This window comes from Phalacrocorax carbo, chromosome 11 (assembly GCF_963921805.1).
Source record: "Phalacrocorax carbo chromosome 11, bPhaCar2.1, whole genome shotgun sequence".
NCBI classification, from domain to species: Eukaryota; Metazoa; Chordata; class Aves; order Suliformes; family Phalacrocoracidae; genus Phalacrocorax; species Phalacrocorax carbo.
Genome location: NC_087523.1, coordinates 21685932 through 21974289, shown reverse-complemented (window position 1 = coordinate 21974289; position 288358 = coordinate 21685932). Strand labels below are relative to the sequence as shown.

The 288358-nt window shown below is 45.8% G+C and overlaps 4 protein-coding genes and 1 long non-coding RNA gene across 9 annotated transcripts; all 5 read right to left on the bottom strand.

Annotated features, from left to right (window-relative positions):
• Positions 1-1678: 1678 nt before the first annotated feature.
• Positions 1679-20683, bottom strand: RLIM (ring finger protein, LIM domain interacting). Of its 3 annotated transcripts, none has more exons than XM_064463408.1 (4): positions 20494-20683; positions 10378-10566; positions 9424-9507; positions 1679-8073 (listed from the first exon to the last, which is right to left on the bottom strand). In XM_064463408.1, exons 2-4 carry the CDS (start codon positions 10544-10546, stop codon positions 6539-6541), a joined length of 1788 nt encoding a protein of 595 aa, XP_064319478.1. In that variant the 5' UTR covers positions 10547-10566; positions 20494-20683; the 3' UTR covers positions 1679-6538. The 3 variants fall into 3 exon arrangements, with proteins under 3 accessions (XP_064319478.1, XP_064319479.1, XP_064319480.1); XM_064463409.1 differs by lacking the exon at positions 20494-20683 and adding an exon at positions 13057-13078; XM_064463410.1 differs by lacking the exon at positions 20494-20683 and having other exon boundaries at positions 1679-8092; positions 10378-10515.
• A 6363-nt stretch (positions 20684-27046) lies between these two features.
• LOC135315431 (uracil phosphoribosyltransferase homolog) lies at positions 27047-29072 on the bottom strand. The gene is made up of 4 exons (XM_064463584.1): positions 28994-29072; positions 28089-28250; positions 27215-27313; positions 27047-27183 (listed from the first exon to the last, which is right to left on the bottom strand). The coding sequence occupies exons 1-4, from the start codon at positions 29070-29072 to the stop codon at positions 27047-27049; spliced, it is 477 nt and encodes a 158-aa protein (XP_064319654.1).
• An 18334-nt stretch (positions 29073-47406) lies between these two features.
• NEXMIF (neurite extension and migration factor) lies at positions 47407-222407 on the bottom strand. 2 transcript variants are annotated; one of them, XM_064463403.1, is made up of 6 exons: positions 222240-222407; positions 163769-163902; positions 105845-105979; positions 63519-63643; positions 55493-59792; positions 47407-54748 (listed from the first exon to the last, which is right to left on the bottom strand). In XM_064463403.1, the coding sequence occupies exons 4-6, from the start codon at positions 63592-63594 to the stop codon at positions 54547-54549; spliced, it is 4578 nt and encodes a 1525-aa protein (XP_064319473.1). In that variant the 5' UTR covers positions 63595-63643; positions 105845-105979; positions 163769-163902; positions 222240-222407; the 3' UTR covers positions 47407-54546. The 2 variants fall into 2 exon arrangements, with proteins under 2 accessions (XP_064319473.1, XP_064319474.1); XM_064463404.1 differs by lacking the exon at positions 163769-163902.
• Positions 222408-242017: 19610 nt separating this feature from the next.
• Positions 242018-283207, bottom strand: ABCB7 (ATP binding cassette subfamily B member 7). 2 transcript variants are annotated; one of them, XM_064463405.1, is made up of 16 exons: positions 283021-283207; positions 275476-275553; positions 273802-273888; positions 267296-267415; positions 259364-259496; positions 258655-258923; positions 257363-257451; positions 257192-257279; positions 256017-256191; positions 254416-254573; positions 253709-253872; positions 253408-253537; positions 252738-252909; positions 247590-247693; positions 245857-245964; positions 242018-243076 (listed from the first exon to the last, which is right to left on the bottom strand). In XM_064463405.1, the coding sequence occupies exons 1-16, from the start codon at positions 283180-283182 to the stop codon at positions 242858-242860; spliced, it is 2256 nt and encodes a 751-aa protein (XP_064319475.1). In that variant the 5' UTR covers positions 283183-283207; the 3' UTR covers positions 242018-242857. The 2 variants fall into 2 exon arrangements, with proteins under 2 accessions (XP_064319475.1, XP_064319476.1); XM_064463406.1 differs by lacking the exon at positions 283021-283207 and adding an exon at positions 280642-280710.
• A 2068-nt stretch (positions 283208-285275) lies between these two features.
• Positions 285276-287728, bottom strand: LOC135315386 (uncharacterized). Its single transcript, XR_010374849.1, has 2 exons — positions 287606-287728; positions 285276-286086 (listed from the first exon to the last, which is right to left on the bottom strand). It is a non-coding gene; the product is annotated as an uncharacterized LOC135315386 (long non-coding RNA).
• Positions 287729-288358: the final 630 nt, after the last annotated feature.

The window sequence follows — 288358 nt, the reverse complement described above, 5'->3', positions numbered from 1 at the left end:
TCAGCATCTCATTAGCATCAGAGACAATGCCCCGCCAGTTTAAGACTAAAAACTGGGTTTAGTTTTCCCTATATAACCTTATTGTAAGGGTTTAGGGAGTCACAACAGAGCTGAGCTCAGATTCATTGTATTAAAAGCCCTGAAACGGGTTCAGTCACACTTGAAACAGCTGGGAAGGGCAAGAGAGCAGCAGACAGCCGTTGCTTTTCTCCCGGACACTCTATTTCCAAACACTCAATCCCACTGAGGAGCCGTCAGAAGAGCCCTTTTGGAGGTGAGAAGCCCCCAAATGCATGGTTATTCCTGCACCCCCCATCGCTCTGGGATGGGCAGGTTCGCCAAATACAACCTTTCTCCTCCCAGCCAGCAGCAGGACTAGCAAAGCGGCCAAACACATTCCCCTGTGAAGATCTGGATCTGCCACGGAAATATACCCTGAAGGGAGGAGCAGGACAATGTAAAAGGTTACAAGGGTTAAGCACTGAGAGGGAGGAACAAGGTTATACAAAGTTTTACAGGCCAGAACAAAGACCTCGAATATATTAAAGAAAACAAACATAGGGATGAAGTCAGCCACACACGTGCTCCAAGGTTGGTTTGGGCTCTTTAAGCAATCTGGGGGTTGATTGACAGTTTTTAAGGAACAAATACTGAGCTACCCAAACGGAGGGACTTCCCGCAGGGAGAGGCGGGGCTGGAGTCGGCGACCTGGCAAAGAGCTCCTGGTACAGAAAGGGTGGGAACCGCTTCATGAACGAAGCCACTGAAATAAAAGTTAACACCTACGTTGAAGACTCAATTTCAGATTGTTCACCTGCGGAGCAAGACAGACCACGGAGCTCAAGACGAAGCATGTGGGAATGGGAAAAAAAAAACCCACCCATATCCAAGAGCTCTCCCCACGGAGCGCGAGGCGAGAATCCCGACACAACACATCCCTGGAGAAGCCCACGACTTTCCTCCTTACCGAGCAGGAGCATCACGCAGGCACGAGCCCGGCTGCGATACTGCGACCCACCTCCCTGGCACCCAAAACACCGGGCGCTGCGTGTTTTCAAGCTATACATCACCCTTCCACCCCTCTTTTGTTGCGGTGTCAGCACAACGCTCTCGGGGAGCAGCTCCCGCTTCCTACTCGAGGAACGGAGTTGAGGTGAGGGAAGTACTGATAATAAAGCCAGCTTCCTACACCCTAAAAAGTTTCCTTTCCACTCAGGTAAGTGTTTGCATGTACAGCAGCTACTAATTTTAGGACAAAGCTTTTAGTCATACATGAGAGGCTCTCACGAAAGCCGCTGAACACGGCAGTGTATTTCTAGGGACTCTCGGCCCTGACAGCCCCGACCACCGCGCCCTGGTACTGACGGGCACCCGTGAAAGTCACGGCTGCTACCTGAAAGACAACTTGCAGACACTGCTTTCGTATCCCGCATTATCCACTGATGGATTTACAGGAGTCTGGGACGCAGCGAGATTTATTGCTTCAGATTTATGTACAAAGGAGCAATAAATTCTTCCGAGAAGTTAACTCTATACCATTGCAGCTCCTTCCTTTCTGCCCAGCCTCAAGGGAAAAGGCGTACGGAGGAAATAAATTCCTACCACATCCACCAACGTTTCCTCCAGCGCATTCCCACCGTAAGAATAAACCCAAGGAGTGATGATCAAGCACAAAATGAACACTTCATGCATTTTATTGAGTCTATTTAAATTTGCATTATGACATCTTACATAGGGAACAAACTCCTCCTAAATGTTAGCTATTAAATCTGGTCAAACTGTTGTCTGATGACCTCAAAGTACCATTTTGTATTAAACAAGTCCAGTATAAACAGATGTAAAGCACTGTACAAAAAAAAAAAAAAGAAAAAAAAAAAGAAAACTTTTACATACTCAGTTGAAATCAGGGCTTCCCAACCAACAGCCTTGCTAGCAGATAGTGAAATTCCAGAAGGGGTCTCGAGTGTTTTAGGTTAAGGGAACAAAACTAGATAAAACACTCAAAAGAAATTCAATGTTTCCCCATAAGAAAAAAAGGAAAAAAAAAAAAAAAAAAGAGATACCTCATACCAAAAAGAGGTTGGGAAGCCCTGGTATAACAGATGCAGACTTCTTTTCTTTTTTAACACAACACAACCTCATGTACTTTGGGTAAGTTACCGTCGATTCTGTCTCTTCACCCTCCTTCTTCCCTCCCTAGTCAAGGACAAACAAACAAAAAGCCTAGTGTGCGTCAAGGTTGGAAATATTTCTGAATTTGTTATAAATTCCCTTAACGTGGCTCCAAGCCAACCCTCATCCAAAGCCCCCCCTCCTGGGAGAAGGCAGAGGAGCGGGCAGACTCTTCCGCAACCAGCGCGTACCTCGTCAGCGCCGCACTTGCGTACGTGCCCTCGCTCAAGCAACACGAGCCCCCGCGGCCCGAGCGAGGACGGCCGGTGAGAAAACCGAGACGTCGGGCAGTCACACGGAGGCACAGGGCAATGAAAAGGATCCCAACCGAAAGATAAGGCTGCGGCTAAGCCGGCAGGATGAGGCTTTGCATTGCAGTGTGACGGCGAAGATCACACGAGGAGGTTCAGAAACGCCCTCGTGGCACTCTACAAGTCAGAGACCGACGGCCAGCCTTCGCTGCGGTTCTTCCCTCATTTTCACAGTCAGCCCTCGTTATTACAAGACCACTGGGAACCTCCTCTTTGTGTAGGCAACCATTTCAAGATAAACACGGGCTGCAGACATACCGGGGAAACAGCCCTTTGGACTCTCCGCATTTGCATAATCCAGACAAGTGACAGGAAACGGGAATGACAGTCATTACGGTCCATTGTGCCAACCTTGGTGGGAAATCCATTCGCTTGCAAGTTGCCACAATGGACAATTATGGCTCCTTCAAAACTGGTGCGGCGTCACGTCAGTGCAGCTGCTGCGCCTGCACGTCAACGCTCCTTACAAAACGTCTTCCAAGCATTTATTAATTTCTATGCATGCAGTACCTACACTAATCAAATCATTTTTAAAACAAGTCAGTGAACTGCCTACAAGTTCTCTGCAAAAAAAGCCAACTTGTTTGAAGAAATAAAAAAGCGCACGCGAAAGGGAAATCGAACAAACCCGAGGACTAACTCTTCAGTCTTTTAGCGGAAAAAGCCCCAATTAAAAAAAAAAAAAAAAAAAAAAAAGAGTAAGCACCCACAACTCTGTACCGGTTCACAATCCCAGTTCAACTATCAAATGCACTCTTAAATAAAAAATGATGTATGTTATTCTAGGTTTTGGCCTTGACTGCTTTAATTGCTGTGCAGGGAGCTCCTGCGGATGCGCGTCGGTCCGGTCAGAAAGGAACGAGGCTCACGCACCAGATATTCACCGCAGGAGCTTGGGTGGTTTGCAGGTTGAGAAAACCACCACGATAACGACTGAGGCAGGCAGTTAACAGGGAACCTCCTTCAAAAATAAAATAAAGGAACAGCCTCCAATGCAAAAGAAACCATGCGGCTCCGAGCAAGGAGCCAAGCGTGACCCTGGCTTCGAAGGAAGGCTGAGAGAGGCTCCCACACGGTGGCACTGTGAGCCAGGCAGCTGATGCAACAAGGCTGTCTCTGCCTCTTCAGGCTCATCGTTTCTGTACAATCAGGCCTTTGGAAAAGACAAACCCAGCCATTTTAACCCTTCATACGGCTACAAGCACGAGTTAAGTGGCTGCTTCCCTCCTGTAACACCAAGAAAGCGTAAACTGAGGGAAGCGGTGAGTACAAATGCTCAATACCAAAATGATTCATGAGCTGCCCATCAGGCTAATCGTGAACCTTGTTCAATTAGTGTCTTGCGCATTTTGTTAGCAACTGAAGTGTTAATATCGGCTTTTCCTAACTGCAATCTAACTTTAAAAGAACAGAAATTGAGTTACCACAGAAGCTGACAGATGACTCAGCTACATAAAGAGGTCTTTGCTGTATCAGCAATTTAATTTCTGCCAGCTCCTCCGACATCAGGCAACGAACCCCTGGCGCCTTTAGCACGCTCACGTTGGAAAAGGCATATAAAACACTTGAGAACATTCAAGGTCTCCTGAACTGAGTTTAAATTATTTGTTCTTGGTACCATTTGGGAAACCTCCAACATTTTATTAGTTATTGTTACAGAAAGATAAAATGTTAAGGCATGCCATTAAGCTATAACAAAACTGTAAAGTTGATTCTACCAACGTGAACAGTTACTGGAAACTCGGAACATTAAAAAGAAAGCTATGCTGAATGACAGGTATCACAGCCATGCTTCACACTGATTAGCAGCAGCGGGCTCCTTCCCTTCTGGTCACCAGCCTCAGTCCTCGGACTTGCAATATCTGACACGGTGTTCACATAGAGAGGGTTTTCTTCCCTTGTAATTCTACGTTCCAGTAAGTCAGTAAAGCTACTGGAAACTGCAACTGATAGCGTGTATCCGCTACGTGAGTGCTACTGGAAGAAATTCAGGAGCGTTATTTTGTTGAGGAAATTTTGGCATAGCAAGTCCAGTACCTGAAATTAATAGCTAACGTCCAATTTTACAGTGATGCACATCGGAGGGAAAAATTTAAAAACATGAGCTTATTTATTCCTCTGTTCAAAAAGAACACACGTGCTCCCTCGGCCACCACGGCGTCCCCCACCAGGAGGAACAGCCTGTCAGGGTTTCCCACGGAACCAAACACCACAAAACGCACACGCAGAAAAAACCTGGAATTTTGGGACATTGTGGAATCCTTAACTAGCTGATGAGACATTAAAATGGCTTAGAGCAGAGATTATAGTTTATGCAACCACCACTATAAAACACCAAAAAGAAGTGTTTTAATTAGGCCAGCTTTGGTTTTGTCATCTGAGGAACAAGCAACATTTCCCACGCAGCCAGCAAGAGCAGTTCATATCCCTTCATAACTGCTGCCCTGGAGCTGAAATAAATATTGCTTTCCCTGTAGCACACATAAGCTAGGAAAAAGATAACTTATTAGAGAATAAAAGAAAGGCCACTGAAGGGGAGGGGTGTTTTCCCATGACACTGATGAGGGTTGAGGTGCATTCTCCAATTCTCAATTTCAATATGCCACGCACGTAATTTAAAAGGTAAATTCAACTCATTTTAATCTGCCCAATAGGAATATAAAGAGTTTGTTGGGTTTTTTAATGCTGTTCTTAGAATCTGCTACACATTAAGTGTGCTCCCATAATAATTTCTCATTTTCAAATTTAACCTAACACTCTAATAATCTGTTCTCTAGTTAATACTTAAGTTATTTTTCTGTGGCACTTGAGTCACAGGCTACCAACACTGCCGTACCAGCACGTTCACCCAACAGATCCAGAGGTTACTAACACAGTTGAAGCTGGTGGGGAAGAAAAAAAACCAACCCTGTCAATACTTGTCTGCTGAACAGTTATACAGAGTTGCCTCAAAAATTGAAAGTAGAAGTTGATAGAAAAATTGGGCATAAACCTCACCGAATGAACTGGTACATACCGGTTTGTATTAGTACATCTTAGCAACCACACCAAGAAATAACCAGCCATTAGAACAGTTTCTAATTTTTATCATCTGTTTTGGTGGCATTACTGAGCCAAAACACTGCAATTATAACATTTAATTTTCGGTTTTTTAATGGAATTAAGATGTCTAATTCAACTGTTTTTATATTACAGTAGCTGTTCACATAAATAGTACAGATATGCACTGCTCTTGACAGGTACACAGTTACAAAAGCAGCTCTCTTGTATTTAGTTTGCTCTCTCTGTGGTGGGTTTTGTATGAAAAGCATTCTTGATTTCTAAGCATGGTACAATTTTAATTCTTAATGCGTTAGTACAACAGTGCATTGGAAAAGTACTGAGCTTCTACAAAAAAGCTTTACAATTTTAAAACAGATTTTTTTTTATTTAAACAAGCATAGGCAATTCTTATATTTCCACAACAAGATAAATATCCCAATTAAGCTAACAGCTCATCCTACAGCGTGCCATAGTGATGGGGAAAGGGCTAACATTAGTGTTATTTACACAGACATGTCCAATATTAACCCATGTAAGAAAATTAAAAGTATGTTCAAGTGTGCAATTAAGTTCGTATTATTTTTTCAGATAGTTGGTTTTCTTGCAAAAATTCCTCTACGACTCGTGTACATTTAGCTGCGATGACTTCTCAGAGAACTCCTCATAAGCACAATCTTGAGGACAAAATGTTTATTGGACTGGGATGGCAGGGGCTGGGTGGGGGAAAGAACTGAATACTCTTCACAAAGAAAAAAAAAATATATTTTTAAGTGGGTAGATGTCTTTGGACAAGTGAAATTTAAACACCCAAACTGACTAGATCCTGAAAACCCTAATTGAAGAAGTTTTCCAATTTTCAAAGCTTGAATCCAGAGAAAATGCTTTCATGAGGGAAGATTCACTCCAAGTCATTACTATACATTGAGGTACCACTCAAAAAGTGGCCATAAAGGAAGTGACTTCTTTGCCCATCACTATCACACTAGCTGCTTGGCCATAAATTCAGATCTTATTTAGACAACACTCTCTCTGTTACCAGAAGCTAGGACTGCTCTGCGACAAATGGGACAAGTAGAATTTTCCGATAACCAGCGATCAATGCAGTGGACATGATACTCGTGTGAACAAGGCAATTTACGGAGCTTGTTGCCTTCCGTGTACTCTGTAATACACACGCTACAGGTTTTCAGAGCATCGCTCTCACCAAAATTCCTCATCGCTAGGTTGTCAATTTGTTCTTTGGTGAGTCCTCTTGGTTGGTCATCGTCATCTTCGTTTAGTAGGAAAAATTGTGCTAGGCTAAGGAATGGTAGAGAACCGCTTTCTTCAAATGTGACCGATCCCCTCGTATTTCGACCTTCCCGTCTGGCACCAGACGTTGAACCACCTTCGTTACCACCTTCGTACACCTCCCCTGAGCTTACATCTGTACCTTCGTTGCTTGAAGTACCACCACCTCCATTCTGTGGCTCAGAAGCATCCACGTTCTGATTTGGAGTTGGGCCACTAGGATCTGCATCACTATCACTATACATAAAGTAACTCAGCTCTCCAAAGCCTGTCATTATCTGCCTTAGCATAGTCTGAATAGCAACTGATGTAGTCTCACTCAAGCCTGTGTTTAAGATCCTACGGATAGGAATCCTAATGGTACTGACGTAAGTTCTCACTCCAGCCCGTTCTGAACGTGAAAATGTGCGCCTAAACCCTCCCCGTTCGCTTTCGTAAGTGACTGTGTTGTTAGGCGTCTGGGACCTGGACCGAGTTCTGTTGGCTATGCTGTCTCTTTGCCGGTATTCTCCTGGACGAACTCTTCTCACCTGAAGATCAAGTACTATGGTAGGAGGCCTCTGCCCAGGAGTTGCAGACTCACTGGTGCCGTTAGTTTCTGAAGAACCTGCTGCTTGAGGAACAGGTCTTGTTTCAGGGGTTGAAAACAGAACCGCATTTTCACTTGGCATTTCAGTCCCCACTGTATGCTGCCTTAATGTCACATGCTGCCTAGTTCTAGAGCTTCCCTCAGCTTCGTTCACTGAGGAGTGGTCAAGTGTTTGAGATGATGTATTGTGATGAGACCTGCGAGGAGCCTCATTCACTGGATTAATAGGTGACCTACTTCTATCAGTCCTAGCCCGTGTTCTCCGCTGTTCTGGACTCCTACTTCTTGCTCTCCTCTGCCCTCTAGGAGGGGAAGCTTCCTCAGTTGTTAGCTCCTCCGAAGTGCTCCTTTCTGTTCCAGGCTGCCTTACAGATGGCGATTCAGACCTTGGAATTTCAGAGTCACTTTGGCTGTTTTCCAAATCCTCCCCACTGGAAGGCTCTACAGATGGCTCGTTCTCAGTTTCTGGATTTGTGTTCCCATTATTACGGTTGACATTTATCTCCAAACTGAATCTGAAGTCACCACTATTTGGGTTAGTCCGGCTCACTGCTCTCCAAGACTGGTTTCCTCGTTGCCCACTTCGTGTTGTATTTCCAGTCTGTCGGACTGAATTAAGCCAGTCTATTATAGAATCTCCATTTGAAACATCTTCTGCGGACTCTGCACCTGCGAAAAAGACAGGGAACTACCAAAATTAGAGTACTGAGCTAATTTTGGAGTGATCTTTTCCAAGAACATAATTGCTTAGTTTAACAAGTGACAATTTAGAAGTGCTTAACTCTACCAAGCGCTAATGTGGTTTCACACATAGCATCACAATTCTTATCTACCAGAGCTCTTTTAAGGGAGCAGGAGTGGACATTTTTCTAATACGTACAGATAGGCTGCAGCCACCACATAGCAAATAAGTAATTAAAACAACACATATTGTTTACTGCAAGTAAATGGAAAGTCACATTTCAGTGTCATAACACATCAATATTCTGCGTTTTCCTTTCCAAACAATTAAGTGATCTATCGACCGCTAAACAGAGAACTAAGTTTGTCCTGACCCTTCATTTGAAGAATAGCTTTATAGCAAATCTGTCTTACTAAAGAATGAACCCCCAGAGGTAAGCTCCAAGTGTCCTCCACCAGTCTCTACAGAAGGGTGATAACGAAAGCAATACAGCATCTTTGAAAGGGAAGAATGGTGAATAAAAATAGAGGGATTCCCAAAAAGCATCCCAGAAGGTAGCAGACAGGAAGGTGTCATGGTTTTGGCTGGGATAGAGCTAATTTTCTTCACTGTAGCTGTGGTTTGGATCTAGTATGAGAATTATGTTGATAACACACTGATGTTCTAGCTGTTCTAAGCAGTGCTTATCCTGGTCAAGGACTTTTCCAGCTTCCCATGCTCTGCCAGGTGCACATGAAGCTGGGAGGGGGCACAGCCAAGACAGTGGATCCAAATTAGCCAAAAGGATATCACACCCAGTATATTAACTGGGGGGAGCTGGCCGGGGGGAACAGCAGCGTTGGTCAGCAGGTGGTAAGCGGTTGTATCGCTTGTTCCCCTCCCGCCCCTCCCCTGGGTTTCACTGCTCTCTATTTTCCTTTTCATTAGATAATAATTACTACTATTACTACTTTATTTTATTTAATAAACTGTTCTTATCTCAAACCACGAGTTTTCTTACTTTTGCTCCTCCGATTGTCTCCCCATCCCACTGGGGTTGGGAGAGTGAGCAAGCAGCTGCGTGGTGCTTAGTTGTTGACTGGGGCTAAAGGCAATCTTAAAAAAAAAGGAAAAAACCAAACCTAAAGGAAACTTTTACCCTGATGCAATTAACAGATGCGTTACAAAATCTGTCCCAAACTGACCTCTGCAGCAGATATCAGACATAGCGTTCGCTTAGTTTTGAAACAAAGCTCACCTTGCACCTGCCTAGGCTTAACTTGTTCCACTCCTGCACTCTCAAGTTAAGGTCCGTACGGGGTGCTAAAGTTAAGAGTTTTCACAAATACTGTATATACCTCTGTTCTCATCATTGTTTTGCTGTGGCGGACCTTCTTTAACTTGGTGTAGCCTTCTCAGCAACTCTTCTTCAGTAATTTCACCTTAGAAAATAAGGAAAATTTTCCAAAAATATTTCCAAATCATATCTATGGCAAGCATTATCAAAAGGTTCTAAAGAAGGTACAAGCCATCATATGTCTTTTTTTCCTTATTAAATCCTGCCATAATGAGACTGCCAAACAGGCTGCTAAGGGGAAGTTCAGATACTTCAGCACCATTATCCCAAGTAAGTTTTGCTGAAGCTGAAGGATCCAAGAGCTTCAACCTATTCAAGGCAGACGTGCTTTCTGGTTCTGTAACCTCTACAACTTAGCAGCAATTTTCATCATCCTATACCAATTAAATGGCTGTCCAGAGTAAAATATTTAAGATAACACCTTTCCAAGTGTGAAAAAAAGGTTTAAATTAGTTGAGTCATGCTTTAAATTAGAACTGGTTTGAATTAGGTATCATCCTACACAGAGTCAATTTAAAATAGTAAGTCAATTAGGAACTGACATAAAAATGCCCATGCAGATTCTCACACCAGCCAACTTATCCTAGTTACAAACTCTTAACCTCACCAGCACAAAATTTTCACACAGATGCTTAAGGGAACATCTACTTTTCGACCAAAAAAAAGGTCTAAGGGTCCACAACTGGAACTGGGCCAACTCTGGGTGTTCCCACCAAGTTGTGTAAACACTAGATTTCTCTACCTGATGAATCCACATCATCCTAACCACCTCTCCACTCATCAGGGGACTGCCCAAATTTGAGCATGCACAGATCAGTAAGAAGCTACTCTCTACCATGGAACACCACTGCAGCACACAAACTAAATGGGTGAAATAGTTTCAGGGGAACAGAAAAATGACTCAAATTGCCTACAAGCAATTCTAGTAAGAGACACATACACAAGCATTACCTACCCGGTGTTCCTAGCAAATTGTTATCTCTCATAAGCCTGTAGTCCTCTTCACTCAAGTTGTTTACAAACTGATAGAAAGCTTCTTCTCGATCCAACCGATCTAGCTGACTCTGACGTTGTGCTTCCGATTGATCAATATTTCCTTTATCACTAGAATCTGAGCTTTCCATCTTGATGGGTGGAAGAGTACCTAAAAAGGAGAAAATAAATCCTTCATCCAGCACAATGAAACACAGCATGAAATTTAAGTATGTTTAAGCTGTACTACGTCCTTCATTATTATCCTTAAATAGGTGGGCAGGGGGGTAGTTTACTAATGAAGCTTCAGTTAGGATAAGCTGCGTAACCACAGGGGGCATAAATGAAATAATTCTCAAAGCATGAACCTCTTCAAGTACAAACAAAATCTAGGCCCATCATTATAAAATACTCAACAAAGCAGCAAGTTTGAACATGTGGCATAATATCAGCCATAACCCTTAGTCCAGCTTTACATAGGTGTCCATAACTACCGCTTTTCAGTGTAAAATATTCCTAACGCTGCAACTGCCTCGCAAATCACAAAGCATGCCTTACGGTGCAGTATAAGGCATAAGCAAGCCATCCTTGACCATGCTCTCTAACTCTAAATGAGCGTGGGACTAAGTGCCCAATCACTTCTTCCTGCCCTGAACTACGGGGAGGAAAGGAGGAATCAATCTGACTTACTGTCTGCTATGAGAAACACCCTCTTCAACATCCAAGTGATTTTTAACAGAATGAAGGGGTTATGAAGAATTCAAATATAAAGACGGAAGATGCCATGGAACACCATGTGTAAAAAAAAAAAAAAACAAAAACCCCAAACCAAAAACCACCAACCAACCCAGACTATTCATTTCCTCAAAAAAGGAAAAGGGTTTGTGAAATCAGCTTGTAGTTTTATGTCAAGAGAAGAATATGCTTGCAAGTTTCAGCATTTACTGAATTACTGATGCCAATGACTAGAATTTCCAGGACAAAACTCCACAGTGTATACCAGGTGTAATTTCTGCTATAAAGAGCTGTCTTCTATATTGCCTAGTTTTTAATGTAACCTTCTCATATTGTTTTTCATTTGGATGAGATCCTTGACAATGTGTGTCTCAAAAATAAAATTATCAATGAATGCCACGTCTATATTTGATAAACAACATAACAAAATAAATGCAAATGCAGGAGAAATTCTGGCAGTACTTGCACCATGCAAATATATCAAATGAAGTTAAAATAACAACTAGTTTCCTTAATCACTACGCCTCACTATTCACAACATCAAGAATTTTCCTGTACAACTGGTAGAATCTAGTTACTCAGAGAGGTGATTAGCAAGCTAATCCTCTGCATGCTAAAAAGCTCTGCAATAACATTCCCCATCAGAAAAAACATTCCTTTCATTTAAACCATACTTCATGTGACATGAAAATACTGGAAGAATAAAGCTTTTCTGCTTCTCACTGGAAAATTTCCAACACTTAGACATCTGTCTAGTGCAAAAAGCATCTTTTTTTGGTTTGTCAGCACAGCTGTCAAGTCAAGACTGCCCACAGTTTACATTAGTGCTTCTCCACAGAAGAGCAGCACTGCATGATCTCCAGGGGTAGTTTATTTCAGCTGCTCTTGTGAAAATTAAAGTGCACTGACAACCTCAGTGTGTAACTGTAGAAAATTCCACAGGATAGTACATCCCATTATTGCAGAGTTGCAGATTATAAAGCAGCTACTCCAACCCTCTTTGTCTTGAATTCTGATGCAGAAGAACTTGTTTTTAAGTTAGCCTCATTAAGGCACTGATGACTTGTTGCCACTCAGTAGTAAGAGTACGCAAGGCTACTGGTATTATTTGGTTCTGTGAATTTCTGCCATTTTACCAAAGACATTAGGCTTAATTTGCAGCAGCACTCACTAGGGTTACTACCGTTTCAAATGGAAGCCTATCGGCTTTCTGTGCGTTGCTAAATCTCTGGTGCAATCTAAAGACTGCGTGGCCCGTCTGAAGACTTGCATGTGACGTGCTGTCAAATACACTGGTAAATGAACCCATTCACAGTGAAAGTTGTGCAACGATTTCAGCAGGTATGTTCCACTTGGACTGGGCTCAGTTATGAAATCTGTATGCCCTTCAAATCTCAGACACATATTTCTAATGAGAACATAGCTTGCTTGAAACTCAAACAACTTTTACAAGCTTTCTGTAGCAGAATCACGACTTCCAAGTAACTTCACTTAAAGACACATTCATTCTAGATAAGATACCAGAAATACGACGACAGCTGCTTTTAAAAGAAACATCTGAATAAAGCCTCAAGTAGAACTAGACTTGCATCCAAAATAAAACCTTGAAAGATGCATTAGTTCTCTGGAGATATATCAAAATTCTAACTCACATTCTCTTTTTTAGAACAACAATGAAAGAAAGTTGACAATACAATTAAGGAAATACGGGAATGTAATAAGATGCTAAGGGACAGGAGCAGCATAAGGTTTTGTAAAGTATTTTCCCCCAAACGACTGCCACCTTGATATTTACTGACTTTAACACACATAGAATCTCTTCATAAAGACGGCAATATTAACATATTTGTAAGCATTAGACTAATTCTACAACAGCTTTTAAAAAAAGAAAACCACACTATGCGTACAAAGCATGGTATTTGTTTACCGCTTATGCTTTGAAATTTTCCCTTGAACTGCAATTCCAGTGCTTGCAGGCACCTTAGCTAAGAATGCCTATTTGATCCAAAGACATTTGCCCATTCCATTTCAGAAGATGAAGAGGTATCCTTCTTGGTCAGGGAAAAAGGGAGAGTCAAATAAGTGGAGTGGGAAGGAAAAAAATAATCTCCTCTTTACCACCAGACTGATGTATACTTCGATAGGTGATCCTTTAGGAAACGCTCAGAATAAGTCAAAGTCAGTCTTACTTATTTTTAGGTTTGCTCCTCTTTTCTCCTCCATCATCTTGTATCTTCCCTCCTAAACCATAAAATCAGCTTTTGGTCAAGATGGAAAAGTTGCTACTGCCAAGAAAAAAGCCTCAGAGGCGAGATCTTGAATTAAGAATTTAATTTACATTAGCACTATTTCTACTAGTGACAAACTCACTGTATTTTCCTATCGCAAGCTACTGCAACAGATTACACTGGCCCACTGTACCCCAATTTCATGCTGTTTAGCTTCAATGTCCTAGAAATGCTATGAATCTATACGGGATGTTTGAACTGATGGAAATAGTGATGGCAAAGAAACATTTAAATGCACATCACCACATTCTCCTTACCTTACTGTTGACAACAAATACTCTTCAAACTAGAGCTCTGATATTATAGCCAGTAAATGGAAATTAGGATTGCTACCCTAAGGCTTCTGCTACTTTCTACCTCTTCACTGTCCACTCAGCTTGTTGTCCACATTGTCCAGTTTAAGCTTCACCTCCTACAGTGCTGCAGAGGATGATGTTACCAGACTAAACTTCCTAGAATATTTAGACTACTACTGCCTCAGCATGACTCCATAGGCCCCATTGGGCTGTACAACAGGATTTCTACGGTGCCAGTTACTACATCACCTCACTCCTATTTCAGCACAGTAGAGCATTGCAGAAATAGGTTGAAAACCTGTCCCTCATTTGGGATTGTGTTCTCAGCTCATCTACTGCAGAAAATTAAGACTGGCTTAAGGAAGCTGACTACAATAACACAGGGAAACCAATGAGGGAAAACTAACAGGTATACTATTAAGTTACAACAAAATAACCAACATTTGATTCTCTAATAAGCAGGTATGCTTCAAGTTTGTTTCTCTTTCTTCCAGTGGTTTAGTTCAACTCAAAGTAACACTCTGTTCTTATCCAAGTTAAAAAATTCAGAATTTCCTTCTTCAGTGTTCTCCGTTGTCAGCACTGAGTTGACAAAGGGTGGGGAAGGTCGCATCTATGAGCAGGAAGTTCAGATCTGTTGATCATTGCCAACTTCAGCTGAGACATCCAGCAATGAAAGTCTCTCTATGGGAAAATGGGGACGAGGGGGGAGTCACCTAAAGGTTGCACAAAACAAGAGAATCATAGCGAAAACAATTTTCTCCTTAAAAAAAAAAAAGAGGAGGGGGGGAATACTGAGCAGCTGAATATCCAGACACATTAACTACAATGAATTCTTAATTGGTGTTCCCATCCTTCCACAAGTCAGCAAAGTATCTTCCCTGCAGTTACGCTTCAACAATCTCAGAAATTTCAGAGCACAGATGACTAGCTGTCTCTCCACTGCTGCTAGAGACTGCTGGAGCAAAAACAGTAAGCCTACAAAAGGTATTTTTCGTCACATTCTTTTATTCAAGAGGAAGTAATATTATGCTCTTTTGGATAGGAACAATTTAAGAGTACTAGATATTCCTTCAATACTGCAAAGTTATTCTTACAGTACAATAAATATTTTACATTCTCCCTTCTGCCAAGTCATGTGTAAACTAAATCCAACCAGTCAGGAATTTGCTACTGCTTAAAAACAACCTAGTGGGACAGTGATAAAATACTTGCTATGTCCATTAACCATCAACAATAACACTGTGTATCTCCATACTGCTTAGCACTTATGGACTACAGAATTCTTCCCAGGAGAAGTACTAATGGACCACAAGGCAGAGTGATAAATCACTCGCTCTTCCTCCTTCAGAAATGTGTAATTTCTCCTGACATTAGTTATCCATATCGAATACCAAGACACTACCTTAGCCTGCATTCCTGATTTTTTTAAATTAAAAAAAAAATAAATACAGAAAACATTAGAACTCTCTTTAAACTAACTAGGTAAAAATTAGAAGACCTGACAAACTCATAAATCACTCACTTGCAGGGTTAAAAGAAAAAGCAATACCTTAAAGATAGGATCTTCATTAGATTCATGGGGCGAGGCTCAAATCTTAACAGGAGAAAGGCAGTGAATTAGTTAAACTGCAGAAACAACTCAGATGCTCATGCGCTAGCAGTGCAACAAAAATTTCCTCTAAAACTCTCCACGTCAAGGTGTTACCGGTATTTCAACGTTACACGAGAAGTTGTAGTGGCCGGTATGTTACGAACACTTCCTGAATTACCCTACATCCCAGCAACATAATTAATACCTTTGTATAAACAAAAAAGATGATAGCAACATGAATAAGTGTTTCATAGATGTGCTCAGCAGAAGGCTAATTTCTCATTTATGATTCATAACCTCATCCTAATTAGGTACTTCAACCGGTAGAGCACCTTACTTACTTCCAAGTCTGCGGAAATTATCAAACCCTTTGACTAAAAGAAGTGACTCAGTAGTAGAAGCCAGAAATACTTATTTTCTGCGTTGGGTTATTACAGAGTAACTATTTTTTGCTCCCCTGCTTTCACTGAACATACCTCAAAGACATTTTAACTCTACAGCCGAAGCACAACACAGCTGTCTGTTCAAAGCGCTTTCCATGAACTCTGACTTCAGCAGCTCTAACATACCGTACGTTTGGCAGGACCAGCCCCAGCCAGCAGTCTCTCCAATTCCATTTCTCAGATGACACAGGAACAGCAGCTAGAACAGGCAGTTCTGTTACCCTGAGTTTCTTTAAGCACGAACAGAACCAACTTCATGTGCAGCACTCATCTGACCCACCCCACCTCCCAACTACTAGATTTTCCTAGAAGGATTAAAAGTTGAAAAATAGTTTCCATGCCAGTGAGTATCCAATTTCTCAATACTCAAAACTAGCAGAAAGTAAGACATAACAGAAACTACATTTTCATCTTAAATATTTCATCATTCAAGTCTGCAAGCTCAAAAGCAGAAGCAAAACCTGACTGTCAGTGAATCCTAGCATTAAAAGGAAAAAGATACCACAAAACAGTAAAATGAATCAGCTATCTATTTGCATTATACATGGAGCTTCATTATGTCAAGGGTTTTTTTTTTTTTCTTTTTCTGCAGGTGCACAGGTTTCCTTTTGTGATCACACCGAAAGCTTTGATAGCATAGGTACAATTTACTCATCTACATCTTAGAAACGGGAACAAGTAACAAACTTTTCTGGTTTTCAAAGTTGCACCGTGAATTTTGGATATACTCTTTTTTTTCCTTCAGCTATTCTTGCTTCCCACTGACAGTAATGAACAACAGATCTACACTTAGTAGATTTCTACTAAACCTACCATGAATTTTAAACACTCAGAAGCTCCCTACATCCTCTTTGCCTCAAAAAATATCATGGAACATGTACCACTTTTGGAAAGCTGGAAGAAAATTTTGCCTTCTATTAAGCGTTTGGTATGTTTCAAAGCAAAGCTGCAAAACAAGATGTCATTCTGAACATACATTTTAAACAACCGAAAGCAGATGAATACTTTTGCAGAACAGTTGCAGAAAACTCCACGGGGGGGGGGAAGAGAAAAAAATTTCAACAGAACCAACTGTTGAGGTGAAGATGAGAAGCGCTCTTAGCTGTAATATCAACTCCTGGGAAGTAAGAAAGTGAAGAAATGAGGGTACAGAACCCCAGCAGTCTCCAACAGTCCTGCAGTATCTAAGGCAGAGTAGTCATCTTACTGTATAAATTACCAACTCAAAGAGCTCTAGTTAAAAAAGAAACAAAACTCATTACAGTTTTGCAATGTTATCTTCCGTACAGAAGGGTAGAGCTTAGCAATTCCAGAATACCAAGAGCATGTGGAATGAAGACGGAGCTCTGAAAATAAAATGCAGTAAGAACCACCAAAATCCAGGGCTTCACATTTTATCGTCCACACTTACTAAACCAACATTTTTCACATACAAGTTGAAAATAAAATTGTTATAGTACTGCCTTTTGCCCTCAAATTCAGATGATATCACCAAAGAGAAAGCTTAGCATATACAAGGTATAACAAATTTCCAGCACCGGAGTCTCATGAAGTGATGCTCTTTTCCCCCAGAAGTGAGCCTCCCACTAGGTCAGCAAGCAGAAGGCCCACTCTGAAGCTCGACAGAAGAAGTAATGCTGCATGCAAGTAACCAGTGTTGACACTGAAAGACAGCAGTATAAACAGGATCGACATCCAAGGAAACTGTACCCACAAAACTACATGATGACTATCATGTCGTGTTTTGATTTCTGAAGAAACAGAACTTCCAGTTAGCGAAAGCACTAAGCCAATCATAACTCAAATTTCAACTAAAAGAAACACACCTTTAAATTTATTGCCAAATTTCACTGTCTCTACAAAACAGCTGCTAATACAGCTACTACTGAAAGTAAAAGGAAAATAAAACAATCCCCACAGAGGAATTCCAATACATGGATTTTTGTCGTTGATGTCTAGTGCCAAACAAATATAGAAGTGGAAAATAAAATTAAGATTTATTTGAATTCAAGTAGATATCTGTAAGATTAGAATTCCATTTCCAATGATATTGCAAGGCAGGCAAGCTCAAGCATTCTAAACAAGGCTACGTGCACATACATCTTGCATATTGAAATTAGGACTGCTCTAAGCAAAATGGTTTTAAGTTACTAAATTAAGAGAAAATGTGCACTGACTTTTCCTATTCAGTTATCATTAGATGGTTTTATGAGACCATACAACTCTGCAGACCTCCTTGAGTAAAGAGCTGAGCTTCAACACTGTACATCAGCAAAAAGTTACTAAGAAGTACCTCATTAATATAAACCTGAACAGTCTGAAGGAGGCACAGGCTTGTGTGTTTTTTATCATCTTAACTGCAGCCAGGAACCTGTGCAAACGCACAACGGAGGCCCTGTGATGCTTCTGGCTATCCCTACTCACCATACAAAAGGTTCTGACTATAAGTTATTACACTGCTACACTGTTTAGAAATACTGTTTTTGAGATGCACAAGACTGTCATAAAAATATCTTGAAGACAGAGGTGTCCACATTTGGTTTTATCCCTTCAAGGTTAATTTTTGCTAGCTCAAGAGTTGATAATCTCAGTCTTGATGAAAACTTAAGTCACAAAAACTTGGATAAATACCCATTAATCTTGTCTTGGTTCAAGTGTTTTGAAACATGGAAACTGAGTTCTCTACAAAAAAATTTAGAACAGCCTAGTAACACGCTAAGCTATATTAATTTGGACTTAAATGCAGTCTTTAGACTCCAGTATATGAAGTCATAACAATTTGTTATGGCTGTAAAAAAAAAAGTACAACACCGCCACTGCAACTAGAAGCACTCTACTAAGATCAAGGATTTTTTTTCTTTTATACATTCCCATAGAGAAGCGGAATAAAGGAATAAGCTAGGCAGGTATATTAATACATAGGTGTTTTGAAAACATATCCATTTAAGGATCATACTATCCATTCCCCTAAGAATACCAGTACAAAACAGACACATGTAGTAGAGACCAGACACTTGTAACACTGTTTTCCAGCACACCTTGGCATGTCTATTGATTCAGTAATATGGAAAATAAATATGGTACATATGACAACCACTACACACCTAAAAAATGCTAGTGTGGTTATTTCAGTGACAGACAGTCAGAATTGCTGATGCAGAGAACACTGTAGTTATGCTTTAGTGGTCTAACATAACAAGGCGGCCTTAATTTTATAGTGTGTGGTGTGTTTTCCCTTGTCAGGGGCAGAAAAGACATAATTCCAAGCTATAATTCTTTTAATTCCAAAACAGTAAACCTGTAGAGAGAATCCAGTCAGTTTAAGTGCTAGCTGACCACTACAACAAAACTAAGCACGTGACTCCCAATTAAGATATTTAACTGCACAAGAAGCAGCCAACTGTTTATTTAAAAAAAAAGACAAGTCACAGCAATCAAAATTCAGGGACAAACTGGTGTCAGTGCTTTGTTAGCATTTTGACAACAATTTACAACTTGAAATTAACCAGTACTGCCACTACATACAGGGAAAATAAATCAAATGTGTGATGGTACTACTGGGTAACAATTGAGTTTGAATTCTTGTTTACAGACTTCTCTTTATAAAGGCTTGATTTTCCTGAAAAATGGTGAAATAAACAAAACTATTATTAAAAAAAATCTCTATTGTTTTTCTGTGGAACCTTTTGTCAGGCTCCTTCTACTACCCACTAAACCAAGACACATAACAAACCTTAATAACTACATTGTAGATATACTATTATACACAACCTGATATTGCTCCTCCATTAAAGCAGATCACTAAAGATAAAGCAATACATGCATCTAACTGGACTTGACAATGGTTTTGAAACACAGTAAAAAGAAATCTGAAACGTCAACAAACAGTATAAAAAAGGGAAGGCAGAACTTACACAGGAAACTAGGGTGACAGCGCAAGGATAATGTGATTAACTGGAGAGAAACTAAAAGAACAGGAAGAGCAAACATCACAGATTTTAACAGGTCACAAGCTGATCAAGGCCCTTACAACAAGACACAGCGAGATAGGAAGAGTTCCTCTTGCCTATCTCCCACAACAGGGCTTCTTATCTCAACTCGTGGAAAGAACTCACTGAAAACACGGTCCTGAACAGCTGTGATTCCTTAAGGAGGCACTAAACAGTATGGCGAGGCCCAAGATAGTGGCTATAATTCCCGCACACACACTCCACCCCACCAAAAAGGGGCTACTTTCAGTTCCTCCTCCAGGCCAATCGGACCCCTGGAGGGTGAGGGGCCCAGCAGGCCTCCCCGAGGGGGGAAGCGCAAACCTTTCCTCCAGCTCCAAATGGAGGAACAGGTTCGCCCCGCTTCGGCGGCAGGCCCTGCCACACGCCCCGGGAAAAAGGGGAAAAAAAGTCCGCAGGGTGGGTGACAGAGCCCAGCCCATCCGAGGGAGACGGCGGCCAAGCTCCCCGCATCGCCCCGGGCACACCCGCGCGCAGACCGCCATCACCGCCCCCAGCTCCATCACGGCACCCCGCTCCGCCTCTGCCGCCGGGCCTCCCCAGCCCCGCGGAGCCGCCGGCCGCCCTGCCCTACCCGGGACGCCGCAGCCCGCACGGCGAGAGCTCAGAGCAGGTGCAGAGCGGCCCCCGGCTGTCCCCGGCTCCGGGCGGGGGCCGCAGCCGCCTCCCCTGGGCCTGGGCCTCTCCCATCTCCGGGCCATTTTGAGAGTCCGCCTCCGGCCCCGATACTCACCGCCCGCCGCCGCTACCCGCCGCCGCCTCCCCAGCTCTCGGTCCGCTGCTCTCCCCGCTCCTCAGCGGGCTCGGTCCCTGCTCGCCCCGCTCCGTCCGTCCCCAAGCAGCCGCAGCGTCGCCCTCCCTCTCTCTCAGGCGGCCATTTTCTGCTCCATTGTTACCAAGGAACGGGGGCCCGGAAGCGGCCGCCGACAAACGGAAGTGAAGGAGCACGCGCCTCTGCGCAGGCGCCGCCACCACCTCCGGCGTAGCGGCGGGGGGAGGGAGAGCGGCCCAACGAGAGCGTGGAGGACTGCGCGGGTAGAGCGGTCCCAGCGCTGAGAGGGCGCCGCCATTTTGAAGAGGGGCAAAGGCTGACGGCTGTGGCCGGGTGGCATGGTGGCGAGGTGGCTGTCGGGGGTGGTCTTCCTGGCTACCCCTCAGCCCGCAGCCTGCTGCTGCCCCGCGGGGATGCGGAGGGTCCTGGGGCTCGGCAGTGCCTGCCTGCAGTGCCGTTAGGGTGCAGGAGCAGTAGGGCCTGGATCCCCACAGCAGCCAGGCCTGTGAGTGTGGGCACCATTTCATGTCACTGCACGGTGGGCGCTGGGTGGCCATGCCCGCACTCGAGGCTGACAATGGCCAACATTTCCGAAGGACGAGCAAAAGATTGTCGGCGAGGAGTGGTGTCTGTCAGTACCTTGCCCTCTTTAACTGTGGCAGCATATCCCCTCTCCTCACGATAGGTTTTCCCTGCTGCTTCACCTGGTCTTGTGTATTAAAGACTACTGTCACACTGTATAAAACCTAAGGTACACCTGTTTTCCAATATGACCCTTAATTAATTGAATACCAGACTTCCCATGTTCTCTGAGTCCTGTTCTTCAGTTAAATTTTTCTGCAGTTCTTCCTCTCATTGACACTCTAAATGGCAGCTGTGTTGCTTCCAGGGTCAGTGTGTCTCCCTCGTGGCATTCTGGCAGAGAAATGAAATCAGGAATCAATAAGACAGTGGGAAGAAAACTGGGGCTGAAAAGAAATAGTTAGGTGAGAACCAGGAGAGGAAAAACCTTGTGTCAGTTTTGAACCCAAGGAGGCTCGTGCTGTACTGAGTATTAGTGCTAGTTTAAGGAGAGGGAAAGGTTGAGGCTCTGCAGACTTGTCTCCTGTAGAGATCCTGTAGGGATTTCATCCGAGTTTGGAAACATCCCACTGTACTGCCTGAAAAGGACTTCAAGGAAAACAGACAAGTCATCTCCATTTTTAAGCAAGGACCAGTACATAGAGAAAAAACAATTTCTGATGATTTATGCGGTTTCAGAAAGCCCACAAGACACCTTTGTTTCTCCTTTTGGCAGTTTACTATAATTGTAGTGAGATTCCCGCCAAGTTCAGGGGCGGGTTGCATTGCAAGTTTGTTGAACCATAAATGGGCAGAAAGATACAAGCCCAACTTCTAATGTAAATGAATTGTTTTTAAATATTCACAGTTTAAATTTCCCTCTTCAGACTTGAGAACTTAATAGGCAGCTACAGTGTTTGTGCTAGAGAGAATGGAGGGGTCAAGTACAGGGCATATTTCTCCTCAGTTTTACTTGCTACAGCATGGAACCAGGAAAGGAAGTGGTTTAGAAACTCACTGAACTGAAGGCTGTGATACCAAAATCACAGTAATGGAGAGCTGAAGCAGCCCCAGTTTCATCTGGAGCAGATGTAGGTTCCCAACTATACTTTTGCTGAATTCACTAGAACATAAAGCACAGAAGTTTATTCCAGCTGCAGAAACATAGATGATACTTGATACAGCATATAGTTGGAGTGATGGAGAGATGATCTAATCCGGCATAAAACTTGCTTGCAGAACATTAACCTGTAACATTTTAAAAAGCAAATTGGAGTTGGAAGAGTGAGTTTAAATCAGATTAGTCCTTTGCATCATTGCTGCAATATAGCTCTTGTGTTAAAGTTGGATTTACTGTAGGGTCAAACCATGACCTAATAGAGCTGGTTTGACTGCTTAGTGAGTAAAATTTAAAAAAAAAAAATTGGTCAAGGTAACTTCAATGTCACAAAGGAGTTTTTTGGTTTTTATGAATCAAAACATTTGTCATTGGGAAAAATTGCCTTCTTCCTGACCCACAACAAATGAATCTTTTTATGTAGACAGTGCTCCTACCTCCGACAGCTTCCCATGGTTGGAGAAACTGTATCCCCTGAAGAGAGAGGCCCTTTCATTTTTGGCAGACATCTTTGAAGCAGGAGAAAAATTAATTCCACTGTCAAACATCAATAATTCAGGGGGCAGATGACTGACACACAATTGATCCACTTTAGCATGGAAAGCCTTGTGCAACCATTGATAAGACAGCCACCAAGTGTGAGTATTGGCAATTAGTAAATCAGCAGGATGTCCATCAGAGTGTTCCAATGGTGGACCTCAAAGAACTGAAGAAATAAAAGGTGATGTTACTGCGACAGAGTGATTTATGCATGAAAGTGACTCCTGTATTTTCTCCCTACCTTTTCTGAACACCAGGCAAGGTCAGAGCAGGATAAAAGTGACTTTGTTATGCACCAGTAACCTAAGCAGCAAAATATTAGGGATTATTGAGCAAATGGGAGGTGCAGCATATTGTACTATTTGAACAGAGGAATGAGATGGTGGTTTATGCTCCTGGAACAGCCTCTCAGTATTTTATGGCATCTGACAAGTCATCTTGTTTGTTTGCCTCTCCCTTTTCCCCTCAATAAAATACTTTTAATTGATTAATCTTACCAAAAGTCTTAAAGATCATCAAATGGTGAGCAACAGAGGAATAAACTTGTTATTCTTTACCTCTGTGGGTGAGTTCAGGCTCTTCAGGTGGATATTTGCCAGTTTGCTGGGAGATGAACACCCAGCAATGCGCAGAGATGGTGGCTGGGTTCTGCTGATTTGCACCTTACTTCAGTGGTAAAAACTTGTAGCTGAGGTCCCGGGCAGACAGCTAAAGAAAAGTACCTCCCGTGGTGTGATTTGGTGGAGTTTATTTGCAAATGCCCTCACAGGGTCGATCAGGTGCAGAATAAGCTCTGATTTTTCAAAAGCACTTAGTGGATTTCAGCATCCAGTTGACATTAATGACAATTAATGGCCTGTGCACACATATCTCCTTAACAGCTTTGAAAATATTAGGACTGGTAGAGCAGTGTATTTCAAAAAGCTTGTAGGGGAAAATATATTTGCATAGAGAACTTTGCAGTATAGGGAAAAAATCCAAAATGTATAGCAAAAGCGTGGTGTAATTCATACTTGAGTGTTTCCAATTTGCTAGTGTATGTATAGCAAAGGAGAATTACAACACTTTTCCATGGTAAGTTTAATGTCGTTTCCTTCAATGAGGGTAAATAAATTTGCTTTAAATCCCCCAGGATCTTAAAAACTGGTTATTTGCTATGAAGTGATAGATGAGAAAAATGTTAGTGTTAAATATACTAAAATAATTTATTCACGATATAGATAAGCAATAATCCAAATGCACTGAGGTGAGAAAAACCTGCATCTCTTGGGAGCTTCTAAACCTGAAGCAAAAAATAATAATAAAAAAAGACCCAACAAACTCAAATCCGTATATACTCAAAATATTAGCAGAGCCAGGTACTGAGCAGGCAAATAAAGCCAATTCACACTAATGTATGAGCCCAGAACAAACTTGAGAGGAAACCTACAGATTTAGTGATGCCTAACAGTGATTTTGCTTTTTTCTCCATCTCATACTCTGCCTACGTTGCTGTACCGTGCTGGCGACAGGCCCTTTCCTCCAGTAGGCAGGCACACGGAGGGTCCCTTCTCTTCTGGTTGGGAGAGAAGTCCATATTTATGCCTTATACAACAAAGTATTTTCCATTCAGACAGTATCTCAGGAGGTTATTCCAGCTGTTATTTTTAAATCAGCAGGTCTGGCACGCTAGAGTTTTAAAGAGCTGGAGGAGAGGTTTGCACCTTGAGGAGGCAGTTTTGATAGCCTTCAATAAGTTGCTCAAGTCTGATCTAGGTCTTGTTTGTCTGGCAGTGCTGTGCTCTCGGGAGAACTTAAACACTCAGGTACTGTCCCCCATATCTGAGCTTTTCAATTCCCAGCCTGTTTGGGGAGCAGGCAGAATCATAGAATCATTTAGGTTGGAAAAGACCTTTGAGATCATCAAGTCCAACTGTTAACTGAGCACTGCCAAGTCCACCACTAAAACATGCCCTGACCACCACATCAAAACATCTTTTAAATACCTCCAGGGATAGTGACGCCACCACTACCCTGGGCAGCCTGTGCCAGTGCCTGACAACCCTTGTGGTGAAGACATTTTCCCTCATCTCCAACCTAAACCTCCCCTGACGCAGCTTGAGGCCGTTCCCTCTCGTCCTGTCACTGGTGCCTTGGGAGCAGAGACCAGCCCCCCCCTCACTCCAGCCCCTCTCAGGCAGCTGCAGAGAGCGAGAAGGGCTCCCCTCAGCCCCCCCTTCTCCAGGCTAAACCCCCCCAGCCCCCTCAGCCGCCCCCCAGCACACTTGTGCTCCAGACCCTGCCCCAGCCCCGCTGCCCTTCTCTGGACACGCTCCAGCCCCTCAGTCCTATCAACCTAAACCTGCATTTCTAATGTAGCTCTTGTGGTGGACCTTGAGCTGTGTTTGCTGAAAGGTGGCAGTAGAATTAATGGCCTCATTTCTGGCGAAATATGTTCTGGAGGGGGATCCTGAGAGGAAGACGGCAGCTAAACACAATGGGAAATGGATAGGAATGTAGCGCCCACAGAGGTGCTATTTGTGCCTTTTAAAACTCTGAATTCCTTGTATATAAGAACAGGAAGATGATTTGGTGACTTTCTGTTTCGTTCAGTCTACGGAAGCGTATTTTTAAGACAGGAGTATCAGAGCTGTGTGCGAAGCCGTGTGGATTTACAGGGGTTTTCTGAGCAGGTTCCTGTCCCCTTGCTGGCTTTGGCTCTGTTTACAGCCGCGTCGTTCTTTCAGCGTCGTTTCTCTGCCCAGCAGCAGCAGCAGCAGCAGCAGCAGAGCTGCCTGCGAGCTCTGCGGGCAGTACCCCTGCCTGCTCCCTACCTGCAGCACCGCTCATCAGGCAGCGTATCAAACCAGGTTTTGTCTTCTCGTTCTTGTCAAAGCAGATGTCTCTATGATAACGCAGCCATCCGGCTCAGATTTAGAAACAGCTTTGAAGGTTTCCGAGTAACTTGGAATTCAGTATTCAGTAACTTTTCCTGTAATTAGTTAAGGACGATTTCCCCCTCTCCTTAAAAGCAGCTCAGCCGCACTTGGTTATAACAAACTCATGTCAAGGAAGAAACAATAGATGGTTTGACAGCTTCAGAACCACTTCAAATCAATACGCACGTGTCAGATTTTTGAAAGCCCCAGAATGAAACATGAAACAAAGAGAAAAGTTGCGTCAAAATGAGACAGAAGAAAATGTGGGAAAAGTGCGTGTCCGAGCGACCGAACAAGCTCCATTTTGTTCTCTTCTGCTGACTTAAAGGCGATCCCCCCGCGCCACGCCGGGCACCTGTGCTGTTTGTGCGGCGCTCCAGCGCCACAGGACAGCCGGGCAGGTTCCTCTGCATCCCGTGCTTGCAGCCGAGTGCGGAAGGCGGCAGCGAGGGCTGGGGGTCCAGGGGCGCGGCGCCAGCGTGGCGTTTGCTGAAGACACCCTGCGCCTGTGTTCCTCGAGGCAGCTTGTAAATGAAGAGTCAGATCCCTGCGGGGAGACTTAGTGTGTCTCAAGATACTGATGCTGAGATCTTTTTGCTCGCTGCATTATTGCCGCTGACGCCGCAAACGTAATTGCAGACGCCCTACTAAGGAGAATGCAGCTTTTCCAATTAGTACTTTTGGCCTTTAAAAAGGCTGTTAACTAGAGATCTGGGCAGCGTAAAAGCAGTAATTTTGACTGTACCCCCTGCTACATGTGCTTTTAAAGCTGGGCTGCTACTTACTTTTTAAATTGAGGTTTTTTTTCCCTTTGCCTCTGAAAGGAAGTTGCATACAAAGAGCACGATAAATGCAGGATACGTAAAGTTCTGTCGAATATGCTAGGTAAATGCACTGGAAAACAGACATTCCCCGGGCTGTCTGTAGTCACTGCTGCAGGTAACAAAAGAGATCAAGTACTCAGCCAACTGCGTGGTAGTTTTTTTAACAGGCAAATAGCTTCTTAAAGGGTAAAATCCATTTCTACTTTCACTGGTGCAGTCTGTAGGATGGATCTATATGATGCATTGTGGAAAAGGCCCAAAGGATTTATCTCATTATGTTTATTGTCACTCTCTAACTGGTTAGGTGCTGTAAATCCAGTTGCACCCCAAAAAATCAGGCTATAGGGGAATAAATAAGTTAAAGCAGAGAGTGTAGCAATTTCTAGAACCCTGACGTTGAGATGCTGGACTTTGTCATGACAGAGTGCGTTGTTGCCGCTCCTGATTCAGCGCTCGGGCAGTAACTGACCCAAACTCATCTAAGTCAAGATTTTTAAACATGCCCTCAACCAACTCAACAATAATTAAAGGTAGAAAAAAACTCTCTTGTCACATCATACAGTCATATTGTTTGTTCTGAGTGTGTCAGTCGGTTCCTTGTACTTCTGTCTGAAGTGTTTTGGTGCAACAGGATGAACTTTGGTAGTTAAAATTGTGATCTCTGGGAATTCCTGGATGATAGATTTGGCACCTTTTGAGAGAGGGCAAAGGCCTCAACTTACCGTGAGGTGTGGAGAATAGGCTTATCAGGACAATGACACTCGGTTGTACGCCGTGCTCTACAAGGACTTTGACAGCCTCGATGACGGTATTACCGGTACCTGAAAGGGGAAAAAGGGAGGGTTTTTACCCCCCGCCCAGTTGAAGAACTCGTCCTAGGCCATCCGAGGCTATCCGTGTTAACACTGGGGCGTCACTGAATGCTGACACTGGCCCTTCCCACTGGAAAACTATCAGCTCCACATGTATTAATTGTAGAAAACGTTGGTCTCCTGATGAAGGAGCTTCGTCTCTCCTCTGAAGCAGCCAACTCTGCCAGGCTTTAACCACCAAAGTCGGTGGATTTTATTAAAGCCCTGAGGCAAGAAAGCTCATCTGAAATCGTAAAATGGCAATTAAGCGCTCCATGTGGAGAACCAGAATTAAATCTTAGACTGGAAAGGTTACTTAATTCTGACAAACTCCTTACCACACTTACCAGATTTTTTTTTATTTTGCTGGTATTAACGGTATTTAATTTTAAAGTAATTTACTTCTAGGATTATAATAGTAATCCAAAAATGTCTTTTAATAGCATGAGAAAAATACTCTTTGAGTCTTTTCTCATGGCAAAATTTAAGAAATTAAATTTATATCAAGCCTTAATGCTTCAGCCTTTCTCCAAGCACAGCCATGCCCACATGATTTGCCCTGCATTCATGCTGGTGCAGGCGGGCTAATACATATTCTGGCACAGCCTGAGGAATCCCCTACTGTGTCACCTAAACCAAGCAAAAAACCTAACCAAAGCCCCTGAAATCTGGAAACTTTCCTGTACATTCAGCACGCTCACCGTTCAGCTGCGTCTGATGGTACGTAACGATGAAAGGCACTTACTTAGTATTGGGTACATCAGAAGAACTTTTCTCCTGTAAATGTCTGGTGGAAACTTAGCGTAGTACACTTTCGCTCGCTGAGTCTCCTCGTCGCTCTGTATCAGGATTTTTCCTATGCGGATTGATCTACAGCAGTCTCGTAAACCTTGTTCCATCGCCTCTCCTCAAAATGAGCAGCGGGAAGGAAAAAAACCAACAAATTGTTACACGCGAAGAGGCGGCACAATTGCAAGACGCTACAGTTGACTGGACAGGCCCAATACTGTATTGGTGACGAGGCCTAAAAAGGAGATTTTTTTTTTTTCTCGGTTCTAAGTGTTAAAAACACTTGAAGCTATTTTCCTTTTTTCTGTTTCGACAAAAAACCGAGTCTACTTGGTGTTACTTCGCTCCTGGCTCTCAGCGGTCCCAGACACCAGTGCGAAGCTCTCACGGGCAAGAGCTGGCAGCGTCAAAACAACCGTTTGGGGTTTGGAGAACAGCTTTGAGCTCTGCCCAGAGGCACCACGGGGCAAAATGCACTGCAGGACGCTGTGGAGCCACTGGATTTTACATCACGGAGACAAGGGTTTCCAGGGCGTTGGGCAAAATGCCAGCGACTGTGCCACCAGCGAGCACGGTGCATCTGGAGACCTGTCTCTGAGCAGAGCTAGTCAGCGACCGGCAGGGACGGACGCTTGGCCTGGCCGCTCACAGCCAGATGACGTCTGCTGCAGCTGTTTGGCTCCTAAAAAGTTAGTGGAACGTATTGCGTGCCATTCTGTGGTCAAGACTACCTAAGAAAGAATAACAGCCGGCAGGTTTGGGTAAAACGTTGCCGTAGAGAAGCGCTGTTGCATAGTTTTGAAAGGGAGTTGCTTAGAGTTGGTTTAATTCGCGCTCATTCAACAACCAGAAGCTGCCTACCACTTCTCATTATGCTGACCCCGCAGTTTCCCTTTTCAAATCTGACTCCTTCGTACTTGTGTCCCGTTGGCGTGGTCATCAACAAACACAAGCCTGCCTGCAAAAGAGATCGTAGGGATATCGCATTTTGCAATAAGGCAGGGCCTTGCAAAAAGACTCAGTTAAAGGCTGAGCCCGTCTGGGGATATGAGGAAAGTATGGCCTTTACTGGGGCAAATGTGGTTTGTCTCTGTCATGCTGACAGCAATGCCAAGCAAAATAATGCAGAGTAATGCAGGTGAGAGGCCTCGCTAATAAATCATTTCAAGAAGACACCGTAACATTATGAAAACTAGGCTTTGTCAAGCTAACCAGATACTTTCCTTAGTGTCATGGTTTAAGTAGTGCTGGTAGAATAAACCTTCAGTTAGTAAGACATCTGAGCTTTCACAGTATTTTGGTTGAGAAAGAGGAACAATGTAAGCCAATATGACAAATATTAATTGGACTGAAAAATAACTGACAGGTCTCCAAGCGTATTTGTAAGCAGAAGCATCACTGAACAAGGCATGGCTCCCTTCCTATCGGTTCTCGACCCCACACCACTTAATGTGTGATCAGTGACCTACAAGAAAATATAAAATCATCACTGACGATCTGCAGGTGCACAGAAGTTAAGGGCAGGTTGCTGAAATCAAACCTAATCTGGATCACTTAATGAGCTGAGATTAAGTAAACAACATGTTTTTCAGTGCCACCAGATGTAAAGTTGCCAGCCTAAGAATAGAGCTGCAGCTGGACTATGGGGCGGGTGACAAAGTCATAAAAAACAGTGATTCAGAAGAGGAATAATCAGCTGAACATGAGCTCCTAATGAGATGCTCTGCCAAGAGGAGCTAATGCTTCCATGGAACCGAAAAGGGAGACACCAAGGAAGCCAAGGGAGGTTTTACTACCTCTGTTGTGGGCTCCAGGAAGACTTCCCCGAGGGCTGGAAACACACCTTCATGAGAAAACAAACACCCAAGGAGCAGAGTTTATGAAGAAATAAAAGGTTAAGGGACATTTTAAATGTGGTCTGTAGGAAGGCACATGGCAGATTAACACTAAAGGGTTCTTTATCTGGCAAAGCGGTGATTGGTAGCTGGACATCAAAATAGGTTGCTGTATATTTTTACCAGTGGGGAAAGTTGTCCACTGAAACAGTCCACCCACAATTTGCCAACTGTGGCAGAGTGCCTGTCACTGAAGAATCACTGGAAATACTTAATGAGATTTTTTTTTTCCTAAAGGAGACACTCTAGTTTGAACAAGAATTAATTCAGAGGAATCCGGCAGCCTTCATTAGGCTGGAATTGGGAGCAGGTTATTAGAACAGCTCCTGCTAGATTTCTTCTGAATAAATACAGAAACACTATGACTGCAGGCAGGGGCGAAGGGAAGGGGTGAAGCAGGCAGGCGCAGGCAGCCTTAACTGCAATATCCGTGTGCTCCCAGTTAGGTGAAAAGGCCATTTTGAGTCATCTCTCCTCCCTTTTCGGGTTTAGGCCATATCCATAACGAGCTACAGCTTTCCAACACCCTTTTTCGCCTGTGTAAAATTATCAGTGCGAGCCATAGCTGCCCTGAGCAGCACAAGCCGCAGGGCAACCACCATTTGCAGAAAGACAGCTACCGAAACGTGCCTCTGACAGTTTTATTGCCGTGCCTTTTGCTTTAACTTCGTGCTGTAAGAGCAGTATTAGCCACTGGGAAACTTAAACACGTTAGCAGGCGAGAGTACTACCAAATAACGTCAGCTTTATTGCTGTCCCTTGGCATTTTGAAAGTATTGGGTGCCTGCTGGGTTTTAGTTATTGTTTAGGGGAAGCAAGAACCCTGGGCAGGCTTTATCTTTTCATTCGTGTCGAGAAAACAGAATAGAGGGGTTTTTTAAGTGTCAAAGTCCTTAAGAGAAAAATGGGGGGAAATAGGAAACACAGGAAGGGGTTGGAGGGAAGAGAGATCTTTCAAAGGCATTTTCTTATTCAGAGTTGATGGTCACCCTCTTATTTACACCCAAAACACAGTTTTGATGGCCACTCAACAATCCTTATCTTTGGGTGTGATTTCGAACATCTCATGTGCAGCTTAAGCATGTGTCAGTGACTTTGGGTACTGCCGTCTGGTTAATCACGGGGCTAGCAGGGGGGAACCCGGAGTGGGTTTCTGCCTATTCTTTTTTGCAGCTGTTTCAACAGCAAATGCTAATTAACTCTCTCAATGTTTTGCTCTTTTTGGGAATTTAAAAATAACTTGCCTAATGAAGCAGTGCCGAGCAGCTCATATGTCCAGACAGATAGGAGTGAAATGCTTCAGTTCAGAAAGCAAAGTCGTCCATGGTGGCAGTGCCTTTGAACAAGTCCCCCAAGGCCCTTTTTCAAATAATCTCAGGACTGGCTGAAATTAATGCAGGAAGAATTTCAGAGAAAGGGGGGAGAATCACGTCAAAGGGCCTGGGACTTGGGAAGACATTTCTGGGTGAGCTGTAATCAGTCCCATCCTATGACATCCCTTTAGCAGCACCATTTAATTACTCCATTACGGGCAGGGTTTGATGTATGTGTTCTATAGCAGGGACATCCAGAACATGAAAGAAAAATGTGGCGCTTCCTGAATGCTTTACAAAGATCAATGAAGCTCCTTGTCCCTTGTTAGAGCAACGAGAAGCTGAGCAGAGTGACAAAACTGCCTGTCCAAGGGCAGCCACCAAAGCACAGGCAGAGATACTTACAGGCTACGGCAGTTTCCAGTTTCTCCCTCAAAACCACCTTGCTTTGTTACTCATCTTTGGTTTTCTATCCTCTGTTCCCTGAGATCGCCGTCCCCATTTAAGTTTACCCAGCAGTGAGCACATCTGCCTCAACAGGACAGGACACATGAGAACGGCGAAGGGTGAACATCCGTGTATTTCCAAGAGTAGCTGCAAGAGTGATTACAAAAACAAGCTGAGCATGACATGCTGGGAAGCAAAATTGTCCTGGAAAGGCAGGTATGGGGTCCAGGGAGATACTTGGCTTCGTACTTTGGGCCAAGACTGGAGTCAGAAACCCTTCCCCCGCCTGCTTCTAGCCTTCTTAGCCTCTTGGACTGGTTTACAATGTTATTGTTTCCTTGCTCTTCAGAATTAAAATATTTATGGTGCAAGCCCTTGAGGTTTTAGACTTACTTCTGTGGGTGCCATAATGCTTATCAGAGAGTAAATGTTACTCTGTCTAATATATCAATGATAAAATCCCTTTTTTTCCCCAGCTAGATGAATGATTATTACATTCTTCAAATCAATTCTCATTTTTCTTTAATTGCTTCTGATGCCCTTGGCACTGTTGAGTGACAGGGTCTGCACTCCAGCCTAGGAGCCTACTGGGGTAACGTGGCAATCTCCTCATCTGCACAAGGAGAAATTATTGATCCTAAAAGGCTGGTGGTTTTATTTGGGGCAGAGAGGGTGAGGAAAGCATCTGCCAGAAGAATTTGCCAGGCAGGGACTTATACTACCACCTATATTAGCCTTACAAAGAATGTAAGATCTATATCATATACAGCATGTCTGTAGGATTTTATTTAATTGTCCTTAGGAAATGCCAGCTTTAGAGTGCAATTCATCATTCCCTTGAATCTTGCATCAAATATGCTATACTGTAAAAGGATGAAATGAAGCTAAACCAGAAGGATCATGTGTTACTTCGGCTCTGTGCTTGTGTCAGGGAAATGGAGGACTTCCACCACTGGGATGCAACCACTAAAAACCAGGAGCTTTTCTCCCTCTGTACAGAATAATGAATTTCATCAACATCCTTCATCCTTCAACCAAGAACGTGGCCTGTGCAATGTCCGGAACAGTTCAGGCAACAGCACATTTCCTTTTTTGAACTGAAATCTTAACCCAGTTCATAACCGTAGCCCTAAAGTTAAACTGGTGATCGCTCCTTGCTCAACAACACAGCAGCTGGTCTCCATTACCCACATGAGCCTCCATCTCAGCATGTTTCCTGTAGCTCAGCAGACTTTACAGACTTGGCAATAATTGATAGATTTTTACATTACTGGTCTCAAATCCCAACCCTAACTTCAAGCAACCTTGACAAAAGCTGTACAGTGACTGCCTGACTTGCACCAGGAGCTACCTGAGCTCCCTGGGCCGTTCGGATTTTATAATAAAACTTATTCTTCAACTCCTGATTTCAATAATTCTGGCATCATAACCCCAACTGAGACTGGAATTTCCTACCCTCCAAGAGAGAAACGCTCCTCCACTCTACCCTCCCAAACCCCTGAGGGTGTTAAGCTCATAGAGAGGGTCTATAATAGTGCAACCCATCCCCGTTGCATCAGGGCACATTGCGGCGGGGTCGTGCCAAGCACCCACCTTCAAACAGAGCCAGGGCCAAAGCCAGCATGCACCTCAAGGACGGGACCCACCTCGTAGCCAGGGGCAGGCCATATCCTTGAGGGGGTTGATGCTAAATCTCTGACGCAGCCGGACGGGCTCCTCTTGCTGACCACCACACCACACCAGGGGCTCATTTCAAAATGAAAGCCCTTAAATAGTCTCCATAGCCAACAACAGCATTTTGCAGCATTATGCGATGGGGAGATGAAGGAGGGATAAATTCCTTAAAAATAATCCTCACGGTGTTAAATAATGTGGTTAAGCAGGCTGCCTAATTCTCCTCCTTGGTATTAAACTGTCCTGTCTGTCCCTGGTTTGAGCTCTGTGCCCCTCACTGCCCTGTCCTGCGCACCCTCCCCTGCTGCAGCGCGGGACTGACTTGACAAACCACCGCTTCAGCAGCTGCCTGCCGTGAAAATGAGCCCTTATCTCTCAGTCTGCAGTTTATGCTTACTCTATTTTCCTTCATGTAATCATCAGACTTTTCTGCGTTTCATCGTGATAAATACCAGACTGTTGAATCTCTGGGGCTGCCAAGAAATGCATGTCGGCATAGCACAAATAGAGCTGCTATTTTTATTTTTTTTTTATTCCTTCCTTTAGTTTAACATTTACTCCTGCTATTGTTGTCCTTAGAAGGATAAATAGGCCTGCATCTTGCTAGCAAGTTGCTCCAAATACATTAGATGAAAGAATAAATAACATGATGTACCGAAGGCTATGAAGACTAAATATATTATATTGAGATAGTCAAGCGAAGGATGTGATAATGTGCTATTCATTATACAGGCGCACCGGTGCTTACTGTGGGTCATGTAGCTTATACCGCTCAGAACTGGCAGAGGTTTTCTTCTGTCTGTGCTGGCAGTGCATTGAAACAGAAGCATGTCAATCACAGCCCTGCGCTCCAAATAAAGGCTTCCGTGATCACACCGTGTCGCACCGTGTAAGGCACGAAGGATCCTGGTCATCACAGCTTTGGGACCAAATCTGAAGACACCTTTTCCATTTCCACTTTTTAAATGCTGTAGGTTTCTCTTTCTCCTCCTCTCAAAGGAGAAGATAGAAGATGCGCAACATGCTAAAAGATAAGAAACACATGGTGTCTGATAGACAGGTTGGTACGTCAAGCATTACCCAGGTTATTTGCAGTAGATCATCGTGTGAACGTACGTTCGGCGATGCTGAGTGACTCTCTGAAGCGGTGATACGCTGATAGGCAAAACCAGCTCGCACAAACCATCGCTGTTTGCTGCTGCAGTAACTCGCGCTCCGTTTCAGACAGCAGGACAGACCGAGCACTCAGCGTGGCTCTGTTTCCTATTTGCCTTGATACCCGCATCTCCACTTCTCCAGCTTACAGCCACCGTTCTCGAGACACTTCTGCCACACAACCTGGCTGTAGAATGTTTTGTGCTCCAGAGAACACGTCCCATAAGTACTTCTTTCTTTGCAAGTGGATTTGCAAAGTGGAAGCTGCCTTTATAGCCACCCACCCCTACTGTTACTTCCATTAAAAGGCTGGAAGCCTAACCTTGCATAATCATGCAGTGTAGAAGGTCTCTAAATGAATTCTGATGGTAAAGGAGAAGGTACAGGCATAGACAAGAAGAGGTAGAAGTCTGTTATGCTTCATGCGGGAAACAGAGAGATGCAGGATGCAAAATTCCACGGAAACTCACCTCTGTTTGTTTAAGTCCTTCTGTCTCCCAGAGACAGGGATCAAAAAGAGCCTACGATGCCATTTTGGTTATCTCCCTGGGCAGCTCGCCTGCAGGAAAGGCTCTTGAATGTGTACCCTCTAGGTATACCTGCTGGCTGGTCTCCTCCGGACGACAATTGCTTCCCCTTCTGCATTTTGAGATGGCTCAATATATAAATTTAAAAAAAAAAATATCTGGTCAGTGGTATCACACCAAAAAAAAAAAAGACAAAAAGACTTCAATTTTAGCACTGCGCAGCTTTTAGCAGCCTAAGAGCAGACCTGAGTGCCACTTGGTGGCTCAGACTTTGCCGTTCCAAGGCGGCCCACAGCGCTGGTGAACGCTAACGCCGGTACTGCGAGGGCTGCCCGAGCCGCTTGCAGGATGGCAGCGCACAGGCTCTTCCTCTGAACTGGGCTCACGGCAGGGCAGGAAGCCTGACGGCAAAGGCAAAGCACCAGCGAAGAGCTGGATTTAAGCTTTGCTTGCAAACACGCAGGGTTCCCCTCAAGGATACCGCCGCAGCCTAGAGGAGCAGAAGCTTCCTCTTTCCCACCAGTATTTATGGGATTAGTTCTTACCCAGTGTCCGATCTCCTGTTCTTGAGCCGTTTCCAAGTTTTACATTCAGCCGCTGCACTGAATGTTGCTGCAGCTAATTATGGGCCAGCCGTGAAGCCCTGCCATCCCGTCCCAGCAGGACCACTTGGCCAGAGCACACCATGGTCATTTCTGTGAGGCAGCACGCAAAGCCGTGGCAGGCTGTGCTCTCCATCCCAGGTACCTTCGCACAGCCAGAGCCATCTTTTCCTCTGTCGATAAGCAGCAGCGATGGGTAACATCTGCTTTGCTTGTTTGTTGTCTGCTGCCAGCAAAAAGGCATCGCTGTTGCTATAGGAGGATTTCATATGGCACAAAAAACACTGCATGCCCTCAAACACAGAGGTGGATGCAGAGGAGATTAGCGAGGCTTAGAAGAGCAGTGTTACAGCATCATGGACACTGGTCCTCTCATACAGCGCCCAGTGGGATGCCTCTAGAGTAGGAGCGAAACAAGATAAAGTGGAAAAGACATCTTAAGGGATGCTGCAGAATAAACGTGTTTTGTGTGGCTTGGATTAGTCGCCCCAATCAGGCAGGAGCCCAACGAGAAGGTACGGAGGAGGCTGGAAGCGCCCTGGGACTGGGCAAGAGGATGAGCCGAGGCGGGAGCCACCGCGGGGAGGCACGGGGAGCCCCGGGGTGTGCGGATGGTGGGCAGGGACGGATGGGACCGACATCCCGCTCCTCCCACAGCTGGGAGCAGCGCCATGAAAAGCAAAATTTAACCAATACTGACAAGAAGGGCAAGTGGAAAAGGCGAGCTCGTACGGCAAGGAATGAGGCAAAGGCGGGGAGTGATGAAAACCTTGAGGTAGCGATAGGCAGGTGGAGGTGAAGATCAAAAGGGTGGAGGGCAAATGGTTGGCTCAAGGCAGTTTCTGAACTTCGGGGTCAATCAGTAGAAGGATCGCTTTTTCAGACACAGAGAAGGGCCAGGGTTGCACCGTGAGGGATCTGGGCTCTTTATCCTCTCCACAGGATAGCTCCCGCAGCGCAGTAAGGCCCTCAATGCCAGGGCAAAGCACAGAGCCGTTGTTTGTACTGGCATGTTCCCAAGTTCCGCAAAATAAAGAGGTAAGCAGTGCAGCCGACAGGCTCTGTGACCCACACAGAAGCTTAGCAGTTAATAACTACTCTAGCTATATCATGCTATACCTTATGCTTAATGCAAAACTGCCGTTGTCTCATGCCCCACGTTGGGCACCAAAAGGGCAGTGGTAGGTTGACCTTGGCTGGACGCGAGGTGCCCACCAAGCTGCTCCATCATGCCCCTCCCCAACAGGATGGGGGGGAGAAAATAAGATGGGGAAAAAACTTGTGCGTCAAGGTAAGGGCAGTTTGATAAAGCACAAGCGAAGGCTGCACATGGAAGCAAAGGGAAACAAAAGATTTATTCTCTGCTGCCCATCAGCAGGCGATGCCCAGCCACTTCTGGGAAGCAGGGCTTTGGTACACACAGCGGTTGCTCTGGAAGGCAAGCGCTGAAATAACGAATCCCGCCCCCCCCGCTCCTTTCTCTTAGCTTTTATTGCCGAGCAGATGTCATACGGCATGGAATGTCCCTTTGGCCAGTGTGGGTCAGCTGTCCTGGCCGTGCCCCCTCCCACGACCTTGCCCACCCCAGCCTACTGGTGAGGGGGATGTCGGCGAGACAGCCTTGATGCTGTGCCAGCACTGTTCAGCAGCAGCCAAAACACAGGTGGGTTATCAACACCTTTCCTGCTACCAACACACAGCACAGCACTGTGAGGGCTGCTGTGGGGAGAATTAACTCCATCTCAGCCAGACCCAATACACATTTGTTGGTCCCTTTCTTTTGGAAGGAATCAGAAAGATGCTTTGCAGAGACAGAAGTCCAGGTAGAAGGAGGGGAGTCCTTGAGAAATATGTTTTTAGGTGGTAGGAAAGTAGTGAGAATTAGGGATGGGGGGGAATTCAAAGAAAGGGGGGAGAATGGAAATTTTGCATCCTGAAAGATAATGAAACCAGAAAAGAAGAGGAAGAATCTGACCATCCCGGTTAATTCTTTACACCCAGGACCTGGCACCATACTCTGTTTCAGGAGACGTGGTGAGGAGTACCACCAAACACTGATAAACAACCTTTCTCGCATTGCTAGGATTTAGGCTCATTCATTTTTCTTAATTTCCTTCAACCCTTTTGAATCTCAGCTCCTTCTCTCACATTTGCATGTGTTTATCGCTTCCAAACACTGGTAGACAGCTACCACGTCTTCTCTCGCATCGCTGACGATGTAACTTTAACTAGGGACAGTGAAATGACAAAAACTCCTGAGCAAACACAAAGGCAAAGAACCGACAAGGGCATTTTGGTGCCTTTTGCAGTACAGCACAGCGACTCCTCTACTTCTGAGCGGTGTCACTAGTGTGTATTTAAATCATACACACTTCCCAGGCAGGCGATAAGGTAAACATCCTAACAAATAACTCAGGTAAGGTTGCAGACCTGTATGTCTTCTGAGCACGTGTGAGCTTCAGAACATCGTAAGGCATCGGCGGTGTAGGAGACGCAGGAGCAAAGTGTCAGTCCCACAGCAAGGTGGGCACCATCCACCTTCAAACGTCAGCAGCAGGCCTACCTCTGTCCCAGTACCGGGGTGGAGAAGGCTCTCCAGTGACAGCGGATGCTACTGGAGAAACAGAAAACCAGTCACTTGTTTGCATTAAGCTTGTTGGAGCTTGGGATCTTTGGACTCCTCTTTTTTCTTTTCTTCCCTCCAATTAGATGAAATTTATCCCAGAGTTCAGAAGTTATGGCAATGGCCCAAAAGGCAGGCTGGCGATGCAATTGCAGAAGCTCACTTTCCTTAGGAAATCAGCTTAAACCCCCTAATGATTGGAGAAATGGCCTCACAGCCCATTATTCGGTGGCCATTTACATTTCAAGGTCCCTGTCTCCAACGAGAGAGAGGATGTCTGAATCTTTCCTTTCTCATAATTAAAGCCTATGAGCTGGAGACTCATTTTTGAGGTGCCCCTTTCTATTGATCTTTAATGCCACTTTAGAGATTATAACAAATAATATTAGATTTTAATCAACTCAGATTTGGTTGTGGATGCTACTTTCAGCCAGAGGAATCGAGTTAACTGCCTCTTGCCTTTTTCCTATTTATATTTTAACTACTTTGTGCAAGAATAATGTAGCGTCTTCATTCAGACAGAATTAGTCATTTACTTTATGTAGAAATCTTCTCACCCATATTCAGCCAAGCAGGTAAGCACATACTGAAGTCTACAGTTAAAATCCTTAATTAAATCCTTAAATTAAGCACATACTTAAATGCTTTGCTAAAGAGGGATATAATCTCCAACATGCTTAAGATAAAGTATGTGTTTAAGTGCTTTATTGAACCAGTGCTTTTGCTGCAACACAAAGTGTATTTGCGAAGCACAAGCTGCTATAGGTGTAATCCCACAAAAACCCAGCGATTTGGTGGGGGAAGCCTGGGTGCGTTTATCACCATAAACCACACGTCACCCATTCTGACAGGTCGTACCTGGAATTTTATGACGTGTAAAAGGAAACGTTTGGGTGTGACGCTGCCAGGCCAGCGGAGCGCGACCAGCTGCGCCGGGACTGGGGCAGGGCGAGCAGCAGCGCCCGCGGCTCGGCTGCGGGTTGGAGGAAGGACCGTCCCAGCCTGGATGCCCGGCAGGGTTTCGCGTGGCTCGCAAGGCCGGGGAGGTGGCCCTTGCAGCCGAGCTCTGGGGCGAGTGTGGTCTCCGTGTTGACTTTGGGGAAGTGTGAGGGTGGGAGGCAGAGGGATGCCCTCCTCTACTCCACCAAGCACCGGAGCCAGGACACTGCGGTGGAAAGGCTTATTTTTGGGGCGGGAGAAGAGACAGGCTTTGGAGATGGCTGCGGGGCTCGGGCTGGGTCCTGGGTCTGAGAGGGAAGGCTTGGGCTTTCTGCCAGGGTTTCTGAGAGGGAACGAGCTGAAGAGTTTACCTGCTTTAGCTGCAAAGGCTCACAGGGTGAAGGCGATGGTTGAGTTTGGTATGAAATGGCTCTTGTTTCAGGGCAGGGATCTGTCAGCTGGCTGCTATTAAAGCTGAGTTAGGCTGGGTTTAAACCTCAGCTTTAATAAGCTCAGGGTTGAGTATCTTTGGTTGATAACTGGGGCCAGGTGAGACCCAATGCCCTGAGGGCACCTGAACCTCCTCCTCCCCACCAGAAAATCTGCCAGTACCCCAGTGCCAGTAGCTTGGACCTGCTGCAAGGGGAGCCCAAGGAGATCTGATGCTTGGCCTGGGGAGGCTGTCAGAGCTACAGCAGGACATTAGCCGGGGAGGTCCGGCTCTTCTGGCACCGCAGTGGCTAGGCAGCAGCTGAAAACAGAAAGGGAAAGCAAAAGGAGGGAAAGCAGTTTTGTTTTTCAGAGAATAATGAGAAAGGGGCTGGATCTCCCAAATCTCCTCACCCTGACTGTCTTTAGTCCACAGGCAGGTCTGGCACTTACCCAGCTTCAGGTTGGCAGCATCCAGTCAGACAGGAGCAGCCCAGGCAAGCTCAGTCCTGGGCCAAAAAGGAGACAGACACATCCTCAGGCCAGAGTCGAGTCCTTTCCCCGCAGACCAGGCTTCGCTAGCCCTGGCCTGCGGTCAAACACACCAGCAAGACTCTGCGAATATCCCTCATTCCTGCCAGAAATGGTATTAAAAGAATAGTACGAGTTGCAATTACCGTGGCATGTACTGTTCCTGCTTCAGCTCCCAGCGTCATTTAGCGCCCAGAATGGATGTGGCCCAGTCGATGAGCAGCTGTTTGGTATTTTGTTTTAACCTCATGGCTGGTGTTTGACTTTGGGCTTTGTTTACCGCCTGCTATCCAAACCCAACTCCAAAGACAAGGTTATTTCTTCCCTCACATGCTTTCCTAAGGGAGTTCTTCACTCCCGTACCCAGGAGCAACACAAGTATTAATTTAGCGTTGTGGAAGGGTGGGGGAAGGATTATTTCCGGGTGTGAAATTTGGAGCTCAACTGTGCTCATTTGAACCAACCCCTCATTTTGGATCCATGATTCGCAGTGGCCAAGACTTTGGTTTTATTTCACTTACAGCAAACATGGGATACTATAGAATAATAATCCAGCACGAAATCAGAAAAGCCTGGCTCTGTAGCACATGGGTGTTAGCACCCCAAATCCTTATGAGAAATGAGGGGGCAGAACTTGGAACTGTAACACATTCGGCACGGAATAAATCTGTAAAATTTGAATTTATTACTCCTAACCCCAATTCCTACTTCGGATGGTGTAATGCCGCCTGCGTGCGGCATAAGGCTTTGTCTGCGGTTTGGCCATGACTTTGCAGAGATGAAATGGGAGCCTCGCGCCGCGTCCGTTCAGGCCCCGGCACACGGATGGCCGTGTTTGCATCGTGTGCTGCTGATTAGAGAGTGCTGCAAAGCCCGCAGACACTCTCACAGCACCACAACAGGCCTCCTAATTTGTTGTTCCCAGAAACGCTGTCATTGCTAAGTTCAAAATATATTTAAGAGACGCACTTTACGAATACCCGACACAAAGCAATTCCCAGATTTTTTTTTGTATTGACTTTTTTTGCATGAAGACAGAAAAACACATCTGCAATTTAAACTCATTACCTGACACCCTCTAGAGGCCTCCAGCCTGCAAACGCTTCAGCACGAGCTAATTTTATGAGACTATTCCCACCTTGTGCTAACTCGTTCCAGCTAATGAACCCAGGAGGGCCGGCGGCACGCGTGCCCCGGGCTGGTGGCCAGGCTGCGCTGGGGCTGCCGGCGCCGTGGGGAAGGTTTCATTAGCGAGACAGACACCAGCCCATAGGCACAGGCTTGGGGAGAAGAGAGTTTCGAGTCCTCTAGATGCGACGTTACCATCTCGGGGAAAGGCTCAGCAGAGAGAACAAATGCTGCCGCAGCCTACCCAGCCTGCTTTCTTTTGGAAATGGCAGGTAAGAAATCCAGCCAAGGTGCTGGCACAGCACACGAGCTGAAAAGCTCGGCAGAGCTCGGGCTGTAGCAGCTGTCTCTGACATTTTCACGCCCATCCTTCTGCACAAGACCCTTCGGACTGGATCTGCACCGTCCCTAAATGCTACATAAAGCGAGCCCTTGGGATGCGGCCCTGGGCCTGGCTGGCTGGCACTTCTGACCCTTTTTGAGTGGTTTTTGTGAAGTTCACCGGGCAGTTAAACAAAGTCTAGGTGCTGTTGGATTATTTTTCCCATCGCAGCTTCTCTCACACTCCAGGTTCTTAGGTTTTAGCATATCGCAAACCTTCCCCCGCCGTGCTCTGCAGCAAAAGGTGGATTACAGTACAGCAAAAACCAAGCATGAAAATGTAGAGGGAAAGCTCAACTTCCACATGTAAATCAAGCCATGCCATTCCCCAGTGCGTGAAAGTCCGCACGCAACGATCTGGTGCGGCACCTGTAGCATGGCTTCACAGCGTGGGGCGAAAGCTCTTCGTGAGAGATGACTCAAATGGCATCGGCGGGCTTCAACGCAGTTTGCACGTTTACTGAGAGATAATCCACTAGTTTAGTTACCGGTCAGGGACACAGGAGATGGAGGAGCAAACGTTCCTTCCATCACACATTTACCAACTGCAGGCAAGTCAAAGATGTCCTGAAGTGCCCAAAGACTGGCAGGGCCACGGTGGGATTTACCTGCCTCCATCCCAGTGTGTCACCATCAGAAAATTCACGCCTAATCCTGTGGGCACCGTATTTCTAGACGTGCCCGAGGCGATGTGGTGCTGAGCAGTTCAGCAGTATCTCGGATGTCATTATCGCTGAGGTTCTCAGATCAGGCATTTCCCAAACGAATCCCCCTGAGGGCTCAGCCTCTACCAAACTGTAGCTCACAGCATCAGGGTCCACCCCGAGCCCGGGAACAGCCAATGCGTCCCGCTGGTGGCATCCCATCCTTTCTGCATGGATACCTGGGAACAGGCGACCCGAACGAGTCCCTCGTAGGTGTGTGGGCTCGTACGCCCTTAGCCAAGGCAGGTACTCCAGCAGCTGGAAAATGCTCCCAAAAAAACGTGGGCAACCACATCTAATGCACCCGGTCTAGTCCCAAACCCACGCAAATGGCTCCAAAAGAATCTCTGACCCCTCTCAGAACACGCCCTGGATAATATTACATTAACCCATGCTGACCCTACCCTTCAAAATAGAAGAGCTTAGGATCCTAGGCTCACAGGATGGTTTGGGCTGGAAGGGACCTTAAAGATCATCTGGTTCCAGCCCCCCTGCCATGGGCAGGGGCACCTTCCACTAGACCGGGTTGCTCAGAAACCCCAACCAACCTGGCTTCGGCAATATGAAAAGACAAAAAAACCTCACCAAACTCATCAGATAGCAGATCAGCTTCTCCCATGTCTGTGCTCTGACCAGGTAAAAACCACCACAGTCCAACCTGGCTGAACTAAAACGGGGCGTCTGCTCCCCCTGGGTGAGACCCAGCCGCCGGGCGAGCAGCCGAAGGGGAGCCGCGCAGCTGAGACGCCCAGCCCAGCAGCAGGCTGCGGCGGGGGATGCCGAGGAGCCCACCGCCCCCCCCAGGAACGCTTCCCAGGTGCTGCTCTGGGAAACTCGCCCCCAAGGGTCTACCTACGGCGCGATTAAAGGGGGTGAGAAAGACAGACCACCGGGCTGTCAATCAACTGAAGCGGCTTGATGCCGTTGTTCAGACCGCTCCAGATAGCCGGGATGCCTTGCGTGAATTCCCACCTGGATTTGGATGAGCTTTGTGAGCCTGCCCTGATTAAACACGCGGGTTTGCTGTGACAGGATGGGGTGGGGACCCGGGCAGGCCTGCGCCCCGGCGTCTCCGCTCCTCTCCCTTCCCTGCCTAGCAGCAGCCGTGCACCGCTTCGCTTCCAGCTGCAGGAGGGGCAGGGGAAGCAAGGAAAAGCGATTTAATGCACCCCATTTCCCAAGCATTTAAATAACTGAAGTCTCTGTAGAAAGCAGTGCGTGGAGGGGCAGGGCATTAAGGTGGCTTTGAGTCAAGGTACAGCAGAGTAGCCTTCAGCAGAGGTAAGCCCATAATGGAAGATGCCATAGGAAGTAGATTCTAAATCTAATTCTTCCTGGGATACGTGCGGGAGGGCTCCTTGGCGGGGCGGCGCTGTTTGCCTCCCGACCTCCCCGCTGTTGCTTCTTCCGTTAATGGGGTAAAGCAGTTAAATAGGTCGAAAAACCACCATGCAAAACCCTCCTGAGCGCAGGGGAAGATGTTCTAAGCCATCCTATGGAATCAGTTGAAAAATTCTATTTTTTCTTTCTTCAGGACTCGGTGAAGGCAGTTAAACCAAACCAAGACCCACCGAGGAGAGGCTGGGATTACCCAGGGCAGGTTTGACCCCAGCCTGCCTTTGCCAGCCAGAGACAGCAGCTCCCGCGGGCAAGATGGAGAAGCCGGTGATATTAAATTACATCCTAATTAAAAGCTGACTCTGCTTTCATTCACAAGGAAAAGTCACCAGGCTGCATGCATAGATGGACGATGGTTCATCCAGAAGTTAGGAGCGGTTTAATTATATGTGCATATAATATAAATGTGTTAGATAAATACTAACCCACTTTAACAGGGCCCTTTCTGTAGCATTACTCAGGTATATGAAAGCTCCACTGCTTAATTAAATGTGTTTTATTTGGGTAAAAGATGGACTCTTTATACAGTTAACAGGTGCCTTATTTTATAAGGTACTTTTCACTGTATTTTATGTTTTTTAAAAGCGGGAGTTTATCCCTTTAAAGGAACACTACTGTGATGAAACCTCTGCCTTTAAAATGCTACAAAGATAAGCCTGTGCAATTCAAGTGGAGGGAAATTTTAACCCTAATTTACCCTTCCCAGCTGGGCTGTTTGTCTTTTTAGGGCTTTGCTTTGCCAAGGCAACGACATTTCGGTTGTACTCCCCGGCCCTGGTTAGCTTTGTTCCCACTTGAATGCTGTAGCAGGGGCTGCTACATTTATCCTGCTCAAACTTCAGAGGCATCTGCACATCAAAAATAGCTCCCCCGGGATTTGAGAAGCAAATCATTAAAACGTCTGTATTGACGGGCTTTCCCACAAAAATACAGCTGAAACCGAAATTACTTGAGTCCTTCTTTCCAACACCTTTTCTAGAGCTGCAGTTTTAGACAAACAATGCCAGCAGCCGGGGGGGTTACTGGAAATCAGGAGGATTCGTGCAGTGCTCTCCTACAGAACGGCAGGGCGCGAGCTCCGAGCTGGGGCTTGTCTGGAAAACCAAGGTGAAGACTCTCCCCTCCGGCCGCCGAGCAGAAGCTCTCGGCAGCTCACCTGATGGATGTATACGGACATTCACGGCTTTGCTCAGCTCTGCAATAAACCACCGACCCGCGAAGCCCCCAGATGGGAGCACCCTGTGACAGTCCCCTCCATCAAGCCACGCCTGGGATCGCCAGCTCTAATTACCAAGTGAAGCAGACAAACGGCCAAACTAAAGGAAGTTCAGAGGGTGGGATGCTGCAGCAAGCGGAAAAAAAGTCTCTACGGAAGCAGCCACCATCTGTGAGAGCAGCAGAGGAGCCCTGAGATGGCAGAGCCCCTTTGAGGAACAGCCTAGATTTTGTCAGCTACAGCCGTAGCCATCCGCGGGAGTTACATGGGACCGCAGGCACTACCTGCACCACGAGGAGCTGTTGCAGCCGGAGAAGCCGCTGAGCTCAGGGCTTTGGCACTGAGTTTTATTTCTGAGTGGGAAGGGGGCTGGCGGCTGTGCCAGCTCGTAGCCTGCAAGCCAGCTGTGAAAGAGCCCAAGAATGGGAATTTCTTGGGAAATACCCATCTTACTGGGACCTAGGGGGTCAGTAACTGAAAGAGCAATTGGTCCTCCAGCGATGGGTGACCTCCCTGGGCAGGGGAGGACACACCAGCACATCTCCCCACCCCAAGGTTCGGTACCACTTAACATCGAACACGTACCTGCCGGCATCGCAGCCGCACAGGCAGGCGGCCGGGCCAGCTGCGGGGTTGTGTCGGCGTCTCGGGCTCACCGCAGAAAGCACAGGATTGCAACAGGGACTCAAAAGCATGTTTTTTGAGCAACGTAACCCCCATTTTTGGAGACAACCTGCAATAATAGCTCAGAAAAACATCAACCTTCCCACCCGCCCCTTGCCCCAACACGGCCCGCTCGTAGGGCTCCTCCTGGCACCTTCCCTGCGGAGCCGTGTGCCCCGGGCCGGGGACGCCCAGGGAGAGCGATTGTGTTGGCTCATCACCCTTTGCCTTGCGCTGCTGCAACGTCACCGCGCGCGCACCGACTTCGTAGAATCACAGAAGGGTTTGGGTTGGAAGGACCTTTAAAGCTCATCCAGTCCAACCCCCCTGCAGTGAGCAGGGACATCTTCAGCTAGAGCAGGGTGCTCGGAGCCCCGTCCAGCCTGACCTGGCATGTTCCCAGGGATGGGGCATCGACCACCTCTCTGGGCAACCTCTTCCAGTGTTGCACCCTCAGTATAAAACATTTCTTCCTTAGGTCTAGTCTGAATCTACCCTTTTTTAGGCTAAAACCATCACCCCTCGTCCTAGCGCTACAGGCCCTGTTAAAAAGTCCATCCCCAAGACTTCAGCCCAAGGCCTGCACTAAGGAGCTAGAGCTGTTCCGGGTCTGTGGGTCGTGGGACCGGTGCCATGTGGGAGGGCAGACTGGATGGTTCTGGTGGCCAAGGGCTTCGCCCAGCCCCTCTACACGTTTTACTTACCAGAGCGCAGACCCTGCCAGCACATGATCGGGTTCGGTCCTTCTTAGAGCCGAGCTGCCGACAGCCTTCCCCGGTGTTTCTTCCGCTCACCCCGCTCGCTGCTCCGGGCTCCTGGCACCAAGATCCACACGACCGGCGGGAAGCACTGAAATCCTATGCCCCGTTGTGCCCGTCTGGCACAATTCGGGGGGCGGCAGCGCTCATCTGAAACCAGTTTGTAAACTTAGGGAGGCGTAGAGGTACCAGGTCTGCTTTTGGGGGGTCGTTTCCCACGCCCTTGCCAAGGGATTTGGTTGCTGAACACGGTGTCCGTGTCCTGCTTTCTGCTGGCGGGGCTTGGAAAGACCTCACACTGAATTAACGCCCCCCTCCGCCTCGTTCCTATCAAGCGCTAATGGAAGGAATGGCGATTTAAAAAAAAATAATAAAAAATTTTAAAGCATTTTCCACAAGAAAATGAAGCTCTGAGCAGCGCTCGGAACCGCGGGGCATCTCACTGCACCCACCTGCTCCTTCCCAGGAAAGGCTGGTCCAGGGTTCTGCTTCCAGGCGCTGCTGGGGCGCTGGCGGGACGGGGACCCCGCGGCCGGCAAGAGCCTCCCCTCCGGGCAAGCCTGGCTGCGCTGCCCGGCCCCGTCTCCGCGCCCTCGGAAGACGAACCGGTAACTCCTTCTGCGTCGATCTGTTTAATTTCCGTTCCTCAATTTAAAAATAAAAAAAGCCACACTTCTTTAAAGCAGACGCCACCTGACCACTTTTCCCCCCCAACTTCTTCCCATCCGCAGCCGCGCCTCCGTCTCCGACGCGCTTCACGGGTAACGGGCGTCAGCCCGATTAAGCCGGCGGGCTGGGATCAGGCGCGTGCGCGGGGGGCAGCCGGCCCGATCCTCATCTCTAGTAGCGATTGGGTTAAAGAAACGATTCCTAATATTCAATAAACGGCAGTTTTAATTTCTTCTTCATATATGATCTTAAAATGAGATTTTTGATTTTTTTATTTATTCCATAAACAATATAACAAAACTCAGCAAGTTAACAATATGACGTTTTCACCATACAGAGTCAGTCACAAATATTTAAAACCTTTGCAACAAGAACAACAAAACCCAAAATATTACAAGAATAATTTACAAGAGGATCTATAAAACAGCAAAGCGCTCACAAATTTTCCAGTTTCCTTTACACAATATCACTACACTCTTTCACAACATTTCTTTTTATTACAAAATTCCCAACAAAAGTTTAATTTTTTTCTTTGTATTTTGGTTTTTAAAACCAGAAACTTTTAAGTATACATCCTTTTATTAACACCCGAAGGTGCAAAAAAAGGGAAACCTCACACATACAAACACTTCACAGCACTTTTCTAAGAAAAATATACACTTACAAAATATTTTACAAATTGGCACACTTAAAAATATACAAGATTTTGTAGGCGTCTTAGAGTGATCCTTAAGAATTATACTTCAATTGACTCTACAGAATATTTATAAAGCTTATTCTAAAAGAAAAAAGGCAAATCATTTCCAAACATGTTAAAATTGCAGTGTAAAATGTGGAACAGAAATGGATATGTTACATTCATAAAAAGGGCCATTTAATAGTTCTTAAATGCTCAAGGGGGGGATAAAAGTTTTCTTTAGCACCATAAAACAGGAGCAACTTCCTAACGAGGTGCCTCTAGTTCTATGGAAGGGAACTCAAGGAGCAGTACATTCACATCTCTGGAGGCAGCAGTCGAAATGCCCCAGCCGGCGCCGCGGGCAGCGGAACAGAGCAGCTCCTTGGATTTCTACCCTGCTTCCCACTGGGAGTAAGAGACAAAAGGAGTTTAACTGGTACCTTTCTTTTGTGTGTGTGTGTGGTTTAGTTTACGTTTAAGTCTTCCCTTTGTGCTTTTGAAATGGACGTTTATCTAGCTAGCGAAGGGTGGTGGTGAATACCAATTTTATTTCTTGTTTCCTTTTGCACCAAGTGTTCAAAGGCTCAGTAAACGTGTCTGGCAACCCAAGCATCCTGCGAGATGGAGGGCATCCTCCTGCTTTAGATCCCAATTCCCTTAGATGGCTGTTACTCCACTGTCATTAGTGTCACTTGTTTACCTGAGAAACAGATTTGAAAAGCCTTGCTTCTACCACAGACATTGTACTTTGTTTATTTTATATTTTTTCTTTTTTTTTTCTTTTTTTTTTTTGCATTATTTCACACGCTGAAGAGATAAAGAGGCACATTCTCAAATAGATGTCAGCGGCTTGAACCATGCAACTTCCACTGGACCCCCTGGGAGCTGCATAGGCAAAGTCCAACGCACCGAGTTGAGAAAGTAAGACCGAGGGCCTGATCCTGCACCAACTGAAGTCCACGCACCTGATCCTCTTCTCACTTACACTGACTTCAAGGGAGTTTTTCTCGTGACTTAACAGCAACGGCCGGTTCCCATCCAGGAAAGCACTCAGCGAGCAGCGAGCTCCCACCTAAGTGCTTTGCTAGATCGGGACCTCAGGGAAAGAAGAACGTGGTCCAGCAGGTAAAGGATGAAAATGCTTAAAACGTCGTTATTTTGGTTCGTGGCTCATTTGAGCCAAAATGCCGAAAACGAAAAATAACCACAATCCTGACTGTTTAAATCAGCGAGCCGCCTAGCAATGGTTGCGCTGAAGCAACCGCCGCCGCCGAAGCCAGCCTTGGCTTCTCCTCTCCGCGCAGACCCGGCCGCGGCAGGACAGTGCAGCGCCAGCAAGGGACAGCCCTGCGTGCTGCCGCCCTCCTCCCCCCAAAACACCTGGCTAAACCTGGTCCACACATCATCATTCTCAAGCCATTTTTTTAAAAAAAAAAAACCAACCAAACGACCCTCTTATGCTTAAAAAAAGAAAAGCAAGATGTAAACCTGGTTAAGTTTTTTTTTTTTTTTAAAAAAAAGATTACTTAAATCCCCATCACTGGTATGTTTCTATTTACAAAACCTCTATATGCAAGTACCTCCAGCAAAACTATGGCCATTGCAGGTGGGCTGGCTACTGCTAGGTTGCTGTAGGGTTTCCTTCCGCAGGACACCCTCCGCACGGCGCAGCCGCCGCAGGGACACGGCTGCTTTGCCCGTAAGGAGGGAGCCCCGCGCTCCTGCAGCAGGGCGGCCAGTGCCCCCTTCCCCTGCTCGCAGGCACCTCCTGCCTCCAGCTGGGAGGTGGAGCGAGAGCCAGGGGCTCATGCTGAGCTGCCCCATATGGGTCTGCTCTCGGATGGATTTTATGACCTTCCTTTGCAAGCGGATGGTTTCTGCTTCCTAATTTCGCTGCTGATTTTAAGTCACCCAAACCGCAGTGTGCCAGCACAGTGCGGCTTAGGAGAGGAGCATCACTGACACCGGTGCTCTCGCAGGGCGCCCGCGGGACTCCGCCAGAGGTGGTGCGAAATAAAGTAAAGAGAAAAGACATCTTAAGGGATGCTGCAGAATAAACGTGTTTTGTGTGGCTTGGATTAGTCGCCCCAAACAGGCAGGAGCCCAACGAGAAGGTACGGAGGAGGCTGGAAGTGCCCTGGGACTGGGCAAGAGGATGAGCTGAGGCGGGAGCCACCGCGGGGAGGCACGGGGAGCCCCGGGGTGTGCGGATGGTGGGCAGGGACGGATGGGACCGACATCCCGCTCCTCCCACAGCTGGGAGCAGCGCCATGAAAAGCAAAATTTAACCAATACTGACAAGAAGGGCAAGTGGAAAAGGCGAGCTCGTACGGCAAGGAATGAGGCAAAGGCGGGGAGTGATGAAAACCTTGAGGTAGCGACAGGCAGGTGGAGATGAGTTTTAGGAAAGCAACCTTCAAGCTATTCAAGGAGTTAGTCAATAGGACCCCTGGTAAACTGCCCTCAAGGACAAGGGAGCAGAACGGAGCTGGCAGACCTTTAAGGATGCTTTCCATAGAGCGCAAGAGCTCTCAATCCCCAGGTGTAAGAAATCAGACATGGAAGGCAAGAGACCAGCGTGGCTCAGTCGAGACCTGCTGGTCAAACTAACGGGCAAGAAGGAACTGCACAGGCAGGGGAAGCAGGGACAGGTACCCTGGGAAGAGTACAGGGACGCTGCCTGGTTGTGTAGGGATGGGGTCAGGCGGGCCAAGGTGTGGATGGAGCTGGACTTGGCAAAGGATGCAGAGAAGAGTAAGAAGGGCTTCTACAGGTACGTCAGCCAGAAGAGGAAGGTCAAAGAAAGCGTACCTCCCCCATGGGCCAGACTGGCAAAGTGGTAACAACGGATGAGAAGGCGGCTGAGGTACTCAACAACCTTTTTGCCTCAGTCTTCACCGGCAGCCTCTTCCCACACATCCCGAGTGGATGGACCGCAAGGCAGGGACTGGGGGAGCAACATCCCTCCCGCTGTCAGAGAAGACCAGGTTCGTCACCACCTGAGGAACCCGAACGTACAGAATTCTCTGGGACCTGACGAGATGCATCCAGAGGCCTGAGGGAATTGGCAGATGTAGTTGCCGAGCCACATTCCGTGAGATTTGAAGTCATGGCAGTCGGGTGAACCCCCGGTGACTGGAAAAAGGGAAACGTTGCACCCATTTTCAAAAAGGGTCAAAAGGAGGATCCTGGGAACTGCTGAGCTGTCGGCCTCACCCTGTGCCTGGGAGGATCATGGAACAGATCCTTCTAGAAGCCATGCTAAGGCACATGGAGGACAGGGAGATGATTTGAGACAGCCGGCATGGCTTCACCAAGGGCAGGTCCTGCCTGACCAGCCTAATGGCCTTCTGTGATGGAGTGACTGCATCAGTGGAGACGGGAAGGGCTACATCCTTCTCTCTCTAAATTGGACAGATATTGATTTGATGGGTGGACTGTTCAGTGGACGAGGAATTGGTTGGATGGTTGCATCCAGAGGGCAGTGGCCAACAGCTCAATGCCCAGATGGAGATCAGTGATGAGTGGTGTCCCTCAGGGGTCCGTACTGGGACCAGTGCTGTTTAGCATCTTCATCAGTGACACAGACAGTGGGATCGAGCGCGCCCTCAGCAGTCTGCAGATGACGCCGAGCTGAGTGGTGCAGCTGACATGTCTGAGGGATGCGATGCCATCCAGAGGGACCTGGACAAGCCTGAGAAGTGGGCCCATGTGAGCCTCATGAGGTTCAACAAGGCCAAGTGCAAGGTGCTGCACCTGGGTCGGGGCACCCCCCGGTATCAATACAGGTGGGGGATGAAGGGGCTGAGAGCAGCCCTGCAAATAAGACTTAAGGAAGAAATGTTTTATGCTGAGGGTGCTGAAACGCTGGCCCAGGTTGCCCAGAGAGGTGGTCGATGCCCCATCCCTGGGAACATGCCAGGTCAGGCTGGACGGGGCTCCGAGCACCCTGCTCTAGCTGAAGATGTCCCTGCTCACTGCAGGGGGGTTGGACTGGATGAGCTTTAAAGGTCCTTCCAACCCAAACCATTCCATGGTTCTGTGAAGATCAAGACAGGAGGGCAAATGGTTGGCTCAAGGCAATTTCTGAGCTTTGGGGTCAATCGGCAGAGAGATCACTTTTTCAGATACAGAGAAGGGCCCGTGCCACACCACGAGGGATCTGGGCTCTTTAGCATCTCCCTGGTCAGAGATCACTGGGGAGGACAACTGAAGACGGCAGCGAAATTGGAGCAACAGAAGGACTGAAGAAGAGAGCAAAAAGGCAGTTGGTATTTGTGATTAACACTGCCCTGAAACACCTAGCTGGGTATTCATGGATTTCCAAAATCTAGTAAAGTAGTCGATGCATTTTATGCCTTATATTCATGCCCTATTGCACATTTCTTGAATGCAATAACTATTGCTATCTGGTTCAGTACAAGGTATTTTATTACAAGTCCCATATTCATAATATTAATCACAACAAGCACAGTGCAGGCTAGTCAAAATGTGCTTTCAAACAATGGTTCTGGGTCAAAAAGAAGGGCTGTGCCACATCCCAGCCCTGGACCTGACCTGTCTCCGTCGGAGCAGCAGCCTGAACATCCGAAAGGAGGGAGCTAGCAGCCCCTCCTCCTGCAGCACGTGGGAGAAATGATGAAAAAACGGGCTATGGCCGGAGCTTGTAGTATCTGATGACCCTATGAAGAGAAAAGACAGCTGCTGGGGAAGCAGGGGAGAGCACGGTGGCTGCAGGAAAGCCAAATGCCCAGGGATGGGGCCCGATAGCACAGCTCTGTCTCCAAAATAGATCCCGAGCATCTTCTGGGTCTCCCTCCTGGAGCCAGAGCCGGGGTGGGATGCTGCACCCCACTCCCACCTGCGGGGTACCCAGGGACCGGTCTCATCCGGAGCAACTCCCTCTGGGCAACACCAGCATTTCATTTTTTCATGGAATAAATGAACTTATAGGATGGTTTTCAGAATTGCTTTTTTTTTTTTTCAGGCTTCCTTCTTTCATCTATTAAATGCAATGCAATTACTGTGCTGTTCTCTCTGGGATTGCAGAGCTGAGCCTAAGCTATACCTCAAGGTCTGCAAACGCTGAAAACATTCTGAGTCTAAATCCACACTTTGCAACTCCAATTTTAAGTATTCGGTCTGCTTTTTTGCTAAATTAACTTAAAACTCTTCTGCTGTTTTGCCTTGCACATGGGCGGAAAAAACCCTCTACTTTTAAAGAAACCCGAGTCTAGTCCTGTCCTCTGCGAAAGACCACCTCTATGCTCAGGACCGTGTCGAGACCGTGATCCATCCAACTGCTATTAAGGCTCCTCTTCCTCATCGTTTCCTATTGCATAAACGCATCCAAGCCTCGCACCCCACCGCTCCCAATAGCTCCCAGTTAGCAGGGCTCTTGCATATCAAGGTTTTGTAAGAAATCAGCAGCAAAATGCACAGGCTCTCAGTTGCACAAGGAAAATAGATATTTGTTGGGTTTGTTATCCTCTTGGAGGGCGAGGGTGTGGTGAGTAGGGTTACAAATAAGGCCTTTTGAGAATACATTTAGCATTCAATACTTAACGCTGTCTTAATAAAGTCCAGTCATGTATGATCCGGCCCTGATTGGTGAGATCGCAAATAGCTCCGTTTTTTGTTTCTTTTCTTAGCTTATGAACTGAATCAAAGAAAAGGTTCAGAGTTGTATTTAAAACTGATGACTTTGCTTTTGAAAGTTCAAACTATATTGGCATCGCAAGGTTAGACATTTAGGAAACACCAAAGCTATGATAGGAGAGCGCTTTTGACAGGCTCTGCATCGAAAATGTTTAAGAAACTACTCAAAGGAAAAGTAAATAGCAATAAATGTATGAAACGTATTAGTTCTGTTTTTATAACTATTTTAGAATTTATCCCAGGTTCTTATAAAATATATAAAACTGAGATACAAAGAATTAGCAATGTAACTTTGCATTTCAAATGATCTTCGGCTACAGGTTTTGCTTTAAGAAAACAGACACTTGAAAAGCAGCTGTTCTGTAGTCTCTAGATGCAGACACTTGAGTTCCTGGCAAACTTACCGTCAGTGGTTTTCTGAACTCCTCCACCATTTCAGCTCTCTCCTACAATGAAACTCAACATTTCACCATTACGTTTCTCTGCTCACGGTTTCAAAGAGAGGACATTACCATTTCCCAGCATCGGTTTCAAAGTTCCTTTTTTCTTTTTTTTTTTCCCCTTTTTTTTCCTTTTTTTTTTCCTTTTTTTTTTTTTTTTTTTCCCTTTATGAGCTTTAAACCACAGGGTGAATCCATGAAATGAGGTAAGTAAATTTGGCACACTTTTAGTCATGTCCATAAAACTTTTGGTAAGTTGTATAAGTGAACAATATCGTTTTCATCGTGAGTTACAGGTGCTTTCAAAGGGGGGTGGTTAGTACTTAACAACTGGAATGTTTCTAGTAAAACCAAAAGGCATAGCTGCAGAAAACACTCACAACCCAATGTTGATAGAGAAGTAAAAATATATACAATACAGTCACTTGTTCATAGTTTGGCACAATTTTTTGTTGTTGTGGGTCATAGTGCATAAACTACTGTACAACAGTATGACTTTTAAAACAGTCTTTCACAGAGAATACCAGATTAGGTTTGCTTTCAAATAATAAAATTCCCACAATTTCAAACTCTTCATTTCAGCACTTACATTTCAACATACCACAAGGCAGATTTCGAAAAGGAGCTGATGGGGAAAAAAAACCCCCAACCGAAAAAAAAAAACCAAAAAAAGAAAGAGAAAAAGAAACAAACATCAACCGTCTTTCTAGAAAAGGGAGTCTCTTCTTCAAATACAGGAAAACCCAAAAATGTTGTTTCTGCTTTAAGAAGAATGGAGTCTGATTCCCTGCAGGAAAAAATCAAACATTTGATGCCATCTTAGTTAGCTCGTCTGGAGTCACCACGACGGAGCGTACGCGCTAAAGGCGGGCGGGTACAGAAGATGCAGCTTTAGATGATGCAGGTTAGGAGATAAACAGCAGAGGGGGCCAGAAAGCACTCAAAATTGCCACGTGAAGCTCAATTAGGAACCAGTTCTCATTTGCAAAGTAAAGAGCCTTTACGTTTCGAGATCTTGGCTTTTGGATGCATAACCTCTTTTTTTTTTTTTTGTGGTTTATTTTTTACAAAATGTTCCAAAAAAAAAAAAAAAAAAGTCTTTCCTCATCAAAATCATTAAAAAGAGCATGTAATCATGTGGTTCCCCCCCCCCCAATAAATAAGTAATTAAAAACTGAAGAAGCCAAACAGCAGAAAAGAGTAGCCTTGTTAGTTGTTTTAACCCCAGCCAAGCCAGAAAATTGGTCATTCTTTTAGGTAGCTTGCAAGTAATAAGTATTTTCATGCATTTAAAAAAAAAAACAACCCCAAACTAAAAACCCAAACGAAAAAAAAAAACCAACCCCAAAACCCAAAATCAACCAAAACTGTAAAAGGGGAACGTCTTTTTTTGTTGTTGTTTTTTTTTTGTTTGTTTTTTTTTTTTTTTTCATGCAACTTTTGCTTTCAGGAAGGAAAAACTGAGGAACAGCGGGCTTAGCGGGTGGGAGGGAGGTTAAGGGGCATTCCAGCCAGTTTGGTGCAGCATTACCTCAGTTTCTCAAAAGCAGCTGTCACTGGGGGGTCCTTGTGGGGCTGTTCGCGGTCCGTTCGCTTTATTTTACAGTTCTCATCCCTCAGCGATTTCGAACTGGATTTATGACGGTAGAGTTTTTTATGGGTAGGTCCGTTATTGCCTAAAGTGCTCAGGTTACTATAGTTTTTATCAAAAAAGGGAGCGTGAATGTCCGTGGTGTACCCGGTTGAGCAGTTGGGGCGACCGGGGTCACAGGTTGCAGCTTTGCTGTTTTTGTTTGAGCCCTTGTTGTTCGACTTGTGGTTCTTCGCTGCCCCCGGTGAGCTGCCGTTTGCCTTCTTCTTCGACTCTTGGGATGTCCCTGCCAAAATTTTAAGAGTTTTTAGTTTCAGGCTGTTGGACTCCGGTGACCGGAATATGTCTGGAACGCTGTTGTGGCCAACAGGCCCCCACAAGGGCTCGATGGAGGCCATCATAAACCTCTGGACGTCCGCCATTCCCGACGCGATGTTGGACAGGATGTTGGAAGGTTCCTCAAACTCCCTCTGATCGTCGTCCAGGAGGCTGGTGGCGTTGCCCAGGCTCGTTTCCGACCAGCCCGTGCCCCCCTCTTTTCCCAGTGCCCACTCTCCGGAGAGCCCGTTGTGCTTGCCCAGTTTCACCCCGGCTGGGCTGCAATGCTGAGCGCTCTCGGCGAGGCCCTTGGTGGTGGTGGCCGCGTTGCTCAGCTGGTTGACCACCCTGCCGCCAACGGCTGGAGCCTTCTCGCCGTTGACTCCCGCCACATTTTTCCCTTTCCTGGCAGATTTCGGCGCCTGTCTGGTGTTTTTCCCTTGTGGCTTATCGGTTCCTTTGTTGGTTTTGGGCGATTTTTTCCGGGTGGCTTTCTGGGAAGAGCTTTGGTTTGTACCCACATTCTTGCTGGATGAACTTTTCCTCTTCGATTTTGACACTTTGCTATTGGTGCTAATTTGACCAGATGGCTCATTAAATGTTGACAAGCATGGACTCTTTTCGAGAAGGCTGACAGAATCTTCATCATTGAACATATGGAACTGGAACTGGTGATTATTTAAAGCAAACCCATTATCTGCCTGATCCTCGGTCTGCAGGACCCCGCAGTTCCACTTGACCTTCTCGGAGCTGTTGAGGGCGGCCTGGGGGCTCTCCTGAAAGCCTTTCAGGGTGCCCAGGGGCTTGGTGTCGGAGCCAGCTATCTGCGGGGACAGGTTGGGAGTGTCCGGAGGGGACATCTCCGAAAGCGACGACTGGCGGAACTTATCAGGCGTGAAGTTGGAAATGTCTAAAAGGTCCGTGGACTCCTTCAAAGGAGTGATTTCGTCTATGCTCTGCTGGATCACTAGCTTGGGACTGCAGTGGGCCAAGAAATCGTCATTAATATCATCCTCGCCGTCCTTTTCGCAAGACTTTAAACTTAAAGAACTGTAATTGCTAGAACTAACTGACAACGAACCCACTGAATCAAAACTAATGAGCCTGCCATCATCTGTACTTAGTGTACCTCGCTGGAAATGAAAGCGCCCCTCTCCATTATTAAAATGACATGACTGATAAGAATCATCAGACTGCACTTGTTGGCTATCTGGCATGTAATTTTTTTGGTATAGCAATTTGCTGCTATTCAGATTGACTTGAGCGTATCCAGAGGCGGGGAGGCCGTCTGCACCCGTGGCACCGCCGCCGCCGAACTCGCTCGGCAGCGCGGCCGCCTCCCGCATGTCGCCGGGGAAGTCCTGGCGGTTGCTGCCGGCAGCTTTGCCGGCCGGCCACATGCTACCGAAGCTGCTCTGCTCCATCTCCAAGTGGCCGGGCGACTGCTGCAGCTCCGACTCGGAGGGCGGGGAGAGCACGCAGCTCTGCGCCGGCTGCAGAGCCGGGAAGGGCTTTTCTGCCGGGACGATGCTGGGGAGCGGGTGCTGCTGCTGCTCGGAGGGATGCTGGGCGAAGTATGAGATACCAGTGTTGCTCGACAAATCAGAAGCATCTAACAACGTCTGCAGATACCCTCCGGGGATCAGGGGTACATTGGTGGTGATATTAGCAGATGGCAGAGGCTTGTCTGAAGAGGAGGTGGATGGTAGGAAAGGAGAATTTTTAGCAACCTTATCCTCGTGGCACTCCGGGAGATGGGAGCTGTCTGAAGCACAAGGAGCGTTTTCGTCCTTCAGACGCGCTGCAGAGTCCTGGTTTTCCAGCACCGGGGAGCCCTCCGCTGTACTGGTAGCAGCTTTGATCTTCTTGCACTTCAACCTGGCTTCACTTTTGAATTTGATTCTGCGGAGCACTTTCCTCTCTGTCCCCTTGTGCTCCCGTTCCTGCGATTTGCATTTCACGGCGGCGATGCCCGTGATGTCATTTACGTGTAATCCGTTGGCACAGCTGGGGGTGGCGATGGCTAACGCCGGCAGCCCTTTCAGGCCCGCGTCCTCTTTACTGCTGCAAGGCTGCTTGTGATCAGAGGAGCAAGAGCCCAGCTTGTTCACTGATTGCTCGATGGCTTTAATTCTTTGAATCCGGTGCCTGTTTGCTAGCTTGCATTTTCGCTTCCGTGGGTGAGGGAGGAACGAAGCATCTGAGCCGTTAAGATAGAAATTCTGCTTGTGGTAGAGAGACGATCTGAGCAAATCCAGCCGGCTCTGCTGCCTCTCTTGCCAGAAGCCCTTCAGTGGGGCTAGCTTCTCGTATTTGCTGAGCAGCTCCTCATTTAGGGTAACAGTTGTCTCGTTGGCATCCACTTTGCTGAGCTTCACCAGCATATGCTTTTCCCCTTTAAACCTGTTAATGATGATGTACTTGATGATAACGGGGGGCTCCTTGCGAGAGACTTTTCGCCGTTTCTTGGGGCACCACTCGTCATCGTCCTCTTCCTTGGGCCCGTCCGGGAGCCACTCCTTCTTGTCCAGGATCTTCTCGTTCTCAATGGAGTCCACATCGTACAGGTAGTCGTCGCTGTATCGCACTTTCCTCTTCGCCCGCAGCCCGTAGTTCTGCTGAATGAAGGAGCCAGAGTGGTCGCGGGACAGGTACCGGCTGCAGTCCTTGATATCCCGCAGCACGTCGTAGGAGGAGTCTGTGCAAGTGCTGTCGTCGCTGAACTCCCCGGAGTCCTCCGTGGAATTCACCGAGTCCAAAAAGTGGCTCCGCTTGGAGCCCACGTACTGCACTATCTCCGTGCTGTTGCAAGATTTATTTAAGGCAGCTTTCTCCTCCTCCTCGCCGTCCTCTTCCTCGCCATCCTCTTCCTCCTCCCCCCAGATGATGCCTTCCTCAGATTTGAATTGAGAAGGGTCGGCGGCACCGCCGGGCCCCCTTTTCAGGGTGCTCCTGCTGTCCCTTTTGGTGCAGTTGCCGAACACGCTGGGGAAGAAGTTGAACTGGGCGTCCTCCTGAAGGGTGGTGGTCTTCTCCCGCACGTTATCCTGGAAAGATTCGTATCTAATCTTTAGGGAGCAGACATCGCTTCCCAAGGTGGAATCGTCGTCATCAAACATGTAATTATCCACGTCTTCCTCGGAAAACAGATTTACAGAAAGCTCATTTTTGGAGCAGAGGTCAAGCAGCTCAATTTTACTTTCACTAATGAAAGATTCAAAATAGCCCCATTCCTGGTTGGGATTTGTTAGTAAAGGTTCCTCACCATTGCATTTGTCTAATAGTAATCCCTCGTAATAATTTTTCTGAGTGGGGTCCTCTGAATCACTGTCAGATTTTTCTGCATCTCTTTTGTCCGCTGCCCTCGATTTATGCATAGGGAAGCTTAAAAGCTGGTCTGAAAGCAGTTGATCCCCATATCTCATGGTTTCTCCTGTGCTCATGCAGTGAATCCCTATATCAGAGACCGAACAGGTGTCATAATCCCTATTTATATCCCCCACTTTCAAGCTTATTCCCGGCTCTGCATCAATGCCGTCCTTTGATTCAATAAAGCAGCCCAGACAGGTCCGGCTTGGCTGCATCAAGCAGTCGCCCGTCAGCGCCGACATGCCTCCAGGCTCCATCATGGTGAAGGGAGCCTTTTCGCAGTCACCCGGCAGCGACCAGGAGCTCATGCCCTTCGTCACGCAGGACGTGAGGGAGATGGCGTGGGCGGAGGAGTCATCCGAGGCGTGCTCGGGGACATCCGTGAGCCTCAGAGGCGACGGGGGGCTCAGCAAGCAGGCCTTCTTTGAAGTCAGGGGAGGCAGCGCCCGGTGGCACGCGTGGTTTTCCTTCTGAGCTGTCGTCAAGGCTGAGAACGTGACCGCGGCCTCGGCAGCGGTGCAAGGCCTCTCATCGCCATCCAGGGCGTGCGATTCTGGGGGGTGGGAAGGAGAAGGGAGGGAGAAAGGAAAGGAAAAGAGAGAGGGTTTACAACCCTTGCAGTTCCGCTCGGGCTCGCCACCCCGCTCCCCTGCTCCCCGGCGTTCGGTGGCGACCTTTCCCGACGGCTCCTTTGGGAAGCGGCAGAACCCTTCCCGCGGGAGCGCGATCCTTCCCTTCTGGGTCTAATCAACGTGGTGATGTGCAGGGAAGGGAGAGGTAAACACTCTCCCCCCTGCAGCCAGCTGGAAGAAGTACAAGAGTACGTTTAAAAAACCAAAACCATCCGTTCTTTCCTCCTCTTATACATACCGTTACCTGGATACTGCCTTTCAAATCTTGACAAGGTTATTAAAAAACAAAACAAGCCTAATAAAACTGTTCCCATTAACGCTGAAAAAAATTAATGGAAAAATAAGATTCTTAAAGAAACAAAGTATCCCCCCCCTGCGGTGTCTGCAGCTTAAACGTACCTGAACTGCACTACTGCCCGAGAGCCAGAAAGTTACGGCTATTTTTAAAAACCCAGGAGACTTTTTGTCACTGTCCCCGCCGAGGGAAAGTGGAAGGTAACACGGAGTGTAAAGCAATTGTTAGAATTATTGTGGGTTTCGCCATTCTTCCCTCATCTCTAAAAGTGCCTTTTTAATAATGTAAAGATTTTTTTCTTTAACCTAAGGATTTTTTATTTTTACCTCGTCGCGCTCTTTTATGGCAGAATAAAGTTACGAATATACTTTTATCTGACTTCTGGCTCAGCGGACAATATGGCCCTTGAAATTTAAATACAATGTCTTTTCATCCATGAACACGCTCTGATATCTTTATATTAAAAAAAAAAATACACCAACGTGTGCATTCACACCGGCCGAAACCTCCGCCGACTCAGAGCTGAGCCCGGTGCTTTTGTAGTGGCTCACGTCTTACCTTTTGGTGGCTCCGCTGAAGGCCTGGGGGGGCGAGAGTAGAAGCAGCGCAGGCTTTCCGAGGAAGGACAAGTGCCTTAAAATGCCACTGGAGCACCAGGCTCCAGCAAGAAATGGGGCATCCGAAGGGATTTGGCAACTACGCGGTTGCTGGGATCCTCTGCGACAAGTGCTTTTATTCAAATCTGATAGAAAAGCAAGCCTCCTCCCGCCCCTACGCCGACCTACACCGGCCGCTCGGGGAAGGTTCATGTAGGCACACGTACCACCGGCACGATGAAATGCCCACCGCGCCGGTACTGCCCAGCAGAGCGAGGAGCCGGGCTCCCACCTGCGGGCGGGCGATAGGAAACGGAGCGGGACGGGATGGAGGGCGGCCTGCCCACGCCAAGTGTAAAACTGAGAGGAGGTCAAAATCCCCCAGATCTCACCCCAAAAGCTCCCAGCACTTTTGTGCTGCTGGGGGCCTTAGGGAGAGGTCTCTAAGCACTTTACACATCAAACCAGAAGCGCAATGCATTGCCTGTAAACATCTTCGACACGCGTGGCTTGGAGAAAACCAGGCTGACTTGCTTGAAATCTGTGCTGCTTCCCTTCCCTCAAAAAGGGTTAAAAAAAAAAAAAAAAGCTGATTCTTGAGTCCCTCCCACCAGTTTTTAGATCAGAAATGCAGAGGTGGTATCTTTTTCCTTAAGCACCAAAACAAATTAACCAGTGCAGTTCCACTTCAGAAGTAAAATAAAATAAGAATCAGGTTGGAGCTGACAGGAAGCATGGAAAATGTGAGCATAAAAGAAGAATGCCTGTGAATGCTGTAAGACTCAAAAAAGGGGGAGGTAGAAAGCTAAAATTCAATTTCAAATGTTGCATTCAATACAGAGATGTCATTATATAAAATAAACTCTCTCTGGGTGTTTCGTTAGATTTATACTTGTATAAGTGTACTGAACCCCTGTGAAATACAAATGTCAAAACTTGATTTTCTAGGGCTCGTATCATCCTAAAATCAGGCACACGGTCAACTGATGCTTCAAAGTAAACAATACTCCAAAAGACTACAGTTAAGAAAGAAAATGCTGGAGAAGCGAAAACACCTTTCCTGCTTTAACTCCACAGCCATCCAAAAGCAGGCGGGCAGCCTGAACGGAAAAACACTGAACCATCCTGCTGTCAGTCAGCTCCGAAGGGAGGCCAGTCCCCAGCTGGGCACTGCAGCAGCCCAAGGGCGGCTCTGGACTCACCGCAGCCGGCACCCGCTCGTAGGGTGAGGGGAGGCGAAAAGCATCAGCCCCATCCCCGGTGCCACCGACAGGGGGGTGGTGGCATCGGAGCTACTCGCTGGCTCACTGCTTTGGATTCAGCAGCAACTCCTACACAACAATGTTTAATTAAAGTGCTTTTTAAGCCCTGTTTAATTGAATTTCATGGAAGTGGTATCAGGTTCTGGAAATCACCCATCTTTACCGAGCAGGTAAGCACTGATTTTACTGCCTATTAGATTAAACAAGGGGGCCGAGGGTAGAAAATCTTGCAGCTCCAGCAGCTGCCATCAGCTGCGGCTTTACGACGCGTAGTCGTGAAGGAGATGGACTGACAAGGACAGATACCTCCAAAATTACATCGCAGGGGCGAGCGCAAGTGTACGCTTCGCCTGCCTCCAGCACATGTTGCGGGATCCTCACGGGCACCCGTGTGTCTGGAGTCACTCTACGTTTTTGGTAGTGAAGAACAACAACATTTGACTCTGTGCACTCTTGCTGGAGTAAACCTCGTTTTGAGGAGACAGAAGGATTTGAACATACAAGACATCAGAGGAACAAGTCCTCGATATCTAACAGGGTCAAATTTATATAAATATATATATATCAAGATTTATAGGCCAATACAAAATGTAAAAAGCCATGACATTAAACATAAAAACACACTGAAGAATGAAAATGTCAAGCTCTGCCTCAACGCTGGACTGCCACTGCATCTACTGCGGCTAGCGACTAAAGTTCAAATGACTTGAGAAATTGCTCAGAGGGATATTTTGATCAGGTTTTCAGGCACCAGAGCACTGTTACTCCTAAGCAGTTATTGCCTTTGAAAGCAAGTATGGAATCGATTAAAGAGATACAACGTTAGGCGTTTGGGGCAGGCTGCTGGAAGGGGCTGATCCTTCCCCACCGACGTCAATGGAAGCTGGAATGACTTGGTGGCTCCCAGCAGCATGACTGCGGCCAGCGGCACCCGTGCGTGCACAGAAGCGGTGCTACGGGCCAGGGCATCCCACGTGCTGGCTGATGGGCCACACAGAAAAGGCAAAAACGAGCTCACAAGCCCGACCTTCCCTTTCCCTGGGTGCTAATCCGGGTTTGTTTCTTCTACCCATTCTCTAATTTCTCCCCAGTTTGTAGGGACTAAGTACCCTTCAGTCAAATATTGCTGGGATTGGCTAGCGGGTTCATAAGTAATTGCAATGGGATGGAACGATTCCCAGCAGACAGAAGGGCCACCTAGTCTTGTATTACTTTTTTCCCTAAGAAGCTAAAATCCATAATTCAAACTGCACGTGCACATAAACATTTCCAACCATGCATATGCATGGGCAAAAGCCGTACTTGCTACGACCTAAAAAGGTATAGATCCACAGCTGGAGTGACGTCTGTGCAGAAAATACCCACTTACCCTACTGCTCCACATTGCAGAGATACCTGCAAACCACTAAAATTAAATATGGGAAAGGAATTAGGGAAATAAGTTCGCTTGCAAGTTGTCGCTGCTCCCTCATGTACTGTAATTAAGTTCCTTACCATTTTCTTTCACCCCATTAATCAGGATAGTTTCTTGGTCTTCTGAGGCACAATCCTGCTCTTGTTGGTCATCCATCAATTTAACCTCTTTCTGTTCACTCCATGCCCCACTGCATCTGGCCAACCTGCACATTTCCAGAAACATAACCACAGTCAGTACAATTCCCAGAATCAGCTCAAGGAACCGTGAATAAAAAATAACAACAATAAGAAACCCCCGCACAACCTCCCATGCTCACCCTTACCCTGCTTAAGAGAACAAATATTATTTATTTAGGCCATCGTATTTTCACTTTTCCACTCCAAAAGCCAAGCCCAATGTATTTCAGCAAGGTTAAAATGCTATATATCACCTTTTCCTTCCCCAAAGTCCTTCTTTAGAAGGTGGAGCGGTGCTCTGCACCTCTGCAGCTCCCTTCGCATCGCCCGAAACTGCTTTGCTAAAGCAGGTAAGCGTTGTCATCTCCAGACGGGTGAGTGGAGGCACAAAGAAAAGGGGGCTCGCCCCAGGTCAGGCAACAGCAAACCTGTGCTGGAGTTGGAAGAGGAACGCAGATATCCCGAGCGACAACGGCCCACCCTAGCTGCCAGCTACTGCTTTCATCTTCCAAGCACTGGCAGGTATGAAAAACTCCCCAAAAAAGCAGGTTTTTGGGGAAAAAAAAAAGTCTAGTGTCATTCTTCACTCAAAACACTTCTTCATCACAAGAACTCCTTCCTTGAAAGCGTTGTTCCCCAGCCACCTACCACCACCCTCACGGGCCCTGTTGGGTTAAGCTTCAGCTCGGTTGTATGACCACCAGTCAAGGTTGACTGGACTTGATGGCACTTCTCCGAAGCAACAAAACCGGGATCAGAATCAGGTCCAGATTCTCTCCCTTCCTCTGTTGAGGATCCCCCCACATTAAAACGATCACTCTAAGGAGAGGGAGACCTTGCAACGGAGAGACGCGGCTGAGTCCCCGGGCACGGGTGGCGCAGGGTAACCCCCATCAATGCTCTCAATGGACAGAATTTCACCTCTCTGACCGTAAATTAAAGTCAGAATCTATTTTTTTTCCTCCTGGCAACCTGAATTCAACTTTTTCTCTCTCACAGAACAGGTACTAGTTTGAAACATTGTTTTAGTTGGCTTTTTTGTGGGTTTTTTGTTTGTTTGTTTGGGTTGGTTTGGGTTTTTTTAATCAACATTTGTCAACGTCTGATCTTCCCACAGTAGTCACTGCCCTGGGTTCCTTGGCCAAACTTCATTCATATTCAGATTTGCAGTGGAATCCTCTTAATTAACGTGAAATCTTTACAACTGCCTTAGTAAGTGAAACCTTCACTGAACTTAAAGATGTGACACCAAAAGTAAGATAAGAATAACAAGCATCAGTAACTCAGTTCCTTTGCATATTTAGAGGAATACTTAACTAACCCTGAGAGTTTTACTTTGATGCAAATCCGTATTTCAAAGCTCTCAGAAGGCGAGTCGGTTTGCTGCAGTAAGACCCCTCTCTCCTGCCAGCACCCGCACCCTCCCCACCACCCCGGGCTCCCGTGGCAGTTGAGAAAAGCTCCAGCCGAATCATCGCTGACGTCTTGTAACAGGAGCGACTCGAAACGCCAAAGCACAGATCAGGCGTCGCTGGGATTTATTTCCATGCAGCTTGAAGATTAGCTTCTGAATGTGAAAGCTGCTCTGCGTTTTCCAGTGACGGTCTACAACTTCATGCCTCCTTGGTAATATCTCCTGCCTATTAAATGTATCTTAATTAATATAAAAATCAATAAATTAAGTTTTTAAAATATCTATTAATGAAAATATGAATAAAATATCTTACGCCTCAGGAAAACCAGAGGCTTCTCAGGAGACCGGGGAACCACCGCTGGCCCCACTCATGGGCCAGCGTGGCTTCTGGGGAGGGGGCTGCTTGCTGCTTGAGCAAGCTCTGGGAGAAGGAAGAGCTGAGTTGAGTAAGGAGCTTCAGTAGATCGTGACCTGATAAATATGTTTTGCACACCCTCATGGTTTGCCAGGTGGGAGAGAAATGTGCAAAGATCTTCCATTTCAGTTAGCCACGGGCAGGTAGGGTTGGAGAACGGCGCATTTGGCTACGGTGTTTACAGATCCGAACCTGTTGCTCACTTCAAGGCTGTGGATGATGGGACCATCATCTTCAACGTACAGAAGGTTATAACCAACATTTCTGTATACTCTGATCTCCGCTGTCTTTCTGAAGCGCAGAGGTGATGCTCTGATAGAGGCTTATCCATGCACAGCCACCAGCAGATAGATGCAAAGTAAAAGGGGAGAGGCCCCGCCATCGCGCCTCGCTTGCGACTATCTGTAGCTGAGGGGCTTCAGCATTCAGAGACTACATCCACAATTTATTCCATTAATTTCCCTAATTATTTTCAACCTAGCTGACACCACCGGCCTCCACAGCACCTCGCGGTAAGGCGTGCGACAGCTCCTGTGCTGCATGAAATGGAACTGCTTTTGGTTGGCGTGAACCTGCTGCCCTCCAAAGGACGGGGCATGTTTCCTCACAGAAACACAGCCTCAGCCCTAGAAAGGACTTGGAGTATGATCATCATTTAAATATTAGTAATATTTATATTCACAGGAGAATCACGGCAACATTTCAAGTTATCCAAGTACATAAGCCAAATCAGGATACTACTGAACTTTTCCTCACTGTTCCACGTTTAACGCACAGGAGCCAGGTTGAAGGGTAAGAGCTGATCCAGTGTTGCTGCAAGAAGCTTCATCCCACAAGTCAAGTCTTTGCTTTACCAATACGATAAGCTGAGACCTGCAGTTCCAAGCTCTGATGCACAAGCACTGTCGCTGCACGGCTTCGCTGACCTGATTTTTGCCTGGGTGTACTGGTTTATAGCAATTGGGTATAAAATGCCACAGGTGGCCTGCTTTCAACCGGTAACATAATCACAGTCATATTAAGTAATGGCTTGCAATGAATAAAACATAGGACAAAAGCAGAAACAAGAATTCTCCGATAACGTAAATTTATCCCTTCCAGCGCACAAAACCTCTCCAGAGAGAAAATAACAATGTGGACATAAAAAACTGGTAGGCTCACCAAGGTCCCAAGCATTTTAAAGAAGGCATCGTCCTATCACCGCTGGGATTTCCACGGAAGGAGGAAGGGGCACGGTCTCGTGCGTGGGTTGCACGCCTTTCTGCCTGCTTGCTTCCTGCTCCTTCGGTTTGCGGAGTCGGCGGATTGAGTGCAGTTTGCAAACGGGTCCGTGAGGGAGGCTCCTACCTTTCCTGGCTTCTGACAGCTGCTCAACGGCCAACCCTCAAGGAGAGAGCAGGGCTTGTTTGGGCGACAGACCGAGAGGGCAAGCCATAGGCAAGCAGGCAGCCAAGGTAATGGAGGCAGAAAAAGAGAGTTTATAGGTGGGGACACCCGTGGGACTTTCCATCTCCCATTGTCATCTTTTGGGATGTGTGCGCATCCGAAGGCTGGAGAAGACAATGAAGGTGACGAAATGCAAGAACGAAGGGGACGTGCCTGTGGACAACTATTTGCCTTGAGCGCGTTAACTCAGCAAGCAGAGCTTAGCTCTAGAAATAGAGCTGGAAAGAGCTCAGATGGGGGATCTTCACATACAGCCGGAGAGAAGTGCGAATGAGACAGACAGTCTGAAGTTTGCAGAGATCTACTGAACGAGAGGACCTTTCGGGAGCGGTGTGACCACGAAAGGTCAGAGCCCAAGAGGGACAGGGACAAACACCGGCGACTGTGAAAGAAAAGCTGACAAAGGGGCTTGATGTGATGCAGACCAAGAAGAAGCCAAAGACCGGGAGTAACAAAGAGGAGAGCAGCTGGGTCCCTGGGAAGAAAAACTAAACCAAGAGAGGTCTGGCATATAAAGGCGACAGGCAGAGAATATACCAGGTAGCAGGAGAGCACAAAACACAGAGCCATCTGTGGACAGAAGAATAAAAGGGAACGAATATGGATTTCAGACGGCGTCAGGCCATTGGGGAGGTACACGGCTGGGGTCATGCTATTATGAAGAACTGACAAGAGGAAAATCAGTCACCAGCTTGAAGCTTGTGAACTTGACTGGAGCTGGAGAGGATGGAGGAAGAGGATGGCGGGTGGAAGATGACGGTCAAAGATGCAGAGTCAGACGAACTCCAGGTCTCCGGAGGAGGAGGGCAGGAGCACAGCTTGGCAGGCTGTGCTTCAAGGACGGTCACAGGTGGTTCAAGTCGTAGGGAAGAATTCAGAAGGGCTTTTCTTGATTGCACCACGTACTTCAGGGCATTGGTGTGCTAAGATCACAGCTGGCATGACAGAGAAAGATACAGGCTATGAAAGGAGATCAAAGGGAAGAAGTTGCAGAAAGCAAGCAGTGGAACTCCAAAAGAATCCAACTAGTTTTAAGCACAAGATGGACAAATTAATGGACAGAAGGACAGGATGCAGGACTCGGTGACCTGGAGAAATCCCTTTCAGCCCTAGGACTTCTGTCAGGTGAAAGACTGCAAGTACCTCAAAAAACCCCTCAGCATTACAGCCCAGAAAATTCTCCATTCCTCACATTCCCTGTCATTTTTCCCCCTGCTTGTGCTAACGGGGTTGTACAAAAGCTGTTAGTGACCAGGTTGTGTGCACAAGTCTGGAAGAATAAAAACGCAGTGCCCAAACCGGCCCTCCACTCCACTGTTAACCTCCTATTGCCTTGTGAGTAACACCAGATTATTTCTTCTTCTATAAATTCAACAGGGTAGGCAAAGCAACAGCAGCATGAGCCATGCTCCTTATGGGGAATGAAACTGAGGGGTGCCGGTTATTCACCTAGAACAGAGGAGGAAACACCCGAATTACAAAGCTAAAACATCTGGGCATGTTCCCACATTCATCTCCACTTATGTAAAAGATAGACCTTATGTTCACTTAAAACTGGTACTTTTTTGTATGGCTTGGATTTAAGCACGCTCCTATTAATGATTATTTTACAAAGGTGAAAGGGGAAATGCCACCAATTTATACAACCATGGGGGAAAAAGTGCATCTGCTCGATGCCTCTCCTCTACATAGAAAGCAACAATTTGCTTTGCTTCTTTCTCAGCCAGAAAATGTCTGTTCCCCCCCAGCACCGCACGCAGCTGTCCTGCATGGGTGTTCACAGGGCGTACAGGTAGAGATCCATCACCTTGCTGCTGTCAGAGGTGCCACGGGGCGAGGACGTGCCCTTCGGCCTCCCCAGCTGGAGAGCCCTGGTTCTCCAGGCGCCGGCCCAAGAGAAATTGTGCCAAGGGACCTGCTGGAGAGATTTCCTCCCCGTGAGAGGACTCTCCACAGCCTCTTCCCTGGGAAGCAGCAGTGATTTAGCTCACGGCATTTTCCAGCAGAAGCAGCAGTGGTTGCAGTGATGCCCTGGAAGCACTTACAGGGGAGAAAGCCGGCCAGCTAGCCCTGACCTCCACGTAATCCAGGGCTTGGCTGCTTATATATATTTTTTTTTTTAAAAAAATATATATCCACAGCCAGTTGAACATCATCTCGTTCATGTTTCCTGGGCACCAGCATTATACTTGTTGAAGCTTAACACACTCCTCCCAAGCAGAGGAGGGAAAAAAGAAGATCTACCAGGTAAAAATGAGACTGACTGAAAGCCCACCTACACATATGGGAATTATATTAGATGGACTAGATTATGGGTTAGCGATAGCTGTTCCATAATTAAAGTTGCAAGTGTGTTTCGGCTTAAAGCTGAATAAATAAAAGGTCGCTAGCACCCAGACAAAACCCAACGTGCCAGTTCCTATTTACACACAGCTTTTACATACTGAGTGCTTTTATTTGTTGTAGATCATGAGGGTAGATGGAGAGGGAGTATCCAAAGTGAGGGAAAATCTTTTTATGGAGAAGTGGGGGAAGAAAGCAAAGAAGATGTGGCTTTTTTCCTGCAGAGTTGTGAATAAGCACAGGTGTTCTATATATGCAGTTGTATCTTTCAAAAAAAGAGCTTTAGAGAAATTAATTACATGTCAGAGCCTCTGACAGGTCTTTTAAGAATTATGATACTTTTGAATGAAAACATTATATACTTAAAAAGAAATACCATGTAAATGTCTCTGAGAGATTTACATTCAGTGGAGTAATAGTAGAAAAGAATTCAGCTCTATCCACAGTACAAATGGATGCTGAACATGCCGTGCTCTTCCTAATGACGACATCTCCTGCCCTTGTAGGACTTCGTTAACTCTCCTGCAGAAGCACAAAGCAGAGTTCAGGGGCATCTGCCAGGAATCAGCCGTAAACAGAAACAACGCTCTCCCGAGCAGCCCGACCTGCTTCTCTCGCCCCCCCGGGCTGCCCCCCTGAGCTCACAGCAAGGCCGTCCCATCACACGCCTCCTCCTGCGCTGAAGTGGGCAGCAAGACCTCTGCAGAGGAAAATATCCGAGTGGTTTCCTGTCTGGGGCTTTTGACTTTTTTTCTTTCCTTTTAGTCCTGACAAAACCTGGACAGCGGATAGAGTTTGCCATGGAGAAAGTGTGGTGGGGCAGCGATCCCGCCACACAACAGGAGCTGGTGCAGTGATGCCAGGCTCGTTGTTCACTGACCCGAAGGATGCTATTTTCCTACCAGATTCTGAAATTCCCAAATCCCTTTCATTCCATGGACTCCACTTGATCCTTGGTCTTCAGTACAATTTGATAACTGGTGGGTGAAGCGATAAAAATTTTCACTTGCCAGTAACGGGGATGTATTTTACTACTAAGTCCCTAAAAAGAGGTTCTTTAGAAGTACCTCTCCAAGGAAACCTGTTTTCCCAAGAATTTACATTTTCACTTAAGCCAAGGGCCGCTGAATTTTGCCCAGCACCGTGGCAAGAAAGAAATACAAAGAATACACGAGGTTTCCAGAACTGACAGGGTTGGAAAGGTGAAGTTCATAAGGAAAGGTACAGCATGAGACCATCCTCCCACTCTGCCCATCATAAAAGTGCTTCTCCGGTCCACAAAAGGGATGTTGCACTTAAGGGTTCTGGTTGCAAAGTTATTTTCCCAGGAAAATCTCATGAGGAAATCATACCTCCCAGCACTTCCCTGGGTTCTTCCTATCAAAGATGCCGAGCGCATGGGAAGAAAGGCCAAGTGAAGGAGAAATGGGAAACAAAGAAGGCCTTTGTGGGTCAATCCCAGTAGTGAGACATCTAAAACCCTTCAGGAAGGTAGGGTTTGATAGAGTCAACGTTAGCTGAGAATAGGTTTGGCAACCTAGGTAAAAATACAGATAAAAGCCTCCAATTAGGAATAAATCTGGGGGGAAGAAATGAAGTTGATAAAAAAAGAGCTTGCAGAGAAAATGGAGAACACAAAAACCATGAAAAGAAACAATTTAAGAACCAGTGTGTTCCCAGAAGGTGTAAGGGATGGATGGCTTGTTAATATTCATAGCAAGCCTCCACTTTTTCCTCAGCTGAAAGCAGATGCAACAATTATCGCAGAGCCCGAGCCCCAACTCCAGCAGACCCCGAGATATGATATTAAGAGGAGCCTATTTTAGAGCTGACTCTGAAATAAATGACAGTTTCTGACCTTACTCTGGGAGGACATAAGGTGCAAGTGTTTCAAGACCTGTCACAAACAACTTTAAGGAAAAAGGAAGGAAGTGAACAAAATTATAGCCTTCCTGACAAAGCAGACGTAAAATACAGAAGGAGCTTTCTCTGTAAATGTATTTTCACACATCAAGAACAGCAGTATATCATAAAGGGAAAAAGGCGGCAATTAAAATCCTTGAGAAGCTGAAACGCACGAGGGGATGTCTGAAATACGGCGTATTTCATAATAATACTGTACCGTATTAGGGAAAGGATAGCTGTTAAACCCAAAAGACAGAGTACCAAAATGCAAAAGGAAGAGAGTGAAGAATCATTGCGCTACGGGGGTTCAAGGGACGGGTGCGAGACGGGGCAGTAACTGGGGAGAGGGGGAACCCTGTGGGGAACGAAAATCCAAGTAGTGACACAGAGAACAGAGAGACCGAGAAAATGGGAGGAATAAAGGACGGTCTGAGTCCAAAAGCAAAGGACGGCGGCCTTGGATGAGCACAGCTCAACGCCACGTCCCCAGAGACGGCAGTCAAGAACCTGTTAGGAAGCTGATTACACAGGTGAGGAAGCTAAACATCCCTCTTCATCAGATGCGGGACGAATTTACACCGTGGGGCTGGAGAACTATTCCCCTGGGAATAACAAGGGTGAGGAAATGCAGGAGCCCAAGTAGACTCGTGAGGGTTCCAGCGAGTACACCCGATTTTAGGGTCAAGAAGCATAAAGAGGATTGCTGGCTACCAAGAGCAAGGGAGGACTATTAAGAAGAGTCACTGGGCTTCTTTTTGGTCATCCTCTCCCGTTTTATAAAAGGGGAAGGTAATTAAGCAATAATTAGTGTTACCAGCTGCATAGTTTTGAAAAGCACTGGCAAGCTGAGGGGTAGATTTTCACCTCCTGAAAATGAAAAAGAATACAAACTGTCTTTTAGCTATGATGGCCTAAAGTTAAAACATTTCTATAATTATTAAAAGAGATGAATAGCCTTATCCAAAGAAAGACGGTTTTACAATTTACAACAGACAGAGCTAGTATGAAGCCATTGGCACAAGCCTATTAAAAAAATCAGTGATGGGAACTGTCACAGGTACAGCTGCCACCTTGCTCCCTAGGACAGGCTTGTAATTTTATGAGCTAAATACATCCTTTCTGTCTTAGCAGGCAGGCTGCTGGGCGAGGACTTCTGGTCCACCCTGACCAAAGGTCACCTCAGAAGAAAATTAACAGCAGCAGCTATCCAGCCAGGGTTAGCTCCTTCCTTTTTATACAGCTTATTAGGATTACCGATATATTTAGAGAAGCAGAAGTTATCTTTGTCTGGGATGGGATGAGGGGAAGGCAAGAGAGGATTTCAGGGATTTCCTAAACTTAGCTCTTGAGTTAAGAGACGTCTTAATGTTCTTTTCTTGAGAACATCAAGACTGCAAAGAATGGAGGCAAAGGGGGTATTTGTTGGAAGAGCAAGACCTGAGTGTATCTGAAGGAGAAAGAACCTTGATCTCACTTCTCGGCAGCACAGGCATATATTGTAGGACTCGATATGCTCTACATAGCTCCATGAGGGTCATAAATCAGCTGCTCTCATTATTTTCTCGCAGACCTGCCTTCCGTAGATGGGAACTCAAAATATAACCAATACCCAGGAACAGCACATACCTACCCTACGCTGCCTCGCAGCACAAGGCACATACAAAGATTTTCAGGAGTATCTAAGAGCAAATCAATAAATTGCTATGGGAGGCTGGCAAGGCCATGAAGAGAGTGAGTAGCTCATTAACAAGGCTTATTAACAAATCATAACAACACAAACCACCACCATCAGCAATAAACCAAAAAGCAAAACAAGAGCCAAACCGGAGTAGCCCAGGATCGAGGCTCTTCCAACCCTGGGGTTCAAAAAGTGGCAGAAAGGACCCAAAACATCACCGAATACTGGAAATGAAGGTAAATTGAGTGTTGTACAAATCAGTAAAGCAAATAAACTTATTCTCTGAAACAAACTCTAGGCAAGCCAAACGGAAGCTAAAAAAGGATGTCAATCCTGTTTATAAGCGATCCCAAGGAAAACAGACATTTCGTTAGGGAGAGAAAACGCACACTTTTGGACAACTTTAAAAGGGATGCCCTCTCTCAGCTGTCTCTCTTAGCTTGTGTGAGAGGTAAAACCCTGCCTCAGCCAGAACCAGGAGAGAAAGTCCCTAAGCAACCCCCGAGGGAGGGGGAAGCAGATACCGCGACTTACCTGAAGACCGATAAGCGAGCAGATCCACGTGGGTTTAGAGCTGAATTTTAAGGGCTCCGAAATGTTTACATGGCTCTGATTAATTAGATTATGCATGGAGAAGATACACCCTCCCACTGGAAGGGACCGAAGAGGGCTGTAGTAGGCATATAGGTGACAGATTGTACCGGCTTTCTGTCCCACAGACTCACTTCATCAATAGACGCTAATGCCGAGCGTTGGCCGGCATGCTGGCAGGCGGCCACGTGGCGTCCGAGTCGGGTGTGCGACTCCAGATCGCTCAGGATTCGTTGTGGGCAGACAAACTGCTGATAAAATTAAGAGGGCACTTAATGCACTACATGACAGTTACAAAAATAATGTTCAAAATACCATAGCAAAGTCTCGGGCTAAAGCGAATGGGAAAACGGCAGCAGAAGCGTTTTTCTTTAGAGATGAGTTGAGAATTTACATTTTTGCTTTGTCAAGAGGAGCTGACGTTGCTGCGCTAGCACGTGGGGATGCCTCGGTGGGGTTAATATTGGCAAGCAGGGTCCCCACTGCTGCCACCGCCCCGTGCTCTGCCTGCCGACCCGCCAGCTGTGACCTGCCAGCTGTTACGGGCAGAAGGAAAGATGCCCAAAGACAGCCCATAATGTTGCTTTTTGCCTTTCCTCCTTAAAAGCAACTGTATTGCAAACATGTAGTTTTAACCTCCGGATATAAAGTTAGGATATATCAGAAATGTTAAGGGCCTGCATTTCTGAGAAAATTCGGCTGGAATGGTTAAAAACCCCAACTCTCATAAATCTGCAAAGGTTGAAAATTCAGTGTGATACTTGGGTATTAACCTTACAAAAACACAAGGACCTCTCCAAAGCTAATTATGTATCCGTCTAGTCTAAAATAACAAAAGCCATTAAAGAATAGTTCAGGACGGAGATTTCCTGATGGGCAGAATCGCTTCATTTCAATGAACTTATTACCAAAATTCTCTTTCTCCTGCAGTATTTACGGATAGGTCTACAAGACAGTATCTTAAAAGCTTAGCAAACTCTTCCGATGAATCTAATCACAAAATGTGAGAGACCAAGGTCGAGTGCATTAATATTACGGAAGCTTACTAAGCAAGGGGATGTTTCACAGTCCCTTGCATGCTGGGTATTATCAAATCACTCAGCTGAAAATGGTGTGTAAAATTTTGTTTAAAGGCACAGATTAATACGGAGCCAGAACAGCACGAGGAAACGGATTTCACAGAGGTGTGCTGAAGCAAAGACTCAGTCCTAAACTTTACGATTACCTCTTTTTTTTGACCTCTTAAGGTTCCCTATCAGAAATATTGTCTTCTCGTCCCTGTTAATCACCAGGTTTAAAAAAAGAAGAAAGAAAAGAGGAAATTTTTTTCTGCACAAATTTGTAATATATTAGAGTTTGGACTAAAGAGGGCAATTAAGCTGGCTGGCGCTGGAGGGGGACATGAAAGCTCATCAGGATATTTGCAGTAACCCTAGCGGGGTAAACATTTCTCTTTTCTAATATCTTCAAATTAGAAATTTTACAGGAAAAAAAGAAATCTTAGCAAAGCACGTTTGTCTCTTACTAGCAATTAGTTGACACGGACTCAAAATAAAAAGTGTTAATCTCTAAAGTATACGTAATTTTCATAAAAGCACAGACAGGAAGACCAAACAACTGAGCGCTTCGCTTGGGCACAGGCAGAAATAACGCCAGAGCAACAGGAGGAAGGGCTCGTTCCTCCCATATCTTCACTGCATTGACGATAAAATGCTAAAATGTGGGCCATCGTCGGCTTTGAGAAACTAAGGAAAGCAGATTGCTAGAAAAGAGGCAGAGGTGAGAGACCCCCAAAAAGGGGTGACATTCCTCATGGATGTGGAAGACAAAAATCCCTTAGCCATTAAATCCAAGTTCCTAGCCAGATCCTTTGAATATTGATGAGCAACTTGAAGTTTTATAAGGATTTTTTCCTTTTTACATACATATAAATGGCTATATTGATAGCAGATGGGCTCTTCCATATGATTTCCTTTTTAAACTTTCAACTTCATGCAATTCCTGCATGTTCCTTGAGCTGGGAAAGGAAAGCCTGTGCTTTTAGCTCCGGCGTACAAAGCTGGGGTTACTTCTGTTCGTTTGCTTTTGCTTTCAGAACCTTTAATTACGCAACCGGGTGGCAGCTCTGAAACGCATCATCGTCATCATCATCATCATCATTTTTTCCCAGAGACCACCTGGGTATATTGAGTCTGCCGGGCGAGGCCTATCTAAAAGTGACTTACACTTACAGAAACTATACAGCACCGACCGACCTAGGCACACTTTCATAGCAGAGTGAGTAGTTTCCTATAGCTGACACAGCTGGACCACCGATTTGTACAGGTGAAATAGCTCCACGGTCTCATCCCGCGATGTGCACCTGAAGGAGCAAATACTTCTGACTCAAAAGGGAATAAGGGTAGGCAGGAAAAGCAAATTATCAAAACACTTATCACACTGAGAAAAGAATTTATTAGGCCCGATAAGGAGCCTGAATTGATGACAATTACAAGATACTATCTATTTTTAGCTAATAATTCAGAAAAAGGATGAATTATTTGAGGAATAATATGTGATCATTTATTTAAAGACATTATAATGTATATGCTGGAGGAAGCAGAGTTAAGGCTGTACGAAGACTTTAACTCTTACATCTCCAGACGGTTATTTATACCTTACCATTCAAACGCAGAGATTTAACAGCACTATATTTAGTTTTAAAGTACAGCAGCTGGTTTACTTTATAGGCCTCCCGCATTTATAAAACAGCGAGCCATTTTACAAGGCCGTTTTATACGCATTCTACTTTTTCCTCTACTTTCTTATTCGCATTTAATAAATCTGCCAACGTTCGCCATTGAGAACCGGTTCACTTACTAAAAATTCCCAAACAACGCCATCCACGACCCTGCACGCCTTAGCAGTTCACGTGATTAAAAGGAAAGCGTCCATGAAATATAAAGCTACGTCTCTTAATTTTCGCTTGGAAAGATTTTGGCTTCCGCCAGACACCGAAGGCAGTTTCTGAGGGCAAAATCCCGCATTAAGAGAGAGGGCAGCTCCTGAGACATTGGTCCAAATTTCCATCTGTATCCAGGTAACAATCTGGAATGTTGATATTTAAGAGGAAAAATATCTGGACAGCTGCCCCAGCTCCCTGGGAAGCAATGTTTAGTTAAAATCTTGGATATCACTGAAAGAAGATGTGGAGATGTCACGCTGCGGCTGAAGCATTTTTTCAAGTGCTGAATTATTCACCCGTGAATCTCAGATGTGAAATCCAAATGCTCCGGTGCTGCCCTGGCTTTAGACAATGTCTAATTCCTTTCTGTGCCACTGCAGGGTCTCTTCATCAGCTTTCTTTCATCTATAATCACAGCCAGGTCATGGATTATTAGTCATATTCACCGCAGAATTCAAACCCCGCTACACCAATCAGCCAGCCGGGGACGCCCGAAGCGCTCCCCCCGCATTAACGACCGCGCGCTCTCCGCCACGCCGGAGGGCCCGAACGCTCCCGGCGCTGGTTCACGGCGGCGCAAAGAGGTACCACAGCAGGCATTTGCCCAAGAGAAGGGTGCCGAAGCGCCGAGCTGGGGAGAGGCCACCAGAATAACCTGCTGCCGCCGGGCCACGCACGGGCCGCTGGCCCCAGCCATGCTCCACAGGTCCTGCAACCATCTCCCCTCCCCAGCTCCATCACCTTCCTTTTTGCTCAACTTTTTTTAAACTAGGAGGAAGTCAATATGTTTCCCCGTTCTTTCTCCATGCAAACATATTGGGAAGAACAAAAAAAATTCGTAAACAAAGGCATTTATCAGCTTTTGCTGGAGGTGTTACTCTGCGTATTGAGCTGCATGGCTGCAGTTGTTTCATTAGGAGGACCTTGGTTGTGTCTGCAACGTTAACGAGTCTTGGAGAACAGAGGGAAAAAAATACTACGGGCAATGCTGCAGCAAAGATAAATAGGTAAACATCCCATGCCTGACATTAGTTAATACATCACAGCTTTATTCACTTAGGGCAACCGTGAAATCAATTCTTCAGTAAAAATACAGAATTTGTATCCAAATCTGTGCTCACAATATGAGTGAGGCAAGGAACGATGTAACGGGGAGGGAAATTTTGTCTTTGCTCTACGTTTTAAGTCTGCTGGTTTGTCTTTGCCTAATGCAAAGCCCTGCTAAGTACTTTGTTTTCCACAAAACATGATTTTTGTAATTTCCCCTCAAAACTAAACGATTTGACTTTCTTTAAACTTCCTCAGAAGTCAGCAGCAATGTGTTCCCAGCCTCTCAAGGACACTTTTTATTGTCATTTCCAAAGCATCCTGGCTAAATAGGTAGCAACGATGGAAACCACAGGAGCTACTAAAAATAATTCTAAAAACGCTTCTTTTTGGTAAAGCTCAAAAAAAAAAATCATTTTAAACTAGTCAAAATCTCATCGTATTTCCAGATAAAATTCTGAGCCTCACACCATAAAGAATGAGACCACGATAAAGTCAAAACCAAACTGAAAGCAGCCTACTAAATGCAAACCAAATGAAGAATTCATGGTTTCATACCAATTTCCCTGGAAAACCAAGACCAGATCACGGATAACTCATCATCTGCGATAAAAATGGATCTGTTGGAATTTCCTGCAGGTCCTGACACAGCAAGTACTTGCTGGAAACTGGGCTTGCTCTTCAAAGACGGGGACGCAGTCATGATTGCGGTCACGATGTGCAATCCGATAAGGCAAGTGCTGCCCAGTGACCGAGCGCTGCGGCCCTCCAGCAGTATGCATGCGGGGGCCACCGACAGCTTCACCTTGAATAAAACGGGCTCGGAGGGAGGAATCCAGCTCTTAAGCCAACGCTGCAAGCGCGAGGGTATCTGCTATCGCTGCAGAGGCGCCGGCAGCCCCTACAAACGCGGTATTTTGCAGAAGCGACACGCACGCTGTACCTCGAGGCTTTCCTCTCGGGTGCGCTTTGCTCGTGTCCCCGCCGTCACCCACCCATGCCGCCCTGGCCCTCCAGCCCACGCAAAGATTTACAGGAGGACCACCCTCGTGGGATTGCCTGGCTAGAAGGCTGGCCAAGGGGCAGCACATCTCTATTTTCAAGAGAAGGATGCAAGTGATGGATGGGCACCCAGTGCTACGCGAACCAAGTTCTCCATTCACCTGACAAAACGATGGCTGACGTTCATTACAGACCCTTGCAAACAGCAACGAAAGGAGAAATACAAAGGGAAAAGGAGCCTACGGCCTCTGGCTTGGCAGGAGAAATATCATCGGGGAGGAACGGTGTCGTCAAGGTGGCTGCACAGCGCCATGGGCACCCTGCGGTGCTCAGAGCTCGGGCAGTCGCTGCCAGCGCTACTGGCCTGATCTGGACAAAATCTGGCTGCTTCCACCCCTCGAAGTAACTGTTAGTAGAAGTCCAGGGTGCACATTCAATATCTAAAGGAGGAACAATTAGCTTCTCTTCTAAACCTTAGAGGCAGCTTGGATAAAAGGAGGTGGGGAGGACGTGACCTCCACGTCCCGTAGAAGCGCAAGGAGACACGGCCAGCGACAGGGTCACGAGGGGCAGGAGAGCTCCCAAAGCCGCCCTTTAACTCTGCTTTCCCACCAGGTGAGCTTTTGCAAGGTCTTTTGGTTGAAATCCACCCAGAATTGAGGTTCTTCATGGGATTTAAACAAAATTCATCCAACACCTTATTGCCTTTTAGGCTTAACAATCTTATTCTCCAATCTGCTATTACAAGGCGCACGAGGCAGGGGCGCGGGGACCCCGCACTTCGTACAGGCCCTGTACAAACACCTCGAATCCCATTTCAGACCTTCCAAACTAGTGCTTTTTGGGCAGCAGCCGTTAATTACACAGGGGCTTTCGTCTATTTTGAGCTGAAATCGATTGGCAGTTTTGAAGAATGCGCTGCAAATGGCTCTGCTAATCACAGCAACCCCAGCCATGTAACTATATTAAAATAATAACATCAGTGCTGAGACATAAAACCGGGATCAGCCAGAAAATGCTGAGCTGAGGTTTCCTGCTCTGGATCCTTCATCTTGCCCGCTTGTATCAGGATGCTGTAAGCCTCTCTATTTTTCCCCCCTCTGCAGCGATCTGGTTCCAGATTCCAGACCATTGCCTGCACCAATTCAACAATAATAACGCTTAGTATTTCAATGACGCTTTATGTTTCCTAAGCACTGGGAAGCATTTTCAGAAAAGGCAATGTTTTTGTGGCAGCGGCGCTCGAGCGGTGGGTATTGACTTTCCCAGGCTGCAGGCATCTGCCCGATGGCACCCGCCTGCCGGCACACATCGCTCACCGCTGCAGAGCTGCAGCCCTGTATTTCTAAAATGCAGGTGTCAACCGTACCTGGAAAAGGCCACTCATACAGCTGAAAAATAATATTTCCCTCCAAGGAAACATTGACAGACGGAGAGTAAGGAGAAGATTTAAAATTCTTCTTATGCCAAGTTGCCTCTGAATCCTTTTACTGGAGACAGGGAGAGACGGGGCAGCTGGCAATCTGCTCTGAGCACGTGGATGCCTGCGCCTGCCCTCAAGCCCTGTGCAGCTCTGCCTTCTCCCCAGTACCCAGCTCTGAACCAGAAGATCCTGGGAACTGCTCGAGCAGGTCCAGCGGAGAGCTACTGAGATGGTCAGGGGGCTGGAGCATCTCCCTTGTGAGGAAAGGCTGAGAGACCTGGGTCTGTTCAGCCTGGAGAAGAGAAGGCTGAGGGGGGATCTTATCAATACCTACAAATATCTGAAGGGCGGGTGTCAGGGCGATGGGGCCGGGCTCTTTTCAGCGGTGCCCAACGACAGGCCAAGGGGCAACGGGCACAAGCTGGAACATGGGAAGTTCCACCTGAATATGAGGAAAAACTTCTTTGAGCATGGCAGAGCAGGGGCACAGGCTGCCCAGAGAGGCTGTGGGGTCCCTTCCCTGGAGACATTCACACCCTGCCTGGACGCGGTCCTGTGCCCCTGCTCTGGGAGTGCCTGCTCAAGCAGGGGGTGGGACGGGGTGAGCTCCAGAGGGCCCTGCCAACCCCTGCCAGTCTGGGATTCTGTGTGATCCTTAGGGAGCATCGTGTTCTCCTCTGTTTCCTAACGGCCTGTGAGGAAAGACCGGGTTTCCATCCCCTGCGGTGAAGACAGCTGGCTCCCTCCCTTCTGCATGGGCAGAGTGAGTTCCCAGCATCTCCCGCCAGGGTCCGGAGAACTTGGGGCACCAACTCCCAGGTAAGAAGAGCTCTTCTGTCGTGGAGACGCAATGACACTACGAAGCATCCTTGGGAAAGCGTGTTGCGTGTGTGTGTTATTTTCCAGCTCATCAGTTAAGATTAAAAATAAAAATAAAAAAATATTTCACCTGGATAAAGCAAACATCGTCCTTCAGAATCCAAGCAGGGACACACACCCATACTGGTCCCAGCCACCACCATGGGTCAACCAGGCCGTGGTCATTCGGGTTCAGTGCACGGTGCTCTCCGAGCTCAGGCGAAGGGGCAGGACCCCACCGAGGAAGGGGACGTGCTGCATCCAGGCTCTCTGCATGGGGCAGGGGTCAGCAAGCGCGGGGGAAACGGCTCTTCGGTCAGTGTGAATTAAAAACCTTCAGGCAGAAGAATGCGCCTCCCCTATGCTGATGGGTGTCCCAATTACTGACTGTCCTAAGCAACAGATAAAAAAGGGAAGGGGAACAATACCCTTGCTGCTGGCTGACAAACACAAAGGTCGATATGGAAGGATAAATCACCCAGTTCTCCCCTTCCATGCATTTCACTTACACCGATGAAATATCCTCTACAATGGATTAAATCAAAGTCCATCACCAAGTTCAAGAACACGTTTAATGCAGATCTATTCATTTCAAGGAGGGACTGTACAATGGATAGCTTTCCCCTTCAAAAATTATTCAAAACTGCATGCTTCCTTTTCATTCTTCCGCATCTTAACATTTAAAAAAGAAATACGGCATATTTGTAACGGGAGAAACATGTTGTACAAATCACAGCCTGCTGTAAAAAGTATATTTCACAAAGACTTTCCGCGGTACAGGGACAAGGACCACTTGTTGATAAATTACTTTCACTCGAAGAATGGAAAGACATATTTGTGTGCACCATAAGTGGTGCTATTGTTGAGCAATTTGATGGAAGTCCAGTAAAACGCATTGTGCGGGTTTTATTTAACCTCATTTAAATCAAATTAACGGATAGGGATGGTGTCTAGGGACAAAGCGGATTCATAGATACACCCAAGCGTATCTTTTGAGTTACGGAATATCTAGACCAAATAATTCACTAAGGCTGCCCTTATCCCTTTAGGACTTACCTATAATAATAAGGACCTGAGCAGCTCCATGGTGCAGCTTCCATTCTACGTGCATTTTTATATCACACGAGGAATGGGCAGGAAGGGATGCAGCGCAAAGCACCACCGTTTCAGATAGCTCCGCGGTGCCACTAAGATCTTAGGCAAGACCAGAAACCTGCAACGAGAGCAGCCTCCGTTCGGAGCTCAAGACCACGCACGGATTTGTTGGTGGAAAGAGGTTTGCTACCACTGCAAGAGCTGCAGGTAGACACGTGTGCATAAAAACAGAAATAAAAACAAAATCCCCGCTACTAGAAAGCCAATGTGGAAACGGAGCTAAAAGCCAAGATTCCTTCAAACCACACAGCAAGCTTTTCAAATCAAAGTCATGGGTATAAAGTGTTTTGGGTAAATGCTGGCTGGGAGAAGAGCCTGGGTTTTGTAGTCGGACTCTTCCCGCAGCTCAGGGGAAATGAGCCCCAGGAATCTGTGCCAGGAAAATGCCGCGTCCATCCCAAAACGAGAAGGTTTATTTTGAAGATTTTAAACTCCTGGAAATTAGCGCAGAGCTCCAGATCGCAATGATAAGAGGCCGCCTAAAAACGACCTGGGATTTCATTAGGGCTAATAACTGCGGAAAAAAAATGCTCCCAAACGTGCACTACAAATTCGGTCCGCAGAAGTCCTTTCAAAGGTATCTCGGTTAAAGCAAATGATGTATGGGCATTTGATTTGCAGCAAATAAGCAATTCTGCCCCCGGCAGCAGGTGCTGGTGGGGATGGAGGCTGCAAGGAGGCGGGGGGCAGGCTGAGCCTCTGCCGGGGGTGGGATGGGAACCAACTGAAACCTTTGCCGTGGCCCAGGACCTCTGGTGAGCTCTACCTGCACAGCTGCCTACGGCTCCAAAGCAGAAACTGATTGAATCTCCTCTTTGCTGAGCAAAATGCAGTTGCAACACGGGAGCTTGGTGAACTCCAGCGTGGAGGAAAACCACGGCGGGGATGAGAGGAGAAGGTGAGTGGGCAGAGGCGCTGGGCGCCCGGTCTTGTGCTGCCACAGCACCACGCGGTCAAATCCAAGTTGCTGCTGCTGCAGGCTTCCTGCTGATGAAATGGAGATGTTTTCCTGACTGAAGAATGGGAGCGGATCTCCCTCGTGGTCTAGAGAACACCAGCAAAAGCCGGCACTGTGAAAAAGCCAGCCTACATCTTAGCAGGAAAGATGAGAGTGACGACCTACTGAAGAAACTTAAGAGCAATGCATAAATTAAGTCTTAAACTACTCCTCTAGCTGTGTTCACGGCTCTTGTTTAAGGAAAAGACATTAACGCAACGTCTTAAAGTCACTTAGAGGATTCCTGTCCATTACCATGGAGAGGTGACGCCGTGAATGATGCAGCAGGCAGAGCCTGGTTTTTTACCCTGGATCTTAAAAATGGGGATTGGCATGTCGAAGTATATCTAAAGCACAGGGGACAGGCCGCTTTCACAGCAGGACAAGGCCTGCAGCAATTTAAAGTGATGGCTTTTGGCTTGCCACGTTGGAGAGGTTAATGGAGAAGGTATTGGACGGCATGTCTCTCAGCCTGTTTGTTAAACCGACACGATATCCCGGTGCATGCTAAAAATCTCTGAGCAGGAACTGATAAATGGGCTGCGGTAAGCTTAGGGCTGCAAAGCTGAAACTAGACCCAAAGAAACGTGAGTTGATTCAAAAAGAGCCAATTTACCCTGGGTACGGCGAGGTGGAAGCTGTCACCACCTAAATGAGGACAGAAGCTGTCAGGACCGGCCAGCCCCTCGCGCACTCCTGGATGCAGTTTTGAAGGGTTTGGGTTGCCTTATAAAAGGTTTATTTGCAAGTTTGTCGGTATTTCAAAACACTGGGTGGGAAAACAGAGCTCTTTCGGTGGCAAGCAGAGTGGGACACAGCACCCCGAGAGCTACAGCCGAGCTCACCCCTGGTTTAAAATGCTTTTATGGGATGGATGACAGTTTTAGGGCTTCTGCTTGGGTTCGCCCCCACCTGGAAAACACAAAGGTCTTGACAGAGGAGTGGCTTATCACAGCGAAAACTAAGCGCTGTAGAAAAGAAGCAATTAAACCACTCACAGTGATTAAGTCCATAAAACATTTTCACTGCTATTTGTCTGGGAATAACTTGCGAGAAATGACAGACCCCACTTATGTGTAATAGGTTTAGGAAGCTGTAGAGATCCCACGGGATGAGATGCCAGGCGCCCAGGCATCCTGCAGTGCTACGATTTTGCAGTCAAACGCAGCCCAGTGCCCAGCAGAGTTTGCACCGACGCCTCGGCTGCAAAGCTGAACTGGGAGGCAAACCCCGTTCGACGGGAAAGAGCAAAGCGCTTGCGCGCAGGAGAACAACGGTGCCCAGAAAAAGAGGTCTGAAACAATGGAAAATTGCGCTAGAAAACAGATACAGCTCAGATCACCACGCATGTAGTTACAGGGCTTTTTTTGCCAAGTATTGCAGCCAAAAAAGCCAAGCCCAAAGAAGTGAGGAAGTAACTGAGAAACCACAGCTCAGGGCGAAGATCTCCAAGGTTCACATTGACTGAAAACATCTTTAAAATCTGAGAATATTAAACATTTCCTGGTCGTCTTCTCTAATAGAGAGGTTTGCGTCGAGGAAATAAGCTATGACAACAAGTCTGCTCTCTCACCCGAAGCGACCCACAGAACTGGGAGCGGAAGGCACTGGGGTAAGGGCGGTGGTGCAGAGGACGCTTGCGAGCCCCAGCGCTCAATCTACATCTCTACGTAGGCAACGACGACAAGCTGCCCCCCAACCGCCCGGACAACAGCAGCGCAGACCAGGGCTGGGAGGGACGTGGATTTTTTTCAGCATCCCCTTCAGCAAAAAAGGCTCCCAGTCGTGATTTTGGTGACACATCCACCTTTCGCCTCTGCGCTGATGCGCCAGGTCGGGCCGGTTTCCCGCAGGAACCCGCCGTGCTCCGTCAGCCCACGGACAAGTGGGAAATTTCCATGCACAAACCGGAGCCCCAGTAAGATTTATTTACGCGGGGGTGAGTAGTCTGGTTACGTGTCTCAGTCTGCCAGGTGACAAATGCCCTTGGCTCCCATTTACTTCAAGATGTGCCGAGAGCCTTTCAGAAATTAAACCTCTTTATTCCAAGGTAAATGACGCATGTTTTGCTGTACAATCTCTTTCCCTATTATCCACCGTGCCCATTACTGAATGCAGGTGTCACAGATGGTGCAACTCCATCGTACTGAAGGGCTTTCGTCCTCCTTTCTTTGAGCGAGTAATATTTTCTCTCAATAGCAACCAGATCTCTGGTTGAATTGGCTCAGTCGTGTCAGGTCACTGCTGTAACTCCCCTGCCTACCAGCACAGATTTCTCGTCTAGCTTACTGTTGCTTTTCCTGGCATTGATTTGCTAATATTTCATTAATATATCCCTGATATGTGTTCTTTGTATAGCTTGGGAAAAAAAATGACATCGTTACTCTCGCTCTTTAGATCTGATTGTGGGAGGGAGGTGAAGTGCCACTGAATTTATGCTAAGATTTAAAAGGATGCTATCAATTTGAGACTCACAAAGTACTTCAATTTTTTTTCACCTCAGTTAACAATCTAGCAGCACTGTAGAAGAGAAGGATTTAAAATGATCTAAATTTAGTGCTTCCAGCTCACCCAATGTGATCGGCTCTGACTGTTTTGTGTTTTTCCCAATGCTCCAGCTCCTGGAGTCAAGCAATGACATGACAGTCTCACCTAAAACAAAAGTACGAGCCTGGCCCATCCAAATGCAAAGAAATACTTGGAAATACGAACCAAGCATGACCTAGAGGCTTAAAAAACATCGTGCACGTAAAATAAATAAATAATCACATGATTTAAGCCAGTCTTACAATTTCTGAGCATGTAAGGATTAGCCACGTTCCTTATCTTTCACCATTTATCCAGTCTGTTCAGCTTTTACCCCGAGCTCATCCTTATGCATTCACAGTTGCTGCAGCTCCTGTTCTGGTTCACCTACGTGATGTCACCATTGCACTAAATAACGTCGATTTGCTTGGAAATGCAAATCTGCAAGACGTTGTATTATTTCCCCCTTTTTGCAGAGGTTCAAACTAAACCAAAAAAAAAAAAAAAAGGTTTGGGATGGCAAATGAAATTGGACTGGAAATAGCAAGCAAATAATAGTTGCGTTTGGTAGCACTTCGCTGTGCAAAGGCCCCTTTTACATGCACGAGTATTTTCTCACACGACAAGCTAAAGAAAAACTAAAAGAGTACAGGAGATTTTTTGGAAATCACATATTCTTGAAAACCTAACACGTAGATGCGTATCAGCCATAAAAATATTCCACAGCAAGTTAAAATCTTTCAGAAACGCAGCTCTAAAATGGCTCAATGGACGAAAACGATTTTGGGGTTTCATTTTTTTTTTTTTTAAATTGCATCTGGGCTGACAGCTTGAACACTGAGTTGCAGCCTGCGAGACAGAAATACCAGCTCAATCTTAACAGTAGTGCTGCTACCAGTTGCTATAATGATCTTAATCAAAGAGCATTGTGATAAAAAAAGGACTCTGGTTTGACTGCCTTTGGCATATCCTAGATATCGCGGTGTCCAGATTTTACACGATGCAGTCGGAGAATTGAACTTCCCTCTATGGCCAATCGCTCCCTAATCCCTTCTTTAGTAAAAGGGCACGCGTGCGGCGCTCCCAGTATTCTCCAAACTCCAGGTTACCCCTCTACACCCCGAATTCAGAGGGAAGCCAAGGGGAGAAGCGCTGCCTCTTGCCCTCCCTGCAGCAGAGCCGCTGCCTGCTGTTCGGAGGAGAGACGGCGCTGGGCGAAACCAGATGTTAAACCGCCATTAACGTGCGCTGGCGTCCCGTTTTTCAAAGCCAGGGTGCTGCTGCCGGGTGACGGAGCGGGATTTCCACGCCACGTGACACCAAACACGAGCGCGTGCTTGGAGGCAGACGCATACACGCAGCCGAGCCCCGGCGGCTGCACCATCATCGTAGCATCCAAGCGAAAAGCCAGCGCGAAGGCTAAAGCCGAGGAACTTGGCTAAAAGGTATTTGAGGAACCGAAGCAACAACTTTTCCAAGTTGCTGATGGTATTTCACGATATCGTCTGGGCTTAAAAGCCACCCGTGACCACCTCCCCTTGCTGGATCCCTGCTGTCACCCTCCCCGCTGCCGCGCATGGTGCCCACGGACCCCTGGGTGGGATCCGGCCCCGCGATGCCCGGAGCCGCACCGGCACAAATTATCCCCGCTGTGAAAATTTTAGGGTCTAATTTGTGGCAAAATGCAACAGGTGCTACAACACAGGCGGGGGAATGTGAGGAGGAGGAGAGTAACACCAACGGGAACAAGTGCCTAGATAGACAAGACATGCACAGGGAGATGATCTATTTAAATACTATGCCAGTTAAAAGTTAAGGAAACAAGTCGGGTGAAACAACCAATGCACTCCTACCTCCCACCAACTGAGAGATACCACGGCAGAAATAGGTCGTGCAAGTTCAGATAACGAAAGCATGTAATGAAACACTAGTTACGCCCCACACAGCCCCACGCGGCTGCGTATCTGCTAGGTACAGCAGCTGTAGCAGGCAGGCTGCGCCTGTGGGCACGCTAGTAACCGCGCTGGGAGGCTTTCCCTCCGTCAGGCAGGCTGCAGAGGAAGAGGTCTGTCTGCAACCGGCAAGGCGCGTCTCGTGGGGGTCACGCATGTGCCAGCGCTGCAACGCAAAACAGCTGAAAAGCATCGTGTGCCTGGGACGCATCTGCCTGCGTGATACCTTACGACCTCCCGGGACGCTGCGCCGCTGGGCGAAAGCAGAAGGAGAAGGGTTTTGAAGGCAGCAAGAAAGCCAAGAGTCTGGTATCCCCGACCGAGAAGCCAGAGAGAGAAGCTGCAGTCCACGTTCCCTCCTGGGCAGAGGGCACTTTGTCCTGAAAAAGACTTGAACGATGATGCTAATAATAACAACCTCGAAAAGCCCGAATGTATTATGGGGGGGGGGAAGAACTGAAAAACAAAGAGTTAGCATCTGTCACAAGCCCTCGCTTGCCAAGATGCAGCACCCAAAGTGCTTCTTAGAGTCCAGATTGGCAATTCTGGGCAAGCCCAGCCGGAGCGGCGCGGGTACGTGATCCCCACGCGTGTCACCAGCCTGGCCGCCGTGCCTGCGTCCCAAACACGGCGGCACCCCCTCCGCCACAGGGCACCCTGCGCCTTCCCCTCGCGGCGGCAGGGGTGGGTCTCCAAAACGCTGGGAGGGCAGATGGCGGTGAGTACGACGGGTGGCACGGCTGAGGGATGCGCTCTGCCTGTTAGCAAGGCACGCCTCAACTCAAGGCCGCTTGGCCTGCTTTTATAAAACTCCTTTTCACTGGGAAGAGCCAATGCACTGTGAAGGTGTTCTAGTGCCCTGCTGGAGAATCCGCTACGGGAAGCAGGAGAAATGACAGAAGTTCAGCTCACTTCGTGGTATCTCTCAATCACAGTTTAATCACAGATTAGTTACTGTGGTTTAGATGAGTACAACAGTTCTGTAGCTCCTGTGCAGAGGTATTTCATGGGCAGCCAACAGAGAGGGCTGAGCGATCACAGTTACGTCTGTAACTCTGCGTTAGCTTTCCTCCCTAACTTCATTAAGCCACAAACTCTCCATCATTTCCTAATTTGAAAACCAGACTACTACTGTCTTTAAAGTTGATGCTTATTTCACTGTGTTTACCGAGGATGCCAATATATACGGTGGCATTCCTTCCGTGTGTTGTTACTAAAACAACTAAAGATCACTGGCTGCAGTATTACTGGAAACATAACAATATCCTTTTCATTTCACTCCAGGAAAGTGTCTTTGCTAGACAGAAACATTCTTACCCTTACACCGTGCCTATTTATTGGGGAAGGCAAAGCAGAAATAGAAATAAGAATAAACGTTCAAAGGGAAAGGTGCAACTTCAGGTTTCAGAAAAGCATTGTTTTACGTAGCTATGATCAAAATAGCTGTTTTGTTTGAAATTCCCTCCTCTGCACTTAAGTTGCAGCAAACCCACAGCGCCACGTGAAGTCGTGAGTGGGAAGGACATCGCTGGAAAAGTAACAAAGCTTGGAAGTGGAACCGGTGGATACTCATTGCCCATGTCCAGCCAAGCGCCAGCGGTAATCAGTCCCCATCAGCAGCGAAGAGAGAATCGCCTTTTAAAATCCCTTTGATTTAAATAATGCGACGCTGTTACAGCTATGCGGAGTGTCGATGGGAAGAGCTGACAAAATACCCCCTTTTCCCCCATTTTTTCCTCCCAGTGCCATGTGTTCCGCAGAGGCTCACTCTCTCGCACAGGTGGGGGGAATTGCTGCAGATAAAGATGCCCAACGCAGGCGAAAGCCCGGTGCCGAACAACTGTCACCTGCCAAACCAAGGAGCAGCGCTGCGCTGCACTCCCTGACCCCCAGGCACATGCGGGTTGCTACTTATCCCCCAGGGAGCAGCAACGCAGCTGGGTGAGGTCCTGCCAACAGGGAAGAGAATAGCAATAATAATAAATTTTAAAAAAAAATTAAAATGCTGCCTTCGAAGCCTTTCCGATCAGGAAGGGGTGGATGTACGCAGGAGCGAGGTGGTGCGGATGGGGGCAGCATGCGCCGGGGGCTTGGCGGCTGGGGGGCATCCAGCAGCGACGGGTCCAGCACATCTGGCACCTGTCCCCGCCGCAGAACTGCAGCCAGGATCCAAACCCATCACTCACTTGTACTGATGCCAGCCTCCGGTAATGCTGCTGATAGTGGAATAACGGAGCTCTCGCTGCTAAAAAGGCCTCTTTGAAAGTATTTGAGCATCTTACATAAGATTGCTACAAACCGGTACCAAAAAAGAAAGCAAGTAATTACGCTACTGCCTTGTAAGCTTTGATTCTGTGCTGTTTGGGAACAATCTTGGGATTTTTTGTTAGGCTTACGAGGGTAACGCAGAGAAGAGCAAAGGTTTGGAGCTGGGGTGGTCTAGCTTTCCAGCTCCTATGTAACAGGCAGGTTTCCTTAGAATTTCACAGCCTCACAGGCACAACTAGAGAGAAACGAGACATTTCTGCCCTTTCCTAGCAGCTTACATATTATTCCTTAAAAAATAAAAAATAAAAAAAAGGAAAAGAAAAGAAAAACTTTCAGAGAAATGCGGTGCCTTTATTCCCTTGTGTTGTTTAAACCTTTTTTCATGGCACCACACAATGAGCTTTCTTCGGGAAGTAGAACAGTAGCTTTTCCTTAGATCACAGTAAAGCAGTTACGGCTTCAGTGCCTTGAGAAGGTGGTGGATGAAATAAAAAAAAAAAAGGAGAAGAAGAAGAAACCAAAAGAAAGAGAGAATGAATGAGGGTATGACAGGGAACTTGAATCACTGAAAGAAAGGGAGGGGGGGGAAAAAAAAGGAAGAAAAAGGCATCAATTGTAGGTATAATTGCAAAGCACCAGCACACTTCTGGCACCAGGGAAAGAAAGGAATTGTAGATGATTCAGGAGTATGACAAAGAATCCCTTCAACAAGTTGTCTTTCATCACAACTTTGCTGCTGTACAGCTACATTAACAGGGAGAAATTGCATCATGTCAACAGCAAGTTTATAAAGATAAACTGACTCTGAAGACAGTGGAAATACGCTGGCAGTTACTTTGTGTTTTGCTTATCATGCTGCAATAAATTCACCGCGAACAGCATAAACAGGATATTAGAAACAAAAATACACTTGCACCTAAAAGGGTCAGTTCTGTAATATTCTGGGGCGCCGCCCCCGCGTGCATCAACCGCCCGTGGAGGTGGAAAGGTCCGAACCAGCCTCCGCTGCTGAGCATCCACGTGCGCGGGGAGAGCTCGCAGCCCACCGCCCAGCCCGCCGCTCCGGGCCACCCCGGGACCCCGGCTCCCGCACCGCAATCCCCGACGAGCAAAGCTGAGGGGACTCCAACTGAGGCCCTTGTTTCAAACAGAGCAGCTCCTTCGGCCAGCTCTTAGAAAGCACGAAGGCATCTGTCTTTGCAGCGAAGACCGAAGTCTCCCAGTACGCCGTGCAGTAACGCTATGAGCTTACGGCTAAAATATTGACCTCGTAGGGGTGACTGAGCGCTGCGTCACGATTTTTGGCCCGAGGACGTGGCAGCAAACCAAGAACTGCCAACAGCTAAAGGGACCTTTCACTGCCCCGTGCGGGAACTGAAAGCACAAGGTTTAAGACCGTGCCTGCGGGGACCAGAGAAACCCTTACATAGCACCTGTCCCAGCCAAACAGCAGCTTTGCCCTAGCAAAGCCTAAATGATGAATGAATTAGGAGCTCAGGAATTAAACACCCTTCACCGCCTCTTTCCGATCTTTCGCCAGCCAGGGGGGTTGCGCTATTGTACGGAAGGGCTTCTCCTGCTTCCTCCCTTCGCCCTCCTCCCCGGCCTCACCCCTCCGCTCCATCCCAGAGAACGGCTGCTGGTTTAAATGCAAATAGTGCGCACGCAGGCACAGGATCTTTTTTTAAATGCTGAAAGCTGAGACTTCTAAGTTTATCTCAGAAGGACACTGGAAAGATGAATAGAGAGAAATTATGCAGGGAAAGAGAAAATATTCAAAGAGTGGAATTATGTATGCATAATTGCCTGGCTCCCTGGGGTGCATGGGCAAGTACACCAAGTCACTTTGTGAAATCATTCCCCACAACTCCTGTATCCTAATTATAGTGCTGTAAGTGGGGAGAAGCTAATTTTTAAACAGTCCTGATGGGGTAACTGGAAGAACCACGAGGATGTTGTTAACCCCTTGCCTACCGAGGGCCTTCAAGCAAAGAAGCAAACACAGAAGAAATAAATGAAATGCCAGCGAACCCAACGCACTGTCCTCTGCTTGATTTAAAGGTGTCCAGTATGAGAACCAAGCAAGCACAAGCTTTCAGGGTAGAGGGGAAAAAAAAAGGGCAGACCTGAAGACATAGGCCAGAATGAAAAAAACACCAGTAAACATGACCTCTGCCCAGGCTCAGAGAAGTCTGGAGTCAGCGTTAAGGTGCTTCTGTGTCCCCCTGCTCTATACAGCATGTTCTCAGCCAAAAGCTTTCTGAGCCCTGAATACGCCTGTACAGGAACCACTTCATCCACCCAGAAAACGCCACCACAGCTGCATGGTACCTCGGCACCTTCCCCCAGTGCAACACGCCTACGTGCCCCGCAGAAAGAGCTCCGTTTGGTGCTCCCTGGAAGCAGCTGGCTGGTTCGCACGGGAAGGACCTGGTTCCAGGGAGGATCTGTTAATACGACGCCTCATCATGCCCACGCAGGTTGTAGACATCGATGCAACAGCGGGCAAGAAAGGTCAAAACTTGGTATTTTTTATCTATTACCTCTGCAACGCTCGAACCTGACTTCTTTCACAGGAAAAATAAAAGGCGCTAGCAGGACAGCCCTGCCCTCACGCTGCCCTGTGATCTCAGCTAAGGCAGAAATCAGCCACCAGCCGCCTTTCGTTCTCACCACGCTCAACAAGTTTAAGCTAACTAAAAACACTCCTGGAGATCCCTAAACTCAGATATTTTGGCTAAAACTGTCACAAGTATTTTGACCAAATTCCCTTTACATTTCTCAGCCTGGTAATGTTTGTTCTCATTTACTACAAACCCCTTAAAACCTTCCAACTACGCACACTGCAAACGCTACACCATAGCAGTGGTTTTCCTTATTGGAATAGATACAGGCATGTAATATTAAAAAGGAAAAAAGATAAAATACTCCATTTACCCATCTTAGGCAGGCAAAGAATTATTTTTCCCTCAGCCATGCCTTGCACAATACCACTAAATGAATGAAAACAGCACTTTGGGCTTCCTCGCCGGGGCTGGGAGGGATGCAGCACACGCGCTGGGCTGCGGCCGTGTCAGCCCACTCCATGCAATACCTGGACTCCAACATCTGTCACCGCGAGAGAGAGTGAAAAGCGAAGGCTTTCGCTCCAGACTGCATTATTTTCAAGCCCCTGGGTAATCGGGTCTTTGTATTTCTACCACGCTCGTTCGGGGAGGGCTTCCCATGGCCGGCCCCCCCAGCAGAAGCCACCCGTGGAGATGGATCTCCGGCGCGTGCAAAGGTATTCGTAATGGAAGGCAAACACTTGCAGCTCCCCTCTCCGAGAAAAGCCAAAATTTTACAGATATCCATGGGACGTAAGACCAGAAGACCATTTAAGAGGACCTCCTACAATAATAAGCAATTAAATCTTACCCAGTCACCTCTTTGTTGAGGCCAATTATTTGTTCAGAGGAGAATTTCCAGAAAGATGCACTTGACTTCAAGCACTGATCTCAGCACGTGAAGAACTCTCAGCGCTGTCTTACAAGTGATGAACCCTCTGCCAAGCCCATATTAATATCTTACCCTTACATTCCGAAAATTAAATATTCAAGTCAAATTGAATAGTTATTTTTCGGCCAAAGTAATAGACGCAATTTTACTACTTAATCCTCTCACATTGTCTCAAGCTCACTCAAATTACAGCCATTTGAACTATGATCTAAGCTCCCCTGTGCTTAACAAACTAATTAGACCAAGGACAGCCAAACTTCCCGATTTCCTGAATACTAAAATCTTCGTCTGGCCAAGAGCCGCAGGACACGCACCACACAGCGTGCAAAGGAGGAGAGGAGTGAAGAGCAGAAGCAGGTCCCAGGAGGGCAACGCGGCCCCAAGGGCATCCCAATGCTCCCTGCGCTGGCCGTAAGGCAGAGGGAACAACCCTGATGAGTTGAAAAAGAGGAAATCAGTACAGACTGGGAGAGATAATGATTCTCCTACATATTTTCTATATTTCCTTGGGAAGCAATGTTCTGTTCAGTCTGAAGAAAACAAGTCATTTACAGACCCTCATTAGATATGTGAAGGACCAGACCTGCAATGCCATTCTTGGAAGAGAAGAGGTGATGGCGATGGTCAGGAACTCCTTTATGTGGAGCAAGTGACTTGCATCTACCTTTCCCCCTTTCAGAAGATGACCACAAACACCAGAATATTCTGAAGTTGTTGCACTTGGCAAAAGCAAACGTGGACCACAACATCCTCTTTTCTCACTGGACAAAAGACAATTTCAGCGTTCAGGGAAAAATGAGTAAGTTCTAACAGGAAAACCTGACAGAGAGCCTCAAACTGCTGTTATTCAGGGCACTTTCCCTAAAAGAGGAGATTCTGGCTTGTAACCTTAGTTTGGGTGATGGTGGGATTCCAGTTCCCTCCTGTTGATGCTGTTTTCAAAAACCTCACCAAGGAGCGCTCAATTTGCCCAAGTTCAGACGACCCCTCGGGCGAGTGGGTTTCAGCTTGTACCTCACATCGTTCCCTGTCACGTCCTCTCCAACAAGGGGAGGATGGCCCAACCACGTAAACTTAGGCAGATTTGGGAACGCATCTAGCTGTGGCACACAGGGTCGGCACTGCAAAATACAGATACGCAATACTGCCCGTGCAAATTTACTTCTCTTGTCCTTGGGCAAGAGAGGAACTAACACTCCTGGGATAATAACATTTGAAAACAGATGCAAAGAAGGAGTCTGAGGACGAGAAGTAGGGCTGGGACCACAACATGATGACAGCAGCACCTCACCTCTAGATCAGATCTGGACCTGATCAGTAGTGAACCGGGAATTTCCTGATAGTTATTTGCTGAGCCTGTTCTTGAGCCTGCCATAGACATCAGCAGCACGATAGCCTCCTGCCTGAGAGTACAACAGAAATGACAACACCTAAGAGAAACTGAAATTGCTGTCTGCACTTAAAGGTGGTCCTGTCCGAACAAAAATTTGTAAATAAATTTGCAGCACCTGTGTTAAGTTCTCTGGGTGAGCTTCAGGGTCGTCAATACAAGACCCATCAACCACACTAACTTCGTATTATCAGTCAAACGCCGAAAGGTATTCCCAAAGAAGAAACAGGTACAGACATCAATGATATAATCCCAAATCCAGTTTGATGCAGCATCATTGCGTTTGCCATCAGCAGACAATGGGGGAGGAGGGCGCAAAGGTCACTAGGGTGAGGACACAGGCCTACTCAGTAAGACTTCATAATGCCAGCTATATCGACTGCCCTTTTACACCATCCCTTCTTGCAGACAAGGAGTTAGAGAAGAGTTTAAGGAGGATGTGTAGGCACAGAAGGTATTCCTGCAGGAGCCTGTCCAAACCACTTTCAGTGTAACACAAGAGCAGGCTGGCAAGTGTCGGAAAGACACAGCCACGATACTCCACAGGAGACGCAATGGGTGGTGCAGAGGCAGAGACTGCAGGACCAAGGACCACTGGGCAAGGGCAGGAAGGAGGAACCCTAGAAGACGACTGAATTGAGGCAGATTTCCACAAGGATTTGCAAACTGGCTAAGAGCGTGTCGGGACTGAGGACACACCCGCTCTAGTTGCTTAGCCGGGTCCTTGGCACCTCCTGGAGACCGATCATCACGTTGAACTGGGCCACTCCATGGTGGGGAGGTTCAGAGACGGGTCACCTTGCAAAGCAAGATCCAACCAAGTCCTACCCCTGGAGTCAGTCTCTCAGCCACGCCAAAGAACAGGCCCAGATGGACAGAGTGCACGTGTCACTCTTCCACCCTTCGAGCTTCAATGTGGTGTGGATGATCTTACGACAAGATCGATGAATCCTGATATAGCAGCACTCGAGAGGAATGCTGCTTCACAAGAGCTCTTGTGTGAGTATTTGGAGTGGAGAGGAGTTTGGGAGGGACGGATGACGAACGAGAAACAAAGGAACATCACCCGCTGTTGGAAGCACTGTACTACCTTTTCTATAAGCACACCTTTCTCGGGCTGATACTTAAAAACTACTTGCAAAATTATTTCCTATTTCCAAACCTTCTTCCCATACCACTTGCAAAAGCTTTTTTGCATCCACACAGGAAAGAGCTGTGGATGCGTATGATACAAAGAGAGTTCCTATGTAATTTGCTCAAATGTGCTCCTGCAGCCAGGCAGCCGCGGGTAAGAGGCACCCGCAGCAGCTTTCGCACCCACGCCTGCGCAGGTCAGCACACGTCCCTCGGCTCCGTGTAGGTGAGCGCTGCGCTCGCCTCCTTCCTGCGAGCTCCAGGTCCGTCGGAGGGATGCACACCGAAATCCTGGGCATCGCGAACCTCACGCAGCCGCGGAGCTGCCGGTACCCGGGACGTTACAACGGTTAAACACCTCCAAGAAGAACGCAAGGGGCTACGTCTCCGAAATGCCTCCAGTTAGACCACAACCACATCAACAAAAAACCCCAATCACCCCGATGCCTCTCAACGTACAGCGTGTCAGCACAAGCACCGGAGGCTGACATCTGCGAAGGGCCGGCGGCGCGTGTGCGGCGGGGCACAGCACGGAGCAAACCCCAGTCCCCGCAAAGCCAGGAGCTAGCTAGGAGCTGAGGCACACCAGTGCATCGTTTGAGCAGGGCACACAGCCTGAACACAGATCCATAGACAACAGCTTCTTCAGGGACCCGATTCCCATAACCATGTAGTTTTTAATTTACGCATTGACTTCAGTTAAAACAAACAAACAAACAAAAAAAACCCAACACACAAAAAATAAAGAATCTTCCCCCATCCTTTGGCCGGGTAAAATCACATGAAAGCTCCCAGCTCGGGCTGGCGCGATGGACAATATCACAAAGGGGAGGGAATGTTTATGAAACGTTTTTAAACAATTCAATTTTAAAGCAATTTGTGCGCAGCGGCAGTAGGCAGTCTTGACTGCAGCAAACAGACAGCAGGCTGGATCAATTGCGGGGTGGAGGTGGGTGCAGGAAAGCAGGAGCAGCAGACTGTGGCATTGAGGCTAATAGCTTTGTAGCAATTTATTCAGTGAGAAATACTGCATAGAGCGACATGGGGGTCTGCGTAGAAAGTAGGCAGAGAGTACGGCAATGCCTGGGAGGGAGATGGTCCCCAACTCCACAGCGGCAGAGAGGATCAATACCAAATACTCCAGGAAAAGCAGGAAACTCTTCTTCCCTTACAAAAAAGAAATAAATGACAATTAATGGATCCAATCAGGTTATCTGGGAGAAAAAAAAAAAAAAAAAAGTTGTTGAAGAAATGTCACACAAAAAAAACCCCAGTGAGATAAAAGCTTCAATGCTGTCACAGCATCGCTCCTGGTACAGTCCTTCCTTACAGTCCGCACCGTTAGGGGTTCATGGCCCTGCCTCCTCACCCCGAAACAAAATCCTGTTGCCAGCAATGGGGATGGGCTCTTCATTTTCTGTACCAACGACAAGGGAAACCCTACGGAATAATTTCCAACCCCTTCCCCAGCATGGTCCCACATTACTTTCTCAGCAGCAAAGCTTTACCTGGAGACATGCCACAATGTCCCCTCTCCCTGGTGGCCTTCATCTACGCTTTGGATGAATATTTAAGGGATGGACAGGGAGAGCTAATTTGGGGACAGAACAAAGGGAAATGGCTTTCTGGAACCTTGTTTTGACAAACGAGCAAAAGAATCGCATTTGATCGTTACGCGTGTCCTCTGAGGCAAGCTCAAGAGCTCTGGATCTCCTCGCAGGCAAAATTTGCTCTGAATTGCTCCTGCTGGTGTTTGCAGCCCAAGGATAATGCGATGCTCTTTCCACATCGCACTATCTCCATGCCCAAGCACATATGGTCTGGCTAAACAAGAAGCCTTGGAAAGGCTGTCAACAAGACTAGAGGAAGGTGTACATCTGTGCAGAAACATATGCATGCCCCAGCACTGCACAGCGAGCCACGAGAAGGATGCTCGTGCCCAGAATCCCACCAAAACCTGCCCGGGTCCAGCAGAACTGCAGTGCTGGATCAGCGACGCTGCTGCTGCCACTTTCACAAACCCTTCCCCTCGCTTCCTTTGTGCTGCATGGCTGAGAACCCATCGTTCTGCTTCCAAGGACCTTCTTGCCAGGGTTTCTAAAGATGATGCTCCCTCTAAACTCGACCAGCACAGGCTTTCACAGCACTGCTGCTCCGGCCTCACTTGTATACCCGCTTATGTGTTTGCTTGGAAGTATGTGCTTTATGTTCATCTATGAAAATCTCCCCCATGGTACTAAAAGCAATGGAATAATCTACTATTTCAACTTGCATCCCTTAGAGAATGCTGCAGTTTAAAAAAAAAAAAAAAAAAGGAAAAAAAACCTGGTTGAATTTGATTAAACCTTTGGAATCTCTCCAATATTTCCAGTTATTCCATCTGTAGAAACACTCTACTGGCACTTGGCACATTTATAGCATTAACTGCCTTCTAAATCAGCAGCAGTTCTGCCTAACAATTTGGCATTTGCACATTGCCTTGTAAATTACCCACCTTACATCTCTGGGTATGAGGACCGTCCCCTCCAAAAAGCCTATTGCTGCCTTGCAGAAATTCTTCAGGAGGAAAATATCTTCTGATGGGCTTGTCTCTTGACAAAAAAAGGCGGGGGGGGGGGAATGGCATTCAATGGACACGGTATTAACACTGCGGCTCATGGTGTTACTATGGCAGTAAAATGAAACCCAATGCAACCAGCTGGTTGCTATACTGCTATTAGAGCCTCTTTTCTGTTTTTGACCTTTCTAGAACTCTCCAAAAGGCATTAATCTGTTCAAAATCCATCCAGGATCTAAAGCGCGACGCAAGGTGAAGGCGCTGGCGAAGCGGTCCTCCCGGCGGGCCCCGCGTAGGGAACAATTACGATTCCGCCGGCGAGGATTTGCTTGCGTTTTTGTGCTACCGCACTGCAAAGTCAGGAACCAGGCGAGGAACGGCTGCAGCTCCAAATCAAGCCACAAAGCAGCAGGAAACCACTCAGCAATATCAGCAGCGATTTGTGCATTTCTTGGTTGAAAACAAAGAGCGGAGAAGGTCGGCATTATTACCTCCCCGCTTCCAAGTCGCCTCTCCTCTTTTGTCTACCCAAATCGTTGGAGGCGAAAAACCTCCCCTTCCCAAACAGCTCCCAGCTCCAAGCTCTTTTGAAAACCATTTCTCCTTATCTTTATCCACACCCGACCCATTCTTCTTGCGTCTCCCCGTCGACAAAGTGTAGGAAAATCACCAAATTAAGTGCCTAGCTTGTGCCCTTCTGCAGAACAGCCTTCGCCCTTGCCTGCACCTCAGACCTTGCTTTCTGCAGCTGAGCTGTGCCCTGGTGAGCTGGTCCTTCCTAGCACAGATTTGGTCTCCAGACTGGGGGGGGGGGGGGAGGAGGAAGGGCGGGGGGAGAAAGGGAAGAAAAGGACAAGGCAAAAAAAAACCCCAAACCAACCACATTGAGTTAACGCTCTCCCTCCCGCCTTTTGCTTCTAAAATATGACTTATTGATTTTTATATGTATTATGACCCTGCAGCTTTAGAAATCCAGGGTCACCTGAGGACTTTGAGAGGGACACTGTGCCATGCGTCATGACCGCTTGGAATTTGTCAGCAAGACAGGGTTCAGAGCTTTGTGCTTCAAAAGGGCGGGCTGCGACTGTCTGGGCTGAAAAGGAATTTCTTCTTGTTTTGCAGGGGGAGATTCAACACGCGGAGCTGAGCCGCTCCGATCCTGTCCCACAACAAGGAGTAGTGACTCAATCCTGCTTACTCATTACCATTCTTTTGGAATTAGTGACTTAGTTAATGCTCCCCATGCTAACATTTAAAAAATTGTATTTTTTCTGTTCTTTTGTGTTCTACACACTTCCCTCGCTTGGTGCATTTCTTCTTTTAACTCCAAGGAATAATGATTTCCCTTGGCTGCAGTTAACTGCAAACAGCGACCTGCAGCAGCAAGGAGCCACAATCTTCTTCACCTGCTTTTAGTCAGTTCGTCAAGTGGAGCAGGGTCCCGTCCTCTGTCACATCATCTATCGGCAAGGTCCTGCGCCACGTCCACAAGCCCGGCGTCACGGGTGCCGAGGCACCTATAGTAAATAGCTTAACCCACCCCTCTGCGAGGGGCTGGCGGGGACCCGGTGTCACTGGGGCACCAAAGGATGCTGCTGCCCCCAGAGCTCGGCAACATGCCTGAGCACCAGGGCGCCCCTCGTGCCTCCAGCCCCGGCCCCGCGCGAGGTGCAGGGGCTCTCGTAACGCACCTGCACCGCTCCAGCGCCGCCCCAGCGCGGCGGGGCTGGAGCAGGAGAAAGCACCGTCGCTGTGAGGCTTAGAGAAGGAGAGCTGACCCCTGTCTCCCTCAACGCTCCCACGAACAGGGCTGCAGGCACTGGCCTCCGAGGCCACCGAGAAAACAGACCGGTCTCAACTCCGTGGCCGCTCTGCACTTGATGAAAATGTCTGCTCCCTCACATACCAAGAACAAAATAAGAAAAAAAAAAAACAACCCAGCTCTCCCTGCAGCCAGCGATGCATACTAGATGACTGCCTTCTCAACATGAGAGCAAAAGGGCAAATGAATCACATTACACTCCATGAATAAAAACAGAGTCTTAATGCAACAGCGACTTAATGATTACATTTTCAATGCACTAGACAGTTTGGCCTCATTTGCAGAGGTGCTGAGCACCCCCAAGTCCCACTTCAGCTAATGGGGACAGCAGGCACTTGCCACCTCCTGACTCTCCCCCGACCCCTGGACCCACCTAGGAAATTCTCTCACCTGGCGGGGAGGCCTTTCCCTGAGGTTTGTCAAATTAAAAGCTGATATCAGGGATGAGCCTGGGCCAAAGACCTCGGATCTTGACCTGCTGCACCGGGATCTGTCCTCGGGAAGCTGGGATTAGGGTTAGCAGCTCTGTTTGAACTGTGCTTTCGTTTCCCATGTAGTGAAGAGCAACCAAGTCCTGCCCGCGATGGTGCCCGGGCAGCCCCGGCGGGCCGGCAGCAAAGAGCAAGCCCTGCGCCCGCGGGGATGTTTGCCGTCGGCAGCAGGAGGCAACCAGCGCGTTCACCTGGCCCGACCCTGCATAAACCCTGCGCGCGCGGCAAAGGAGGTGGTGGTAAGAGCCACCTGAAATGGAAAAACCCAGCGTTTCCAAACCACCCCCTTCGCGAGGTGCTCACAGAGCAGTTATGGAAAGGCACACAGCGGAGGGACAGCAGAACGAAAGTAAACCCCGCTGTCATTGCCTTAGGGGAAAGGGGCTTCAGCAGCAGACCAAAGCCAGCCAAGCTGCAACACCAGCACACATGCAGATCGTGAATAAACCCTGTTGGGGTGCTAAACATGCCACCTCCCCTTCCTGAGCTTTCTGGGCTCCTTAGAGCATTTGAAACGACTCCCGTTCCCACTCTGTTTCATAAACCTTGCCGTTTCCTTTTAAACACCCTCCTGCACTGGCAGCGTTTCTCAAGGCAAGCCCCGGCGTCCCCGTCCCCGTCACAGCCAACATGCCGGCGGTGCTCTGCACCCTGGCCTTGGCACCATCCTCCTCTGGGGGAAACACACACACACACACAAAAGAAAAAAGACCTTCAAGATATTCCAATGTCTGTTTAGAAAATACATCCCAGGACAACCTCTCCAAAACACCACCAGTCCTCTGGCAAACAAAAAGAAGTCAAACGCAAACTATTTATTGCCAAAACCTCTTCCTTCATTGTGAAGTACTGTTTAATTTTATCCCTTAGGCATCTATTATCTCATAGCCCGTACTATTTTTCCAGCTATTACTGCTTAATTTTCCCCGTCCAAAAAGTACGTACAGACAGAAGCCAATTTCCGTCTTGGCATAATTGTTTATGAGAAACAAACAGCTGTTTCACTGGGGTCCTAACAAATAGATGGTGAATCGATGTTTCTCATCTCTTCATTAGCTTCCTGCAAGAAACCGGCTGCCATCACGTGTCCTCTGCTGCCGAGCATCGTCACCCTCCAGCCGCAGCCGCTGACAAGTGGGGACCCTCGCTGACTGGGGGGACATTGCAGAGCGGGGGAGGAGCCGGGGGGGAACCACCAGGGCCCCTCGTTTACAAACTCAGGCTGCAGTGGAAATAAGGGTTTATGCTGAGTATAAGCATTTCTTTTTTTTCTTTAAATAAAAACACTGAATTTTAATCAGAGCTTAAAATAAAAAGTAAAAACCATGGCTAATGGAATATGCTTATCAAAATGCTTGGACTGCTTCTCTTTCCCCATTTCTGGTAGAATTTGTTCGTTTTACTGCTTAGAATCCTAGAATCATTAAGGCTGGAAAAGACGTCTGGGTCTGTCCAACCATCAACCCAACACCCCCCCACACGCTTCCTAAGCCACGTCCCCAAGTGCCACGTCTACATGGTTTTTGACGCCCCCCCGGGGACAGTGACTCCCCCACCTCTCTGGGCAGCCTGTGCCAGGGCCTGACTGCTCTGGCAGGGAAGACATTTTCCCTCATCTCCAACCTAAACCTTGAGGCACAACTTGAGGCCGTTCCCTCTCGTCCTGTCGCTGGTGACCTGGGAGCAGAGACCGACCCCCCCTCACTCCAGCCCCTCTCAGGCAGCTGCAGAGAGCGAGAAGGGCTCCCCTCAGCCCCCCCTTCTCCAGGCTAAACCCCCCCAGCCCCCTCAGCCGTCCCCCAGCACACTTGTGCTCCAGACCCTGCCCCAGCCCCGCTGCCCTTCTCTGGACACGCTCCAGCCCCTCAAGGCCCTGCTTGTCCCGAGGGGCCCAAACCTGAGCCCAGCATTCGAGGTGGGGCCTCACCGGGGCTGAGCACAGGGGTGGTTGGTTTTGGTGGGTTTTCTTACCAGCAGAGCTTCTGTGGGGTCTGAAAGTTTTTTGTAAAACGCTACCTCTGGCTGCGTAAGCAAGCATAGGACCTTCTCAAGGTACAAAGCCCGTAAACCCTCCTTTTACGGAGACCGCGGCAATGTGATGGCCTGTGCAGCGGCCAGCGCCAGCCGGTGCAGGAGGGAGCGAGCGCACACCCGACAGGGGTGGAGGTTTGCACAACTCTCTGCTTCCCGGACTATAGCGTGGAGCTGACAAAGCACGGCAAGCAAGCAACTACCAAATATGCAAAATTGCAAATATTGTAAAGGCATACAGGAAGGTAGCCAGAGTTACTAGCAAAAGCTGCGAAAGACAAGGTGTGTCTGTGCACGTGAGATGGGCAGAGAGCTGGGTGCCGATTCTGGTCTGCGTTCCTGCGAGTATTTTCCATGCAGAAGTATGTAAATCAGCCTAATTCCAGTTTGGGTTAAACATTTGCTAAACCACTGCTGACATTATTTTCCTTTAACACGCAGCTATTTCGGGTAGCGTCGGGGTACTCGGTGCTTGTGGAGTTTACTTTTCATGTCATAAAGCCCCCGCACGCCCAAGGGCTCACCAAGGAGCGGGCAGAAGGGGATTTGTGATAGCGGAAGGGAAAGGGAAAACATTTCTTTGGGACCATGCGAGAGCCTAAATGGGCTCGGCACCTGCATACGGGGCAGAGCACCTCCCACCACCGACCTCGCCTCGGCAGCCAGCCTCAGCTGGGAGGCATCTGGGGACAGAGGCTACGCTGGACACAGCGAGGGCAGCAGGCCTTTTCAGCCCGACTCCTCATGCCAGCCTGCCACGCACAACACGAGGGGCATTTCTTCTGTTCCTCCTTCATTTTAATACTTTATTCATGCTTCTGACAAAAGGCATCGCTAACGTTTTCCTTTCTGTCACCCGTCCCGTCTTTAGATACTCAATTAAAAAAAACCAAAGCTCCAGAAGCAGTTGCAAGCACCAGTGCTTTGCAACGCTCTCGTCTTGTCCAGTGGGTGTTACTGCAGCAAATAGAAATTGCAAGCAGAGGCCGAACGGCAATGAGTCAGGAAGGCAGAAAGGCGTGAAAACAAAATGAATGGAAAGGCAATAAACCCGCAATATTTCACCATCGGTACTGAGTTCCTGGGTAACCTCCATCTATCAGCGTTATCAGTGCCTGGGAGCTCACTGGAGCTGTACTTACAGCACCTCAGCAACACTGGCAGAGAGGAGGCTGTGGCCACGTGGGTGCATCACCGGGCCACGGGCCAAGGCCACCACAAGCCACGGTGAGGGCAACGGATACCAGCCATCTCTAGCCCCTCTGGATCCTCCTCCAGAACAACGAGGAAAACACTCAAGCTTTTACTAGCATCCCACATGAAGCAGAGGAGAAAACTGATGGGGCAACCCCGGGCAGCAAGATGCCCTGGTCCAGAAAAGGGATCGATTCAGGAAAGGGATTGATTGATGGATGCACGTGCTGAAACGCTGTCAGCTCAGGGACCCTGCCTGTGAAGGAGGAAAAAGGCTCACACATCTCAGGTCTGACTCCAGCAGCAAACCAGGTATACTGCTTCAGGAATAGAAACCGTAGAAATGTGTTTAGAGGGGAAAGTTGGTCCCTGTAAGAAGCTGGAGAACAATTCAAAGAATCGAATTAGGAACAGGAGACCCTCTCCCAGTCACCCCAAAACCCACCAGTGTCCCTTCATTCCCCATTCCTCATGAAGGCACAAAGCGTAGCAGCAAATCTTTGGGGTCATGACAGGCAACCCCCCTTTCTCTATATATCAACAAAAAGATCATCGTAACACTACTAGGAACCGGAGGATGGGGATTGCTTTGATCCTGTATTTTCCAGAGCACCAAGTACAGAATACCCTGCTGGTCCGCTTTTAGAAACAACTGCTTCTTCTTCACTCCTGTGCAAAACGATCTCGACAGCTGCCTGCAACTCCTGCCCATCGCTGCCCACCCCTCGCACCATCCCTGCCACGGCGGCGGGAGACCCAGCCGTGCTTCCACAGCGCAGAAAGCAGTCGCGTACAGGCTTTGCCTGCAAGTCAGGCTCACGGCATTACAGAGCTGGCACCTCCCCGAAAAACCGGCGCTCTGCGTCCCCCTCGACGACCTACGGCTGGGGCACAGGCTGGGACCCACTGTCCAGGCTGCGAATAAAAATCAGCGCTCTCTCCCCAAAAAGAACCTAATTCCCCATTAGTGTTGCAGAAAACTCAGGCAGCCAGCAAGAAGAAAGCTTTTTAAAGAGATATAAAACCAGGATTTTTGTATTGAAACACATGCCACAGATGGTGTAGCAGACGAGGATTAATTCATGAATCATATTTCTTAAATGATACAATCTCTCTTTTCACTTCCATACTTTCCCTTTTTGACTCAGAAGCAGGGATTTAAGATGCCCTTCCCAGATATGAATTTTGCATGAACAAACATTGCAGGGGTAAAAAAAAAAACAAACCAGCAATAAACCAGACAACCCAGATGTTTAAAGCCAAGTTCTCAACTGTAAGCGAATGCATATCCTGTCCATCTACGAAAGAACACGTGTGGAAATGCAATATATGCAGGCACAGATCTGGGACTAGGGTGGGAAAACGCGTTCCCTAACATTTGGAGATTACTAATGCTTCAGCCAGGGTTCTGAATTTCACAAAAGCTGATTTTATATCTCCTCCTATCTTATCCGCCACCCTCGCAGCAGAAGAAAAGCCTTAAGGCAAACATTTCCACCGAGAGGCCCTCCTCGCTCTGCCGTTCGGGTTTGTCGCTCCTCCAGCCCCCATCAATGCTTTCCTTCGGAAAACCCTGGCGCAGGCACCGCCAGGTTGCTCTCCAGGAAAAGCTCGCGGAGCCCACAAAACCAAAGGGATTGCAGAAAGCGACAGCAAGCCAAAACATCCCGCACCACGCAACCCGATCAGCCGTAGCTCGCTACCATAGCTGAGTAATGTTTTAAGTGGAAAAAAGAGAAGGAAATGACAAAAGACCTCTTCAGTAGCAGGAGACGCCAAACTCCCGGCTCCTTCTCAACTGGCAAGCTCTTTCAGACCAGCCAAACCCACGCAAAGCCCAGCCCATGACTCTGCAGAACCACCGCCTCCACCCAGGCGCGAGCGCAGGTCGGGCCAGGGTGAGAAGAAATCGTACCAACATTTGAAACTCCCAGCACGCTGCCCTTCTGGGCCCTTTCTCACCTGCAGAAGGTGCCGCTATACCTTTCTTTCATCACCAAATCAGCATTTCAGTCGTTTTTTTCCACTTTGCACATAAAGCAGCTGTGTATATGCTTAACAGCTTTTTTATTCAGCCTTGCGCTTACTACTGTAGCTTTACACATGACGCGTCAAGTTAGAAAAAGGGCAAAAAAAAATTACTTACCCTTAAATTATTTCAACCTTTCCCTGCTTTGTGTGTGACGTGGGCTTCTCTTTTGGTTACTATTTCCAGATTTGGTCTTTGGGTAGGTGAATGGAAGAGGAGAATGAAAGGAGTTGTATTTGATGATGATGGAGACTGTAAAATAAAGAGAAGCACTTTAGTGCAGAACAGTCCTCTCTATACGTACATATCAGATTAAATTAAATTAAATTAGTGACACCTACATAAATGCTTCCTACTGTTTTTATGCACACATACAAATATCACAACTGTCAAGGAGAATGCAGCTGTCAGTGATACGGCAGGGGGAAAAAAAAAGAGCAATTTCTAAAATGAAAGGGAAAAAAAAAATATCTAGCGTAACAACCAGCATCTGAACAGCAGCGGAGGGTCTTCCACTGGTTTGCAGGAGGGCAGGCAGGCCATGAGGCAGCTGCCCGAAGCGGGCTGCCTGCGGAACCGAAACGGCTCGAGGCAGCATGGGAGCACCTGGAAAGGGCTCGAGGAGAGGACAGCGGGGACGGGGCACGGGTAGCAAAACCGCAGCAACAAAACCCGACACACGCTCTTTTGCTTCCCAAAACACCACATCAGCTCAACTGCTTTTGAGACAGCAAAGAAGGAGCGGAGAGTTTCGGGAAACACAATTCACCCAATATACCCTGTAACGACGAAAGGACCCCTAGCACAGGAAGGAATTAATAATTTGGTCGCCGTACCAGCAACTACCCCCTAAAAACCAGATTAATCTCCCACCATCTGCTTTAATAGCAGAATTTGTGCTAAGTGGTTTTCCCCTACGCAGACCCACATATCCATGTAAACACACAAACAAACCATTTGGCTTCCCGCAGTCACGGGGTACGCAGCTGCTCGGAGAAGGGCTCGGTGCCTTTGACACAATGCCAAGGCTGAATTCCTGCCATCCCATTTACACCTCTCCCCTCGCCGACTCCGTGCCCCGCTCCCGTGCGGACTCTCTAAGGCTGCCGACGCATCAGGTGAAGCGCCTTGGGCTACCTCCCCGCCGCTGGCCTCCCCAAACCACCGTCCGTTCAACATGGCGGGCTGAGATCCTTCAAACGTAATTCCATTGTAAATTATGGAAAAAAAGAACGAACACAAGCGGAACTGACTTCCCCACTGTTATTTTTCTCACGACAACTCTCCCATCTTCTGTTTCCAGCAGGCATCTCCGGTACAGTGTGCCCCAACCCGAACACTGAAAGCGCCCCCAAAAAAAAGGCATATTGACAAAATTAGAAGATGCCACGCCTGCTAGTGGGGAAAAACAAACCCCACAACCTGAGTCAAGGACTGTTCTTATTCAGTTGGAAAACCACAGAGGTCACTACAAGTAGTGCACAAAAATACACGCTAACATTGAAGAGATATAAACATAATACTAACTCACACTTTTTATAACCAGCTCGGTATTTAACACTTGCCCAGTGGCCTTTGATAAATCTTAGGTGCTTTAACAAAGGAAGGAAGCTATTCATTGCTATTTAGCGGAACGGGGAAAGTAAAGCACAAGAGAATAAAACTGCTCAAGACATCAAGGACCAAGTCAGAAACAAAAAGCCAGGTCTCCTCACCCAGCTCCTCCACCACCGAACACCCTGCTAGGCTGCTGTACTTAAATAGAAACACTATTGTTAGCCGTAAGCAATGCAGGCTCATTAACATTTATTTTAGTGTTATAAAATATATTTTTAAATACTTAAAGAAATAATCTGGAGGAAGTGCTAAAACTCTGAGCATATTTTCAATACCTCCCAGCTTTCCCAGAGAGATTTCAGACCTCCTAGAAAGACACAGCCTGTCTTAGAGGCTGCGGCGCGGGAGCGCGTGGATACCTCCAACCCCCCCAGAAAAGCAGCACATGCAAATTCCCTGCCCTTGCTTCTCCTCCCAGATTGTTCAGTAAGAGGTAAATCTAAAAACGCCGTTGAGCTGAATTACTCATGGACAGCAGAAACCCAAAACTATCATTTCCCACAAGTTTTTAATGTGTGGGGGTGTTTATATGTGAATAACACTTGGAAACAGAAGAACCTGATGCCTGTAGAGACACCTCCTCGAGGAGCACGCCAGCAGGAACCCCGGCCAGCACACACAGCTCCTGCTGGAACAACTTCCACAGAGCCCAAGTCGGCGTGCAGGTCCCGGCCAGACGGCACCTGATCCCAAAAGCTAATGGAGGCAAACCATGTTTGCAGCTTCTCATTAACCCAGCAGAGCACGAGCGGGACCGGGGCGGGGAAAGGCAGCCTCTCCCCATGCCCCCGAGGAGCAGGCGGCTCGGGCAGCATCCCTCCCCGATCCTCTAAGCTGCCGGGCTCCGTCCGCTGAGAGGAGCAGCAGTTGGTGGAGGTTTTTCCAGTGGTATCCACAGGGACACCCAGAGGAAAGCTCTGTGCAGGAGGATGCCGAGCCACAGGGGCAGAAGATAGATTCCATACAGAGAACAGAAGCCAGAGGTACGCACCACAATACGGAGCACAGTGCCCTGGTTTTTACCAAACCGGAATGTATCGAGAATACAGAGGATGCATTTTAGCTTCCATGTACACTTTACAAGACAACTCCAGGTTTCCCTATGACCCAGCCAGCCTTGGGCCACCTCAGACAAAATAAAATGGGAGGAGGCAAGGAGGGAGAAGAGGGAGTTTGCATCTTTCTCGTTGTCAGAAAAGTTATTGCACAGTTAGCGTCTTACAGGCTCCCCGTAATTTCAGAGCGGTCTTTAATCAGTGTTTTGGTGGGGGAAAGGAAGAACCCAAGACAATTTCTGCAGTTTCAGAGCGGGTTCAGCGCACACCGCCGCAGCTTGCCATCCCGCACCTTCCCCAGGACCGACCCACCACCCCGCCGCGGCACCCCAGGCGCGGGGTGGCGGCCGCGGCACCTTGCGATGGAGCCGGAGGAGCCAATGCTCCGATGTTTAAAGCCACTCATCTTTTCCCCGGCGCAGAGACGGAGGGACGTGCTCTGGAGTTCAGCCACGGTGGTCCCTGGCACTGTGCAGATGGCAGTGGTTTGGTTACCCGGTGCTAAACGCAATCTGCACAAGCTAGAGCATACACCAAGTTCAAAGTCAAAATGAACATTTGTTCTACAACAAAACACATTGCAAATGATCCTTAACAAATTTTAACTGTTGGTACAGTCAGATAAGAGCACAGTAGCATATATCATACCCTGTTGTTATTGCAAGCTCTGTGCTGCTAAACATATGAGTGGCAATGCAGAGAGATCTATATTTTGTATTTCAGTATAAATTATAGAGCAGCATAATAGACCTGAAGTGGCAGCTCCGCTCTTTCCTGCATCGCTTCCTTCACGTTTTTAAGCCCATTAAATTTCTTCCCATTTAGTTGCTTTATTTTGGTTCCTTGCTGCATAAAATTGTTCCACGTTCACCGAGCAGCAAAGCCGAATAAATAATCACAAAACTTCCCTGCAAGAACTCCGAGAGCTGTTATGTAAAGCAGAGAGGGTATCAGCAGATAGAGACAACTCGGAGGCAACCTGAGGTTTGGTATTCTGTGTCAGCTTGACACACAGGGGAAATAACCCTTTAATCCAGTGCAGTGTATTTCATTTACTGTAGTGTTATCCAGTTCGAAGATGTTATGAAAGGAATCCCCGGAGAGACTTAAGACTTCAAAACCAGCCTGAGTTTGAACTTAATTCCACCATTGCAAAAGGCTGTAGCCGTGGAAGATGACCTTTTCCATACCTTGCATGCCAGGAGCCATTCTGCCTCATAATGTCATGCCAAATTAGAATATTCTCTTTTTGTTTTACTCAGGATTTTGTTTTGTCTTTTCTTTTTAATTAAAAGCATCTGTCACTATTAATGAAAAAAAAAATATCAATAACAGAAGCAGATTAAAAATGGCGACGTCAAGAGAGACGGGGAGAGCCAAAAAGCCGGGCAGTTAACAGAGGGCTTTGGCCCTCGTCACCAGGGCCCAGGGCAGAACCGAACGAGCATCGGTGCCCCTTCCTTGCTGCTCGGCGCCCAGCCAAAACAACGGGATGCTCTTGCCTCACCGCCACGCCGGCCTCCCCGCAGATGCACCCCCAAACCCCACGGGCAGCGGGAGCTTGGGTGGTCTCTCTCCTCTTCTCAGATAGGAAAGGAGAGGGGAAGAACACCTTTAAAGTGCAGCTCTCAAAGTTGCTCAGGTCTTGCCAAGGTTATCCTGGAGACAAGTTCAGATATATTTAGAAAAAAGCCCATAAATCCACCATAGTGAATGAGAAGCTGGTGGAACTCCCTGCGACGGCAGGGATGAAGGCGTGCGGTCCCATCTTCAACCAGCTGCAGGAGCTTCGCTGACCAGCACGAATTTTTACGCAATCCTGCGGGAAGCTGATTGAACAAGTTATGGAAATCCCAGTTAAGGTTGTGCTCAAGTGTTAATCCCATCCACGGACTTCGCTGTTTTGAGGTGAACTGTAAAAAGCCAGTCTCTACTCGCTGCATCGTACAACTGGGATTGTGAACTTAATTAAATGTAAATTTCTGTTTTCCAAAATACGGTTCCTCCCCAAAATACTAACTTAATTACAAAATGTCTTCGTAATGTGAAATTATTTAGCCTGTTAAAGCAGTACAAGCAGCTTTATTGTATCATTAATAGTTAGAAATGTTCAGTCAGCACAGTTGAAAAAAAATGTAAACGAAATATGTCAAGGATACATTGCTTTCCACTCTCACTATTTTTTTAATGTCTTATTTCATGGTAGATAAGTGAAAAATCTTTTTACCTGACTTAGTGAGAGGCTCATTTACTCATGCAAATTTAAAACCAAGTGTCATAATACAATGAAATTATAAAAACATATCAAAAAGAAGTTAGCGAGTCACTAAATTTAGCTCCTAATGGAGTTCAACCTGTCTTACACAGTTGTATGTTAATGGGAAGAGCTACAGTGCTCTGTAAACATCAGAGCGCAGCTTAGAAACCATCACACGCGCACGGGGTTTCTGGAGGAAGCCCTTCAGGTTTACAGCCTTCCACGCCTTGATCTAAGGGAACCTCGAATTTTGATGCCAGCCAAGGTTATGAGTACCCCTAGCATAAAATAGATTAAAATGCATCGTGATGATCTCTGTGCAAGCGCTGGGCTCCGTGGAGCCGCTTTGCAAACTCCGGTACCGGTGCAGAGCTGGGACGATTTGCAGGCTAGATACATGCACAGGGATTTTCTAAATTTGTACAAAATATTACGGCCGACATGGTGAAGCGCTGACTTTGTGGTCTGGAAGATCCTCAGCAATGTAAGGGCTTGGCTCTGAACCTGGGTAGGTCCAAGTAACAACGGAGAACTGGTGCCTCTGAAATAACGGCAACAAACCACGTGCTGAGGCAGGAGCAGGATCCCATGTTACAACTTGGTTTTTTTTTACTTGCTCATCGTCCGAGGACGGCACTGACACGGGGTCTTCATTCTCGGAAACAGCCTCTCACTCCAGGATAAGCCAAGAAGACGAAAGGGTTACAAGAGAAGGAAAAGGGAGGGCCAAGGTTAAGAGACGACCAGTCCATCTGGTAGACCTCCAGTATTCCTCAAAACCAAAGCACCAATTAGGCAAAGATGCCTCTACAGAGAAATCAGCTGAAGATACAGGGAGGCATTTCCCTCAAGATGATAATGTCCATGCCCCTGCCCACCAGAGCGGGCTCAGGTTTGGGGCCCAGCCATGGGACCCCCCCCAGCTCACCGATGCAGCAGAAACCGCAGGCGGGTGGGGAGCAGAAGCGCCCCGCAACGCTGCCGCCCGCTCGCCCGCAGCCGCAGCGTGCCCTTGGGGCACGTCGCCCCGCGAAAAGAAGAAACAAAGGCTCCCGACCTGGCAGAAAATCGTGAAAATAAGGTGCTGTAACGAGAAGAGGAAAGGCAACTAATGGAGAAAAACATCAAATTGTATTAAGGGCTGTGTTAAAGGTTTACAACACCGTCTCCGGACGAGACCGCTGATATTCCCGAACCCTTATCGATCCACGGGTCAAAGCAGAAACAAAAAATATCAGTTTTAAAAAACACCACATGTTGTGATACAAAAAAACCCCACCCTGTCCCTATGCACAGGTAAACAGACCTTTCCACATGAGAAAAAAAGATCTGCCGCAGAGCTGCACTGTAACCACAAAATCACTAACCTGTCCCCGTCCGGTAAAACGTAAAGGCTCATACAAGGAATCGGGGAGATGTCCTACATAAATGCCTTATTTAATTTGTGAAATTTTGCGCCCTTCTTGGAGGCGTGTGACATGGCACTTTTAGCACACTTCTCAATTTTTATTTTTATCCTGAGTTAGATATGAATCAGGATTTGCAAAAGACAAAACAACGCACTGTAATCATCCAGCATGCCAATTAAATTAAAAGATACCCTGGAAATTAAAATTAAATGCCATATCTATGAAAAGAAACAGACAGCTTCCTCAAAAACAACAAAAAAGCCCGTATTAAAGCAACACAACTGTGGCAGCCCAAAACCGTAGCCGAAGCAGTTATATAACTTACTATCATCCTTCACATCTGCATACTGTAGATCTTCATCAAATCGTGTTTTTGCACATTTATCATCAAGATTTATTGAAGTTGATTCCATAAATTTCATTTAGTTGTTCACTGCTGCTATTTGTTTCCAAGGCAACAAATGCACTTTGCCCAAGCTGCACAGTAAATCATGATTGTTTGGAATTTGGGGGTCCCTGCCCCTCGTGCCGCACAACGGCGTCACCTCCCAGTGCAAACAACAGCACCGGCTCGGCGGCGGCAATAATTAGCAACAGATTTGGTGGGCATTTACAGAAAAAAAACCAAAAACAACAAAATAATCCTTGCTAAGGAAGAAAAATGCAAAACTAAGCAGGCAGACAGTGGGCTGCTGGCAGGCAGATAGGATTCATGCAAAGCCCCCTCTCCTATCTCATTTACACCTAGGATAGCTGGAGGTTGAGAAATCCATTCGCGGGTTCAGGAGGAGCGGAAGGCTCTTTCTGCGAAAAATAATGATAAGAAAGTCATCTTCTCATTGTAGTCGTTGCGAAAGGGAAAACTACAATAGCGAGGGAAACAGGAACGCGGAGGATTTACAAACATTGCACACGCGCCGGAATCTCCCCCGTGGGCAGCATCCGATGGCTCTGCCTCTGCGGGCACGGGGAGCAAGAGCCCGAGGCACAGCAAACTTGCAGGCGACTTGGGAAGTTCAGCTCAGGATAGGAAAAACTCTCAGTCTAAACTGTGCTAGCGTAGTGTCATTTCAGTCTTCAGAAGCTGAACTGCAGGAGGTGGACGAGCCCGGCGCTAACTCGGGTCAGGTGCTGTCGCCCAATTTCATGCTATTCAAAGCTGTCCCATCCACGCCACCACGACAGCGCCGAAAACGCGCCGGAGCCACCCGAACGCCGCCCCTCTCCCTCCGCACCGCAGACCTGCAGCACGAGCCGCAGCAGTGACCCACCACGGCCGAGACAGGATCGCCAGGACACCTTTTACACAAAGGGTAGGAAGAGAAGAGACCACCACTGCAGGAAGAGAAAAATCAAACGCAAGAGACTGAGCTCAAACACGCTCTGCGCTCCCGGAGACTCCTCCGGGGAAAAGCCTCGCGCAAAAAGCCATTACTTCAGCATTTCTAAAAACAAAACCAATCTCGTACACGATGCTGATATTTTAATGGGACACGACATTTTCTGAAAGACAATGCAGTTATTTTTGTTTATCCGTCATAAGCAAATATCCATGACTGCAAAACCGCTGTATAAGAAGTAGCTGACAAACTCGGCGCTCTGATGCCAGCCAGTATAGACCAAACTGGAAACTTTATGTTATGAATCAGGGAAATCCACATTCCAGCTTCCAAACCCAGTCACAGGAGAGCCATGTAACTGCAGCAACTGCTGAGGAGCCAGCCCTGATTCATCCAGTGCACGGGAAGCTGCAACCCCATCCCTTTTCCCCTTTATTTAAAAAAAAAAATCGCCCTCAAACCCTCTCTGCTGGATCCCTCGGATTCATGCATTATTCCCAGAGTGATCAACCAAGACAGAACCCCTGATGACAAAAGCCACTAGTTTTGCCGCTTTCAGCCTCAGAAATGTTAAAAGATTGTTTGCTTTGTAAGTGCAAGTCCACATTTAAGAGGAATAAAGAATATGCTGTAGCAGGCTGGATCAATGATGCAGCCAGCCAAGCACGCGATCTCCAGCAGGGCGGCTGGGTCCAGCACTCCTGGAAACAATAAAATAACCTTACACTGGTCCCGGTCCATGGCACGATGTAGGAAATGGGGAAAAAAACTTACTCCTGACCCTTGGTGCAACGAGCTACCTCCTTCAGCTATATGAACTGATTGTTCTTATTAACGCTATTATTATCGGGCATAAAAATATTCATCCCCTTCTTCCCTTCATTGCAACGACTGGCATCCGAGATGCGAACCCGGCTTTCAGAGCCGTGACGCTGGTACGAGGGAAGCAGGACAGATCCAGTGAAAGAGCCTCACCTCCAGTGCAGTCGCAGGCAAGAGCAGCCCTCTCGCTGTGACATTACAACGACGGAGCACGGCGGCAGCGTGCCGGGCACCAGCGACGGCCCAGGCAGCGCCCAGGGCTGGGATGCTACCTGGGGTTAACACCAGCTGCTAAACACAACTTCATTCCACTGATAGCAGCAAAGGAAATCCACGCTGTGAACACTATCGTCTCTTCTAACAAGAGACAAAGGTGCCACCGCGTTGTTCGTCAGGCACCGAAGTGACGGGGTGCATTAACTACCCCCATCAGAGGAGCGCTCTGGTGCTTCAGCCTCACCCCTTCACTCGTGGCTGTGGTTGCCACTGTTTACGTGAGCGTGAAAAATAACACGTTCCAATGGCAGCTTCTCGTTTTATGCTACAATAAATGAAAAGCAACGCAGAGGTCGCCGTCCACGAATGGCCCTCTTCTTTCAGGAACGGCGCTGGAAACGTCCTGCACTCGGGCGACGGCTGGAGAACATCCCCGCGCCGCTGAAAACATCTAATATAGGAATATTCTCCAGCCGACAGCACAAGAGCCTGGGGAGGGTATAAATAGCCTTTGAGGAGGGAGTATAAATAGCTATAGGTAACATTTGTATGCTATAAAAATCCTCGATTTTTGGCCCAGCTTTGCAAACATGAGTTTCTTTTCCCAGTGCTTTGCTCACGCTTTGGAGACCAGCTTCCCCTTCCCTTCCAGCCGGCACATCGGGGAGAGGGCAGGGACTCCTCCGAATCCCCTATCACACCCTCAGAAGAATGGCAGGCGAGTGAATGTCCCTTGCCAGGTGTTTAAAAGAGATCCTATCAAGGCTGATGGAACCAAAAATTGGATACGTTAGGCTAGATCCTTTGGGGGGTTACGGGCACGGGGTGGCTAGGGGCTGGAGGGGGGTTGCGATTTAATATGTCTTCCTTAGACATAAAAAACAAGCAACTACACGCATGCACGCGGGTGCACGCGCATATCTCTCTCCAAAATAAATACTATCTGCCCTCTGAAATAAGAACAGCGAGCTGCCAGCCTCCGAGCTGGGTGAAAACACATCGAGGAGCGCAGCCGGTGCATGTGCATGTGACACAGGCATCTGCATATCACGCCACCCCTCTGCCTCCCTCCCTCCCTCCCGCTCGCCGGGTCCATTCTTACCAACCAGCAGAGGATAAAAATGCTCTTAAAAAGACCTAATTTTCCTCCCCGGCTATTTGTCGGCAGTGCAGCCCACGGGTTCGCGCAGCCGAAGGAGCGCTCCCCACTCAGAGAGGGGATTTCACACAGCGGCAGTCTCGGCTCGGCAAGGCTGTCCCCTCTCCTCTGCCGCAGTATCAGCATCCCCAAAGATGCTCCAGCCCAGCCCCATCACTCAGCATGTCCCCCCCGGTTTTCCCCAGGCGAGGCAGCGCCCTGGCACATCCGTCCAGCCACAATCTCGCCTCGTATCCCTCTAAAAATCTTTAACAAGGGCAGAGGGAGGCCAGGGAGGGAGCGACACCCTCCCGCGCCGCCTCCCCCGGCGCGCTGGGAAGCGGGGCTGCAGAACAAGGCTTGGCGATGAGCGCTGGCAAAGCTCGCTTACCACCCGGTGAGCAGCTCCCCGTGGCGTGCAGGTGGCTCCTTTGATTTCTGATTATTTGTCAGCCTTGCTTCTGGCTGGCAGCGTGCCTAGGCCAAACTTTGCAGCGAGCGGGTCACCCCACCAAACAGCCTCTCCAAATGGTCTTTCGGAGCTCGTGCACCCACGGGAAGGGAACGTATAGCCCACGCCTGCAGGCGTGGCTGCGCCCCGGATTGCCCTGCGGTGGATGGGACCCGCAGTCCCAACCGCCTTTCCAGCAAGGGATCCTCACCAGCATTTACTGAATGATGCCTGGGCAAAAACCTCGCAGGGCAAGGGGAGCGCATGAGAGCTTCAGACTGGAGCTATTAGAAAAATTCCTGTTGAAAAAAAACTTGTGTTGAAAAACAGTTAATTCATCAAGGCCAAAATGTTGTGTGGGAATATGCCAGTTTTAGCAGAAATCTCACCAGCGATTGTCTTGTAAACCCAAGACACGCAGAGCAGCTCAGAGCACCATCTCCCAGCCAGGGAGACCTGGCTCCGAGTCCTTGCTGTGTCCAGCTCCAGCCAAGCATCATCTCCCGCAGCCCTCCGGGGGTGCAGCGCATGGAGCAAACCCATCCAAGGGGGAAAAAAGGCACCACAGGTGTGGGGAGAGGCCGCTACAGAGCAGCAAAGCACCGTGCCAAATCCGCACCTCCGCCGGCCGGGAGGAGCAGCTACCCCAGTCCCACACTCTCCAATAGGGAAAGCAGGAGAGGACAAGACTCCCCCAGGGAACAGCGGCATCCTCCAGCTTACTGTATGGGCAGCTGGTTAGTTCGGCCTTTTTTTATTTTGCATGAACCCCGCTTCAATTCCCCCAGCTTTTCGGGCACATGTGTTTCTGCATCTGGGTTTGGCCTTTCTGCTGAAGCTCCGTGCGTGTGAGAGTGCCTATACGCAGCGGGAACTATTCGTGTTTGTGGGAGAATGAAGGAGCTAATTCAGGGCTTTGGTGAGATGAAAGGGAAAACCTTAATTAAAATAAGTTTTAAAACCCATCAAGATTTTTTTTTATCTTATTCAGATTAGCAGCCATCCTAAGATTACGCTCTGAATCTAAATGTACTGCTTCTCTTCAGACCTTGTGGGCTTTGCACACAAAGCCCTTAAGACATCAAAACCCATGCCAACCTAATAAAATAAAAATGGGGGAAAAGTACAGCTGACGGTAACTGAAATTACAGACTTCTTCACAGAATGCCCTTATTTTGTAAAAACCTTCCTTGCCCCTATCCCAGCTCAGAACAAGTGCTCCTGGAAGCAAAGCACTACTAACACGGGGTCTAAGCAGCTCTTCTGGCAGCTCTTCTGTGATCTGGGTAACGGCATCAAGTGTAGCCCGATGAAGTTTGCAGATGACACCAAGTTGAGTGGGGAAGCAGACACTCCAGAAGGGAGAGCTGCTCTGCAGGGAGATCTGGATAGGCTGGAGGAGTGGGCCAGCAAGAACCTTATGGAGTTCAACAAGGAAAAGTGTAAGATCATGCACCTGGGAAAACATAATCCGGGAGTGTAGCACAGCCTGGGATGCACGCGGCTGGAGAGCAGCTCTGTGGAAAGGGACCTGGGGGTCCTGCTGGACACGAAGCTCAACATGAGCGAATAGTGTGCTGCTGCGGCCAAGAAGGCCAACAGGGTGCTGGCTTGCATCAAAAAGGGCATCGCCAGCAGAGATAAAGAGGTCATTATCCCACTCTACTCCGCGCTTGTCAGGCCACCCCTGGAGCACTGTGTGCGGTTCTGGTCCCCGCTATACAAAAAGGATGTGGCCAGGCTGGAAGGGGTCCAGAGAAGGGCCACCAAGATGATCCAAGGACCGGGAAGCTGCCGTACAAGGACAGGCTGGGAGAGCTGGGTTTGTTCAGCCTTGAGAAAAGGAGGCTCAGAGGGGGTCTCATCCCCGTGTACCAGTACTTAAGGGGCAGCTACAAAGAAGATGGAGACTCCCTTTTTACACGGAGTCCCATGGAGAGGACAAGGTGGGATGGACACAAGTTGCTCTTGGGGAGATTCTGACTGGACACCAGAGGGAAATTTTTCACAGTGAGGACAGTCACCACTGGAATAATCTCCCCAGGGAAGGGGTTGGCTCGGCCACGTTGGACACCTTCAAGAGTCGGCTGGACAGGGTGCTGGGCCGTCTTGTCTAGACTGCACTCTTCCCAGAAAGGTTGGACTAGATGATCCCTGAGGTCCCTTCCAGCCTGGGATTCTGTGAGAATGCCGTCCATGGAATCACAGGCGGGGTTGCACAGTAAGGCCTTTACACTGTACGTTCTCTGGAGCAGGCAGAGGCTGAGAGGGACAACTTGACTGGGCAACTCTGACCACCCCGTGCTGGGCTCCAGGCACAAATCTTCATCCTCAGCTTAGGCAACCTCATCCCAGGGCCAAAGTAGCGGTGGAACAAGGGTACATTTCCACGGCAGGCTGATTTTTAAAGAAAATTCCCAAATAAGAGCCACTGAAGCTCTCTGCAAGTTTGCGATGCTCACATTCATCCCGACAGAGATGGATAATGCGTGATCAACAGCGCATCGCAAATGCAATTTATCATCACAGTTCCCCAACCTATGACTTCGCTTTCACCACCGCTGTACGTAACCCCCAGGCGTACATAAACCCCAGGCATCCACCAGCACCTTCTGCAGAGAGCATTTTTGAGCAACATCTGAGAAATTACAGCAACAGTCTCATACAAGCACGTTTCTACAATGAAGAGCACGCACGGAGAGGGAGAGTCTTCCCACCGTAATTCCAACTAAAAAAATTACATTAAACATAGGGAAAAGCTGTCCTATTCGGAGATTTCTCTAGTAACGCTCATCCCAACCTTCTAGTCAACTAACCGACCCCCAGCCCTGGAGTACAGGATAGGATTTGGACCTCTCGCTGCAAACACAGCCCTTCCAACCCTGCCTTCGGGGCTACGTGGCTGATGCAGCCTGGCTTGCTGCGACATACAGCAAGGCAGGGAGGAAGAAATGCAGTTTCTGAGCAAACCATGCCATCTGACAGATTTTTGCTCTCCACGCCCGCCCCACAGCAGCCCGAGTGAGTGCGTTATCTGTATCACGTACCAGGTACCATCAGTTAGATATTGAGTTTGCTTTAAGAAAAAGAAGAACCAAATCAATTTCTTGGGAGGATAAACTTGCAACTAAAGGGAAAAACTACAATTACACTTTTCAGCCATGAAAAGTAAATCAGATGGTGCTGAAATCCCAGCAGAAAACACAGATTAATTAAAGTCTGCACTTTCTAAATCTGTTATTCAACTAAACACAGCTGTTAAAAAAATGATGCCTTTGCTGTAATTTTCATGTACATTCATACCACTGAAATACAGCGAAAAACATTATTAAGCGCGTTCAGTTAGCTGCTGAAGTTGTACAGGAAAAGAAAGCACGCCTATACGTTTAATTATGACAAGGACCGTTTGATTTAAAAGAAGAAATTTTACTTGGGAGCTCGAACGCTGTCCCTAAAGAAGGGATCGAATTTATTACAGTGGGGCGAGAGCAGGAACGGGACCTTGAGGTGGAGCAAACCGGCATCGCCCCAGCAGGGCGGGAGCTCAGGGCGCTCCCTCCTCCTGCACCACCGGTCCGTGCCCGCCGCACGCGCCACCCATCAGCCAGATCCCAGCCCTCCTGCTGGTGCAAAACCACTTGTACTTCCAAGTGCTTTTGGCCATCTGTCCGTCACAGGCAGCGCTTCCCAATTGCACTGATTTCCATAACCCTAATATATATTTTAAGATCGTACACAGAAGGAAAAAAAAAAAAACAACCCACCCACAAAACAGTTTCTTTACAGGGCATCGTCTAAAACCCGTCAAGGCAAAGAAAGGCTCGTGCTGAACCCTGCTAGCTTCAGATCAAGCTCTGCTTCCACCCGGAGCCAATTTATCCATCAGGAGACGGCACAGTTCCTGACGCAGCGCTCGGCGCCGGGAAGATCCTACGAGAGACGCGACCTGGTCCCTCCGCGTGCCCCGATCCCCCCCACGCTCCGCGGTGGGCTCCGCGCGGGGTGTGGAGCGCTGGCGGAGCGCAGCTACCGCTGACACGCTGTCAGGTGGGGAAAACACGACGCGCCCGAAAGAAAAGCTTTCCTTCTCTTTTCTTCCTCTCTTCTCTCCAAGTCTACATCAACGATCAAAGTGGAGGGCTCCTTGCTCTGTCACAGAGGGAAGCGAAATTGCCGTGATTTGAATGCAACCTAAAAGGCACTCTGCAATTCAACTCAATCAGTATAAACTTACTTCCCAGCCCCGACGCAGCTGTTCCTCCCCTATGGAAGGGAAAATAATACTTGAACCTTGCCTCCTCTGCAAGGGGGAGAAGGCATGGGAGAGCCCTCACTGCCTCTCAATCCTTCTGAAATCATTTCAGCTTAAAACGTAATTAGCATGATCTAATACAGTAATATATTAATATTGGCAATAGCTCCTTGCCTTAATACCAGCCTGTAAAGCCTCTCATAATCTAGTCCTGCGATCGCTGCAGTCAATGGCTTCACGGGGTGAGCGCTGGGCAGGAGCTTGCACGACACGGCCCGAACGCAGAGCCGTGTTAACCGTGCAAGACGACGACGATGCCACCAACGCACGCTCGCAGGTTTTCACACCAGGGGAGGACTCGGACCCGCTACCTTGGAGCCGGACAAAGGCGCCCGGCAAACGCCAGCGGCTGGGCTGCCAATGCCGCATCACCGTGTCTCTACAAGACAGCAACCACAGGGGTGTGATGGTCACTAGTGACCAGACAGTGCAACGTCTGGGACTGCAGTTACAACTTGAAGGGTAATGGGTCCTTATTTGCATTTAACCCGCAATTAAAAAATCACTATATTTTCATCCCCCTCTTTTTTTTTTTTTTTTTTTTTGAAGAAAGAAAAACCGGATGGGGAAAAAATATCTTCAAATTTGGGAAGGCTGTAAAAAAAAGTGTTCTCAGGTCCAAGGAGACCCAAGTCTCTACACGGCAATGGTCAGACACCTATATGTAAGAAGAAATGTGAGGAATAAACTGGCCTAAGCAACTACTCCACAACTTCACAGGAAAATATACTTCTCGGTAGGTTTTATTGTCACTGGCTTTTGCATAAAACACCTCGCTGCAGCTACTTATTACTACTTCTCTACCTAATCTACCCAACTGTGTCAAGCATGCACCTTCTGCAAGCTCCTGAAACATGATCAACTAGAAGAAAAAACAATTAAAACCAAGGAGGGATCAGTAAAAAAGAGGAGCTATATTTTTTTCGGGGATGAGCAAGATGCACTGGTAGCAAAGTCCTTCCTATCATCTTCCATTACAGGGTGAAGGTTTTAATAAAAAGAAATAAAAAGAGCTCACATTTTGATCTTTTCCCAGAGCTAGACATGGTTTAATTAGCTCGATCTCATTATGTAAACTGGAGAGGAAAAAAAGAACACCGTTAAAGCAATATCCCACTGGCAAATGAGACAACCTTGACATCAACTAAGGTATTTTCTTGGAAAAGTCTCCCCTGGCTGGGATGCAGCTTCCACACCTCTTCCTCATCACGAGGTCTTCATCATCCCAACTCTTCCAGCTGCCCTGCTCAATTCAGCAGCATTACTTGGTTTCTGCTCCCCTCCACGCAGCCTGAAAAATGCCAGTAGTATAAAATCAAGCTAGATGTTGGCTTGGTTCTATTTAGCCCGAGATCATTCAGCGTGTTCTTTAGAAAAGATCAACTGGAACTAAACGTTGCCATAATATACTCCATCTGTTAAAGTACATACTTTTGTAATAACACATTTAGAATTCAATAAGAAAAGCGAGAATTACAAACAAGGTGTTCATAATGAGCCTCAATATAATTATTAAACCAGATAAAGTAGGCCTGGTTTTCAATACAAGAAAGTTATTTGTACCTTAATGATAATGAAATGTAAAAAGCATCTGTAATTTCCGCTGAAATGTATTGCAGAAAGTCAACTTAGTGCACGTCACTTTGTTAAGACTATTCTTATTATTGTGTTTGCAATGACAGCAAAATGCTTCTTAGTTCCAACTCCTGGGATATATAAAAATATGATTAGAGCACTGTAACAATACAACAATGGATTAATTTGCCCAACCATTACATTTGGATCTGAAAGACTTTTATAATTTATTTTACCAACTGAAAGGTGGTTATTTTGGGATCCCGGCTCATAACAAAGTAGTTCAGTGCAGCATTTTGAAATGTTTTTTTTTTTTAATATTCCAGCACCAGCAATACTGCAAGGTTACAGCAATTCTCTCCTGTTTGCCTGTCACCCTGAGCTGTTCTGCTAACCCTCTGCCATGCCTTACCCCGGGATTTAGCTCGGGCTGCTCCAGAGCCAGAGCTGAGCTGCCTACTCAAAAGGGCATCGTACATCCCACAGCCTGCAAAACAACAAGGCAGCGGTGATTTGTCTGGTAAAACTGCTACCCAAGTAAAAGAAAGTGACATTTTTGGGGGATGCTTAACAATATTACCTACACCAGGAAAGGAGAGCATAAAGAACTAATCAGTGTTGAACAGTAGAGCTAACAAACATAGACCAAAAGGTGTTGAGAAATCTGGCCTGAAGGGCAGACGATATAAAGGAAAATAATTAACAACTCATCTGCTGAATGTCAACAGCAGCCATCCTCTACAACTGCAAGATTAGCATGGAATAATCACAGATTATTAGCAAATTCATGTGCTCACCCTCAAGTTAAACCGATGCTGTTTAGAAGGGAGTGGAAGTTGCCATTTTGGCCTAAAATGGGGGCCAGAACCAAGCGTTTTCAACAAAGCAAAAGCCCCTAGGACCTCAGTTACGGTGCTATTCAAAAGGAAGCGAGTACACAGGGGCAGGAACAGCCCAACGATCAGAAATAATGACTAAACCAGAATGGTGCAACACTGGTGCGGACGGGACAACTGGACAGACCTGCCGTCGCTCTCCTCTTGCCATCAGCACCACCACAGTTTGGTTTGACTGGACCCAAATTTCACTTGTTACAGCAAAATCCCTTCCCAGAATCTTTGCTCCAGTCCCGTCTTTTCTTCTGACAACTCCCTCTCTTAAATTTACTCCTCTGCTGCTTGCTTCCAGCTGCCCTGGCTGCTGCGGCTGCTGGCCCTGGAGGGCGCCCTGCTCTGAGCATCCCTCCCAGGACATCCCCACGCTGCTCGGTATGCCGCGTTACACCTGCACTGCCACACACAGATCCCAAGTACGTCCTCAGCCACACACGGACGAGCTGGCGGGGCCTAGTTTAAGGCCGAGCTAACAGAAAAGCATTCCAGCAGGGTTTCAGGAGGCAAGCCGTGTATTTTGGGAACACGACCACTGAATCACACATGGGTGGTCCTGTCATCAACCTGGTCATTAGGAGCACAGTTCTGACCCCTGGGGTCTTGTCCCATGGAGACCCAAAGGCACGAGAGTCTTCTCAAGCCAGTCTAAATCTATGACAGAGGACGCTCAGTATCATGGAAGAGGCCAATTTCTGCAGGAACTACTTGATAGTTTAATGACATTATGGGAAAATAAATATAAGTGCTATGTTTCCATGAGTCAATACTATATTCTCAGTTTTATACTCTTGTACTTGCTTTACACTCTTTGTACCACACCGTAAACTTAGACCAGCAGCCTCGCCACAAGAAAAATAGCATCTTTAATCTTGTTTTGAATGCTGACGTCTGATATTAGCCTTCGCTGTCCTTTCCCCAGCCCCTCGAACCATGCCTTTTCTTCTCATCTACCCTGAACGCACCACAAGCACCCCCAAGATGATGGCCTGGGTTAAGGAGAAAAATTAATGCAATGTCCCTTTTAATTGCAGTGGCAAGGCAGAGAAAAGAAAGTGCAAAGGGGATGCTTTACTTGCTGATGCCCTCTGCTTTTAGTCAACAGAGACTGTCACGCTGTAACTCAAGAGGCACGGCGCACTGACACTGTAAAAACTGAGAGCTAATGCAGGCCTTCCATGGATTTAACCCATCGCATACAGGTAACACAACTATTTCATTTCTGCATCATTGTTTCACTAATACCCTTGGCTTTTAGGCAATCAGACTTATTATGTAGCGGATTGCCCAAATCTTCATAGGGTGGTTTGGGCTGGAAGGGACCAGATCTTTAAGATCCTCTAGTTCCAACGTGGGCAGGGACACCTTCCACTAGGCCAGGTTCTCAAAGGCCCATCCAACCTGGCCTTGATGTTGATCTTGCAACAGACTTCTTTTTTTATTCCTAACGGAGATTTTAAGGGACTAAGAAATTTATCTTCTGTTCACCTTCCCACACAACCCTAGTTATTTTGCAATTTACTTTTATGCTTATTTTGGGGTTTTACAAAAGTGAATTTGGCCAAGGATAATATGCCACATGCCCCTTTCACTTGAGAAGCGAGTAAAACGGACCAGAATCTTCCAGGTTATTTCCAGAAAAGAGGAAAAACAACGATGGGATCAGGCTCAGCGACATGGCTGTTAAAAAGTGTCAGTAAAGTTTTCCGAAAGGTCTCATGCTCCAAGTTTTTAATTAAAGTCATAAAGCCTACACAGGATCTATTCCAAATTCACTTCCCTGGAGAGTCTGAGGCAGAAGCGCCTGGGCGAGGATTACAAGCAGGACGTGCAATTGGCATCTCAAAATGGGCACTAGGCAAGAAGGATGGATCTGAAAAATCTTGAACTTTCAGAGGCCTTGAGCAGTCTGAAATACTGTGGCTCAAATCTACACGTAGTATTTCATACGGGTTTTGTCCCCTCCCCAGCCGGCAGAAAGACTGATTTACAAGCTAGATAGGGAGCCAGCATGGATTTTGGAACAGAAGAGGAGGATAAAGGACAAATGCAGGCATGTGTGCGTGCAGAGTTGTCTTAAAACTCTTCCTGCCCTGCTTTCCATATGAAATCATATGAGCTTCCCATTCATTACTATCAGTGCTCTTGCTGGATTTGGATGATTGCCCAATTGCTACCGTTGCCAGAAATCCAAAACATCAGAAGGGTGATTCATCTGATGCCTTGACAGCTCTGGAGCTGCGCTAAGGGGGTGGGGGACGGGACCCAAAAACCCAAATACGGCGATGAGACCTCTCGCGTCCTGCCCGGCTGCAGCCGCAGCAGGAGCCCCTAACGCAGGTCCAGTCATCGCTTCGAGCCGCACCTCTCCCGCGCGCTCGCTGCGTTACCGAAGGACGGCTTTCGTAGCAGTAGCAAACGCAGCTTCACCTATATTTCCTTTGTCCGCGCCACAGGAGCTAATCGTCGTAATAGAGCAAAACTGCATTTCCATACTGGCAAAGCTCTTCCACATAGATGCCGTTTAAGTCTTGTTTATATGGTGCTCACTCATCCAAAGAGTTAGCAACCAGAGAACAAGAGGGGCTTTGTACCTCCGTGCTCTGCTATGTTAAAAATTGATTTAGCATAATGGTTTCAAAGAGATTAAAATCCAATTTTGTAAATCAAAGCAGGAACTGTACTGAGTCACTTCTACAGCAGCAGCAAAGAACCTGCTGTATTCTGAAAACGACAGTTGCAGCCCTGATCCTCTATTAATGCGGAAAAAGTAATTAACCAACCAAAACCAGAGTTCAATAAGCTGTATTTTACTGTATACATCTGGAGAGGAAGAGGCAGCGCCTGGGTTAGCCCCGGCTTCTCAGGTAGCATCGTCCAGCTGAGCTGCCGCTCAGCGTGGAAGGGCTATTTATGGCAAAACCGACAGAAGATCCTTTCTGCTCAGAGTATTTATCATCATTCCGGATTCAGCTTTGCATTATTCCAGTTCTATAAATTGCTTTAGCATGAAACTTCATTTTAAAAAAAATCCCAACAAGCCACAAATGGGTTAAAATAAAATAAACTGAGATAAAACAAACATGTTCTGCAGATGTCCTAAGAACTCCAACATACAAACTATCTCCTTCAAGGAAAACACATTCCCTTTAATACCCTGGTTATGCAGATATAGCTGTAAAGAACAAAATCCACACATTCAGAATCATTTATAGTAAGTATCTTTGATGGTTACGGCCTCTTTATAAAAAAAATGCAGACCTACTTCACGGGGCCTGATGCAAACCACGCAGCACGGAGATGTTACGTGATGCCGACAACCCAGGGCTCATTAGATCTTTTACACAAATTTTGCATCATTTCTTACAAGCAGTACAGAAATCGTACCACTAATGCGTGTGCAAAACAGCAATCTGAGCTTTAAAGAACACCTGAAGCTTTACACAAGGCGGGTAAGAAATCGTGGATATTCAAGCTCATATATTTACATAGATGTGGTGGAATTTGGGGTGTTTAAATTTTTTTCTTCTTTGAGAGGGAGGATATCGGCGTTTTCCCTGGCTTGCTTTTTAATGCAAAAGTTAGCCTTGTTTATGCTCCTTGTTTCTCACCTAAATCAAGAGGATCTCTGTGCTGCTATACACGGAAATATTTTGCGACTATCGGCGTTCCCCAGCTCTACAAAATCTATTCTACGAAACCCCCGTGGAAAAATGAGGACTTGCCCCAGGGACACGTTTAGGGAGGCTTGGAGCCACAGAAATGGGAGGCGAGGAGGAAGCCCTCACGTCACACACATTATTCCCAATGATTTTTTCAGAGCTGGGAGCAACGAAGAGCAAGTGGTCACAAATTCCCCATTGAGAAGAGTGAGATTAAAGAAATTCATGCGGAGAACGGCGCACGCAGGCATTGGTGGGGAGGCAGCATCAGATACCCGCCGTGCCCCTGGGAAGAGAGAAGTGGAAAGGCCCTGGCCAAGCCCAGATGCGAGATGACGACTCTGAGATGCCTGAAACAAAGCGGGTGAAGATCTTCGCTCATCAATACGTACTGTTTGGGACCTCTCCTGGTGCGGCTCAGCTAGGGATGAAGAAGGGATAAAAAGGAAGGAAGAAATTGCTCCATCTTCCACCCGCATGTGAACCAAATATAAACATCTATAAACACCTAACATCACAAATATAAACGTCCCTGAATTAGCAACACCCTCCAAATCTCCCACAGCTGCAGTTTTGATGGGCATTTCATCTCATCCAGCAATGCTTTGCACAAAAAGCATCCACCTTAGCCACACTTGGACGATCGCCGTTTTAGGCGGGTTTCTGTTGGCGCGATGCTGGGAGCACCCAGGGGTAGAGGGCAGGCATGCCACCAGCGGACAGAGACGACCGCCTCAGCTCCAGCTAGGGCTTCCAGTCCAAACCCAGAATTTAACAGCTGGAAGAGAACTTGCATGATCACACTGTTACAGCCAGCAAATAAAGTCTCTCCTCCTCCTCCTTTTTTTTTTTCCCCCTGAAAAGCTGTAACAAATGCTTTGGAAATGCTGCCTCAACGTGCATCTGTCTCTCACTCTCTCTATCACCATCATCAAGAACCTCAACATACAGCAGCAGCTCTCACCTCGCGAGTTTTCAGTCCCGTTGCTTTTATCTCAACTGAAGTGGTAAGAAAAACGGTGTGCTATCGTTTCAAGGCGAAAATGATCTTCCACTGAGAATTCAAAGGCTTCCCCCCAGCTTCCGCGCTTGCGGGAAGGATCCCTTCGGGGAGCCACGGGTTGCCACAGCCTCAGGACACCCCTGAGAGCCTGGCCCACCACGGATGAGGACCTCGGGAAAAGGTACTGTACCGAGAGGCGGCCTGAAGCAAAAAAAGTGATGCAAATGAGAAAAATGAATATTTAAATAAAACACCTATTAAGAACAGATTAACTCTGTCAATCAATATTCACTTTTGTTTTCCCGTGCGCAGGTTCGGAGGGGCTGCACAATAACCAGTTTTGGTTTTTCCAGGGTATATTTAGTTCTGTATTTAGAAGTACTTCTTCCTAAAAGAATTATTTTTTTTTAAATGAAGTGCATTTCCTTGTGCAAAGGAGAACAAATTGCTACTTAAACTTTCTTCTATTGTCTATTTGCCTGCAATTTCCACCTCATTTACAGCCTTTTTGTGTCTGCCCTTTTGTTTAGTTTTACCTTTGACATTCTCTTAATTTCTCTTCAGAGATACCTGACACCTTTACATTAAACTCACAATACGCATAAATCAGGAGGTTTTGGAGAAAGGCTGCTCAACAGCAGCAGCTCCGAGCCAGGCTGAGAGCCCTGATCTCTGCCAGGAGGTGCGGTTTTGAAAATCATTTCTCGGCTGCAAAGAAAATTTTGAATCATTTTGAAAACGATTTTTCAGCTCCAAAGTTTGCAGGGAGAGCAAGGAGAACTGGCACACGTGTGGGCCGGTTTCTTTGCAACTCCAGCACCGTTACGCTGCATAAACCGAGATCCCGGGCAACATTTACCTTCCCTTTCTGCCCATGTGCTCTCAAATAAAACAGGAATAAACCACTGAGCTGCTTCAATAGCCAGGTCGGATGTGAGGAGGAAGATGGAAGAGTTTGTTATTTAATGCTGGTGAGCTCTTTAATATCTATCAATGTAAAGAATCAAGCTTTGAATGTAATTAATAATATGATAAAGAGCTCTGGGGCAAGAAAGCCATTTAAGGTGACCATCCTTTCAGGTGAGCAGAACATAAAAAACCCCACTGAGGTGCCTGATAGCACACTCGACTACTTCATTGCATATTGTACCCAGATTTTGTGCCCAGATATGGATAAAGTGAAGAATGTGCTTCCCTGCTTCGGTCCTGACTAGCAATCCAGGAGAACCACAGGAGGAAGGCAGGGAGTTTTGAGGATTCATGGCAGAAATCGGGACGATAAGCAGTTGCACCCCCATTAATGCCTAAACTCGAGGGTGTGCTGGAGGTGCAGCGGACCCTCCCCGCTGGCCCCCTGCCAGAGGACACAGTCGGCAGGTTGTTTTGAGCAACAGCGGTGGTACCCAGGGACGTTTCCGTGCCTTAGCTGGTCCCAGCCACTAAGGCTCGGAGGAGACATGATGGTGCTTTGTGAACAAGGCTTGCTCTTCTGAACATCTGCCAAAGGCTGACCAGCTTCAAATGTTAATTTGCTTCCCAGCTTCTGCGTTTGAGTGCTGGGGAAAAATCCCAGCTTTGCCTGTTCCTTCACCCCACCTGGAAGCCCTCCCTGATTTGGCCAGACCTGCCAACCTCGCGGCACAGGTCAAACACATTTTTGGCAGCAGTGCCAGCTCACGGCAACTCCCCCAGCCCTCCTGGGGTACCCTGCAGCTGGCCCAGGCTCCCAGCACAGTACACCACGCAGCGGTACCCACCCCGTGTGCTGTCGCAGCAAAGAAGGATGACCATAAACCACGACTGTTCAAGCTCCAAGGTTGTGCAAAGACATCCCCTTGCCCCCGCAACTCCCTCCTCCTCCTCCCAGCTCTTTCTTAAAACGACCTCAGTGCCGTGCTGCTGTGCATGCCCAGGGCAGCCTGGCGCCCAGCTCCCCCCGATATTTAGGGAGTAGGTGCTCTGCAGCCATCCAAGGGTCTCAATCTTCCTCAGAGCTGTCACAAAGTGACAGGACTCAGCCCGTAACGCTGAATGGAGCCTTTGGAGCGGAGATGCAACCCTAGCTCAGGAGCAATCCCACCAGCAGAGACCCCCACTTGGCTCTCCCCGCCGCAGCCGAGTCCCCTGATCACCAGCGACCTAAACCCCACCATCTCCTGCAGCCCCCTGACCCCATGCCCGGCCACTCCACGGCACGGGGTGGGAGATGACCCACTCCAAGCAGATCTCTGCTCAGCTGCCAGGCTTCGCTTCTCGGCCGTCCCTACCCCAGGGCTCCCCTGGGTTTGCAGAGGATGCACAGCACCCGCCTGTGGCTCCCCATCCTCCTCCCCGGGGCTGCCCAGGCACTGGCACACCAAACTTCGCGAAGCCAAAGCATTTTGCTGCGTCTCGGTCCTTTTCATTCTCCGTTTCCTTTCAAGGAGTGTTTCAGTTCCCTATCTGCTGATAACAATAGACGGGTTATATTACATTGCTGTTACAGAAATAACGAGAGTCTCCTCCACCTCTCCGTCTTTCAGAGACCGTTGGAGCTGGAGAGATATTTCACTTGCACACCAGGAAGAGGGCACACTCTAAATGGTTATTTTGAAAAGCATTAAGCCCATCAGCCCAATCCTCAGTGGATCAGACACTCTGCTTTCGCTAACGCTTCCATTTTGTTTGCAGAACAGAGTGAAACGGGTTTCCCCCTAAATGTTTGCGCTCTCTCTCTCTCTCCAAGCACTCGTTTACTCTTTCTCCCCTTCTGATCTAAAACCGCACCAGCTGTTCAGCTTTGCTCCCCAAGCAGGACAATCTGCCCATTTTCCTTTGCCTTTAATAAGAAAAAAAGGAGAGGGGGAAGGGAAACAAAAAAAAACACCACCCCAAAACGCAAAACCGAAGACAGCCAGGAATTGGCATCGCCATCAAACACACAGTCATGACAGTAACATAAAAAACCAAAACCAACAAAAAGACTCTTGGCTGTGAAAACGTGCATTTCCCAGAATTTCCGCCGGCTCCCGGGGCTGCGGGACTCGCCTGCTCCCAACAGGCAGGAGCCAGGATAAAGCCCTGCGTGCCGTCGGCAGCGCAGCTCCCCCTTCCCCAGCACCACGCTCTCCTCCTGGAAACCCCACCGCCGGGACCGCAGAGCGCCGGGTCGGAGATCCTGAGAGCGCCAAAGATTTGATTTTCATCTGCTTTGTTAAATTTCTGCTAATTGCTTTTAACGTACTTCCTCCACCAGAGTCTTTATAGCTTAATTCCTCATGGGCATTCATTCCGGAGTTTTACTAAGTACAGAAGGAAAATGAAATCTAACTACATGCCAGTGATGTAATCGCTAATGGCCTTTGTGAAAAATGCATGCAGGCCTTTTTTTGGGGGGGTTTGGTGGTTTTTTTGCCACCGACGGCCTTCATCAAATTTTCTAAGTGGATGAAAACCCAGCAAAAGAAGCTGCAGTCCTATAAATACTGTGAAGCAGTGAGGCTGGATGTGATGTAATGCCGTCCAGCACTTTATAATTAGCACATCAGAAAGTACAGTGAAAAAGCACAATACTCGAGCTCAAGTTTTAATAAAATACGTCGCTAACTTCCTGTTCCAGACTAAGATAAGTTGTCACCACAAACGAAGAAACTTCAGATCATTTTCAGCCGGCAGCAAGCTACCGTTAGCAGGAATTAATGCATTTACACTCTTTTACTCTGAGACAACAAGGATGTAAGATCTATAACTCCCAAACAATATTATGCACAGAGCATACTTTTCATCATTACCCATTAATAGATTTGGGAGTGAAAGTTGGAGGGGTGGTGTTACGTGTCAAAATTAATTATAATGCCAATAAGCTGAAGCTCAACAGGGAAGATCAGGTTGACTAAATTATTGTGTTGAGTTACCAGCACTGAAAAATCAACTGAAAAAGGCTGTAGCCTTTTGCTGCAAATCCAAAGCTGGATTGAAAAATGAGAAGTTTAAAAAAAAAATTAAAATTCCCAGACCAATCCACTGCAGAAGATTTTAAATGACTAAGGACGGTACCAAGTTAGCCTGAATTTCCCTAGGATTTTGCATTACAGCTGTTAGAGGCTTCAGTTGTATCTTATCTTTTCATCTCGGGCTTACAGAAATTTGGGACCAGGGACCACAAACTATGTCAATTCAGGTAAATCAGGCCATTTGCTTCCTTTGTAATGTAAAGCGTAGAGGAAACTTCAGCTCCCTTTCTGTAAGACTTTCTCAGTGTCTTTCCAGATGGGGCACCTCCAGCATCCATAAAGCTAATGAAACAGATTCCATAAATTCCACCTGTGCTGAAAATGTGCCAGCTGGCAATTTCAGAAGAATACCACCATTAACATAACATTGCTAAAACAGAACCAGAACCGAGGGAAAAAAAAACAAAACCAAAAACCAAAAAGCACACAACCCCAAACGCACCCCAAAACCCCTACAAGCAAAGAAAAACTCCCCAAACCCGAAGCATTTAAGCATTCAATATGTCTTCCTAAGAGCTGGAGTATGAAGAAGAAGAATACTGTGAACAAGGATGAGAACAAACAAGCAAGTACCACATGGATGTTTAATTCCTACAGAGTCAATTAAATGTTAACAATAAAATACAGTGTGAGTTAATGCTAGACAAAGGGATTAAGGAATGAGGGAGGACTTATTTATAAACATACAAATGAAAACCTGGTTAAGAAGAAGTAGGGGAATTAATAAAAGATAAAAAGAATGATTCAAATATGGCTAAGAAGGGGAATTCCTTTATTAAATTTGTCTTCAAAAGTAAATTAAGAAAAGATGCCTGCGCTATCAGAGAGTGATGGTGAGTTTATAAAAATAGCTACCACCGAAGCAGAGAAAAAGCGAGTATCTGGAAAATGCAGACACGTGCCAAATCACTCAATCTGTGCAATTAACCGAAGAAATCAAGTGTTGTTATTTGTGAAGAATTATTTTTTTAAAAGGGAAATTTAGCAAATTCCTTCAAAACAGAAGTCTAATACCTAATTCTGGAAATTACTTAAACGGATGGATGCAATTAACTTCTATTCCTAGCAAAAGAACGGAAAAAACATTAAGGAAAAAAAAAAGTATCCGTTGCAGAGAGCAGCTCAGCAAGCTGCAAGAAGTACGGACTTGCAGAGAACACCTCTTGTTATGCACAGTTGGTTTGTTAGCGCAAATTATTTATTTAATGAAAAGAAGAAAGGAAATGCCACGCGGATTATGGTAGCATTTTCGATAGTCAGTCCTGAAATTAAAAGCAACGGTCCTGCAAAAATCTGAGCAGCCTCAATTCTCCCTACTTTAAAAGGGATTAGGATTTAGCACCTGCAAGGCTCGAGGCCAGTTGAAAACACTTCTTCCCCTCCAAGGCCAGCCCCAAAGCTTCCCGACAGCCGCGAGCCCCTGCACTCCACTCCATGAGACGCCAAACAGATTCACATCGATTCAAACCACAATGTATTTATACATCTAAAAGCTGATTAAAGACTCACAAAACAAAGGAGTTGGAGGAAACTGCCAAGGTATCTCATGGATCTGTGTTAGATTTAATCTGAACAGCTTTGTTAACAATCTGCAAGAGGAAAGAATATGGTTTATTAAATTTCACCTACTACGCACTGAAACGCAGGGCAGGACTTGACAGGAAAAATAATTACGTACAAAGAAAGCATTGCTTTGATTGACTGGGACATCTTAAATTGAGAAAGGTGCCTCTCTTCTCGCAGGACCACCTTGTCAACATCATTCAAAGAAATTTCCCCATCCTCTTCACGAGGCCCTCCCGAACCCGCCAGATCTGAAAGAAGATGGAAAAATCATACAAAGATTTTTCCATTTGGAAAAAAATAAAACCGATACTGAAAAAATGTTATCACCCAAAACACAGCCGTGCTCTGAGAAGGAGATGTTGGGAACGCGTCCATCCAAACAGGGACCTGGAAAGGCAGAGGGCAGGCAGCTTGAGATGAAATTGCAGAAGGATGCGGCAGCTAAAAAGACAGTTTAGTTTCAGAGACAGAAAACACAGAAACACATATCACATAGCAGGATGCTACCGTCTCCTCTCTCTACAGATGTAATTAATCCATAAATGGAATAATGCATTCACTTCTGGACACCTCATTACCAGAAAGACATTGACAAATTGAACAGAGTACAAAGAAAACAACAAAAATGTTTAAGGGTTTGAAGGGAAAAATTTATAAGGAAAGATCAAAAAATTTGAATAAGTCCAGCTCTAAGCAAGAGCACAGCTAGTAGGACAAGAGATGTATCTATAGGTGTTTGAAAGGTGCAAACATCAAGCAGAAGAAAGAGCATGGGGGGCTATTAGGAGGAAAAACGGAATGAAATAACTGAAAAAGAACACTTAAGATTAAAATCTTCTTGCCCTATTAGGATGCACAGCTAATCTCGAGGGATGCGGTAAATGCGCCAGTGCAAGAGAACCAGACCAGCCAAATTCCTCACCAATGTACAGCTCAGAAAACCACACACCGAACAGGAGTGGGGGCGGGAACTTCTGCTTCTGATCTCTGACATCTGCTTCTGCTCTTATTTTATGTACTGATACAACATCCATTCATGGACTTTCACTTAGGTACCTTACAAGGATCTGGACCCATTTAAAAAACAACAAAAGAAAGGCAAGGCGTACATGCATGGCTCCCCCAAACCAGATCACAACTAAAGGACTCAATCCTGTCCTCACTTCTTCTCCCAAAACTGCAGTGGGTCTCTAATGGTAATGAAAGCTGCAAAGGCAGCCAAAAGGGGGAAGACCACCTGTGTTAGACCACATGCATGAAGAATAATGAAAGTTGATGCATTTCAGCCAATTATCACCGTGTCTAACTGATGCTGCTTTAAATAAGCTAAACTGCTCTCTCACACCTCCCTGCCAGTGCCACAAATCTTTCTCAAGCAAACACTGTCTTCAAGTCAATCAGACTTTACCCAGGGAAATCCTGCCGGGTCAGATTAAGGCTCTTCATCAAGAAACATTCAAAACCAACATATCGCTCCTCTTCGACTTACCACACAGTACACCAACTAACCCGAGTCAATGTTATATTGAAAGAAGGTAATGAAAAAATTACATTAAGCCAGATGCAAGCCTACAGCATCTTTTAATGACTGCTGTCATTGAAGTCACACCGACACTTGGTAGCTGTGCCCCATCTCTCAGGTTGTTATCTGAAGGACTAAAACATGGACTTTTCTTTAAAGAAGAGTCTTTCAGAGTAGCGAGCAGGAAAAAAAAACAAAACAGAGCAAAACACCCAACTTGACAGGAAGACCCACACCAAGAAAGCCTACTGTAATCCTCCCCTCTCTGCTCCAGCAGCAATTCTCATCTAGGCAATACCTTCCCAACAGCAAATCGCGCTGCCAGGCCATCCCTGGCGTGCGTTTCTGCAGCCAAGAACAGCGATAACAAGAGATACATTTCTCTTTCCTAAAGAACGACAGGCACAGCTTCCTCATCCAACCTGCAAACGGGGGTCCCACACCGAGCCGAGCCGCAGACAGACGTGGAGCCTGAGGTCCCCAATGCCCAGTCCCACACCACAAAACACCCCTCTGTATCTCTCTAAGCTCTTTCCTTTTTTTGTATTCCTAGGAACTTCAACAAAAGGTTAAACTGTAAAAGAAAAATCTGCAAGACAGGTCATCTAATGGCTCTCTCCTGGCTATCGGCACAAAGCAGTGTTTATAGCTTATTGATGTGCTTCAGACTGGGTCAACTGCACGTTCAGCGGCCTGTCTCTCTCTCTTTCTCCAAACAGTCTGAATGAGAACAAGAGAAAACCACTGCAGTGGCTGGCAGTGTGTGCTGCCCAGGCACTGCCTCATTATCATGACAAAGGGAGGTTTGAACATCCTTCAGCAAACACGATGGCTCCCTTCTAGCATCCGACTGAAAATCTGGCAATGAGCGGCTCCAGCTCCTGATATCCTATTTACTCAGGCAGAGGAATGGGATCAAATACATTTTAGATCCTTTTTGCAGTTTTCCATGGAATTGCCTTTTTATCCATCGGATCCCTCCCAGCCTCCCACCACTGCAACAGTCCCGCGTCCACCTTCAGCAGCTCGAACGCTGCAGTGCCTCTGGTAGCTCAGAACAAGGACACGAACTTTTTAATCAATTCTTCCCTCCCAAAAGCACCACAAGGAGGGATGGCAAGCTTTTACAATGTGAAAATGTCAATGTTTGTTGCTTGCAGAGGCCAGATTTACAGTGAGCCTGAGCCAAGCAGCTTGTTTCACACCTTCAAATTTAAGGGGAACAGTGTTCTCCTCTGGAAAACATGGCCCAGAAGTTGCAATAAAGCAGACACAGATACGTCAATCACCATGGATGCAAAGCTGTGAAAGCTTCCCGGAGGAAAGCATTTAGTAGCCAATACAGAATGGTCAACTGAAAACCCTGCCTCACTCCTCCCTGCAGCATGCCTCTCTGGAGGACTGACCCGTAATGCAGCCTGCAGATAATCCCACTGGAAACTCAGGATACAAGGGAGAGAGAAGCGTACAACAAAGAACAAAGTCCTTATAGAAAAAGAATGGGATTTTGGTAGCTACATTATGATATTCTGTGCTAATCTGCAGCTAAAACCACTGAAATTCTACTAAAGCATCCCCCACCGTAAAGACGGAGCCAGGAAGAAAGAGGCTCTGTGGTTGGCAGGAAAACCCAGGGAGCCTTCAGAGGACACAGTCCTCCATTAATCCTTCAGCTAACGTGAACTTAATGCTGAGATGAGACCAGATCTGTATTACCTTTCCTGGGAAGGTAACACTGCATGAGATGATCACGCTTAAGAGGTTGCTATCCAGAGCGTAGGGGGTTTCGCGGGTTAGATGAGCCTGGTTAAACTGCATCAATCTCTGCAGCCAACACTATGCAGGGAAGTGATGGGAATTAGCACTGCAGCTCCCGGACTCTTCCTCCAGCCCCAAAGTCCAGGCAGGCTCTTTCAGCTGAGCTAATTTGGAAGAGCCTTCAGACCTCTAGACTTGTAACGAGGTATCTTCACCAGACAGGGTTTTAGCAATCACCAGGAAAGCAAACAGAAACACACCTTGCTCTCTCTTTTCTGCAAGGTATCCTGCCCCACCACGCTTTCTGCTACTCTGTGTGTGTCAAATTAGTCTCGCTACAAAGGCTCTGATGTCGATCCCAGCATGAAGTTCAAGGGTGATGTGAACCCTAAGCGTTATTCCCTTCTTTGCCCATGCACAGCCCACAAACTGGGCCCCCAGCACCCTCTGGGGCTACGTCTGCTTTTGATGGTACAGTACGGTCTTTCCCCTGCCACTGAAATACCACCTCCTTACTCCAGAAGCATCTCTGCGGCGATGCCCAGCCGTACGTCAGCAGGTCCCACGGACAGTGCTCCCCCTCCGCAGGACGATGGCCGGTCACAGGGGTTACACCTGAGACACTACTGAGCTGGAAAAGGCATCTCGCCATTAGACATCGGACACGTGCTGCTTTCCAGCATCATGTCAGGAGACTACAAGCCCCTCCGTCTCTGTAAGGGAGGATTCTGCAGGGGGTTTCTGTGCCCGGATCTGGGACCTCCGCTGCACATTCACCACGGGTACCCGCGAAGCAGACAGGCATCCCTCGACGGTGCTCCCCCCGCCTCAGCCCAGTCCCGCTGTGCAAGGGTACCTGCTTTGCACAGTCAGACTGCGGCTGACGCCACATACACCACCAGCAAGCCCGCATCTCCCGAGGCTGGCTTCTCACCCACAGGCTTGTGCCGCCACGCGAACACGGCCTACATCCAGACAGCGAGCACAACAAGCCTACCCCAGCTGCTGACAAGGCTCTTTCCCCTTTTATTTTTCTAAATAATCTGCGCAGCAGAACCAAGTTTCTCTGTACAAATTGTAGATGCTAGAAAACAAGGTGTTGAAATGACTTGGATTACACTGAAAAAGTATCGTACTGCGTCCTTAGGGAAAGGGGAGGGGAGAGAAAACACAGTTTAAAACAAAATGTACTGGTTCCTGCATAAACTTGCTCTTACACCGGGGGCAAAATCACGAAAACAAAGAAAACCCCAAACCCCCCCAAAACCCCCGAACCAACAACTCTGTGCAAGCTGAAATAGGAGGAAGGCGACTCCGGCTCGTGGCTCCACTCTCCTACGCGAGAAGGTTGCCAGCAAAGGCACAGAGGAGAAGCCAGGCCCCGAGCCGAAGCAGAGCCGCGCGGGGATGCTCTCCAGACGGAGCGATCTGGCGCGCGGCAGGAGCAGCGCGAAGCTCTGGGCTGCGGTTGCACAGCCACTTACACCCGGCATAAAACGCAAGCTGCCGTGGGAAGCGGCTGTTGGGTTCGATCACGTTTTTTTAAAGTATCTGAACATTTTCTTTTCGACTTCCTAATATGTTTTCTTCCCCCCCCCCCCCGCTAAATTTCTCATGGAGCTTCACCAGCTCCGCTTCCAACAGCGCTTGTCACCCCATCGGGAAGAGACAGCAGGCACGGATTAATTTTTGAGGAAAGCTTCTTTCATGCCAATGTACTTGGCAATAGAGAATACAAGAAGAGCTATCCCAACAATGCAGTATTTATGAGAGGAGTGGTTTCTAAAATTGTTTTCACTATGGATACCAAGAAGCACCACCTGATTCCCGACTACTCTCTTGTGCACATGTTTCCGTATGATTATCTTTAAAGGTGACTCGAGCATCTATTTCACAGAACACCTATCTCAAAGCAAAGCAGTTCCAGCTGGACATTCAGCATAACCGTTTCCAAAAGTCGCTGCTGAGAGTTTGCAAATGGAAAATGCACTTTTATACCTACAGAAAAAAGAAAACGTTGCCTGCAGAAACAGAGAGATCCTCTCAGTGCGATTGTGATTCTAAGATTTAATTATCTCAGCACAGAACTGCAGGTATCAATGCTTCAGAAATAAAGAACAAACAAGGCAATTATTCCCAGAAGTCCTCCTTTTTCCCCTCTAACAATCGCAAGGGTTACAAACATGCCAAGGTCAAAGAATGTGTAATAAAGAAATTTATTTCCAATTGGAATGCACAGAAACCTTGCACTATAATGGTGGAAAAGCAGTGGTGTGAAACTCAGCAGAGCCGAGATTAATGCATGGCTAAAGATCATAAAGACTATCACAGAACCGTGTCTGAAGTGACAAGGAATAAAATTAACAAGCATCTTTCCAACCAACTCAAACTCTTTACCCCTACAATTTCCCGCTGAGCTGCATCACACGCGCCCAGCCCAGAGATCTGCCATCTATTAGGCATACACTGTATGTATTAGGGATGGCTCCAAGCTGTACGGTGTGGCTCTGGATTTGAACTTCTCCGGGGTTTGTCCTCTCTAATGTGAATGGATTGGATTAAGAGTGCAGAGGGGAAAAAAAAAGCCCTGTACAGTGGCAGCCTCAGAAGCTTCTAAAAGCAACACAGACCAGGACTGAAAACACGTTCAATTCCCTGGACTTCTTCCACAATTGTCTGCGTTACCCTGGGACACCACATGAAGCAGCTGTTTGCGGGCACCCACCCCAGGAGCAGAAACCGGAGCCGTGCACGCCACGGGGAGGGCGGTGGCGTTCGGCCGCAACTCCGGTCCTTGCTCGCCATTTACATGGAGGAGGCGGGCAAGTTGCTGTCACGAGGGCAATGTCAGCAAGCCTCCATCATCTTGTTTTTCTGCAATAGCAAATCGCAGTATTTTCAGATATAAAGGCAGGAAAAGTATAGTTTGGGCTAAAAAAGGGGGAATTACCCTAGATACTCCCGTGGCCTGAAACCTAGCGCCACATCACTATGCTACAGTAAATTGTTCATGGCTTACAGCACAAAGTAAAATGAAAGACGTTCTTAAGTGAAAATAATGATTTGAACAGTTCCCAGTTTCATACTTCAGACTTCTAAAAAGCCCCGCCAAAAAATACTATCCTTTTTCTTTTAAACAGATACACATCTCCTTGCTACTCAACTTGCAACGACAATATTTTACTCCAACTTTCCAGGGGGGTCTCCCTCTCAGCGAGGGCCCAAACAAGAACGTTTTTGCCATCAAACTTATTTGGGAAGTTTGTGGAAATACCAACACCCAGCGTAAAACCGAAACGCTTCATTCACCATGTGCAATTTTATGCGACATACGCGTATTTACGACAATGGACACGCACCTGGTACATAACCACAGACCCTATTTATAGAAATGTTTGAGCGTAAGGATGTTAAAATACACTGTACACGACTTTAAACCTTCAACCCCCAAATCAGACACGTACAACTCACTCAATTTTGCGGGTGGAAGTTAAGTGATTTACCAAACGGTGCAGAATAGCAGAATAAGGAGTAAGGCACGGACATCCAAGCTTCCAGTCCTTCCAGCCAGTAGATGTGCTCTGGAATGATCACACCAGGCGTGACGTTGTACAAACTTCCCAAACGCTTAGGCCAGCCTTTGCTAGAGACGGTCTGCTGGGCTGGCTCCCTACGGCTGGTTTTATGTAAACGATCGGAAAAAGCGAGGGTGAGATAATTTTGATTTGGTTGTGTGAATTACAACTCGCTCGCCGACACATGCATAGTCTTTATGCCGTGTTCGCAACTTTTTTTAAATTGAAAAGTCTGAATTTCTTGCAAAAAATTCCACCCATTGACTATACTGTGCTTGGCAGTGAAGGCTAAAGGAATAAACAGAGGATGCAGCATTTAGTTGCAAATTAAAACCACCCAAAATTAAATAATAGTTATACGGTCTTTCCCACCAGCGTGAAACCAGCTCCTAACCCCGGTTCCCAGCAGGTTGGGGCTGCAGCCCGAGCCTCAGCGGGCACCTCAGCTCTCTGCAGCTCGCAGCCTGACTAACACCCCACTAACAGACTCCTCCAAGGACTTCTAAGTATTCAATGAGCAAATTCAAGCAAAGAAACATGAGTTTGTAGCAACGAGGAAGGGGGAAAATACTGCGGCCTCTCCTAGAGCACTGGAGAGATGTGCAAAACTCAGCCAACACTCTGCGAGTCTCTGCTTCTGCTGGGGTTTTTGTGCATACTACAATTCTACGACACGGGCAAGCAAACTATCAATGGATAGCAAACCTCAACCAGAAGGCAACAAGCTCTTTTTTCAGTTGAAATCCACCCTCGCTGGCAGAAGGACCGAGTTATCACCTGTCCCAGGCGCAGTGGCGGGGCTGCCAGCCACGGTTGTGTTCACATCAGACAACGTCCCACCGCACAGAGGACAGAACGAACCAGAGAAGGGCAGACGAGGCAAGGAGGATGAGGAGAAGGACTGAAAAGGAAGGTGAGAAAAAGACATCGGCAAAGGATGCGCTGTACTGAGCCAGCGACCGCTCCGGCCACAAATCAACCGGCTCACCCCGCAGAGCCAGGGAGCAAAACGGTGGTGTAAATCACAGCGGCGCGATTGCAAAGTGACTCACTGTCATATTAGTGTCGCCAGCGCCGCAGACCTCCAGGCGGGAGGCGCTGGCTCCGTTACGTTCTTTGTATGGGGCCAATCACAGAGATGCCACCACCGCCACCAACAAAGCGAGAAGGTAACGATGCAGGATGCGCCAAACCCCGGCTGGAGAGCTCAGAGATGAGGAGTAGTACTTTATATTGCTACCTTAGCCAGGCAGCCCCTGCTTCTTCACTTCCCAGGGAGAGATACTTACTCCTAACTGAGTCTCTCTTATTACAGCGACAATTCTCCACTTCTCCCCAGGGATCAGCCGCACGGAGCAAGCTCTCTCTCTTGTTGTTGTTGCAGCTGCTGTTAAACTGTGCTCACCGATCGATCCACGCCTGAAAAAACTTCAGGAAGCGTGCGCTCCTGGCCGAGCCCTGCCAGGAGGGAGGACCTTCCACGTCCTGCCAAAGAAAAGCTCCTTTGACACCCTCTTCCTACACCGCGGGACAGCTGATGTGACCTGCGGGCTAGGGAGAGATGGAGGGGCTGAAATACGAGTGGAAAACCAAGTTCTCCTCATTTTCTACCTGAATCTCTTTGTGCAGAGATCATTTTGGGTGTGATGCCTCGGCCACGCACAACCGTGCCAGCCACTCCTAATGAACCAAGAGTCGACACCAATTTTCCGCTTCTTATTTTTGCCTTTACAAACAGGCAAATTTAGGAGACCAAGGTTTAGGACGCTGGTTTTCAGACCTCAGGTCACAAAGATCGTTTTTTAAGGTGCACCAGCCGGGAGGCATCACCATTCCCCTTCTCAGACCGTTTTGCAAACGCTGCCAAGAGGGGAGCACTTTTGCAGACGTGGAAGTGCATCGTGTGAGCCAACTCCTTGCCGCAGCCCCCGGCTTTCCTTGGCTCCGGCAGGGCAGGGGGAGCCCACAGCTGCCCACCACAGTCCAGGGAGCAAGGAGGGAATAATGATGAATGAGTTTTGCGTTGCTCCTCAACAGTTTTCCTGAGGAAAAAGCAAACAATGCACAGAAATTAACCGTACCAGTTCACAAATCAAAGCAGTTTCATCCTAGGATAAAGATTTCCTACCGACTTACAGACTGCTCCACAGGTACTGCAGATGGGCAGGGTTTTCATACATTAACACGGAGAGGCAGTCCCTGATATAACAATAACACAGTTCCTCGCACTTTCATAAGGCTCCTTTACAACCCCGGTTCCAGACGTACAGCGGTTTCTCCAGCTGCTGCACAAAACAGCAGCATTTTCACCCTCTTACACAACCCTTAAAGTAGACAGGCACAAATTCACATCTGCCTGAAGCCTCCTCTCTTCAGCAAAATACCACCAGAGAGAGAGCTGACCTGACATCTCCAGGAGTGACTGCATATACGCCTTTATTTTTGTTTTCCAGAGGGATTCCGAGCCCGCCCGCCCGCAGCACACACACAAAGGAGGGAGGAGGACCATGGCTTCTCTAAAGGGAACGGAGTTCCTGAGGTCTGAAATAGCGCAGCGCAAAGGTCATGTCATTACTGCAGCGGTTGGTGACCAGGGGAGAGCAGCTACGGGTTAAAAAAAATTCGGAAAATAAATGCGTTTGCTAATTCATTTTTATTCTGCATGAAAATGTAAATTGGGTGCAAAAATAAAACAAACAGAAGAGGCCTAATTATTTATACAGGCATTTTAATCAAACAATGAATAGCACACAGCAACCTTCTACATCAATTAATAAAGCTGGCTTCTGCAAAACAAAAGAGTTACACCATGTGCCCTAATTATAAAATCCAGCCTGGAGATGCTTTTTTTTTCCTCCCTCCCCCCATACACCTGGCTTAATATATACCCACTGCATTCCTGAGCTGAGGACACTCGTTAGCCCCACTCTCTATTTACAAATTCATTACTGTACTGCATATTTACGAATGTCTCTGACAGTAGGAGTGGTCATAATGCAGCACTCCGAGGCAAAACAGCAGCTAATTGAACGCAGGGGCTGGGGGGAGACGGAGAGGGGGGTCTGCCTCCCTTTCTCCATGCAGGAGGCAGCTGCTTCCACTTAAGCTTAGCACATTTCACGAGATGAGGATAAAATAGAAGCTATTAGATGTTTGCATTAGATTCCAGGGAGCCACCTCTATGTTTTGCATTAACAAAGCATGCTTTACAACGTGTTTCTTCATGTCTTACCTTGGGCTTCACTTGATCAAACATCATTCACCACTGTAACATATGTGACCAAACTGGCTAATGATGAGCTGTCACCTTTTTGACAAATCAGTGCATATGCCTTCGGAAAACAGATATATCAAAAGAAGCCCCAGTGCTTTGCAGCTTCACGCTCAGCCACGGCGCAGGGTTTTCCGTCTGCCTCAGAAGGGCTGGTGCAGCAGAGCAGAGGAGCCAACAGCGGCTCCACGCAAGCAGTCCATGCTACGCAGCCCAAGCGTTCAGCACATTTTGTCCCCAATCCAACAGGGTTTTGGGTGCAGGGGATGCTGCTTGTTTATTTTTAAGCAGTAACAACAAAGGGCAACATATAAACTGTTAAAAGCCCTCCGAGGCATTAACCACAAGTTAATGAATGTTTTATGAATCAATCACTTTGTCAGCGCACAAACCCCCAAACCACTTCAGGGCTTGCTTTGGGGCTCAGCAACACGTGGCTTGATCGGGGGCGCTCGGAAAGCGGGGCCGTTAAGCCAGAACAGACCCCTGCACTGGGGTCACTCTGCCCTTCAAAAACCACAAGTAAAGCCCTCCCCTATTCTCATCTAAACAAACACAAAACACATCTGGGAACTGAGAAAATGCCTCAATTCCAGTTTTCAAAGCACCTCTCCCCCCTCCCTGCAAGCTCACACGTGGGGAAGACGCACGTGCCTGGGTTTCCCGGGAGGGTCGAGATTTTACCCGAGGAGGTAAAAACCTGGCAAAACAGGGCAAGGAGGACATCCGAGCAGAGGAGGACGCAAGCCGTTGTGTCCGATAATGTGTGTTAGCCTCTCCTCGCTAGCGTAGCCTACCGTGGGTAACGCTGTCAGGGAAGAAGCAACAGTCAAGTTTACGCTCAGGACGGTGGAATCAACCTCCAGGGAGCCAGGTCCATCTCCTGGATGCTCATCTAGCGCTTGTGCTCCTCTCGAGTCCTCAAAAGGGATGGGCACTGCCAGGGCTTGGCAGCTTCGGCTCAACCAGGGCAAGCTAAAAGCTTTGGGTGCATCCACTCCCCCCTCCCCACCCCGTACAAAGGGGTTACGACACTCGCTTACGACTACGGAGCCTTTTGAGGACTATTTCTAAAAAGGACGTCTCATATTTTGTGTTCAGGGTTGCACAACGGCTAAAAATGGTGATGATGTCAGATGAACATTTATTCACACACAGGGAAAAATATTTCTGGAAAATAAAACTAAATACAAGAGACAGATTCCCTTTTGTCTGTTTTATCAGCACGAGGCAAGAGACTGATATATTAATTTTTAAAGTTTCGTGCTAGAAAAATCATACTCATTTAATAAATTTGGTCTAAATATTAATCTATAGTAGGTTTTACATGCTTTAGGAGTTTGGGGAAGATTATTTTAAAACCCAAAGTGTATGTTTACAGATTACATTCTTCCATTTCTCAACAGGTAGGATAGGCTGGTAAACGGCAACAAAAATGATGACTGTACTTGGCTGGTGCCGTACTGAAACCCTCCGTATTGACTTTGTATACTTGGAAGTCCTTCATCCAGAAGTCAGGCGCCGCAGTGCCAAGAGTGCATGTGGTACTTTCCACAAGGCACAAAAATACAAATATAGAAATGCAATTGCAATTTAAATCTGTAAGAAGAATTGATTTTTGAAACTCACACCAAATGTAATCAGATACTATTGAAGTTCAATTATTCTTTCTTATGTTTAAAAAATTTTGTTAATATGTATTTGATTCTCCTAGAGAATATCATGCGGTTAGAAAGCTCTCCAAATTTCAGAACTGATGCTTATGTGTAGTCAGAGAAAATGTTCAAAAATGTACTTGTCAGCTCATGTTGCATAATAGACCATGTTTCAAAGGAAAGCAAGTTGCACACTCAGTGCCTGCGATTACAAATTACCAACATGAGTCATGCGTTGGGTTCGATTGCACGTAGGTGCCTTATGCCCTAAATCTGAGTTGCCAAAGTTTAAAACAATAGAGTTTTCAACAGCACTTGCACTGACAACAGCAACAAAAGCCAAAGGCCAACAGAATGCTTGATAGAGGCTAGGGAACAGAAAACATCCGCTTCTCCCTGTTATCTTGACACCGCAATTCCAAGGAATAATGGAAAAACAAAAGCAGCTCATGGGTTGCTTGCTCCTAACTCCAAAGCTGGGTGCGCCACACGGGTCTGTGCAAGCGGCACCAGCTGGCTCCCCACGAATGCTCCAAACAGATGCTCGGCTGCCGCCACGTAAAAGCACGACGCATTAAAAACGAAGATGGTAACGACGAGCATCGGGTCCATTCCGCCACTAAAGGAGTTCACCGATTTGCAGTCGTCCATGTACGAACCTCAGTATCAAGAGCAAGAGTAACGCGTTCTTCTTCCTCTCCGTCCCCTTGAAGTCTTCCTCAGAAGTACAGGACACGACCACTGAACAATGTCGCCGTAAGCCAGAGAAATATTAATGCGCAATCACTGTTCGACTGTACGACCTGACACCAGCCTCCTCTCCTCCTATAGGCTCCGTAGCGATCTGTTAGTAACATTTATTAGTGTCCTTTAACAACTCCTGTAATGATTCACTTAAAAAATAAAATAAATCATTTTTATGGCAATTCTCTGTCTCTTTAGGAAGACACAGCTCATTGACAAATAAAATCTACCCACTGAACAACAAGACCTTAGCTGTGACATTGTGAGCAGTGAAATAGCACTTGGAGAATAGATGTATTCCAGAACCAAATATCCCCAGGGAGCTTGGATGTTAAAAGCAACAGCACTTGCAATTTCAGATACACACATCTGAAACGTCCTTCTAGGCTACGCCACAAATTTCACAGGTAAGAAAAATGGGGGAAAGGGAAAAAAAACCCAAACCCCTAAGTGCTAACCAGTAACGTGATTCAGGGAGGAGAGATGCTACAAACAGGGCTGCTTTCTCAGCTAGCAGCATGACTTCTCCTCTTTGTGATTTACAGATACTTAAAAACAAGTAGGTTAATGAAGCAACAATACACTGACTGCAGAGCGCTGATTAATACAAACTTCAGAGCATAGTGATCCATGAGCCAATTCAGCACTAAGGCAATGTCCAAGCGGTGTGGCTGGGCTTATTAAAAAAAAAGAACCCTTGAAAAAGTTACAGCAGTATTTATTTAATAATATTAACTAAATAAAATAATTCCTGAGAAATAAATCCCTGTATGTATCCCCCCTGTACGAGGGCTAAGAAACATATGGATAGTTTACAGTATTCTACTTTTCGCTCTGCATTTTGATTTTGGCTTGCTTGTTTTCACTGTTAGCTTTTTAATAGTTTAATTTAGGAGGAGCTTGGTCCATCGAATCAATTGCACAACGAACCATCAGGACTCGAAATGAGCCTCTGACACTCCCTCTCTTTGCCTCAATTTCCTTTTCTCTAAGGTAAAGGCAATACCCCTGGCTTGGGTTTCAACCTCAAAAAAGCTTGGGAAGCATTTTCAACACTTAAAAATGTGTCATTTCGCTTTCTGTTAGGAAGCGCAACAGCACCCGTCCCTCACCCGGCAGGAAGGGGAGCGGGCACGCCGCCGGCAGAGGGAGGCGGCGCGGCCGAACCGCCGGCGCAGCCCTGGCAGCTCCCACCGGCACCTTGCCCCCGCGTCTCCCACCCCGCCGGTGGGCCTGGCCAGAACCGCTCGCTGGGAAGAGATGAGTTTAACAGAAAATAAGATGCAGAAGCAGCTTCAGATTCTTCAAGGGGCTTTTTTAGAGGGCAGCGATGACTTAGGAAGACCGCGGACCGGCGGGAAGCCACCACCCGCAGCCAGGGGCGGTGTAGGGCCACGCCATCTCGGCTGTTCGCGCTAGCTCAAAAGCGCGCTCAGTCCAAGCCTAAGTCTACGCGCGTGCAATCCAAACACCGCTTCCCAGGGCTGCATCCGAACACCTCCAAACACTAATACATTTGTATGCACCCAAGCACTGCGGTCCTCCCACCTAACCACAAGATACTGCAGCAGTATTTTACATTTTTCTTGGGTTTTTTTTTTTAACAAAAACAAAAATCAACAAACGCACAATTTCTCATTTGCACATCCAGATTTCTACCTGTCACCCAAAAGGAAGATTTCCTGAGTTGCACCAAATAAAAAAGAGACAGAATTGAAAGGGAGGGGCCTTGACTGGGGTTGGTAAGACCACACAAGGTCGTTTTTGCTTTTCCATCTCTGACAACGGCGTAGCCAAGTCCAGAAGTGATCTGAATTGCACGACGGCTGTTTAGCAGTCAATGATACGCTACTGGAGGTCTCAACCCAGTTCTCAGTGAACAAATGGTTGTATAAAAATAGCCATTACCTAAGACGACCATTTTCATTCCAGGACAAAAGAACATCAGGCTGGAAATTGCAGAATTAATCCCTTGAGATTGCAACCCACCACAATGTCTTATGTTTAATTTGCAGGGGGGGGGGAGAGGGGGAAAAATCACACAGTGGCGACCAAGAACAAAGGACACATAATAAGAATTAATTTCAACATAAGTACTACTGAAACACAAGGCAAACCGCACCCTCTATTAAAAGTTAGAGCAATGGCTACTGGGCATCAACGGAAAACAGAGGGGCTCGTTTCACTGCTGCTGGTATTGTTATAACCTGGCGGCTTTGCTCTCAGAGTCAGCCTGGGGCCGAAGGGGGAGCAGGCACCAACCACGGAGATGTCAGGGCGCAAGAGGGGAAACTCTGCTCTGGTTGTGTTTTGCCTTCTTTACAAGCGATCTGCAGGACTGCGAGCGTTGCTCCAGCACTGGAGGCTTCTGCTACGGCAGTCACTCTGCCAAGTTTGTCACCATATAACCCAGCTGGTAAAAAGGGGAGTTAAAAATAAAAATCCAACTACAGCGTACCAACAAACAAAGCAAAATAAAGGCTTGGTTTTTTTCCATTTGACTCATAATGTCTCCACTATTGGGAGATATTTTTCCCTTTTTTTTAAATTTATGTCTACCATCACCTAATGAAAGAAACACTAGTTGGAAACAACGGACCACCTGAAAAAGAGCCCACGTGTTCCCTTCCACCTGTTGGGCTGCATGTCCTCATTCTTCACACTAGAACTCGCCAAATTTGTGACAACAAAAACCTGTCCTTTTGAATCCCAGGGTGGGACGGAAACGAAAGGCTACAAATCAATCTTCAAAAAAGCACAGCAGGATGGAAGGGCCATTTATACAAGCAGAGCATTTATTTGTTGTGACTCTAATGTTATTAAAAGAAGTAGACGACTAGCACTGGGTTAGCATCAAATGCAACAGCTCGTTTATGGTGACTAACCAGGGCAAACAGGGACAACTGTCTGAATGAAGCAAGGAAGCCGGCAGCTTGAGCTGAATCCTCAAAACAAGATACCCAAAAGAGCCAAGGTGTAGAAGGAAGAGTAAACGATGATGGTAATGACCGAGCCAGCTGCCTTCTCACGGCTGCTGTGCTGAACCTCACGAAGGATGCTCTGAGGGAAGCTGGCATCGAGGCATCGGCCCTTCACACCCAGCTCCACGGCAGCTTCCGACAGCTCCCACGCTAGCCACGTCCACCCGCCTTTCTTACTGACCTTCCCTTCCTCTGGAGCCTCCAGCCCCAAAATTGAGCTATTGCCGATGCAGAATTAAGAGAAAAAAATATTAAAATAATAATAAAAAATAATGAGTGAACCCATTCTTTAGGGTTCACCGAGAACCCTTTAGGCACGGCCCAAATGTCAGTGTCCCCCTGCAAATGCCGGACTGCAGGTGGCAGCTGCATTCTGCTGTCCTTGGATTGTATTAAAAACATCTGAGCACTCTCCGGTGCTCCCTGTATATTGCTGAGTATTTAAGGAAGTGCTGGCAAAGGTTATCCCTAGAAGTTTACCTCTGACTGAATACTGATAGGAACGAAAAGCGAGCAGATGTTGGATGACTAACCTGAATGCGCTTGAACAGGATTTTGGAGCAGTCAAAAAAGAAAACGTCCCTAGGGGATTTATCTAGCTTTTATGTTCAGCATAGTGCATATTCATTAAAAGCACAGTCACCGGTGTAGGTATGTGCTAAAACAATATTGTTTTAACACGTAGGGAGACCGGGACTGGCGCGCATCTCTAAGTGCCTCTCGGGTGCCCCACCACCGCCCGGCGGAACGGCACAGCCCTGGCTGGGGAGAACTGCCCTTGGGGAAGCTTTCAGAGGGCTTCAAGACAGCACGTTATGGCAAATATTTTTAAACATGTTTTCCTGCTTGTACTCCCTTTTCATAAATACATGCCTGATGTTTCTCTTAAGGAGGTCTCTCAGCTACAAGAGGAAGCAGCGATTCATTTGGTTCTAATTGTCTAACTGGAAAGAGTATTTTGGAATGGAGAACACTGGCAGTTTTCAACGCCTAAAGAGCGGCTGCTAAAAGCAATGAGGAAACAGAGACAAAAAAAGAGTGACTGATACCCGGTTTGTCTCAAAAGTACTAGTAAATCTTGTGTTTAGCCAAGTTGCAGCTGAAGTGTCTGCTGCAGCAAGGCGGCGGTCTGAAGCCCTGAAGGCAGAGCCCGTGGTGCTGCGCAGCCCCTGGGGAGAAATGCAGCTGGAGGAGAGCGGCCACCATCTCAGACAGCGGGTCACAGCCACGCCGGGTCACAGCCACGCCGGGTCACAGCCGGGAGCGACAACCACTGTCACATCCGTACATCTACAGCCAGCCGCTCCACCAGGCTTCTCCTACCGCAGACACCGGCACAACCCACCCGAACTGACCGGGCTGCACGTCATCGCATGTCCCACCATGACATTGCAGCTGTGTCAGAACCAGCACGGGTTCGGACCTGCAGCACAGCTGTAAAACACCTCAGGAAACCTGTACTGAACACCAAGGGCTCTGAACTGAGGACTTGCTGGTCCTGGTTTCAGCCAGGAGAGTGGTTGTCCAGCCAGGAGGTTCAGCAGGGTCACTGGTGTCACCCATCCTGGATGGCCCATGGTCTTCATCGTACCACTTCACCCCCTCAGATGACAGATGCCACTTTAGCACCGTTCCCAAGTACGTGCTTTCCTCCCTCACTGCCGATGCATTCTGACCCCTCAGGAACTTCAGCCGAGAAGCTGAACGCCGTCAGCCCCGTCGCAGAGCCTCGCGAAAGAGCACGTTTAATCAGCTCTGCCTTGATTTATGCGCCTGCCTCCTACAAAGCCAAATTTCCGACGCTGGAATTCCGATTTGCTATCACAACCTTTACACCTACAGCCAAAGACTGTAATTTTTAATGCTGGTCATTTGGCAAACCACAAAGAAAGTTCACAAATCCAATAAAACAGTTTGTTTTTTTAAAATTTTAAAAAGTCCACCCAGCAGCTCTGGCCTGATGCACAGCAATGGGGGAAAGCACATAGTGAATCAGCCGTTTGACCGCTGGGCAAGGGCCAGCATTCACTGAGAACCTGGCTGGCGACAGCACTTTCTCAGGTTCCCCACAATGGGCTGCCTGAATTTGTTTTTTAACTACCCAGAGGTCTGACATCAGCCTTTGCTGGCAAAATAGTCGTGTGTCCCTACTCCCCCCACCTCCCCCGAGTAGCTGGTGTGCTGCAGCCGTGTGTGTACACAGGAAGGCTCAAATTCAGCAGAGCCTCAAGACCCATGTTTTTGACAGGGGACCCCACTACGGACAAGTTCTAAGTGACGAAAGACCCAGATCTATTTAGAACTGAGCAAGTAAGGATAAAGCAGCAAAACCTTTAATAAGATGTCTTCCCATCCCATTTCTTTCCACCCACTTCATTCACCGGGTGCTCCTCTGGAGTGGGGACTGTCCCTTGGTACCTGTGCACCCTCCAGCCGCGGCCCGCGCATGGGAGGCATCTCCATCACGATGTCTTACGTACCTACAGCTACTCTTGTAGAGGAGGGGATGCTCAGCATTTGTTTATGTGGCTTCAGTACTGTTCTGCTACACCAAAATCAGAGCCCTGTACAAAATTAGCTCGTAACTACCCACGAGGGGCAAAAAACCCAAGGATAATAGTTAGAAAAGAGGCAGCTACACTGTTCGCAGACAATATAAATCTGATCTACATTTCATTGGTGCGTAAAATCGATCTAGCAGCCACGGGGCAAGCAAGGCCACTCTCACATGACTTCGTGTGTTTGTAGCACCTACGCATGATTTTCCAACCATTACCTGCAGAAAGTGCACTCTGGAGAGAAACTGAGGCAGCAGGCTCAGCGACCCAGGTATTCCACTTCCATCTGTGTTTAGGCTGTTTCTCTGCTCCTCTGTGACTCACCAGAAATTGGAAGTAGAGGAAACTGCTCACAGATTAAGGTGAAAAGCAAACAACAGAGGGGAAAAAGGGATGACTTCATGCTACAGAATCCGGGCAGCCCAATAGTGCTGCACACCAGTTGCTCCCAAAATTTACCCTGGCAGCATTTCTTACCCATCTTCAGTGGGAAAAAGCGCAGGGGACATGGTGGGTGGTATGCAGTGGTTAGAGAGAGGACCGTATTAGTCTGTTAATGCAACCCCAGTATTTTTATATGGAGCCTCCAGGCACAAAATGTCCTCAGGACAAGTGGTCTCATAATTGGTTAAAAAAAGGCAGAGAGGGTCAACCTCTGAAACATTAGGCTTGTGGCCACCTATGTACTCAATTTCAGCACTAATTCTCTTCCCTTCACAGTCAAATCCTGCTATTTACTCCCACGTACATAACATCAGGCAGATGGGAAACACTCAAGATAATTCTTCACTCTTATCCTGTCCCGTGTCCCTCCAAAACCTGATTTGATTTCCTATGCATCAAGACAAAAAATCATATTAAACTGAAGAGGGGAAAAAAAAAAACCAACCAGCTATGCTACACACAGGATTTGCATCTGATCCCAAATTTCCTTCACAGCCAGTGCGTTCGTTTTGCAGATTTCTACCGTAGCAGGACTTTCATCCCTCCCTCCACACAGCCACTACTTGTCTTGCGGTGTGAGATTGAAGGAGACAAGTGTGAAAGGATCATATAGGGCTCAACATCATTAGGCTCATCCTAAAAGCGCAAGAGTTGACAGGTCTGAGGAAGCAACTTCCGATGTTCCCCTGGGGCTCAGATTTGGGGGCTTGGAGGTTGGGGAGAGAACGGAAGATCTTTAGAAAATAAAGCCGGGGAGGATGGGTGTTTGTCTTTTTCTCTGCAATCCTGGGGCAGTCGTGAGGCTACCAGGGCGTCAAAAATTATGAAGAATTAAATAACTATGAAAGCCTCAAGTTAAACGTAAACCCAAACTGCGAAAACACAATGAAAGTTCAGCCTGTTAGAAATAATGTGCTGGGCAAAACATTAACACATTGACACTTGAAAGTTGTGAAAGAGTCAGAATCATCCTGCTTAAAATGTATCAGTCAGACGAGATCTGATTTCAGGGCAGAGCATCCTGCAGATACATAAAAGAAAGTACTTGAATAGGCGTCATAACACAAACATCCATTTATTTTCTGCCAAATAAGATCAATGTTCCCTCTCCACAAAATAACACTCCCTGCAAAGTGCTCGAGTTCAACTTGCTCACAGAAGAAGAGGTCACAAAATCAAATGCCCCAAAACGTTTCACTTATTAAACAGGCTCAACTGCACACTTTAGTGCATCTGTCCTTAAGTCAGGCTGCTGTATTTGTACAAAATAAGAAACAAAAATAAAATACCCTCACCTTAAAGGCTAGCAGATCAACTTTGCCTGAAAGGTCAACCAGACTTTTCCTGACTGAATCAACTGCAACATCCAGACTCACCCTCTGAAAAAGCCCAGTGGTTTAAAGCTTGTGGCTATTACGTATGCACCGATTACCTTGCAATCACTGCAGCTAAACCCCGTCTTCCTCAGTGGCTTGTGGAAGGAATCTGGCATCTCTGAAACAAGAGCAGCAGCTTGAAGTAATAATCGTGGGGGTTTGGTTTGCATTTTTGGGGTTTGAGTTGGTTTTGGGTTGTGGGGTTTTTTTTAATTTGGTTGTGGAAATAAGCGTGAACCACTGAAGAACAAGTCAAACACACTCCCCGCAGCTACGGCCATCAAACAGGCAGGCAGCTACATTTTGTACCAATTTTAAGTTCTCGCTGGCCTTTTAGCTTAGCCTTGTTCAGAAAACTCTGCAATAACTCAATCTGGATGGCACAGAGCCTGGGATCAGAGAGGAAAGGTCACCGACATATAACCAAATTAAGGTGGAACGTAGACGTACCAACACAATCTCTCAGCCCAGGAACCCCAAAGCACCACCCTCCAAAAGTGCATTTTTCAGTTCGAAGGTGGGCAGTCTCCTCCGCGGTACGTTTGGTCGCTGCTAGGAGAAGCTTCTGCTTTCTCAGATGAGAAATTTGAAATTTGAAAATGCCAGGTTAAAAAAAATAATTGAAATTCAGTAACGCTCTGCTTCCCGATGCCTCCCCTTCCCATCAGCGCTGCAGACGTGGTGCTCAGGGACATGGTTTAGTGGTGGACTTGGCAATGTTGGGTTTACATTTGGACTCGCTGATCTCAAAGGTCTTTTCCAACCTAAATGATTCTGTGACTCTGTGCCATCCGACCCGACAGCCCTCACGCTGTCCTGGGAGGCCCTGAAGTCATCTCAGCTTGAGTTTCGGATTCCTCAGGACAGAGGAAGCCCTGTAAATGTAAGACCACCTGCAGGGCTCTGCAGCGCTGCGTTTTCACAGCAAAAGCAAGGCAGAACGCTGCGCAAGCACGGGCAACAGCTAAACTCTTCTTCAGTTTAGCAGCAATGGCACTTCCTGTGATTTTTACTATGAGTTTTGTAGTATTCCTCTTAACGTTTCTGTCCACAAATTCCTTGGGCTGTATTAAAAAATACCTCCCCCCACCCCGCCCCAAGCTAGATTTCCAACTCTGGTAGCTGCAAATAAAAGCTTGGAAAAGCAACCAACGTGCATCCCAATGGCCCAGAAACTAGGTGAGAAATAAAAAGCAAACTCAGTTAATTGTGTAAAAAGTATCACTTGATTTTGGGGAGGCTACTTCATGATTTTTTTAAACAAATACACCTGGCACGCTGGTTGCAACGGGAATATATACACCCTAATTTCCAGCCCAGTGTCAGCTTTCTAGATAATCCCAAAACAATGACTGTAACAGAATACCAACGTTCCAGATCATCGTTATGCCTGGGGTATTAAACAGCCCTGATGAATAAAAGGCAGAATGAATATTTCAAGGGGTTGCAGGCAGCAAGAGTAATAGATGGGGACAAGAACAGAGCAACTCCTGACCCGAGCGGTTCCAAGGCACAAACCTGCTGTTTTTCAAAAGCCACAACCGGCCAAAATTTCCAAGAGCGAGCCATGATTCGTGGCATTCCCATTTATGACTCCCCCAGGTGAGATATTTCAGCTGCTTGGTTTCCAGACAATGGGCATTCAGCGCTTCTGAAATCATTCCTCCCCATCACACGTGGGTGCCCAAACACTGATGCTCCTAAAAATTTGTTTTTATCTTTCTGTGTCTCAGATCCTCAATTGCAACACCGGGAAGTTTCTTCAACTGTGATTTTGTAGCTCCCAAGGTTGCCGGAAGGGGCTGATTAGTCAGCATTCACAGTGTTCCTTGAAAAGAAAACAAGTGATGCATATGATGTCTCCTCTTTGTCATTTACTGCTCTCTGATGCACCCCAAAACAGATTTAACAAGTCCTGCTTGTTAAAGTGAAAACCAGGCAGGAAGAAACTCTCCTTGCTTTTAAGGTGCTTACCAGAAAACTCAACTGCTAATATCTCCGTGCAGCACAGAAAGCCTCTCCCGAAACCTTTCATGTGTCTCTCTACACGTCAAGCTCCCTTTCTTCTTCCTTTTATCTTCATATTTAGATAATTCCCACTAAAAGCAAGGTGGTCGTTCTTGCAAAATTACCATAACGTCTCTTGATGGACTTTTAAGATCTCTCCTGCTTGTTACACAGTACTTCGGATGTGTTTTGCCAAGAAGTGAGACATTGTTTATTCTTGTATTAGGAAGACAAAGTGTTTCCCACTTAAGGGCTTCATCTCTCTTAAAATGCGCAGCGTAGCAGAAAGCAAGTGGCGTAACTGAAGGGAAGAGACTCCTAACGGCGATTGAATTTCAATTTCATTGATTAGTAGTATCGCCAGCGTAAGGAGATTTAATGCCGAGCCCGGTGTAAATTGGATTCCAATTGCTGTCCCTGTGTAAAAGGGGGTCTCACATAAAGGATTAAATGCGGGCCAAGGTTGCACAATGAACCCACTGGCTCATTCACAATCAGCTTTGTGTACTCATTAGAAAAGGGAGCTAATCACCCCAGTTTGTGCTGGTTTCAGAGCTGCCAGCACAAAAGGCTGTGACCTCCCACTGAGAGTCAAAGACAAAATATCCCGCTTTCTCCCATGTACGAAAAACTCTCATTTTGTGCCTCCAAAATTCAACCTTCGGATGGACCCACAATAAAAATTAGCTATGGGCAGCAAGATTCAGCTACCCCTAAAATCACAATTATGTTGCTTAATGTAGGGGGTGAACTGGGAAAATTAAACATCTGTCCAGTAAGGAGTCTACCAGTGACCTAGTTTTGTCCCAGTGTGTGGCTTGCTTGTAAATGTATTAGGAGCATGTGCAATACAACAAAGGACAGAAATTTCCTAAGCAATCTCACAGGTAATCAAAAAGATCTTCACATTTTAGGCAGCTCATATAAATGTATTCCTACGCTTGTCGGTACAGCGCAGAAAACCAGAGGAGTTAAACCAAAAATCACACGTAGTAGAAAGATAGGAAACTTTGCTGGCGAGCAAAGCTTTTTAAGCGGCCAGTAAAGTGCAGGCCAGGAGGTGGGTAGCCACACAGCATGTTCCTCCCCCCACCCCCTTTGGTCCTGCAAACAGCTGCTCGAACACAAAAAAAATACTCGGAGGCTGGACACCAGCCTACACGCTCAGCCCTCGCACGCTACATGCCTCCATTTCGAGTTTACAGGCTCTCGGCAGATGCCTGCCAAAGGGTTCACGGCATGACGCGCACCTCCGTGCACCGCCTGCCCTTGAACTCTCTTCACATCTCCCCAGCGAAAGGACAGCTGCTCAGCCCCTCCAAAACCGGGGTGACTGCCACTGCTGAAATCACACCCCAGGCAGGCAGGGCTGTCTTCCCAGGGGCGACGGAGCCCCAGCACACTGCCTGGTGAGACCTCATGGTGCGGGTGCTCACCATCTCCGCTCTTCTCCCTGGACCCTCAGCATGCTTTTGGCCACCCTATTTCTCCAAGCAGATCTGTATCGCTACCCCTCCCATTCATCCCCTTGAAACAGCTCAGTGGCACTGCTGTGAAATGGAGTATCAATAACGCGGCTGGGTATTTTTAGCACAACAAACTTTTTGTTCTTTTCGAAATGAGTTAATTGCCCCGTTTCCTTTTCACCCTCCGTTCCTCCCCATCTCCCGGCTGTTTCACCAGGTCATCCCGCTCCCGGCACAGCCAAGCACGAGCCCGCAAAAAGGAGCACGGGTCTCACCGATCGGCTCGTGAAAAACGCCTCGGACGCTTCTGTGGCCCAGAGCATCTCCCCAGGTAGGAGAGGAGCTGGTCCAGCAGCCCGCACAGCCCCTTTCACTGCGCCCTTGTACCGTGCCTAACGCACCACAGCACGACCGCGATAGAGGTATTAATAAATAACAGCCCAGAGACACCGCTGACCGCTTTCCACGCCGGAGTAAAACGAGACGCGTTACTCCGACACAGACCCCGCCAGAACTGGCCCTGGGTTCTGCACAGAGGTGCCGCACAGACCAAACCCCCATAAGAGATAATCTCCATCCACTTTGTGGGGATTTCAGGGAAAAACAAAACACAAGAACAGTTTGGATCAGGAAAAAATTAAATCTTTTAAATGATCAGACTTTGCATTATGTGAAATTATCCTTTGAGTAGAATATAATCCTTGATTTCCAAATTCTCTTTACTACAGAAAGCCCCAGGCCAAAGGAAAACTTCCAGCATCTATCTGTTTTCGTAGTAGGAAAACAAAGTTTGAAATCCCAAGCAATACGAGAAGATGGGACTGATAAACACAGCACGGCTTTTATTGCACATAACTGCTTTTGCAAAGAAAGAAGGGGAAGCAATCCCTTGTTCTCCTGCAAAGGAAATGCACCCGATGCAGACACGCCGGACAGCGATACCCACAGCACTTCTGCAAGGAACGACCCGTATCGGGGAACGTAACACATCTGGCACAAAAGCATAATACCGAAAAAGGAATGGTTAATCCACGTATCCCTTTTTACGGCCCTTCCCAAGCAAGCGTGGAACCAGGAGCAGGCACGACCCAGAACAACGTCGAGTCCTCCCTCCCAGCCCGGGGCGGTGGGACACAGCACTGGTGTCCCAGGGAGAGGAAAGCGGGTCACGGCAACTGCAGAAACGCAGAGGAAAACGTCAGGATGGTGATTTTTATATTAGATATAAAATATAAGTATAAAAAATATTTTTAATAGGGGATGGTCTCATGGTTTGGAAGAAATCAGTGGAACTTCAAGAAGGAACAATTTTGAAGGAGGACAGTCCACAAACATGCTGAAGGACCACTCTTGTTGATGGGGAAAAATTTCTCTGCCCACAGAGGCCTTTGCCAGGCAAATAAAATCTTCTGTCAGCAGCTGCACACAAAATCTCCGTTGCTGGAGGATTAAATCTGATTGTGCGTACAACTGAGAAGATGTTATCTATTCGCTACCTATTGGCACATAATGCAGTTGGTAAAAACAGTTTAACCTAAGAATCTCATTCTCCTTCCTCTTAAAAAAAAAAAAAAGAAAAAGAAAAGAAAAGATGTAGGCCTGTGGCACCAACTATAGTCTGGACTTCTCTCTCTGCCAATTTATATATAAATAGAAAGTGTTTTATTAAACGATAACCTGTTGGCAATAAGAAGGCAGAGTACCCTAGATGCTTTTCAGTGAGACCAATATTAAACTTTTTTTTTTTTTAAAAGATATATGAGAAAAAGCCAAAACCAAATGACACACAGAAGTCACTGAGCAATAATATTGCCTCCTGAGACGTTAGGCTGAACGATCCCCCAACACATAGTGAAAAAAACATTTTTTTTTTTGTTAGAGTTGCAACATACAGAACAGTTTCAAGTCACTATGTCATTTAATAATATTCACTGATTTATTGTCCCGGGAAGGCACCGATAGTAGCTTGATATTTCATTAACGTGATACCCTTACAGCATACTGAAGCACTTAAAAAATTTCACCTAGCATTTATGCAGCTCAACCAGCACCCTGCAACAAGCACATGAATCTCTGCTTCTCCGTCAATATATTCACAAGATTCTCCCACCAAGAAGGCAATACTCAATCTGCACTTATTTTCCAGATCATCAACTGGACTTCTGCACGCCTTACAACCTGGTCTTTGGCATTCTCAGCAAGAGCAGCATTAGGTCCAATGATCGTTATCTCCATGACTTCAATTTTCCTCTCAGCCTCTTGCAATCTTAAACCAATGCTTTCCAACTTCTTATCCACTGCAGCATGAATAGCATCTCGCTTTTCTATAATGTCTGCCAACACTTAGCAAGCCCAGCACTGCTTGATAAGCCAAATCCATGCCTCCTGACAGTATGAAGCTGAAAGCAGTCAAGCCTGACCCACCCAGCTAGAAGGAAGTTTGAAAGTGAAATATCAGGTCCTCAGCATGTCCAGTCTGACTCATTTTTCCCCAGCAGTTATTATTACCGAAAGCAAACAGTAACTCACATCCCATTCCCAGGATCACACCCACCAGCTCCTAGAAGTTGCCCACCTTTACAAAACATCAACCAACCTTAAAGGTCCACATAGGTTTATTGCAGCTGAGTCAAATAAATAACCTTTTGACTTCTAAATACTGGACTGCACACACCGGGTATTATACCCCAATTCCAGAGGTAATACGGCAAGGCAAACCGAGGGAGGCAACTGTATAATTTGCTGCTCAGAACAACAAGAGGTGAGAGAAGTGCCTGATGTTGCAAGCCCGCTTCCCAGCACGGGCTCAGCTGCTGAGAGCCCAGCGCTGCGGTCCTTTCCTGCGACTCCAGCCATAGTAATTCAAGGTGCACGGACCAGCTCTCGTACAGGCAAGCACCCTCCTATCTCATGGTCAGTTAGGAAACAAACTACCTAGGTATAAAAATCACACGCCATCTCCCTTACAGTAATATGCTCCCTGATTTCCCTTTTACAGACCAATTCCGATCCCCCACATTAGGGTTCAGGAACACCATAGTTCCCGCCACACCTTCCCATGGATTGCCCTTGCTCCCAACAAGAAGACTGATCTTTTCTTACTGATTTAAACCTGCCCTGCCATTTGTCAGGGATCTATGAGGAATCACTTGTGGGCTAAGGAAAGACATTCTGTAAAATAAAGGTGCCAGGTCAGGGCACAGGTGGCACAGAAGGAGGAAGGAGGCTAGAGAAAACATCTCTCCTAAAAACTTGAAGTATAACAGACTAAAATCTGCTTCTTCCATCACCTGAAGAATACAAGCAGCACTAAACCACTCACACTCCAGAAAACTAATATCCGAAGGACTCAAACAGAATATTTGATGGATCATCCCCTCATCAGCTCTGAACTGCAGCATCTTTCAGTAGGAAACAAACCAGGGTTGGGTAGGAAACGAACGGGTGGTGGAGGACCAGGAAAGGTTAGGGAGACAGCTACCTCTAATTTTTTCTTCTTGCTTCCCCACTCAGCCACCAGCACCTCCTAACACGCTCTTGTTCTCCTCCACGTGCCTCATACATGCAGAGGCTTGTGTTCAGATTAAAAAGTGAGAAATCGGAGAGCTGGGGAGAAAGGAACAAGGGAGGATGGTGGTGCTCCTTGAGAGCTACTTCTGGAGACGGGAACAAAGACTGCAATGAGTGGAGGACATGAGGATGAAGTGACTTCAGACTGCCACAAAATGCTGCTTCACACAGCATGCACCCCCAGCAGGCAAGTCCCTGTCACGAGAAAGCAGAATCCAACACCTTGAATTTTTTTCTTTCTCTCTTTAAGAGCTACATAATTGTTCTGACTAATAATAATGGACCTGTTACTGCTCCCACTATCCTCAAAGGGAGCAAAATCAGGTTTGGCATTTGTAATTATGAACGCTAAAACAGAAGGTATCAAGTGTCATGTTAAGAGAATAGAGGGCATGATCCTGGGCACTGCCGAGCGCTCCAAGCCTCACTCAGCGTAATGGTTAAGCATCTATTAATTTTTGTTTTAATATACCTAAATTCATTCTGCCCGCATCTAAAGGATGTGCTCAAGTCACATGGCTGGACCACAGCAGAGAAGAGAGATCCACTGGGGGCAAGGAGAAAGTCTTCCCCCACATACAGCTCATCTCAAACTGGCTGAGAACATCAGGCCACAGCTGGAGGCAGCAGATGACCTATCATCGGTCTCACCCTGCGCCCTCCTCGGTATTTGCCCTGCATTCAGGTGGGCACGTGACAGAGGAGGAAATCAGGGTCAGACAGAACCGATTAGGCTCCAAGAGTCCAATCGTGAATTGTACCCTTAAGGACTCCAAAGCGTTTGTTGCTAGAGCTAGTGGATGTCTCATCCTATTTACATAATATATGACCTAATTTTGTGTTCACTGAGTATTTAATTACAGCCAATTGAATACAAAAATGACTCAAAATACTCTCAGCACTAATAATTAATGTTTTAATTGTGTTTTTTTCCCCACATGCAACGTTTAAATATTTTGAGCACATACAAAAAAAAAAAAAAAAAGAAAAAAATTAAAATACATCACTCTTTCTGGAGCCAGCTCTGAAGGGACAAGTGCTTGCTCAACATGGTGGCCTCCTCTTTCTCCATGAAAACAGCAATTCTGGATTTCACACTCCTGCTACCAGAATTAATAATTCCAGCCCATTTTGTGAACTAGAACCTCCGTCAGTTGAGGAGACCAGTGGTGCTCCTCAGGGGTCACGCTATTGGGACCGGTGCTGTTTAACATCTTTGTCAGCAACACCAACAGTGGGATCGAGCGTGCCCTCAGCAAGTTAGCCGACAACACCGAGCTGTGTGGTGCGGTCGACATGCTGGGGGGAGGGATGCCATCCGGAGGGACCCTGACAGCCTGGAGAGGTGGGCCTGCATGAAACCTCATGAAGTTCAACAAGGCCAAGTACAAGGTCCTACACATGCGTCGGGGCAATCCCAAGCACAAATACAGGCTGCGAGGAGAATGGATTGGGAACAGCCCTGAGGAGAAGGACCTGGGGGTGTTGGCTGGATACGAGCCATCAAGGCGTGCTTGCAGCCCAGAAGGCCAACCGTATCCTGAGCTGCATCAAAAGAAACTTGGCCAGCACGTCAATTCTGCCCCTCTCCTCCACTCTGCTGAGACCCCACCTGCAGTACCGAGTCCAGCTCTGGGGCCCCCAACATAAGAACGACACAGACCTGTTGGAGTAGGTCCAGAGGAGGGCCGTGAAGATGATCAGAGGGCTGGAGCACCCAGCTATGAAGACAGGCTGAGAGAGTTGGGGTTGTTCATCCTGGAGTAGAGAAGGCTCTGGGGACACCTTATAGCAGCCTTCTAGGACCTGAAGGAGCCCTACAAGAAAGCTGGAGGAGGACTTTTTACAAGGGCATGTAGTGATAGGACAAGAAGTAAAGGCTTTAAACTGAAAAAGGGTAGATTTAAATTAGATATAAGGAAGAAATTCTTCACTATGAGGGTGGTGAGGCACTGGAACAGGTTGCCCAGAGAAGCTGTGGGTGCCCCATCATCCCTGGAAGTGTTCAAGGCCATGTCAGATTGGGCTTTGAGCAACTTGGTTTAGTGGAAGGTGTCCCTGCCCATGACAGGGGCATTGGAAGTAGATGATCCTTCTCTGACAAGGTGTCCCGCTTAGTAGATGAGGGAAAGCCTGTGGATGTTGTCTGCTTAGATTTTAGTAAAGCCTTTGACACTATTTCCCACAGCATTCTCCTGGAGAAACTGGCTGCTCACGACTTGGACAGGTGTGCTCTTCATTGGGTAAAAAAACTGGCTGGATAGCCAAGCCCAGAGAGTCGTGGTGAATGGAGCTAAACCCAGCTGGCGGCTGGTCACGAGCGGGGTTCCCCAGGGCTCAGTGTTGGGGCCGGTTCTGTTTAATATCCTTATCAATGATCTGGGCGAGGGGATCGAGTGCGCCCTCAGTAAGTTTGCAGATGACACCAAGTTGGGCAGGAGTGTCGATCTGCTGGAGGGCAGGAAGGCTCTGCAGAGGGACCTGGGCAGGCTGGATCGATGGGCCAAGGCCAGTTGTGTGAGGTTTAACAAGGCCCAGTGCCGGGTCCTGCCTTTGGGTCGCACCAACCCCAGGCAACGCCCCAGGCCTGGGGCAGAGGGGCTGGGAAGTGCCCGGCGGAGAAGGCCCTGGGGGTGCTGGCTGACAGCCGGCTGGGCATGAGCCAGCAGTGCCCGGGTGGCCAAGGAGGCCACCAGCCCCCGGGCTTGTGTCAGCACTGGTGTGGCCAGCAGGAGCCGGGCAGGGATGGGGCCCCTGTGCTCGGCACTGGGGAGGCCCCACCTCAAATGCTGGGCTCAGGTTTGGGCCCCTTGGGACAAGAAGGGCCTGGAGGGGCTGGAGCGTGTCCAGAGAAGGGCAGCGGGGCTGGGGCAGGGTCTGGAGCACAAGTGTGCTGGGGGGCGGCTGAGGGGCCTGGGGGGGTTTAGCCTGGAGAAGGGGGGGCTGAGGGGAGCCCTTCTCGCTCTCTACAACTGCCTGAAAGGAGGCTGTAGCAAGACGCGGGTTGGACTCTTCTGCCTAGTAACAAGCGATAGGACAAGAGGAAATGGCCTCAAGCTGCACCAGGGGAGGTTTAGATTGGATACTGGGAAAATATTGATTCACTGAAAGGGTTATCAAGCATTGGCACAGGCTGCCCAGGGAAGCGGCTGAGTCACCATCACTGGAGGTATTTAAAAGATGCATAGATGTGGTGCTCAGGGACACGGTTTAGTGGTGAACTGGCAGTGTTACGTTTATGGTTGGACTCAATGATCTCAAAGGTCTTTTCCAGGATTCTGTGTGTATTCTGTGTGGTCTTTAAGGTCCCTTCCAACCCAAACCATTCTACAATTCAGTTCACTTGCCCGACTCTGTCCCTCTGGGACAAGGCCTTGTCAAACTGTGGAGCATCAGCCACTTGCCTAGGGCAGAGCTGAGACACAACTGTGTTGAAAGGAATTCGAGCACAGCTGCTCAGCGACTGCTCTCCCAGCACAAGACAAAGTGTTTTTGTGAATAGGATTGAACTATTCATCTGTATTTTAAAGATACTTAACAGGAACTTCCTTAGTAAGTGTGTATTCCCATCCCAAGTGGGGCTACCTCACCAAATTCTTCCCGGGTGATCCAATCCTGACCATTTCTTATGGCAGAGTGGGAATAGCTCTGTAATATTATATTTCAGCTAACCAAAGGACTTCGTAAAGCAAAAACCATTTAACCAAGCCAGTTCAAATTTTTTCCAAAATTGGTCCGCGCTTCAGAGATAGTGACAGATTTTAAAAAAATTAGCAAAAGGACTAATAACCATAGGACTGTTCACATACCTTATATCGAAAGGGCTTGCGTGTTCTTAACATATCAGGAACAAACCCTTCGAGGTATCGCTACCATAGTGCAACAGAGAAGTATCAGTCTTCCTGCAGCATATCTAACAGAAGTACTCTCCGTATTTTCTTCCCTAGGAGATAACAATACCAAGTGGCAAATTATATCATACCAGTGCTATCTGAAAGCTGCAATCCGTTATAATTAGGGGTTTTGTTTGTTTAGGAAAAAAAAATCACATTTATAAAGAGCTTATCTCAAGGATAAGGGCCATTGTTTGTAGACTTTGTTTTTTTAATAATGTCAGCTTTTTTAAAAAAAAAAAAATACACAACAAACTCTAAAAGGTCTTCTAAGCAGAGGTTTATCATAAATAAAACAAAGCATTAGCCTATAAACCACTGTTCCAGCAGAGCCAACAAGTGCTCAAAACACATGCAATGTGCTAATCCCACCCAAAGCTATCCACCATTTGTTTCCACCTTAAACCAAAAAACTGGAAGAAATTCACTATTATTTCAGGAATTACAGTTTTACTAAAATGATAATCTCCTCCTCCCAATTCTTCCACTGAAAAGATAATTGCACTACTATATGGACATAAATGAGTAATCAGACACCAAAAGAGCAAAAAGTTGTAGAAAGGTCTTTTAGCTTTTGAGATCAATAAAAATTATTATGCTCAGCATTTCTCTCTCAAGATATTTATACCATGCACATCACCTTGGTATCCAAGTTCAATACAAGAAAAGCAAAAACTTGTTCACATGCAGCATATTTAATCTTCAAATGCTTGACAAGCATCAGCCAATATTCAGAACTCCCTTGTGACTTCTCTGAAGGAACAACCTAAGAGCTCAGGTTAAAAGGCTGCACAGAGCCGGACTCAGTGCCTAGAACTGAGCTTGGATAGACCTTAGGCAGTCAAGCCAAGAAACCAGATCCAAGAAGCCCACACGCAGTAGCCCCTAAATCTGCAGGTACCTAGGCTCGTGGCCACTTTCCCTATGCCGCTGAGCCTGAAGCTTCCCTCCGCATCTCTCCAACTCTCTGCCTCTCACCCCTCTGGATAAACTAAAAAATTGTCCCCTCAGTCCTCTCCTGCCCAGGCATGTTCTCCAACTCTGGAAAGTGCTCCAGGCTCAGGCTCACAGTGAAAAGTCATCAGCGATCAATAGGATTTCACATTCACACTCAGCTCTGCTGGTTTCATTGCTTTTTTATTTTATTTTTATATTATTTTTTTTTAAATAATCAACTTGTCCAGTGGTAAGCTCTTCTATGCACTCTGTACTTAACTCAGATTTTGGAGCTCCATTCAGGGATCCAAGCACTTAGAAATATGATGCTGCAGCAGCCAAGTCTTTTATTGAATTTAATCCCGAGTGACCTCTGACATCAAAGCCACGGTGACTAATCAAGCAATTATCAGTGAACGTCTTTGGGCAACACTCAGTACAATCATGGGAGAAAAAAAAAAAAAAAAGAGAAACAATCTCAGGATTTTCGGTTTTGTGGAAACCTGTCCCAGTGTGCGTTACCCACGCAGATCCTCGGGAGGGATGGCAGACCGGTGACTATGTAATCACTTAGTGCCTTTTGTTTAAAATTATGAAAAAAACAGTGGTTAGCGAAGGCTGCCTCAAAGGTAAGGTAGCCATGGACAGAGTCTCCATGTCAGCAATGGCATACGGATCTGCTTCTGCCATCATTTGATGAGGTATGAGGCAGGTCCCCCTGACCAGATGGCCTGAAAGACTTCAGTGCAGAAGGAAGATCAACATTGCCTGTAAATACCCTTTAACGCATCATTCTTATTGCTTCTAATTTCTCAGATTAGATTTGGTTTCATTTTTAAATGGAAATTAGATCTTCATCAACCTTGAATGCTCATTCTCCATCTAAGAGTTATACATATTATCTATTCCTTCTTGCTGGGCTTTAGCGAGGATTGCTTGAATACCTCTTGGAAATGAACAGCACTTTGTAATTACTAGTCTTGATTAATAAACACAGCCTCAACCAATATCTGATTTGACTTCTAACTATAGACACTTTAAATAATCTTACATTTTGCAGAAGTCCAGAACAAGGCAGGGGGCAGGGATATCTGGAAAAATTACTCTAAGGACTTGCTCTTTTTTTTTTTTGTTACTACCTAGTATCATTCAATTTCTTAATCAGACATTTTCTGTGAAGGCTTTATTAATTTTAACAGCAAATCAAAATGCAACTCTATATATTCATGTGTTTTAGCCACTAATTAACTTCTATTGAATGCATAACTTCTGACTGGAGCTTGAACACATTTTTTTTCCTCAATAAAACAGCTATGAAGCATCCCAGCCTCTCACATTTACAAGGTCCACAAGCATTTCCAGGAAAGGAATACATGCAATATTATCTGAATCATTATACCCACTAGTTAATTAATTAATTAAGAAATTTCTAAACTCCAACAGTGGTTTGACAGCTGCGCATCCCCCTGCTTCCTTCTGCCCGACCAGGTTCTCCACATAGGAGGATAAAGGGGAGGGGGGAGAAGGAAACATAACGCTTCCTCTGTCTTCAACTGATTTTGTAGTTTCTGTTTAGTATTTTAATGAAATATTTACTCTTCTTGTATTTCATGCTTTAATTATTCATTACAAAAATCCGTTTAAAGAGCTACTATACTCTGAAATGCAGTTCTAAAAGTGGTACTTTGGAGCTCCCCATTTATTGTAGTTTAGTGACTTTCATCTCAAGCCTGCTCTGCTTGCAAGTCATGAAGCCCCCTTCCTCTTCACGAGGACTCGACAAACTCAGCCTAGAGACCAACATGCAAGGTGAGCTTTTCATTATCCTGATGCCACTTCCACCGATGCCGCAGTACGGACTTGCTACGAATTGCACGCTGAAGCAGCAGCAGATGCAGAAGTCCGACCATTCTGCGCCGGCACAATGGCGAAAGGCCATCGCTACGGCTGACCACACGGCTAGAGCACGCTCAGGTAGTACGGAAGGGCTTTGCTGTCAGCTAGGGTCCACCGCACAAGCAAAAGAGGCAATCAACATCCGCAAAACTTTAAAGGCAAAGGATAGAAAAAAGGGGACAAAGAAAACCAAGCTGGATTCACGGCGGTCGGTGACACAGCTAGGAGCAGGACCCACGGACAGGCTCCTCTGCCCACTGCCGACCTCCTTCAGGGTTACCCCCTCCGCGCAGTTGCCATAGGTAAGGTCTGCAGCACGTGAAGTACCTGAGATGGGGCTGCTGAGTGTCTTGCAGATAAAGCCTCATTTCCTTCCACATGCAGAAGAGAACAGCAAAATACAGCTACAGTAAATGGAAATTTAAAGTTCACCTTGCATGTTTTCACAGCGAGAAGAGCCCGTGGCCAACACAAAAACCTGTGGCATCGGCAGGGCCTAAAACCAAAATTCTTGCCTAAAACCTCTCAGCCTGCCTCTGCAAGGAGAGCAAGTGCTCTCATCACCTCACCTTCGCTAACACAGGGCAGCTTTCAAAAGCGAAGTCCCAACGAAGGTTGCAGTTTTTGACAAATTACCGCGGTCGGACAAGCCTGAGGGTCCCTATCATCTGCCAACGCATCCGAGAACACAGTCCTTGTCTTCCCGAGGAGCGCAGCTCGTGGTGGTGATGACCACGAGTCCCAGCTACTGGTGCCGTGCAGGCGCGGAACAGGGAGATGATTTCAAACAGCTTGCAGTCCAACTCTGTATCGCTGCTGAAGAGAGAGGGAAATAGAAACAAGCAGGCTACACTGGTCAATATGACAGTCATTTGTCACCAGCTTAACTGTTGTCAGGTTTGGGCGTTTCATTTTTTTTTTGCCTCTTCAGCATCATGGCGAAGGAGATGATTAGGAAAGACACTGCAGTATCTGTGCAGATACGGAGAGAAGTCTCCCCAGGAGAGAAAGCAAGATGTTTATTTGAGTATTTAGGAAAGGAGCAATGGAAGTTGACAGTGTAAACTCAAGGAGGGCTCTTGTTAGAAAGACCACCTGCAAGATGAGAACTGGCCACAAAAGCAGAGGCGAGCGAGTCGTGCCTCACGTCAGGGAAGAGAGGGGTTCAATCCCAACATGGTTGGGGCGTATGTCCATGTGCTGCACATCTCCCAGGCCAAGTACGGAGTGCGTTTGTGTTCTCCTCGGGAAGTACACCTGCCGGCTGCCTGCAGCATCAAAGCATCAAACAGAGGATCTCGGAGGGGACTCGCAACCTCTCCACTCCTCCCTTCTGTTCCGCTTTGTTAAGTAAACTAGGATTTATTAGCAGTTGGAAAGAGGGGAAGTGGAGCAGATGGAGGCCAAACCCCGCATCCCCTGATAGGGAGATAAGAGCAATAAAAGGCTCTGAAAGGTTGCTTATGCAGAGCATTGAGGAGGACTCCAACAGGGTTCCACACAAAGCCCGTGTATTTGTTTCTGTGAACTCCTGCCTCCTAGAAGAAAGGGAGGAATGAGACAGTGGGAGAGGAGGGTGTGGCTACAAAAGAAAGAGCAAAAAGTAAAGCAAGAAAAAAATCCTAGTCCCCTCAAAAGGCGTTGTTTAGTTTAACCAATATTTTCTCCTGCTGTACATGTATCTATCTAAATACCTAAATAATCATTTGCTGAAAAATACGCTGCTATTATTTCTTGAACATTAGATACAATGTAAAATTGGACCCTGAGAGTAATTACGAGGTTCAGGATAATGCTACTATTATTTCTGGTGCTCGGTTTCTGTAAATAGTGTCTAATGCATCTCAGAAGCTCACTATTAATCGTCTCTCCACCTAATTCATAAACCATGAATACTAAATACTTTCAGACTGGGTTTTGTTTGTTGGTTTGTTTTTGGTTTGTGGTTTTTCCTTATTATTTCAAGAACTCAAATTTTCCAAAACATCTAGAGGGCTCCTGAGGAATAGCATAAAACAAATACTTTGCATTTTCAAAATTAAAATTCTGGAAGAGGCTCTAAACCTAACACCAAACACTTATGCAACTTGAATTTTAACCATCTTAACATCCTTAATCTTCATCAAGTTTAGTACATTACATTTCTTTGACAACTAATCAATCAAAGGCATCATACCTTCTCTAAAGCTGCCAATGTAGTGTCATTTTGCCTTCTCTCAACAATGATTTATTTTCTACAGAAACTTCCTTGTTTATTTTATATATTTTTTAAATATATAAAAATAGAGCAGAACAGATAGGGAAATAAGAAAAGCAAAGCAGCCAACACAATATTGCATTACTCAGGATCATCACAAAGAAATCCACGGCTTCCATGGATCCACCGCCTCTAGTCAACAAATCTTCAAGGACATCCCAACGACTCAGTGTCCAACAAGGGAAAGCAAAGAATTGGCTCTAAAAGGGCTAAGAAGCTCTGGAAAGAGGCCATCAAAGACCCAACAGCAGTAATAAGCTCTTCTGAATGAACAGAGAGGAACAGTTAACAGTTCTGGCAGAGGAAAAGCAGGAGACTATTTTGAAATACAGTCTGCTAGTTATGCTCAGTGAGGGTAGCGCTACCAAAAATAAAACTGTGGAGTACATAACTATTTGTCCATGACCTGACATAAATGTCATAAAAGATAAAGGAAGAGTGGAAAGAGATCAACATTAAAAACTAACAAAAGCAACAGCATACAACTGCTCAAGGAAATTCCAGTTCCACAATCACAGCAAATCTCCCCCAGACAGGAAAGCAAACATCAAGGGATGCCCACCAAGAGCAGATGTCTCCAGGGGAATTCTGGCCAGCGGAAAGGTAGATCCTTCTGTCAGGTTCGGCTCTTCTCAAAAGCACAGGGGTTTTTAAAACAAGATTGATTTCCTTAATGGGAACAACAGCACAGACTAATTCCATTATTTTCAATGGAGCTGAATTTGAAAGGTCTATTCACGTGTAATGGTACCTTCTGGGGAAAAGGCAGCAAGGAATCAATTTTACAAACCACGGTGATTGAGGCCATTTAAAAAACAACAAAAACAATCAAACCTTTCACAACAATTCAAAGAACCCTCCTCTAAAGCATCTGATAACCACAAGTGCAGACCATCCTTGCTGCCTTTCCCATCCCTCTACGGCCACAGATGCTCTGAATCAACAGCTCCTGCCCACAAGGTTTCACGTTACTCCTGGAAACCCATTTTTCTCCAGACAACTTCAGGGCAAGGAATGCCCAGGACCTACTCTGGCTAAGCGGCCGGAGGTAATGGTGCAGGGCCATCAGCCCTACAGGGGCCTCGGGAAATGGCAGGGAGGGGGAGAACTAATGCCTGGAAGCAAGTTATGCCAACACTGACTGGGAGCTGATATAAAGATACATCCAGCCTACAAGCCTCCCCCTCTGCGTAAAGGCAAAACCATCCCACACCATGGCAGCATCGCTCTCGAGCATCTTTAAGAAGAATCCAAGCATTTCAAACCTGAGACTCTGAATGACTTACTGAGAGAGGAGGGGAGGGCGTAGGGAAGGAAAGCTTCCACCTGCGGGTAAAGCTTACAGCTGCTCTTAAACTCATTAGCAGAAATCTGCACTGAAAGATAATAAAAGTCCAAATTCAAATGCATGGTTAGGGAGGGCAGCTAGGCACACAGCGGCCTCTCAGCTCTGACAATTGTTTTTTTAAGGCTACTCATAAATTTTACCAAAACTTTCAGGGTACCTTGGCAGTACCCTCGCCAAGCTGCTAAGCAGTGCTGTTAGATTTGGTTTGGTTACAGAGTGACCTTTTCCCACCACATTAGTGGCCATAATTTGCTGAACTAACGTTTCCTCCTGCTGCTTTTGAATATATCAAATTACTTTTGAGCTACCACTCAAGTCTTAAAAGCCTGTTACAAGCCACCCTAGAGTCGGTTTCAATTTAGTGTGCTGGGCACAGAAATCCTGCAACGCCCTGTGAGCCTTCAAGAGAAAAAGTTCTGCCTAAGTTTTATATTTTACCGCATTGGCACTGAGAAAATAAAATTAAGTGGCCCAAGGTCCTAGTAGGTCCTAAAAGGACCACAAGTACCTCCCACCTCATTTCTAGAAGTTATGCCAAATACCTCTTCAGAAATTCTTCTAGCTCTATTTCATATCTCTGAGACTTCAGTAAAACAATTATACTCTTACGCAGCACAATCTGAGGCACAAAACTCTGCAGGAAAGCTACAAAATACATATTTTTTTCTGCAGTAATATGTATCAGAGCCTAGATTTAAATATTTTCCTATGTTCCGATCATGTCTCAGGGGTTCTTGCAAACATCACAAAAAAACAGCAATTCCCCCACCCCAAAAGTGAACCCAACAAGATACTGTGAGCTGTGCAACTGTGCCTTGCCCCGCCTGTCCACCATCCAGGTTAGCCAAGCCTAGAAGGAATTGGTACTAGCTGTCTGTGCAAGGGTCAGTGAGTAACGTCCTAGAGCTGGGCATCAATGAGGGGAAGGACAAGGAGAAACTGTCAGATATTAATCTTCTAATAGAGAAATACACAAATATTTATGAACTCATACTCACCCCCCACATACAATCTCTATTTTACGTAGGCTCAGGAAGCACCTTACAGAAGCAGACTTGCAATCCACGAAAAGGTGCAAGACAACGCCGCTCTAACTTCTGAGGTCCTGGACCACTGCTCTGGCAGGTGACATGGCCCCACAGTTATTCCTCCTTCCTCTTATTCTAATGAATCTTGTTTACTCCGGTCCTGTGCACCTCCAGACAAAAATTGCCCTTCAGCTACTGCACATCTTATTTGTCCTTGCTTCTGCAATAAGCACTCACATCAATGAGTGTTTAAAACAGTGCAAAATTCAAAAGAAACTCCCGTAGGTGGTCTATGCATACAAATAAGTATATATTTTGCTTTTTTCATAAAAAGACACCCTGCAGGTTTCAAGCTTCTCTCACTGCAAGAGATATTCGCAGGCAACAATGCTGATTTGGTGTAAGCTGATCCGTATCACCGGATCCTGCCTTTGTTTTTGGCAGTCCCCTTTCAAGGTGACTAAATTAAAGTGAAGGTACAGTTCCAGGCAGCCCAACAAGGGGCAAGGCTGTTTTGCAAAATCTAAAAGGCTAAATAAGTTGAAGCAGACCTTCAAGCTAAAAAATTAACTCATTTAAACCAAACCAACAACAGCATCCATGCTGCTCCGAGAATGCCCCTGGTAATATCGGAACTGGGAAGATTACACCATCCAGGAAAAAACACCACCAAACCTCCTGAATCGGATTCATTCAAAACACCTCACATTTATGGTCAAGGGTATGGGTAGAGTTGAAGGAGTTGCCTCCCTGACTCAGGGACTGTAAGGAAAGCACGTCAGCGAACCTGATTTATATGAACACAACTGGTTCAGATCATGTCAAGCAATACAACAGGTCAGCCCAAAACATGTGGCTTACCACTGACCCCAGCACTTCCAAAAACGGTATGCACAGCGCATATAAACAGGCAAATGAAAAACATCTCTACATTCATTTTAAGTGTATGAGCCTGAAATTGCTAAGAAAAAATATTTGCTGTCTGCACCTGTGTGAAATTGAGATTGTGGCTCTAAGTGCTCTCAACACTATGCATGCTATGGCACCAATATACTAATCACTGAAGGGTGTTCAACAGTCCTGTTAAAATGCAACAGCAAAGAGCAATTTTCCTAATCTAACGCGACTCCAAAGATTATCTGACGCATCCTTCCTTCGCCGCAAAACAACGGCTCCGCAATATGGGGACCTACGCACACCCTAAGCTAAGATTGCAGTAAATTAGCCCATGCCCTGTGTGAACACCGGCCACACGTAATGCGTGGATGCATGCTATTCTAGAGGTGATAAAGCATATTTTCAGTTTTTTCATGTGGTAAATCACCTCAGATAAAGGCATTCTTCACATACATCAAGACTGTCCATGACACTGTAGCTCACGCATACAAGCCTTTCAGTTTGCCTAAAAATTGCATTCTTAAAATGACGAGGCAAGTGAAAGACTCAAGGTAGCCTCGGTGAGTCATTGCTGGATCTCCACACCACTCCAATCCCAGCAGGGGGTCTGGAAAGCAAAATCTCCAGGTACGGTGTCTCCTCCTCCTGCCAACACAGACTCCTCCTGTTGGAGGTGCCCCAGCAGCTTCTGGCTCGACCCCCTCGCCAGCCCAGCCTTCGCACACGCGTTGTCCTCCTCACCTGCAAGATCTCTTCCAGCCTTGAAGAAGCTGGAGAGTAAAACTACGTGCATGACCACATCCACAGCCCACAAGTAGGTAAATCAGGCCACGGACCAGAGCGTGCGTTAGAGAGCTGAGCACCGACAAAGGCAGAGGAGGAACTATCTGGGTCACGGTACGCTAACAAAGCACGGCAAAGCTTCAGAGCCAGAGGCAGGACCGCAGGGAGAGGCCCGCGGAGGTACGCTGCCTACTCTGCAACGAGCACGCCTTACAGACTCAAGGCCAGACTGCTGCAAACTAAAATAGCTGCTGCATAAAAGGCACAGCCAGCTCTGCATATTCAAGATCTGAGCAGAGATAAATGATGAGATTCTCTGTGCTATGCACAAAAGCCAAAAATCACCAGTGCATTTACAGTTCAATATTCTCCTAATCCCATCTTTATTTCTAGTGCATAAATAAAGCTCATTACAAATTATTTTCTTCGGAAAACTACTAGAAACCTAAAATAATTCATGAATGTGCTGTTTGCATTTATACATCCTTGACACCCACAGTAAACATCAAAACAAGGAATTCAGTCAGTCACATTGGTTGTAATACATAATTCCTCTTTTCTCTGTGGCTTCTGTTACAGCTACACCCAGCGAACTCCTTCAGCAGCCTCTTTTATGTCATTAGGTATACGTATAGACAGGCACACAGGCCCACTTTATGAGGGCTCTTCTCAGTCCACCTTGCTTTCCCGCATGAGCAAAGGAATTTTGCAACGACACACGTACACGTATCGAATGATCTATTGGTACAAAAAAAAAAAAAAAAAAAAATAGAGCACATTTTCTTTCTTAGTCTTGACCAAACACAAAGCTACCTGCTTTCTTTGTTCCAGTATCGCGCGGTGCCTCCCCTCCTCACTCACAGCACACTACACCATTTGCCCACCAGCCGCAGCAAACCGTGCAGCTGGGACGTGCGCGCGCCGGGGATGGCCGCGGAGGTGCTGCCGGTGCAGGAGTCAAGCGGCACCGCAGCCTCTCCCACGCAGCGAGACCTGGAGCATCTGCCCGCCCAGGCAGGGCTGGTACAGGACGCTACCGTCCCGTCCGCAAAGGGGTTATAGCAGGACTTGCTTTGCTTTCAGCACTTCCTCGAGCGCTTATAAACTGGATAGAGACTTTCACAAACAGATTTCGACACAGAATTCCCCTTATTCTAAATTATCACCACACAGACCAAGCACAGAAGGAGAAGCGCGGCCAGACGCGTGCAGCGGCTGCACACCTTGCGCAGAAATACAACTGAAACGTAGCCAAGCGCCTGCTCGGTGCACGGGCCGTCGCGGGGAAGTGCATTAACCAGCCTCGGCGTCTCTGTTACTGTCTGGTGACAACTAGGCACAGCGGATGCGTATAACCTCTGAAGAATTTTTAGTCACGGTGTATCTTTAGCACAGAACACGATGCAAGTATTAAGCAGCAAAGCCATGGCAGGTGACAGCTGATCAGACACGGGAGATGCTGGGGCGGAGGGAAGGATGCGAAGCAGTGCCAGAGAAGCCCCGTGCACCTCCCGCCCCTTGGAACGGCACCGGAGGAGGGATTGTGGTTGTGTCTACCCAGAGCGGGGCCGATGGAGGACGGCTTCCAGTGCTGCTGCGTTTGGCCCCTTTACAAAGATTACCAGCGTAATGGCAAAAAAGACCCACACGGCTCCCACCGGCTCTCACAGGCACCCAAATCCATAGAAACCAGCTCTCCTGCTTTCCCAACACCCAACACCACCCAAGTTAGCAGCTCTGCAGGGTCTGACCTGGCCACCTTGGAGAAAGCAACCATCACGCCTGAGCCACAGCACAACTCCCTTTCTGAGGGCTTTGTGTATTGCAAGAATCAGACACATGTAAGAGGAACTCCTATTAGCTGCTCTGCACTGAATTAGATGTACACAGTCCTCCTGATTGCACACACAAGGTAAAAGAAAGCACCATCAATTTCCTTCAAAAGAAAACACGTGTGTCAGCCTTACTGTATCAACTACTAGGACTTGCCTGCTTAGTTCCTGAATGCTGATTATTTTATGCAATATTCAATGTTTGGACCGAGTAGTACGCAATTTATTAAAACAAAACAAAAAACCCCAAACCAAAACACAAAAAAACCCCCAACACAACAAGCCAGAGAGAATATTACATTTAACACATTTGGAAATACAATTAGTCAAATACAACTTCACAAATAAGTAGTCCCCTTGCCCCCAAAATAAAAACTAGAGCGCAAATTTAGGAAACCAAGAATGAAGCTTGGAAATCTGCCACTAATGGAAAAGAACGAATACGGCTTATGAAATAACCCCACCGTTTCTGTGTATAATCATTATTTCCAGTTTGGCCTCCCTAAATTAAATCGGTTTTAATCTTCCCTGCTCAACTGGCACAACGTTGACTTCGGCTTCTTGGTGTCCATTTGTTCTACCACATGACATCACGCGATGCCTGCCAATAACAGAGAGATGCCTAAAAGCCTTGAAATTCTTGGCTTTGGGACTCCAGGTTTTCTGAGAACTGTTAATTTACTTTGGCTTAAATCCTAGATTTTGGCTCCACTTGAGAAAAGTATTTCTCACACAGTAATTAAACTTGTAGTGGACAACACTGAAGCAATAGGAGATGAGCTTTAAAAAGGGTATGTTGTCTAGTCACGTCTTTCTGAGGTTCCTCTTCTTGCAGACGCACGAAGATAGCGGTGATGGAGCTGTGCACCAGTGGTGCTGTTTAAGTTCTAATTAGACAATTAAGGAAGAAGAGGCGTTCGCTGGACAAAACCTTATATGTTATTACAAAATTGGAGAAAGCCTAGCTGTCAATTAAAAAACAGCTTAAACTCAGTCCACGTAAAATTCAGAGCTAGCCATTCAACTTCACAGCAGCCGTGAAATTACTTTTTCCAAAGCAACACTTCACGGGGTCTCGGCAGCACCCTTTTGGTGGTGCAGAGCAGGAGACGCCTCACCTCTCCCACCCGCGCGGGGACTCTCCTTCAACATATGATAAAACCGGGGGACAGGACAAAGACAGTGCCTTGCCCCTCAAAACCATCGGGGATACAGGCCCTTGGCGTGCTCCTTCCCTGGAGCTGAACGGGAATTTGGCAGTGTTTCCCTGCACTGCTCGGGAGCAGGAGAACAGAAATGGCACAAGACTGCAAGTTCAAGCACATTACAAAATAGTCTGCAAAAATAGCTGGGCCTTGTAAGAAATATACTTCTCCATGGAAACCACCAGACGCTCTGAATTCTGGCAGACTAGAGAAAACGGGTTTGTATTATTAAAGAAAATGTCTATGTACTTGGGCTTTTATAATTCTAACCTTCAGAAAGAGAGTAGCAATTGCTGGTCTCCAGAACAGGTCGGGTGAAGTTCCTACATCTTCTGCCTCTCCTCATCCAGCGACACCGCGACTCCCGGGGGACAGAAGGATGGGCGGGGGGGTGGGGGGGTGGTGTGTGTGCTTTGCAGGTCTCTGCAGTGCTTTTAATTACAGGTACAGAATGGAAAGAAGCAAGAAAAAAAAAAGTCACCCTGGGGTTTTAAAACACCTGTCCATACAAATAAGACACCTCCATACATTTAGATGTGGAATGAGGCAAAGCAACACTCCTGTAATACATTAACAAACATGACGTATCTATTTCAACATCTGTGTATTCCAAACCTCTCACGCTCGAGCAAATGCAAGATAAGCCATTACTACTCTCTTTCTCACCCAAAACAGTTTCCACTTTGGATGCCAGGTGGGGAACTATAGATTAATTAACTCCCAACTGGCATTGATGGGATAATTATACTCGCCTGCCTCTGGATTTCACTATTTCCAGCTGAACTGCCACACCAGAAAGCAAAACCTAACCACGAGCCTCCGCTTCTCCGCTGTATCCCAACAAGGCGCTGACCTCTCACCTGTGGAGGCTGGGATACACAATTCAGAAGAAGTTAATAGAATATTTTTAAAGAAATAAAAGTGCTGCAGCCTTAAAACATGAAAGGGATGGGCTACAAAGGAGCACTCATATAGAGAGCAATTATATTTTTGATATCTAATGGTTCTGCCTCAGGAAGCAAGAGCTGGCTAGCATCAAACTGTATAAAAGAAAGGATTATGGGCTCACAAAAAAAAGAATGCTGTTTTGATTTAAAACCCAGCAAAGCATAGTGCAGATTTGTTATTTTAACTCGCAGCGCTTAATTCCTTTAACAAGCCAGAATGCCGTTAAGGACGAAAAATACGCTAAATACTTATGGTACAAGAAATTAAAAGTAACCTCACTTTCCATCAATGGCTGTTCACCGAGTATGCTGCTCTCTGCTTCTCGAAACCATTTTGTGCTTGTACAATACACCTCTGCTACGCCAGATTTCAGCAGGGAAAAACTAAAAAAAGTTTACATTCATTTCTGCGAACCTGCTCCTCCACAGCGTTTCCCAGGGCCAGTTTACGATAACTCCCAGCCCAAGGAGTCTGAACCCTCCTCGTGACTTCCCAACCAGCACCAGAAACTGCTCCCACCTGCATCTCTGCGATTTCGTACAGCGCCACGTACCCTGGCGCCACGGGTACCGTAGTCAAGTTTTAAAAATAAATTCTCAGCATTTAATTCCCAGTCCCAGGAATTACCATCATGGGTAAGAGTTTGCACAAAAAGAAAACGATTTAGTTCTTCCTCAATTCAAGAAATTAAAGGATAATCCCCAGTTATTCAGAATACTTTTGTAGTCTAGTATCTCAATTTGTTATTTTACTTTTATAGTAGGGGGTTTGGTGGTTTTGTTGGGGGTTGGGGGTTTTTTGTGGGTTTTTTTTGTTTTGTTTTTTTTTAAAAAAAGTTACTTGTGTCCAAGAGGATTTAGAAATTATGCAGAACTGGCTGCTGTTCCCTATTTTAAAGAAGGGATATGTTCAGCGTGCCTAGTTCAGGGGAAGCAGCATTCAATATGATCAACCAAAAATATACAAATAAATTCTATGTTAGTCCATCAAAAAGTAAAAAAAAAAGAAGAAACAGCTCTAACAAGCAGACATGGAAGTGGTCTCTCCAGCACCTGCACCATCATCACAGCAACATGCGACATCGGTCAAATGAAATACAAAAAACAAGCCAAGGCACAACGCAGGACTGGAGAACTAAATCTGTGCTAAAACTGGCGCTTTGGGGAGGGGGAACAGCGGCACAGGTTGGCTGCAGGTATTTGGGAACTGCAGCCCGGGGGGTGCCAGCCTTGCAGGGGTCCCTCCCAACACCGCTGCACTGTCCCACCCAGAGCAGGCTTTTGGAGGCAGCGTGGGACTGCCAGCCTCCGCACCCGGAGAGCAAATCCCCCCCAGCTGAGCGCTTCTGCCTGGCCTGAAGCAGCCAAATCACAGCGCAGGGCATCACCCTGCACCGCACACAAAGCACCGCGGGCTGTGGAAAACTGCAAGGAAAATGGATGTCCACAACCGAAGTCCTACCAAAAAAATTTTTGAAAGAATTTTTCATATCCCACATTTGACCCAAATCTCTCTGACATGTTCTTGCGCTGTCACAATCACTTTTTGGTTTGGGCTTTATTTTCCCCCTGCTCCTTCCTCATGGTCGCATGTGAACGTCCTCCAGAACAGAAGGAAATATTCAGTTACCCCGGCAGGGCGCTGGGAACCCAGCGGTGTGGAGACATTCACCTCCTTAAGAGACTGTGGCAGTTAATGGTTACAGTGATTAAAATAAACATCAGAATTATATTTTTTAATTGGTGGTGCTTTTTTTTTTTAATCTAAATGAGTCACTGTCTACATGATTTCCTAAGGCCCCCAACCCCAAAAATACTCCTGAGAGGTGAAAGGGGTGTTTCGATATCTGAGTGGATTTAGGCTCGTTTAGATAAGCTAAGTCTAAAGGATTGTTACCCTTTCTTCCCCTGTCCTCGCCTCCCATTCCCATAAATGCTTTTTAATTCTTTTTCAGCCACAGTTCCTGTGCCAAAAGACACAGACTGAGATGCGTGCCCTTCTACCCAGAGACAGGCCGAAGACTGGCCTTTTTAAGCTTTTTAACACAAGCAAGGCTGTGGAAAGATACAGCCTTGTACAGCCTTAGCTTCAAGGCTATACGAGGATGGCTGGATAGCCAGCCCAGCTTGGCTACCTCCCTCCTGGGCTGGACGGAGCCCCAGATATAACAAGTGGAGTTTCTTTAATGTTACATGTGTTCACAAAGACCTGAGCAGAACTGGCACCCCAGCCACCTCACAGCTGGGGGCTCAGTTTAAGCAGTTTGGCTATTTAAACACTGCCTGGCGGTAAAGCCCAGCAGATCAGCCGTGCCCCATCATGTCTGCAGCCCCGGGACCAGGGAAGGGGCATGAGCTGCAAACGAAGCTTTGGGCCAGCAGAGCCCACCATGGCCCCAGGCGGCATCCGTGAGCTTGGCTGCTATTAGCAGGCCCCTAAATGCACGGCTGAAAGCAAGGCGGCCTCTGAGCATAACAAAAATCCACGCTCCCTGCCTTGCAGCACACAGGTGCGAGGGAGCGTGATAAATGCCAACTGCCAAAGAATTCGCCGCTCAACAAGTTGGTGACATTATCTTGATGCGTTATCCGGCCTCTTCACCTCCAGGAGCATGCTCTACACTGCAAAATTTTGCCCGGCTTTTCAACGCCAGATAAGGAAAAACAAACAGAAGAAAAACAAAACACAACAGTCAAGTGTTTCTTCCTGGGCAGAAGGACCTCGCCTCGTCAGCACCCACCGGTCCTACGGCACCGATCCAGTCTGGGATCCCGTATTACAGGGACCACACGAGGATACTAATTTCTGCTGGTTTATTACAATCATGTATATGATAAGCAGAGCTTACTGCATATCGTAGAACTAATGTTTTTCTGCGTTACGAAAGAACGCTGTGCTAGAGCTGACTTGCAAATGGGGCTAAGATGAAACATAGGGACGTTATTTTTTTTCTTGCTCAAACAATCACCCCCAATTGAGTTTGAAACTTCACATTTTTGTGAGGTAAGCTGTAGAAAAATACACTGGTAGATAAATAAATACACTGGCAATGGTTAACAAGCCACCTTTCGACAAGATTGATAATCCATTTATACAAGATCCTCTGTGTGTCAAAAAACCCAATCCCATAACGTGCACATGTTATTCTTGAGGAAGAAGAAAGATCACCTCCTGTCACACCCCATCCATCCCAACCCACTCCATTCCCCCCAAAATGCCATCTTCATCTGTCCACTCACAGCCTTTCCACAAAAATCCCATCTCCTCCACGCTTAATAAAAGTGGTGGAGAAAAAACTCATGAAAAAGATTTCTGTGCAAACCTCAGGAATGGTGTCAACGACAGAACCACCAATGTTCTGGTGAGTGATGCAGTACAAAATGCTGCTTACTTTCTGTTATGAAACGATAGCTATATTTCCGTAGGTGACATCTCTTTCTGACAATCTCTTGGAGAAGTGGCCATCACTTTCTCCTTCTTATAAACCCTCCTGAAAACCCAGTCTCTGAAACTTTACACAAATTATCCAAAGGGACAAAGGAAGGGAACGTCAAATTATTATGTTAAAAACAAAAAAAATTAACCTATCTGAAAATCAAGTCATCCAAGAGCCGCCCAAATACCTCCACTCCCTTTTCCCGTCTTCCCTCCCCCTCCTTATCCCACGCCTCAGATCCCGAGCCCAGAGCCCGCTGGAGCAGAGCCTGCCCACGGCACGACGAGGCTGCCGGTGCCGAAGGGCTTGTGGGCACCGCCACAGCTCGCGCAACGCACCGCCGCAGCACCACAGATTTTGATGCGTTTGGGTGTTTTGGGGGTGCAGGCCACCCTGTTTTGCCTAATTCAGGCTGGATCGGCAGAGCAGAGCGAGCATCTCAGTAAGGTTTGGGGGTCTCAATCTGGCTCCTTTAAGAATGCTCCTATTAAAAAACAAAGCAAAACCAAAACTACTTCTCAAGATTACTTTTAAGTAAAAATCCTGGGTTTATTTTTCCTGAATGCATAAAAAAAAAAAAGTATAAGGGTTTTTATGACTCTCTTGTTTTTTGTAAGAGCCTTTCAGAAAGGAAAAAAAACTAATGACTATCCAGAAAAACAAAAGTTTTATACAAAAAAAAAACAACCTGCCAAAAGCATTGACTACTTAAAAAAAAACTTGGTAATTTCTTTAAATCACAGTAGGCTTAGATTTTGGGTGAAACCAGAGTAGGTACATAACTTTAATGAAAAAGTGTCTTTAAAACAATCAGATAAAGGAGAGAGAAGAAGAAAAAGAAAATCACTGGTTTAAACTGATGGAGTACATTTCTGAACAGCTACGAATTAACATAAAAACAATATTTAAAGATGGAATTTGAGGAGAAGAGGGCTGACGGGGGACAAGAGTACGACTATCAGTTTGCAGCACACCAGAGGATCACAGGGCAAAACAAAGTAGGATGTTTCCTTCTGACCCATTTGTTTCCAACCTTTTGGAAGACTGGAAGCAGGAAGATTATTTTGCACCATTTTGTGTATAAAGGCATCTCCAAATAACTAATTTTAAAAGTTTAATCCCGAGCGAAAAACTAACAGAAGATGCAATTAAGCTCTGCCTGGTTCCAGCTTGGATTGACAGAACAAAACCAACCCCGGCCAGAGGGAAGAAACTTCACCGCAGTTAACCTGGAGCAAAACTCCGGCACAGCAAGCAGCTTCTCTGCTGGCTGGTGGTTTACCAACACAAGGTCCAGGTTTCTCTCGTTTGTGTTTCTAAAAGGTCCCAGGAGGGCAGAAGATAACTGAAACACAGCCTACCTTTCCGCATGGCTCTCCCAAGCATTGCACCAGCCAAATCAAGATTTTTAGCATCTGAACATTGCACGCAAACGTATCCCACCCTTTCAAGCAGCTCTTCGGATTCAAACAGTGGGAAAACACAGGGGAAGTACGAAGATCTACACAGATACACGTGCCACAGGCGGTGGGCTCCTCTGCCGGCGCTCCGGGGCGGCCCCAGCCTGGCTCAGCCACGCGGCCTTGGAGCAGATGCTCGGCCAGCGTGAGCTCCGCGAAAGCTTGTCCAGGACCTGTTCCCCTCCCACAGCAGGTGCATTTAAGCTGGGATCACACGCACTCGATGGACTCATCTGCAGACAAACCACCTCTTTGGTTTTTATACCTTAGGAAGCTTTACAACTCATTTAAAGGCAACACCTTGGATTTTTTACACAGTTTAAAGCTCCATTTTTACAGGCTCACAGCAGACGACAGTATCACAGCTCAGAATCTGTTGTGTCACGCGCCTGAAAGGCTTGTCAGAATCGGTACGCCGCTTCACCACTGGGCCATCCACACAAAACCGGGTTGTTTGCTCCGTGGTGGGGGCAAGAGGGGAAACTCTTCAGAAACACATTTCAATAGTCACGTGAGGATTTAGCCACAGAGCCAGTAAGTCACCTTTCACTAACCTGTATTTGCAAACTTGCACCGAAAACAGTTTTTTTCCTCATTTTAATTTAATTTAATTGAGAAGCAGGCGCCTGCTGCCATCCCGCAGGGCACATTTATATACCCATGCTGACCGTTACAGAGGTTCCCTACCATTACTGCTGCACGAGCCAAATCCAGCAGGGCTGGAGCTGGGCAGGGCTTGCCAGCCACGCAGGGGGGAACCATCACCTCGCCCCAGCCTCTGCGGCGGCGATAAAAACTGACGCAGCCTCACGTCCTGCTGAAGGACCCAAAGCTGAGCACTTGGGTCCCAACCCCGCCAGAGGGACGGATGGATGGACAGCCGTCTCCTTGCCCTGGAGGAGGGGTGGCAGCTCCCAGCAGCAAAGGCTTCCGCAGGGTAACTCACGCTGCTGCGGCTGCCCGGAGCAGAGCTGTGCTGCAGGGTGGCGGCTGCGGGCTGATGGGGTTCGGTTCTGCTGCAGCAACTGGTTTTCTTCACAGCCGGACCCCTTGCGGGAATAATTCAAAGCATTAGCAGATCATATGTGATTTGCATATTTCCAATGCACAGAATTAAAACCACAACGGCAAAAATAAAACCTCACTTGGAATGGTGGGGGTGACCCAAAATTCATACCAAGGAGAGCAAAACAGGGTGAGAAAGGCGCAGAAACGGAAAGCTGAAGCGGCTCAGTTACCTGGGAGATACACCCCTCTCCAGGCGATACGATCTACTATTTTCTCAGGCTAATACGATGTCAAATTCCAAACCCACGTGAAGGTTGCTCAGTTAAAGGGTCTGCCTCCAGAGATCAAGAGATCTGAGCATCTACTGAACTCCGCATGAGCCACATTCACATGCACAGCTCATTGATAAAAATAATGCCTGGCTCCTCAGCCGGCGCTTTTCATCTGTCGGTCAGGACGCACGGCGGGACGGGGGAGGATGGCATCATTAGCTCCATTTTACAAACTGCAAAGCTAAGACAGTGAGCTAACATGACTTGTCCAAAATTCATCCTTGCAGAGGCAAGGAGAAACAACCCAACACGCCACAGCTCCTTTTTATAATTTTATGCTCTGGGCTACACCCCTCAATGCCCAGAACAAGGCTCACTTCACCAAATGGATACCCTGCCAGGAGCTCAGAGCATTTTGTAGCCAATTTTTAATAGATTTAAAACCCTCTTAAGTCAAAGCAAGTATTTCCCTGAAGCCACATAACTGTGCTTTTTTCTTGTTTTATTTTTCTTTTTTTAAAGTATTAAAGTCAAGAATATTCATCATCATTCTGTCCACTCCTTGGGAGGGTGGGTAGGTGTTCAGCACCAAAGGTATAATCAAGCGCTCAGATAGGCTTAGGAGTTTTAAAGTGAGACATCTGTAATAAAAGCAATCGCAGTCAACAAACTACTAAGGAGAGCAGCAATGGGATTACCTGTCAACACAAACAAAGGGATAAATACAAGCAAAACCATCAGTCCCTGAAACCTAATTCTCGTGTATTTAATCTGAGACTATGGAAGGGAGATTATAGAAACCCAGGATCAAATAAAAAGTTATTGATAGTAAAATTCTTGCTTTAAACAAAGTATTTGTTTATGGTTTAAGCCAACCAGCGTATGAAGTGTATGGTAGCAGCTACTTTAACCACAGGTGCTAAAGAAACTGCACCGTCGCCATCGAGCAGCCGACTACAGGGGTACAAGTGAGGTGCTAGCACAGAAGTTCCTGTCCTCCCCCTTCCAGAGGGAAGCTTCTCTCCCTTCGCCACATTCGAGCAGCAGGAAAAAACCCCAACCCGCCCCTAAACCACAAGGCGGCTGACGCCAAACACACAGTTGCATTCAAACCCCCCTTCCATTTTGCCAGCTTTACCTCTGTGAGCAAGGCCAAAGCTGAAACACCCTCCTTCAGAGCCTCAGGACTGGGAAGCCAGCACAGCCCTGAAACTGTGATCTGCAGCAGCCTCCGCTGCATTACAGGAACGCTAAAGAGCGGCTGATCCTTGAACCGTCTCTGCCGCCTGATGCTCTCCTGAAGTCTACCTTTGAAAGCACGGCATCACTCGTCTTTGCCTCCTAAACATGGCAGCCGCCGGACATGGTGCTTGGCAGCCAAAGCACCCCTGGGCGTTTGCACGTGTGGCAGGGGAGCAGCGCCCGGCACACACGCGTGCACACGCGTACACATGCATGCACACACGTGCACACGCACCACCCTCGCAGGCGGCAGCGGAGCACAGAGAGGGAAGGCAGGCATGGTTTTATTCCTCCCACTCTTTCACAGCAAACCTTGCCAGCTGCCCTCTTACCTTTCATATGTTCAGCACAGCTGCCAAGGCTCAATCCAGATGAAAGGTGTGAAGCATGACACAGAGGCATCTACCCCACTTCCCTTTCAGTCTAATTACCGGATTCACCTGAGCACACGTAGGAGGGAAGAGAGGGGGCCCGGGAGTGTGAAGAGGATATGGCAGCTCCCAGTTAATTTAACGGGACCCAACTTCTGATCCAATTAAAACCCAGCATTTGGGGAGCTATTTTCCCTGCTGCCGACCCTCCCTACCCAGATGACTGATCCCGAGAGCTCGCGGCGCTGTGCTCCTTTCTGAGGGCCGGCGCCCTCGTATGCTGCCATCAATGAAGAGATCCTCATTTACTTAACAGGATGGGATCTGGCCCTCGTTGCACAAAAAGCCTCAGTGATGCCTACCAAACCCACAGCGCAGGCACTGGGGAGGCTGCCTCGGACAGGGATACCTGCCTGTGTCTCTCGTATAAACAGGAGGCTTACTTCCCTACCCCGCTCTGCCCCAGAGAACAGCCGCCCCAACGCTACCTCCCTGTGCCAGGATTTCGCATCTCCCCCGTCTTTTTAGGAAACTCGTCCTTTCCCCCTTTTACACAGATGCCTGAAGTCTGCTCTAACCTCTCCTTGTGTGACAGACGCAGCTACAGGCTCCCAAAGAAGAGTATATAACAGACCAGAAGGCTCCATATGCATTTTTCATCTTCTTACGCAACCGTGCCCCTCCGCACAAGACTGAGATTTTCTGCAAACCGTTCAGCTATCCACCTAATGTGTACTTAATGGAAGTGTTTTCAGAAAAACACTACAAGAATTTTCAAATAGAAACAATTAGCATTCACAGTAATTTGCATCTACTTTTCCCCATTTCTAAAGCAGCATGCTCTGCTTTAATATTAACCCCTGCGTGTTCATCAAAGCCCAGTGCAGGGGAGTTAGCCACACAACTCCCATTAAGAGACCACAGGAGCAATTCAGTTCAATGGTGAAAAGATTACATGGTGATGCTTGAAACTTGGGGGGACCAACCTTTGTTTCTGAGTGTCCCGCGAGTCAGCAAAATGAGCGGCGTCCATCATGCCGCAGCTGTTTCCACCAGCGCTCTTTTATTTCCTAATCCGTTCCCCTCTGCATCCACAAACCTCAGCAAGGGACTAGCGATGGGATTTGCAAGTGCAGTATTGAACAAATTGCTCCCCCCATCACCTGAGGCGCCCCAAAGGCATGGCGGGCTGAGACCAGAGCAGCCAAGCTCCTCCGGGGGCTGGAAGGAGCCCAGTCCCTGCGGTGGCATAGGGAAAGGTTTCATTAGCCTGAAATTCTGATCCAGGCTCATTTTGAAAGCCAGCTATCTCATGAACGTTTACACCTCAGAAATCACGGTGAACACCTTTACTCTGAGAAGCCTGGCTTTTCCAAAACATGAAAGGGTACATCCTACCTTCGAGGTTTTGCAAAATACCAGAACACGAATCTCTCTCTCGCTGTGTGGGTCGTATCTCTGAAGACACATCGTGCCTCGTACTCACAAGGTAGTTTGTGGCCAGAGCGGGTCAGCCCCTGGGGTCGGCACCAGTTCTTATGCCTACATCACGCAGGAGGTGAGCGGATGGGGACGAGAGGAAGCACAGAGTAATTCCCGCAAAACAAGACTGTGTTTGCAAAGGTGCCCAAGAGAGTTACAGCTCAATCAACACGAGATGAGCATATTCTGTGAGGCAAAGAGGAAACGGAGCAGCTTCTTATTAAAACACAGCATCTTTTTTGCTGTCTAGCACAGAGCTCTATAAGGCAGCAGGGTTTTTTTCCCCCCACCCCCCTTCTAAAACCCTGAAGAATTCCATGAAAAAAAAGTCCAAGTTTAAAGGCTCCACATCTGACAGCATCTAAGCAGAGACCACTTGCGCAATGCAGTGCTGTCCCCGGCGTACACACACTGCTATTCAGTCTTTAGGAGATCACATACTTCTTTTCCTGCAGGACCCCTGCCTCCTTCAGCTCGCTGGTTTGATAGGAAGCAGCAAGTGATGCAAAACAAACGGGAAAAGTCTTGTCAACCTCTGCCTGATTCGGTACCAAGTTCTGTCAGCAGGGCAGATTTGGATTTATACTCATGTTATTGAGACACCTGAGTTTTGTAAACAAGATGGCTGGCACGCAATGAGTAGACAGAAATACAAGGAGGATCCGGATCGTTCAGCCGACGGTCTGGATTATTCATGATGAGCTCAGTGGCTAGGAATAAACACCTAACCATTTACTGAATGCTACCCAAACAGAAGGGACACACATAATCAACAAAAAACGGGATTGTTTAAACCATTACAATATAAACTGTACAACTGAAGGATTTCTGAGAGATCCTCTTCGCAAAACATATTATTTTAATGTAGGTGTTGAAGGGCTTTTTGGGTAAGAAGGCTTTTGTTTGCCTTTTAAGGATAAAGACGTGCAGATAGCATTATATTACTACATTACTGAAACGTGTCTGGCATCAGTAAGATGCACAACGGACTGAACAACACAGGTCCCATGTCAACATCTCCTGAACATGGTAAATGCAACAGGTCCGAGCTAGTGATAAATGAATTCCCGGGCAAGGGCTGTTGTAGGCACACCGAAAGAGCCCCCTTGCCTTATGCTCCCTAAGATAATTTCAAAGCCTGCAGGCAAGCAGTAACTCCAGCAATCTCAAATGATGCAACTGTGCATAAGGGAAAGGATATATTTTATCATCATCCAAGCAGCTAACCACAGGAACTTGGTAACATAGCCATATACGCACTGCTGCTGCAGAGGAGCCTGCAGAGCATGAACACCTCTTGCATATTTTGACTTGACTCTTTCCTCCACACAAAATTAAATACAGTTAAAGATAAACCTCAGGAAGAGGTAAAACCGAGTATCACAGCTGGCTTTGCAAATACCTTTCTTTGCCTACTGCTTGGTGTGAGTCGTACCCTGTACAGCTACTACAACACCAGAAAGATGAGGTTGCTAACCGTGTTTCTATTTTCCACAGACACAAAGCTCAGAATAAAGTTACCCTCTGAAAGCCGTACCATCTTCTCCTTTTTCTCCTGTGAGCTCAATTAAAGATCTGCTCAACCTGCCTACATACAAAATTGAGTAGCCTGTAGGACTCCGAAATGCTTTATAACCTGGTGTGGAACAGCCACCGGATCATCAATACTCTACTTCAATGTAAATATTTAAAAACTATGCAAGAATTGAAAATTAGATCCGCCTCCGCCAGTTTGGTTTGGATGCTGTACAAACTTGCACCTTAAATGCTTCAAACTGCCATTGGCAACTACGTCCAGCACGGTGCAGTGCCACCTCGCTAAGAGCATCGGGGAGGCTGATGCACCAGCAGTGAGACAGCAGAAAGCCTTTGCTGAACCTAGAAGGCTGCCAGGCCCAGGGCAGGCTCCAGAATGAAATTCAGAGGGGAAGGATTTTGGTAAGAGCAGAAAATTATTGCTTCCCAGAAAAAGCTTTCTTTGGAAACTAGCTTCCACTCTTTTAAATTCAGCTGCTTATACTTGCTTTTTTTCTGCCTGGTGCAAGCCTGATGGCACCTCTCACTGGGCTGACACATTCTCAACTGCAGAAAACACAAAGGAAGCAGAGATCTTGTCCATCACCTGGAGATAAAACACAAGTCATCCTGAGCTAGCCTCCTCAGAGTCTGGCTCACTGCAGCATGTAAGCACATGCTGAAAGTGCTCGCTAAATAAATTGCAAAATACATACACCTGGAATGACTCTCCTGACTCCAAAGTTTGGGAACAGGAAGATCTCCTGCAGCTAAAGCACTTCCAAAAACATTTTTCAAATAACTATTTATCCTCATGATAGTCCTTTAACTTATGCCTGAATTATTTACCTCCTTTTTGCAGATGAGAAGCTATAAGGAAGGGTTAAGGAATATTTTTCTGGGAACCCAATCCCCTGCTGCAAGGTGTTCAGGCTGTTCAAGCACCTCCAAAACTCTACGGGTGGGGAGGGAAGGAAGAAAAAAAAAAAGAATAATCTGACCTGGATTAATTTTCAAGAGTTCCTGTTAGATGTATCTGTGGGAGTGCCTAAAGACCAAACAGTAACAACACCTCACAGTGGAAAGTTAGAGGCAAAAAGTATTTTGCAGCCCTTGTCAAAATAGCCTGGAGTCTAAACAGACGTTAGGAGAGAAAAGGGTGTTTAGCAAACTGAAACAGCACCTCCAGAGCTGGCCAGAAATTACTATCTATTTGGATGATTCTATTGATGGGCATGGCTGGGAAGGGAAAGGATTAGGAGAGAAAAATGAAGAAAATGAGGTACAAGGCAGAGGAACAGAAGAAAAGATCTGGAGTGAAGATGAGGAGAAGAGCAAGAGGAATAGCTGGTGATCCCAGCCTCCTCCTCCCCATCACCACTCCCGGCTGCCCCAGAACAAAGCAACGCCCACTTTTTGCCTGCATCCCAGAACACCCTTATTTTTCTGTTTTCCTTCTAAATCCGTGTGCACTGTGAATTCCCAAAGCACACAGAGTGCCCTCGGTACTTCACTAACGGTTGAGACGAGGACGCTGTCAGAGCCTGCACGTCCGTGGCTCGCGGTCTCCCATTTGGGAAGCTGTCCGCCCCCGGAGCAACCGTCTTCCACGGATCCGTGGGCTGATGCTTGTGATGGATTAACTGTGCAAACGATGAATTCAAAACTAATTTCCTTCTTCCTCTCTTTCTACAAGAGGTCTCAGCAAGGAAACTGCAGGCCTAAGAATGTTTGGGGTTTATTTGGGATGTCCCTATTTTGGGGGGCAGGGGAGAAGGTGGGTTCACCCTCACGCCTCAGCCTTGTTTTTAAAGATCTGAACTAGGAGAGCTAAGGCAGCTAATACCTGTGCTAACTTCGTAAGGACTGACTGGAAGGAAACAACAGTGCATTTTTTAAAGGTCAAAGCCTGTGCAATCATACATTTTGCACGGGTGAAAGTCACTTCTGTGACAGAGTGAACAAGAGAGGGACAAGAAGGTAGAACAGCGGTGGTAAAATTTCAGTATCCCAGGTAAAAAGTTAAATTGCTACTTCTCCAATTTGCATGTTTTGGGGAAGGTGGCTTCAAAAGCAACTTCTGTATTTTCACAGATTAATACCCAATTTTCTTTTTTTATACACTTTGTTTAGAAAAGTCTCCTGAAAGCATATTCTAGATGTCAAATATTGTATCAGCAACAATGGAGAATAAAGGCTTAGGCAAAAATATATACTGAAAACATCACCTTCTTCGATTGGTTGAAGTCATTTACTCTAGTAACACTTTCATGCTGAGAAAATGCTCTTTTGTCTATAACTGCTACATAGCTATTAAGCATTTTAGCATGTAAGTATGATATTTTTCTTCTTTAGTGTGTAAATCTGCTTAGGCAGAAACAAGGTGTGGGGAAAAAATAAAATCAGCTTTTAAGCTTGGATAGGAAGTTAAAAAACCAAACACACAGTCAACGATGAGACGATGTTTACACTGCAGACGGAGAGAGAATTAAAAAAGCATTTAAGTAGAAGCACAAATGGCTGCCCCGTTACGAAATCAATGATGATGCCACATCTACGGCACGTACCTTGGGTCACTCACTAAATAAAAAGCGCCATTTCGTAAACACGAAACAAGAATTTGCCCCAGCAATCCCATACCTGGGGACGCCGATGAAGTAACAGGTATCAAAGCATGGACTTCTTCATTTGCAAATTGTCCTTATCAAGCAGAACAACTCTGCGCTTGTTTTTTCTTTTAAAAAATAGTTTTTTTTTTAAAACCGTGAAGAATGTGAACAAAAAGGAAGTTCAAGTGGACGCCCACAGGCATGCTCAGCAGCCAGAGCAGGGGAGGGAGAAGGGAAGGGAGGAGGAGCAAGAGAGACACCCTTCCCTTTACTATTCTAAGGTGTAAAGACTTCTCCATCGTGACAGATTTTTTTAAGAAGCTATCACACATTCATAACACTAATTGATTTTCATAGAGAAGAGAGCAGATGAGGTCTCTTTGGGAACTGCCTGCTACATTTCTGCTTGAAAGGAGATCACTGCTGGTGTGCCTCAGCTCCTTCATAAAAAATTTAATTAACAATATCTCCAAGAACGAGCCCACAGTTAGGTCTCCAGCTATCATGTGACTACCAGCACTCCGATGCACCATGGCAAATTAAACCTAAGCAAACGATACCTGTCGCACGTCGAGCAGCCGGCACGTTATCGCCTGGGCAGATTCTCGGGGAGGAGCAGGGATGTGATGGGAAGCAGGAGAGCACACAAAGGGACCGCGAGATGCCTGCATCCAGCCTGGCAGTGACAACTTGTTTTCCTAGCTGCCACTTTTGATGGCTACACGCAGCTATTTCTGAGGCGGTGGCGATGCCAGAAAGCACAATGCTTAACAAGCCACGATGCCAGCCGATGGTCTTCACAAAACTATATTTCAGGAACAGCGGAAACCGCGCGCGTTAGCCCTTTGCTCTCGGATGCAGGGGGACGACCGTGTAAACAGAGACTCGCGTGTCCCGCGGGAGAGGCGCTGCACCGTCATCCCCGAACAGCACCAGGAATAGAAAGCCACCATGTGCCGATCTGGAAGTCCCATCTGGCACAGCAATGGAGGAGAGGAGACAAGACTGGGTTTCTCTTCTCTTCATCACCACTGCCACCCTCGCTGCCTTACCCCATAGCAGCTCTCATCCTTGGAGGATTTGTTCCTTCGACAAACTGAAAGCAGGGGGGAAAGAGATCTGAAAATAGCAAGAGGTCCGATGCTATAAACAGATTACCAAAATCACTTCTTATTCTGCATATGGACTCCAGGCTTGCACACAGTGCACGGAAGCGCACGTTTTAAAATTTTCCAAACCGCACAGTAATTAGCGCTGATTTACAAGATGATGGGCAGCGGATACTGCCCATGCTGTATTTTTAGCCCCTGTTTTGTTATCCTTTAAAAACTTTTACCGTTGCAGATGCGATACCAATACGCTTGATTTATTATCTGTAATGTCAAAATTGAAAAGGTTAATCACCATTATTAGTCGGTGGAAATGAGGGAAGATTATCACTTGAATGCCGAAGCTGACGCTGGGAGCAGTGTAAGGGAGGAAGGGCGGGCATGCTTGGGCACCGTCGGCATTCGACCTGCCTGAACCGCTGGTCCTCCGGCCACAGCCCCCGTCTGCAGCGCAACCACCATCCGCAGGAAGGTCGGAGAGTGCAAAGTGCCTCCACCAAACAGATTGTACAAAAAAAACACAAAAGAGGAGGCTTTTAAAAAGTACTACTTCGTGCAGCCTCAGAAATGTTAGCAAGGTGCTCTGGACTTATTCGTTACGGCACTTTTTAGTTATTTAGTTCGCTTTAGTTTCGCACGCCTGACAAAATTCAGTTGGCGATGCTGTGCCAAGGGGGCCGCCAAGCTGGCGGCGGCGGGTCTGCCAAGGGGAGGGTTCGGGAAGCGGAGCGACACAAGGATGGCGGAGCAGACACAACCTGCCACGCGGGCGTGACCTGGCCGAGCGCCGTCCCGCACACGCGTCGCCCCATCCACGCCTGCAGCCCTTCCCCTAGTTGCAACGCTCTTCGGCCTCGGTACTGAACTGAGCTGTAAGAGCCGCTTGGATTCACCTCAGGGAGAGCTGCATTTCAGTCTCGGGTAAATTTATCCTTAAGAATGAGCTGCAGACTCCGGCGATGCTAAAGCTCTTTTGAAAGGAAGGCCGGGGGAGGGAAAAGAACATTACAAATACACTAACTATCTACCTAGCTCGTCTCCACGACAGTTGGCAGCATTATCATCTTCTTCAGTAGTTCAAAAAAATAATTTAAAAAAACCCAACCACCAAACCACCACCAACGGGATGCAAGAGGAACTATTTTTATATATCTTGCGTTAACATACACACCATGGCTTTATTCAAAAAGCCCTGTCAAACCAGCAATCCGGAGAGGCAGAGCTCCTGAGCCCCCTGCTGCACCACTGCCTCTTCTGTAACCCCCAGCAAAGGGGCAAAAATCCCCACTGGCAAAGGCCAACGCCATCCCGTTTCCCATGAGGAGGACTGGACCTACGCGTACCAGCAGCAGGTTTAGCTTGATGCACCTGCCACAGGTTTAGGTGTGGAAAACCCCAGAGGTTCCAACAGTTCTGGAGTATGAAAATATTGTCTTGGAATAGCAAACAGTAAAACACATTTGCAGAAATAAACAAAACTCGGAAAAGATGACAAGAAGTTATCGACTATCTGAAAATTAGACCAAGACATTTTTGGCAGGAAGGTCAAAATTTAAAATTAGACCAGAGCTTTTAATTGCTGCGATAGACGTAGCATCAAGAAGATACTCGACGACACTCATTGCTGTATTTCCATATGATTACAAACTCCCGTGGCCTTGTTTTGGAGGTCTGTTCTAACCTGAAACACAGCGCTGAAAAACCTGGATCTACTTTGGGATCTACTTTATACTACCTTCCAAAACCAACATAAATGTTAACAATACACAGGGTTTTATGCTTACGTAAAAACAAACATGAGATCACGCCTTGCGGTTGTTGATCACTGATCCCCTATGTGCTTGTAGGGCAGGAGATGCTTTAAGGAACGGCTTCAAACAAACAAAAAAAAACCAACCCACGTGTTCATAAACATGTCCACTGACTATTTGCAAGGTACAGGAACATTTCAAAAAAACCTGTTCATTGTGCTGATTATATGCCATTATATGCTCTTAAGAACAGGCTTTAATTTCACCATTTTCACATAATCAACACTGTCTTGGTGATTTTTTTAAAAAAAAAACAGATTTAAACTTGAAAAGACCTGTATTTACGTTAGTCATTAAAATTTGATGTCTGTGTAACAAGCAACTGTAGCAACTATACTTCTGTCTTTTTATTTATTAAATATAACAGTCCAGTGGTAAGGAAGACATGCAAATAGAACATGAAATATTTATGCTCAGTGCAATATCTCAAAGAATAAGAAAAACAGAAATGAGACTTTGAGAGATACAGGGAAGGCAGAGGTGTAAATCTGAGAGGTAAAATACTGCTCAAAATCAGACAGGTAGCACTAGTGATGGGGTAAAAACAAAATCCTCCAATGCATGCTAAAAGGTCCGTGTCTGGCCTGCACTTAATTCATTGTTTGGAAGGCCTGTCATTCAAAATGTGGGCAAAAGCTTAGCGAAGATAAAATAATGCCATTCCCAAGAAGCCACATGACCAATAATTAGAGGTGGTATCAAGTATTTTCCCTCTGTCTTGTTCTGGGAGGAAAACAAGACACACAAACCCAAAACCCCACAACAAAAAAACCCAAACAAAAAACCCCAACCACGCACACAGAACAAAACAGGAAAAAACCCTGCAACATAAAAAACCAACCACAACACTGGGTGGGGGGTGAACCATATGCTTTCATGCAATGCTCCGGGATGGAAATTCAGCAATTAAACAGTTAAGAGACGCTCTAAAAGTATCTCACCCTGATATGCTGAGAATTTGCTGGGATCTCACGGAGGAACGGGTGATTCTTACATACCATATGTTCTGCAAACGCTTGCAACAACACAGAGGGGAGCCGGGGATGGAAATCCACCTTGGCTGCCGCATTTCCCCCCTTTCTCTCAAGCAATGGAGCCCAACGGACAAAACTGGTGTAAATCCAGCAAACCTCACCCCGCCGCAGCAGCCTCAGGGGAGGTAAGCTTTACCCGAGCCCCACCAGCAGCCAAGGTGGGGAGGAGAGCTGGCACAGGTGGGGGGACCAAGGGTTCTTCCCCAGGCTTTGCCGCCCACCCCAGCACCCCGCTGCCAGAGCTGCACCGTCCTCGGTGTCCCCTCCCCGGTCTCAGTTTCTCCATCTTAGGGTGGGGCAGGGCAACAGAGCTGTAAAAGCTCTGAGGAACGACGGGAAACGGGCAGTGACACCACTTCGGTCCACATGGAAGACTGCAGCGCTCTCAGAGGATGCAGGACTGGACATAAAGATACCATTAGAGATATTCTGTTGGCTCGCTCCCCCCTCCCCAAGTGGCACCTAGTATGTTGTAGCCCACCCCAGATTAGATGCCAACGAAGGCAAGGCAGATGCACTTTTATTACGTTCGTAAGTCAACGTAAATCTAGAAACCTCTATCGTTGCAAGCCTCCACTCGCTACAGACACAATACCTTGGATTTGCTTAATCAGCTAACCCTGGCGAGCACCTAACTCCACCCAGGCGTTACTACAGCACAGAGCCCCGGCACTGCTCTGTATAGCAGGACTGTCACCACAAAGTTACTTACTTTACATCTACAAAGTAAGTTTCTAGGTGTGCGGTTGCCTTAACATTACTTCTTCTCCACCATATTTTTCTGCAAGGGAAAACTCGCTATTGCACTAATAAATGCAGACAAAAATATCCTGGAGGGGAAAAAGAAAAAAAAAAAGAACAGAAGCACAAACTAGAATTAGTAAATAACCCATCACTGCATCGCAGTGTGCATCTAAGCTATTGTGAAGTTATCACTTCAAGGGTTTCCACATCAAGAATTCATCATAGGTGAAAAAGACGTAGAGAATCTAATAACTTAATTTTATTGTTTATGTTGCATGACGGTATCTGGATAAGATTAGAAAATAAAAGGCCAGTCACCTTTTTAATCACAATTTACAAGACTTAGAAGTTAACTTACATACCTCGTCTGTCCCAGTTCCCCCCTCCCAGCAATTTACAAAGAATACTTTTTTCTAATATGAAACCTTTGCTCTTTACTGCAGCTATGTGAAAAATCTATACAAAACTGGAAAAACTCCTTGAATGTGCTTGTACCGATATCGTCACAAAAATAGCCTGGAAAAATACAAAAACTCTGATGATCTTTTCTCAGTATTGCTTAGTTTAAATGCTACTCGCAACACTGGGAGGTAAAAAAGCGTTCTTACAAACAACAAATTTTGAAGGTGATGACATCCCTTTGCAAACAGTAGCTGGTGCCAACAACTAGCCACACATTTTTTTTTTCTTCCTCTTAACCATACCTACATTTTTATGGAACACTCCTTTTAATTAGAGGGTGAACACATGAAATGGAAGGCCACAGGATTGCATCCTAAAAGCCAAATGCGCAATAGATAAATGGTGCATTTTTGCTGATCAGAAAGGCCATCCTTTCATTGTCAAAAAAAAAAACCCCAAAAAACCCCAAAAAACCCAAACCCAACCCCACCATAGAACCCAAAACAACCCAAAACCAACCAAACAAAACAAACTCCAAATCTTGCACCAGCTCTGCTCCAACATTCAGAAAGTAATGAGGAGGGGGAGAGGCAGGAGGGCAGGAACATAATAAACTCCAGCTCCAAATTCAACCTCTACCTGTACCTCCCAGCCAGAGTAACCCACACTGAAATCATTAGATGAGAATTAATTATCAGCATTTAAAACATTTCCTGATAACTTCAGATACAAAAACTCTAGAAGGCATTTCCCGCAGAGGTGTACAGAAATACGGAAAACGTGAAGCAAACATCCACTTGAATGTCGAAACGTTCGTTCCAGGGTGCTCGAAGTGCTTTTCATGCTAAACTATCACATACAGTTACAGGCAATATGACATTTTTTGAGGTGAAAGAGCTGGCGGGGTTGGAAGGGGCTGGTTACTTACAACGGGGCTTTTCTTCCCAAATTTGACGCGTTTGATTTTTAGATTTTTAGAGTTAGAGATGAGTCTCTAAAACTAATGTCTCAATATGCTGCATACTCAGTACAAAATGAACTAAGACATTACACATTGAAGGTCATATAAATACCTACAAGGACTGTAAACAATTTTCTAGTGGGAAAGGAAAAGCTTAAACCTGAAAGAAAATAAAATGCGCCCCTGGAACGTCGCTGCTGAAGAGCAAACCAATGCCCTACAAGAGCTACGTTAATTTTAGATACGATGCTCGGCCAGATACAAATCACAGCCTAAACGTGGTCATCCTCAGCTGCAAATCAATGTGACAAAAGGGTTCCTTTGAACTATCACTTACAAACTGCTCGTGTGCACTCACACGCACGGCAGCACGAAGCACAGAACACGGAAAGTTTGGAAGTTAGAGCATTCCCCGGCAAACCAGCTGCTTCTGGCTAACGTTTGGAAAATTGCCCTCAGAGAGGAAGGAGGGCAGCCGGAGAATATCCCCCCACCCCCCACCGAACCGCAGTCCTGAGCGGCTGCAGCATTTCATGGAGACAAAGATAGTGGACGCTAAATGCCAGAACACAGAACGTAACCGAGAGATAATACATGCACACAGCATGCACTCCACACTCGAACTGTTTATCAGATTGTAACAGCACTGCGGCATCCAGGAGCGTGGATGTGCTGTTTTGTTCACATTTTAATGTGCCATCTTGCAGTAGATGCTTGCACAGCAGAGTAAATACAATCTCTATATATACCCTGCGTGGGCGTCAGGGGTTATTTCTGACTGTCTTCATTACACTTCATTGCCAATTTAAATGTAAAAAAATAAAACCCTCAACAATTCTCAAAGTGATTTCAGTCTGATTTTTATAATTATTTCCAGAACCTTTTCATTATGCAATTTCCAATACTTATTGAAAGCTCTCTCTCTTACAAAGTTATCCTTGATGCAAGGCAAGCAAACCAGACAAGCTAAACCTTCTCCCTCTTCCTTCTTTATTAATAAACACAGACATGAATAACAGTCACAACGTTTAGCCCTGAGAACAGTTTAATAATAATGCTGCATCTTGCTTTATAGGGAGGGAGCTAAAAGAGGAACTCAAAGGCTAATAGGTACAAATATTGTGCTTCAACTGCAATAAATAAATAGTGCTGAACTGTGGAAATGTAACTGATGGCAGCAATCCGGAAGATGTGGGTTCTGGTAACCCTCAAGCTAAAGCCGATTAGGTTTTGTTGCATAGGTCCTTTGTGTATTTTTGTGCTGCTGTACCATTTAAATTGACCTCTACAGGCATGTGTGTTGCTTTTATCATTTAACGGCTTCACATTTTAAACCCAACTTAGGCTAGCAAAAACAAATAAAGGAAAAATTCCCCCTCCATCCTGGCATACGTGTTAAACCCACCTGCGAAAAGGGAGATCTCCGCACGTCAACACCGCGCGCTAAAACCCAGGGAAGGCCGAGCAATTAGCGTGATGGCAGGAGGACGTGCAAGCTGCCAGGCGGGATGCTGGGGCTCAAAAATGGAATTACACTCGCACGCGCCGGGCAGAAGTGCCGGGCCGTAGCCTGCTCAGCTGCCCCGCCGACCCGCGCCGGGCGAGCCCGGCAAGGGCTTTTTGCCTTCCCCACCCTGCAGCGGCCAATAATGAACGTTTCAGAGGGGACACGGAGCTTGCAAAACACAACGACGACGCCACACAAAACTCAACACAAGGAAAGATTTCTTCCCAGCGTTTCCTCATTTTTGGCAACTGCCTGCCTGTAATCGGCTCTACTACAAAGAAAAACCAGCAACTACAAATGAAGTCCTTCGTAAATCCTGCCGCTTCATTTTGATTCACCCATTCCAGCGCAGCGACCGAGCCCGGGAGTCGGTCCATATTTCCCCTCTGCAGTGACACTGCAACCGGCCGGCCCACTCTTTTCCTCTGTGTGATGATTTTTATAAAAAAAGCAGGGACCTGAGCAGTTTATTTATGACAGCTCTTTTGCATTCAAGGATGCAAAGGATCCCAAGCAGCATGTCCATGCAAAACAAGCCCCCTCGGCTGGAACAGGGATCGGCTGCCCCCAAAGACAGGCTCAGAAAAAGGAGGAGAGATACAGATGGGAAAACTTAGTTTGACATTATCGTATGTTGAAACACTATTATTTGCCCACTTAGAACGGCCTGACCTTAGGGAAACGTCATTGTGTAGCCGCTAAGGGGAAGTTTTAGCCAAGTTCTACATACGTATATTTTTCTGGAGCTTTGAGGAAGCAGAATTAGTCAATTTGGCTACAGGCCATAAACCATAATTACTTACGTGAAGTACGTTTAAATATGTAACTACAATTGCTAATAGGAGTGCCCAACCCCATAAATACGCAGCGATTCACCGGGCTGGCAGCTCGGGCACAGGCAAAACACCGGAGATGATTCCCAAAGGAATAACCACCTCTTCAGAAAGAGAATTCAGAAACTAAAATCTAATTAATAGGTATACAACGCTGAAATGCAATCCGGGCACCGCTAAGGAAGGAGGGCAAAATGGTGCATTTTGAGAATATGCGGCACATCAAAGATAGATAGTTTGGGTATTGCGAAAAGAAAAGCGGGAGGAATCTGTTCACAGAGTAGCGGCCTCCCGACTTCAGGAGATTCAGGAGTCAGTGGAAAATGAACTTCCACTGGAGACACGAGAAAGCCACACACCGAACCCAGCAGAAAACTTCACAGACACTGCTGAGCAGTAACAAACCTTCAAGATATTAAAATAAAAGAATGGTGTATTAAGCGATGTGGTAAATGCCATTTGTCATTTAGCACTGTGAATCTATGGATTTTAATGACAGGGTCTCATTTACATTTAACAATCAGTGTACTAGAACATTTCTGGGAAACTGGGGATTTTTCCTTGTCTCAGTAGGAATATATAGAAATTTCTTCTTGATTAACAACAGAGTAAAGGAGTTCTGCCCTAAAATCTCAGTCCCTTGGTTTCTCTCTAGAGCTGGATGATTATCAACATACCAAACTGCAATCCTGACAAGAAAGCTCTCCAAAATTCAGCTGTTTGTAATAATTACGTATTTAACAATTCTTCCACAAGAATAACATTATAAAGCACCTTACATTTTATTGTTCATTTATACCACACATCTGCTTTAAAAAACATTAGCAGCATATCTTGTTCTTAATGATACATGTTGGATGTGACTTTCAAAAGCACTTACAGCAACTTAGGAGCATAAATCCCACTGATACTCAATGGTATTTGTGCCCGTAATGCCTGCAGCCATTACTGAAAATCTCATTCTTTTCCAGAGCTTTGGAGTTATTCCAGAGGTCGTGCACGTAGAGAGAAATGGCAAGTGTCACAAGGTATTTTATGTTTTACAGAAATGCATGCAGCTTTAGGACAGACATCGAGAATACTGAATATGAGTATTTAAAACCATAATGGGGAGTTTAGGAAGAAGGGGAAGGCTCGAGCCAAATTTAGCCAGTGAAATTGGGGATAAGGTCAAGCTCAGTTGCATCCAAGCTGGCAAAAGTGGGATTCTCATTGTTTTTCATTCCACTTGCTCACGGGACGAGCTGCAATATAATTACGCATTTCTCAGAAACGCCACCACCAGTGGCACTGACCACCACGTACCAGAAACATCTTTTCCCACTTTGACAAGAATAATCAAAATTTAGGCCTTAGTTACAGGCTAACAGTTTAACTAGGCCATTTGGAAGACGTATTTTTTTGCAAGCCCTAATTAGCTTTCATCAAGTTGAGGAAACCCCAGCCTTGATTAACAACCACCTCATTTACTCTGAGATACTCCTGCGACCCTTGGCCCAAGCACCCGCCGAATTTCCTTGGTGCTTTCCGTGGACACGCTGGTGCACACCAGGCTGGCCACGTCACCTACTCCCGTCGAGCACAACTGCAGGTGGGAGAGCTACAAAGCTGCCGGGACCCCCGGTGAACATCAGCTGCGCTGAGCGGTGGAGCTCAGAAGTTGGCATGCCACCGCAGAAAATTCTAAGGAAGTTGCAAGTGCACGTGCAATTTTAGACGGATCGGACAAAGCAGTGGCTGTTGCAGCCACCGCTGCTTCAGGTTTTCCCAGATCATGGCAAGTACAATAAGCAAAATCACTTCAACACTAATTCATGGATGAACCTGCACCAGGTCCTATTCCAAGGAACAGATTAACCTCCGAGCAGCTGTACAGGGAACCTGGCTGAATTGCATGATTCCATATGAGCACACAAGGCTTTTTTTGCTAGATGAACTAACCTCCGCAGACTGATGATTCTCATCACCCTCACTGACATCCCTGGGAGCTGAGCACCTACAGCACCTTTACACAACTGGGCCATTAACTTCCTTCTCTCAGTTTTACCTTCTGTGAAAAAAAGGATTAAAAGATTCGTTAAAGAACATCGCTAGCCCCTAGCAGGACCACAGCCATTGCTTTTGCAGAGAAGCTGGCTAAAATTGAGGGATACCAAAATCACTTAGCACTAGTACACAATTACACAAGTTTGTGTGTTAAATTCTGCAGAACAAATTTCTGTGAAGCAAAGCGCACGGGAGTTTGTTCATAACAGACTTGGAAGTTGCATTGTTATTTTGTCATTAACCAAGAAGTAGGAGTAAACTAGAAACTTTCCAGAGAACACAAAGAAATACTTATGCTCCAAACATCTGCTTATAAATTGCTTACAATCACGCTTTTTACAAAGCCTTATCTTTTTTTTCCCTTCTCCCCCCTTCCGTACATCACTTTTGGCTTGCTAATTTAATTTCGTGAACATTCGTGCACACTTACTGGTTTGACTGCGTTATTTGCTTAAACCAACAACAAACTCTGGGTAGTTGTATAATGAAAGAGCCAGACCATAATGAATTTTATGGTACGCCGACATTACAGGCTACTGCGTTCTGTGAAAGGGTATTGCAAGCAGTAAAAGAGTCCTGCAAGAGCTCTGCGCGAACGACTCTTCGCTCTGCTCCTCAGCCCCAGCGGCTGCCAGCGCGTGGTCACTTCCAGCACCTCGCCAGCTCATGCATCCCTGCTCCCTATTACCATCTGCAGCCTGAGACACAGCCTCCGTGCCAGAAACGCGAAGGATACATGGCAGGGGAAGCCAGGGAGACAAATCAAACAGACAGGCAGTGCCCAAGCTTTCCTGCCAGCACCATTACGGGCCAGCGTGACCGTCCAACCCCGAACAGATACCCACGCTCTTCCGGTAATGGGACAGACGTTTGAGCTGGACCTGTGTTTACCAAGCTGTGCAACGAGCCTTTCATCATCGCCTCCAACTAGCTTCGCTTCTCCTTGAAAGTAGCGCTGCTGCCTGTGCAGCACTCGACTTGCCAGATGCCTAAGCCTATACCGTGATACTCGGGAGACATCACTGCCAAAGAGCATCCCAGACCAGAGCTGTGTTGCCTGGGGATGGCGGTCCGATGGCCCCTGCACCTCCAGCTCTCCCTTCGGGCACAGCGTAACATCCAAAATTTTTTTTTGCTGGATTACCATTTTGCCCATGAGGGACGGGAAGACGACAGGAACAGCCGCACAGCTGCAGAAGACGAGCGGTCATTCCTCCCGCCCCGACACAAAGCCCAGCAGCAACCTCACGGCAGGCCTTCGAGTCCGAGGGCTGCCCTCTCACCCAGACGCCCAGCACGTGCTCCCAAACCCCGACCGCCTGGGTCAAACACATACGTCTGGCGAGCGACTTCTAACTCTTGATTAGAATTGCTGATCCGGTATTAAATGAGCTGTGCGTCATTTCCATACGCCCTTGATTCCTTCTCTTACAGTCATGTTCCTGGACATACTTCAGATACGTTTTGAGGCTCTCGAGAGAATGCAACTGAGTTGTCGAATCAAGACCTTGAATAGACTCGCTGCAAATATGCTGTTCAACCCACTTAATCCTTAATTAGGGTTTCATTTTTTAATGTAAGGTTTCAATAATCAGCTCAGGAGAAACTGTAAAAGCAGGTGCCAGGTCACCAAGGACTTTTTCCATGAGCATCTCCACCGGTGCAGCGACACCGTTACCACACTGCTTTTGCAGTCCCACCACCCTACCTACCGCTCAGCGCGGATGTGGGTGCACCAGTTTGACAGCAGGTACACAAATACAGCCTGTTCTTGTGCGACAGGTAACAGTGTACCCCTGTAACCGAGCTGCACTATTCACTGCAATCAGAAGGGAGTAGAGGAGGAGGAACCACCCTTCATCAAAACACCTGCCATGAAACTCATATTCAAAACCAACTACAGAAAAGGTAACTGAAATCGGCTTTGAGCTAGAAAAACAATCATCGCGTCTCCTTAATATCTCCTATTGTTACCCTGCAAATCTGGTGGTTTTATGCAGAAGAGACCCAAGAGCAACCTACCTCTTGGGGCACTGTGGGAGATAAGAAGGACCGCAGAAGGGAACTGGCCCAAGCAGGGCTTTCCCAGCTTTGCAGTCAGACCTACACACGAGGTCTTTGTAGTTTTCATAATATATACTGTTTACATACACAGTTTCAGAAAACTCACCAGCTCATCTCCATAATTATTAATTGAGGTAGGTGGAAACCAGAGTAAGGATTAGCGAGAGGTTTCATCAGCTTAACTCGCTCAGTCAAAGGTGTCCTCAGTAAGCCATTACACCTTCCCCGTGCCGCTGCCCTCCTCTGCAGAGCCGCTGCCACGGGGAATAGAGAGCACTTGGCGTTGTGGCACTTCCCGTTTGTTCTGTCTGCACATGGACAAAACATCCACTTGTGGGAATTAGCAAAGGTTTGAGTTTCAACTCTCCCACGATATTGTGACTTAGCAGAAGCCAAACGTAAAGCTTCTTAGATAAGAAACATGTACAACCACTAGGAACTGCAGCTTAAAAAAAAAATAAATTATGATTTAGGACTAAATCCTCTAGATCACCTAATTACACTATTCCATACCTTGCGTGTGCGTTTCCTGCTCTGACAGGAGCCTGCCAGAGGTCCAAAAGCAACTTCAACCTAAGTTGAACCAAAAGTTAAGCTTTTCCGGCTGATTCTTAAAGTTGTTTCTGTAAGTGAACCCCGTACACAAAACACATGAATAACGTGTGTTTCCAAGGTACGCTCATCATGGATTTCTGCATTTCTTTTGACACTGTACCTTTGCTTTGTATTTCTAAAACAGGTTTGAAACTGGGAAAAAAACCACAAAATATTACATTATAAAGCACCAACTTTACTAATTTACAATGGACTAGCAATGAAGATGGAAACGTTCATTTTATTCCCTTCAAATTACCGAGGATAAGTGAGTTTGACTTAATATTAAATGATGTAATTGGCTTGTCCTCTGCCTGCCTTTTTTTCCTCCAGAACTACAAGATGTTCGACCACGTACTACATGGAAGCAATCCATGCAGCTTTAAAAACAATAAAGACCACTTCCAGATGCGCTGTTCTGCTTTCATCACGCTCGTACTTCACCAGCAGTCACTTCTACAACAGCTCCAGACCTGCTGAGACCCTCCATTAAATTCGGTAGGAGCCAGACTCCTGAAGACGGGCAGACACTCATATTCACTGTTCCTGAAGCATCTGTCTGAAAACTGCTGATTTTAATGGTATTATTTACTACTAACAATGCCATCATCTGTAAAAGCATGAGTTTATGGGTTTCTTTCCTGCAGTAATCCTTATCTGACAATAATTTTGTGGACCACAGGTTTACGGAGCAGGGAAACGTTGTCACCAATTTATACTGAACTCCCATCACGCGGCGGGCGGCGGGACCGCTGCTGACCCATCCGCACACCTTCAGCTCATCCACTTGAAAATTCAAGTCTCTCCCCCTCATTTACCTTTCCGTCTTATTTTATTCAAGTTACTTAAACTGCAGTCATCTTATATGTATTTATCTGAAATCTTTTTCCATTGAGTGTCCACGAAATTGCCTCTGTAACCCTACTGTTGCCTTAATTATGACTTGTTTAAGCTTGTACCAGCTACCCTCAGCCTGTGAAGGAAAATAGGAAAACTTAAACTGAACAACCTCAGTCTCCGTTCAATTCCAATAAGAAGCCTGTTTTCTGTTCTCACAAAAGAGAAACTACTATTGGATAGTCCTGGATATCTAAGGCCACCATGTTCTCTGGGTAAATTAAAAAATAATTAAATCCAGGGTTTTGAAAGGACAGCAAGAACCGTACAGGAGATTTTTGTTAGCCTCGAATGAAAATCGTAAATAGGTATATTGGAAACACACAGAAATAGTGGAAGAATAGGAAATCGTGAGAAAGCGGGCATCTAGCAAACTTCAGAGAGTGTCTCTTTCCTGCACACATTTCAGGAAAAACAAACCTACCTTTGTTAAAAGGGACCCATTGCATCGCTGCTACACCCAGCCCCGGCAGGGTGTGCCAACGCCAGGATACCTCCAGCTTCTTCTTCTTCAGAACCAAAGCCCTGCCCAAAGCCAGCCAGCCCAGAAGGAATCTGCACAAACTACCAAAACTGAAATCTTTTTGTTCCACACAACTTATCCTGGGCTCAGCAAATAAAAATCTATTAAAAAAAATATTTACCAATATAGAAAAATATTCTTTTCCCCGATGAGTGTAAATTAAAGACCCCCCGTTAAACAGCACCACCCAAGCCAGCTGAATGCTTTCTTTGGGCCATAAGACATAGTCTTCACCAAAATGCATCCAGTTCAGTGCACCTGAAGATTGTACGAGGGCTACTCTCACATAATCGAGGCCGACGGACATTTTTGTCTTCGCTCTCACATTCCAGCTGCCTCTCACACTATTACTTTAGTACCTAGTATAATATGCTTACATGATACATAGGTCCGTAGGCATCCGGATTTGCTTTTTTATCTGTTTACTCGCATGTTGGTGGTTTTGAAGCTTTCCAGAGGCATAATTTTAAAAATACAGGAATTAGACCTTGTTCTTGCTTAAAAGTTTCTACAATATTTGGCTAGACAGATATCCAATTCTGCACTTTAAACTGCCTGATAGCCCTTGACAACAGGGTTGCCTTTTATGTGTCATCTTGTAATGCAATAAATTCCGCTTGAAACATCTTCACCTGCGCACCAAGATGTATGTGCTGCGATACAAAAAATCTGACAGGAAAATAGAAAATAAATATAAAAGAAAGTAAATTTACTAAATTTGTTGCTCAGAGAACAACTGTCTTACACTCTGGAAAATGCACTTCCTACGAGAGGCTCAAGGAGATAATCTTATTTTAGCTTATTGAAAGGTAATTTAAGTGAGGAATAATTATGAAGCACAACTATACAGGCAGCATGTAGATTTAAGACCAGAGACAAAGGTGTGAGAGCTGATAGCCATAGTCCTCCCATTGCAAACTGGAAATGCAGTTAATGAAAAGCTGAGATTCTAACCTGAAGTTAATATTCTACCTCGAATGATGGTGCAGGAAGTTTTGAAGGTATAACCTAAGCACCTGGTAATCAGCAAACAAACAGAAGAACCTAACATTTCTTACTAAAAAATGCAGCGCAGTTTTTAATGCCTGTGTTTCTGCATGCTTGCTCTCTTGAATTTGCTCCTCAGAGAAAACTCTTCCCTTTTTAAGCTAACATTATTTGCCAACCTTCCTTTTCATTGTTTAGCACCGCAATTCCCCCCCTTTCATTTATGCGCTCTCTGCCAAGGGTATTCATGAAAATCCCCTGAATTCTTATCCTTGTCCTCCCTTTCCACCCCTCCTCACACAGACATTTTTTCTTAACATATGAACATACAAATCAACCCAATGATTTGGCCACTTCCCATCAGGCAACATCACCAGCATCCAGAATAGATTCAAGAATACATTTTTAATCTGTGACTACCACTCCGCCGGCAGTGCTTTCCTCGTGCGGTCTCCTCGGCAGACGGGCAGGTGCCCACACCTAGGAGCATGATCTGACATACGTAAAGCTGCCAATACCAATTCTATGTACTGCCCGCAGATGCTCACAGCCTACCAGCACATGCTCCATTCTTGGGAAAGAGGACCAAATAAAACACAATAAAAACAGTCTCTCCTCTGCAGGATACAGCTCTCTGCATATATCTGCTAACAACATCTCAGTATTTCTCCACCCCCTCCCCATGTTTCTCCTTTTTGTCAAGCTCTCTAGCATTTGTTCTGGGATCTAATTAAGGTCCCTTATCACCATGGCAAGAGGGGGGCAAGGTCTAACAAAACAGCATTAATGAACTGATTGTTTTCATTGGGCACATACAGAGTTATAATCCCCAAGACTGGTACATATCTACACTTGGAAAAAAAAAATGAAATCTAAAAAAAGGCTGTGCTGTTTACATTTTTACAAGAGTTAACTAGAAGCCCATGTAAAACTGGCACAATCCAACAGCACCTTAGAATTTATTTTTAGAGGGAGATTTATTCCGATTAGGACAGGCAGCTTCATTTTGGTTTCTCTTCCGAGCATATGCAGAAGTCTTGCACCTACCATCTGAGGCTTCTTCGAAGAGATAAGCTACCCGTAAACTTCATTAGTTAGATGCCATTTTATAGGTAATTCAGAACCTCTTCCCACCTTTCTGGGTTATTAAATCTATTAACATCCCAGGATATTGTTATGTAAGTACTGCTCATCTCCATTATGCAGCAGAATTAGAAGAGAGCTATTAGAACCAAGCTTGCCTTGTTTCATCTCAATCTCTGTGTGAACTCAGACACCAGAAGCAAGATAACCTTCAGAGACGCAGCTTTTGATACTGAAGAGAAAGACAAGTAAAGGAGAACAGAAGTCGTCCATGAGGGGTAAGTAACACAGGCACTTTAGGTGAGTGTTGTAAGGGAGGAGGTATGGTGTCTTCTTGCCTTGCGAGAGTAAATTCTTCACTCCTGATATTTATCTACTTGTTCCCTCCCTTCATCTTCAATCCAAATTCCAGTTACATCCAAGGATTTCAATACCACCTACAGTCAACCTAGATCAACGCTCAGAAGGATCCCCTCCAAGAAATGTCTAGTTTAAACGCTACAGAAAGCGTTCTTCTTAACTCTACCCCCTCTTGGTCTAGGTTCAACTGGCTCCCCAGATGCTTTTTGAAGAAACTGCTAAAAGAGGTCATTTTTTGACAAGAAATCAGTCCTGGCCAACAGTAATCTGCAGAAAGATCTCTCAGCCTTTTACTGGAATAGAAATCTTCGAAAGAATATCATGAACCTTTTAATGAAGCATGATAGCTCCTCTACGTCATGTAAAAGGGAAGAAAGTTTTACAGGCCAAACTTTGAAAGGTTGCCTTATTTTTTTTTTCAGCACTTAGGAGTTTGCAATCTGAAACACTTGAGAGTGTCTAACAGTTGGCTGGTCCAAAAGGCTTCGACTGCAGTTGCATTGGAGCTACTTGTCCTTAAAGAACACGCCTGCAGTCACCACCTTGGCTTGGTACTGGAGATAAGGGCAGTATTTCACTCTCAGGATCTCATCTCACATCTCCAGGTCCGCCCCCCTGTACTCCCGTTAGCCTGTCTGCTTCTCAGCTTCCTCTAGAGACGCAGCTAACATTGTAAGAGCTGTAAGGATCCCTCCCTGTCTAAACACCTTCTTTAAATAGATGCGATGGAGTATCATTGCAAATATGTGTCAATGCATACATGACCCACAGCCATTGCTCAGCCGGGAAATCAGCAACCATGAAGTTTCAGCAGCATAAGGCTTTTTGCCTCCTATTCACATTTTGTGTAATAACACACCTACTGAAAATCGGAATCTCAGATACAGGATGAAATATAATGTTTTACAAAAAAAGTATGTGTACTGAAAGAGCCTAGGGATACCGCACACAGGCGGCAGAAAAAAAAAACCCCAAAACCGCGCGGAGTAAACTCCAGCAGAAGAGGAAATATTTTTGCCAAAAGAAATAGGAAAGCGTTTTTAAAGCAGTAGTTGTCATAATGATCAGCACTGAGAGACTTCCTCAACACACTTTTCAAACCTTAACTAATTTTCACAACGCTCCTGGGAAGCAAACACATCCATATTAATAATCCTATTAAACAAGTGGGACGAGCAGGACAGAAAAATGACAGCCACGCTGCCGTATGGCCAAGAGAGAAGTCAGCATCGGTGCTAGGGCTGGAACTCGGGTTTGCTGGCTCATGCACTCAGACCACTAAGCGATACCTCCTGTGTATTTTAGATGTAAATCTACTTCCCCTGTCGAGTGTTCTACTGTCATAACGCATTTTGGAAAATAAAAGCTAATGCCAGAGAGGCAGACAGTAACTTTAGCCCACCGCTTCAGAGCACAGGTTTAGGTCCCGCCTACTTGTTAAATATTTGCCTGCCCAGCTCAGCCTGCTTGGTCATCTTCCCTTCTAGACAATAAAGTATCTACTAGCATAAATGAGTTGTTCTGCTCAGAAGAGCATTAAACAGTGCAAATAATGCTCGTCATATGTTGTTTGTTCTCTCATCCTCTCTCCGTGCAGGAGAGAAGCACGTGCAACGGTTGTGATGCTTTTTAATAAATATGTGTTTGCAGTCAGCGTGGCACAACAAGACCGTAACGTATGACTGATAAGAATACAAACACTAGCATACAAGTTGCTATATGTTTATGCTAGATGGCAAAGGCAAAGAAACACCCCTCACATCCAAACCAGCACTGGTTTTGTAGCTATCCTTTAGCCCGACGTTCATGCTCCTACTGTCCTGAGCAAGCACTTGTTCCACGACACAGTTTTTTCAACAGAGTGGATTAAGACTAGAAAGTTTCGCTGTGCCAAGGAAGCAATGCTGCCAGCTACAGTCTTGATCTTGAAGACTTTTTAGGTCCTTTAGCTATCATATGCACACAGCATCCACTTCCCTGAAGATAAAGACACTGAACTCCGTTCAAAATTAGGCAAGAGGCTGACAAACAAAGACTTGGCTGGGTTGCAGCAGGCTGCAGCGCAGCGGGGTGCGCCCCATCTTTCTCGCCCCGGTCCTGCCTAAATGCTGAGGACTTCATGACCTGGTGTAGCACGCTGCTGTTATATGGCCAAGGGGGCGGAAAAACTCAGATGAGGTCATCCTTCACCGTCGTGGACAGACCCCTAACCCCTCAGCGACAGCAGAAAGCACTGCTCAAACGTACTGCTACGCTGGAGCTCAGCATCACTGCCTGAACCTGGAGCGCTCCTCAGCTACGGACCGAACGGACCAGAGGACAGAGGCCTTCCACCAGAGACTTCACCGCAACCGAAACGCTCTCGATGTTCTCCTTACCCCACCAACAAAGCCTACGCCTAACTTGGTTTGAGTTTGAATTTTGGAGGCTGACTAATGATATTTCTTGTAGGAGAGTGCTCAACCTGATTTTATTTCAGGCACAACTGTAATACAACTGCTTCTTACTACAACACATAATTAGCGGCTAACTTTCCAAAATAAAAGTGGCAGTGAAATCCAGAATAAGGCTATTCATCTACAAAATGGTGACTTTTTTGGCTCAAGCTCTACTCGAACGTAAATCCACTTACGCTGACAAATGCCACACAATTACAACTCCGGCCTATTGGCTTTATTTAGCCAATGTGATTCAAATTCCAGAAGTCCTACGCTTACAGAGACACTCTGTACATACATTCAGAAAACAAATACAATATATAGATGTAGTAAACAGATTTGTAGCGAGTGTCGCTTGTCCCTGTCAACTGTGCTGATGAATAACGCTGTTAAAACAGATCAGATCGCCCACCAACTACGATCACAGTCTTCCCATGTCCAAAAGCCACGTGCTTCTCCAATTAGTTGCTCAAAATTAATTGTCAGATGTAATTTTCAGTCAGCAGTTTCTTCTTCCTTCCTCCTCCTTAATATAATCCTTTCGCACGCATTCCCCCCAGCACCTGACTTGCTCAGCAATCTTTCCTCCCTTCCTTACACACTCATGCATTATGTCTTAGACCTAATCTCTCCTTACAGCTTTTGAGCAGAGCTCTTCCCAGGCAGCTGACATTTAAATAAGCTCTGTATTGACTTTCCTCCGCAGTACCTCAAGTCCTCCTTGTTTTCCTTATGTTCATATTCCGATTCAGCTTCTGTGCAGCTCCTTCCGAGGGTAACAGAAGCCGAGCTCGACTGATAATCAATAAATACCTCTACCCTGCAATCCCTCAGACGTAAAGCCCAAAAGGAGATTCCCCTCTCTTTGCATGCATATTCACTATTTTGGATAAACTTAAAAAGGCAGAAGAAGGTTTTTCCCAAATCTGCGGCACGCTAAGCCTGTGAACTTTCCTTTAACTCGCATTAAACCGATACAACTTTTAATTAAAAAAGTAATTTTGAAAAATTGCTTGTGTGGTGCGTTAGGTGATGTTCAGACAGCATCACTGATCCCTGGAGTTCTGCAGCCTTGAGTTTAATAAACTGAATTTTCAAAAGTAAACACAGCTTGCATCAGCACGAACCTCCTATTTTAGCCTAATATTTTCCATCCATTTCTTTTTTAGCCAGAAGAGGAATTTTTCAGAGCACCACACACTAAACACCGCCCAGGTGTCACTGGACACTGGAAAGGGAGCGTATTTCCAGAGCCTGGAGGAGCTTCGTCCACCTGCCAGCCAAGGGAGCCCTGCCTGCGACGGAGCGAGGGAGGCAGGCGAGACGCCCTCTCCCCCATCCCGGACGGTAACATCGACACCCCGCGCCAACACGGCTGCAAGGACGAGGCCGCGAAAGCCCGGCTGCGGGAGCTGCGGTCCGAAGTCAGAGCCTCCCTGCTTCTTGCTGAAGAAAAGGCCGGGCAGAAGGACTGCCGTGAAATTTACGCCTGAGCCTGGGCGTAATCCCACGCTCCCGCAGCAGCTCCAGCGTCTACAACTATAATTTAGGGTTTATTTTGCCTAATTCATTATTTCCTGTAGTAGGTAATCCAGCTGGGGGGAAGGGCAAAGGGGAGAACAAAAGCAAAATAAAAATCAACCCAAAATATTTTGCCCTAGGCAGAAACAAGTGAAAAACACTCTCCAGTTTCCTTCTGTTTGTTTTTATATCCGTACACCTGTTCTTTTTGCAAGTTCTTTTAAATGAATCATTTGATTTGCCTTTAACCCGAGAGTTCAAAAAGACGCTCAATGACAGTAGGTGTCATTTCCCCCTTTTCCCTCCCCCCTTACCAATTTATCACAAACAATTTTTCCATTACCCCGCACGCACGTGCAAATGAGGGCTGGGAAGTCAAGATTCTTGGGTTCGTTTCACGACTGCGTTTCTAGCAGGTCATTAATTTCTCCGTGAGCCGCTTAGCTCCTCCACAGAGCAGGGAGAGGTGGGTTGTGCGGGTTTATCCAGTGTTTAGAAAACTTTGTGAATCGAGGTCCCCTGTGCTGATCTGAAACACTGAGCACTTTGTTATTATACATAAATAAATATAAATACATCATTTTGTATTAGAGAATAGTCTAGTCTATTCTATAAATATAGCATCTACCATTTTCGTCTCTACTTATTTGCATTTCTACTGTTTAAAACTTCTAATATTGTTAGAAATGCCAAAAGGAGACGACTTTATGTCCTCACGCCTATTCCAATGGGAAACAGTAGGCCTGCACATCATTTTTTCCTTCCGCTGAAGCCCAATGTATTTCTAACTGTATTTCCTCAGTCAAACCCTCATAAGAAAGCAACTTTAAAGGGTTGGGTTGGGTTTTTTTTCCGCTGCAGCAATACAAACACTTTGATATTCAGTACTACTCGTGCTGAGCGATGTATTTCACCTTCACGTCCCTTAACTCTAAGCACCGCTGCTGATTATCCTGCAAAATTTAACTTTGGACAACACCTTATTTTATTAAATATACGTTGGGATTTGGTCTCGTTTCCACAAAATATTTAAGCATGTGCCTAAACATGAAGCACGCAAGCGCTCCACCGAGTTCTGATTTCAGGCTATCTGGGAACACATACAACAAACTCCAGAAGACACAACACACATTCTTTATCTGAAGAGCTCCACTCCACAGATCAGCCTTTCAGAGGTGTGCCAGCTTCGGCTCTAACAAGCTCTTCACACTTTTTTTAAGACTAATAGGCTCCACATATTCATCTCCAAAGAGTATAAATTCCCTTCCTGCCTTTCCCTTTTAAATACGTCAGGCAACATTACAAAAAATAACATCTGTGCCACAGTTATGCAATAAGCAGCACGATAACCATTAAACTGCACTTTATGAAGAGCAGGCTGAATTAAAAAAAAAAAAGCAGCAGGGAAAAAAATGTTCACCTGTAAACCTTGAGATCAGGGAGGTTTTCAGTACTACCCCTCTTCCCTGCTTATTTCTGAACTCCCTGTTCTGCTGCCCCTCTTCATTGACGTTCCATGGCTATTAATGGGAAGCCTGAATATACACGCTATGAACAGCACAAACAGGTTGAATCTGGCTGGAAAAGGCTTAAACATCCAGTAAGAAGATGAAGAATCCCAAAAGTGTTCTTAGTATGTGTATACATTTCATCAGAGTATATAGAGAGCACTATATATTTTCTTGCAACAGTTAGCAAGCCTTCTCTTTTCATAAATATAGGTCAACAAAGCTAAACTCCGGTTTTACCTCAACTCCCATTTTAAATGCATAAAGAATTAGATTTTTAGTAAGCAGAATGAAAGAAATGGTGTATTTCATGCTATTATATACCCAGCCAAGGATCCCAAAGGGTTTGTTTGGGCTTTAAAAACAAAACAAAAACCCTTGGCATTTGTCAGACTAAAACCATTTTTCTTTGGTCTTTGCACAACCATCCTTTCCAGATTTGAATAAATAACATCAAACAAATTCTTTTGACTTCCATTACCATGCGATGCAGAGAAGTTGTTCGGGGAGAGCCAGAGCAGTGTGTGAAAGCATTTGATAGCAAAGGACTAAGGGGAGCAGCACCCCGCGTAACCACCATCAGATCTGGAAGCGCTCGTTCCAACCCCTCTGCTACCCTTTTATTTGAGCAGAAATGCCCCAGAAAGAAATTATTCAAACAGCCACAGATCACCTCAACTCTTCATTTACTGACATTTGCAAATGTAGGTGTGATTTAAGACAGCCCCTTCAGCCAATGCCCAGGCCTAACCGAATAGCAGGATATAATACTGCGTATCTTAAACCCCCTTTTGTTTCACACCAACCCACAGAACGCAGGGCAAGAACTCAGAGATTATATTGTCAGCTGCAGATTTTATATGTTTTATGTTTATTACAGGTTATATTGGGGAAAATAACCCCTACGCCTTCACGTGAAGTTTAAGACACCACACGACCACTGAGCATTTCTGATGCGGTGTTTGGACCCCACCATGCACAAACTTACTGATCGCAACGCAAATGAAGAATTTTCCATACCATGCTGGGAAAACAGCCTCAATTTAAGCAGCATTTTCTTCTTCTCCCCACCATTAATGATGAAATGTCACACTTACTATGTTGCTCCAGCATGGCCCCCTATCCCTTCCTAGGGGCCGTCTCCCTCCATTCCCACTCTTGGCTCTTCCATTGGCGTTGAACGCCCCAGGGCCATGCCTGCACTTGGGTTTTTCCTCACAGGCTCAAGCCACTCGTGTTGCAGAATTCCCCCTCCAGACCACCGACAGAATACCTGTCATAGTTGAAAAGTTAATCCAAGATGCTCCTGAATTCATCCTGAACTAACCTCTAAGATGTCTTAAACTCATCCTAGTATTTGCAGTGAGGGAATCCGGCACACACGCTGGCGGATTGTGCATATAGAGGCAAATGTCATAAATAAGGGAGGAAAGGAGGCTATAGTTAACAGGAAGAAAAACTGAGAGGGGGACTGAGATACCAGGGTTTGCCTAACACATGAATCACGATCTGTAATTGCGTACACCAGTAGCCCCGGAACAGCCAACGCATCGCTCACAAACTCTGCGTTCAGCTCTGCGGCGTAACCAATGCCCATCTTTCCTCCAAAACCAGAAATGCTTCAGAAGGGTAAAATCCGCACTACGCCCTGTCGATCAATAAGCACCAGGTCTTAAACTGCCCTCTGCAGAAGAAGGGGAAACTGCTCTTAGCTTGCCGCTGTATACAGACATACACTATATCCCAAGGCAAACCCCGAAACATAGCTTTGCGTTGCCTAATACAGCAATAAACTGTGAGATTGAGCTATCAAGCCAATCAAAAAATTCACCCTTTCAAACCAGAGACTTCTTGGAAATAACAGGGGATTGCCCAGCCTCCTATTCACGTTCAGAATGGCTGGTGTTAACAGCTGAGATGAGGACAGGCCCAGTTCAAACCCAGAAAGCAGCAAGCAAGGAATTAGCACAAATTAAAGAAAGAAACAGGCACAATAAACAAAAGTGGTTTTACTGCAGTACAAACTCTCCATCAAGTGAAAAGCTAACCAGACAAATAAGACAATTAAGTAAGTGAAGGTTGCTGGGTTAGGACAAATTATTTTTTTCTGTGGGAGGTTTCAGCTGATGGGTTTCTCTGCATTTGCCATGCCTGGCCTCCTTAATGCCACGTGGCTCCTCTGCGTCAGATAAACTCATAGGCACCGTGGGCTAGTAATGGTCCTAAATTCCAGTATTGCACATTAGCCATGCTGCTTGTATCATAATCTGCTGTATTTCTGCACAAGTTGGCAACATCTGCTCGATACACTTCAAAATTAATATATCACATACACAAAGAATCTAAGACAAGGCACTACATGGACAGGTGATTTTGATATAGTGGATATCCTTAGATACAGACATAAACAAACCATGGGAAATTATTGCGTGTTGCTCCCTACAGAGCCAGCAGTGTCAAGAAGATAGGAGTTTGCTTGTTTGCTTTAATATGAGCTGAAAAATTGTGGTCAGCAGCAGGCTTTCCTTTCCAATCTTCCCGAAAATTCTACCCATCCTTCCACGTTAAAGGCACAGCTATCGATTAAGTAAAGCTGTTCATGTAATGTAAGAAACAAATTTTAAAAAATAAAAACCAAATTAAAAAAAAAACAACAAACCAAAAAACCCCACATCACAACTTCCTGTAGCTAAAATAATCCCACTCCAACAGTCTTCTCACACAAATGAGAACACTGACCACCCTGAAAAAAGGCAATTTGCATTTTTACCCTCAACGTTCAGGGAAGGCCAAGAGTACTAATCACTCCATTCCCTGAAGCAACACGGAACAAGACCAAGCATCCATCTGTATTGCCACCGAAATACCAGCACGAACCTTAAATTCCTGTTCAGACTATTAAAACATGACCTTGCAGGCTACAGGGAAAAAGCTGGCCAAAGGGACACCAGATTCACTTTGTACTTGTTCAACTCCCACCCACAACCCTTGTTTCTGTGAAGCAGTTAAGAATTTTTCTGAAGTTATTCAACAACTGTGAAGGTCAAATATTGTCCTAACTGGCCCGTTGCAAACAAATGCACCTTTCATGTCGGCGTGTGCTTCAGCCTGCTACCAGCCACAGAGGAAAACCCTCATCGGAGAGGAAAAACAACAGCAAATTGGTAGCGCAGGGTACACACCAGGTCTGCAGAGGACAGTCAATGCCTGCAGAGGATCTAGCTGACCCAGCTGGAGACCTGAAAACTGGGACCAACGCAACGGATGGGAAAGAACTTTTTTTTTTTTTGATGTATAAAACTTATAGTTTCAGCTAAAATACTAAAAATTAAAAAAAAGAGCTTCAGTGGCACTTCTGAAGAATTAAAAAAAAAAAGGCTTTGGAAGCTTTAGATTTGAAGCTTCACAAGCTCCTTATGAAAAATGCAAGCTTTGAAAAACTTCTGAAGATTCAATATTCTTACTTTGGGCTCTTCTGCTGCCAACGGACTACGGATGCTGTAACTAATAAAAAATAATTAATGCCAATAAACAGGCCCTTCATAAGACTTCAGCTTCTCTTCTCCATCAAAGTCATTCACTGGGATATTGTACAGGAAACAAAATCTACCCACAGAGTCTGTCTTTTCTACACTTGGTTATTCTGCGCTATAACTCAGAACAGAAAACCTTCCAAGTGTGAGGAAAGGAATTTGATTTTTTTCTAATCAAATCAAATTTCTAATCTATGCAGCCCCAAAGGCAACTCCCAAGCATGGCGGAGACCTTACCTAGAACGGGGCTGAGAAAGAGCTGGGAATTTGTGCGCTAGCCCTCCGAAGAGCCCAGGTCTCACGTAGGCAATGAAATGACCAGGCAGTTGGTCAGGAGTGCTCCGTGCTGAGCAGTGCCCTACTGTCCACCACGCCACGTCCTGGCACTCCTGAACGTCTAGCCACATCCTGCAAGATTCACAAGAGCTGATCTTTCTGATAACCTCCATCTGGAAGTTTGAACGCCCTCAGAAATGCAACAGTCTCAGCATCAGCCGCCTTCTCACCAGCTTCAGCACACCAGGAAAAGCCCCATGATACCGCTCGAGTTTCAGTACATGAGAAGCTCCCCTACCTGGGGGGAGACGGGATGGAGGAAATGCCTCAGCTATTTGATTTTAGAAATCCTGACATTCCCCTCTCAAACTGACTCAGCAGAGAAGCATCTAACAGCTTCAGCCAACAGTAGTGAACACCACAAAGTGGTAAGGATGACCTTCACAACATGAACCGGCAGCCCCTGCACGAGGAGCCGTTCTGCATAACAGAGGCTCTACATGAGCAAGGCAAGAAAGACGATAAACTGGCAAAAAAGCCCCACCAGCGTCCAGGCCAAGCGTCCAACCTCTGCCGTTCCTGCCAGATTCAGTGACACGCTGACGACTGGCATTGCGATGCCGTACAAGGTGACATCCAGAAATCTGACCTCCAGCTCTCCTGGACTCTTAGGACAGAGACGCTCTTGGTCTCACGCCTAGGGATAACTATTTGCAGGGACAATGATCACAGTAACAATAACGACGATTCAGAAAGGTGTTAAAACTGATTTGGTAGAGGAACCAGCTGGGGTCTAAGCAGAAGCAACGCCAGCCCTTTGGGTCCAGCATCCCATGGTCCTACCCTCCCAAGGGGCAATGGCTGTAAATCTAGACAAGATCGATCAGAAACTTCTAGTGACGCATCCACCCATATTCTGAAGATACAGTATAAAAACAAATGAAAACAAAACACAGAAATAGGGGATCAGTGAAAGAAAACAATTAGTCAATGGAATTTTCTATCATGGGAGGCTATCGAGACAAGAGCTTGGATAAATTAATCAAATCAGGCATCTTACAGTAAAAAGCATTTCCAGAGCTTTGTTAAAACCAAACTAGACTGCAAACATGAGCTCACGTCACTAGGCATAACCCGCCTTCTAAATACTTGAGGGTCAGAAGGAAACTGCCCAGGAACAACACCCTCCGTTGCTGCCCGCTCCCAGATCTCCCAGCAGCGTCCTCGACACAGCCAGCACGGACCTCTCCTGCGAGCCGAGGGCACTGGGTTACATCCCTGTGTTGTTCGCAGAGCTGACGCAGCGATGCAGACACAGATCCAGCTCATACGTATCACTGTTTGGAGACGGCGTAATGATCCGGCTCAGCTCATGCGAAAGCAATACGAGAACACCTTCCGTACACAAGAAGTTCTCGACATTTAAAGTTTTAACACAAGCTAACAAACGCCAGAGATGAAAGAAATCCTGGGATGAAAGATCTCCACGACACCTGCTTTGAATAAAAAGACATTGCTACAAAAATATCAGAGACCTGCTGGTCTAGAGCCTTTGCTACATGTCATTCCCCAGACATCAATTTGCAAGAGAGGCACACAAAAGCAGTATTACACAGATTACATGCTACTCCCCTGAACTGCAAACAAAATCTACCCAGCACTACCACCTCGCCTTCCAAAGCGCTACTGAACTAAAGCCACCTTCTCTTGCTGTTCATAAGACGACTTTCCTAAGGATAAGGCACACAGCCGGCTTCAACACTGATTTGCAGAGCTGACAGCTCCTCCCGCAAACTTCACTCCAGCTCAGCTTTACCAAATACTCCCGATTTTTCCTCACATCCACAGGCAGGGAACCGATGGTAACAACACTTTGGCACTGACAGCGGAACGGCTTATCCTCAATTCGTGCATCCTTCAGGCAAAACCCACGCCCAGTGCCTGGATGCTTAAACCAGTTAATCGTCTCCAGCATTTATAACTTGACTGCTTTCTACACAACAACCTAACACGAAGTAATTATTTAAGGTTTCGTTGCAACGGCACCCAGGAGCCCAAAAAATCAAAGGACTGAGACCCCACCTCTAGCACCACGTACGGATAACAAATCAGGCAGGTCCCCACGCCAGCACAGCCCGGGCCCCCCGCAGGTGACACCACGGGTGCGCACGACCAACTCGAAGGAAGGAGGGAAGAGCAAGGTACCAACAAAACATGGTGCGCTCGGTTTTATGCCACATGGCTCATTTACTCACTGCTGGCAGCTTCCACAAAATCAGGCTCGTCGAGCACCTGACTGTATACATAGGTAATGATTATAAAGCCAACTCAAGCGGGGCTAAAAGTAGACAAAGATCTAGCATAAAAATAAAAAGGTGCAATCCTCTCCCAGGTGAAAACACAGGACTTTGGACGTAACAGGTGGATTATGTAAAAATTGTTTTGCTCCTACTTCTCAAAATATTTTTTTCTTTAAATTCCCTCACAGACCAAAAATTGTCGTTACTGAGAAGCATTAGCGATTTGGCGGTGTTTAACATTCAGGCTGCCCACCTCTCCCAGGGCCAAACCCAACCACGGCAGCGTCCGCACGGCCCCCACGCGAGCACTAGGGCAAGGTCTGGAGCACCCACGGCTCTCCTCCCTGGATTCCGCCCAAGGAGAAAGATTATTTCCTAGCGCTGCTTTTTGTTTGCGGGAAGTCGGCACGGTTGGTTTGTTATTACTCTGCCTACGAAGGAAAAAGCCTTATTATCTGAGAAGCGCTGCTGCACCGTGTATCGACGGTTGCGTCCTACGCCCGGGATGCCAAGCCGAGTCGGACCCCTTTGTTCGGGAACGCTTTCTCCCCAAGCCTCACCTGCACCCATTTCGGTCCCACAAGCACACTTAAGTCTTTTCATATGCCTCTTTCCAAAGACAGGAAAAAGATATGCACGTGATCAATCACAAAAACATCCACGAGGCATCGCCATCTCAAAAAAGGAGGACACCATGAAAGCATGGCCCCACGCAGACATGCTCCCTGTCCCCGTACCAGCTACGGAAGTTAAAACCCACTGGCCACAGTCTTTCCCCTTTTTATTTTTTTTTTTTTAATCCAAAAGAGACTCCTCATCATTCAGAACTCAACGTTTAAGGGGGCTGCCGGAGCCTCGCCTCCAAAAGGCGACAGCAAACACAAAAAAGGAAAAACAAAACCACAAAGAATCCCCCTCCCCGCCCCCCAAAGCAAAGCGCCGGGTGAGGTGCAGAGAGGGGAAGGGGGGGATGAGGTGCACGGGGAAGCTGGCCGGCTGCTCCCCTTTTCTGCCTCCGTTTTATTTCTGCTGAGTGTAGTAACACTTGAACTGGCTCTCTTTATTTGCAGCCGGATACGCGCTTTCAAAGATACTGTACTACTGTGTAGGCCAAGCAGGGACTCTCTTTCTTCCCTTAGTTAGGGCTTTTGGGAAAATAATTATTCACCAGAACTGCCATCGTGAACAGAGAAAGCTAAATCAATGTAGCTTTGTATGGGCCATTGCCACCGCAAAGCAAATACTCCATCAAGACATGGATCAGCGAGAATTTTATCACTAGGAATCCGTATGCACATCTTTGTGTATTTTTAATATCCATCTTATTACTTGGCGTGCCCCCTCCCTCCTCCCCCCCCCCCCCCCCCCACTGCACCTCACCCTCCCCGTGGGTTTGTCTTGTGCCACCGGCAGCTACAGGGCTTGGCCGCAAGATTCACATGCTCAGTAGAAAAATCTGAAATACACAGGCAGGTTTATTCCCTTAACGAATAAATAAATAAATAAAGCGAGCGTTGGTGCATAGCAGATTTATTCACTGAACAGGTTGATTTATTTAACAGACTTGACGTACATCAAAACCTACTATGGGCTTACATAATTGTTACCCATTTAGCAGGTCTGGTTCTTTTGTCAAGTATTTGTTTTTAAAGAAGTGATTCAACAAAGCCTGCTGCCTTATGCACAGTTCGCATACCTTAACAAATGTAGTTTTGTACGGGGTATTAGCCGAAGCGACTTTAAATTGCATCCTACCTGCCTGAGCGCTCCCATTATTTATTTTTTTTTAGTTTCTGTATTCTTCCCTTACCTAAACTAAAAAAAAAAACAAACCACCCAACCCCAACGAGCGCGAGCGTGCGTAGAGGCAGACACACGATTCACTTTCCAGCAGACTCTCTGCTGCGGGCACGGTGGTTACCGCATTACCACGCCGCTCCGGCGATAACAGCAGGTACCTCCGACACCGAGAACGCACATCCGAGTACCAGGATGTTGACGGCTGCACAGAGGTTTCGGGCGAAGCCGGCCGGAGGGGCTGGTGCGGGGCAGGAGGGACGAGCAAACCGCCGAGCGGAAGGAAGCTGGGGGGAAAACCTCAGGGAAGGTTTCAGAGCCACAGAGCCGTTTTGTTTTCACGCAAGAGGCTCATTCAGGCCCTGGTTCGCACAGGCGCACCGCTCTCCTCCGGCCGCACGCATCCACCCACGACACCCACCCGCGAATCCCCCAAATACGCACCCATCCTGCGCTTGTTCCGAGCGGGAGGCGAAAGGCCGGAGAGCATCACGGGGAGCAAACGCGTAACCTTCGCTTTCATCGCCGGTCCCATCACAGCTTGTTTGGGTTAATATATCATAAACCGTATCGCTGGCGAGCGGCACAGTTCATTCCGGAGACGAGGATTTCATTATTCCCCCCCCCCCGCACCCCCCCTTCCTCCTCTGTTTCAGCATCATCCACGCACACACACAGGTCACATCTTACACTTAGTAAGCAAAACACATTACCGCTGCCACCGCCGCGCGAGCCGTCCGCAAATTAAAGAGACCGGAATAAAAACCCGCACGAACCCAATTCTCCACCGCTCGCTAGACAGATGGTTAATTATATTCACAGCCGCATTTTTTCGCTGGGATAGAGTTTCAGACAATGAGCCAGTTTTCATTTGATTAGCCAGTTTTCTAGTTTAATACGCGAAATGACAGTTACTTCCAGGGTCGGGGCATTTATTTTTCTATTTTTTATTTTTTAAATCCCATCCCCCTTCCTTTTTTTTTTTTTCTGTTGTTCTGGCCGAGGCTGAAGTGCAGCCCCCCCCCCCTCCCGCCCCCGCCCCCGCCCCCGCCGTTGTAAATACACCCCCGCGGGGCGTGCGGGAGGCCCCGAGGGGCGGCCGAGGGGGGGGCTCCCGCTACCCCGGGGCCCTGCGGGGCGGCGCCCCCGCCCAGCCCCGCACCTGCCCGGGGCGGGGAGGCGCCAACTGGCCCCGCACCGGCCGCCCCCCCCCCGCCGCCGCCGCCGCCCCTCACACCACACACACACGCACCACACACACACACTCCGGCCGCCGCGCTCCTTCCGCCGCCGCGCAACTTCCCCGCAGGCCTGCGCCCCCCGCGCCGCCGCGCAGGCCGGCGCTGCCATCAGCATCCCCCCCCCTTCACCACACACACCACCTCCCGGCCTCCTCCTCCTCCTCCTCCTCCTCCTCCTCCTCCTCCTCCTCCTCCCCCGCTCGCCTCACGCCGCCTTCCCTGCGGCTCCCGCGGTGCGTGTGGAGGCGGCGGAGGGGTGAGGTGGGGGGGAGCGGCGCCGCGGCGGGACTCACCTCAGCGCCGGGCCCGCGAGGGAGGCGGCCGCGCGGGGCCGGCGGGTCCCCCCGCCCGCCTGTCGCTGTCGCTGTCGGTGGCGGCGGCGCTCAGCGCTGCTCCATGCGCCCGGGGCCCCGGCGCGCGCAGGTGGACGCGCCCGCCCCCCCCCACCCCCCCGCCGCCCCTCCCCCCCCGCACGCCGGCCCCCGCCCCTCCTCCTCCTCCTCCTCCTCCCCCGCCGCCGCCGCCGCCGCCGCCGCAGGGCCCTCGGCGGAGCCAGCGCTCCCGGCCCCCAGCGCCTCCGCCCGCCGGAGCACGGCCGGGCCCCCCGCGGCGCGCAGCCGGCCCCGCACTCCCCGCCGAGGGAGGGAGCGAGGGAGGGAGGGAGGGAGGGGGGGCGGCTCCCGCCTCGCCCCTCCGCCGCCGCCGCCTCCTCCCCCTCCGCCGCTCCCTCCCCGCCGCCGCCGCCTCCCCCACCCCGGCCGCCTGTGCCCATTCAAGAGGTGCCGGGGAGCGCCGCCGCCGCCGCTGCCATTGTTTCCCTCAGCCGCGGGACCGGCGCCCCCCTTTCCCCCCATTCTCCCCTTCCCCGCGCCGCGGGAGCGCGCTCCGCGCCGCCACCGGGCATAAAGGGCGCGTCGCCGCGGGCCCGGACCCCGGCGGGGCGGCCTCACCTGCCGCCAAGGCCCGGGGCAGGTGGCGGTGCCGCCGCACGCCCCCCGCCGTCGGCAGCCCACCCTCCGGGGCCGGTAGCCCACTGTCCGTGGCCGGGGGAACGCGGGGCAGCATCCCCCGGGGCGGCGGGGACACACGGGGACAGGGCGGGGCGGCGATCGCGGCACTTCGGGGCGATGGGGGGGGGGGGAAGGCGGTGCGGGGCCGGGGCTGCCGCCGCACGCCCCGCTGGGCTGCGGGAGGGGGGAGGGAAGGCCGGGCCGTAGCGGGGGGTAGTTTGGCACGGCTGGGATGCCGGCACTGCCCCCGCCGCGCCCCCGGGTACCGCTCCCTCGGAGCCCCGGAGGGAAACGCTCCCGAGCGCGGTACGCCAGCCCCTGCAATAGGTGCCAGAAGCGAATAGGGGTAAGGGATGGGAAATGAGGGCAGGGGTTGCAACGGCTCCTCTGCTTTATGGTCGTTACCACGTTATTAATACACAACGGCTTCTAAAACTACGCTTTACCTTCAGGTGCTCAGCAAAAGGAAGAGGCCGCCTCATCTCACTGCCGCTCAGGACCTGCACCTGAAGGGGAAAGCTCACCCGCCGCTGCCTTTCGCGGAACAGGAGGGCGAGAGAAAGAGGGGAGGCAGGGATCTACACCTATAGAGCCTGCGAGCTTATAAAATACATCCATCTTCGCAGGACCCCTGCAATAGCTTTTAGTATTGCGGCCCTATTTCTCCGTGACGCCCGCAGCGCTGCCCGCCTCGCACGTCCGCCACGTCCAGAGTTATTGCGCTGGGGCCTGGAGGAAAGTTTTGTTGTTGTATCGCCTGAGTCAACGGAATTGTTCAGCAAATAGAAAGCAAACCAGACACGAGTATTTTAACTGCAGTTGAAGAAAAGCAAGATGAGCATTAGCCTTTTGCTTTAATTAAATTCACTGTGATATTTAACAGAGGTTCCTATTCTTAAGTTACCACTTGAGCTCGCACAAAATTCTGCTGCCTTTTCATCCTAGACAACACAAGGCATATGGTCTAAAAAGTTGATTAGGTGATACTGTGACTGAAATTTTAATTTTAATTTTAAAATATCGAGCGCTTTAGTCCTTGTTCTCGCAGCATCGAGAGCCCCACGAGCATACGCAGTAGCAGAACGGGAATAGCGTATAGCAACATCCGAATTCAGAGCGCGTTGTGGAACACTTCATGCATCAACTTTCCGTGCTTCAAAATAAGCGACGGATCTCATTTGGTCTTTGTTAACCGTGGTAGCCAGGGTACGCTATACATCACGTGCAAAGAAATGATTCATTCCCGCTGCAGCGGGGCACGTGCTTGAGGTGTCACGCCCTGCTGTAGAAGCACAGGCGAGCAGCGAGCGGTTTGACCAAGGCCACGGAGCGAGTCCTTGGAGCAGCGGTGGCACCTCCCAGGCCTGTCCTCAGTTAGGATTTGCCTCTCCGGCATCACCCCATCGCTGTGGAAGTCTCACACTTGCATCCCTATAGCTTTGCACGTTCGTGATCTCCACCACAACACTGCATTTAACTTTGCACGCCCACCCACTCCCCATTATCTTCTTGATAGAAAGAGTCAAGTAATATAAATGAGTAATTAATCAGGGTCAGGTGGGACGGCGACAGTGCACCTGGCAGCGCTCAGTAGAACAAACACGCATCAGGATGGTGTTCATGAACTGCTTTCAGAATTTCATGAACTCGGGGGAGGTTTTGCCCTCGGTCACTCGGCCACCGGCGCACACACACGGGCTGTTTCCTCCAGAAGCGCCGCCAAAGACCCACGGGCAAAGCCGGCAGCTCTGCGGCTAAGGCACGTCGCGGGAAGCACCTGACTAGAAGCACTGGGGCACGACAGCGAGTTTGTCAGGCCTTCCCATCTCGACCGACGCCTTTGGAAAGGGGGCGGCAGCGGCGCTGCGTGCGGGGAGGCTGGCAGCCACAGCCATCGGCAGAACAGAATCGCATAGGTGAGATTAGACGTAAGCACGGGGAGAGCTGTCGTGGAGATGAAGAGGTACATTCAATTAAGTAAGCGTCGCACCTGGAGCCAGTTTCGAAGACGACAACCCAAGTATTTATTTAAATGCTGTCTTTTAGAGAGAACACAAACATAAGGCTCAAAGATTATCCTTGTAGCTGTGATACAATATAATGCCTTTACTTTCACTTATCCACACGCTACTCGTTTAAGGTACTTCAATTACAGAACTACCACAATACTAATCCATCAGCAGCATAAAACTCTGCACAGCATCTTGGGCAATCTTAAAAATTAACAGTCTGTGCACTGTGATCTTTTTATGTACTGCCACAAACAGATGCAGAAAGTGCACTGACATGACGGAAGTGCACTACCCACCTTGGCTGCGTAGTCATTTTCCAGACTGTCAAATAAAGACACTCACAGGTGCGAGAACAAGGTGCTGAGAAAACTCCTTTCGGCAGGAAGAGATCAACAAAACCCTGAGCGAGGAGCAATTGCAATGCCAGCCGGCGCCTCGCTCTGCCCTGCCGCACACCTGCGCTGCTCTCCTGACCTCCCCAATACAGTGCAGCTGCAACGTGCATCATAATCATTCACTACAACCTGTAAGACGGAGCAGATCAGACATTTACATCTGTCCCATCCTCCCAGCTGTCTTCACACAAAATCTGTGTGCCCAGACACATATATATGCCGGGAGCCTACGCTTGCCCGTCTGTCTAGGAAGCAGGAGTCAGAGCCTAAAATCACAGAACCTGGATTATGGCAACAGGCCCATGCCATGGTGGTTCCCAGTTCTCCCAGCGCCTATTTCCTGATCATTCCTTCGTGTCCTGATGCCTACTCTTCCCGACGCACGGGAGCCTCGCTAAGACATACCCAGTAAGGGCTAAATCCTTCATTTTGCGTGGCCTGATTAATTTCTGCCGTACACAGCCCCTCTGCTGAACAGTGCCAGAGAGAAAGGCAGAGGTTCGCAGGAGGATTCGGGTTTGCCAGCGGCACAAGTACTACACAAATGTGATTTTCAAAGATCTCAAACCCTACGCTCTTGGGTAAGCCTGGAAAACCATGGTTCAAGCGGAAAGCTGCCCAGATGTTACAAACTTTAAAAAACGGCTGCAAAAGGCAGCGGGATGACAGGAGGCATCACCCTCCTATCCTGCCCTAGCACAAAGAGCTGGAGAGGATTTCTTCCACCAGGCTTTCAGGACCAGCTTCTGAACAAGAAGGGTGTAAAGTAGACCACTGGCAGAACCGGAGGCGCTCCATGGAGGGGGGGCTTTGACTCAGGTTGGTGAGGGACTCACCCTATGTCCTCCTTCCTTCCTAGGTCCTGCTGTGTGATTCAAAACGGACTGTATGCTGGGGGAAATCACGCTGAGCCTGCAAACAGTGATTCATTCGTACCGAGGCTGAAGCAATTCCTGAAGAAGAAACAAAGCTGGAATCACAAACTGCCACATATGGAATTTCTCCTTTCCTGGCTGCCACACCTGGCAAGCCTTTGAGCTTTGCCAAAAAGCCATCGAAACCCTACCCGAAACAGTTGTTCATTACAAACCCCGCTGGTTGCAGAAAGGCTCCCTCAACACTCCTGGTTTTTTGCATCCCGCTTCTAAGAGTGCCATCTAAGTCTTAGTGCCGTCTTAAGCAGAGCTGGAGAAACAATGCTGCTATTTAGTCCAAACCTTCTCTTTGCCCTGACGGGTGACGTTTCAAAAACGCTCGGCAGAAACTCAAGGCTGTTGCTGACCTCTCTGGGCAAGACAGATTTCCAGCGTGCCTGACAGAGCTATAGAAGGAAGGAGGGTGAGGAGGGTCCCAGATTAGTTTTTTCCAGGCTTCTCTGCTCCTTGCTCCACTGGTCAACCCACTCCACCCAAAAAAAACCCCAACCCTCCCTTGCAACACCTTCACAAGGCTAAAAAACCTCCTTATTCAAGTCAGTCAGTTCCTTGCCTCTGAGGGCTCCCATGGCCCATTGCAACCTTCAAACTATGCTGCTAAATAGGCTCCGATCCCCCAAGTGAGTCCATACCTATTTCTCCAAGTTCCCCCACCTTCCTCCCAACACTTCAACTTCAAATTGTAAATCTTTGTTTAAATTGTGCATTTGTCTTACCATGTTTCCACGGCCAAACACCTCATTATTGGTAGCTTTGGAACAGGAGGAAATAAAAGCTTACATTTGTGCCTTGGCCAAGACGAATGCTCTGCGGACAGAAGGCTCTGTGTTCTCTCATTTCCTTGGCAGGACTAGCAACCTTGGCCACTTTAGGGAAGGCTACTGTATTAACGGGTGAAAAAAAAAAAAAGAAAAAAGAAAAGAAAAAAAGAAAAACAACCAGCAACAACAAAAGAGGCTCAAGAATGGTCTGGTGGATTTGCAGTGAGCCAGAGCACAGGTTAGAACGGAACCCGGAGAAGGCAAAAGGATCAGGATATATCAAAGTAGAAAGCTGAGATGAAGGAACAAGGGACCAATACGCTGACCGCCAGCTTCTGAGGCAGCACGACCAACTGCAGCAGCAGAGCTGTTGAGCCATGTGGCTCCTGACAACCCCAAGGTGAAACTCCCCATGTCACGTCACCGTCAGGGTCCCAGAGCCCCTGCTGCACTCCCACCTCCTCCGGCCCAGTCAGATGGGTGAATATGAAACAGAACAGGTGGATGGTGTTGACTCCCTTGGCTGAAGGCTCCTGTGTTTCCGCACGGAATTCCGGCACGTGTGCTTGAGCCCCACGCGGCCCGTGCACACCTAACCTCTGCTCCGGCATTGCTCCTTGGTCCGGGGCATGCCTGGACAAATCAGACCTGACGTGGATTCACTGTCAATTTGATCTACTCACAGGCAGCAAATCTGGTGACCCAGATGAGGCTGGACGCCCCCGCTAATGAGCTGCAGAGATGCAGCAGATGTTTCTGGATAGCCCATAGCCCAAACCTAGCTGCTGCTTTGGCCAGGCTGGCTGGCATCGAGAACCGCAGCATGGAGACAGCAGAGCCAAAGAGCTGGCGAGGACTCCGTTAACAGGTGGAAACTCAAATCTTGTTCAGCATCGACAACAGCACAACGTGGACGATGGCACTGTTTGGGGTGGGCAGCGCAAAAAGAAAAGGAAGTCAAGTCGTCCTTACTGCTGGTGGAGTTGTTACTCGTAGGTCTAATAAATTATTCCTTTAGGAAACATTAAGCTCCTTGTGCCTGGGGGCACCTCATGCTTTATGCCCTTGCCTCCAATATAGAGGATGCTCCAGGAGTGAGCAGAGGTCACCGAGCGCAGAGCTGACGAAAGTGCTTGTTTTCACCGCAGAGAGGGCAGCGACGTGACCTGGCAAAGAGGCCTCGCCATCCTCGCTGCTGCCTGGCCGCTCTTCAGAAAGACATCCAACCTCAGAGAACACCTAAAGGTAAATTCTTTGTGCCAGCAATTGGTTCTCTAAAACGACTGTCCGCGAAAACACGCGCTTCCTGTGAACCCAAACATCCTTCAGCTACTCCCCTGAAGCACTGGCGGCTCGGCAGGTTCTGTGAGTTTGCTTGCCATTCACCTCTGCAGCAGCCTGCAGGATGGCTGAAGGTTAGCTCTCAGCTCTGTGAAGCCCCATCTCATCACGCAACTTAACTGCAGCGAGAACAACCGTTTTGCTGAATATGCAACAGTCTCGTCATCGTATTTTGATGTGGGCAGACAGAAGGAAAAGGCTGTTTTGTTTCAAGTTGGTGCGTTTTTATGGGGCTTAACTGGTGTGGAAAAGACAGAGCCCTCTCCGGTATATCTGAAGTCAAACACCTTCTTCTCGTGTGTCTCGGATGCGCCCACGTCCACCTGAGCAGAAAGGTGTAAACCCTGGAGTTTGTCCCACCCGTTTTTCTTTGGGACTGTAGCTGGTTAACGACAAGAAATGCCGTTTCGTTAATGTGCATTAACCAATGACTTTCCTATTACCATTGCTGCCTCCAGACAAGGAATCATTTACGGAAAACAAGGGCAGAGGGAACAACGTGCTTTGGCAGCTTTAAGATCACACGCCCAAAGCTTTATACCCTCTGTCATATATTTTTACGTTGAAGTATCAGGGAATATTACCATATTTTTCATTATTATTTGTGGCACTAAATACTGCAGCACGGAGTGCCAGATGGCTAATATTCAGAGTAAAAATAATGCAGGGCCAATCTTAGAAAGACTCAATGCAAATGTAACAGCGTGTATTCATCCTACTTCCTTAATGCACATAGTTAAAATATTAGCAGACTTAAAAATCTGTTTTTCCAATTTAGAAGAATAGCGTAGTACAGAATTATATGCATGCCTGTATACATATATTTAGATATATCTGTATAAAAATTTTAAATTCTTTCGATTTAATTTCCATGTTTCAAGGGTCTTTACGTAATACACGGGCACATGTTCTTTCACTCTTCAGAGGGTTACTTTGACCAGTAAACCAAATAGTTCCGAAATGCATTAGGAACAGAAGCAAAAACCTTTTTCCAGAAACTGTTATTGGTACAAAATACTTTTTTTTTTTTTTTTTAAATATATAAACAGCTTGAGTCCTAAACTTAACCAGATGGAAACGTGCCTACAAAGAGTTGGATCTAATTCAGAAGAGACTGACAGCCAACAGATGAGCCAATTTAGACCATCCTATGCCAAAAATGGTCAATCATGTTATCTTATGTGTGACTCTACTCCGGCAGATGCCAACTCTATCCAAACAACTTCAAGCATCTTTTTGGAAGACAGGATTATTTTACACACACTTTAAAAAAAATCATAATAATGCTTGATTTTTCTGGAAACATTCCACTTAGTTTCAGCATTTTCACAAGAGATTTTTATTAACTTATTTTAAGGATAAATCTTTTTTTATAGCCTCCTAACAGAATAAACGCTTTCCAATCCAACAAAGACTGATTAAAAAAAAATTACTAAATTGCAGTTCAGTGACAGTCCCCAATTTATTTAAGTATTAATAAAAGGAAAGCTTTACACCTGTGCAAACCAATTTCGCTTATTTCTTAAGGCAAAATGTTTACTTTAAAAAGCACAAAGAAACACGACAGCAAGCACAGATTAAATGTACTTCCTGCATCCCTCATCATCTTCCCCACTTAAGTTAAAATTAAAGGAGATTATTTTTTTATGGCGAGTGATTACAACCAAGGCTTTTTTTTTAATTTGAAATTCATAATCTCTCAGTGAATTTATTTATTTATTTATTTTACCTTCCAGAAGACACATTGACAGAAACACTGCTAATTTGCCTTGGACTGCAACAGGGAAGGACCTCCGCCGCTGTCTCCACTGCAACCTATACACCCCCCTCCAGGGAATACAGCCCCCCTCCAGGGAATGCAGCCCTGGTATGCTTCCTTTTCTTCCTTCTTGCCCCTAATTTGAATAAGAACACTGAAAAAGGGGAGAAGCACTCAGCTATTAGTCCATCCTAACAGCACTGGACTATAACCTGTATTTAAGCCCTGTATCTGCTATCAGCTCGGTCTCTGTTTGAACTCAGTCTGAATTTTAGCTTCCCACTAAAGCCCTAGGAGGTCTCAGGTGATGAGATTTTTCTGATAGATTGAAAGCTGCAGAAACCAGTGTAAACACTTAGTAGATCATCATCTTTCATAGGACACCTTGAAAGGCCACATTTTACAAGATTAACGTTTTCGAATCTCTTGTTTCCAGAGAGAATAAACGCAAGCTTTTCTTCCCAAGGAGAGGGCAGCCGTTCTGCGAGATAGCCTGTAGTTTGGGTATCTTATTGACAATGGCCCACAAAGTTGCAATTTCATTTTCCATCTGTATCGTAGGTAATTGCACTGCCTGTGTGGAGTAACCTTACCTCATATGGCATAAGGCAGCCAGGCAATTATCTGTAGGGCTTAAGGCACGGTCTCAATTTCCAACCTTTTTAGAGTGTCTTTTATGATGGCAGTCCCAAGATTTTGAGATCCACAGATGTTAATCTAGACCGAAATCTAGACATTTGGAAGGTTTTAGAGATCTTCCTTATAGGACAAATGTATATTCCCAGTTGTGTCATCATCTTCTTACATTGTTCCGGCTTCTCTTCAAGAAGACAGCGTCAAGATGTGTATGACCGGAGGGCCTGACCGGAGATGTGGACCTGGCACCTGAGGCAACTCTCACAGACAGGTTCGGTCACGTTGAGGAGATTCACATACGCACTTCCCAGGCATACAACATTCACTTTTTGGCTGATGAAAACACCAGGGCTTAGGTAACCACACCATGCTCACATCATACTTTTTCCTAACTAGTCCTAGCTAGTGTGTAGATCACATTGTCCTTGTAGCTTGGCAGCACTTTGGTCTTCATTCCGGAACCATTCCAAGGTGTTTCAGCTAATCCTCACAGAGCCGTAGTATTTTTGGCACTTTCAGAAGCAGACCACCACATCGAACGGTGCAATATGCTGCAGACTGATCCACAAAGATCACTTTCCAGCCTGCACTGGGGATCAGCTTCAGGGTGACTCATCGGTAGGATCAGAGATGCTCTGTCCCAACCCGAGCCAAGGCTGGTGAGAAGCTACGGAGCCCTTGGGAAGAACCTCAGGCTGCTGGAGAAGCTCTTGGAAAGAATGGAAAGTTAAATTTTATCACCTAGGTGGGTTTGGGTTTTTAAAATAATTAGTTCATTTCCTCTGTTTATGGATAGCTCATCAATGGGTAAAGAAACAGCCACAACCAGGCTGATCACGGCTCTTCTGGGTTCTAGACAAACATCAGGCTGAACAGCAAGAGGCAGCTTAGGCAGCGCCAAGGGCTTCCCTTCACGTATTTGTCAGCACACTCGTAGCTGTTGCCCACCTCTGATCTGATTCAAAAACTGTGTTGGCAACAGTTGGGTGATTCAGCAAGTACTTTTTTTTTTTATTTATTTTTCTACAGCCACGTTCTTTTTTTGCACCTATTTTGAAGAGGAGCACTGGCTGGATTTAGTTGGCTATGCTGCTGCTACCTGGTAGACCGATGTTTTCTTCATTTTCCGTGCAGGCAGCCATTCTGACAGGTCTCAAAGCAGGTTCGGCGATGAGGACTTTAGGACAAGTGTGTATTAAAACAAGGAGATGTTGCCTACAGAATATATCACAGAGGAAACTTTGTTCCACTGCGAGGAACCGTGTGCTTCAGTCACACGGCATAACAACCTCGTCCGGCAAGAAACCTCTTCTTGTAGACAGACACAGCTCTTCTACTTGATTGGTCACGCTCGTGCTTCTTGCACCTTCGAGGCCTTCTACACTTCAGATGACATACGTGCCCATTTCATTTTAAACTGTCACCGAGTTGCTTTGAACCATAAAGCCATTAGTCTGTGTTCACTCCTCACGTAGGCGGCACCGATCACGTCAAAGCACTCAACAGCAAGGACTTCACGAGGCTCCTCTCACCTACTCTTCTGTTCCCTGCAAAGTCGATAGGCTAACTATTTTCACTTCATTATCTCCGGCAGCCAGAGAGAAATAATCTGTTGAGGAACTTCTTTTTAATCTGGCTCAAGCGTTAAGAATGTGTCGTGGTCATTTAGATAGAAATTCACCTGAATGACAACTTGGGTCCTCGAGGATGACTTTTGGCTCCCACTTTGGAACACGACCGCTCCATTTCCATGAAATACCACTCACATCTCGCTACGGTCCACAGGAATAAACACAAGTGTGTTTAACAGAAGTCACGGTTTCCAGATTGTCGCAGCTTTCCAACATTTTCTAGCTGGTTGTTATTACAAGATTCCCGTAAGTCACCAGGCAGCAACGCAGCCCCTTACGCTGCTCATCGTGTTCCGACTGATGACGTGAGCTGTCGGGCTGTAAACTCAGAGTTGTCAAATAGCTATAATTTGCAGATTTAGTAAAAGAGCTTAACATTCCTTTGAGCAAAGTACTTAAGAGACTTAATTCAGTGGAATTTAAGGTCTGGGAAAGTCTGTACGGTTTTCTAGTTAGAACAGGATCTCCATGGGACAGCTCAAATGTCAGTAAAGCAGCTTTAGTCTAAATCAGAGACCGCCATTAGACGTGAGCTTATATTCCCACTGAATGAAGTTCCACAGAGACTTTAATATCCAAGCCTAAAAACATAGCCATTTGTAGGATTTGCTTTTCTAGGCGCCTCTGACAATCACCTGGACATTTATTTGCTAGAACTTGACTATGTTCCAGCTGACTAAATAACAGCTAGAAAGTTCCAGGCCTTAAATTAAAATAAAACCCACAAAATAATCAACCGAAAACACTTCTTGTCAGCTTCTGGAGCTGATCATATATTGAAAAGTGGTTTTCTGTATTTCCCTTTTGTTTTCACAAGTCTTATTTGCATTTGACTTGCTGTCAGTTACTCCTGTGCTATTTATTCCAGGTAATCTTTTCAATATTGCAGTGCCCCTTCTGTCGTTTCCTCTTCCTCCTTTTATTAACTGCGGTCTCTGCATTTATATTTACTACATATATATGTACTCAGGGCTTGATGGTGTGGCGCAACGGCTTGACCTATATGAACTAGGAGTTGAGAGTGTTACTTGTGAATTACACGCACGTCTCCTCCAAGAAGACATTCCGTGTGTTAAACACACCGCTCCGGCGCGTGTTGTACACAAGGCGAACGATACAGGCTGTCGAGCGGATAAACACTTCCCAGACCGTGCCTGAGAGCCCTTACATCATGCAAGTGCCCACCTAAGTCTGACAGGATTACGGTAACCGAGGGACAAACCTATGACACAAAAGGCACAAAGGAAGTCTCAGAAATCTTTAAGCAACTTAGACCCACTTTTTGGTACAAAATAGTTCGTGACTTGAGAATCTAATACCTGATGGAAATTCCAACCACCAATTTTGCTGAGGGCATGGCTCAGGCAACAGCAACTGCTTTTAAAACCCATCCTGATGCTCGGCACGCTGCTGGCACGTACAGAAACCTCTTGCCCACGCTGAGATTCAGGAGGTGAATTTCAGCGGTGGAGTTCCACTTCTGGTGAAGGAAGGTTTCTGTGGTCAGCTGCAGAGTTCCAATGGGAAAAATTCCTGGGGACTGATAAGAAAGCATAAGGCTAACGGGGACGGAATTCAACTGCCTCCACGCATTACGGCGATGCAGCACCCAAGCACACATTCCAACAGACGGGAACGCTCTTGGCAGCAGCACTAAGCAGAAAGGCAGGGTTCTGGTCAACGCTCGTTTTCAGTGGACACAACGTTCAAAATCATCCTTCCTCGCTGCGCGAATTGCGCGCACGTACCGCTCTCGGCAAAGCTCCCTCTGGCCGTTTTGGAAGGACTGCTACGTAACACGATCACACACAGAGACGCTGCTGAAAATTAGATGCCTGTGCAACCCAAGCGATACATAACCCACAAAGGACAAAAGACGGCACCGAGTAGGCTGCTGTTATCGGCTTCCTCTTATATCAGGCTATTTGCCTGCGCAAAAAGCAGGTGCTGTGGCAGAGCTCCCCAAGAAGCGTTTCACAAAGCAAACCTCTCCCTGCAAGACATCCGCTACGTGAGAGGTGCAAAGGTAGCACGAGGGCCTTCGTCGTGCAGCGTCCCACCCCCGAGGCCACCCGATAAGGTCCTTCGGGAGGCAGCACTCCTCCACAGCACCCGGAGGGGAAGAAGCCCAGCCCGAAGCCAGAAGCTGCTAAACTTTCCACGAGTTTATAGACAGGAAATATTTTAGGGAGAATTACAGCCCAGATATGGGGAGAGGGGAGGAAGAAGAGGCAACAGAGCAAAGTCAGGTAACGTTTAAGGAGAAGCGATCGGCTTGCATGCAAAGCTGCAAGGAAAACTCCTGCAAGCAGCTGCTCTTACGCCAGGCTGATATTAGCATTCAAAGTTTGCAGTTAAAGGGTTGAATTCAGAAAAATCTTCCTTGCCCTCCTAACCCAAGTTCACCTCTCTGAATTTCTCTTCCTCTGACATTTATATTTAAATACTGTAAAGAGAAAAAAAAGGAAGTCACTGCACTGTACAACTTAAGGTCATTAATTTATTTTTACCCTCAAAGCTTAGGAAACAGTTTTCTCAGGCAAATGACGTTTTCAGTAACATCCATTACAGTCACTCTACGGCCAACACACATCACACACCACCAAACACTGCTTCCTTCCACACCCTCAAACTTCAGGTGTTCCACGATACAATTTCTCAGGTTACTCACCTTTTCAAATTCCTCCCAGTCTCCACTTTAAACAGCTCTCAGATACGTACATGCACTCTGTACATGCGCAGACGCCTGGATTCGACCGCTAAAATCTAAAGTCTGCCAAAACTCCTCCTCTCGTAACTGCCGGGGTGTTTGCCATGCCTACCACGCAACCCGCGGGCGAGCTGGCCGAACACACTAGACATCCGTCCGCGTCATACATCCGCTTCCCCGGGTGAGCGGCAGTATATTACTCCTTAGCATTTTAGTTGGTTTACTTGCTAACATTTAATAAGCTGTTCCCTAGAGCTCCCTTCCAGCAGAGACTACGGGACTGTCCTAAGGCTTGACCTGACACATATTTTTTCGCTGAGGTCCAGGCATGCAAACCCCACCGCCAGCATGATCCTCATGTAGGCTTTGAAATAAACCGATGTGAAGGTGGCACAAGGCAGAGTTAACGACTCCGGCCTAAAATACTTTTTTCTTCTGCTCTTCCCCCTCCCTTGGATCCTGCCAAATACCCCAGAGTACCTGAATCATGTAACAACAGGACCAACAAGCGACGTCGCTCATTACCTTTTACAAATTCTGCAAATACCGTTTTTTTTTTCCCCCAGAAAACAGGCCCCAGTTTTAATTGCGAATAAGCTCAGGCTTTTATCTTTGTCCTTTAACAGCCAGGAATTTTTTCAAATCGCTGCAGAAACAGATTTGTACAGCCCTGTGCGAGAACGCATGAACGTGTGTTTCCATTTTTTAAAAGCCGCGCAGCCCATTTCATAGTTCGTGCATCAGCTGTACTCGAAATGTAGATTCCAAATTACAGACCGACCTTCACATTCCATTTTCTCTAACTAGAGTAAAACGCAAACTTTCCATCTTTTCAACTCCCACTTTTCTAAATGTTTGTGGGTGCATGCAACAAGGCCAGTAAAACCTTCAGACACTTGCAGAGCACCTTACAACGCATTCAAAGGACACAAGCTGATGCTCCACGTTCCAGCCTGTTTCTTCCTCTCCATAACGGAGGGGAAAAACTTCTCTCCTTTCCCCTCTCTCCTCCCATCTCCTCGATAGCTTTACAAGACACTTTTTAAGTTGGTGTGACATAAATGCTTTACCCGACAATTTTATAAAGGGCTACGAAGCATTGAAAACTGGAAATGAGAAGTGGGAGATGTCACATTAGCCTTCCCACTTTGGCGATGCTATTTTAAATTCTGCCCTAAGACATTACTAAAAATACATTCTTCCTTTTTTTCCCCCCCCTCTGAGTTAAGAAATCCGCTGTGCAACTTCGCACCGCTGACGCTTCTCACCTGAGGGAGACCCTGCACCGAACCGCTGAAGCGGCCGCGGCCACGCCGGCGTTGCGGCTGCAGGAAGCCTGCGCGGCAGCTCCGCGAGTGCACCGGTTAAGGGTTTAATGGCCGGTGCTTTTGAGGCCCAACCCAGGCCTGGCTACAGAAGTTTCTACAGAGTTTCTTACTTCAGGTGCCACCGATGGGCTCTGGCAGCGTCCTGGTGGGAGACAAGAGGGACTGGAACGACCCCAGCCTGCAGACCCTCCTCCGCAGGGCTGATCTCTCAAGGTTTCTGTTGGTCTTCCAGGCTGCATAAAGCTCGTGTCTTTTCCCCAAGTTTAGTCATAACATCTGCAGAAACTCATCAAAAATCATGTAACAGGAACTTAAAAAGGTATTTTTCAGGGACTAATCATTTAAGGATTTTCTTAAGAAGACACTGGATTTATACACTAAAGTCAAGAAGTAGCTGAATTCTTGACTACCTGTTCTAGAGGATGCTCAGGTATCTACACTTTACCTCCCTCGCTGTTCCGTCAGTGACATCAGCAGCTCATTAGTAAGACATCTATCCATCTCAGTACTGGCACGTCACAACACTCTTAAAAATATAATTATTTTAGAAAAATGCCCTGGCTTCTTGCAAGAAACACAACAAACCCTTCACCACACCGTTAAAGCGCCCCGTTGCCAACGAATCTCCCGTCCCGCGCGCAGGCCAGAAACGCGGGATTTCCAGCAGACGTTGGGACTAAAGGTAGGGGAGACCGTTTAGATGCTCAACTAACCAAAATAAACATAACTGGAAATTTTTCAGTGGGAGGCAGCAGATAATCGATAGAATACTAAATTGTCACTTCTGCAACCATTGTTTGAACACAGATGGGATGTTAAATGAGGATGGTAACCTCAAAACGGGTCCTAATTTATGTGAAGATTATAAAATGCTGGATTTGTAATTACTGTTTTCCTCGACGCACGCATGCAACTCAAATTAGCACGCATAGAAGTTATATGTAGACATGAAGAAAAAACCCCCGACATACTCCCATTACAGCGCTTTCCCCTCAGAAATTGATGACTTTTTGTCAGTAAACATTTACGGAATACTCCGGCACAGCATCATTACAAGATTTAAAGATACAGCAAATGAACCTTTATAAACTACAGCTGGAAGTCCATGCCGTCGTACCCGAAAACACCCCAGCCTGCTCCAGGACCTCACGCTCGCTCATTCCGAGGCGGCGCGGAGCGCAGCGACAACTGCTGTCAGGCAGCGACGGCGGGACCAGCGGCGACTGCAGCTCAGATCAATGGGGTGCACTGGAAGAGCCACCAAAATGACACGCAAATAAAAAGGCATTTCCCGCCTCATTTGATAACGAGAAATCGGAGTTACAGCTGCGCGAAAAGAAATCCAGGCAGTAATTAGACACAGCGTCATTGAAGGCATCAAGGGAATTCTTAAAAAACATCTACTTCTAAAGTTCACAAGAGTTTACATTTATAAAACCCCAGGAACTTGAAGTAAGAAACAGTCAAGCTTTTAACAAGAATTTTTGTTCTTATCAGCACGCCAAATCTAACACGGAGACTCCTCACATGTTCTTGCAGCTCCGTACACTGAAAACTAGGGGGAAACAAAAGCCGAGTGGGAACAGGATTCAGATGCGCTCTATGAACTTACCTTTCCGACCGATCATCTGGGATTCGGTTGCCTCACGCTAACCCAGCCCCCGTAATCTGTTATCACCTTCGCTGCCATTACCAAGCGCTGCAAACAATCGCTTTTACTAAAAAGGCCAATTCAAAGCCTCCCTTTCCGAGTGGAAGAGCCGCGCTCCCATAGCTGTTATTAAAATCACTGCTATTCATATTCCGTACCAGCGACTGATTGTTTCCTCTGGAAATCGCTGCAAAGCTGGAAGAGCCATTTTGACAGGACACCCATTTCTATTCACAAAGATAAATCCTTTATTTAGAAATAATTATCTACACAGAGATGAACAACAGGAGTCAGGGTAAAAAGTCTTCCAGCAGAATGTTTACACAATATGATTTTAAACCAGATTTTTTTTGTTGTTGTTCTTGAACAACTACCACCTTACCGTACAATGTATATGTTACATTTCCCTTCCGAAAAGAAACCTGAACGTAATTTCAAACCTCAGTGTTAAGGGATGTAGGTAACTACCAATCCGTGTAACAGTAATAGTAGAACCAAGGGATCGTCTGCAAGTAGCAAACTAGGAACTTCCGCCTGTAAAAAGCAAACCAACCTCCCCACCAGCCCCTAATGAAGTTTGCTGATTCGGAGGTTGGAACAGCCAAAATTGTGTGGTGTGTCTTCTAAGCCTGTGCCTAATAAGTTTTTACATGGGAATTAGAACTAAATTCTGTAAGTTGATAGTTAATAGATGACTATACGCTGCAAAAAACAGCCCCTTTTTAACGTCCATTTTTCACAAACGCATTTCCTCTAAAATCAGGGCATGAAATGGGGGGGGGGGGGGGGGGGGGGGGGAAGCTTTTTCCACTCTCAAATTGTAGACAAAAGATTTTATAACCATAGTAGACGGCTTGAATTTTGAAAAACCACTAGGTAAAAGCCCAGAATATGAAAAGCTGCGGTTTAGAAAAGCGATGTTCCAGATCACAGAACTACCCAGATCCACAGAGGCTGTGAAAGAGCTCCAAAATAAATCCATTTTCTGTAAGAACAGTAAGGCTTTTTAAAGAGATGCTGTATATGCTGCCTTAAGAGACCACGCGCTATGGCGAGTCTCCCCAAAGCACGACTCCCATTCAGCATTTTAAACGTCTGCTTCAAACAGTGACACTTTGGAGTCTTAATATAGGAATAAAAATTAAAAATAAATTAAAAACAACCAAAAAAGAAGGGAGCACAAGTTTTACTTGTCCAGCAGACGGGAGAATCACCAAGTATTGCTCCGGCTTCTCTGAGCTACCCGCTCACAAGCAAAACCTAACGCTCAGCGCTGCTCCGCGGCCGAGGGGACCCTGCGAGGCTGAGGCGGCACCTCTGCTCGTTCGCGACTCTCGGTCTGTGCGACCACTTCTTCTGCTCTTCTAGGAGGTTCTTCCCATTGAACGTGGGAAAGTAATGGGGGGAGAAATACCTTCTTGCTCTCATTAGTACAGGTGCCTTTTTTCCCCCCTTCCTTTCTCCATTTCTTGTGCGCAGCTGCTCAGTTTACAAGGGTAAAGTGTGTTTTTGTGGCCGCGTGTAGGAAGCAGGTAGGCAAGCACAGAGAGCGTTCATTCAGATAAAGCCACCTGCAAGTCAGGAATGTTTATCTAGCAACTTCACAACACAAAGTTTTCAGTCATCTCGAGAAACTCACTGTAATTCTTTAAAATATTCTACTGTATGACCGGCGTTTTTAGGAGACGCCTTTGTTAAGAGCTGCCTCCCGTCGGACAAAGCTGCAGCGCATCGATTGGCATCGCAAACGATGGCAGAGGTAGGAAATGGCCTTAGAGCTACACCAAACCCTTCACAGATTTAAACAAACGTTGATCATTTCTGGTATTCACCATCTGAAAATCATCCTCATTCCAAACCTGTAACGCCCAAGTACTCGCAAAGTCCACCTCCAGTGATAAAATGCTTTGTGTAATGGCCTGTTCATCTGACAACTTCCCTTCACAAACGCAACCAAATTTGGCATTAAAATGGCTTTTGGTTTCCAACATTTAGAAGATAATGGTAGCTCCTGTGCTCTCTGTAGACGACACCGAGGCTGCCTAAGCCCTGCAGTACGGAAAACTTCACTGAGAAAAAACTTTTCCTCCCTCGTTCAGACCAGTGACATTTCTAATACTTGTGCCAAAGGAAAAAAAAAAAGAAGAATCTTTACGATTAAAATATTACTGTTCACAGCCTTTGCACATTATCTGCTGCATGCAACGGTAGACAAATTATTTCATTCCAAAAACTAGCTCTCGAGGGGTGGGGAGGGACTGGGGAGGGATGACTCATTGTTTGGTTTTTTTTATTAGCCACGATACAGGAAAGGGAGATGCCTCATAAAAAGACTTTTTAATAAACCTTTGCTAGCTGTTTCTGGCAGTTCGGAGATAACTGCACCTTTATATTCCACCTTACTGCTGTCAGAAACTAAAAAAGGAGACAATTAGTGAAAATAAAAGCAAGATTGTAAGCTAGAAGAATTCTCAACTGCTACTGCATTAACAAGGTTTCACTTCGCTTCTGCACTCCAAGGACGAAAATAAAAGTCCCTGCATTGGATATACTTTTAAAACAATTTTTAACCGGAGATTGCTGCCAGGTTGGTTTTTTTTCACCCATCATTTTAACAGAAAGAAAATGAGTGACTAGCAGAGAAGACAGCAGAGGTTTCACTCCCTTTAAGTTACCGCTCCTATATTTAGTTTCAAGGGAGCGTATAGCACAAAAAACCAAACACTATTTGCAACTAAATTTCCAGGAGCACCAAATTCAGTGCTTTTCTAGTGCCCACACTGAGAAACTCTGCATCTGATTTACAAACGTAATTATATCAGTGTAATTATACTGGTATAATTCCCCAGGAAGAAAAAAAAGTTATTTTTCAACATCCAAGAGAGATTTTTATTTTTAAATGCAACATGAAGAATTCTGGCAGAGTAACTAGTGGTAAGTAGGTAGGGTAGATCTCCCTGAAGAGGTAAGGGCTAAAAATACAGCCCCGTTGTGGTGGGCTGACCCTGGCTGGACACCGGGTGCCCACCAAAGCCGCTCTGTCACTGCCCTCCTCAGCTGGGCAGGGGAGAGAGAAAAGACAAGGAGAGGCTCGTGGGTCGAGATAAGGACAGGGAGATCGCTCACTAATTACCATCACGGGCAAAACAGGCTCGACTTGGGGAAATTAATTTAATTTATTGCCAATTAGAAGTCAGAGTAGGGTAATGAGAAATACAACCAAATCCTAACACACCTTCCCCCACCCCTCCCTTCTTCCCAGGCTCAACTTCACTCCCGATTTCTCTACCTCCTCCCCCGCAGCGGTGCAGGGGAATGGGGGTTGGGGTCAGTTCATTACACGCTGTCTCTGCCGCTCCTTCCTCCTCAGGGACAGGACTCCTCACACGCTTCCCCTGCTCCAGCGCAGGCTCTCCATGGGGCCACAGCCTCCTTTGGGCATCCATCTGCTCCAGCATGGGCTCCTCCACGGGCTGCAGGGGGATCTCTGCTCGGGCACCTGGAGCACCTCCTCCCCCTCCTTCCCTGACCTCGGTGTCTGCAGGGCTGCTCCTCTCACACCTTCTCAGTCCGCTCTCGGCTGCTGTTGCGCAGCAGATTTTCCCCCCTTCTTAAAAACGTTATCCCAGAGGCGCTGCGCCCGTCGCTGATGGGCTCGGCCTTGGCCAGCGGCGGGTCCGTCCCAGATGTGGGGGAGCTCCTGGCAGCTTCTCACAGAAGGCGCCCCCGCAGCCCCCGCTACCAAACCTTGCCACGCCAACCCGACACGCCTGTAGCGTCCTGCCAATCGCAAAGACTGAGGTGTCTTGACACTGATGTTTCGACTATTGAAATGAGGAGATTATTATAGCAACGCTTTCAACATTATCCAGGTCATTTTCTCATACATTAATGACATAATAGAAATTTATGGAAGTCTTTATTGAATCTTAATTGCTCCCTAAGACCATGACTGATATAGAAAAAGTGACTGCGTTCTGCTTTGGCTACTACAGCAGACTTTGAGGATACAGAATCCTGAACTCGGGGGTTTTTTTTCATTTAAGGGAAACTTACGGTTCCTCATATTTACATACAACATTTTGTATGTTTCCTGAAAGTCACACAATATTTTGCCAGTTCCCAATTTTTGCCAGCTCTTAAAAATACTGTTAGTTTTCTTTTAGAATAATACCAATACATTTCCTGATAGTCCAGTATGGAAGGTATTTTTGAAGGGTGAGATGGATAATTCCAACATTTAATTTGCTACTAGAATATTTTGTTGAGGCTTTTCTTATTCTTTAGAAGGAAGAACATTTTAAACCAGAACACCACCAAACAATTTAAATTGCATCTTCCTCACTAGTAAATACGTTCAAATTAGCCCAATTACAATTAAAACATAACGTATTTATCAACCATTAGTGATGAGAAATAATGGAAATCGAGGACAAATCTGTTTAAAATTTAATAATCCACCTCAAGCGACTACCAGGAGAATTTACCAGTGCCTAAAAATTGCCATAAATTACACTCTTAGTTGAGAAGTTTAGAGTTTTTGAAAAAGCTCAGCTCTTGCAGATGCCATTGAGTATTAGAGATTTCTGAAGATGTAAAAATAGAGCTCCTTTGGTTGAAATTAAGTCCCTCTGAGAAACTGCAAAACCCAGGAATATTTTGAACTTAGAAACAAGAGCTGCACTTTCACTGTCATCTTGTGCATTTTTAACCTGTAATAGAAGATTAACCCAGAATCATACTTAGCAGGAACAGTTTCCACAGCCTTTCACACTATTGATAATTTCTTCTTCTAGTTTCTTCCTTTCCTCCTCTTTGGACATCTGGTTATTTCTCTCTTCCCAGTCTGGATTGTTATTACTATTCAGTACTTTGCTGCTCTGTGTATGCCACATCTCATAATAGAGACTGTTAGGGCTTGCGAGGAGGTTTGCGTGTCTACCACGTTCCACAACTTTACCCTGTAAAAGAAGGAGAGCAAGTCAGTAATCAATATCACCAGATCTTTAGGGATACAAATGCTGTTGGCACGTACGGGCCACAGATTTACAGTACAGATTATAGCAATTATTAACGAGAAGGAGCTTGGGACGGCAACGAAAGACTGAATATGCAGTGCACTGGATGTGTGTTACGCTGCAAGCTGGAAACAAGGAGCTGTGTTCCTCTCACTCTTACAGAAATGGGACTGTAGATGCCTTTTGTCCATCTGGACAGAACTTAAAGCCCACCAATATAGAAAGTTTTACTATCTAAACTGGAAGAGCTATTTGAAGTAAATGCGGACCTCTATATGAGGAGCAAGGTGTTAATCTACTAGTGCAAGAGTCACATGAACGTACCAAAACAATGATGTATGTGTCTCTGCTTGATAACAACCACACTAAGAAGCTAGAAGAAAAGAGCATACAGAGAGGGATTTGTACTAGATAAGCAAAACGCATTTAAAATCAAATCCTAAAAATAACTAGTGTAAATTGTGCTTTTAGATGGGTACTCAGTAACTTGTGTCACTGCAATTGCTGCCATGAAAATCGAGTGAGCAGCTCAGTTCGTCTGTGCTATTCTCAAGAGCAAAGATGATTTATTGACTATCGTTGTGGAAACGGGAAGGAAGAGTTGGAGAGCAGAATCTCAGATCCTACAGACAGGGAAACAACACTGCTCTTCAGAATAACAAGACTCATCTTTTTACTGAGATACTCGTTTACACTCACTGACTTCAAATTAAAATAATGTATTCATTCTCCAGCTATTCTTTCTGTTGGGAAAAGACAGCATTACAAGGACAACTACATGGATTTTATATTAGTTCTAAATTCTGATCTACAATTAAATCTACCTCCTTGTGACAGCTGCTGATGAACATGCTGAGAAAAAAATTGGGTCTTGTCACTTCTATTACGAGCCGTGCTGGTGGAATCTGAACAAATATACACTTGCCCAACAAAGTTTTTAAATAAATTCTGCAGTTAAGTGGTTAATTTAGGGAGTTCATTGTAGTAGAGACTAGGCTTTTGAATTACGGCCTGTCTTTTTTAAATAAGTCTTGAACAGTTAATTAAAAAAAAAAAGAACTTCTCTGTCCAGCTTCACAGCATTAAGATCAATATCATTAATAGAATGTTTGTTTACTCACTCAAGAATTCTTCTGATTTACCTAAGCAAAGGTGCTGAAATTGTGATGCCGTATTTCCATTGCTAAGCAAAACCAGCCACAATCATCCCGTCTCATCTCCGCTACCGAGCCTTATTTATCCGGTTGCTAACAGAGTGCTCGTCAATCAAGCCGGGATGACAAGAAGCAACTTTCTGCTGAGCAAATGTCACCGATGCCTCACATGAAGCAGTCGGGCACTAAAAGTGATGCACCACGCCGCCTTACTCATTCGCAATCGCTATTACACTACCATCATCCACAAAAGTGAGCACCCTCGCTGCTTTACAGTTTTAGGCTGTGCTTTTATTTTTAATTTAACAGTTACACTGTAACACAAAACACACGCTTACTAAGCTGTGAAAACCTGCACTGAAAACAAAGGGTCACAGATTGCCTTGTAACTTGCAAAAAGCCATTTGCAAGATGTTTTATCATGCCGTTACATGAAGGATACACCTTAAGAAATGATTTTTCAGCAAAAGCTGAAAAAACAAGCAGATCGAAACCAAATAAAAACTCCACAGAGCAGTATGAGTGATTTATTCCACTACTTCAAGATTCAGATGAAGCTGAGATTTGTATAGCAAAGGTAGGTATGATTGTCACCATTTAATAAGATTTTGTTCTAATTCCCCATGAAATCATTTAACATCCTGTAGGAATAATTTATTTTCTTTTAGATACGCATATTTTAGTCACTAAATACACCTATGATCACAAGCATATAAATAGCAACTAAAAACACGAATGCAGAGATAAATTTAACATCTATTATCAGCAGATTAGAGCACCATATTCTCAGCATTATCAGTTAAAAGAGTAACTATGGAGTTATAATAAGGACGTTTGTTTACTTTAAAACTATAGCCAGATATGGGTAATAGAGAAGAAAATGGACTTCGGACAGCGTGAATGTGAGGTAACAGCTGAATAGTGATATTGGTAAATCAAATGTTGAAACTTTACTTTTCTTGTAAGAGAAGCATCCAGAAAGGGAGTAATCACACTTTCCTACAGGTACAATAGAGAATGGTGTTCAGATTTATAACAATTAGATTGAACAGTCCTACAACAGTTTTATCTGCATGGAAACAGAACACGCTGTCCTCTCTCTTTCCACTGAAAGGAGGAAAAAACCCAGTGGATGTATGTGAAAACCAGACACTCACTGAGTAATGAGAACAAAGCATAAATTGGGGGAATACATTAGGAAACCTAATCTGACAGAAGCATGTAATAAATTCCATTAAAAACATGCAACATTAAGCCAGTCCCAGAGCATCAGGTGAAATTTGTCATAATCCATATAAAGAACATGTAATTAAATGAATTATGCAAACGAAGTAAAAATACAAGAGAGCCACACATGCAAGTTTCTGCAACTGATAAACCGTTAGTTGGAAGTTAGAGAAATATGTAAAAAGTAAAGCTCGGATGAGGATTTTCTTTCATGGTTCATTTCTAAAGCAAGAACTTTCAGTAGCTTGGTGGGAGTACAGTATTTCAAAACAGACACAGAGACTCTCTGAAACAAACGCTGACATCATGTGAAAGTTACACGTCACAGGGCGGTCACCTCACCTGATCCAGCACAATGATCTCATCTGCATCCACTACTGTTGACAGCCTGTGAGCAATGAAAATTGATGTTCGGTGTTTCACCATGTCCCTCATGGCATTGAGAATATTCTGCAAGGTTAAAATAGAGACAAACTCTTACATGTTCCTATGTGGTACGAAGAAAAATAAAATGCTGTCTGGAAACATGCAAATTCCTGTAACTAAGAGCTGAGAAACATCTCCAGGACTGCTATAGCTTCACCATAAGAAACAGCTACAAGTGCCTACAGAACAAACAGCAGAATCCCAAGCATGAAACATCTATGGCTCTTGATAAAGTCCTCAAATTGCAAAAATACCTTTATTCACAGAATAATGCAAATATCCCAAGGGACAAAGGAAGAGAAGTGTTACTTGATTTCAGGAAAAACTTCCCCGTGCAGCCGAGCTACAAAAGCAACATAAACAGCAAAGGCGTGTGAAAATAATAAATCATAACAACACTACTTTCCAGTCAATGAAAGTTAAAGAAAAAAAAAAAAAATCGCTCTCCATATCACATCAATGTGGAACATAAAGTTAAAGCAATCCTGGGAATTATCTCTCCATCCACTGCTTCCTTTGTGAGCGGTCTTCTACCTTCCCAGCTGCATTCAGATGCAAGCAGCGCTAACTGGGAAGTTGTGCTCTCACTACAGCAAGTGAAGCGTCTGCTTTCTTTTCCTGAAGAACACTTGCCTGTGTCAGAAAACACTTGGATTACCAGAAATACTTTTGTGGAAAGGACTCATTTTCATTTGCTGTCTTTAAAGTGCAGTTTTGCTGTGAAACTTTCAGCTTTGCTTATGATTCTCGCAATAAATGCAGCAAAAGGAGAGAGAGAATATCCAGGTAGGGCTCTGTAAAATTGCATGTGTTATGAACATTTCTGGTCCAATGCGGAAGCTGTGCTATATTTGAATGCTGTACTATATAGAGGTACAGTTTGTACTCTGATTTCTTTGTATCTGGAAAATGAAAGTAATTTAGTGATTACAGGTCAATAAATTCCCTCAATGATCCGCATAAGTGAACACAAACATAGCTCCAGCTCTAGCTTTCGATGATCTAAGTTTGTGAAATTACTGTTGGTGCTGAGAGTTTCGTGTTTAAGCAAAGATGTAGGTACGAAGCCTGATGCAGTTACTGCGGTAGTGTCATGACACCTATGGCACAACGCTCTGATGTTTCACAGCCCTTCCTGTGAAATGAATACAAATTAATACCAGGCAGGTTACACCGACCTGATTTGCATCTCAGAAAGACGCTGCACAACAAACAAGTGGTTTTCTGTTCTGCATTATGACACAATTATTTAGAATAAATTTTACGAATGCTAGATGTCATCTAAACACCTTTTAAAGTAGATGGGAAAGCTTCACACTCCATGGCCACATGAGGTATTTGCAACAGCTTCAAGAGACAAACATTTAATGTTGAATGGGACCCCAAGAGCGTAAAACACAAAATACACCCAGAGACAGTTGATATTCTTCACTACGTCTCCAGGTAGAGACTCAGTATCTCTCCTCTGGCCTTTAGGAAAGGGCTCAGCCATAGGATCTCTTAATAATAATACCAGGAAAATACGTGATAGCAATCTGGCAAGAACAACAGAATTCTTTCCGAGAGGAAAAGAACAAGGAAAAAGCATCAGAATCAGACATCATTACACCACTCAAGTTTTGTATTTTTTTTTTTAAATCACAATTTACCTCTTCTGTAATTGAATCTAGAGATGATGTGGCTTCATCATAGAGAAAAATAAGCGGCTCCTTTAACATTGCTCTAGCAATTGCAACTCTTTGCTTTTCTCCTCCTGAATTGGGGGGGGGACGGGGGACAAAAAAAAAGATGAAGTTACAATTGTGATATTCTAAATTCAACAGCAGACATGACTCGTTTGGGGGTTGGTTCTTTTTTCTTTTTTTTTTTTTTTAATATACATCATAGTTGCTACTGATAAAGGTCTGTACATTTTACATGCAATATCACACAAGTTCCTGCTCCCTGGTAAATCCAAAGAGATTCAAGATTGCTTATCCTTTTCGAAAAGGACAGAGAACTATTTTGTACATACTGCAAGGCAAGAGCAGGTAACTAATGAGGACGTACAGTAACTCACTCGGTACAACAGGGAGTACGAGCTCATTTACCTGGTCTAAGCTATGCCCTGTACAGTAATTCCACATACATACATCCTGTTTTCTCTTGCAGATAAACAACGCTCTGTCCACGCCTGCTGTATGTGATTTCATGCATCTTGCACACTTTTTCTTTCAGTTCTCTCCTTGAAATTCATCTAACTTTCCGCTCCATAGTGGCCCAGATTTAAAGCATAATACCTAACAGCTTTAACCAGCAAATTTTGTTAAAGAACACATTAATACGGTAGCGAAAACCACCTTCATTATGCAATCTACTGCCTGTTGTTTTCTGATGTAACCAAGTTTCAGAATAGTTTCCTTCCTCCCCAGTTCTTACAGCCAACATTTACCCAAGAATAACTTAGGACAACTTTTACAGACAGGAAAACAGGTGCATTTAAGAACTTTAAATCTGCTAAACATTTGGTATGCAATGCAAACATTTCACATTTGTGCACTTGTCCTCCTTTGTTTTATTCAAGACTTCAAAACATTCCATTTAATACCATTATATTCTTGTTAATGTTCCATTCCTATCAGGAGAGAACATGCTTTAATAAACCATTTAAAAGGCTGATAATAATGCTGCAGTTCAAATGTTAAACTGTCTTTGCCAGAACTCAGTAGCAATTAGAGTTGTACAATTTACTCAGTCTATTTTAGTACACTCTCTCTCTCCTCCAAAGCACGTTCAAAACTCACAGCTTGACAATATCCATGTTTGAAAGACATACTACAATGACAAAATCCAAGGTCCTTCCTTACATTTGTAACATATCAACTCGTTCCATGTTCTTCCCCATTCGTATTCAGGACAACAGCACGTTAACCATTTCGTCCACAGAGTCAGGGGTTTGGGCTGTTACAGCTCTATCTGTTACACTGAAATGGATTCTACTTGAAAAAACTGTAACAGCATCTTTTTCATTATTTACTCTCGATGAATCAATCCTTGAGAGCAGTAAGAACTGCACTAAATGGTTAACTTCACCATTTCAATCGATAAAGTTCTCACTGCAATTAAGAATTCCTTATGCCTATTTTCCTACCACACAAGCAAGGAAAACCACACTAGGGGAGAGAAACTCAGATACTGAGGCTTGTTATCCACACTACTGTACTGCCATTAGGGAGTTTGGTTTCTATTAAGGTTCTCTACAGTAAAAAAAAAAAATCTACCAGTTTTAAAGTTCCAATACCAGCCCTTAAAGTAGTAAACTGTTCATTTACTAGAAGAAAGGAATCAAAAAATATACCAAATATATATACCAAATACAGGAAGAATACAGGAAGAATCCAATTTACTTATTTTTTTAAATAATAATTTGCTGCACTCAGATTTAACTATTTTCAGAACCAGGGCCCCAAATTAAGATCACAGCCTTTACTGGCCCCACACACTGCTACCACTGCTCACACACCCAGCACCCATGTTAACTTCATGGTGCCTTCCACCGAGACACCCACCACGTCAGTGGTCCTGAAAACCTTGTTTTTTCCATCACACATAAAATCTCTGCATTTCAAAGGGGACCACTTAAACTCACGGAGCTTTCGCTCCCCCCACTTTGTGTTTTTCTTAGACTAGAAATATAAGAAGCCTCACCCAACTTAAATACTAAACAGCTTCAGAAATCAATCTAATATATACCTTTATAACAACTTTGGGAGCCATTCTACTATTCCGAAAACTACAGAGATCAAACAGATGCCATATTTTTACAGAGCTACTGAAGGAACTCAAAAATACGCATTTGACATCTCCAATCCATTAAACGACTAAACCACTTCTGGCCATTACAACACTCATTGTCAATGAAAATATTGATCTAACAAGAGCACATGGGATACAGCGGACATGACAGCTCCACATTCCAACCTAAACCCACCTAAACCCACCAACTGGCACCTGCAAGCAAGGCATGCAGAATCAAGCTCCCTACGAGCTGAGTGCACAACTGCATTTAAGATCAGTTCAATGCGCAATCTGAGGAAGCCCAAGATCATAGAATCATTAATGCTGGAAAAGACCTCTAGGATCATCAAGTCCAACCGTCAACCCAACACCCCCAGGCCTCCTAAACCATGTCCCACGTTTTTTGAACCCCTGCAGGGATGGTGACTCCACCACTGCCCTTGGGCAGCCTGTCCCAGCCCTTGACAACCCCTTTCAGTGAAGAGATTTTTCCTAATACCCAATCCAAACCTCAGCATAAGGCTAAGGCTTTGAGCAACCTGATGTACGGAAAGGTGCCCCGGCTCACAGCAGGGGTGTTGGTCGAGATGATCTCTAGAAAGTCCCTTCCAACCCAAACCATTCGATGCTTCTGTAAATGCCAAGATATTTCAAACCTATTGTTAGTCAAATCTTCTTTCCAGAAATTACTAGTTTGGGGAGATGTGCAGCACAACAGAAATCTTTCATCATCATCACGGTTCTCTATAGCCCTGCCAGTACCTATTTTGTATGTTCTACTCACTCACCCAGATCTGTGCTTCACATATTTTATTTCCCTTCTAACCTTTTCTGTATTCCCCTTCTGCAAATGTGCATGCTTCCTCCTGCACATACCTTCTGGATACAGAATGTAACCTCTGATCCTCTGTTTCAAAGAGACCAGAATTCCTGACTTCAGCAGCTGCATAGTAAGAAATACCGCATATAGCTTGCTGTATGCAACAGGCAGCATCTCTGCCTGAACATGCTGCATTCCTACGCTCCTGCTTCTGGACCCCCACCAGCCCCACACCCTCTGAAGATCCGTACATCTCAGTACCATTCTAAAGCAACCTCAGTACCATGAGGATTCCAAACTCCTTGAGGTAAGTCTCTCCCTCCTGTAGGGCCACACCTCATTCCCAAGGGAGTAGAGCAGTCTGCCCGCTACCGCTCCATCCTACATCCAAGTGGAAACGGCTAACCTGTTCTTTGGTCTACCAATAAAGGGTGTCTTGTACATGGAGTCAGAGTGCAAGAAAAGCTCTGGCACCCGTGTTTAGAGTTTGCCAAACAGTAAGGTCGTGTATCCAGAAGTTGTTTAGAAAGACATGTCCTACCCGTTACTTCAGCGATACGGCCTCTCCTCGGGCAGAGCAGTGGTTAAGCTGCGCACGTACAGCAGTTCGCCACTACTGCTCTCTGCACACAACTCAGCACTATGCTAAATACCTTGTCAAAATCCTTCCAAATATTTTCAGTGACCTCACACTTGCCTGAACACCTTCAAGACTGTATTAGGAAAATATACCAAACCAATATGAAAAACCATGCCCCACCACTGCTCGTACTGGACAGTGGTTTTAAGCAAAACTGTGGTGTGTTTTGTTTTTTTCAAAACAAGACAACAGGACACGTTTGTAATGAACTTTGCAAATGCACTTTCTACCTCTCGTAATACCCACCAAGGAGGGGAACCAAACCCATCAGTGAATTAAGTGGGAAAACTTCATGAAGTGAGTAACCCATTTTATCTTACAACAAATATCTATTAAAAACTGAAAGAGCTATAAGAAGACAAAGAGCTATTTAAAATATAATAAAATAACCTAATAATAATATAACCTTCAACCGAAACAGTCATTTAATTTTTGTTTCATTCCATGCACATTTAGTTAAGTGTTACATTCATGTGATGGACATCATTATTAGCTCTGTCTCAGTGCAACTTCACGCTAAGAGATTTGAGATTGAAAGCATTCCAGAGGAATCTAGCTACTACCTAAAAAGTTACACTTAAACTCCGTATTTTTAAAATCCTATGTCACACCAATAAAAAAAAAACAGAAAAAGAACATGGGAAAGGATTTAGACATTTCCCAGTTTCCACGATCCCTCGTCTTATATTATAATGCCACCACAGGAAGAATGTCTGCTTTCAAGCATCATCTTCCCTATGAACAAGTGTATGTCGCTTTAATATTACAGACAGCTGCAGAGAAGGAGGAGTAAACTGAATTTTTTGTAAGAGCGGCCCTGAAAGGCTAGCATGCCTAGCAAAGCCTGGCTAATGCCATGACATGATCTTTCTAGTCTAGAACAGTTATGCTGTTTTACGGAGTGCATACCCAAACACAGAGGGACTTCCAGAACAAACTCCTGCTTTTTTTTGTTTCGGGACCAAGGTTGTGTAACATCAATCCACAGCTTGCAGAGATGCAGCCACCATTTGCATGTTGTTTCTTACACAATTCATGGGTAAGAAACACGTAAGACATGAAGGCCCTTTCATTATGGCTCCAAAATGACTTTGCCGTAACAACATAACCCGCTGCCCTACTATCAACAGCAAACCCAAAACACCACCTAACTTTCAGCTGCTACAAGTTTTGAGTTAAGAGCTCAGATATGGAAGGTCTATGCACACATATAGAAGCCTACCACATCTTACATGCAAAGCACACATACATAAAGTTCCTAATTCTATTCACACCCATTCCACTACCCAACTAGATTAGGAGAAAGATCATTTTTACTTAAGATGCATCTACATGCTTACATATCAACTCATTTAATGCTATCCCCTGAAAATACATTCCTTTAAATATCCTGTAGCCTACAGTTGCCTTAAACTACAGATCTTGGTGTTAATATTTAGCCTTACAATTATGTTATAATGTAAATAAGCTAAAAGCAAGTCTGACTGAGGAATAAACTATGCACTGAACTTTGAGATAGCGAAAGGGACACAAAGAATTTGTGTGCTTAAAAGAACCTACCTGAGAGCTTGAGTCCTCGTTCACCAACCTGAGTGTTGTAACCATTTGGCATTCGAAGAATAGCATCGTGGATTCCTGCCAACTTGGCTACCGCATACACCTGTTCTGGTGTTGCGCCGATATTGCCGTAGAGCAGATTGTAATAGATAGTATTATGGAAGAGAACAGCATCCTGCATTTATGGAAAAAATATTTTAAACAAGAAACCATCAACAATAGTTTAAAAACTGTCCCCAGTCCATGCAAGAAATCAATACAGAATAGCTTATATTTTTCTACAAATCCTGAAGGTAAAAGTATTGGGGGAAGTTCCCCAAAAATGGGATTAATACCTTTTGTGTCCTAAATATATATGTGTCATGCATACTTTTACCACTTTGCTAACTCATTATGGGTGGTAAATCAACTATAAAGCTAAATCATTTAAAGCTGGAGGCCATTTCTCATGAAGAAGCTTAAACACATTTCAGGAATTGGATCTATATGATGATGCACATAAAACCATAATATTTCCTGGAGAAAGAAAAGAAAAAGAAGCAGCAGCATGGTGACTTTCAAAGGAACTAGACAATACCACTGCATTAGGATTGGCCTTCATTGAACCGCAGTGCCAAAATACTAAGAATTACTATTACAATGGGCTATGTGGGGAGAATGGAACATGGCATACCTGAGGTACAACTCCTATTGCCTTTCTCAGGCTTTCCAAACTGACATCTTGTATGTTCTGTCCAGCAATATAAATATTTCCTTTCTGAGGTTCATAGAAACGAAATAATAATCTCACAATTGTGCTTTTCCTGAAATTGAAAAGAATTTAAGGTAATGTTACGCTCCTGGTTTGCCATTTACAATCTCCAAGCAGAACTGATCTCACTAACAAAAATAATAAAAAGCGAAATGCAAGAACAAATGCATTTAAAAAGCAAAACTCTGCATAGTTGATTGGCGTATTTAGTCCATTTACCCACCCTGACCCACTACCTCCTACAATGGCCACTTTCTTTCCTGCAGGGACTTCAAAAGACACTCCAGCAAGGACTTTCTGCCCCTCCAGGTATTCAAAATGCACATTATCAAAGGCAATGGTAGCAGTCTGTGGTGTGATCTGCAGGGGTGGAGCCAGCTCTTTGTCCTATTAAAAGAAGAGTGCCGCTTTACATGCCGCCCAGAAAGTACCTCAAGCAGTTCAACAAGCTGAACAGTCCATTTCCTAGCTCCGAAAAAGGCAAACAGACACTCCAACTTGGATATGTTGAAAATAATTATAATCTGCCACACAAGTGAAATTGGTTTGTTCCTCCTTTTCCCCAAAGAAGGTAAAAATTTCTGCTGTAAACACTCTGCTTCACAACTTCTTTTGCAGTAATAAATTCTGCATCATTAATTACAAATAAAAATTCAAGCACAAGGCATGAATACTTAAATACAAAAAAAATCTTAATACAAACACAGCTTCCGTGAAGCAACTGCTGTCACTAAAAGGTTTTGCAAGAGAAAAAGCAGCTGCTATTGCACTAACTGCGCTTAAAGAAGAGGCAGAACAGCATCCTTACACAACATCTTTCTTGAGCAGAAATTAAACCTGGAAGGTAACAAACAGTGTGAAACGATGGCATTGCCAGAAAACAGCCCTATTAAATACCCAGAAACTTTAGGAAAATAAGCTACTACTTACTTTAATTTTGGTATCTACACTGAGAAGTGTAAACAAGGTATTCATATCTATAAGTGCTTGTCTTGTCTCTCTGTATACTGTTCCCAGGAAGTTTAGGGGAAGAGAAAGCTGGAACAGCAATCCATTCACCATTACTAGATCTCCAACAGAAAGGCTGCCTTAAGACAAAATGGATGTGAGAGAAGAAGGAGACTTGAAGGGTTGTCTTGTTAGGAAGCACCAAAAGACTTAAAAAAATAATCAAGTCAATCAAGTCTAGTTTCTTTTATCCCATTTTTAAAACCCGATGTTTCTACAGTAAACAAAAAGCATTCGCAGAAGATCAGATCTTATACAGGAAGGTGCCTGAAAACGAATGGCAATGTTTGGGTGAGTTTCACTAAAAAAAAAGTATATATATAAAATAGCACCTGGGAAATAAGACTAGCAGCGTATCATAAAATTCATGGAAAACATCAGATTGTAAAGTTGTAAGCTCCACAGAGAGAAACGTAGGAGGGCCTAAATAAGTTAGAAGGGGAGGAACTAACATATGAAGGCAAGATTCAGAAAACACAGTCTTAAGTGTAATTATAGACAAATCCAAATGATAGAATTTGTCATGATCAGGGGAGAGGACTTTCATACTACATACAACAGAGCTGCTAAAACATATAGTGAGAAGCTCTGGGCGGCTTAATATCAAATACGCTGATCAAGGGAACTCAGGATGACACACTAGCAAAAGGTAAGTACCGGGTCAGTTCAGCTGAATCAGGTCCAGAAAGATTATTTAAAGCCGTATTTCTACCATCCTGCTTAAAGGCTATTCTCAGTTTTGTTAAGGAGAGCCATAAACTGCACCTACTGATTTATCCATTCACAGCGTAACTCCTCCCTGTCCTGGCATCTCTTAAAAAGAGCAAAGGAGATGCAAGAAAGACAACATGATATGAAGGTCTACTCTTCAAACACAACTGGATGCTAACAGTGTTTAAAGCATCATTTTTATTCTAAAACCACCTTGCTTTAGCTGAGCCTCATCCCCATACTGCATTCATCTACTGTATTTGAAGCTTGTACTGTATCTTCCTAAACAAGCAGGCTTTACTTTATGTAGTAAATTAGACAAATATAGATGAAAAACTCTAACATACAGAAACAATTCATTCAACGATGTGCCCTTATTAATGTAAGGAAAGTGAAGGACACTGCTAATAAAACTGGAGACAAAGCACACAGGTACACACACGTTGGGGAAAAGTTCCGAATCTTGCCAACATGGGAAGGAAGACAGGTAAAAAGAAAGGACCTTTACAAGGTCCACAGAAGTATGTATTTATAGAAGTGTCTTTCACTATCCTTCAACAGAAACTTCCCAAAGTTAAGTTTTCTTAGGATCTTTCTCTAACTGCTAAACTTTTAAAATGTTTAATAAAAGCATACTAGTTACTGATATATATATATAAAATGGAATTAATAATACTCTAAGAAGCAGAAATATCCAAAACTCTCAAGCAAAAAGTCTCACATCAACCACAAGTTAATTAAAATCAACACTTCTGTTATGGATGAATTAAGGTAAAGGAGCGTCATTTTTAGCTTACAGACAGATGAGTTACCTGCGACAATGCCCTGGCTAGCAAGCACCATGATGGCCGTTAAGCCAATGCTAAATATAGCACTCTGTCCAAAGTTCAGGAGAGCTAGAGTAGAGGTAGTCTTCAGGGAGGCATTTTCATAGATCTTCAAGAATTCATCATACCGTTGGGCTTCATACTTTTCATTATTGAAATACTATGATTACACAAAAATAATAAACGTCACATTCTCAAACACACTAGACTGTATATTTAACTAGTTATGAAGTTCAGTATAAATACACTACATGCACAGATACACACACAACCCCACTTCAAAACTTCTAACAACTAAAGAGAAAAGAAGGTAAAGGATTAGTGTGCAAAGACAAAAAATCACGAGCAAACCTCAGCACGTTCTGCACTGGGAAAGGAGACAGTACGGAGATCCCTGCCATACTCATATATTCTAGTGACACTGGGCGTCTGTCTTGCAGAACTTCTACCCCATTAACATCAAAACCATACACCAGCTGCCACGATATGCTAAAAAGAAGTTACTGTCCTCCATGTGCTAGAACAACCTTGTTACTGTGATGACGGGAAATTCTCTAGACCAGTACTTCTCACACCATGTCTACCTCTCGGTCCTTCTTCACAGCTAACTCCACTGCTTAGCTTTCCAGTTCTAGCTCTCCAATTAAAAAAAAAGCATAAAATAAGAATAAGCCTGGACAATTTCAAAGCTGTCCACAGGATTTTTTAAATAATAGCAGTAGAGGGACCAACAGAGACCGTTCTTTCATGCAAACGTTACAATGGAGTGCTACAAACCACAATAGGTAATGAAAACAGTGCATGTGGGCGTTTGAGAAGACAGCATATTGCAGGCTGATATTCAGAAAACAATTCTGCAAACAAGTGAAGAGAAGCTTCTTCCAGATTTTAAGTTTGTCTTTTGCAGAAACCGATGGCCAAGGTGCTTCCATCATGAAAGAAACTTCTCGTTCTTTATTAGCAAATAGATTTTTTTCAAGCCCCACTAACAACTTTCATGCTACTCTGTCAATATCGTGTAATACTCTCCAATTGAATAATGTTTTAAAAATATGCTATTGCTCCAAATATGTAGCCCTAGAAAAGATGAATCTTATGACTCACATTCCTTAGGCTGACAGAAGTAAGACAAAGAGCCTAGTAGTAAAGATTGGTCTTACCTTCACAGTCTCATAATTTAGTAGCGAGTCAATTGCAGCGTTACCCGCATCATTATCTGCTTTGTTCATTTCTATTCGAAACTTAGTCCTGTAAAATGGAGGCTTAATACAGTCAGGAGTCCAGGCTGAGGAAACAGTAAGTACCCTGATGAATCAGAGGGCATGCCTTACCTCCACTGCGTAATTCCTATTGTGAATGCTGCATAGGCTCCTAGCGTCCCCAGGGTTACCAAAGCAAACTCTGCACCACATTTGTAATACTAGAATATTTAAAATAAAAGGAAAAAAATAAAGCCACAATGATTTTCAAGACTTTACTGTTGTCTCAAAATTACGACAGCCCCAGACAAGAGCTCTGAGGGTCCCTCCCAACACACGCCCTGCTCTGAACAGGCATAAGCTCAAAAGGAAAGCAGCAAGGAGAAGGGTATAGATAAAAAGGTAGGAGGAGATAACCAAGAGCTAGTGTATAACCTAATACTGGAAAGTCATTTTTTGCCATTATAAAACACACGTTGCTAATGTTTATGCTGCTATCGCAAGTAAGTATTTGTTTACATGCTTTTTGGGTGGATTTTGAAAGAAAGCTGAAGATTGCAGAAGAAGAAATAAATGGCCTTGCAAAACAATTTATGAAGCATTCTCTCTACTGCAGGGTACATCAGGGAGAGAGGAAAGCCGTGAAGATGGAAGGTTGGCTAACAGCCAGCTTGATTTGCAACTTCCAAAGGTTATAAAATTTAACCCAATATCAACAGGGGTTTTAACTCATATAATTGCACTGAAATTTGATTAAGTTCTTCTAAAAAGAAGGGGAATAAACAAAACGAGATCCTTGCTTTTAATTTAGTCTAAGCTCCATAATAGAGATTTAGATTTTAGCATATAAATATTCAAAGATCCTGATTTCAAAGACAGTAAGTGTGATTTACAAAAGAAAAGTTTAAAATTGAGCTTATTAACCTTAAAACCTGCAAGAAGGAGAAGCCTATTTTCCAAAAGATTATTTTCACTTTTATGTTCTGGACAAGAAAAGACCAGTATTCAGAAGAGAGCAAATAATCACTCCCTCTTCTATCCTCAACACACATTCCTGGACATTTATATTCTGCTTCCTCAGTATTTACCCACATATATTTGATGCTTGTGTGCAGAGTTTACTTTTCTGATTTCATTTTTTCAACAATTTTGAAGAAAAACATTAAAAACTATCCACATAAATACCACTGGCTGAAGACAGGAGTTAAATATGAAAATAATTTCAAATGAGCTGATTTCAAGTACCTAATATTTGAAAATTATGGATTACTCTTCTTTACAGTAGTTTCTTTCACAACCACCTTGTAAATTCAATTATTATTATTATTATTTTATTATTAATACTCAGTAGACTTCGGTAAAAGAAAAATCAATGTATTATTCCTAAATGAGACAATTTCAACTCATGAAGAAACAACACTCACCAGAATTCCACTGACTAGTGCCACTTCAAACATCGTAGGTCCCAGATTAAATACTAAAGCGCTAAGAACAAAACTGATGCCTCTTGTTCCTCTGTCGATGGTTTTTGACAGAGCTCCGGTTTGCCTGCTTAGATGGAATGCCAAATCCAGGTTATGGAGGTGCAGAAAAACATTCTTCGCTATCCTTCTGATTGAATTTTGAGCGACTTTCCCAAATACTGCGTTTCTAGCTTCATTAAATAACGCTGCCCCAGCTCTTGAGATACCATCTAAAAAAAGATGAAAAAGTTTACAAACTGAAATAATCACATTTCCAACTTCCCTCCATGCATGAAATTACATTAGACTCAGCCTTTATATATTTTCAAATTTGTAGTTCAAAGGTAATTCATAGTTAATTGGACCAAAACTTTACACTATTTTTCATTTATAAACCATTGCGCACACATTTTAAATCAGTTTCTTTTGCAGCTGGTTATAAAATAGAGTAGGATTTATAATCCAGAATCATTTCTATAAGCATTATTTCATTTTTTAATTGGAATACCAGAAGGAAGGTCACAGAACATTAGAAACAGACATCAACGCAGAAGTAACTACGAAATACGCATCCGAGACGCTTGGCAGTGCAGAGATCGGAAGCTCTGCTATCCGGCTCCCTTACTGAACGAGGTTAATGCTTGGCAACAGATTTGGGAGTCCCACTTACAGCCGATGAGAACAGCAGTTGCCACAGTTGCCACTGTACTTGGTGTATCACCGAGGTTGAGCACGTTTCCAGATACCTGGTTGAGGTTGTCTACTGCATATTTAAACATGAAGGGAACCAATATATTCATGGCCTAAAAGCATAAGAATACCAATTAGTCCATATGCATTAAAACATACATCTCTGTAGCATGACTATTTTTTCCTGAAATTGCTCTGCTGTTATATTTAGTTCTTAACCACTTAGAGTGGAGAGATGGCTCTCTATTTCAAGCACAATATTCTCCATACTATTAAGTCTTTACTCCTGGGACTGCAGGGTTAGTTTGTCTCTCTCACTGGCTCCTTTTAAATATCAATTCCTATCCTAAACAAATTGAACACTGCAAAGGCACTTAAACTGAGGCTGAGCACTCAGTACAGCAACGGCATGACTAGGAAATGAATCAAGCAGCAGACACCGCATCACGCGTACTCGCAATGCTACTAAATTATGTCATCGTTACAGGTTGGTTGCTCTTTGTGATACTGGCAACATTCAGTATGAAGAACTATTACTACAAAAGAAACGACTCACCCACATATTGCTAATACTGGGTCAAGTGAGAGGTATTAAACCAAAGCTCTAGTGAAGTTAAAGAAGGTAACCTATCCTTTCTCTCTTCTGACTGTTGATACCACCTTGATGTTTAAATAACACTTTCCATTTGCAACATCACTATAAACGCAATATCGACATTAACCCTAGCATTTGGCACAGCAGCACAAAAGACTCTGTATAATCTACAAGATAGTACAAATTACGTTAAAAATATGAGCTTTCAAACAGAATAATGAAGTCATATCCACAACCTAACACGCAGTACGTCACTAGGTATTTTTGTAAGAGCACCAAAACCCAAATGCATCTCCTCTTAACAGTGGTGTCTCCTCTACATGTGAAAGGCGAGACAGCTAGATACATAAAGAGACCAACTTTAGGATATTTTATTTGCACAACTGTAGCATGAGAAAACACTGAAAATCTTAAATAAAACAAAATTCTTAATTCTTGTTAATATTCCGTTGTTACATCACTCATTCGTACCAAGAAAAGATTTACTGTTCATATAATTAATAGAATTTATTAATTCAAACGGCTTCGAACTGAAGATCTGAAAATAAGGTATATGAATTTTTTAGCAGTTGAACAAGCATGTTAAGACCTACAATCTTACAAACGCGGCAGATGTTAAAATACTTTACGGCGAGCTGACTTTGCTTAAGGTTGGGGCTTTTTTTCAATATTTGGAAAAAAAATTGTTGGGTAGGTGACAAATTATTTTAAATGAGAAGAAACAAAAAACCGAAACAGATTGACAAAGATATTTCAGCGCTCTCCACCAAATGTTTCGTATAGTGACTCAGGTCTCAGTTGTATTGAGGGACGTCTGTCAGAGCTGAAAGCCCAGTGAAAGAAAGTGTAAATTAACTGGATAAAACTAGGTTTCAAGCAAAAAGAGTGGTAAAGTCTTTCATAACTTCAGCATAAATACAAGCTGGAAGACAGGCTTTTAGTAATCTTAACAGCTGTCCCAGTATCAAATATTCCCAGTGTTACAAAGTACTGTAGATGGTGGAAGACAGGTACTTCATCAAGAGGGGAAACTGGAGGTTTGAAAACACTTGTTTTAACTACAGGATTAAAGAAAAATTTTTAAGTGTTTTTTTTTTAATCTGTTCTGTTTATTTGTTTTAGATACTGTTTTATGCAAAAGTTTTTAAATGCAAAGAGGAAGGAATCCATTTTCTCCTCTTCCCTCCTGCGTCTCCCCTACGAACTACACTAAGCAGAAAAAGACAAAAAGGCGGCGGGGAAAACTACCAAATTCTCAATACAGCTTAATCTAGACAGCTCCTGGGAGGAGACAGGTGAGATCAGTGAGCATCTAGGTGAAATTATTACTGGTTAGTTTGTGACTGAAAAAAGACGACAGCTGAAAGATCATGTCCTACTTCAAATACATTCTTCTGGAATGTATCCACTGCAAGCCTGAGAGCCGTTCAGCGCCAGCTCCCTTTTTAATAGATCAGAATTGTGGAAATCTCCATTAAAAAAAAAAAAAAAAAGCCAGGACCCGAGGTTAGCATTACCTTCAGAAAGCCAACAAATACCATCAAAGCACCAGTATACCATAGTGTCTGATAACTTAAATTATACACAGCAGACGAAGGTTACTGCCATTATATGCTTAAACCTTAAGCATAAAGCCCTGCAAAGAACCGGGCATGCATTAACAGAGATTTTGAATCTTTATGATACTGGAATTCAAATCCCCCCCTCCCTTCCCAGTATAACAACAAAAACCCTACTTTTCCTTCAGAGTTACTGAAACTCAATTTTTGGGTGGCACTTTGTTCTTAATAAAGACAAATATACTACCATGTGTGTTACAGTGATGACCAACATGACAAAGTGCAGGTTTTCCTGGGAGAGACTACTGAGTAGAAAATAACAGTAATGTAATGCAGATTGTCTTCATTTGCTGCAGATTCTCAAAAATCCTTCTGCAGGGATTTTACTCTGCAGTAGACTAAGCTACACTACAGGTAGTTTAGAAATAGAACTACAGACACATTTTAAAGTCCATTTAAAGAAAAGAGATGTGTTCTCTAAACTGCAGTTCTCCACTCACAATTAATCTAACCGGTAACAGCCCACAATTTTGCAGAAATGTCTTCTTTTACATCAGTATAATTCTACCCAATAGAGTTTTAAATGAAATTTAAAGCCTGGTCTCAGGTTATAGTTGTTCTGACTCCTGGAGGGTAAAGCTTGAATAAGAACAAGGCAGCATGGTATTGCATTTCATTAGCAATCAAGACAGTCTGCTTTCCAGTAATTTTAAAAAAAAAATAGTTAATCTTACAAAGTTTGTAGCAAGAGAGATGAGAGGCCATTATTAGACACAGGCCTTTCCTACTCAATTTGTTAAGTCAATGAGATCACATTCACATTAATGGAAACAAAATTTCAGCCTTCTACTTAAACTCACAGCCATCTCTTTAGTAGCCTAGGTTTGCTGTCACAGAAGAAAAAGCTTTAAGCACACCTAGGTACATTATGAAAAGCTACCATGCAAAACAATTGTCTTACGCAATACACATACATAGGTTTCCTTCCTCTTCCTAATGCCTGAAAGCTTGATAACAATTCCATTAAAAGACCCTTTTAATATAAATTTGTACATTTTCTATTTATAATTTTGAATTAATAGCTTATCCCTGCCTGAATTTATTGGAAAGCACATACAGCACCCATGAAGTCATCCCAACTCAATTGCCCACATTTAACAGCGCGTTATACTGTAATGCATCATGCTTAAATGAGTTTAAACATTTTTTTAAATGACTGCACTGTTTTAAGCTGACAATGCATCATCATCTCTATTCCCTTGTGGCACTGCACTACGTTTATGGCAAACAGTCTTATCTTTCATTTTGCTCTTCCCAGTATTTCTTGTTTAATAAAGATGATGAATGAGTGACAGGCTGAGCCCCAACAAGATAAAACTGGTCTACAGTGAACTCCTCTTTTGCCAATAATTCAATGAGAAACGTTGACATGAAGATGACTGAATTTATCTCTGGACCAATATAATGTATGCATCCAACAATTCCATTGGTGAAAATAAAAACTCCATCCCTTATGGGGGTAAGGCTGCTAAAGAAGCTACAAACTGTGGTCCAAAAGGAGGAAGCATCTGGCTTCACGCTTTCTTCAAATTTAATGGTGACCTGAAATGTAGTTTTTCGGCGTGGGGAGGGGGGAATTTAAAACTACTTTTCACCTGGAACTTCTCAAAAAGCTAACAGTTTCAAAAGGTTTGTTGTAATTATCTAACTCCATCTGAGCCCACAAAAAGGGCTCCAACACCAAGAACATAGGTACATTCCTAACTGATCAGATAGATACCATTATCTTCCCACGCAGACTAAATTTGCAATTACGACACTTGTGCCGTGCCTCCTTAGCCAAACAATGTCTTCTCTTGAAACTTACAGAATTAGCAGTCAGTAGAAATGCAGATAGTCTGAAAGATTCCTCTGGCTCATGAATAACACATGCTTGGTCTGTGACCAAGAGGCCAAAAACCATTACAGGCTGACAGAGGTGACAAGCGATTTTGTCATATTCATGTGTTTAATCCAGCTTCTCAGAAGCCCAAGCACTTTTTCTTCTTGTGCCACAGGAGAAAAAGGAAAGAAACAGAAAAGTAAAGGAGCATTTACTATACATACCCCAGCAGAGATGACAAAAAATGGCAGAGGGAATGTGGAAAAAAGAAAAACCAGATATGTAGAACCTGAGCAGGCTAATCTATGTCTGAAAACATAGATAATGCCTTGTGTACTCGTCTCACCTATCTTCACGTTGCATCTTTCAGATCGCACATGTCTAGATAGGCTATAAATATTTAAGATAAAAATTTAAAGCATGTCATAATACAACAAATCTTCCAAGAAAAAAAGACCTTACTAGCCCTAGAGCAGACTCTGTCCTGTCAGCTCCCAGTCATAAAAAGCCATACAAACAACTCGCTTTGAAGGCTAACAATACTACTAGCGGTTATGTGCAGAAAAAAAGGAACCAAAAATCACAATGATTTGCTCAATGACAGGCAACTGGGCCCCACAAAAGGAGTCAAGACAGATTGTAACTGCAGGCTCTTCAGTAACTGCACACAAACTGGCTTTTGTTTTGAAATTGAATTTTACTGAACCAGAAGATTTAAAGAGGGCAATTATTTCTCAAGCAGCAGGACAAGGAGGTATGATCTCCAGCTTTTTTGTCTTCTGTGGGTAAGCGAACCCAATCAAACTGGGTGTGAACTCCTAATTTTTTTCCTCTGACTGAGGATTTCATAACCCACCTCTCCTCTGTGATTTCTCTGGAGTTTTCTTAGAACAAAATTGAAGCCACCCTACGGCCTCTGTCTCAGAGAGTCACCATTTGGTTCTTTTCTTCTAACTGGAGAATTTATAAATATAGAGGTATAAACCTCACTAAACTCTTTTGTCAAACTCAGAAGAAATCGGCCAAAAGTCTTACAAAAGTATTCTTTACTGGGGAAGGTGACTAGTAGCAGGCATCACGATCATGTAGTTCTCTACATGAAACCCCTAAGAATGAGCAGCCTGTAGACAAAATCCATAATAAGGATGTAAACGCTTCAGATGCAGACAAGTTCAGAGCGAACAAAGAAATCGGGCCAGGACTGCAGTGAGGAGAAAGGTATGCTGGCATTCTTGCGCTGACACAGCTATAGAGCACAGAAACTTTAACAAACGGCTTGTGTGGTCTATCAAATACATTGTAATTAACCTCACAGGCAATCAGAACAAAGCAGTCCCAAATGGGATAATGAGGAAACTGCACAGGATTATACATGGTCCAGGCAAGCTACAGGTAAACTAATTTGTATTTAATTTTCTCTAGGACGTAGTGACCTTTAGTTTTCTCTGGAAGAAAAGCAGATGCTCAGGGCTCAAAGATACAACAGGCTTACAACAGCCCTGGAACTATTGCATGTCAGTTATGCCACAATAACTACATGCATGCGTAGCGTGTGTAAAGTATGAAGCAATTTAAGAAAATTTACCCCGCAAGAGTGGACATAGCTCAGGTGATGAGGTGTAACTTGTTAAATTGCAGTTATTTGAAAAATATTTGAGTTCTAACACAACTTTGCTATGATAGAAACAGAACAAAGAACATTAGCAAAGGATAGCTAGAAGACATCCATGAAACTTTTCACCCCAGGCAGTTATCATATATATTCTGTAGAGAGCTTGCTGTGTTTTCCCAATGAAATCCTTGTCCGCTGAAACATTCTCACAAAACATTTCTGCTTAACAGGCATCTCCTAAAACCTAGGCAAAGCTCAACGGGTTTTCTGCTGGGAATCTGCTCTGGACAGCAGGGCTTCCAGGCTGCTTTGCACAGAATCTAAGTATGAAATTTAAGAGAACACTTAAGAGAGATCCAAACATCCAGTTACTTCCCCAAAGAGCAATAAAGTGTCTGATTTTCTGACAGGGGGAAACATCTCTCTCTCCCAGCAGAAATATCATGGCTCTGTATTATACCAAATACAGAGCTATTTTGCAAGAGTCAAGCATCCTGGCCATCAATTTCATTTTCATTACACCCCAGAAAGCTGCTTGAAACATTAACAGATTTCCTAAAAGCAAGGTACAATGCTGCCACATGCAGGATTAGCTTCTGGATTCACATCCTCCATCACATTCATATAACCCTACAAATTAGGAAGTGGGGGGAAGAGCAGAAGAAAAAAATTACTTCAAACTACTTGCAAAATTGCCTTCAGATTATTATCCACATTACCAATAAGAGGCTTTAAAAAGAAACTGAGTGAGAAAACGTTTCATATCCATCAGGTAAATGGGGTATTCTTAAATAGACATCACAAAACCTCAATGAACTAAGCACAGTTAAATATAATAAACATTATTGTGAGGGCAACTGCACAGTACACAAGGCAAAATGCACCCTGCATCTGCATTTTGAGCAGATCATTTCCCAGACAGTTTCAAAGCGTAACGGAAAGCGCTGCTGTGTATTTTGCACGGGCATACAAAAGGTGGAAGTTTACTTGTACAGACACGCCGTATTCTGCATGTTGTCACCTGCATTATCAGCAACAGAAACCAAAATATCTAGTGTAGCCAGTACCAGCTAGCACCTGATAGACTGCTCACAGGAGAGCTGTAGACCAAATGATTGGCCTTTCCTCTTCAGCTCAAACAAACGAGCACACGTCTCTTCCAAGTACTCTTATCACCTACATAGCTGCAATTTGTTTCTTCTCTCTTTTCATAACATGGCAACATTGCTGAATGCTAGTAAGCTGCTAGTGCAACCCACTTAAGTGCTAAAACTCATTGCTAAGTAGCACCTGCTTTAGTTATCCCAGCAAGATACTAATATTAGCTTTGTGTTTGGTAAAAATTGCCATACTTAGAAGCGACCCAGTGGAGCCATATGTCTCAATGAAACTTAGAAAATTTACTTCCAATATTCTGCAATCAAATTTTTTTTTTCAAAAGCAGATTTTTTGCATGAAGTTAACATTTGCTCTTCTGAATTATTTCCACAAGGTTTGCACAAAATTTGAATTATATCCTCCATTAACCTGCAGAAAGATTTTGCGTATCTATTTCTTTCTAAAAATGAATAAACACTATTTTTGTTGGAGGCAAGGGCATTAGAGATCCTTTCACAGAATGAAGTAAAGATAAGAGCAACAACCGTTTCATTATCAAAAGACTGCAAGAAAACTCATTTGAGTGAAAGCATGGTTCAATATAAAAAGTTACACAGCTTCTTTCACATTAGGACACCAGAGGAGTCCCTGAAACAATAGAAATTCCACTGTCATCTCACAGAGAAATATGAAGAAAGGACTGGCGCCCCAGTCCCCCTTTCCAGAGCACAGCAAGAGTAGGTACCAGCACGCTGCTCAAGTTCAGAGTTGAAAAAGGCACAGAGCCTTGCAGAAATCCTGTTTGACAGATGAGCACCACGCAAGAGGAAGAGATCTGTAAGCAACCTTTAACTCACATTTCCCATGACGTATGATGTAAATTATTAATCGGTGACGGAAAAACCTGGACTAAACTACTGTGAACAATGGAAATAATTCTGGTCATTGTCATCATCTCCCCGACCACGCACACGTGTATCACTTGCACACACACTGCTAAAAAAAAATCCAAGCTATTAATTCTAATACTATATGCTCCTCATACAGGAAACGGACATCTTAAGATTGTAAAAGCCCTCAAATAATAAAAAGAAAAGAAAAATATTCCTTGTATGAAATCCAGATGAATAGTAACTACCACAGTACAATGAAGTCTCTGTTCTTACCTTTGCACTTGCTAGAAACCCCAGAGATATGGCTACTCTGGCTCGCAGGTCTGGTCTGTCTTTGGGCCACACATAAGACAACATTGCTCTGATGATCTTTTTGGCATCTATCTCTTTCAGCTATTGGAAAGAACAAACAAAAGCATCGCATTATAAAGAAACCCCAGGAAGCAAAATAACAGCGTGAGAATGAATTTTATACATTTGGATCACTTCCATATTTTACTTGATAGGGAACAGACACTTAATGTTTGAGACTGGACTGCATATTAAAATTTCAAAGGGTAAGTTTTTTAGGTTTATATCCACGACACACGATTAAAACAGATGAATTATTCTTATTTCACATGTCCTCAAGAGTGCAAGTATAGCTAGCCGTAAATGGAATACAGAGAAAGCCACAATTCACTGCAGTTGAAATACTTCGCAGAACAAATAAAATGACCATTCTTTTTCATCTTCTCAAGATTTCTGTACAAAATGCAAGGGCTTCTGTTTTCTTCTTTCGAAGCTATTTTAACATAGCATAGAAATAACAGGAGGGAAAATGAAAAAAAAAAATTAAAAAATTTTAAAAATTAACCAAGTTACAAAAGTGAAGGCAAGAAGAAAGTCTGAAAGGTCTACAATAAGTATAAGTAGTTTGGAGATCATTCAGTGAGTCATAATAGAACACAGTACTTAAAAAAGAAATCATCGGTATTACAGCAACTCAAATGAATCTCTGAAACCGAACACTTACACTGAAATGTAAACTAACCTGAACATAAACTTCAGCTAAGATGATTCGGTTGCATTACTACAAATTTAAGCATTTCCAACAATCACTTTCACAATTTTTTTGGCCTCTTACAGCCTTTGCAGAGAAGTGAGAAATACTCTTCTGCTCATGTCTTTTCGGGCATGTTTTCAGGAACCCAAAGGGTCATCCTTCAGTGGGTGCCCTATGAACCTGAGACTACCAGCAAAAAAACTATTCTAGTGGCCTTAACTCAGCTTCCAATGTCACCACTTTATTTAACAGAATGGCCCCTGAAGTTGGGTAATCAGGCTTCACGAGGCAGATGATGTACACGGCCACATGTTAGCTTAACTGATTGTATCAATTTTTAATGAATTCTTCAAATCGGTTCTCCTCTCCGAACCTCAAATTTTGCTCTGAACAAGACCACAGTTAACAAGTCTACTTGACAAATATTACGGGGTTTAGTTTGGGATTTTTTGTTTGGTTTGGTAGTTGATTTTTTCTTTTTTTTACAGAAATGTAAGTTATTTTACAGATGGACAGATGTCTGTATCACTTACACTTGACATGTATTCCACTAAACTGCCAAGCTAAATATATTATCTGAAGCCTAAACCCTGCTACCCAATTGAGAATAACAGCAGATGCAGTAATGTGCAGCACAAGTATCAACACCTTGTTTTTCTGTGTTGGCTACCCTGGGGTTAACTTGAAAGACATGAAGGTTATCTAAAGCTGAAGGGAGGGCAGCAAGTAGCAGCTAATCTCTCCATTTCAGGCAATATTTTGTAGTTGGGGAGGAAGGGACGGAAAGAAAAGTTAGCCCACACCTTTCAAAGATGACTTTTCATTACAGAAGTCAGTAGAAAAGGGAAGTTTTACAATATGTTTTAATGCTTCCCTCACTAGATTGTGTACTTCAAACGTTCCCTCCTCAACTCTGAGGATAAAACAAATTTGAATAGAAATTCTCTGTTAAGAACCAGCGTGAATGAGCAAGAGAAGAGAGTTCTGTTAACAGTTAAGATTGCTGAGGCAACCAGGGAAGCCAATCCTATAAATGTAAGCTTTTAAAAGCACCGGAAAAATCATCTCAGCATTTCTAGTCATAGCTTCAAAGAAAACCAAAGGGTAAGACATATTGCATTTTGTCAACAATTGCAAATATATTGGAGCATTACACAGTATAAGCACACTTCAAATGACTTTTAAAAAAACATATATATGGAAGATTTGTAAGGGAAGAGAAGGTGCAAAACTGTTTATGTTGTGTCCTATCCATTCAGGAGATGCAGGTATTTGCCACAGCATACACATGATTCCCTCCATCTGAGCCAAGGATATGCGTAAATAGCAGTTCAAACATTTGGAAGATATCTTTGATCACCACTTACAGGTTAAAAGGAAGTTAAAAAAAGGGTACCACATTAACACAAAAGATACTAGTGCAACCAGAGAGTTCTGATTATATGTTGCTATTGGCTAGTCAGACTTTGCACAGAAAAGCTATTAAAAGGAACAAGATACATTGGCCGCACACAAGGAATCTATTTCTGTTTCTTCATGGCTCTGAACAGTGGCAGAAGTAAATCCATTCACAAAAAAGTCATAAGGCAACCAGTCATTTGCCAAAGGCCTCGCAAAGGAACAAGAAGAAATATCAAAGGAGATGCAAAATGCACACATATTACATCAAAGTTTACCATGAAATAAATGTTACTGTTGTACAGAAACACGAGTTGAAAGTGGTTTAAACATGCAAGTGGCAACATTAAGAATTAACATGAGCAATCTGTTTAATGGTCTCAGGCCCTTTTTTGATTCTCTGTAGTATATAAAAAGGTTAAGAGATGCATTTATTTTACCTCCTTTTAAGTGGCAGTAGTGTTTTATATTTTCTTTCAAGGCCTATTTCTTCAGAAATGGAAGGAATGGAAGGAAAAGTATTATAAACCTAATATAGCAGGGAGCAAAGAAAAGCCTTTTCTTATTCTCGAATGCAGCATGTTTTTAAAACGCACTACCAAATACTGAAGACTACAAAGGAATAAGCATTGACCACCTTCTTGTCATTTCCCCCATCCCATCCAGGTTCCAGACCTTTCAAAACACCTAAAGAGGGGAAAAAAGAAAGTCATCATTCCTCTTCACAATCTCCAAGATTACTGAGTATTACAAAGTATTCACTGGGATGACCCTGTGACTTCACGGATAAAGCCTATGCCACGATGATGAGCTATCAAGAAGCATGATGGAAGAAAATGGTAGTTTGACTTGCATTTAAGCTGTTGTTGCTGATGAATAAAAAAAGACCCGGTTGTGCCTCCCTTCCTACTCACTCACAAAGCTGTATCATCCTCCTTAGTAGTAGCACAAGCTGTCTTACATCTGCATGAGGTTATTCTGCAAACCACCAACAGCTTGCTTCCTCCCCTGCTTTCTCTTCTCCTCTCTTTGCAGTGCTCAATTGTACAGTCCCAGCCCATTTCTCACACCACCTCTGGAGCTCATGAAACACCTTGATGAACTGATTCAGCTCATGAAACTGGCAGAAAACTCTTCAGTGTTTGTTGCAGGATTCCATCTCAGTGAAGAGAGCCAGATAAATTCAGTAGCATGAGAAAAAGCATGGCTGAGAACAGAATTTACTTTTTTTTTTTAACAGCAGGAGGCATTTAGATTGTTTCAGTCCACAATATGCAGCTTGCTGTGAGCCCATGATATGGAGCTTGCTGCTAGTTGTTTGGGAAGGGAGGGGGTGTTCCCACCATTTGACATGTTATTTTTCAGCTAGATCACTTCACACTAGCTCACCATCTGACCATACAGTGACTTACGTACCAAACAACAAGGTGAGGAAGGCAGTAAGATTCTTTTCTCAGTTGCCTTATCAGCTTAAATAAATGTTAAACGAGGGCATGAATTTTCCTTCCAAACTTTGGGAAAAAAGTACTCAGTCTTCTGTCTTTGAACTATCCATCCCTCCGCAGGAGGCAAGCAATGACTAGCAAGCTAAATAACAACTGAATGAAATGGTGGTAGGGGAAGGCTAATTACCAGGGCTCCTTCCTGACTATCAGTCTTTCCATAAGAAAGTAATAAATCTCAGCAACAAGTCGGGCAGCACAGTTCTTATTGCTGCCTGTTCTATGTACAAAAGACTAACACACACAAAAAAACCCACAAAGGTGGTAAAGAACAATACTGTTTTCAGCTTCAGTATTCAGCACATCAGCTGCTGCTGCAAGTAAAAATTATTTTGTAAAAAACCCAGATGTGTAAGCTTCTATCCCAGTCACTTGTGAGAGGAAGGTAACAGGCCCTTCATACTCTGTGTTTACCCTTAGTATTCAGTCCTGTATCCCCTGAAGCTGCTATAAAAGGGGCAATTTAAACTATCGGTCCCAAAGCCGTTTTCCAGAACAAACAGGCTGGTTTGTAAAACAACGATTGGTGAGAGGAAGGTATAAGAGAGCTGACATGTATATCACCTGCAGTTTTCCTAAAAGCATAATTCTAGGGGGAAAAAATTCTCATGGTAAATTGGGTGCCAGCACCTTTACATGCTGAATACAAGGGCACGTATACAAGTGCAGTTCTTGCACTTGTGTAACATCACATCTCCTTCCCTTCATTTTTGTTGAGAACCTCTTGGCTTTTGCAACCAATGTTACTCTTTGTTTCTTCCACTCTTCATGCATTTCACCTCACCTACAGTTAGGTCTTGCTGCTTTCTCCTGGACAATCCTTAACAGCTGTTATGTTTAGTTAGACAACAGCCTTAACTGATAATGTCCTATATTAATTACTTTTAGCTCTATTTATTGGAATAAAAAAGTCAGGGGATTGGCTTAGATGGGAATAGCTGCAGGTAATGAGTGAATGGAGAACACCACTGGGATATTTACACTGCCTAGCAGACTAGAAGAGTATCAGGTGGCATCAAAATTTCTGGCTAACATATTCCTAGTGAGTTTTAATGTTAAGGAACATCTACCGTTCCTTAACATTAATAGCGTTTTGGTAAACAGAACCTTCCATTTCCTCTCTGACCAGAGAAAACCCTAAAATTTAAAATTATCTAACGATGCCAAACTGTAGACCTTTGAAAAGTAGTAACTCCAAAGAAAATACATGATGATAAAACACATAATTCCTATAACGACCAAATATATTTGTCCTCGAAGTTGTCCAATGCACACAAAGGGGTTCAGTTGAAAAATGTCTGCATTGCCGGAAATAGCTTTTAAAAGAAAGAATAAACAGCCCCTTGTGGTTTTGAAGATAGGCCAGTTCTGAAGCTGAGTCTGTGAAATGGATTTGCAACTGGACCATATAGGGGTGAGTTTGTTCAATGTATATACAAAAAAATCTTCTCCATGGAGTTGTGAAAAATGAAGTTATTACAGCAACAGGAAACATTGAGCCAATCAACATACGCATGTGAACAGAAATTCTAGGAGGAAAAACCCCCAAGAACAAATAATTAAGCCCAACAGATGCATGATCACCACAGCGACAACACAGGGGTTAATACCCTCCTCCCATTTACAGGAGAAATACAAACCATGATAATTATATTCCATAACATATATAATTAGGGTAAACACAGAGAAGGATAGTCTGCTAGATTTAAGGTCTGTTTTGCCTAGGAAATCTTTGAAAGAGCCTACACCTGTTGCAAGGAGGGTCTTAAAATTAGACTAAAGTTAAGGTTACATGCAGAGCCAGTAGTACTACTGACAGAAGCCGTCCAGTTACTGTATCCCCCTGTGCCTTGGGCAGAAAAGATCACAGATATTTGCTAAAACAAGCTGGCTGTACTTTAGGTTATGAATTTCCCTCTTACTACCAAAGCATAAATTTTGGTAGCATCTCTCCTGACTTCTGCCTGTAGCACAAACAGGTTTGGATTCACTGAAAGGATAATTCTCAGATTCTCAGATCAAAATTTAAGCGGAAATCTTAGGTTTTACTCTTCAGTTTCTTGACAAATGAGGCTGTGGGAAATACATCATCAGAACAGTTAAGCATGAGCAAACCAGCCCTGAAAGACCTGGATTCTGCCCTGAAATTTCAGTTTGTCATCAGCGTGGACTTCACTAGTTTTAGGAAGATCCCACCCAAGTTTGAACAAGTCATAATCATCACACAAAATCGTTCTGCAATACACAAAATACCAGAAAAAAAGTTTGCACAGGAAGGGAGAAAATGGAAGTTACATAAACTCAAGAGCTAATAAAAGATACTGCTTCTCTTTACATACCTATCACAATTATTTCAACATGTGCTTCCTGAATATAAGTACAGTCAAAATGTGTCAGATGTATTAACATTAAATCTAAGTAAAAATACATGCTGTTTAATTACTTCCCCCCCCCTTGCTTTAAGTACAATTTTACCTGCTGGTGCGCTAACTTGTATCCACAAGCCAATTTCTACTACCCTGAATGTCAAGTCACAGGGAAATACCAGTCACAAAGAACAACAAACCACAGTAACTTACAATGGAACATACTTTCTGTGAAAAATAATCTAATATAATGCAGGCCAATTTCGAAGGAGTGTGTGACACTAAGACTAGTTTTAATAAAACAACCGAAGCACTTCAACAGTTATTACAAACATTTGGTGATTCAAGAGCTAGTAAGCCTACATCAACAATTAAACAGTATCTATTCTACTACAGTAGTCACATATCTACCAATACAGTTGTCACATGTTTTATTTAAAAAGCAGTACTAATTAAGCAGTTTTTTACCCCTTCCTTTGGATCTGTGTGAAGCCCTCCACCTGCATGACCATGCCAACACATTCTCTTTTCTGTCAGTCGCCACCTCGGGAGGATCTGTGTGAAAATGAAAAGTCAATTTGCAAGAACCTCAGGAAACATGCATGCAAAAGCCAAGAGAAAGAATACCACTCTGTTCCTCGCCCCCACCCCTCCCCATCCTCCAACTGCATCAGCTTGCTTTTATTAAAGATATTACCTCTCTCTAAAAGCCTTGCCTTGCTTAAGGAAACAATAGTAAGAAAGGGACTATAAATAGTAAAGAGCATGTTCCAAGCAGCCAGGAGGTAAAGATAACAGAGCCTTAAATATTTCAGTTAAAAGGACACCTAAAAACTGAAAAGTGAACTACAGAAATTAAAGTTTTGGAGGATAACTGTACTCAGGCACATTAATGAAGTGGAACACACTCAAGCAGTAATACTCTTTCCAAGTATGTGAAGAGTAACTTTACTTGAGGGCAAAATAAATAGATAAATCCGCTTCACACTTCTCTCTCCTATCAGGATGAGAACGGCCTCCCAGTGCCACGTGACAGGTACAAGTTAACCCGGTCCAGAGCACCTGCTGCAACCCATGTCCAGCACATACAGGGGCAGTCAGGGAAAGAACCTGCTTTTTAAAAACAAATGCTCGCTTCTCTTAGCATGTGGTCAAGATTCCCTGCTAAATAAATATAAAGAAAATTTCTGAATTTATTAATGCACATAGATGTACTAAAAAATAATAAATCACTATGACTGGGTATTTCTCCAAGTTCAATTTCAAAGTCCCTGCCACAAACAGTGGCACAAGAACTTTTCAAACAGAGTCTGCATTTTGTTTAAAGGATTTGCTACATGTTGACAATTTCGGTGTTCAAGTTAGGTAAAAGCTCTTTAGGAGTCTCATTTTATGTATATGGTTTGATAAGAGACCTCAGGGTTTCCCAAATCAAAATCTCACTTTCCATACTTTAAAGAAAAATGTTGTAAAAAACAATCTAAGCAGATTCCATGCCTTGAAGGCCCAATGACCCTCAAAAGTTTTTAGCTGCTTAAGTCACTTCTACATGTGTATTTTTATTATAATAAAATGAAAAGCAAGACAAATACATTCCTAGCTTCATTCAAGCAAAGTGTGTCACTTAGAAATGTGCCATAATTATTCCATGGACAGTAAAAAATTGCATCTTCCATATGTTTACATTAGTGTTGAGGCAAGCAGACCTCATAGGAATAAGACCCTGACACATCCTGGCACTCAGGATGATGAGAATTCATTTCTACGGTTTCTTGATATTCCACAAACTAAGCAGAATTTTGAAGGAATAAAGCTTTCTGTGCACTGGTGTTTTCTATTCCTGACAACATGAATCTAAGTATCAACACACAAAACATACAGTTTTAAGAACTCTTCTTTGTAAGTTACTGTATTGTCATTAGTTTCTAGAGATTCAAAAAGACCTCGAGGAGAGTGCAACAGTCTGAAGCTTCCAAGCAAAGTTATCTCCTTTTCTAGGGGCAGAAATATAACTTGCCATTTAACTTGCTGCGCTTCAGAACTATAAATAGTGAAATTTAAAAAAAAATAAAACCAGCAGAATAAACTGAAAGATGCCTGAGTTTCCTCTGACCTGCAAGTAGGAAGAAAAACAATTTATACCTCTGAAGCCTCTAGTAACGGCCTTGAATAATCTCCCCCCAGACTGTGCCATGATTTTTGCTTGCAGATTGGTGGAAACTACAGAACAAAAAGAAGGAAAAAAAAAAGTGAAAATGGACTCATGCAGAACATGCACTTCACATTCAGAGAAGATTCATCTAGTTTATGTAAACAAGCATAACATGAAAACAAGGCAGATGGCTTTGTTTTTTAACAACTGACCACAGAAAAAGAAAACTGGTGGGGAGCAGCTGTAAAATAAATTACATTCAACCATTAAAAATGCTAAGTGACAAGGAACATTTCTCTTCCCTGAATCCCCACTCCCATCAGACTTCATTTCTTTTGTACCATGAAAGCCCAAAGTTTTCCCTTTCCTCTCATTTTAATTTTCTCCCAGGTTGTCTTCTCACTTCTTTCAAAAATTCTTTTGTTCCATTTTTCATTATGAATTGTTATTCTTATGCTTATAGGTTCTGCCATTTCCAATTCCTCTCAGCTCGGTTCATGCCGTGCTTGTCTCACAGACCACAACGCTAATCAAAGCTGCAGCTCCTGACTGGGAAGCACTGGGATTATCAGGAATTAGAGCATGGCTGACTACAAGTTTTAGGTAGGTAGGACACAAAATACCCAATATTCATGCATCTGTTGATCTGTCTTTAATAGGTAGGCTGCTAGGCACCAACTGCAGCATGTTTTACATGTTACACTTCAAGCAATTCATTTTCCGTAAGAGTTTCAAAGGGCCATTTATTTTCCTTAGATGGACTAGCTGGCAGTGCTTTCCCGGTGGCAAAACAGAGACCTCTCTTTTGGTTAGCAACGATGGTGCCACATCATCTTTGACACATTCAATATTAAATCTTTTACTGCTCTGTTGCAATATTAACCACACACCTCATGCTATATAAAAATCACTACCAGAGAGCAAAATAGCGAAAGAACTGCTCAGCAGCCCAAGGCAAAGGACAGATGTCAAAAAGGAAAAAAAAAAATAGAACTTGATCATAAAAAAGGGTATTTTTAACCTTGACAAACTGCAGCAGCATCATCTATTTTATACCTTGCCTTAAACATTCCTTTGCTCTTCTCCTGGGACACACACCGTAAGTTATAATTCAGTCAGTCGTTTTTAAGAAAATGAAGATCATTCCCCCACAAGTCACCACATGGGACCTCCTTATTTCAAGCATTTCCATTATATGACATTACATACAGAGAAAAAGCAAACATTAGAATTATACATTTTGCACTTAGAGCTAGCTGGCCTGGGTGAACTGCCCCGATGCTTCCAAGGCTTGGGTTAAATGAAGGAGCCGCATTTATAAGGCACTTCGTTGTAGATATAACTTTACAGTTTCACGCCAGCACAGAGGATTCCATCGAAACGAATACACTCTCCATATGAGCAGTTTCATAAACAGAAAATATCATGGAAAAAAAACTTCAAGATGCCTCAAAATATCCCAAGTTACTGCAAATTAATGTAACCATTACAAAAGCATGGTTATTTTGGAGTAAAGCTCCCACCAACACGCAAGACCCGTCAGCACTCCTAGCAGGAACCACTGTCGTGGCATCTGGGTAGCACCCAGAACCCAACACCAAATTAAGCTGTACAACCAATACAGGAGGCAGCAGCGTTCTCTAATTCAGCAAAGGTTGTTACATCAATGCAACTACACACCTGCTTCACCAGTCAGAGGCGAGTCAGAAGCATGGATTAAATGATGACAAGTTAGAATTTATAGCGGAGACATGATCCAGGATGAGAGGCTTAATACCAACAAGTCCTACACTCACACCAAAGAGACTGAGCTCCTGTCTCCTACAGCCTAGAGCACAGTCAGTATACTGAAATCCACCAGCATTTATACTTCTTTAAACACACAATGCTGATAAAAGACTGTTAAGACACCACCCCAAAGAGAAGTTTAGGGGTTGATGAACCACTGCTCACAACTATGCTTTGGCTTCTGTTAAGACAACACAGCTGGAACTTCTCCTGAGCAGTACCATTCTCTCCTGCTTGGCCTTGCAAGAGAGTAATCTTGGGTACTCTAAGAATTTAAATTCAGGTATTTAACTTTTGTTGTTGTTGTTGTTTTAGATTCCTAGTACATGGGAGTAGACAATTGATGCTCCAACAGCTATTGCAAAGAAGCTAATTACTGTTCTTCTAGAGTGTAGTCATAGGACATCATAAAAATATTTTACCAATAGTTCACATCCTTTGACCCCAAAGTTCTCTTCTGACTGACCTATGAGACAAACAACATCACAGGAACAACTTCTACTGAAACACCAGCAGATCTGGTCTCAGTTACTGCATTAAATAGCCTACCTACTTAACTGAAGCTATAAACTGTCATGGGGTTGAGAGAGGAATACAGCAAAAAGATGAAAAGATTTGCACAAGGTACACTGGAAAACTGAAGTTGTTCTTTCAGTTTTGAGCCTGGAGGACTGGAGATTACAATCCTCCCCCAAGCTCCTGCTAAAAACCAAGTCTCAGCAAAGAAACAAAGAATTAAACAAGGTGAACAATTTACTTCACTGATAAGTCCTCTGGCCATCAGAGCATTATCAGCAAACTGCCCAAATGAGTGGGACTGAAGCTCACCCCGTCCCTCTCCGCACATCCTGCAGGCAGACTTGGCACTCCACTTTCCCTCGCTACAGCTCTTCCCCAAGAGATTTAAGACTGCAAAGGAAAGGCAAACTTGAACCTTACTGCAACACATCAAAGTAGCAGGTTATTGCTTTAAAGGAGGAAGAACAAGTCCTGCTTATCTCTGATTTTAAGAAATTATGCAGGGAACTTTAATTCTGGCATTTCCTAACTTTTGAATGCCTGACTCTACACCATTATGTTCTTTTAATGTATTTTTGGATATGATTCTCTATACTCTAAAGGATGAAACAGATGTCTGGTACTGATTGCACATAAAAGTCATATTGCTCAAGTGTCATGACTGTTGGTAGTAGTTTAAATACTATAAATGCAAACAAACAACACGGATTAAACACATTTGCACAAGGTCAAATCCACACTTAGAAGCTTCTCTCTGGAGCATGTTCCGTACTGTTCCAGACGTACTGCACTAACCTAGTGGGGATGGGTTTTTTTAAACTAACTGTAACAGAAAAGATAACTGAAGGTAGGATTCAAGCCCCTGTGCAGGACTCAGTCCCACTGTTAATTTTGCTGAGTTTGCAACACAAGAAAAGAAAAGATGAATAGGAAAGAGCAGGGGAAGATGAGAGGAAAGGTGAAAATATTCTGCTATAAATATAGACTGAACTGTCACCAATACAAACAATATAAACTTAACCGGAGTTACGTTTAACAAAGGCCAACACGCAATTGCTCTGTACACATACCCAGAGCAAACGAAACCAAGAAGGTTAACAAAAAGATACCTTAAGGAGTTTCCCCCGTAACATCTTACTAACAGACCTTCACATTTGTCTGGTTTTGCTAAAACGCGTCTCAATGGCAGAATGGAAAACCCACCCAGCATCACGGCAGGCACCCCAACGTACACCGCAGCACCCCCTACCACAGGGCGCGTTGCTTACCCTGTGCCCTCCCCTGTATTCCCCAAACGACTTTCAGATCAAGTGCCTGTGTTTCTGTCTGCCCTACTTCATTATATATCCTTCCTCACAACCATTTTCAGTATTATTAGATGTTCATTTTTATAGACAGACATATGGGATTGCTGACCTGCTCAGCAGCAATACTCCCTCTATAAAGGGATTTTGAAAATTCAAGGAATTTCAGATACTGTTACAAAAGCATATACTACACCATCAAAGGCTAGAGAAGAGAATTTAGCAACACACATGGACATGTGAAATGAGTTCTAGACAATAAATATCAGTATCATTTTACAGACCAGGCTTCAGGTTAAAAAAAAAGTTAAAATATAAATAAATTTAACAAAAATACCTGAAACTTCTCTTATAACCATTTCCAGAGCAAGGGATATTATTAAATTATGCAGAAGAACACGCTCTTTATCACATGTCATGTGGCAGCTGGAAGGGCAAGATAATACAAAGAAAAAAAACCCCATCTCTTCTATTTTTTACCATTACACTTAGAATAATTTACAAAGCCCTGCTTTCTACAACTGCCAAAGTACTCCCTGAAAGAAACCCCTCGGTGTAATTCTTGTCAGATACCTAGTAAAATAATTATCCTTAGTTAAAGGCTGTTGGACCTTTTCGGTCAAATGCTACTTTCCTTCCATTTAAGTTCTAGACTGAATAGAATTTGCCCTTGCTTTCATTTTGGAAGTGGGCAAACTGTTCTACAAAACACCCCTAAGCTTCCTAGAAAAAAAAACACAGTCTTTGTTTGGTCACTTTTTAAAGTTCACCAACAGCCCACATCCAACACACCCATTCTCTCTATTGCTACTCAGCAGACCCTAAATTCAAAACGCAAGTTTTGCCACAACGAACCAACTGCAGGAGGGTGAACTGCAGGAGCCACGTTGAGGGAAATACAAACTGATCTCAATAGCAAGAAATGGAGTCCAATCACAATTCTACAATATTTTTGACACCTGTTTTTCCCCTCCATAAATTTAGCTTTTTTCCTCCCCAGGATTCAAGCATTACACATCTTATTACTCAGAAAAACAAGACTCTCGTCACAATGACTGAAAAATGTGTGAGGGAAGAAAGACATGGATCTGTAAGGCAACAGCACCCAAACAACTCCACTATATCTGAATTTCATTGTACTTAGTGCCATAGAAAAATATGTATATTGCATTATAATACAATTAAGCTTACAATTGATTGTAAGCATAAAAAAAAGCTTACAACAGACAGGAAACCATAAAGATGGGGGGGGTCAAGTACTGCACAGATGCAAAGTAGAGTAGAAGGATGACAAGCGTTTGAAATCATCTCTTTCAAAAAGAATGGTTAGCAAATTTGCCTTTATGGTCATATTTCACCAGAGCTTTTTCCTTCCTCTAATCCCATTTTTTCCTCAAGAGTTAAGCTATGGCTATACTGTTTACCGGTTTGAGCTGTAAAAGGCACAACTCCTAACTGACACAGCTATGCTGTCACAAACCCCTGCTATTTGTATAGTTATATCAATAAAAGCAGAACTGCGGTGGTACAGTCGATTTTACTCACAAAAGTGACTTTACTCCAGCAGTGAGATGCACCGTGCTGCTGGTATGACCGCATCTCATTCGGTGGTGTCTCCAGGAAGGCCCGTGCTATTTAGGAACACTTTGGGGAAGACATGCTGTTAAAACCAACTATCTGGATTTCACAAGTGGTTGGGTCCTGCTGGTCTCCCACCCTATGTGAGATTAAGAGGCTGGATCATGGGCATTTACTTCACATTTACTGCCCTTGGTTATATTCAACAAGCTAGTGCAAGAGCTAACCCATACGTGATACCTAGAATATAGCAATAAAGGTAAGATAAGAGCTTTCCCACACACTAAAATATATATACTTAGACATGTCATCACACAGTAGCCTGGAAGCTTTCACAAGAACACATGCTATAAAACACTGCTTTCATTAACCCTTATTCCCAGATGACTGCGAAGCATGCATCTTAGGACCACAGAAAACAAGTCTAAGTTGTCTTAAACACAAAACCCGGTGCGTTTCTTCCATTTTTTAATATATAGAAAAGCTTTCAGAATAAGCCCATTAAAAATATTTGCAGTCCTCATTCGTGTATAAACAGCAAAATACATAAATGACGAACTAAAATAAGATGCATGTACTTGCTCCCAGAAGTTTTTAATTACCTAACTTATAAAAATCAACAGCTGATCACTCTGAAATACGACCTGCTGAAGTGCCTAGCCAACTTCTGACAGTCACTTCTGTTGGTGCAGGCACAACATTTCTCAAACTAGCTGAAAAATGAGAAGAAAAAGAAAAAGGAAATGGAAATTGAAATCACCAGACAATGCATTTTCCTGTGTCAGCAGATTTAATGAAATGTTAAAAAAATCGTGTCAGCTAGTCCCAAAATTTTGAAGGACATTAAACCCAAAAACTCCAGAAAACTAAGTCTGAGATTCTTGCTAGATAATAAAAAAATTTCCATGACGCTTACATAAAACATGTCACCTATTTGTCATAATGTGGCACAAAGTTTTTAATTTAACAAAATGTTAAGATCTTGCTCATGCATTTAATGAATTCTAATTTTCATCCAAACGGAGCTTGATGCGGAAGTAAAAACTAGTCACCAGTAAAAAAACCTGTAACAGTACAGTTATTGTAACTGTAAAAAAAAGAAATGCATAATTGACCACTTTCTAACACAGAAACACCTAGAAACTAAAAGGCCGAAGAGACGAACATATAAATATACACTACAGACATCGCCTTAGCTAGTTCAGAAAACCTAGTGCAAATCAACACTTAGCAATGTGTGGCAATTAAAACTTATCAGCAAGGACTGGCATTTCTCAAAAACACTCAAAAAGGAAAAGGGGATTAAAATTAATATTTCTATACGTCACCACAATAATGTTGTTGTTTATTTACTAACATCTGAAATAAGTTTCCAGGAACACTGGACAGTAATGAGTACCCAGATATATTTTAACATATCCAAATATATTTGGTCTGCATCAACTTCAATTCTCAGCTTCTTGTCTTGCACAAGTTTCAAAACTAAACTGCAAAACTAACATCCCAAATATACTACTTCAGTCCTGCTCATCTCATCTACTGAGTAAACTGAACTTGACTGTAGCCCGTGACAGAATTCTGCCTGTCAGGGGCAACCAGTGAAGGCACGCGACGCTGAAAAACTAGCCATAAACAGCGGTACTCCGGGGAGAGGGGAAAAAAGGTTATTATCGAACAGAAATAATAGCTATCCGAGAGTCTACGGGAAGTTCATTCACTCAATCTTCGCGATACACTTCCTTCGCTCGCTTTGAAAAACGCATATGAATTATTGAGATGCGTACCCAATTCTTTACTTGCAACAAAAAACTAATTCACTGGAACTTGTTACAGCCTTCCATTGCTGATAGAAAGAATTCTCATTTCCTTTCCCTACACAACAGCAAAACTAGCTGTCAGCACAAGTTATTCTCTACACAAATGTTTAGCACCTGTTCAGGGCATGAGTTTTTTAATGCTTGTCCACAAAATGATGATCGAACGCACTGTAAAAAGACAGAACGGTCACCTGAACGCGGCCACAGCGGGGGGAGAGGTTCAGCCCCAACTTGCCCGGGCCCAAACTTGCCCCGGACTTTACAAGCCCCGACCGAACCCCGCAGCGGGCGCGATGCAAGGCGGGCACCGCGGGGGCCATGTGGCCCCCCCAGCCCCTCTGCAAGGGGCTCCCCCGCCGGGGCGGCTCCGGGGAGCGCGGTGGCCCCCCCCCGGTCCCCCCAGCGCTGACAACCGGGCGAGGCGAGGAGGAAACGGGCCCTCCTCGCACCGCTGCCTGGGGCAGCCCGCCGCCGCCCCTCCTCAGCCCCTCACCGCCCGCCCTCAGCCAGCACCGGCGCCCCCACGCACCTGGCCGCTCCCCGGGGCGGAGCGGGCCCGCTGCCCGCTGCTCCCCGCAAGCCAGCCCTGAGCGCAGGCGGCGGCCGGAGGCCGGAGCAGAGCGAGGGCAAGCAGCCGGCGCCTGCGGGAGGCGGCTGCCGCCAGGCTCCGCGGAGCCCCCAGCGGCGCCATCTTGCGAGGGCAGGAGAGAGGAGGATTGTGGGACGCCGGCGGACCCGCTGGGAGGAGCGGCGGGGCGGGCTCCGGCCCGGCCCGACCGCCCAGTCGTGAGGAGCGGGAGAAGGAGCACCTCACCCCGGCTGCCGCCCGGGCGAGCCCTCGCCCCGCAGCCGCCTCGAGGCGGGCTGCCCGGCGCCGGGGCCGTTCGGCCTGCCCGGTGGGCATCGGCGAGGCGGGAGCGCCCCGAGGGGGGCCTCAAGCCCACCCCACGTAACCCTGAGCATCGCTCGTATCCGTCACCAGCTGCATTAATACAGCCGTACTTCATAAAGCCTCCCTTGTTCAGTAGGGCGCTGCTTCCAAATGGCTGGTTAGCGCTCTGGCGCTTTCCCCACGCAGCCGGACACCAACGTTGCTGTGGGATGAGGAGAGGGGCCCGAGCTGGGTCCCTCGTGGCAGGTTTCAGGGACCCCCACAAAGCGGCCGCCCCGGCGGTTTCCTCGGTTGGGCGCAGACAGGCCTCGGCCTGCAGAGCCCCATGAGGGGAAGGTGTGCTCTGGGCGGCACACGGCATGGCACGTCTCCGCACACACCTAGTTCTGTATTCTGCGCCCTTCCTGGGGTTAGGCTCCCTCGGAGAGCTCCTTCGGCTAACGCCGGCTACGGCAGCTCACCCGTAGCTCCTTTGAGACCACAATAATGCGGCAACAGTATGGTTCCTAATTAAACACCAATTTCGGAAGACAGAGATACACCATGGATTACATTCACAATGGCCTGTACACTCTCATCTGATTGGCATGCAGAGCTGTGAGGAAGCTGTAACTCTGTGTGGCATTTTTAATCACGTAAAGATTTCTTCAAAGCTACCAGAGCTTGACTACTGATGCTCTTGCCTTGAGGGAGAGTTGTAAGCTCATTTGCGGGAGAGAAAGACAGACAGAAAGGAAGAGGACAATTGGATAAAAGCTGACTTTTAATGAGGCAGGCTTTCGCTAGCCTGCGCTTTGATACGCAACTTTGCTCCTGACCGGGATTCACTTTAAATGACAGAGGTGACATTTCTCGGTCACTAATCTAATTCTTCATCATAATTGCATTTGGCAGAGCTTGGTCTGAACAGTGCCGCCCAGTGGCATCATTCAGAAAGATAAACGGGAATTCTAGGCTTATGGCTTCCGTACATCCGCTTCCTTCCGTATGCCCTTCTCAACACGGAAGTTTGACCAGGCAAAATGGGACACTTGTGACCCTTTGTCTGGGATAGCCTGGACAGACAGGCTGGCCAACACTGCAGCATCTTTCAAGTGATTTCAAATGTTTCTGTGATGTTTCTGCATGTATTGCCTTCATACGTACAGCGTCTGTAGCTCAGCCCAGCAGCACAGGCGCTCGGTCGTGCGATACATGGCCAGTGCTTCCCACCTACCAAGCTCTTGGGACATGCGCTACAGGGACATCCTGCATGTGGATAAAAGAACCCTGAATTGTGTTACTGCAGGGTTTGACGCTGTTCTGATGCCTCTCTCGCTAATGGAGATTGACGAAATCACTCAACAAACATGTATTGTTAAACCTCACACCACCACTCTGAGGCAACTGCGTTATTACAGCCTTGTCTTCCTTACATACAGAGAGAACAGCAGGGTCCAGGTGCCTGTGCACTGTGTCAGCTGTAGAACCTCTTATGTACTTGCAGTAAGATGAAAACATGCATTTGAGCATTCAATTAATATTCTTTATTCCGGACTAGCACTCTTTTTTTGTTTAATACAGTTCTAAAGTTCTGAAGCAAGCTCCAACTGCATAAGAAATAAATATATACCTCCCATGAAATATGATGGGGAACGTTTAGTGTTGAAATATTGCAAAATAAAAAATGAAGACACCCCTGACACAGCGGGTGTTGGCCTGAAGACTAATTTCCTCATGTTTTCTCCACACTTCGATGGCATCATCTGGCTAATAAAAGATACTGGAAGTGGGTACTTAGATGTTTTTTTCCTGTCAGAACCATACCTCAGGGTGTAGTGCAGAAGCACAGAAATTCCAGTGTGTAGGGATTACACACCCCATAAAAACAATGCATTTCAGAAGCAATAAACTGGAATTAATGAATTCTATTTATTTAAAAAGAAATGAAAGGGGGAAAATGTGTTCAGAACAGACAAAAACCCCGACATTTGCATATTGATGTCAACTGTGAAATACAGGGCAGAATGAAAGAACAAACTGCAGTAAAAGACGAGGCTTTATAAAAAGCTATAAAAATTGGCACAAAGGATTCCCACAGGTAGATTAATGCAGGCCTTCTCCAGCACCAGTTTTTATCAGAGAAGCCTCCAAGACAAGGCTGATATTGTTCCTCATACACCCATTCTCATCCTGAATATGTCTGATTTGGACTGCGTCTAATCCTCATCAAGAAATAGTAACAAGCCACATGCTTATTTACAGGCGGGTAAGAAGCAGAGCTGGCAACTCGCATGCTCACACAAAACCGGCCTCATGTGCGAAGAGCGTGTCCAAGGGAGGGAGCGTTGCTGACAGGGAACAGGTAAGGTGCTGACAGGTCTGTGAATGCTTTCTGTGCAAGGACCAGAACTATGAAGAAATCCCATTCATTGCTTGGCCAGAAGGTGGTTCCAAATCCCTCCACCCAAGGGAAATGGCATTTCTAAAGATGGGGCCGGGCTACACTAAACCCTTCAAGGGGAACGTTGAAGCGAGTTATGAACCCAAAGCTACGACTCCCAGGCAATTCTTGGAAGAGAAAGGGCTGACCAGGAGGTTGAGGACAGCTTGCAGAGACGTGTGCTCACTCCGCATGCCCTGTGAGGAGAGCTCCGCCCCAGGCACGAGCTTCACTTCTCCATCTCGGCCACAGGACTGCGACACCGTCTGTCAGCTGGATACCTGGAGGAAGGGGAGCAAAACCTCAGAGCTGCCCCAAAGCACAGCTAGATATAAGCATGGCCTTAACGTAATGCTTCCTGCCTGCCTCCCGGAACAGCAACTGCGCTGCTGGCCCATGGACTTCCATCTGGAGGTCCTTCCTCCATTTTTACCCTCTCTCTCTCGGGCATTGGGAGCGGTTCCAGGCTGTTTGGTGAACGCTGCAACAATTCCCAGGTATGGGCACGGTACGATGCTCCCCAAGACCCATTTACTGCTCTGTTTTACAGTGCCTGCTGTGGCTTCCCCTTTTTACAAGCAGCTAAAAACAACTATGGGCTTCTCCCTACTAAGCTTCACTACCCAGTTTTGGAGCTGGCGGTAGGTGTTGCTGTGGAAGAGATGTCTTTCTGTGGCTGAATTAGGCGGAAGCTTGGTAGCACTCAGCAAGGCAGCGGAGGCGGTGCCCGCACGCGGAGGGATCACAGCGCGTTTGTCGTGACTGAGAACTACTGAAACCACAGAGGGTGTCACTCCTCACTGACAACTAGCCTGTTTTAGTTCTCGTACGGAAGGAATTATTGCACTAATAATGAACAGACTTTGTCTGCTCTACGCGCTTTGTCTTTCTGTGCTCTACTAAGAAATGACTTCCAGAGCCGAAGGACAACACTGAGGAAAACGTTTAGGAGCTTTTTTGTTGCTGTATTTTCCTGTAGCATCCATGGATTTGTCTTCCCATCTCTTCTCACTGTCCCCACCTCGGCCTCATCTTGTTTCCCTTCTCTTTAAAATACCTTCTCGCCCTCAGGGGACTAGAAGCATCAACTTCAAATACAAAGCTGACAGTTAAATTCTGATATAGTGATGTTTACTGCTGGCCATGCAGTGTCAGCTAATTAACAGTTTGACTTGTAGAAGTTTTAGAGCTTGGTTAAAAATAAGCATTCAGAGAGCAGTTACTAGGATACAGCACAACTCGCATGGGTTTGAAATGTGACTCCTGACAGCAAGCAAACCTAAAGACAAAAAATAAGTTTTAAAAAAAACAAAATTCAACTGACCTGGCCCTATGAATGTCAGGAAGACGGAAATTAATAAATCAGCTTATCAATGCCGTAAGCCAGTCATTTGATCAATAATACTATGTCTAGTGAACAACTGCTGCCGTTCCCGTAATATCAAGAGAGCTAGGTGTGATTTGGCTTCTAGAGCGGTCACGCTGATTCAGTCCGGCTTCCCAATTAAATAACCTCTCTTTTCCAGTAACGCACGGCCTGATCCTTCACAGTTCCTCTAGCACAGCCCCTGCATCCGAACAAAGCCTCCCCTTTTCCCTCTGGTCTTCGTTAGGCAGGGCTGGCACAGTGCTGGGATGCGAGGGGAAGCTGCCTCTGACGGCTGTGATGGAGGAGGCACAGGCGATGCTGGCTTAGGGCAGGCAGCAAGGGGACAAGCATCAAAAACTCAGCTGAGAGGAGCTGCTTGGAGGGGAAAACCTTAGAGGTGAACCCAGATGTGTCTTTTATTCCTTACCTACCTCAACTCATGTCATGCAGATATCAGTGCTGAGCCTCTCACTGAACTCAGTGAAAATAGCACTGGTCTTTACACAGCGCAGGCCTTGCTGCTCCTTTGCATTCTGGTAGCAGCTCACGGCCCTGCCAGGGATGGAACGGCGAGTGTGCCAGGTGTTGTAAGAAACTATCCTTACTCCTGGTCTTTAACAAGTTCACACATACTCAGCGGTAAAACAGCAGAAAAGACTCCCCATCTGCGCACGCCAGCGGGGAGGTTGCTGCGCCGCGGCGGGGCGATACCAGCAGATCCTGCCACCGCTGAGCTTTATGGCACGGGGCTGGGACTCGGCGCTCCGGGTCAGACACCTGTGGTTTCAGAGGGGTCCCAGTCCTCCCAAGCTACTCTTGCCCATGTCCTTGCTCTGCACAGTCTCTCTTTTGTAGTTCACAGCTTTCCAACAGAGATACTCTCTACTTAGGTAATAAAGCACAGAATGCTCAAAATAACCCCAAAACATCCTGCAAAATGCTTCTCACTCAGGCTCCCCTTTCCTTTGGAGGTATCTCTGTTTTCCCTGTCTCGATGTTTCACTTGAGACTTGATCAGCAAGTTCTCTCAACTTGGACCGCAAACACCGTCAACCCAGAGCACAGGAGAATCTGTCCTTTATTCGGTTCTGTCTCTAGAACAGCCGCTATGCACAGACCGATTCCCCCCTCCTCCTTCTCCCTCTGTCAAAGAAAATAAAAGTTACATAAATTTCGCCAATATA

What these genes read in the sequence shown, in the direction of transcription:
- RLIM (XM_064463408.1), bottom strand. Translation starts at nt 10,546, where the DNA reads ATGGAAAGCTCAGATTCTAGTGATAAAGGAAATATTGATCAATCGGAA. An exon ending in CAATTTGCTAGGAACACCGG is followed by an intron (nt 9,508 to 10,377) that starts GTAGGTAATGCT and finishes TTATTTTCTAAG; the next exon opens with GTGAAATTACTGAAGAAGAG. An exon ending in AAACAATGATGAGAACAGAG is followed by an intron (nt 8,074 to 9,423) that starts GTATATACAGTA and finishes TCTTTTTCGCAG; the next exon opens with GTGCAGAGTCCGCAGAAGAT.
- LOC135315431 (XM_064463584.1), bottom strand. Translation starts at nt 29,072, where the DNA reads ATGACCACGCCAACGGGACACAAGTACGAAGGAGTCAGATTTGAAAAG. An exon ending in GGTCAGCATAATGAGAAGTG is followed by an intron (nt 28,251 to 28,993) that starts GTAGGCAGCTTC and finishes GCTCATTTTGAG; the next exon opens with GAGAGGCGATGGAACAAGGT. An exon ending in TCTGATGTACCCAATACTAA is followed by an intron (nt 27,314 to 28,088) that starts GTAAGTGCCTTT and finishes TTCCCCTTTCAG; the next exon opens with GTACCGGTAATACCGTCATC.
- NEXMIF (XM_064463403.1), bottom strand. Translation starts at nt 63,594, where the DNA reads ATGGATGACCAACAAGAGCAGGATTGTGCCTCAGAAGACCAAGAAACT. An exon ending in TAATGGGGTGAAAGAAAATG is followed by an intron (nt 59,793 to 63,518) that starts GTAAGGAACTTA and finishes CCCACCCCCCAG; the next exon opens with AATCGCACGCCCTGGATGGC. An exon ending in GCTGCTTTTGAGAAACTGAG is followed by an intron (nt 54,749 to 55,492) that starts GTAATGCTGCAC and finishes TTTTTCCTGCAG; the next exon opens with GGAATCAGACTCCATTCTTC.
- ABCB7 (XM_064463405.1), bottom strand. Translation starts at nt 283,182, where the DNA reads ATGGCGCCGCTGGGGGCTCCGCGGAGCCTGGCGGCAGCCGCCTCCCGC. An exon ending in GGTTTCTAGCAAGTGCAAAG is followed by an intron (nt 259,497 to 267,295) that starts GTAAGAACAGAG and finishes TTATGCTTTTAG; the next exon opens with GCCATGAATATATTGGTTCC. An exon ending in CAATAGGAGTTGTACCTCAG is followed by an intron (nt 252,910 to 253,407) that starts GTATGCCATGTT and finishes CCATAAATGCAG; the next exon opens with GATGCTGTTCTCTTCCATAA.